This window comes from Juglans microcarpa x Juglans regia, chromosome 5D (genome assembly GCF_004785595.1).
Source record: "Juglans microcarpa x Juglans regia isolate MS1-56 chromosome 5D, Jm3101_v1.0, whole genome shotgun sequence".
NCBI classification, from domain to species: Eukaryota; Viridiplantae; Streptophyta; class Magnoliopsida; order Fagales; family Juglandaceae; genus Juglans; species Juglans microcarpa x Juglans regia.
In genome coordinates this window covers 6,315,604-6,592,482 of record NC_054602.1, presented here as the reverse complement: position 1 = coordinate 6,592,482, position 276,879 = coordinate 6,315,604, and the positions used below count along the sequence as shown (strand labels likewise).

The window sequence follows — 276,879 nt, the reverse complement described above, 5'->3', positions numbered from 1 at the left end:
AATTGAGTAGAAAGCAGCTCCTCTCTAGGCAAAAGCTCCACGACACCCACATTGCTTGGCAGGGTCAGGGAAGAAACCTCTAAGATGGTTGCAAGAGCCTTCCTGTGCTATGCAATGGAGGCCATCGATGGATCTGCTCAAACCGGCTGGGGAGGATCGAACCACCCATCCCACAGGGGAGAGAAGAAGGAGGCACGCAAGGAGGCGATTCAGTCACCACCACCTTCTTTGGTGACCTTGACTTTGGTCGCTAAACTACCACCATGATCGAAAATTGCCCTGGAGAGGGGATGTGCATCTCGTCAGAGTCAACTTTGGCAGGAGACTCCCTCCTTAAGTTTCTTCCCATTCCCTTCCACTAGCAAGCTAGGGGAACGCCTACAAACCTGGAGCACAATCGCCTGTATAGGTATGGTCCGATCAGCGAAACACATGCTAGCCGGATGAGACAAGTATTGTCGAAGGTTGCCCTCTCACACAATAGGGCCTAAGAAAAAACATCGTCCAGATGGGCTTTCACCCAAGCGCGAACAACCTCGATCTGACTCACTTCCTCAACCCCCTAGCTGGCGGGCACATGGTAGTAGCATCGATTGACTGCTCGACAGGGAACTCTCATCCCCTACCGAATAAGAAGAAAAAGTGTCGGCTCCACCCCTTCACCTGATTGTATTGCAGCTCCAAATGAGCCAGTGTGTGGATAGATCTGAAACTGCAAGTGTTGTCACTCTGCTTCAAAAGATTGTGGGTGAAGAGGAGCTCACACACTGTGAGGTACTCGGAACCCACCCTCCTGTACCCGCCACTAGATGACGCAATACGATACCAAAATCCTCCACGTGTTTGGATGAAGTTGGGCTGGTGCCAAGTGCAGATAGTCCAACACATCACGAATTGGACTGCAAAAATGCAGCCTTAGGCAGCTGGAGAACATGCTAGGGTACACGGCTACCTTTGACGCTACCCTTCGGAGTCCATGACGCCTTCGTTGGGAGACGACACCTCAAACTCTACAATGCCAGGCACCTTGTAAGTTGATTTCAGCGACTCCAACTCATTAGGAGTCATGACCAAACACCAATAGAACCCCTCGAATCTCTATGACTCGGTGCGAACCTCAAGAGGGTTTAGGCCCCTGAGAACATGCGAAAAGCCAAAAGGCTTGGCCAGCTTAGGGCTCTTAGGGGTGGGACGTGAAGAGTTCTTGGAAGCCATGTGAATATGGAAACAAAAGACGAGGAGAACGAGATGCATGTGGAAGAAGGTTTGAAGAAAAAAGGAATAAGCACGAGGAACTCCAAGAAAGGAAGAGAAGGTAAAGTGGGTTCCAACGTCGAAATGAGTGGATTTAAATAGACCCCATTGGCAGTTGGCCTCCCCAAGATCTTAGGAATTCATGCGCCCCACGGAGTTGGCAGGATATGCACAATCTCTCAGTATGCACTGTGCGAGGCGACGTGGAGAGAAGGAGCCGCCTGACACCATCAATGCTAAGAGGACTAGAGGGACGCAATCGAGTGCGAAGTCCAACCGTCAAGAAATATGCCAAAAAAGGAAAAAGACAAGCGAGCCCAAAACCTAGCAAGCAAAAGAGCCGGAAGAATAATGACCGCCCATTTCTAGGGAAGAGAACAACAACTGCAACGATTATAGAAAAATACATAGCATAATGAAAAAAAGCTAGAAGGAATTTCCATCAAACTAGTTTGATGAAAATTGGCGGTGTAACTGTAAAGAGGTTTTTCTCCCTATCGGCCCATATATCGAGCCCACAAGGGACTACGAGGGAAGCTAGTCAGAGCGTCCGGCCAAACCCAACGATCCTTCACTAAGAGGAGTCAATAGGCCTCTGCAGAGTACTCGGCTAATGAGCAAAACCCACTCCCGAAGCAACCCATAAAAGCAGACAACAGAGGGAGATGTGACTCGCAGCCCTGACTCCTGACATCTTACCCTCAGAAACCTGTACAGGCAGGAGAGTGGAAAATATGGAGAACCCTTAATCTCCTGACAGCAAGCATAGAGGGACTAAATGGAGAACACTCATTGGATAAAGTGAGTCAAATAGCCACGCCGCATTAAGTGTGTTGGTGAAAGATTGAAAATCTAAATTACTAGAATCCGATCCAAAAATGCACAAAACACAACTTTAACAATTATTATTATTATTATTATTATTATTATTATTATATAGAAATGCCCCATAACATGGAGTACTGAATCCAGGCCCAGGCAAAGTACAAGGCCCTGCCCAAACAAGTTTTATATGCAGGTGCAGGTGGAGGTGTGGTGCTGTAAAGTGAATATATAGCTTGAGCTTCGCAAAGGTCCGTAGGTAAAAAATAATAATAAAAATAAATAAAAATAAAAAAAACCCAAAATTTATCAAACAGGCAAAGCCCCTTTCATCACACACCTGATCTGATAAAGAAGAAACGTGGCACCGGTCAAAGGCTTTTGAGCCATCATCTTAGAGAGTTAAGCGACTTTTTTTATTAAAAAAAAAAAAAACTGTGTTGTTAGGCTGCAGATTGTATCTAAATTGTCCTTCACCACAACCTTTGTTCAGTCAAGAAGATGCATGCGGGAGCATGTCGTACAGGTAAAGGCGACGGGTGGATGAGAAGAGATTGCTTTATGCTTCTATTTTAATCAATTAGCGCAAGCATAAAACTGAACATTATTTTTTTTGTTTTTCTGGACAGAATAATTTCCAATAGACAGGAAGTATTTATGTGAATATAGGCAACAGTACTACTAGTAATTGGTTTGATAAAAGCGCTGAAAGTGAAGGTGATTTGAGTTTGGCAATCATAGACCACACATGCAATATTCAGCATGCGATACACGCTTGCTAGCTAGCTAGCTAGCTGCTATATTCTGCATGAAAGCGATAAATTTGTTACCACAAAAGAAGGGGAGATGAATGTGTTGCCATCTAATTTTGTATATCAACTGATCAATTACCAACTTTCCATGAGAAAATTCTTAACTAACCATGGCTGAAATTAAATTAAATAACAAGCACAAAAAAAAAAGTAGTAGCTGAAAGTGTAAGTATGAAGCCCCAAAGGGTCACCAATGGTACTTATAAAGACATCCAACAATCACACATATCTCATCATACCACAGAGGTATTTGTAATGTGACAAAGGCATCACCAGCATCACAAGCTTACTATTTGTATAAATATTCAGATTATAACTTTTAAGGCAGAATTTCAAACTCCAAAAACAAAAAGGACAAATTCTATATACATATTTATGGGTTTTGAATCAGAAATGAAGAACACGAATTATACACATGATGCAAAGTCTATTTACAAATAAGTAATGCTACGTATAGTCGTGAAGGGCACAAATATCGTGCAGTCATTTTAAAAAATAGTAAAATCTACTTTTAAAAAATTAATTTCTTTTCTTAATGTAAGTTTCATATTTTTTCATTTTTTTAAAAATAATTACACAATATTTATTCACTCACGATTGGAACAATAATTTCTCATTAAAATTTACTACTAATAATAATTAAACAACTTCATTGGGTTTTTTAAAAAAAAAAATCTGCTAATAATTAATAATTAATCAATTAACATCATCGCAGCTGGAGAGTGAAAAGTCAAATCCCCAAAACTTTCACCCGTCCGAAACACTGATCAGCTGTAAACTTCCATTTCAAACGTCCCAGCTTAATTTTTTCCGAAGCCCACAATTAAATACACTAATTTTAGCAATAATAGCAAGGATTATAAGGAGTTTACCTTGATTTCCTCCATGTACTCGGCTCGCTGAAGGTTGAATCGTTCCGGTCATCGGACCGGATTTTGTGCGTAACCTGAACCTCTAGACCGAGCCGTGGAACTTTGCGGCGTACGTTGGCTGTGTATGTGTAGGCCGGTTAGCTTTGTCGCAGTTATATATAACACAAACAGAGAGTATGTGTGCTTCTGGTTATGCATTTGATCATATGCAAGGATTTTAAGAAATCTTCTCTCAGAGGGTGGGAGCAGATCGTGGAACGTTTTTGAGAGAAATTTGGGGGAGATGAGCATTTCGGCGAGGAAGAAGATGAGGGACCGTACAACTACATTTTCTCCAAAAGATAAGGAAAATATAAAAAATAAAATCGACAAAGTCTGTTCTCTCTCTCTCTCTCTCTCTCTCCCCCTCTCTCTTCTCTTGTTAGTGTGCTACTTTTTGTTGAACAATGTTTTATTTCTTACGTTAAATACTGAGCAAATCAGTTCCTCCATGGTGATGTTTAATGCTTTGCAGTTTGCACGATACTCTTCCAGAAAAACTTAGCTAGTTACGTACCCAAACTCCAAGTCAGCTTCCAGGTTGCAGCCCATACGCTTCACCATATATGCAAGGGGAGCAAGCCATAGTTGCAGGTTCCATGTCTTGTTTTCGGGAGGCATAGACTCCCAATATTCAGTCAGGGATCTGACGCCTGTTGAGGGCATCCTCAAATCGACAGCACCAGCGCACTCGCATCTCCGTGCTTGAATAGTTTTCTGGAGCAGGATAGTAATCTTCTCTCAGCTGTACATCCCTGAGAGTTGGTACTTTTAGAAGGAACATCATCAAGTGTTCAGCGGCTGTCCCATGGATAAAAAGCTTTCTCAGTGTCGGACATTGTGCAAGCAATCCCGCTCCTGGAAGAGAGAGGGTTCTCTTATTTAACTCTGTATCCTGTGGGGGCCAATAATTAAGCTCAGTGAGCTTCAAGCTCCCAATCCCACTAAGATAAAAGCGCTCCCACATATTCAAATCTGGATACCCAGCAGGGGCAGTAAGAGCATACCCAACAGCGCCTCCACAATCCAGATTCATCTTTGAAAGCCGAGGATAACACTCAAGGGAGCTCAGTCCAAAGGCGTGCATGGAAGGCCTTATCTGCTGCCTGCAGTCACCTTCAATTCGAATTTGTATTTCTTCGAGCACCGGGCAATCCTCCAACCCCACCAAAGTCAATGGAGTCAGCATCTCCCCAACAGAAATCCAAAGGGAAAGAGATTGCAACTTTGCCCAAGTCCTGGAAGGGAATATGTCATCAATACTACTACCACTGCCACTTCCGTGGCTAAGAATGTGATATAAGTTCAAACTTGAGTGGTTCTTGCATTCCTTATTGAAGCTGCTTGTATCTTTCCACATTGCTACTCGCTCTAGAACGCTAGGCTGAGCCTGTTCTAATCGCTGAACGCTTTCCCAAACACAGTCTATGTGCAATCGCTGTATAAGGCCTCGAATTGGATCTAGTGCACGTAATGTACACGCAGCATCGAGATGCTTACAGCAAGAAATCTTTACATCAATTAAAGTTCTCCGAAGGTTAGAAGCCAAATTTCTGATCCCGGTTTCTGTGATCATTTTGCTACCCGTAACCTCGAACTGCGCTAGTCTCGGGCAGCCATGTGAGATAGCTATCAAGCAAGGATCAGTTAAATCAGCGACGTTCTTGATTGAAAGGGACTCTAACCCCGAGCATAGTGGAATCACATCTGGCCGTGAAAAGATTCCCCTGCAAACCCCATGGAACTGTCCCAGAGTCAAAGACTTAAGCCGCGGGCACTTGGAATTAAGCAATTTCAATGCTGGCCTGGTATCTTTAACATTGTGACAAACATCAAGAACCAAGTCTTCAAGCAATGGCAATCCAGCACAAAGGTCCACAAGCGTCGCATGGCTGACTACAGCATCGTGATAGGTGTAACCCTCATCATCAGGGTTGACCGCCCAGGCATTTGAAAAGGAAGTAATATCTACAAGGTGAAGAAGAGAGAGGCGAGGACAATTTGAAGCAAGAGATAGCAAAGTTTCATCCCGAGTAGAACCAATGAATCTGTGGTCAAATATACATGTTGCCAGAAACTGGCAGAGATTTGGGCAGGCAGCTGTAATGGCAAGAAGTTCATGAGCTTTGTATCCCTCGGTAGAAGAATGGGTAAGGATACTGAGATTGGAGAGGGAAGCTGCAGTATTAGGGTAGGCTTTTAGGGCTGGAGGGAGATCTTCTGTCCAGCAATAGAAATGGGAGAGATCAAGGGAAGAAAGTGAACGACAATGCTCAAGCAGTGGGAGGAAATCGGAGCCAAGTGGAGCAGTAGGCAAACGTTGATGCCAGCGGATGAGCTTAACATGGCGTAGATTAGGCCATTGAGGAGCAAGATGATTGAGAGTTATAGGGTATCGTGCGTATGCAGTAAAAGAAACCAGGGAAGGGAAGGCCTTGCCAAAAAGCTGTGCAAGAAGTGTTGGATTCGGGAAGGACTCGTCTAAGAGCGGATGGCCCCAAGGGGAGAGGAAAGAGAGGTCAAGGTTGGTGACAGCTTGAAAACAAGTTGGGAGGAAGATTAGGTCGCGGATGTTCCCGCGGAGAGTGAGGGAAGTGCGGGTGGAGCGCTCTAGCAGGTACCATTTGAGGGACACAAGGGACATGGCATTGCGTGTACGTGTGTCGATAACTAGGGAGAATATGATGGAGAGAATTATATCTGGCAAGTCATACAAATGACAATGTTTTACCATTTTGGCAAGGACAAGTTTTTTCTGTTCTTTTTTTTTTTTTTTCCTTCAAATTTGCAATCTCTTGAATTGGGGAACTGTGGTGGTTGTGTTCTTGGTGTGGAACAGAAACATAAACATGAGCATCTTATATAGAGTGGATGGAAGGGGAGGGGTACGTACGGTGTATCGTTTAGAAACTAACAATGGTGATTGGTGGGGAAGATGAATATTTCTTTTCTGTGGTCACGTGGGCATGAAGCACAAAACCTGCATCTTCATAGTTAGAGAGACAGACAGATCGAGGCGTATCTGTGAAGTCGATGTAAAAGAACCTACATATGAGAGGATAAAGTTTCACGATCGGGATTCTTGGTAGATCAGAGAATTATCTGTGAAACCCTATGGAGGTAGAGAAAAAGATACAGTGAGCGTGACCTGGCGGCCTCTAAGAGATCAAATCAAGGTGGACAAGAGACTTCTTGCAAGCTGGATCGAAGATGTATCATGAGACTATAATTAACGCGCGGTAAGTACCACGAGAGAGTAATTAACGGCCTGCAGTAGTAGTACTAGTACTTGACCTGCATGCGCTAATTATTGCCAAAAACGGGTGTTCATGATGTTGTTGATCATCACGATTACTTCTAGCGTACTTTCATGCATGCTTCCTAATTTTCACTTCCATTTACTTTTAGAAATGTTATTAAAATAATAGCAGTTATTTAGTATTTCATGTGTGAATGAGGTGTACGTCTTTATCTTATTCGATCTCTACCATTTTGCCATGGCTCGACTTCTCGCAGCTCGTTCTTCTGTTGATCAGATTGATTACTTTTCTGATCCCTTGGTTAGCAGCTACTGGTTGCTATGTGTTCTAACCAGGTGAATTACTCCATTCCTTCTTGAGAAATGCTTTAAAACAATTCTTTTTTTTATAAGAGGACGATATCTCAATTTTATTAATTGCTCACTTCTTTCTAATGGAGGAAAATCGTGATTACAACTAGATAAATGGGTTTACATGTCATCTTAAATTTCAAACCCATGTATCAAAATGAAGTACAAGAATACAAAGAAAAACCGCTTACCTTAATCCAATAGAAATACCCAACAAATCAAAACACAAAAGTGAGTGCTAAAAAGACCTGCAATCAAATCAAGATAAAATAAAACATAAATTGTACAACAAAATAAAACAAAAAAGTGTTATCAATACTGTATAACTTGTAAACCTATCTGATCAATTAGAATAGCTCCTATAATGTCTTTTGGAAGTTTGTCTCCGGTATTAAATAAATATTATGTACCTCTTGTGCCCAATTTAGCTAATTTGTTTGCAACATGGCTTGTTTCCCTAAAAGAATGATAAAGACATACCACCATTGAACGACCTGTCAATCTAGCCTATTTCCAATATCTCTGACTACGCCAAGAACTTGCCCACTTTCCTCCCACCAATTAACCACTAGCTCAGAATCTGTTTCAACCTCTATGTCATTAATATTCATTTTAGCACATAAATTAAAACCATCAGACAGGGCTCTTATTTCTGCAATGTTGTTTGGATTAATACCATAGAACCTAATAAAAGCCAAAATCATATAACCATTATCATCTCAAAGAATCCCTCCACCTCCACTTCGACTTGGATTTCCCAGACTATTGCTATCAATGTTAAGTTTAGCAAATCCCTAAGCCGAATGCATCCACTTCAATATCCACATAGACTTTTTTTGGACATGCATCTTCATTAAACTGAGTTGCTATAAAATCACCTCATCTGAGCATTTGGTGAAGGGCTTATTCGTTTTTGTGTGAATGAGTTGAGCTAAAAAATTCTTGATCTTGTAGCACACTTGCTCCTTAGTTTGAACAACCCCCTCCATTCTAGCTTTACATTTGTATAACCACAAAGATCAGCTTATTAATGAAGGAAGAATGCCAAATTGTCAATCACAATGTTGATTTGCGAAACCGCCTAAGCCTTGGATAGCCATTGCTGAATTTTACCATGCCATGTATTAATAGGTACAAGATTCAAACCCAGCGCTGCCTAAAAAAAAAAAAATCCAAACAAAGGACGGAATCTCTCCCAAAAGTAACAAATGATTTAAAGATTCATAATCAGCTACTTGACAACATTCACATTTAAAGGCCATATAAATATGCAACTTCAAAATATTCTGGTCAAAAGGCAAACCATTAAACATACATTTCCACATAAATATAGAAATTTTACTCAGAATTAATTTATGCTAGATCCATTTAGCCCATGACACTTTTTCTTTAGGATCATGGTTGTAGTGCCAAGCTGAAAAAGTGGTAAAGTTGTCATTCTGCTCCACTCTCCATATAGGAATATCAGGACTTAAGGAGAGATAAATGTGTTGCTTCAATTCTTCATAGATGGGGCTCTCCACTATCTCCTGTATTTTCTCCCAGTTACCTTTCATATTAGAAAAGACCTCATGATCTACAATCAAGTAGGGATCCGTAACATCCAAAAGTTCGCCAAGAATCCCCAAAGATACCAATTTTCAAACCAAAATGAGATCTTGCCTTCATTAATAATCCATCTCGAGCCTGTAATCACCGCTTTGATCAATGGTTTTATAGCTTTCCAAAAATGAGATTCGTAAGAAACTTGATTATGAAGGAAATGGTAAATAGGAGCTTTATATTTTGTTTGAAAAAAATTAGCCCAAAGCGAATTGTTGTACAGAAATTGCCAAACAAATTTCATATGAAGAGCTTTCTCTATCTCTTCCAATTTCCTCATACCGAGACCACCTTTTTCCTTAGGTCTGTAGACAATGTCCCATGCCACCCATTTCTTTTTTCTTTTTGCCATCCTTAATACCCCATAGGAAATCAGCAAAAATATGATTTAATTTGTGTATGACACTTCAAGATATGTTAATCACAGTTAAAAGATGTATAGGAATACTAGATAACACATGTTTTATTAGCACAAGTCTACATCCCTTCGAGAGTAAAGCACCCTTCCATAAGGCTAGTTTCTTTTGCACTTTCGGAATTAAGAGATCTACATGATTGACACATATACTACCTATACATAAAGGTGCACCCAAGTATAAACATGAAAAAGTAGCTTCATGAAAACCCGAAGTCTGAAGCCCAATTGCCTTCTATGCTGTGAACACTTGTTTAGCAAAATACATTACAAATTGGGTGTGATTTACCTTTTGACTAGAAATGTTTTCATATGTGTGTAGCGTATCCATACAAGCCTTTAAAGAATTTTTGGAGCCATTTAAAAAAATCATAAGATCATCAGCATAAAAAATATGAGAAATACAATGGCATCCTCTGTGAGTTTTGTAGTCAATCTTCTTACTATCGGTAGCACTCTTATTAAGTAATCAACTCAGCACTTTTTCAGCAATTATGAATAAGTAGTGAGATAACGGGTCCCCTTATTTCAACCCCAGTGAAGATTTAATATAGCCTTACTAGTATCATTCATTAAAATAGAAAAGGATGGCATGGTAATGCAATTGGCTATCAGTTGTCTCCATTTTTCAGAAAAAATCCAAGATGTTTAATGTTTCCAACAGAAAAGTCCATTTGAGACGATCATAAGCTTTAGTCATATCTACCTTAATCATCACATTGCCTCATCGCACCTTAGTATTAATGCTATATATGAATCATTTCTTGGGCAAGAATAATATTCTCATGTATGTTTCGTTTGATGAATGCCCCTTATTCTTTCGAGACAATTTTAGAAAGAAGAGGATTAAGTCTGTTAACCATAATTTTAGAGAACACTTTATAAATCACCGAGCACAGACTAATCGGCTTGAATTTAGCAAAACTCGATGGGTTCTTCTCTTTGGGAATAATGACAATGAACGTTGAAGAATAAAACTTAGTAAGTGGAGTCTCATTAAAAAAATCAGCAGCTACTTCAACAATGTCCTCTTTGACAGTATCCCAATATTTCATAATAAAAAATGCTTTTATTTCATAATAAAAAATGCTTTTAAACGATTCCAATTGAGTATGGTTGCATGCATCAAACAACTTATTGTTATAGTTTCCTTTCCCACGTACTCAAAAGTACTCTGAATTCGCATGTGAGATATGTTTTAGTTACAAAAGAATTTTATAAAAATAAATTTATAAACTGACGTGGGTTTATGTGATAGGTCAAATTATAAATTAAATTAATTTTATTGTTAAGTAGATCTAACCTATTACGTGAAGTTTTATTTATTTATGAGTTTACTTTTATCAAATCTCTTTGCGGCTATAATACTTCTCTTTGCATGATATAATATATATATAATATATATATATATATATAGAGCTAGGTAAAAGTAGCAATTAACATGCATGAGGAATTAAACTAAGCTATCTACTTTAGAATCCCAGCTTGCAGAGATCACAGAATCTGTGAGGATCGACCAATGGATCAGATGGAGAGAGTTAAGAAATAGTTGGCCAGAGATCAGGGAAAGAGAAAGCTGCATGGGAGCCTATATATAAGGTTTAAGATAAGGATTTAAAAAGCAGTACAACGAGCTTAGTAACTGCAAGTGGAAGTTGATCATGATGATCTGCTGCGGAGACAATTTTAATTTTGTACTTCCATAATTTCTGCTACTCTCTTATTTATTTATTTGAGTGGTGCTCCGCTAGTTCCATGTGTTTGCCCTTTTAAATTTATCATTAGTGTAAATTGTATTTTTTATTTTTTTAAACATTTATTTTAATATTTTTTTAAAAAAAATTATACGCTACTTCACTATTAATCACTTATTTAAACATTAAGGAAAAATAATATCCGTACAACAAATTGATGAAACCAAATATCATTATTTTCCTTACTTATGTGAAATGGAGGAGTGAAAGAAAAGTAAAAAGGGCAGTGGACCCAAAAGCCACCAGTAGAGAAAAAAAAAGAACAAATTAAAAACAAAAGTGAGAGAAAGTTCGAATAAAGGAATAAAAAGCTGCAATAGGCTTGAAAAAGTGAACAGGACAGCGGAGATAACAGCATTTGCGTCATTAAAGTCAGTTCTAAAATTTAGTTAAAAATATATATTTTTTTTATAAATTTAAAATCATTTAAGTCATAATTTTATATTAGATTGATCAAAATAATAATATAATATTATTTTTTAATACTAATTTTTTTTTCATATTTTTTAGCTATATTAATCATATGTTAATTAATAATTTAATTTTTACTTAAATTATTATTTCTCAACTATTATTTTTCCTCAACCTATTTCTCAACTATTAGTTGAGTCTGATTTTTAGAATAAAATATGAATTGTACATCTTTAAATATAAAGAAACACTCTTAAATACTGTAGCTCATATTTCAAGTTTCTATTATTTGATTACTTTAATTTAGATCATTTAAGCCATATTTCTTCAAATTTTGAAGATATACTGGCATTTGGTTAAGTCAATATCAATGCTCTAAGAGATCACAAGTCCGACTCTAATAGGTCTATATTAATTGGAATAAATCATTCATTTTTTTATCAAGAGAGATTATATATATATAAGCTCTAAGGCCTCGTTTGTTTTTATAAATGAGATGAGATAAGTTGAGATAAAAGTTAAAAATTAAATAAAATATTTTTAGAATATATTTTTTAATATTATTATTGTTTTGAAATTTGAAAAAATTGAATTATTTATTTTATTTTATGTGAGAATTTAAGATAATTGTAATGATTAGATAAAATGAAATATATTGTGAAAATAAACGAGACCTAAATATAATATTTCAGTGCAAGTCTTTTATAAAAAAGTGTATTCTATCATAAAAAGGTTGGAAAAACTCACTTTTTCAAAATGGAGCCTATATTTTTACAAAAAACTTATACAAGACTTATAAGTTTGAGATTTATGCCTAATATTACTCAATAAAATCTCACTAAAAGTATGAAAAATCAACCAACACAAGTAAAAATAATAAGATTAAAAAATGAATAATTGAATGTCTCAAATTCCGGCCAATTGAAAAGTGTTTTGGACGAATCTTGAAAAGCAAGAATTTTGGAGGGATAGTGATAGTGTTATTACCTATCTACTATCCATCTACTATTTATAGTATTTTTATTTTTTTATCATTTTATTTTAAATATTTTTTCAACATCCTTAATCATTAAGAAAAAATTAAAAGAAAAAATATAAATTTACTAATAATTATTTCCTTAACTATTAAGTAAAATTAAAAATTAAAAAAATTAAATACAAAAAAATAGTAAATGAGTAGTAATAAGATAGTAATCCTATTATTTTCTATTTTTAGAGTAGTCGAGATTGATGGGTCCTTCACAACTAGAAACGTTTCTTGCCATAAAAAGAAATGATCGAGCGGCTAGCAAGTGCCAACCTAACCAGGATCAAGTACTCAAAAAATAACTTAAAAAAAAAAAAAAAAGGAATAATTCAATAAAGACAGAATGAGTTTTCAGCGGAAAAGCAAAAGCCAATCACACCTAATGGAATAAAAAAAAAAAAAAAGTAAATCGTAAATTAATGAACAAAGTTGTACGTACATCAAATTAACGTTCCGTGCATGCTGCACTTTAATTTCAAAACAGTTTCTATGTATTATTCCCCAAAAAATATATATATATATATATTTTTTATGAAAGAAAAATTAATGGCTTACCATGAGAGGCTCCCATGGAGCAGACGTGGCTCACACTACTGCGTACCAACCTTTTTTAAAAGGCATTTTTGGGTGGAGAGTTGTAGGTAGTAGGTACCGTTACTTTCATAATTTCATTAAACAAGAGTAATCTCATCATTTGCACGTGTACTACTGCTCTTTCGCTTTAGAGGAAATACACAACAAAAAAAGTTGGGTTTAATTAAGGAATAATTAAGGTACTTAAATTGTACGTTGGCCAGGAGAGCCTGAAAAGAGTAACGTTGAGTATAAGTTTTAAATGTATAAATTTTATATAATTTTTTTTTATGAAAATGTGAATTTAACTAAGAAAAAGTAATTAAGGTGATACGTCTACCTTTTTATAAAAAGATTATGTAAAATTTGTATATTTAAAACTTATATATATATCATTCCTCTTCAGAAAAATCCGAACAAAAAATTATAAACAAATGCAAAGTGGATGGCATAGGCATGCAAATCTAACATATATAACATGGACCAGAAGTAATATTCTTAAAATGGTCTGTTTTAAGATCGATGATCTTCATGTTACTAATTAAGGTCATATGTCTCCTCAAAATGCATGCAAATATATTTAGAATTCTACCGCCCCGCATGTATTGTTAGGCGTGTCCTTAATGCATTTGCATTTTTTTTTCTTTCATATATTTCTTAACATCTTTAAATATTTTTAAAAAATTATATATGCTTTTAGTTACTTATTTAAATTCATCAAGAAAAAAAAATTAAAATACATGAGCCATCAAATCCGCAAAGAAAAATATGGGACAAACAAACATTTTCCATATCATGTTTAACGTTGCGATCCCAGATTTTCAAGCACCAGTACTTCAAACTTAATTATATATATAGGAACGAGTTCTTATTTTTGAAGATACAAACATTGTTAAGAAAAGATATATCAAAAGAAAATGAAGTTGACACCAGCCTACATGAATCCCTGTAAGCGGGGAGAGAGAGAGAGAGAGAGAGAGAGAGAGAGAGAGAGAGAGAGAATCTGTGAGAAGCTGTGTGGAGATGGAGAAAAAGATACAGTTAGTGGGAAGTTGTGGCCTAGCTCAGAGAAAATGAAATCAGCGAGGAAGAAAGGACCTGTGAGGTAGACGATAAAGATATACATGATGAGGAGGCTATAGCAAGCACTCCACGAAAGCCGGCTACTTGGCAAAAGTGGTGCTATCTTGATCATCAAGATGCCCTTTTTCATCTCCTTTTTCCATTTCTCTGATCCATGACTCAACTCTTGCCTCTTTCTTCTTTTCGAGAGACTTCTCTTTTTCTTGGCACTGTCAAGGCTGCATTTCAAGCGAACCCAAAAGCTTAATTCATTAATAAAAGCCATCTAAACTCTCAGTAATACTAATTTTAATACACGCACACACAAACACAATTATCTATATACTTTCTCAAAATCCAATACAAAATGCATCTCAATTTTTTAACAATTGAATTAGACAAGTTTTGGTATCTGATAGTCACCAAGAATACCAACTTCATTCAAAGGAGCCGGCCTAGTTTTAGAGAGAGAGATTCCTCCTTATCTCTAAAAACCACTACCAAATCAAAACCTACGCAAAGGGCTTCCTCCCCCCTCCTCCCTCCTTCATCCCTCCTCCATCTCCTCTCTAGTTTTCTTCTTTCCTTTTCTATTTTTGGTTGTTTTTTCAGGGCTAAATATGGCAGAAGGCTGATTTGTTGCTCTCTAGCGTTCGGTGACCACCACGCGCTCTACCGCAGGTTTCCCAAAGCGACGATCTTTCAGACAAGCAAAAAAATTTTCCGAACAGCGCTGCACGTGAGCCACACGATCGGTCCAAAGTTGGCGCGTGAAATCCATGCGCCACCATGCACTAAGGGTACTCTTTTGCCGCCACGCGCGACTTTTCTTGGTGCAACGCCACCGGTTGCTTTAGACCTGACTGACCGCCATACTCCCAGGGTTGTGCATGGCTCTCCCGCGCCATCACAGTCACTTTATTTGTTCTTTTCCTCCAATGTTGAAAATGTGTTTGTATCTCTTTCCAATATGTAATTCATTTTTTTTTCATGTATCTTTAATTTATGTTATGTCTTTTGTTTTAAAAAAAGAAAAACAAAAAATACAGTCTCTTGGACTTTTGTCCATAGAGTGTGTCTTCTACTCCATCTTAGACAGAGTATGGAGTTTCTAAATTCTGTATTGGACAAAGTTGTGATGTCTCAAATGGTAGTCTGTAAAGGTTTGTAGCATGAACTAAACCATGTCAATCACAGTTGTGTACTGTGGAGCTATTATTATTGTAGTTGGCTTCTTATGTAAGTTTCAGGTCAAAATTATAATGTCCGTTATTAATGAATACAGTATGTTTATCAAGAAGTAGACAAGTTTTGACTAGGAATAGAAAAACATTATATATATATATATATAGTATGTGGTGCACTAAAAGAATTCAACAACTTGATTAAATAATAAATGTAGTAAATTGAAAAAAAAAAAAAGGAAAAAATTGTCCTAGTCAAACCGAGATGAAAAGGAAATCTTGTGAATTATTTTATTCTGAGTAATGCTACGTACAGTTCTCATTTGGAGATTATTCATGCAAACATGGATAATTTTATCTTTAAAAACTTTTTAAAATTATAATTATATTCCTCTCAAATTACAATAATTTCCATTTAATAAAATATATTAATGGATCTATACACACAGTCATAATTTAGAGACTGTAAATAGAATTTCTCTTTTATCTCAATATTGCTACTATGACAAAAAGGCACAAAAAGAATGAAAAAGAATAACATATGAGCGAACTGTTCGAAAAGGCAAGATGTGAACACTTTTTAGAAAGTATATGACATCAAAGAACCTTGTCATCGAAAAAAAAAAAAAAAAAACCAATAAAAACCAAAGCTCCCACAGGCAAAGACTTAGCACATCCAGATAAAACGCATCTTTCACATTACCATAAGAAAAAAGTGAGCATGCAAGCACTTGGTGCATCACAAATCGCGAGCAAAGGCGCCAGAGAACAATTTGTAAGCGAGTCGGGAAATACCCTATCTAGACATCACCGATCAAAAAAGAATTACAACACTAGAGAGATCAGAGCCAGCTACCCTACAAGTCTTGCATTAACAAAGTGGTGCATCACAAAATGTGAGCAAGTTGGCAGACAATTTGAGCGAATACCTTAGGCATCACCATTCAAAAGAAAACAACTTTTAAAAAATACATTCCGACTCTCTAAAACTCCTGCACACTTTAATAATTGGAAGATACTGTACTTGAAAAGTAACAAGTTAATTAGATGTTACCGAATATGATCAGTAAATATATATATATATATATATATGAGGTACACCCACCATAAACTCCAATCTTGTGAAAAGAAGGCGAATACTCTATACAAAATTGAATGAAGCAATTATTAAGGTGATGTTATAAATATATAAACGTTCATGACCTAATAGAAAGTTTTCCTTGAGATTATGATGATATGCATCTTCTAAACGAATTAATCAGCATCCCTATAGATTTTATCTAATATTTAGAACTTAAAATGTGAGAGATATAGATACATAATGGGTCTTAAAATATTTATAGCAAATTGAACATTGTTTGAAAAAAATGAAAGATATATATTTTTTATAAGTAAAATATTTTTTATTGATATAAAAATAGGCATAACCTAAATACACAGGAAGTATAAATGTGATTACACCTATTTAGAAACTAGAAACATTTACAAGGAAATTATAGAAACTAAAACCATTTAAATAGGGGTGTGCATGTGACCTGAGCACCCGCTAGACCTGATTAGGCTTACTCGAACCGACTTGTATTTTATCGGGTATTACTTGAGCGGGTTGGAGACCCGACTAAACGAGTTTATTAATGGGTGTCAACCCGTCCGAGAGTATAAAATCATACTAATCCTCAAACCCTAACCAGTAGCTGCCCAATCAGCCCACACGTAGGCTCACCAAACAGAAGATTTGCGAGACGAAAACCAGAGATGAATTGGGAGAAAGAAAAGAAATTAATTAAAGAGACCGAGAAAAATTTGCCATGAAAGCAACTCATCATCCTTTGAGCTCTAACGGGTTTGCTACTACTTTAAATTCGGCCAGTACTCTTCTTCACACTCAACTCACCGAAGAATTCTTCACCAACCATTATTTTCGGTAAGGTCGGCCGCAGCCCCCACCCGAGTCTAATCCACCTCCTCTACCACCACCAACACCACCATTATCGGACCCGAGCTTTGAGTACCCTTTCTTCCACTAAGGCAGGTCTTCCCCTGATCAGATTCAGCATGCCTTTTACAAATCTGCTTCTCTGCCTTTAGTGTAGTGTTACTCAAGCTAGACGCCGCCGTTTGCAAATCTGTTGCCTCTGCTGCTAGTGTTGGGCAAGTCGAGGCTTGGGGATGCCTCTCCTTTGATCCCAAGACCATTTCTCTCTCTTTCGTTTGTAAATGAATCAGTTTTCGTTTCTGGAACTGGAAGCATGGAAACGACCTTGTTTTTAAAGGTCGGGTCATACAGGTTCGACTCAGTTTGATTTTGTTCAGTCGAGTCAGTTCGGGTTGGAGTCTTAAATGAGGTCTGCCAGGTCGGGTTGGGTACAAACCTAGCTTTACCATGCCGAGTTGCAGACCTACATTTAAATCTATAGCAATGGCCCGCATAAATAATGTATTCCAGAAAATGCTCTTAAACTCTTTCAAGGAAGGCTCACGGTCCTAGAAATGTTTATCATTTCTTTCTTTCCAGATGTACCAAAATATATAAATGGGAGCCATCTTCCACACAATTGTAATCTATGGTGTCCCTATGATCCCTTGCCAACTAGCTAGTAGTTCAACCACCCTCCCTGGCATAATCCATGCTAATCTCACTTTATTGAATAAATAATTCCATATGTCCTGTACAAACTCACAATGTAGAAGTAAAGGATCCATAGTTTCACCACTATTTCTGCACATACAGCACCAATCCATGATGATAGACCCACGTTTTCTTAGATTATCTATGTTCAAAATCTTCCCTAAAGTTGTTGTCCAAGCAAACAAGCAGCCTTAAGAGGTGCTTTACTCTACCAAATGAATCTTCCAAGGAAAATTATTCCTAGCTTGGGCAGTGAAGTCTCATAGAAAGTGTACAAAAAAATTGCCTTTAGTGGAAGGTCGCCACTCTAATTTATCAGCCGGTATAGAAACAAGACTAATTGTGTACAACAAGTTAAAAGAACTCCACCAGAACACCTACTTCCCAATCATGTGCCTCCTTAATGAAGCTAACATTCCATTGATGCGCACCACTTGTAATTTCCCGCAAGTCAGCCACGAAAGCATCTTGTCCCATGCAATTATGAAAATGAAGGAATAGACATCCTTAAGAGCCATATCTCCAACTCAAACATCATGCCAAAAGCTGATTCTATTTACATTCCCCAAACACAGCCTAGTGTTGCTAGATAAAGACCACTAACCTTTCCGAATATGCTTCCATAACCCCACTCTATTTGCCCCCCTAACTTTATTAGAGCACCAACCCTCCCTTATACTCCCATACTTGGTATCAGTCGACATCTTCCATAGTGTTTCCCTCTCATAATTATATCTCCACAGCCATTTCGCTAGAAGAGCCTTATTGAAGGCCCTCACATTAAGAATCCCCAATCCACCACCCCTCAAGGGAGAGCACGCCCTATCCCACCCAACTAAATGATAATTAAACTCATCACCAAATCCACTCCACAAAAAATCTCGTTGAATCTTCTCAATCCAAGAGGCAACATTAGTTGGAAAAGGAAATAATGACAAGGAATATGTGGAGAAGTTTGAAAGGGTACTCTTTATTAGTGTAATTCGACCCCCTGTATTCAAATACAACATTTTCCACCTAGCTAGCCTACCTTCTAACTTCTCTAGTACCTCATCCCAAATAATTTTGGCTTTGAGTGATGCTCCCAAAGATATAAACATGTAAAGGGAGTAGTAAAAAACTAAATTTGGAGATATTGATTCCTTTGAACCAAGCAGTTGGCAAGTGCAACTTATCTATTAATTATTAGTTAACACGATCCCTGACTAGAGGAAAAGACCAATCCAATTGCATGTTACTTTGAGAAAGCTATATGCATAAAAAATCATATTTGCAAGTCGGTATAGAGCTCCCCACTAACGATATGATATGATATAATTTATAAAAACCCTAGGATTTGGCTCAAGTGATAAGAGTCTTGATCTTAGTGGTATGGTCCCTCCAAGTCCAAGATTTGAACCCTTGAGTGCAAATAATTTCTAAAGGCCATCAAGCTGAGTTGAATTGCCTGAAATTCACTTGCGAAAAACTTCTTGAATACAAGGACCTATGCAACTCCAAAATTACTCAAAACTTTGTTCCGACACCTGGCACTAAAAATAAAATAAAATAATTTCTAAGAAAATTTGATTTTAAGTTTCTCTTACAAATCAATCGTACTAAATAGTGTGTCCTCCACACTGATTTATAAATAGGACTAAAAATGTAGCATAGAGAAGGTAGTAAGGTATTTTGTATGGGCAATATTGACACAATAGATCATCAGTTTGTATAGATTTACATTGTTGTATGTTAATTTTGACTTTGTTTTTGTAAATGGTTGACATTTCTCCTAGAATGTTTTTGGGTAGGGGGGATGGAATGGAGAAAAACAAAAAAAATTCTAGAATATTAAGTCTTTCCCTTGTTTGGGAGCTTAATTAAGTGGGAGTGGAATGTACATTCCCTTATTTGTTAGTTTAATTGAAAAACGAATGGAATGGGCAGAATGGGACTCTCATAAATGCTTCTTTAGATAGTGTAAAGTGAAAAAATATAATCAAAATGGATCTATGATGTTTTTTTATTGTATAGTTGCTAAAACTACAAATTGATACAATTACCAAGTGAAAATTATATTTGAAAGACCATCTCTATAGTTATTAAATGAAAATTATATTTGAAAGTTCATCTCAATACAATACAATACAATTTATAAATTAAAAATTAAAATTTAAGAAAGGGGCATAATGGTAATGTTGTTACAAAATATTCATTTACATTCATTTATATCATTCATTTATATCTTATAGTTCTCGATATGGTTATATACTTTCCATTCACTTTTTTTAAAACATCCAAACTCATTCAGTTCATGTCATGGTGTAGGTGTAGGGGTAGGGGATGATAAGTAGAATTTTTCAATTTATTATACTTATTTCATTCCATTTATTTCTTTTTTATTTCCTAATAATTCTATGTTATTTATTCTTTTTATTCAAAGCCCAAATGGAGGCGGTTATATGAAAAATTTTATTCTTTAAAAATCTCTCAGAAGACAAATAATGAAATGGAGAACAACATAATTATTCCTCCTTGTCTGATCAAGTCTTGCATTATCTAGTGCCAACACTCTCTCTCTCAAACTCTCCCGGAGAAGGACCTCCTACTCCTTTCTCCTTCTCCCTCTCCTTCCCTCCTTTCTCCATCCTTCATTTCTCTTCCTTTCCCCCTTTTTCCCTCCTCTTCTCTCTTTCCTTCCCTCATTTCTCTTATTTTCTTAGTTTATTTTATTTCCTTCAAGGCTGAAAAGACAGATTTACAGTTCTCTGGAATCACTTGTGTGGCACAAGCAACACAAGATGCTTCCTAGGCCTATCATTGGGAAGATAATGGTGGATCAACGGATCAGATTGTTCAAATCTGACTTTTATGGCTAATTTCAAAGTCTACCGGAGTAGATCTAAACTATAATTCATCATTTTCATATATATATATTTCTTCTTTCATTGTTGTTTCCTTTTGTTTAGTTAAAAAATAAAAAAAGATCATCTCTTGGACGTTTTATCTATAGAGGTTAAGTTCTCTCCTCCTATGGAGGGTGGGATATGAGTCTCTGTTTTAGGTAGAGTGCTATCTCTTAGACGGTTTGTCTGTAGAGAGCTACAACATTAGTTAAGACCATACCAGTCACAAAGAAATTTATGTGCTGGTGAAACTCCAAATGTAGTAGTTAGTTTGTGATTTGGGAATTTTCCTGTATGTATCCAGTCATAGATGTAACTTTTCTCTGATGAATGAATGAAGTCAATTTTCCATTAAAAGAAACAATGAAATGGAGAACGCAAATAAAAACATTAATCATATCCTATGATCCCCTTCTATATATGTTATTGTAGATTTATTTAGAAAACTATATTTCCCGATCTAAGCGGTACGTAAATGTACTGGACACCACAGTATCCTAAATCTACGTCCTAACACAAGTATTGGAACTTGACCATCTTAAAGAATACACTGGAAATTATCTATACAGTGAGTGTGCAAGTTGTCCCACTTCCTTTAAAAAAAAGTTGAAGAAATAAGGGATCCTAATATAAAAAAATCAACTTTTTTTATATAGTTATTCTATACACCACCGGCTGATGCAACCTTTGGGTAACCGGCTGACGTGGCATTATCCACGTCAGTCGATATATTCTTTTAAAAAAAAAGGGAGAAAAGTATACAAGAAACAGGAGGGAAGAATTCATTTCAATACAGCAATAGAAAACGTGAAGCTCTGTTTCCTCACTGCGTCCTCGTTGTCTTTGGGTCTCCCATGTGTGAATCATAGCTTCGTTTCCTTCCTCACTACGTCATCTCCGTGTGTGAATCATAGGGTACCAATTTGGCTAGTTTTACGCACCTTTTTTTTTTTTTTTTTGGTGGTCCATCTCTATTCGACCAATTTGACGGAGAAAAAGGTAGATCTTGTCATGAGCATGAAGAAATGGTAGATCGATCTTGTCATTTTTGTAGCTTCATGTTGTCTCCGTGGCTAGCTTCAGGTAATATCCAAATTATCAACCCCTCATTTTTTGTTTGCTGTTGAGTTTATATTTTGGTTGTATTTGGGCATTTGAAAGGGAGATTTCCATGTGAATTTGGCTGTTGAGGTTATATTTTGGCTTGGTTGTATTTGGGTATTTGAAAGGGAGGTTTATCGTCTTCAAGAAGTGATGGATGGTCAAATATCAACCCAGTTTTTTATTTCTAATTTGCTTGCATCTGCTGAAGGGGCTTCAAGTCTGAGAACAATGCATTTATGGTGTTCTTTACTTCAAAGCTGCCATTTTTTTTTCTTGAAATAATGTTCTACTGGGTCTGGGAAGAAAAACTTGATCTCGATCTCGGGTCTAGGAAAGATAAACTCTGCTCGATCTCGGGTCTGGAAGACAAAAACCTACTCGATCTCAGGTCTGGTTTCTTTATGGTTCCTTCTCACTTTTTTTGTTGGTTTTGTTTGCATAGTGCATCCCATCAAAACAGGACAAAAATTTAGAAAAATCATGGAACATTATTTTTCCTTTTTTTCGGTATTTTTGGTTTTAGGACTTTGAAAAGGACTATCTAGTTTGAAGCATGATGGTAATTTAGTTTTTGATTTGTTGTGTGAAGATTTCGTTAAGATGGGTATATGAGCAAGGGGTTAGGGTTGTTGTGAAAAGTTTCAACAAAGAGAGGATGAAAGAAAACTTAGGCATATTTGACTAGAAACTAAGTCTGGATGAGTTGCAGAAGATAAAGTGGAATTCCACAATGCAGAGGAGGTATTGCAAGTGAATTAATCTCTGATGAAGGCCCTTACAAGTCTCTTTCAGAGGAGATTGGCGTCGTTCTTAATGGGGGCTGGAGCGACTTCATTTCTGGGGCTTTACATTCTTCACAGGGATTACAGGAGACCATTTCTGAACAGGTCAAGGGAATCTCTAACTCACTTGATAGAAGAATTTTGGCTTTGGAAAAGTTAAAAGAAAATGAAATGTTGGAACCTGTGGAGACAACAGAGTAGGTGGGTGCATTAAGGCACGCAATTGCAATTTGATAATGTGGCTATAGGTCCCAGATGAATCTTATTGAACCCTTTCTGTTTAAGGAATAATTACAGCTTATCTTTGTTGCATTACTCAAAACTATTGATGAAAATAGCCACTTGAATTTGAATATTAGTGGCCGGAGCTAAAAAAAAAAGTCTTTTTCAAATCTTTGGGATGGAGAGATCTAAAAGCAAGACTTGGGAGAGACCTAGAAGCAAGAAATCTTCTTATTCATTTTAAATGTTATTGATAAATCTTCTGTTTGATGGTTTACCAATTTATTCTATTTCAGAATATCATATATTTAAGTACCAATTGTATCTCCTTTATTATATTGGTTTTGTTATAAGACATAGAACTAGTAAAATTAATTAGAAAATACATCAACACGACTATATGGGATGCTTGAATTTTTCACAATGAAGTGAATGGTTTCATTTTGTGTTTCGTTTCATTTTGTGTTCATTTTACTACACTGAATTGAACCTCCCTATTGCATTATCTGGTTTGGGTGTTGGACATGCTGTTTGGAGGCATTGATTGCACTAGATATGTTAAAGCTAGTTCAATAATAAAAGGCTTTCTTGGCTTTTCAATATTCTCCCAAAAATAAAATAAATAAGACTTGAGTAATGTGACATGACTCAGAATAGTGATTGCGAGTCAAGAAAGTGTAAGTTCACAAAAATTTAAAATACTTGAATAGTAATATCGATATCACATTAATATTTGAATATTATTTGTTACAGATACAATTTGGGTTGGATGGATCACAACCAGTGCAATTTGACTTGGATGGATCACGACCGGCAGGAAAATGAAGTGGTTTATGTATTGAATGTAATTCATGGACACATGACAATGCACCATTTTTGTGTATTGGAACTGTGTAATGTGTATTGGAACCAATGGCTATATTATATTGGATAATTATTTGTATTTTTGGATTGATAGCTTTTTATTTGTAGTTATTTTTGGATGGTATGAGACTTTTTATATGTTGCAATATGATGTTGGTTCCAGGTGTTTTATCACAATACCTTGAGTGTTTTAGACGATAGTAAAGATTTTTCTCTTTTATTTGATTCAAGCATCCATGATTCCAACATAATTAAATTTCTACAGAGGTTCCCAATTAATCAGAGAATTCACCAAAGCAATTTTCAACATGAGTCACATTGATTTGTGCATAGGTTCTTTTTTTTTGTGGTTTTGGAACAATAAGATCATCACGTATTATTTCATGATTAAGTACTAAAGGAAACTCCTGACAAGAACATAAAAATAAAAATAAAATAAAATAAAAAAGAAAGAGTTTCAGACATGGATTTACAAACCAATAAACGGACTTATGTTATACATTTGTCAGAAACACAGACTTAAGTTCCGATCTATTAATAACTTAGATACTGTCAAATATTGTCAAATACCAAACAACATATACCAAGTTCCAAAATCACTTAGATACTACTAAGTAACATGACACAACAACTACAAAAGCCCAATACAACCGGAGTAGTGTGCATGAACGACTTATTTCAAGTTGTTGCTCCAAAAGCACCAACTCTCTCTTCTCGATCTCAGCCACTCTCTTATAGAGCTCAATCTTCCTCTTCTTGATATCCTCGAGTTTCTTCTCGAACTCTTTCTCCTTCCGTAACATGTCATTGTTTCTTTCTTGAAATTGGTGATCATTCTCTTGATTACTATCTGCAGAATAGACTAATTGTAAAGCAAAAAAAAAAAAAAATCAAATAATGTATAGTTAATAATGTAAAACATAGGGCATGTGGCAATCATATAACTCTACACGTTTGAAATTTGATATTAATATTGATAAGGTAGCAAGTGATCATGATCTCTCCCTGCTAGCCCATCTCTTTCTCGAGTCAAATCTCCAAGACAAAACCATGTGTGTGTATATATATATATATATATATATATATATATATGCATGGGCATGGCTGTCTTAAAGATACCATGCCTGTCTTCATTGTTGTAAGCAAGATAAATTAATATTTCCTATAATATCGTGTCTTTTCTCTTTTAAAATTGTTCAATCTATCTGAACTTGATCTTTAATCATTGGAACATTCACAGTATTGCATGCAGATTTAGGGACATTTTGAATTACATAATGAGTCAGAATTAGACAACAGTAGTACTACTAGTACCACATCTGATCCAATTTTGATGTTTTTCTTAGAATTTCTAATGGTGGATATTGCACAAGTCCAAAATTATGATTTCCTACCATTGAAGTACAATACAAAATTGGTCACCGCTATTTTTTTTTCCTCATTTTACACAAATAGATGCAAAGACTTAGTTATATAGGTATACAAGCACAAATGCTCCTGAGGTACACAACTAATCCAGTAAAGAAACATGCAATTCACTCTTATCATCCCCAAAAAGTCATAAGATGGCTATTATCATTTGCTTAGGAAAGATCATGAAATACATATAAACACCTAATCATGAAAGCAGCAAATAATTAGGATGAATTTGGATACTATGCCAAATTATTATCCAATATTGATTGAATAAGAGTATACATCTAGTCAACAAATATGGCTACCACCATATGTAAAGAGATATCCAGGTAGAAATAAAATAGAAGGAACAAGGCTACCACTAGAGAACAAAAGCTTACCTAGATAGCTTCATGGACACCAATCACAATAGGAATGTCATATGCTAGTTTTACCTTCTCAAGTATCTGCACATAAAGAGTAGAAATAAAAATAATTTTAATCTTGAAATTTTACTAAGCTTTCAATATTAAATCTCAGTGTAATTAATTAACCATGTACAAAAAGAAGAAGAATTTCCTGTAAGTAGAATAATTTTCTTATTAATTGCACTATTTGCTACAAGATGTACACAAACTTGCATGAAACAAACATTTACTAGAAGATAATTACTCGAGTCTGCTCAATAGGATGAACAGGATGTTGCAGAGTAGAAAATAAGCAAGGCAAACAAAAATAAAGAAGGAATTAAAAATCTATGAAGATTAGAGAAATGCCATGGATCACAAAGTGTTAAAAATATTGTTCAAGAACTGAGTTGAGTTATAATGAAAAGCACATACCAAGCCAACCAATGGACATCCCCCTCTCTCTTAAACCAAAATAAGTTGTCGACTTATTGACCACCAAAGGTCCTCCATTGAGCATCTGAGACATCCTACACCAAGGAAAATCTCAATGAAAAAGAAGGAAAGGGGAGGGAGAAACGCAGAGCTTGGTTAGTGTTTCTTTCGGCATCGAAGGGGGAGGTAGAGCTTTAGTGTCTTTCGGCTTCGAAGGTGGAGGCAGAGCTTCAATGTCTTCGACTTCGAAGGGGGAGGCAAAAGATTGAAGGGAAGCTTGGAGTATCTCGGTTTCGTGGGAAGGTGGGGCTTTCGTGGGAAGAGAAAAATTGGCTAAAGAAGGTCCTTTGTCATCAGTCTTCGTGTGGTAGTAGATTTCGAGTGGAAGATGAATGCTTGAAGATGGAAGGGAGGTCTGGAAATGGGGGAAAGGAGAAGAAAGAGAGAAGATGAAAAAGATGGGGGAAAACTCTTCAGACGAAAATGAAAAGGGGAAGACTAATGAAGGAGGGAAACGGCGTCGTATTCATTTTGCCACATGGGACTCAGTTTCCCCGTAGTTCCCCACGCCGGTTTCCTATAGAGTTTTTCATTGATTATATATGTTTTAAGAATTAACTTTTTAACTTGAACTTCGAGAAAAATGTTTTTTTCTCTGCCTTTGGCTCTATGTGATAACTACATCATAATCATTATTATCTTGCTATTATAATTATGATCAACATCATGATATTTTAAAACTGGATACGAGAAGCACATATTTTTAAAAAGTCTAATTTAAAAATTTGCAATGGGTCCCTTGTAGGGGTGTCAAATCGTGTTTTCGGATCGTGTTCGTATCGTATCAAATCGTGAGCATTCGACTATATAGTCAACTCGAACCCAATCCGTTAAGCTAAATATGTCAAACTTCCAAATCCTAACCTAACTCATTTAGATAACGGGTAGTATCATATCATCCGTTTTAACCCGTTTAATAATTAATTAGAAATATGTTAACACAACACGACTCATTTAGTCTGTTTGTTTCATATAAATGGGTTGAACTAAAACACATAACTCATTTGATCTAATTAATATAATTTACATAAAAGTTAAAATCTATATTTATTAATAACCACAATATCTTAAAAATATATATCAATATTATTCAAATTTTAACATATAATAAAACCAATATTACAAGCTATACAATAACAAATATGAGCATAAATGCAAAATTACAATCTCAACAATAAAAATATAAACATACTGAGAAATATCAATATTACAACTTAACAATAATAAAATTTTAATTTTGAAATAAATTTTAAACAGGTCAAAACAGGAATATATTACTCAACTTCTTAGCCATTGTCGCACGTCCTCCACACCAAACACAAAGCCCAATTGTGTTCAACCATTGTCAGCCACTTTGTGTCCTCAAACGGAAACCAAAACCACACCATGCTTCAAAGCAAAATAGAAAACTACACGCCCAACCATTGTAGCCTCCATCATCAACCTGCCTCCCTTAACCCTCCTATCACCTAGATCTAAGCCACTACACCGTTGTCACCACCTTCCTTTGTCATAAAGCCACCGTTGGTCAGTTTCTAGTTTCGGAAACACAGTCGCAAATTGTTGCACCATCACCACGCTTAAACCGAGAGCCTTTGTTTTAGGAGGCCGAAAACAGAGTCAGCCACTGCACCTCCATTGCCAACAACGAAAGCTTCCCAGCCATTTGCCTCCATGCACCATAACCTAGCTATGACTAGGGGTGTAAATTCAAACCGGAAAATCGGTCTGGATCGGACCGGTTTTACCGGTTTTGAACCGGTCCAGTCCGAGATAGGTTCTTAGAATGTGAAAACCGGCCGGTTCCGGTTTTAGGATTTTTCGGACCGGACCGGACCGGTTGATAAAAATATATATATAAAATAATATTTGTATTATTGTATATATAAGTTTTATACAAAATATTATATATATATATTAATATATATAAGTTTTATATATTATGTATAATTATAAATTTTTATGTGAAATTTTTATATATAATATATATAATTATATATATTCATATATGAAATAATTTCTTCTTATAATTTATAAATTATGACATAAAATGTTAATACTAAATCACTAAAAGTTTATAACTAATACTAATATATAACTTATAATTATACCAATAGTCTAATATTAATACTATTATATTGTCTAATATATTAATAAAAGTATAAAACAGTTTTTTTTTAAATTAGTTTTTTTTATAAACAAATTTTTAATGACAAATTGTGAAACTTACATTTTAAAAAAATCGGAAAACCGGACCGGATCGGACCGGAAACCGATAAAATCGGAAGTACCGGTTTAGGAGGGTAACCGGTGCGTAATCGGTTTTAAAAAATATAAAATCGGTACATACCGGTTCGGTCCTAGATTTTGTTTAAAACCGGACCAGATCGGACCAGTTACACCCCTAACTATGACAACTACCCAAGTCGATCACTATTGCACTGCCGTAAGCTTTTGTATCTTCCTCCCGTGTTCTCACACTCTCACACTCTGTCTCTCTCTCTCTCTCAGCACTTTCTCTCTCTCTTCCACAATGGTCTACCACCACGCCCAATCGCTTGTAGCCACTCATTGCTTTTCTCGATAAGTCCTCTGCTGCTCTCTACCCACAACGAAGCTGCGTTGTTTTCAAATAGAATGAAAGTGATTTGTTTAACTTTTCCCTAAGGCTTTTATGTAAAGTAAACTTTTTGAGATTAAATTATATTTATGCCCTTATAGTCACAAGCCAAGACAAATGTGTTTTGAACGGGTAATTTAGGTAGGGCTTGATTTTACGATAGGCCTCAGTTTGATTACAAAAATTATTATGTTATTTTATGTAGGTTTCGTCTCACTTTATATTAGTCCAAAAATTTTGTTTAACAGGAAATAGTTAAGAATTTAAATTATATTAGTTGGTATTAAATTTTCTATTTGCTATTAAATTCTAGTAGTAAATAGTAAGTGTTTAGCTTTATTTTTAATGCTCTAAATCAGATAAAGTCTATTTTTATTATACGAAATTATGCTGGTTATTTTAATAGATTTTGTTATAATTATGTTAACGAATAATAAACCGAAAATGTATTTTACATGGGCTTAGTCTAATTTGAGTAAATATGTTAGTCATGCACTTTATTTTACAAAAATAATTTAGAGTCAGAGAAATTAAGCGGGTATTGATTAATTTCGGAGGTGGTGATATTTTAGGGTTATGAGAATTTTAGATCTTCAAGAAAATGGGTTATTTTAGTATCTCAAGCTTAAATATCAAAATGAATGTTTAATTAGGGATTTAAGTTACGTATTTATTTTATAGGTGATGATTGATATTCATTTGGCACAATCGTAAAAAAAATTTAGAGAACTTAAAAGGTCAAGGTAAGCGATGTTCCTATACTAGATTTTGCATAAAACGAATGGACTAAAGTTGATCTTATGAAAAATGTGCATGTTTTGTTATGAAAAGAGAACTTGAAAACAACCTCAATTATTTTACATCCACATGAAATGTCATTTAAAAAGAGAAAAATATTTTCTGTCATTACTAGGATAGACATGAGCTTCTTTTGGCATTCTATTTTTTAATTGTGCAAAAAGAGCGAATATGAAAATCTGAAAAGTTTTGCATTGATTAAGTGAAGATGCTTTGAATCTATTTTTGATATGATGAAGATGATATGAATTTGTTCAGTATTCTATTTTGATATGATGTGGCATCTAAAAACCTTTGGCATGACTTTCTGATTCTATATTTGATTCGGCTATAGTTCCAATTTTGTTTCTATTTTATTCATTTAAGGCCCCGTCATGGCTGATAATAGTGGTATACAGCCCTGTCATAGATAATAATAATGGCATATGGCCCTTCCACGAGTAATAATAGTTGTATACAACCCTTTCATGAGTAATAATAGTAGTATACGGCCCTGACACGGGTAATAATAGTAGTATATGACCCTGGCACAGGTAATCATAGTAATGTACAGCCCTACCACGGGTAATAGTAGTGGTATCTGTTTGAGTGCACACCATCTTAGTGACAAAACGATTTATGTTCTGCTTAGCTATCCGTAGATGCACAACCTTACCACAAGGGTTAAACATAGTCTTTGTTCTGATTAATGCTATGATATAATGATGATGATACTTAGTTATGCAATACCGAAGGATATTTTTGAATAAGAACATTTTGAATGTTCACTCGAATATTTTTTTATTACATGTTATGATTCTGCATTCTGAATCTAAAAATATTTTGTTCTGCATTCTGAATTATATAAATACTCATATTTACATACTAGTATATATTCTCTACTTACTGAGTTGTTGATAACTCAATCCTTATTTCCACAATATTTTTTCAAATAATTTTGATGGTTCAACTGGAAATCAAGAGTATGAAGTATTAGCAAATTTTGATGATCGTAAAGAAAAAATGCCAAATGGTACAAGTATTTATTGGAAAGTCCTATTTAGTATATTTATTATTTTCTGTTAGTTTGGGTATTTTGAGACAGATATTTCAGAGTTTTTATGGAGATTTTATTGAGGTATTTATTTGGTGTCCCTGTAGAGGAACAAATAGTTTGGGTATTTTGAGATATAGATATTGCAGAGTCTTTATGAAGAATTTAGTTTATTTTATTGAAGTATTTCTTTGGTATCCCTGTGGAGGAACAGATAAAGTAATATTTTATAGTCTTTAAAGTATATATAATTATGTTATGGGAGATAATTTTAGGTTACAAGAACTAACTCCATGGACTTCTAAGACCGGGCGTTACATGAATAAAATCCACATTTTTCTTATCATAAAACCGGGAAAAGGGGGGGATGGTCTGTGAGGAAAGGAGTAGCCATTCCTCAAGAACTACTAAACGGGCAATGCTAGATTTTCATTGCAGGTTCTACTGTGCATACCATTTGAATATCACAAGGCATGCCATTAGTTGTAAAAGCATTTATTATATTGAATGAATAATTTAAGTAGATGAAGCCTGCCAACTAAATTTAAGAGATTGGTAATAAAAGCCTACAAGTCAGTTCTTAAAAACGCCTAATTCCAATTCACTTTAACTTTTCGCATGAATTAGTTGGAGGTCGATCATTATGAATATTATTATTTTCTTCTTTTGATCTCTTTTTATTTTTTCATAGAAGGAATTTTTCCCCCTTTTTTTGTTCTTTTAGGAGGCAAGTAGAGGTTATAGCAGGTGTCTTCAGTTTCAGGTATCTCAGCAATATCTCTCCTATAGACCATCCTCTATGTTTGACAAATAGAGACTATAGCACCATGCCAGAATAATGGAAAGCTAGATACACAAGAAAGGCCAAACCACTTTTTAACTCAGAAGAACCTGAAAACCAAACTGATCCTGAGTTTCGGGGAATCACCTAGGACCAACCTAAAGAGTAAATGATGGGATAATTCAATTAAGCCCAAGCGGCAACATTACAACAAGATTTCATAAACACAAGAAGACGTCTTATACTGCAGTAAGTATGAATTCCCAAACACAAAGCTAAGGTCACTTAGAAAGCCTTCCAAATACCATGGGGGGCAATAAATTATTAAGAGTAAATAAAATGAAGCACAAGTAAAATACGATTAGATTAAAAGTAAAAGAAAATCTCCTTGAAAATCTTACACCACACACTTCTACTTGATCAACATATGATTTTTTATTTTTACTCTTCTATATTAATGCTTAAATATGTGTGATTAAATAGAAATATAAAAATGACAAATCATATATTAGTTAGGTAGAAGTGTGCGGTGTAAGGCTTCGTAATAGCTATTCTCGAAGTAAGATCTTTAATTCAATAAAATGAACTTATCAAGTTAAATATGATTAGCTATGTTTAATATTTTAACCTAATGAGATTTCATGAAGAAGGAGAAAAAAAAAAAAAAAAAGGCCCAGTACTTCAGACTTCATTAGGATACGCATAATGGACATTCCTAGTATTTGTTTGATGGTAGTATATGACGCCTTCATTTGAATTATATTAAAATTTCTAAAATACCTAAACCCCCTGACCACCTACTCAACTGGAGGTAGCCCATGCCACCCGTGGCCTTTGGGATGGCTTTTGAAAACCCATTTCGGGTTGGTTTGACCACCTCTAGGGTTTAGTAGCCGCCTCCAATAATTTTTAATTAAAAAAAAATTATTTTAACAAAATGAGTGATTTTTTAAATATTTCCTAATCTAACTTTCAATGCCTCAATGATAGCTCTTCTTATTTTTAGAAGAATAGATATTCTTTATTTCAAAGGTGTATTCTTGTCAAACAATTTTTCCCCCTTATAAAATGGTAAATAAACGAGAAAAATACTATAGATACAAAGAGATTTTACAAAAACAAACTTAAAAACTACTTCATGTAACATATTAGATTTACATTAGAATAAACTTTGCAACTTAATTTACTACATTAAGTCACGTCAGTTTATGAATTTATTTTGTAAGATTCGTCTAAAACATTTATCAACAGATTAAGGGATAATTAATTCCGTGTACCAAAACCCGAAGCTTTCTATCGAGTGAGATATTGAGCAAAAGATGTCCTGTATCCTCAAAACAAATCCAAAAGAATGCGGACCTCATATGATAGTTACACCTGTGTGATAGAAAATGACAGGATATCCCCACACCATCCACTTCCTCCATATACATACATACATACATACATATATATATATATATATCAATCTCCTAGGCACGGAGATTGATACAAATCATTTTTCGTTCTCCAGTCTTTATGGCCAAACCGTCCCATTTCAGAAAGAAATTCTGGAAATGCTTAGTACTATATATATATATATATATATATATATATATATATATATATATATATTGTATAAGATCAGACTTCGTATATGATTTGTGCCTCTGCTCTCTGGCCAGAAGCCAGTAATTAAGTTTATAAACTGCCAGCTTAGCTGGGATTAAAAACGTGTACATAGGCTCCGCCTATTATTTTCATCAATAATTCTTGATTACATACATATACACGAATATACAAAGAGTGACAGAGAAACTAGAGAAGGTTTCTTTTATATATATATATATATATATATATATATATACACATATATTGCTACGAAAATAGAGAAGGTTTCACAGTCATAAATTCATAATGCAGGCACTTTGTAGTTCGAAATAAAGAAAACTGATAACCTACAGTGTACAGAAGGAAATAAAACTGAAACCATTAAACAGAAGGTGTACCTAGAGCTTTGAAACAGAACTGGAAAGAAGAGAAGCTGAAATCCAATGATAAGTGGGGATCAATTGACTGTTCTGCAGTGGGGGGAGCATATCACAAAGAGTCAAATAAATCTTCATTAGGGAAAACTTACAATTGAAACTTATTTTGTTGCAAGAGACACCAAATAGCTTTTACTTCTGTTTCTTAGCACTTCAGGTGGTACAATGATGCCCTTTCCCTGACACAGTACACAATTGACAATTGAAAGCTTTTTGCAGTAATCACATTTTGTTGTAAAAGAAGAATTGTTACATGCATAAAGAGGTTTTATAAAAGTAATATTACAAAGTAAAAACTTACCTTACTTATGCAAAATTTCTTTGTGGCTAAGGCTTTTAGTTCTGTTTCTACCAAGAAGTTCCTTGACAAAACATTATTATTTTTACTATTTCGTAAGCAAATGCTATTATACTTGAGAAGACAAATGGGTTTTACACACATACAAACTTAATACGTTTTGAAAATGAAAAATGTTCTTCATCTTGCGTTCTAACATCTTCAAACTTACAAAACATTGTATCATTTTCAGTAATACCAATTGAGATGCATTATATTTTAAGTGATTTTTCATTCAAGTAATTCACATATGATTTTTTTTTTTTTCTAAGTTAATTCACATATGAAATTAAAGTCCAAGTTTAGCATTTGTATTTGAAAATTTTCCAAGCAATGCAATATAGTGCTGCCCATCTATTAATGAACATGATTGTTCGTCAACCCTCCTCACCCCCAAGATGAAGGTGAAAAAATAAGAACTAAACAGAGAGATTTTATAAGGATTAAAAAATCCAAACATATTATACAAACGCCTGTATACAATATGAACTTCAAAATATACTAAACGAGTCATTGCATTCTCGGAAAGCCAATGTGCAAGAAATATACTTCCTAAACGAGCACGCATCCCATGGATTTAATAAAAGAACCAAAGAACTTGAACCTGTCTGTTATTTTCTTTTTCAAAAAAATAAAAATAACTATTATACAGGAGAATGTTTACTCGGGACATTCATCAATGTGCACAGAAAAATGAATGTCAAAATCAATCCGTGAATAGAAATAACAACATCTCCACCGAATAGAAGGTGCCCCCCCCCCCCCCCCGCGGCGGGTAGCCTCCAAAACTTTTACTGAAATTGCCCCCCAATACTCACGGTAGCCCCCAAAGTTTTTTAAAAAAATTAATATAATATAGACGACTTTCACTTCACCTAACACCCTAGACTATAACATTCTACAATACTCACACACCCTCACTCTAGCTCTAGTGATTCGACATGCTACTAACTAAAAACAATTTTTTATTTGAACACAGCCTTCGGCATGGGATTAATCTAATATTTTGACTTTATATTCTGACACACTTACACTGTTACTCAATCCATCACATATATGATACCGTATATCTCTCTTTCTCTACTACACAACCCGTCTCTTTAAGTTTTCTTCTCATTATCTACAATACTAACGCTATGGCCAAAGCATAGCCGCACAAACTATAGTTTCCGGTTGGTTTTCTCCTAAAGCAGCCTCCACCAATAATACTAGATTTACAGTTCTGGATATGTTAATCTAAATAGATGTATATTATTATTATTTACTTGCAAGAACAACTCTATTTTATTTCTTTTCATCTTCATTGTTAATGGTCTAAATCCATAGATCTAGAAGTTTATGAATCATGATGATTATAATTTATCTTGAGCCTGAGCCATTGATAAGCCACAAGTTTTTTTATTTGTGATGACCCAGTGATTATAATTTATTTGTGAGCTCACAGTCACTTTTTTTTTTTTTTTTTTTTGTTCACTTTTGTGAAATTTATTTGTTATTCACATGTTTTTTTGTTCACTTACAAAAAGTAATACAAACTATACAAAAAAAAAAAAAAAAACTTACTTTATATCATTACTTATTAGGTACTTCTCAGATTTATTATTGATCTATAAATGTTTCTTAAAGTATAGAAAAATATGAGCAAGCCGAGAACAATTGATTCTTTTTTTAAAAAGGCACGGACAATTCGGAGAGTAATATACGTTTAGAGAGTTTGGTAACAACGGAACGTGATGTTTCTATCACTGATGAGCGTCCCCCTAAAACTTCAAGAATCCAACGTGAAGAGATGGATGCTACCTCTTTGATACGTGATCCAGGATTACATCCACAAATATGAGAATTTCCTACTAACCTACAAGATGAGATCCGGAGTGCCTATTTTAAAATTGGTTCATATCAACCTAAACTTTCAGAATATCCATTCTTAGGAATAGCCAATCAATGTCGCCGATTTCAATTTTCTTGGTTTCAAAGATATTCAAATTGGTTGGAGTACTCACCATCGAAAAATGTTGCATTTTGTCTTCCAAATCAGGGATGCCAAATTTTGTATTCTCGTTGATGAAACTTGGGATAAGTCCAAAAGGGAACAAATGGCTATCATTTTTTAGGTTTGTTGATAAAGATTATTTTATTATAGAGCGATTTTTTCATATTGTGCATGTCAAAGATACTATGGCACACTCTAAAAAATGAGATATATGTTCTTCTTTCTCGTTATGACCTTCAAATTGAGAATATTCAAGGTCAAGGATATCATGGAGGAAATAATATGCGTGGTTGTTGAAGGAGGGGAGTTGGTCAGCATGAGTTCTTCTATGGAGTTGGTCATAGAATCTAAATCCTTTACATTGATGAAGGAGGAGAGCATATTGGTCATCACTGAAAGGAGTCAAAGGGTGATATCTAAGCTGGTTCTGGGTTTAACAACAGTACAGTGGCTGGCCAAGGCCATGGAAGCGTGCACAAAAGATGAGAAACAAGATTTTTTCTCTAATGTCTGGGATAGTAGACACAGTTTCACGGTGCATCGTTGCTCGAATGCTCGAGGACGTTATATGGCGGTGGAGGAGTATGGAGGTGGAGGGAGGAGGAATTTTATTTTCATTCCTGAGGAGGGGAGCAATGGCTGGAGAAGGATGGGGGAGGTGTTGCGTGATTTTTCCTTCGGCAAGAGAGAGAGTGACGGTTTGGAAGGACGAGGTGCTGTAGGACATGGCTCTGTCAGGGAGCCGCATAGCAGACATGTGGCAAGGTGATCCTATGCAGCAGCTCTAAAGACGGGTCAGGCTTCAGGGATTCAGAGTGAGGAGTGTCTGCAAATTATGTCTGAAGACCAGCTTGTCGAGATGCACAATTCTTTAAAAGAGATGGAAACCCAACTTGGCGAGTTGAAGGTAGCAATAACTATATTGTCTACGAAAATAGACCGACTTTCAGTTGGAGGCAATAGGGTTGTAAGTAACAAGATAGACCCGAATCCTTTAAACTCAAAAAAAAGAAAACGGAAGATTGGATTCGGCCTTGTCCCTATAACCAGATCAAGGAGAATATGGCGGGTCAAAAAGGAAATCAAGGTTATTTGAAGCGGGGTCTACATCGAGTATCGGCGTAGAGACATCAGTGGAATGTCATTCGCCTCATGTAACACAGGATAGATCGATAGTCGGTATTACACCCTTGGTCCCTGAAGAAACTTTGGCTCCCTCGTCAAAGTTGAGTGGGCTGCCAAGGTCTGAAGGAGATGTAGGATCCGCTATCACCCCAGAGGTTAAGGGACTTGCTGTCACCCCAGAATCTCCAATGGAGAGAACCAATGGAGTTGCTGGAGAACCTATGGATTTGGCGTTAGTGCCTTGTGTAGAGTCGGGAGTGCAGTTGGATACTGTCTGGGGATAACGTTACTCCCCTGGTCTCTTTTCCTCCAATAGCAGACTGGATTCTGCCTAAAGTTAACGAGATTCAGCAGTTTGTGGGAATCTCACATGGAGGATGTGAAGATCAATTTAAAGAATTAATCACTGCATTGAGGCAAGCCACACGCTTGAAACCAAATCAAATTTCGAGAAAAGCAGGGAGTTACAGCGTCTTTCCTGGGCAATCAACTATGACGCTAAGGATGGTAGCTCATCTAGAGGGAAGTCTAAAGGGAGGGCATTGTGAAGACGAGAATCAAGGAGTTGGGGTTGGGTGTTCAGGTAGAGTTTTAGTTCTATGGGAAACGAGGGGTTGGGATCCGGTCTAGTCTGGTGTATTTTGAGTTTTTTTCCACGGGCTTTTTGGGTCATTATGGGCTTTTTAAGTCATTTTGGGCAAGGTGTTTTCTTGTATACATTCAGTGTACTTGGTTTCTCCTTTTGATATATATAATTTTTTACTTATCAAAAATAATAATAATATGCATGGTGAATGGAATGGAGAACAAGCGTTATTTCTTAAATATTGTCTCTATGCATATTATGTGCATTGTTGGGCTCATAAACTACAATTAGTGCTAAAATATCATTTGCCTCCAAGAAACCAAACTGGATTTTATTGACAGGAGTATAATTTGTAGTTTGTGGAGAGGTTCATTTGTAGGTTGAACATATTTAGCTTCTTTAGGTGCTTCTAGTGGAGTTTTAGTAATGTGAGATAATAGGGTTGTCGAGATGGTCGAAGATTGTATAGGTGCTTTCTCAGTGGCTTGTGTTTTAAGAAATTTGGAAGATGGGTAGACATGGGCATTGGCAAGTGTATATGAATCCAATAGGGATCGGGATAGATAATTGTTGTGGGATGAAGTGTCAAGATTTTATTTTGTGGGATCTGTCTTGGTGTATTTATGGAGATTTTAATATAATCCGTTTTTCAAGTGAGAGGGAGGGTTTATCTTCTATGACCACTACTATGAAGGATTTCTCTCAGCTAATTTTTGACTTGGAACTGCTAGATTTGCCACTGGTGGGGGGTTGAATATACATGGTCTAATTCTAGAGGTGGTTCAAGACTGGACAAATTCTTAGTCTCGTCTTCATGAGAGGCTCACTATCTTAAGTTATGCCAAAAAAGATTGTCAAGGGTATGTTCTGACCACTTTCCCATTGTACTTGATTGTGGGGGTATTCATGAGGGTAAACGGTATTTTAAGTTCGAGAATATGTGGCTTGAAGTGGAGGGCTCCGTTGACAAGGTAAGAAGCTGGTGGCTTTCTTATCATTTTGAAGGGACCCCTAGTTTTGTTTTGGTAAGTAAACTTAAAGCTTTGAAAACTAATTTGAAGAAATGGAATAAGAAAGTTTTAGGAATGAAGAGCAGCCAAAAAAATCCCTTTGGGATGAACTTTAATCCTTGGAGGTTGAAGGAGAAAGTGAGGTGACTTCGACTAGGAAAAAATATCATAGAGGCAAAAATCGAGAGTTCTATGGCTTAAAGAGGGGGACAAGTGTACTACCTTTTTCCATAAAATGGCTAATTCTCACAAGCGTAACAATGCCATTGAATTCTTAAAAATTGAGAACGATTTGCTATCCACACCTGACGAGATTCAAGAGCATGTTGTGCGGTTGTATAGTTCTCTCCCAAGCGATACAAAAGCTTGGAGACCCAAAATTGATAGCTTGAACTTCAAAGTTGTGGATGCTTTTTCAGCAAACTGGCTAGAAAGGCCTTTTGAAGAGCTTGAAGTGTATGGGGGTGATTTGTGGGATGAGGAGAGACAAAGTTCCGGGTCCGGATGGGTTTTCTATGGCATTTTTCCAAGATTGTTGGCAAATTGTGCAGGAGGAGGTGATGAAGGTACTTCAGGAATTTTATGAGTTTCAAAAGTTTGAGAAGTCATTGAATGCCACTTTTATTGCCTTAATCCCAAAGAGAGTGGGTGCTTTGGAGTTGAAGGATTTCCGTCCTATTAGTTTGGTGAGTGGTGTTTACAAGATTATTTTGAAGGTGTTAGCAAATCGAATGAACAAAGTGATGGAGGAGATCATTTCTAAACCTCAAAATGTTTTTGTTAGAGGTCGACAAATTTTAGATTCGGCGCTGATTGCAAATGAGTGTTTAGATAGTCGTATGCGAAATAGTGTTCTGGGGGTTCTTTGTAAGCTGGAAATGGAAAAGGCGTACGATCATGTAAACTGTAATTTTCTTTTATACATGCTTAGAATATGCAATTTTGGTGATAAGTGGTGCAATTGGATAATACATTGTATCTCAACTGTTCGGTTTTCTGTTTTAGTTAATGGGCAGCCTTATGATTTATTTTAGAGTTCAAGAGGCCTGAGGCAAGGGATCCATTATCTCCTTTTTATTTGTTCTTGTTATGGAGGCTTTGAGCCATATGGTGGAAGCAGTGGTAAGAGGAGGTTTTATTTCAGGTTTTTCAGTGGGATCTAATTCTAATGGCTTCATTTCCATATCACGCTAGCTTTTTGCTGATGATACTCTTATTTTTTGTGATGTTGTTGGGGAACAGATTCAGGCATTGAGGGCTGTACTATTATGTTTTCAAGCCATCTCCGGACTAAAGTGAACTTTAAGTATATCGAAGATGGTCCCGGTGGGAGTTATGCATAATATTCATAACTTGGCAGAGTTACTGGGGTGTAAAGTTGCTAATCTGCCCATGAAATATTTGTGACTACCGTTGGGGGCGTCATTCAAGGCTAAGCATATTCGATGGGGTGGTTGAAAAGATAGAGAAGAGGTTGGCGTCGTAGAAAAGAGTTTATTTATCTAAAGGGGTAGAATCACCCTTATTAAGAGTACCCTTTCTAATAAGGCGTTGTTGGAAAAAAGTTTGTTGCCCAATTGTTGAGGGAGGATTGGGGGTTCACAGCTTGTGTAGTTTTAACAAGGATTTTTTTGGGAAGTGGTTATGCAGATATCATGGGGAAGAAGAAGCATTGTGGAGGGGGGTAATCACTCGGAAATATATGGAAGTGATTGGAGGGTTGGTGCACCAAGGAGTGTAAGGGTTCTTATGGAGTGAGTTTATGGAAGTTTATTAAGAAATGATGGGATTTTTTCTTGAAACAAGTCAACTTTTTGGTTGGTGCTGGTTCAAAAGTTAGATTCTGGTTTGATGTTTGGTGCAGAGAAATTGAATTGTTTAGAGCCTTCCCGATTGTTTTCAGATTGGCTTGTTAATCAGAAGGCTTCAATTTCAGAGATGATGTGATACCCCATATGATAAAGATAAGGGTAAGTGGTGAATGAGATACCACATTGTATGGGAAGAAAAAGTTCTTGCTCTTTATAAGATTCCAATGAGGTTTCAATTGTATCATTGACTAGTCCTTTTGGAGTCTAGGCCATGCGGTTTGGGCCTTTCATTGGAGCATTACAAATGGTATTAGAGTCTATCCCAACTAGAAATGTAGGGCTTGAGCCGTGCCACCTACAACGGACAAGCCCGACGAGGATGTTGGGAATTTAAAATGAGAGATTGTGATACTCCATATGATAAGAATAAGGGTAGGTGGTGAATGGGATCCCACATTGCTTTGGAATGAAAAGTTCTTACTATTTATAAGATTCAAATAGGACTCCAATTGTATCATTGACTAGTCCTTTTAGAGTATAGGTCATGTGGTTTGGATCTTCCATTGGGGCGTTACATATGATGAGCTATTCTAATGGAGAGGTGCTTTGGGATGTTAGTTTTTCCAGACCTGTTCAGGATTGGGAAATTGAGGAGGTTACTATTTTTTTCAGATTGTTGTACACAATGGATACTAGAAGACATGGCAGGGATCAATGTGCTGGAGACATACAACTTCTAACAAGTTCACATTTAGTTCATTTTATAAGTTATTGATCAATCAGCAACACATTTGTTTTCCTTGGAAAAGTATATGGAAGGCTCATGTTCCATCAAAGGTGGTTTTCTTTGTATGGACAGCTGCAATAGGGAATATTTAGACAATAGATAACTTGAGCAAGCATGGAATGATTGTTTTGGATTAGGGCTTTATGTGTAGAAAAGACGATGAATCAGTGAATCATTTATCTCTACACTGTGATGTGGCTAAAGTGTTGTGGGATGGTGTTTTTAGAAGCGCTGGACTGATCTAGGTTATGCCAAAAACAGTGGTCAATTTACAAGCAAGCTGGACCAGTCTTCATACTTGCTCCCAAGTGGCAGCAGCATGGAAGATGATTCCTTTGTGTATTATGTGGTGCATTTAGTTAGAAAAGAACGAGAGGTGTTTTAAAAATAGGGAACGCAATGTAGATGAACTCTTGAAATCTTTTACAAGTTCTTTACTTAGTTGGTTTTCTCCTATTGTACTCAATGGAGGGGTTTGTCAATGAGTTTTTGTCATTGCTTTTTTAGTTTTAAAATGTAACTAGATGTTTCTTTCATATACTTCATGTGTACATATGTTTAGCTTATTACTATTATGATGAATAAAATTTTTACTTATAAAAAAAAAAAAACCTACAATTAGCTTTAGTTGCAGCCTCTAGAGAACCCAAAGATGTTCATCATTTTTTAATCCATTTGACATCCATTATCAATATTGTTGTTGGTTCTTCTAAATGTAATCATGAATTACAATCTGTTCAAGCTGTTGAAATTGAAAGTTTGATCGATTTCAATGAGATTGAGATTGGAAAATGGGTAAATCAAATTGATACGCTACAACGAGCTAGAGATACTAGATGGGGATCTCATTTTCAATCTGTCTATAGCTTGATGAAGATGTTCGGCTTGCTCAATTATCAATACTATCTCAAATGAGGGATCAAATTATTCTCAACGTGATGATGTTGAAGCGACTTACATGGTATTAACATTTTTTGAATTTATTTTGATATTACATATAATGAAAAAAATCATAGGAATCACTAATGCACTTTGTCAATCTTTGCAACAAAATTTTCAAGATATTGTGAATGTCATGAGCCTAGTTTCAACCACAAAAGTACTCATTCAAAAGTTGAGAGATAATGAGTGGGAGTCTTTGCTTACTGATATTAAATCATTTTGTGAAAAACACCAAATTGATATTCCTGATATGAATTATCAATATACTAGAGCTCGAGGCAAATCTCGTCATCAAGTTAACATCAATGGAGCATCATTTTATAATTGATATATTTACTGCTACAATAGACTTCCAGTTGCAATAATTGAACAATAGATTTAATGACTATACAATAGAATTTTCCATTCTTAGTGTTGCTTTAAACCCTAAAGGTGTATACAAATCATTTAAAATTGATGATATATGCAAATTGGTTGAGAAGTTTTATCCACAGGATTTTACTAAGCAAGAAAAATTCTTTTTGAGAATTCAATTGCAGTATTATGAGCTTGATGTGCTGACGCATCCAAATTTTCAAGATGAGAAAACCTTTAAACCGATCTGGTTGTTCTAATTCAATAAACAGCCCTCCAATAATAGCTTTCCATGTAGTTCTTTCACTTTATAGCACACATTTGACTAAAACCCATAACAAATGAAAAAAGCTTCCTGTGAATTCGAAAACCCTCCCCCGCATAAAGTCATTGCAAAATAACGACTCTCGCATGAGCAAGAGAGATACAAAATTAACATGAGACACTTGTGGAGAGACCAAGGGGTGGCAGAGGGAGTGAGACCCTAGGAGCTAGATGGAACAAAAAGGGATAAAACTGAGATCAGCTTGGGCATGAGAGCGTTGGAAGAAGGAGATGCTCCTCCACAAAAAAGGTCATAGTTTTGAACCAGTTGCCTCAAAATTTCACAGAAACACCAAACTTCTAGATTTTTTTATTTTTTTATTTTTCCCTCCATCCAAAGTTTTCACAAACTCTCTCTCCCTCTCTTTTGTGGTGAATGTTATTTACTGTAAATCATAAAGTTGCGTCTGGGCGAGAGGGAGGTAGGGGTAAGGGATCTGATATGGGCGAGAGGCTTCCATGGGTGTTCTCTTTCTCTCTCTTTTTGTTTTAATTTGTTTGGGTTTTTAATCCTGTGTGTTTGTGTAGTGTATATTTCTCCATTTTCCTACGTGTCTAATTGTTATTAGCGGGCTATTTTTCTCCGATAATCAGTTGGGCTGTTCTAAAGAGGAACTCTTTCAAAATATGTCTACATTATCTAAGCTATGCAGAGGACTAACAATTTCAGAAAAGTCTAAGATTTATTATTTGTGACAGGTTAATTCGTCTAGTATTAACTCTTTCTATTTCTATTGCTATTACTGAGCGATCATTTTTTGCCATTAAACTTATAAAAACTAGATTGCATACTCGAATGGAATATAAGTTTCTTTCAAATCATTTGCTAGTTTATATTGAGGAAGAACAATAATTTCACTTCAAATATGATAATACATAAATTTTATTCCATGAAAGATCGTCGAGCTTAATTTGAAGGGAAAATCCTAAATTAATATTTCAGTTTCTTTTCTTTTTGTAGTAGTCTCTAACAAATTACGAAAATCTTAAGAAAAATTATCTTATAAGATGATTTATAAGCATGTATTACTTATACTCACACATACCACCACACTTTGTCAATCACCCACCAAACACCAAATCCAACTTCCACCCCTCATATCCACCAAACACCCCAACAGCCATCACACTCGTCACTTTTCACTACCTAAACCACTGCTTTCACCTAAAATTTTTAAAGAACAATAATAAAAAAATAAGATATAAAGGAAGAAAAGAAAAAAACTTTCCTTCTAGACCGCTTTTGGGTCGGCTCCGTGCTGCCAAACATAGACGGGTTCGTCCCAGCCGGTAGTGGCGAGCAACCCCTCCACAAGCAAGGCGAAGTCCGAGTGGTGATCCTGCGACCCCAAGACCGCGTCTTCCACCAAACGGTAGAGCCTGTGCAGCGAGAATATCACCTCCCTCACCGCGTACCCGTGCCCATTCAGAACAGGTGCCGGGGACCCTGTAGCTCCTCGCGTCCCAGACCTTGATTGTCTTGTCCACGGCGGCCCTGAACACGCAAACTCGTCGTACTCGTTCCAATCGCAGGAGGGGACATCGAACTCGTGGGCGGGGGCGATCATAATGGAACTAGGCACGCTCACGTCGCGGGAGGAGGAGTTGCGGGTATATAGGGTTTGGGGGAATGATGTGAGATTCTTGCTTATCCGCTTGAAAGGTATGCACGACTGGAAAAAGTAAACTATTGACCGATGATTCTGATCAAAAGAGGAGGGGTAATCAAATTTTTAAATTTCGTATAGTACCAACAGGTACGGTTGAAATTTTTCGTTTCGATCGTCCGACTGATATCGATCATATCGGTCTAAATTTTAATTTATATTGACTTATATTTTGGCCTGTATTTTTTTTTTTAAACTATAAGCTTATTTCTTAACCTTCAATTCAAACTAGACTATTTATAATTTATATATATATGTATTTGTATATAATTTATTTATATATAGACTATTATTTTAGAATATAATTTTTATATATATTTATATATATAATTTATTTATAGATCGACTATTCCGAAACGTTATCCCGAAATGCTATCTCGAAACGGTACCGGTATTGAAATATTTCGTTTCAATACTTTAATCAGTATGGTGTCCAGTACGGTATTCAAAACATTGAGGGAATGCCACTCTCGAAAAAAAGCTACCCATTTTTTTTTTTTATTTAACGATTAACAGAGTATAATTGACCAAAAAGTTTATTTTATGTTAAAAAAATATACATCTAATCACATTAATAAAGTATATAAAATAATTATATATAGAGTTTTATTTTTTAATAACTTCATAAATTTTCTTAAAATATTTAAAAAAATTTAAAAAAAAAAAACAGAAAAAACACATTGAATGAGTATTCTCGGTAAGGATTCTCCAAGAGTGTAGGTAGTATTGCCCAAATACAAGACGATTTTTTTTGTCTATCAGATAATATAATTACGTGAATAATAATAAAATGATTTATAAATAATAATAAAATAATTCAAGTTGAGATATTTTATTAAATTTTATGAAATGAAAAAGAAAAAATTAAATAAAAATATAATAAAATTAATATATTGTTTGAATATAATTTTTTAATATAATTATTATTTTAAAATTTGAAGATTTTGTAGTATTTTTTTATATTTTATTTAAAAGTTTAAAAAAATTATAATAATTAGATAATAAAAATTTGAAATTAAAAAATATTTTATATTTAAATGATACTTGAAGATGAAATTATAACAAATTTTGAAATCGTCTCTTCTAGATGCCCAAAGGTCCCCAAACATTTATTGCTCACGTGGCTTTAACATTTCTGATTTATGGTTTGGTTTCGACTTTGTAAATTTCACATTTTATCTCATCTTATTTAAATATTTATATATTATAAATATAAATATTTTTTAATTTCAAATTTTTAACGTTTTATCTAATCATTATCTAATCATTACAATTTTTTAAAATTTTTATAAAAAATATAAAAAATAATTCAATTTTTTTAAATTAAAAAAATAAAAATTATATTAGAAAATTATATTCTAATAATATTTTAACTTTTTAATATTTTTAATTTAACTTTTTTCTCTCATTTTTCAAAACTCCATAAAACATCTCAAATTAAATATTTTACTATCATTCACAAACTATTTTATTACTGTTCATATATCATCTTATCTCATCTCACTGTCTAAATCAAGTTTAAAAAGAATTTCCCCTACATAAAAAAATGATGGGAATAATTGATCTTGAAATAACGGATTATTTCAACAAAACATATTTTCACCTATTTTTTACCTTTCTAATTTTTGAGTAGAAAATTAGAATCCCAGTTTGACATTTCTATTTGCCAAGAAACTCTAAACATATAAAAATAATATTCGTAATTATTTTAATGGTTATCTTTTTATCACATTCTTATGTGACATTAAATGGTTGAATGTGAAGTAATAAATAATTTAATATCGAATTAAGATTTGATAATTTGATTAAAGAATTTGAAAATGCTATCTATACTTATAATTTTATATACATAACTATAAGTGCATATCAATTATTGAAATTGTGAAACTTTTAACATTTGAAATTTAAAAAATAAAAATCTGATAAAATGGTGTGGATATCTAATATGATAATATGTATAATATTGTAAGTAAAATTGTAAAAATTGTATATATATAACATTAATCTAAACAATTTATGAATAACACTTTTTGACGACCTTTTAGATCTCAGTCTGAAACTTGAGTGAATGAAACAAGTGTCGTTCAAACTGATGAGCTATTTGCTTGGGAAAAAATAAAAATAAAAAGATGTACTATTTTCTCCAACTGTTGAATGGGCCATGGACTAAGTCACTAAACTACATACGGGGCCCAGAATGGAACAAGATATCGGGAACTATATGCAGGCCTTATAACAAGCGGAGTCCATTTTCTAAAACGGGCCACCCAAGTTTGTAAGCCATCTAGGTCCGAGATCTATAATCCTTATTATCCGGCCCTAAGCGAAGACTTTGGACATGAGCATTTGAGTTCAAATGGCGTTCTTTTGTTTAAATGAGTATCCAAAGTAATTTCACTAATAATAGAACCATATTCGTAAGAAAAAAGGGTCTAGTTCATATGCCAATGACATGTCGGTCTAGTGGCACCAACATGGCCGACCGTCTAAAGTTGCCGGCCTCATCACTAGCACGAAGGATTGAATAATAATGGTTCCTTCAATCGACCTTAGTCAATTTGCCTAGAATGCGTTCAAGAATTAATCGCTAATTATATGTTTTAGATTTTTATGGTAATGAAAAGTATTCCTTGAATTGTTTCTTGGTAATGGAGTTGATGAGGGCATGACACTCGATTCTCAGACATCTCACGTGAATAAGTAAGATAATTAATCATTAATTTCTAACAAAAATGACTGAATCATGTCTTGTCATGTCAATTAACATCGTGCATTTGGAAGATATTTCTCCAAAGTTTGTAATTGTAGCAACCCTCATCTCAATTAGGACAGCAGAGATGTGTTACAAGTCATTGAAGATCAGCAACTCATGGAGATCAGAGAGAGAGATGTAGAGTTGCAATGACAAGGGGCTTTCTTCAGGGGCTGCGAGTGGGGTACCAAACATATTTCCCTAACTTTAGAATTTGGTTAAAATTTGGGTGGACAGAGTTGGAACCTTCCCAAAACAGCCTCATTAAATATGTCTGTATTTTTGTGGACTCCATTATTGTGGCATAGTGCCCACGCATTCATTTAAAATCTAATCAGAAACTTGGGGATAATAAACCCTTCTTCTCTCTGCAAGTGGATGACAAATCATTTTTGTGACAACTTTGAAAAGAGACTCGACTTTTCCACTTAAAATAAAAATAAAATGCAATTTGCCTTTTCTGAAACATGATCATATGGCTAATTAATGACAATCTTACCTTCTTTTGATTGGATAAATATTGAATCTCAATGTACCTTTGTTGCTAAAATTGAGATCCATATATATATATAGTCCTCTGTGGTAATAAGTAGCACTTTGAATGCAAAAGCGTTTTCTATCAAGAGAGCGAAATTGGGATTTAGGTCATAAGATTTGATCATTTTTAGGATAGTTTTTTTACAATCGGACATTCTTATAAAAATATCTGATGTAAATATAGATTATATTTGAATTTAGAAAGTATTTCATCTTATCTTATTTTATCATTATAATTTTTTTAAATTTTCACACAAAATATAATAAATAATTCAATTTTTTTAAATCTCAATTTAATTTTTTCAAATCTCAAAATAATAATAATATTAAAAAATAATATTTTAATAATATTTTTTTAATTCATATCTAAAATTATCTCATCTCATATCATATCTGAATCTAAACTGATCCTATTTGCAAAAAGAGTCGTGAAAATTATTATGTATCTATTATTACCCTTTGGTTGTATTTCAAAGTAGATGCCGTGGATCATCTGAGAACGTGCATAACTTAGGAGCCAGCTAAGTGCACTTGGAATGCTATAAGAGGGAGTCATGGTCGATACAATGTATTTGGTACATACCATAAGTGAGGATTTTGAGACCATTTACTTTACAATTATGGTTTGTGGAGATTTCTTTGAAATGTTCGAAAGCGGCAACTTGCGCTAAAAAGCTTCTATGAATTGCAATTTAAAATTAAAAATTAGTCTCTTCTATTTTTGTAGATGAGATGAATTGAAATAAAAATTAAAAGTTGAATAAAATATTATTAAAATATATTTTTTAATATTATTTTTATTTTAGAATTTAAAAAAATTAAATTATTTATTTTATTTTATATAAAAATTTAAAAAAATTATAATAATTAAATAAAATAAGATAAAATTTTTTTATAAAAGTGAAGGAGAGCGTCTTACTGTTTTCAAAGTGGTCTGCAAAAGAAGGGGGTGTGTCAAAGGTTTATTCTGATAGCCTTTAGCTTGAATAAAGGCTGTGTAGTGGTTAAATATGGATCAGAAATTTTCAAATCATCTCTGTTAAATTCTGAAATTGGGGATAGGTTAAGGTGCATCATTAGAGCTCAAAAACCAACAATTTTCTGTTTAAGGTTTTCATCGGAGGGCTATAGATTTATTGACTTCAAGGCAAAGCTAATGTAGCATATGGATTCTAGGATAGAAGACAGTTTCCATATCAGAGCCCTTTTTATGGGCCCTCCCCTCCATTTCTGCTCACATGTTACCCACTACCATCTATCTACATCTGAACCTATTTAATTGGTGGGCCACGTTATGGATGAGACATAACTAAAAATAAATAGGCAATCAAAGTACTTAAAAACAGTGTTAACTACCTTGTTTTCTTGTGGAAAATCTTTATGGTAGCTGACAAGTAAAATAGTCCAAGGTCAATACGAAATTATAGACATCGAATCAAATCATATGAACACTTATCTTAAGAGATTAGTATGAAGAATTTTTCTTAGTGTCATTACCTTACTTTTGAATTCCATGGTTTACTCCCAAAAGAATCTCCTAACTTCTCCAACTGAAGAAGAAAAGAAAACAAACATGAAACAACCACCCCATTCAAAGTTTTTAGTCTTTTTTTCTTTTAGTCAAATCAAATGTTAGTGCTTTTATTTGATGATTTTTTTAATTACCAGGAAGTAAATATTTGGTTGCATATATGGAAATAAAAACATTAAGGACTCAACTTTTGCAAGTTAGGAAACTGGGAGAATCTCTCTCTCAATCTCAATTGGGATACTAACTCAACTCAATAGTAAAAAAAAAAATTGACACTAACTTTGAGAACTTAAGACATATTTAGAGAATGAGATGAGATAAAAAGTTTACGAATAGTAATAAGATGATTTGTAAATAGTAGTGAGATCGTTTTAATTAATTATTTTTTAGATTTTAGAGAGTGAGAGAGAAAAAGTTGAATAAAAAATATTATAAAAATATAATATTATTAGAATATAATATTTTAATATTATTTTTATTTTGATAATTTGAAAATATTGAATTGTGTTTTATTTAAAAGATTGACAAAATTTTAATACTTAATTTAAAAGTGTTTGTATTTAAATAATATTATTTTAAAAAAATAGAATAAGACCAAACATATTTCCAAGCATTCCCTAGTATTTACCTTGTAAATTGGCTAGTAGAGGCAGCTTCACTGAAGTCAAAGCACCTCATGCACAGACCCAAAACCAGAAGAGATAAAAGTAAAAGAAGTCTTTCAGACCTCACTTTCCAAAGAAATCTACAACCCACATGATATTTCTTGGGGATATTGAAAGATCACAAACCCTTCTCAAAAGAAGATTTTCTCCATGCCCCCATTTCCCACCCTCCCTTCTCCCGATTCAATCCAAACAAAGCCATCTCTCTCTCGTTGACCCTACACTATAGTAGCCACCACACCAACTATTAGCAGCTCTTTCATTAATCACGTTTGGCCAGATGTTGCATTCTGATTGAAACACGCAGGCCGGGTCACCCCTGGCAAAAGGGTATTGTTTTAGCTTACTTGGCCGTCCCAATCGTACACCCACATGTGTCACCCATGAGTCCCCCCAACCTTTCAATCCCAACCCCAAATTATTGAACTCGGTGAAGGGGGAAGAGAGGAAGGGGGCCTAAATGATGAATCCAAAAGGCAAAGCTGAGTGAGATGAGATGCAATTATTCATGCCATAGATTTCATCCTAAGCAAGTCGTCCGAAACAAAATTCTCCCCCACAAAAGCAGAAAAAGAGAAGGGAGAGAAAGAAAGCATAATATAAACATCATTTGCTTAAAAAAAATTTTAGGTGACTGATTCCCACTCTCATTGGGATAGGCATAAAGGAAAAGACCCTTCTCTCTCCTTTTCTTTCCTTCTCTCTCTCTTTAGTCTCTTCTATCCTTCTTCCACTTCTCCTCCTTTCTCTCTCCATGAGACACCTATAGAGGGGAGAGAGTGTGAGAGATAGAAAGAGGAGCCATGAAAAACACCATAAGATGCTGCATCTCTTGCATTCTACCATGTGGAGCTCTCGACGTAATTCGCATAGTTCACACCAATGGCCGCGTGGAAGAGATCAGTGGGACAATCCGAGCTAGCGAGATCATGAAGGCTTACCCTAAGCACGTCCTCAAGAAACCCTCTTCTTCCTCGGACGATGGCTGCGTCCCAAAGATTGTGATAGTCCCTCCTGACGCAGAGCTTCAACGTGGAAAAATATACTTCCTTATGCCCGTGCCTTCAAACCCAGAAAAAACTCGATCAAGATCATCAACGAGAAAGAAAAGAAGAGAGCCCGATAGCAACGCCAACAACGCTATGGCCATGACGAACCTATTGATATCAGATCAGTACTTGACTGAAATACTCTCGGAGAAGATTTCCACGCAAAGAGATCGTAGGCGAGGTCGTGTTGGCGTGTGGAGGCCTCACTTAGAGAGCATTTGTGAGTCACCAAGTGATGTCTAATGGCGGATTTTGGTTCTTCTTGTGATTCATATTTTAAGGATCATCCATTAGGCTACTTCATAATTCCCATTTGTTTCTTTCACTTCCTTTTTTTTTTTATCGTTCTTCTTCTTCTGCTGCTGCTTCTTCAACCTGTTTTTGCACTTTTGTTTATGGCTGTATATATAGGCATATAAAAGAAAAATAATGCAATATTCTATCAGAGTTCAGAAATTATGGTTAGTACTACGAGCAGTTTTGGTAGGATTTCGGCATCCGATAAGGCCATAATCAGGTCACCGTTACCGGAATTCGGATTGTGATGTAATGAAAGTGAGATCAGAGGGAAGTCCAAAGCATTGTGGGGTTTGTGTTTTGATATTGAAAGAGAGTTCTCAAAGGTAAAAACACTGTTTTTGAGAGAGACCCACTTTTACTGTTCACTAGTGTACATTTATTTATCACATATATCAGCATATGAATAAAAATTAACGGATGGTGATTGCGCTATATTTGATCATTGAGATAATCTTGTTGAGCATTCAACAAGCAGATAAATGCGGTAGTTTATTTGCAATACAATATATTATTGCTGTATCCACGGACATGGCTTGGCTACATTCAATTCAATAAGCAGATTAAAGTGGTAGTTTGCAAGTACTGTTCATCCTGGTTGTATCTGCAAATTAATGATGCAATCCTGTGATCATCAACTCCATGATTAATGGAAGAATATAACTCTTTCCAGTAGTAATATAAAATAAACATATCATATATGTAATGGGGAAAAGAGAGAGAGTTGAGTGAGATCAGTAATGACATAGGATGGATCACTGGCGATAGTTTTGATCATTAATTTTCATCCAGTCATCGGTTTCTGTAAAACTAAATTCAGCCGATTTTCTTCCGTGAATCCTGGCATGATTCCTGTTAGAAAAATACCCCATATCACAGAGATGATTAGATGAGGAGGAGGGCAGGAATGAGCATGCATCAATTGCTGTGTTCTCTCTAGACTATGAAATCAAGAGTCAAGACAGACAGGATCATACCCATATCATCTGATCTGATTACCAAACCATATCAAAGAGATCAGACCAATCGACTGCATATGGATTTTGATAGAGTGCAACCCCATGAGGTAGTTCTCCATAATATTAATAATCAAATAATATTTATTTATTAGGATAAACAAAGTCACTTTCGGGTGGGATGAAATGAGAGTCCCCACATTGCCTTTTTCCACCATAGAATAATGCAACTCTAGCCTTGCACTAACAAGTGGGCATGTCTTTAAGCATTTTGTTCTCTCAGAGATGATTAGATGGTGCCAATGGCATCCTGTAAAGCTTTAGGTAATTACAGTTGAGTTTGACCCCCTGCATTGGCTGGCTGGCAGATGGTTGAGCCTTGAGCAAGCCCATACATGCATACATACATTTTGCCGAGCAGTTTTCTCGAGTCCCACCATCTGTGCCAACAAAAGGTGTTACTCATCGGCTTCAGATATCATTGCAAAGTGATCAAATAAAATGATGGAAAATGCTAGATGTCCCGCCGGAGGATTCCTGAGTTTAGCAATGTACTTCTATAAATTTTTTAACATTTTTTTAATAATTTTAAATATTTTAAAAAAATAAAAAATATTATAATATTATTAAAAAATATTTTCTTAATCACGAAGTAAAAAAAAATTATTTTCCTGATTAAAGAAATATTTTTTAATAATTGTTTTTTTTACTTTCTGATTAAAGAAATATTGTTTTAATGATATTTTAATTTTTTTTTATTTTTTAAAAATATTAAAAAATTTATATAAAAAATAACTTTAAAAAAATACATATAAAATAATACTACATCCCAGGGATGTAGCATTGTCCTAAAATGATCTATGGCATGTCAGATGTACCTCCAGCAGTGGATCACTTCAATACAGATATTCCAGCAGACTTCAAAAGCAAAATGACTTTTTATGATTTTCGACTCACTTAATTTCGTTTGCATCCTCAGCTCATTTCAATTTATTTTAATTTATTATTATAATTTTTTTAAATTTTAATACAACATATAATAAATAAATTTAATTTTTTCAAATTTTAAAATAATAATAATATTAAAAAGTAATATTCTAATAATATTTTATCATCTCAACTTAATTCAACTCAATTTATTTTAACATCTAAACACAATTTTAAAAAACTGAAAAATTTTCGAGAAAGGAAAATACATGGAAATCAAGTTTTTCAGGAAATGAAAACTATAAACTGAGATGGCAGATGAATGTAGTGAGTTTTTGTAAAACTTATCTTTTGATTTAACTTTTAATTGATGATTCATCATTTTATAATGCTTTCAATCTTAGAATATCTCCATCAATATTACTCTCTCATTACTAAACTCTACATTTGTTGATTAGACTGTATAGCTCAACTCTAAATAATCTTGATGGTTTAAATAATAGAATTAACAAGTAAACACTTTTTTTTTTTTTTTTTTTTTACCATAAAGCCGAATTAAAGCTCATTTAAAAAATTTTAAATGAGTACCCCACCGCCCCACGTACCAAAACATAGGTTCTAAACAAAAAATAAAAAATAAAATAAAATAAAAAAGATTTTTTCTTTTTCATTGAAATTGACCCATACCGAGGTTGGCCCAAAGGTCTATTGTAAATGTAGGTCCCAAGCTTTCAGGCGGTACTGCCTCGCACTTCGGCCCTCTGCATCGATCGTAAGGGTGGTTGTCCTCTGGCTTTATTATTTAGGAATGAGAAATAAAATGCATGTGTCGCGTACTTTTTATTTTAAAAATTTTAAAATTTAGGAGAAACATGATTAAATTATTTTTTTAATAATGAATCTCACTCTTCTTTAAACTAAATACATTGAGCTTGAATACATTAGCCCCGTTTGAAACTTGGACTTCTCAGTTTAGTTTAATTTTAAGTTGAATCTAATATCCAAACATTCAACTTTCAAATTACTAAACTTTTCTCAACTTGAAATCTTTTTACACGTGAGACTCACAATATTTTTCAACTCAACACCTCTTTACATGCAGAACTCATAACCTTTTTTCAATTTTTCATAAATACATATTAATTCATCTTAACATTCAAACACATCTAAACTCATATTAGATGGGCTTTACAAAACTCATTCTGTCATCTCAACTCAATATTATTCATAAAGAATTCAACTCATCTCAACATCCAAACAAAGCATAAGATTGTATATCAATTGGGTAGTGATAGGGTTACTATCATTTTACTACCCATCTACTACTTATAATATATTTATTTTTTTAACATTTTCTTTTAAGTCTTTTTTCAACATCCTTAATCATTAAGAAAAAATTAAAAAAATATATAATTTTACTAATAGTTACTTCCTTAATCATTAAGTAAAATAAAAAAAATCAAATACAAAAAGAATAGTAAATGAGTAGCAAGAGAGTAGTAACTAGGGGTATAAATTTAAACCAAAAAACTGAACCGGACCGGACCGGTTGGTCTGGTTTTGGTTCCGTAATTTCCGGAACCGAACTGGACCGGTTGAAAAAAATATATATATAAAAATTAATTTTACATGTTATACAAAATATTTATATATATATAAGTTTTATATATAATATATAATTATATTTTAAATTTTTATATATAATATATAATTATATATCATAGTAAATTTGGCGTCGAGTTTGTTGAAGTTTATTAGGTAAATTCCGAGAAGGGAAACTAAAAGGAAAAAAAGAAAAAAGAAAAACAAGAGATTGGAGTTGACGTGGATGTGGATGTGGATGTGGTCCACACAACAGTGGCACACTACCTGTTTCCCACACGCAATACGGAACCTCGTGGTTAGGATAGGAGAGAGGGGTTTTCAAACTCAAAATTCTCCCATGATGAATGCCTCAACATTAGTCAAAATTTCACCAACCCTCTGCCAACTAATACAAAGTCGAAACATTACTAGGTTTTTTTAAAATTATGCATGGCCGGTTATTTTCATTGTCTGAAAAATATAATAGATATTACTCGTTAAATGGATTGGTTGATTTTTTTTTTTATTGCTTATATATAATAGTATTATCGTTTTTATATTTTAATTTCAATCTACTTTTATTAGATTACAATAACAAAATTATTTAATTTTTTATTTAAGTTTCTAAAATAAATATTTTTAGTAATTTGAAAAATTGACAAATAAAAAAATACCATTTATGTAACAAAATTAAATGAATAACATTAATTTGTTAGTCTATAAAAAAAAAATGCGGTGAGAGAAGTAGCCTAGTTCAAGTGGGAAATCAAAACGGAACAAGCAACAGCGGAGAGAGATCAGAGGCCCACGTGAACCGACAAGCCAACGTACATGAGTTAAAAACCGCACTTCTGAAAAGCTTGTACACGGTAATTGCCAGCTCGACGGGATCTGAGCCGAGCCGAAACTGTACAACAGCCCAAGCCGCTAGCGCAATGCTCGACACCCAAACGTCACGCGCCCACCCCCGGCGACCCCTCAACGGCTCGACTGTACCGTATGACCCCACCCCCCCTTCCCCTACACTTACGGCTCATGCGCCCGGCACTTCATCGCCGACCGTAACCCCACTTTTCCCTCTTTTCTCCTTTATTCCCTGACCCAACAAACCCCATCCCCCCATCCGAGAATATCTTCCACAACCACCACCAGAGCTCCGCGATGGGCGACCTTACGGACACCCTAACGACGCCGCCCACCACCCATTCACGCCCTTTGCCCGTACGCGAGGACTGCTGGAGCGAGGACGCCACATCCACTCTGATCGACGCCTGGGGCCGCCGTTACCTCGAGCTCAACCGGGGGAACCTCCGTCAGAAGGACTGGCAGGACGTGGCCGACGCCGTCAACGCCCTCCACGGCCACACCAAGAAAACGCACCGTACCGACGTCCAGTGCAAGAACCGCATCGACACCATCAAGAAGAAGTACAAGATTGAGAAGGCCAGGGTTTCGTCGTCCGACGGAAACATTGTCTCCTCTTGGACTTTCTTCGAACGTCTCGACTCACTCATTGGATCCAACGTGTCCGCCAAGAAGCTGCCCCCTCAACCGTCTCCGTCCTTGTCTCCATCTCCGCCGGTGGCAGTTCCTATTTATTACAAGAAAACGACGCCCCCGCCTTCTACTGCGATCGTGGCGTTGCCGCAGAAGAGGCCGACTCCGGCTATGGACGAGGGGTTTTTCAGGAGGAACTACTCGGCGATGGCGGCTGCGGCCGCTGCTTCGGCAGAGGATGACGTCGAGGATGAGGATGATGAGGAGGAGGAGGAGGAGGAGGAGGAAAGAGAGAGCGAGGAGGTGGCGGAGAGAGAGGGGATGAGGAGGTTGGCGAGGGCGATAGAGAGGTTCGGAGAGGTGTACGAGAGGGTGGAGAGGGAGAAGGTGAGGCAGATGGTGGAGTTGGAGAAGCAGAGGATGCAGTTCGCTAAGGATTTGGAGGTGCAGAGGATGAATATGTTCATGGACACGCAGGTTCAGCTCGAGAGGATCAAGCATGGCAAGCGTTCCAGATCCAACGGTGCGGGAAATTTATCATCTTTCTACTATTTCTTTTCGTTTTAATTAATAGATTTGGGGCTTTGGTGCTTATAGATATAGATTTATTACGGAATTCTATTGAATCGTGCGCATAGTATGGTATTCAACATCATCTTGTTAAAACTCATTGCCTAGTGTATCTCGATGATGCTGTTTTGTGGAAGCTTTATATCATGTTGATGGTTTTTGGGTATAAGGGGACTGTCCCCGTAATTGTTTTGTTGGTGTGTAAAGGAGGTATTTTATAGGAGTTCTTAAATGCTCTAAAAGTGACAATTGCAGTGAGATGGTGGTTATACTTTTATCAAAGAGGTTAATTGAATGAAAAGTTGTTAATAAATTATTATCAAAGAGGTTAACTATGAGCTGGCACTGTACTTAAAAAAAATCAAGCGAATTTTGAAGGTGGCATTGTATTTCATCAATCGCCCAAGCATTTTGGATGTCAGGATGGCAGTAAGTGAAGGTCTTTGTTTTAGTTGCATTTGTTCTCTTTGAGGTTCTGGACTCACCACGATAGGGTATCAGTGAGGTCCTGACCTTGTTTGTGAATTAGTGGTGATCTTTTGGGCCATGAAGCATTTCAGGTGCTTAATGGTTGCATGCTTGAAATTATATATGGCTGTTTGTGTGGGCAAATGTTCATTCTTCCTATGCATTTGCAGGATGGTGTCATTTGTTCTTAGAATTCTATAGTATCTAACTATTCAGTTAGTTGTTCTCATGTTATTGTGGACGGATCCTTTCAGTTAAATGTCTTTTTAAGGTTGGGTATTTGGTCCTGGATTCATGCATCAGTTCTTGACAATGAAACCTGCTTCTCTGAGCTTTGAAATGATGGTGTTAATCATATATGTGATTGCCTTGTCAGGATGGGGTTTTGATTTAAGGGGGTTGTTCAGTGTGTGGGATTAGACAAATGTACTTAACCTCTTAGAAGTGCTTTCTTGTTATTTTTTCTGGTGTATGTTTTGGTGACAGAGTCCTTGTGAACCTTGGTATTGGCTGTCAGCTATGTCTTTGACTAGTCTGCTTGTGTTGTATTCAGATTAGGTGGAATTATGAAAGATGGTTTCTTTTATCTATCAGATAAAGGGTCATGGCTTGGTTTTTTGCCCCATAGTCGCATTGCTTGGTCTACTTTTGTTTCTTAGTTGCCTGATTGTGCACTCATCCTACTTACTACTTCTATTTAAATTGCATTAGTTTGATGCCAGAGCCATATGGTTTTAGTGTTAATGTTATCGAAACTTGAAGATTCAGATCAGCAAGGGCTGTGTAGGTTATGAGAACTTAAAGAGCAAGATTGGTCTATCCTTTTGTTGAATATTTTGGTGTTGTATGATTTGTTTAATGAGATGTGTCAGCAGGTTCACTCTGCATAAAGTAATGCACCGAAAATATGCAAAACTCGACTCCTTTTGAAGAAGCATACCCAAGTGTTTTTTTTAGAAGTGAAGTAAGTTGGGGCCAAACTTAATAAAATTCTAATTAATTGTTGTCGGTGACTGACCCCCAATGTACGACGATATTTTGGGAGATTCTGTTTTTTGAGAACTGTGAAATGGATAATGGTTGCGTGATTTGAGTTGATCAGGAAACCTGTTGGGATGGTTGGAGGCGTGTTTTCAGATGGAATTTTCTTTTTTGGGTTTTGGGGCCTTCTCTCTCTCTGTGGCTGGGGAAGAGACCAGGGGGGCAGGGGAGGGGGGGAGGTGGGGCTGAGCTTGTTTTACAGTTGGCTGTCCAATACATGATGGTGTAAGCAATTTACTGGCATTTCAAATTGCTTGGAAAATCTCATTCAACATTGTTGTTTTCATTCAATATGTTCGAGCTACTCATTATTTCTTGGTAGAGAGAGAGAGAGAGAGCGAGCTTAATTCCTTTCTTGGGGTACTCCTTGTTTAGTTCATCTACTTTGTTATCCAAAGCTGGTGTCAGCAGTAGAGAATGGCAAAAATATAATAGCTGTATTCATATTGGCATGAGTTTGAATGTGAAAATGCCAATTGACAGTCATACCTTGCAGTTTTCTTAGAGATGTTGCTGGTTTTCTATGGGTCTCTTGTCGGTATTTCTTGATTTGGTATTGTTGAATTAGAAACCTGTACATACCAAAAAAAAAAAAAAAATATTATAGGAGTGACTAAACAAACAAAAAATTTTGAGTATCTAAAGAAACAAGTTGCTTCTGGAGTCCTTCCTGATCGTGCCTGTGCATAGTTTCTTTCTTTTCTTTTTCTCTGTGTAATCAGTTTTAGTTCTGAATTGATTTTTGTCACAGATATGTATAGCTAGCCATGGGAGAGACAGCTTTGCGTGGGAAGCATGTGTAACATCTCTCGATTTGACAATTGTTGCAACGAAAGTACATATTGTTCCAGCTGATACTGGGATCTGAAAATCTCCCGCAGATGATGAGGTTAATGTTAGAGCTATCTCATTGTCCTCTTTTATCTGAGCCAACCTTTTTATTTTCTTTTTGCCCACTCCTAATTATAACTTAGTCGGCCTAAGTATGGCCCATTAATGTATTTGACTCTTAACTGTAATATACCCTCTCGATTTGAAAACTACTGCAATTTTTAGCTTGATTTGTCTTTATTATTTATATATATTTAGGGTCGTTCAGAAATCTTTTCCAGAGGAATTGTTTATTAACGGTTGAATCTTAGTATTTCTGAGATTTACATTTCCATAGCATAGTGTATAGATCGGTTATTAAGCCCTATAGGACCACCTGGCCCAAGTGGGTTCTCTTATCCGATAGACATCATCAATATCATCGTCTTTAGGATATTTGTGGCTTTTGCAGTGGTCAATATTTACAAGGTATCTTAATTAGGGGCCCTGTTTTATAAAACTGGAACTAGGCGAAGTACACGAACAGGCCGGTCAGGAGCGGGAGGAAGTAAATAAAACTATTTTCACATATTCTCAAACTATTTATTACTATTTATAAATTATTCGCTATTATTTTTACTACTATTCACAGATCATCTGAGATACTAAGGTTGTGTTTGGATGCTGAGGTGATCTCAGATGATTTGAGTTGATCTGTGAATAATAGTTTTTGTGGGTCTCATGGAGATGTATTTGAATGTAAATAGGTTGATATATGTGTTTGAATGTATGAAGTAGGTTGATGTGAATTTAACTTTTTTATAAGAAGTTGAAAAAATAGTGGGTCTCATCAATGATTGGATTGAAATGAATTGACGTTCCTCTTAACAACCAAACTAGTTTAAGCTGTGCTTGCAAGTCTCTAGCAGTTCTTGCTAGTAATCGTATGGAGTTTATATGTTCATTTATCACGCGCTCTCTCGTCTACTGAGCTCTTATATATGTTTTGTTGATACTATGATTTGTATATCTTATTATGGACTACTGAACTAAATATTCTCAGCAAACAGTTTCGTTTCTCCGAGGGTTTTTGTTTTGGCTCGCTTAATTACCTTCACGATGATCAGTACAAAGCCCTGAGTGGATCTACCAAAGAGATTGGGAAGTGAAATGTTTTCGGCCTTATTCTTCGTAACCAGATCAGCAACCAAGAAGCAGTAATATTAAGCAATTTGCGGAGGGTTTAGGGAGCACTACGACTGTTTACCCAGGTTCCGGGTATGCCGGATTTAAGACCTGGGCCGAAATCTGGATGAATGCGGATTTTTTCGGTTTTTACCGGTTATTTGTTTTTTAATAACAAAAGTCTTTATGTTATTAATTTTTTTCAGGAAAAAATGTTGAATTTTTTTTTAATCAAAAGTCCTATATTTTATTACAATTTTTTCAAGAAATAATGTTAAAAAGCAAAAAGTTTTTACCATATAAAAGCTTATATTTTTATCATTGTCCATAATGATAAAAAAAATCAAAATGAAAAACTAGATTTATGTTAAGAATAACTAAGGCTATAAATAACTAATTAACTTGTTAACTAAATGCATGTAAAAAAAAAAAATCTATATATTTTAATATATAGAGAGGATAAATTAATTAAAGTCTACCATGGGAAGAATTTAATTGAACATTACTTTACATTATATAATACTATATAATTAATCAGCACGTACGTACCTACGTATAACGCCGTGTGATTCCAGTTGGCCTGGGGAAGACCTGCCAAAATGGAGGAGTTCATGGCTCCTAAATACTGAAAAAGCTCCGACTATAGGTGGCAAATCGTGCTAGTGTCGTGTTAAATCATGAACATTCGATTATATAAGTCAATCCGAACTCAACCCGTTAAGCTAAACGTATCAAGCTTCTAAATTTAAACCCAACTCATTTAGATAACAAGTCGTGTCGTGCCACATGTTTTGACCTGTTTAATAATTAATTAGAAATATATTAACACGACATGACTCATCCAAAACTGTTTGTTTCATATAAATGAATAGAATTAAAATGCATAACTTATTTGACCTGATTAACATAATTTTTCATAAAAGTTAAAATCTATATTTATTAATAATTACAATATCTTAAAAATTATATATAAATATTTTTCAAGTTTTAACATATAATAAAACCAATATTACAAACCATACAATAGAAAATATGAATATAGGTCTAAAATTACAATCATAATAATAAAAACATAAGCATACTAAGAAATACTAATATTATAACTTAACAATAATAAAATTTTAATTTTGAAATAAATTCTAAATGGGTTAAAACAGATTGATTTTGTGTTAAGCGGGTTGACCCGTTATTGATCCGTTTATAAATTGTGTCTTAACGGGTCAACTCGTTTTGACGCGAACTTGTTAACATTAAACTCAAACCCACTAATTTCATGTCATGTTTGTGTTGGGTTCATGGGTCATATCACATATTGCCACTTGTAGCTCCGACATTCTTCGATCTTGTGCTAGTTGTTTAAGCGATAAAATTTTATATATTATACTATCATCTCACTTTTATCCTACTATACAAGATATAACACATTTATTATTATTGGATGATAATAAATATGACATATCTTATATAATGGAATGAAAGTAGAATAGTTATGTGACGTATAACATTACTCATCAAACGATTACCTTGCATGGGATGGGATGGCACACGTAAGTACGGATTGTCTCCTTAATTTGAACTAATTGCCTAGATTTGTTGGGATAGCTAGATTTGTTGGCCACGTATATATTGAAAATCATCTCATTCTCACGCTATAGGGTAAATAAAAACCCTATGTACATAGAAGGAACCTGTTTTTATATGAAGGAGAAGTTCAAAGTCCTACTATCTCTGTGAAATATGCTTTACTTCTCTATAAAGAATATGATGAATCCCATAATTCCTCTGTGCAGGCCCTGGATATGATTTACAAGTGGCACCCTCCTTCAGCTACAACTTTAAAATTAAACACTGATGGTGCTGTTTTTGCAGACTTAGCTTCTTCAGATATAAGGGTGATTTTAAGAGATTACCAAGGCAAAGTGCTACTGTCAGTAAGTGGTAGAGAGAGTGTTGTACAGGATCCTATTGAAATCGAATTACTTGCCATTTTGAAGGGTCTGCAACTATGCATTCCAATGGGTATATCAAAATTAATTGTGGAATCTAATTCTCTATTGAGTGTTCAAGCAATACAAAGTATGGAGGACCCTACGTCAATGCAGGGCAATCTGATTTATACTATTAAGGAGCAAATGAAATCCATTCCTAAGATCTCAATGCAACATGCTAACCGATTATCAAATAAAGTTGGGATGGCTTGGCTAAGCATGCATGGTTTCAAGACTCTTTAGCAATTTGGGGGAATCAAATTCCAGATCCTATTGCTCTAGTTGTTGAGTCTGAAATGATGTAATTTGTTTTCTATTTTCTGTTACACAGTCTATGAGCATTTAGCTATGTAACTTTGCTTTCCAGTTAAGCTGATGAATACAATTATGGTTTCCATTAAAAAAAAAAAAAAAAACCTATGTGCAACATTTTTTATTATTTTTTATACAGTATTTCACTAATATGATAGGTTGCGTAACTTTTTTTAATTATAGAATAAGTGTTTTAACCAATCAAATTAATAGAGTATATAAAAAATACGTAAAAATAATTATATGTAACAAAACTCATTCGTAAATAATGGTTTTTCCAACCAGAAATATATAACTGCCATCACTACAGCAAATAAGCTAATTAACTGTATGTACCAACATTAACATTTCTTATAAAAAATAAAAAACAAAAAAACAACATTAACATTAAAAACAAAAAATCACCGTCACAATCAAATAAAAAATAACTGTGCACTGACGTCACAAAAGGTTTACAGCATTTTCAATATCCAAGGTTCGGTCTATCGTTCAAACCTAACATAAACTAATAGAGTTTATAATTAATTTTAACAATCTTATTCAGGTTGTAAAATGCTTTACCCTGCGGCCAGTATATGAGGGTATTTTAATAAATGTATATTCATTGCAAATAATAATAATAATAATAATAATAAAATATTCAAATCGCATAAGAAAATAATTAGTAAATCACATTCTACACGATTTCAAAATTCTTGAAACAGTCTCGTTTATTTTTACAATCATTCTAATCTTATCTAAATATTATAATTTTTTCAAATTCTAACATAAAATAAAATAAACAATTTAATTTTTTTAAATTCTAAAGCAAAAATAATATTAAAAAAATATATTCTAATAATATTTTATTTAATTTTTAACTTTTATCACAATTCATCTAATTTTATCTGATCATCTCATCTACAAAAACGAACGAGACAGATGAATCGTGATGTATTAAAAGTAAGGACGGTGGGTATCGATCGACTTGCACGAGTGAACGAGTATGAAGTACTGTAGAACATGCGAATCTCGGAGCAAACAATTAGTTCTGATCGATCTGTTCATGGCAATTACACATGATCAAACAATTAGTTATGATCTTATTGATCAGAACATGATCAAAATTTGAGTTCACAATTCATCGATAAAGGCCAATATATATATATATACACACACACGCACTCTTTAATGCATGCCGATCGAAGAAGTGATATATGTATTTAGGCGTACTGAGTACTAGTGTTTTAAAAAAAGTCTACAACGTCATATATATAAAATAAGAACTAATTATAACAAGCTGGTACGTACATTTGCAGTTAATTAAAAAGGGTTTGCCCTTTGCGACTAGCTGACACTTAATTATAAGAAGATTAGTCAGATTTGACTCTGACTGCATAACACTTTTTTAAACGGGAGAACCATGTCTTGAAGCGCAGACGAGCTAGCTATATATATAGACTCTTCAATATTAATATTTGTAAACCTTCCCGTGCATGCATGATCATGATCTTCGACCCCTTCACGTCTGACCCCTGCAAAATAATATTATTATTTTTTTGGATTCATCTGCAAAAGTATATATCTTCAATAACACAATGCTACACATGAAAAACTTCAAGAAAATTCGAAAGCTGATCTAGATGTATTTCGCTACGTACTCTAGCTGTAACCCTTTATCATGAGCATCCATTTAATGGTCAGGATAAAGAACATAAATAAATGCAAATTACATATATATCACATGCATGTGAACTAGCTTGACCTGCTTACTATCTATATATGACGTTTCATATACAATACAAGGGGCACCTGACAATGCCGATCCAGTACTGCCAGATCAGCTAGCTAGGCTAGGTAGATTATTCAACCTAGCTAGTAATTAAACTAAAGGGGCGTCTCCAACAGTAAGGAAAAGCAGCTTTTCTAGGGCTCATGGGGATTGTGCCTAGCTATGTCCACAGATTAGCTCAGAATAATTTACTCAGGGACTTAGGGTTACATCCAGTTATTTGTTCTGCTATCGATCTCAAAGTGATCATAATCAAAATCTCCAAAAGAAGCTAGCTAGCTAGCTATTAATTACCTAATTTGGAATCCAAACATATCCTAATTGTCAGTAAAAAGATCATCAAGTACTGAAAAATGCGACCGGAGCTACTTTCATCCTTATTTTTTGACCTTTTTTGGGTCCTCGATCTGTCTGAAACCTTATTCCTCTCCTAGACTCTTAACCATAGTGCTGCTCAATCAGAGGATACGTTTTCTCGTTAATTAAACTCAATTATAATCACTATATATATGTATATAATGTATGTATAACCGATCATCTCAACAAACAAAATCTTAAGCTCTCACAACGTCACTGACGACTATAACGAGTAATGCTATTAATGTTCATGATTTTGATGAACAAGATCAAAATCACACAACCTTGCAATCTTAGATCTATAATTAATACGTGAATCAAATAGCATTTCATCCTCTAGAAAATGACATAAAAGATCAGTGAAATCTTTTAAGTTAATTTAATCTTGTACATTATATTTATATATATATATATATATATATATTTATATATGGCATTTCCAAATTTCCCCTTGGACCTCACTAGGAATGTGACTTTTCTTGTTTCTTTAAATAATTCTGCATTCAACTATAATTATGTTTAGCCTTCCCATGGGAGGGCTCCCAGGACCCGCCACCACCCCCCGGGGGCGCGTCTCAAATTTTTCCTGCAGTCTTAAACAGGTACCTCTGATCATGTATTGGATTTTTCATGGAGTCCTGAACAGGTACTTCTCATATAATAAGGAGAAAAAAATGAGTGCGTACGGACATGGTCAGATATATGTTGGAGTCTTGGAGAGCAGATGGATACAAAAAAGACACATTTCGGGGAAAAAAAAAACTGACTTATATATATATATATATATGAATATACGCAATACATATACATTCACATGCTCATACAGTTCAATTAATGCATAAATATCACATACCTGACCCCTAGCTAGCTAGCTTAACTAAAAAAAGAGTAGTACTACTACTTGTACTACAATTTTTTTTTTCGCCTCATTCAATTACCAGCTAATTGATTTGATTTGGATAACATCAATTGTATTGTGTGGTCATGTTCACCGGTTGCGTGCCCTACACCTCAAATAAATGGGAGAATGAATAAAAAATAAGGATTTCACACCTAATCATTTGTGCTTAGAAAAGTAAGGATGAAGATCAAAGTCCAAGGCTTTAATCCTGGCCTCTTGTTAATCCTTATTTTTGCTGGAAAATATAAATTGAAATCGTATTTAAAACTCATTACATTAAGGCTCTTGAAAATACTATATATATATATGAATAGTGTATATATATAATATATGTATGAGTAGTGCTATTTAAAGGCCTATTAATTGACACCATATACTATTTACGTGACATAATTTAATTCGTAGGATTCAGATTTTAAAATTTTATTTTCTAAATTAGATTATGCCACTTGGATGAAAGTGTGGTGTAAAAGTCTTTAAATATAATTATTATATATATATATATATATAATTAGCAAACATTTTTTGCATATATTACCATGCACGTTTGATCAGAAATACAATCCAAAATTTTTAAACACATTTTTTTTCTGTTTAGATTTTGGTACAAAACAAAAGTACTTGCATTGAACAATATGCATGATATATCGAGATGCATCCATCTAAGATTTATGTGTTTAAAAACTTGTCGACACGGTCGGTCCTCGATCCATGTATTAATTAAGGACTGTCAGTTATGAAGATCAGGGTGTAAATTGAACTGTAATTTATTCATATTAGGTACTGCAAAACGGACGAGAAGTACATGATCAAGACAGTATTTGCTTGGCTGAGAGCCTCATGAGATTATAGTTCCATTTGCTTAGTTAATATAATTAACTACTGCAAAATAAAATATTGTCTTCTGGCCTGATCTCATTTTAAACTTGGAAATATAGTCACAAAAGTAATTTCAGATATAGATCAGAAACATCAAGTACTGCGCGTAGTACTAAGAATAATGAAGAATGACAGAAATGCATGATGATTACCGCTAGCTAGATCAGTCACTAAAACAAATTAATAACCGGAAAAAAGAAAAAACTGGGGGACAATCAACAAGAAAGAGAGTGATCCAGGGCAAACACTCGGGCATTTACGGTACTTAAACTAGCAGGCCGGCCAGTACAAGTAGTACTGGCTTGCAATTTGTACGCATTATTTATGCTTTTGTTTAAGCAATCTAACTAATTAGAAGGAAGTAATTTCTTTAAAAATAGACAAAAGATGAAGGAAATGCATAGTACTATATATATATATATATATATATGTATATATATATATATGGAAGTGCATGCATGTATTAATGATTTGTTTATATGCTCATGAGCATTCCCACGTAAATACGTATATAAATCACATGCAACGTATGACATATCGTACTCATCCATGGGGAACACAAAAATCTCTCTGGATCAGAGAAGAGACAAAACGAGTAATTAAAAAGTGAGAGTGATCAAAGAGATCATATAATTAGCTAGGAAAGCTTACAAGAACAGAGTTTTTGCATGATTAGAGAGAGAGGGGGGGGGGGGGGGGGGGGGGGGGGGGGAGCATAGTTGCCCACTCTAATTATAGCATCTAATATTAGTCACGAGCTAGGGTCTGTAAAGTTCACTAGCACAACTTTCCAGTACCCTTATCTACTCTATGCCTAGGATTACGCAAATTAGGGTTTCGGGATCTGCGTCTAGGGTTATATAGGAAGAAATTGAACCTAGAAGTGGGGTGTCTGGTTTCCAGTTAGTAGGATTAATGTCCAGTACTGAGCTAAACTCTTCCTATTCTTTCCGGCCGTTAACTGATTAGATCCGATCTAGAAGTACTATTATTCAATTTTCATGAAAGATGAATTAAGGTGACTCGATCTTATATAATATGCTTTAATTTATTACCCTTATTTCCTAAACCCGCCCATTAATTAATCAATTATTCAGTTTGTAAACTTGTAGTATTATTTTGACGAAATTTACCATTAATCCGAAGAGGCCAGGGGAATTAAGCTGCTTGCTTCAAAGGCCTTTGCCTCGTCGTTGGCCTTAATTTGAATCCTCTTCTTCTTTTTCTTCTTATATGGAATGCCTCTTGCTTTAGCTTGACACTCCTTAATTTCACGCAAATACACCCGAATAGCTCCGTTTCCAAACGGGTTCATCTCCGGTGAGCCGCCATGCTCCTCATAGGCAGCTCTGAGCCTTCCGATTAGCGCATCGAGGCTACCCCAAGCCTGCTTGAGAGGACATGTGCAGGGAGCAGGCGGGTCAGGTTGGCCGAAGAAGACGCAGCTATTTAAATGAACCTTAGTCTTTCCAAACTGGTCGAGGTACCTAAGGAAGTCCAGCACATGGTTGAAGTTGCACTGAGGGAGAGAAACCGGGGGCGTTTGATTCCTCAAGTACTGCCCAAAAGTGTTCCAGTCTCTCCTTTTCTGAGACTCATATCGGCTCAAAGGAGCTGGTTGCTGCTGGAGCTGATGGTTGTCGCCGGTGGCGCCGCTGGATCGTGAGGACCCTTCCGCGGAATCTTTTCGTCTATCGCTGGACATGATTACTGGAGAGGATCCAAGTGTGTTTTGTGTATTTTTGGCAAGAAATGGGAAGGGAAAAGGGGTAATTCAGGTGGTGGAAGAATATAATGGGATGTAGTAGTAGTGGAGAAAGACGAAAATCACATCTTGGGAGGAGACATTTCGTGGGCCCTATGAAGGTGCTTTTGCTCCTCTTTTTCTTCCTTTCTCATTTCATCAAGAATTAATGGCACTATATTATATATATATATATATATATATATATATATATGCACTAACCTTATTTTCTACTTTAAATTAATCTACAACTATCTTATGCTATCATCAATATAATCATAGCGTCATTATTTTCATTTTGATACTCCCTTTCCAACTCGGTGCATGACTCGGAAGTCGGTGCAAATATATAGTCTTCATCAAATCATGATCATCAGCTAGTGCAGCAAGGGAACTCGTCCTTTCAAAACATAATTAAACTACTTTAGCTTTAATTAATTTATTACTAGACTTATAATAATTAACCAAGTTCTACAATATTCTGGAGTAGTCTTAATATTACACTTATCCTTGTTAACTCGGTGAGTTAATTTGACTCAAAGCTGCAATTAGATAAAATCATATTCTGCAAGAAAAAATTTATATAGATCATTACGGTTAAAAATTAATTACCACCACGATGATTCATGATCACTCATCACCACTAATTAAAAAACTAATGATCATGGCCATTAATTATACATGAGAATAATACATATATTAATTAAAGCTATATATTAATTGCGCGCTCATGACTTTAATTTCCTTAATTTTTATTATTATCGTTTTTTTTTTTTTTGGGAAGGGAATGCTTCGGCGAGAAGGGAATGCTTCGACAGATTTTTTAGCCCGATTAGGAGCGAGAGGATGCACCCTACAATGGCTCCCTCAAGATATTCCATCCATACTCAAAGGGAGATTAAGAATGGACAAGCTTGGCTTGCCTTATGTTAGGCTTGTTTAAGAATTTTTTTTTTTTTTTTGGTGGTTTCTGTTTGTTGTCTGGAATGGAGGTTATATACTTAGTTTGTTAAGTTTTCAGGTTTGAATGTTGTTGAGAAGTGCTTTTGTATGTATAAAGTTTTCTTCCGTTATAAGTGAGGCTTATTAATACAATATGGAGGTTCTGTCCTCCTTTTTAAACAAAAAAAAAAAAAAAATGCAAGATTATTATTAACACTTGATGTCTTCGATCGTCGGTGTCCCTGTTCTCAAGATTTACTTTGAATGAGCATAAAAGGTGGGGAATATATCAGAAGTATCCTTAAATCCTGCTTGGAAATTCTAAGCTTTGTGTCAGTTTTTCGAGTGAAAGTACATGCAAGAAACGACAACATTTCATGATCATTAATATATATCCATCCAATGCAAGCCAAGAAAGGGCCTATACATGCAACAAATTACTTTGGTATTTTTAATTAAGAACTATTAATTAAGCAGCTAGCTTGTACTTAATGGTTAAACTTTGGAAACTGTAGAATCTTTAAGTAATTAAATTACTTAACCTGAAATTGTCTTAACTCGCTGTTACTGCTGTTGGAAGGGATTTTTTCCTTCCAAAGTATGGCAAAGAATTTATGCTGTTGCTGCAGTACTGGATGTGGGGTCCTAAATATTTTTAATTAGTTTGTTGAATTGACATGTTTATAATAAACTATACACGTTTAAGTTACTGTATACCTGTGATGATCTTCTTCTTTTTTTCCTTATCATACTTAGAAAAATAGAAATCTGGACGAAGGAAATTAATTAACTTCTTGATTCCCGATAATTGAGCCGCTTGACAATTGAAATTAATTGATCTAGTACTGCCAGTAAAAATAAGTAAATTGTATAAGATAAATTAAAATAAATAAATAAATTCCGAACTCTTACGACAAAGAAATTGAAGAAACAAAAACGAATAGTTCCCTTAACAATGATGGTTCATATATATATATATATATATATATAATCGGTGTTGAAGAATACAAGAAACTGAAAGGAGAGTATTGATGGAAATTTGAGGGACATCTTTGTAAGATAGTTACAATAAGTTAATAATACTCGATTAATATCGGTACTGTTAGAAAAAATTAGCTTTATTATGAAAAACTAATAATATAAACTTTGTGATAAAACCTTTTTGTTTCATTGTTATAAAACTGTCAGTTTTTCACCCGAACAGAAAAATACTTTTATCACAAGTCTCATAGTTTGATATCAACCACAATCAAATCGTACAGATAAAAAATGAGGCACAAACTATATCAAGAACCGAAAGAACAGATATCAAGAAAAAAAATAAAAAATAACAGAAATATAAACTGCAAAAGGAAATAAAAGGATATAAGAAAAGAACACACCGATATACGTGGTTCGACCCTAATGGTCTACATTCATGACAGGAATGGCTTCAGAGAAGCCACAGAGATCCTTATTTATAAAAGATACTTCATAGAGAAGTCTCAGTACACCAAAGTTACAAAATTCCTCAGAACTCACAAGAAATCGCACTAATTTCTTCCCTCCAAGAGCAAACCCTAGAAAGCCCTAGAATCGCCTCCCTTCTCTGCTCTCTCTCTCAGACTGCCGTATTTATACAAAACGAATTCATCCGTCTAGGGTTACAAAGGAAATGAGATATATATGTATCAACAGATGCTACCACGTGTAGAGATCCAATGGTTCAATATACAGCCTTTCAGATTAAAGAAGTCACGAGCATCCCACATGCTTCCCTTATTAACTCTGCCTTATAAGTTCCAGAATCTATCACTTAAAAAACAATTAATAAGAGAAAAAATATATTAGTAATAAACAACAAATAAAATGTATTGACATACATATTACATGTACTGATCATGTTTGGAGTCTGGCGCTGTCTTTAGAGTGATCATGTCCCTGTCGTATGGCAGTACTACTATATCTGTATTACCTCCTGGAGAGTTTCCATTGTCAATGACTCAATTATTCATTAGGATCTTGAAAACGGATCATGCGTATAATTAATATATAATTATATTATAACTTCTTGCTAATTAAGTTACATAGAAACTTAATAATTTCCTCGATCTTGTGCACCAAACAATAGGCAGGTTTGATTGTAATGAAACATGATTAATTTTACATATATAGTAGTCCGTTCATGTATCTTTCTTTATTGGTACTGAGTGTCCGATAATAGCATTTCGACTATTTTTGAGAAGCGTATAAAATAAATTTTGATGATACGAATCCATTGAACAATTTTACCATTAGAACGACCCCAAAGTAAATGCATGTATTACCCGATCATCGTGTATGACTGAGCTCTTTCACAGTCACTAGTGGTATGTTCATCGGTACGGTACTACGTTCCTTTCAATTTTCCAGTACTACCGAGAGCACCAATCTGCTTTTATGAAGAGTCACTTCAGTAGTATCAATGTATCATTGAACGTACTACTCTAGAGCCTAGATAGAGGTACTACAACAAAAGGAAGAACCTAGCTAGACCAAAAGGAAGAAGCTACGATGGTTCCTATTTTTTTAAAAATATATTTCTTAGTATTTAAAATAAAGAGGCTGTTTTAGATATAAAATGATTTCATATACAGATGAATGTATAACGTCTTTTTTTTTTTTTTTTTCCGTATATCTCTCCTTCTTTCCTTTTTCCTCTTTGTTTCTGCTCTCTCCGTACCCGCAATGGTGGTCGGGACCACCTTAGAGTCAACAGAAGCCGCCAACAGTCTAAGCGAACGATGATGTTGTGATACTTTACCTGATATTTTTTTTTACTTAATAATTAAGGAATTTATTTTTAATGATATTATGAATTTTAAAAAAATATATATTTAAAATGATTAAAAAATACATGAAGAAAAAGAAAAAATAAAAATAAAAAGCAAATGCACTTGTCGGGAATGCTCAGTGGTTGTAATACTATTGCCACCCTACTATTAATTCACTCTCTAAAAATAAACTAATTATTTCTGGATACCTATCTGTATAGATGATATTATGCGTACGTACAAGTCACGTTCTCTCTTTCTCTCTATTATTTATAAATACAAGTTACGTACGTTCTTACGTACACTATAAACAAGCATATTTCATGGGATCGAAAATCTTCTAACCGGTCGTTTTGATAGTACTTAAAAAACAGCCTAATGAGATATTACCATGTAGACCTCATCGGAAACTTATCTTGAACCACAAAACATAGCATACCGCCCAAACACCCTTTCCTCTTCCAACCCTACGGACTTGTCAGAGCCACCTTTCTTTCCTCACCCAAGGGCGGAACTATCTGAAAGCCCCCACTAAAATTTTTAAAATTTAATAAAAATTAGGTTTTAGAATGTATTTTTATAAAATAAATTATATAAAAATTAGTATATAGCCTCCCAAAATTATTTTTTCTTAACTTGGTCTCCCAAACTAGATTTTCTGGTTCCGCCCTTGCCCTCATCGAACGATGACGACTGCAAACGCCCAGACCTACCCTCCCAGATCTGACCCTCTCTCCCAAGCCCATCAAACACGTGACCCCAGAAGCCGATGACCAGAACTGGTGTGGTGAACCTCTCAACCGACGATGAGACTTCAAGCGGCGACCCTCTAGGCATCAAGATCCACCACCTCCAAAGGTCAAATCCCTCTTTTGTTCTCAACTATTTTAACAAAAGTTTGAATGCTCTTCGGCTTATGTAGAAAAAATCTCATGAAATTAAACAAAGAAAAATGATTTACACACAACATATTGTACAACATTTTACACAACAATGTTTTAAATTAGGGGTATTTTTGTAAAACATCTTATAATAGTAACACTATTTTACAAAAATGCCCTCATTTTATAATATTGTTGTACAATGTGTTGTACAATATATTGTGTGCATATCATTATTCTTAAACAAATATTTAGCGATCAACGAAGAACTAATTCCACAATGCTTTAGATATTCAATATCAATCACAGTCTTATTTAAATCATACTTCAAAAACAACTCTAAAGACTTTAAGATCCTAACGATGTCTTCATTGGAACCTAGAATACTCTTCAACACCAACATTGAAGGTTCAATCTGATTACCGGCACTCCGAGTAAGAATCCATAGATCATCATGTACAATCTTGGCAATGCCATCGAGTGGCAAGAAAACCCTTAATTTTCAACCAGCCTTAGTTTATCATTAACCCAAATCCACAAGAACCATTTTATACGAAGGTGTCCCTTTCTGTAATGGTAAATAGAAATGTGGTCCCAATGGCGATGGAGATAGACAAAGAACGATGACAGTCTAGTTGCGGCGGCGAAATGGTTGACGGTAGTGGGAAGAAAAAATTGTAGCGTCTGTGGAGAAGAAGTCGTGAGAGTGAGTTGAGAGAGAAAAAACTGCAGCGGCTCAAACACAGAATGCAGGGTTCTTTTTCTCTAGATCTCTTGTGATGCAGCTTATTATGTGGAGTGCTTATGTGTCTATATGCTATTGGTGTTCATTACTCTCAATAGAACAACAAATCCGCTCCAAAGCAGAACATATTTCATGGACATCATAAACTTCCAGTGGCTTTCCGTGCTTGATCAAGTAAATAAATAATGTCATAAATTGATGATTCGTGAGTACGTTGAATCAATTTTTGTATCTGTACTAAAAATTTGCATCTAAATGCATGTTTGGTTTCACATATGGTCTCAACCCATCTTATCTCATCTCTACATCTAAATATCATTTAAACAAAATCACTTTTTAATTTCAAATTTTTAATTTTTCAGATTTTTCATCTAATCACATTACCTAATAATTACAACTTTTTCAAACTTTTAAAAAAACACAAAAAATAATTCAACTTTTCAAGTTTTAAAATAAAAATAATATTAAAAAATAATATTTTAATTTTATAATATTTTTATTAAACCTTTTTCTCTTTTCTTTCCCAAAATCTTATAAAATATCTTAACTCAAATCATTTTATTACTATTTACAGATCTTTTATATCATCTCATCTGCATATATAACCAAACTAAGCAGTACTACTAAGTCAATTTTTGTAAGAGTACTGCTACTCTTATAGAAAATTCAATACTTTATCTTTAATCATTAAATAAAAAAAATTAAAAAAAAAATAGTACAAGATATATGCAAAATTTTTCGATAATTCTATCATTTTTCTTTTTTGTAATAAAAACTTCCATCGAAAGATTGATGAGACAAACTACGATCCATATGGATCAGCACCAGTAGTCTCGATCTGTTCACGTACGTCAGCTAGCTGCATCAATAAAACCTGATCAAGGACAAGGTTTTTTTACTCTCAGGGATTATTTGTCAGCTTAAAAGTCATGTTTAGGCTCCTCAAAAGAGTTCAAATCTCATCGATAAGAGGTCAGCCCAAGGAAAGTTCGTGGTCTGATCATCTAGTATATATTGGATGCATATAGTTATAGAATAGCCTTGGAATCCTTGTTTTTTAATTTCTAGGTAATTAGGAAAAGAGTGGACGACATTATATGAGTCATTAAGTACCCTCTAGCTAGCTAGCTAGCAACCGTATATATATATAGGAGCGTACGTGGTGGGGGCGGCATTAATAGCTAGGATTGGGTTAGGGCTAGATCATGATTACCAATATCAAATACTAAATACAATTAATTAATTAATTAATTGTCCAAAAGAATTCAATATATAAATATAGCATTAAGGTTCAATAATATTATATGTTATCTAAATATATGTGGAACTTTAAGATCGGGATTTTGTGACCTTTTGATGAGTGATAAAAAAATGCGTAGAAAAACTCGATCCTTATAAGCTGCTAGTGATAATTAAAAGCCCTCTACATTAATGCACCATTGGTTACATGATGACCAAAAGTAGTACTACTTCACGTATGTATATATATGTATATACATATATATATATACATACATATATATATATATGCGATTAGCAAGCATTTGTTTCGATCTGTTTCCCCCAAAGTAATTATATTTTTGTGTCTTAATTTGTTTTATTTATAGGCCAGGTATATTTTCCGGTCAAAGTAATAATTGGTGCAGACACTTTTTTATCTTTAGTTTTCAGTAAAAATAATAATGAATTTGATCTCATTTTTGCTTGCAATAGTCTTTTCCACATATTCCTGTCAATATTGAGCATCAACTTTAATACTCGATCAATGTCAGGAATTCCTTTTAGGCCAAATCTTTTCAAATTAACGTATATATCTTTTTAGGGGACATGAGTTGTGAATTAAACACGAATATAATATAAAATTAGTGTATTTGAATTTGATATTAAAGGGTTCAAGTCAAAACAGGTTAACCCGTTAAAACATGATTTATAAACAAGTCAATAACGGGTTAATCCGAAATCAATCCGTTTTGACCTGTTTAGTTTTATTTCAAAATTACAATTTTATTATTATTGAGTTATAGTATTGCACTATTTTTTAGTATGCTTATATTTTTATTATTGAAATTGTAATTCTGGACCTATGTTTATATTTATTATTTTAGGGTTTGTAATATTGATTTTATTATATGTTAAGATTGTAAAAATATTAATATTTTTTATGTTATTAGGTAGTCTTATTTTTTTTTAAGATACTGTGGCTATTAATAAATGTATATTTTAAATTTTATGTAAAATTATGTTAATCAGGTCAAATGAGTTATGCGTGTTAGTGCAATCGGCCATTTATATGAAACTAGTTTAAATAAGTCGTGTCGTGTTAAATTATTTCTAATTAATTATTAAACAGGTCAAAATGAATGACACGACACGACCCGTTATCTATATGAGTTGAATTGGTTTGAAAGTTTGACACATTTAGCTTATATAATGGGCTGGGGGCTCAAGTTAACATATATAGTCGAATATTTATGACTTGATACAACACGTGCACAACCTAAAAACGCGAATTGCCACCCCTACCAGACACCACGTGTATATATATGCGATTAATAAGTAATTACTTACCTGCAGGCTGCTTATAAAATCATACGCAATATGTTTTAAGAAATCCTTATGTGAATAACGACGTACGGGCCCCTTAGGGATTTTCTACTGCACTTCGATCTATTTGGAAATCCATGAATCAGGTCTTGAAAAACTGCATGCCGACAAGTCTTATATAATTCAACTCGCGAGAACCCATTTATTTCCGGAAAAAAACAAAGAATATGGAAATTTGTTTTTGTTTTTTTTTTCAAACAATCAATTAGAGTTTGAAATTTGCACCGCTACCAAATTAAGGGGGCTCGGAATGTTCACACCAAAATTTTGGAGCCTGGCAATATTAACATGACAGTATATTATATATATATATATATATATATATATATATATATATGCACAGCCATAGTAATATATTGAGCAGATCTTGTGTGGGACACAATTCCCTATAGCTTTGTGATCATCATGTATTATTCCACTACCACATCGACACGTACGTGGGCAATGGGACCATATGTTGCTGATCGTGATCATGAAAAGAAGAATCACCTCAATATGATATATCCTCTACAGTGCTGGTGTTTCAATTCATGTAGTACTTGAAATATTCTAACTAGATTACTTCTGCGTTAAGCCCTTTTGTTTGTCATGGTTAATTAATTTGTGCAAATACATATAGATCAATATAATTGCAAGTTTTTGTTATACAAAGGCTGCAGGATTTTATTGGTTAAGCAAGCTAGCTAGCTGGTTGCAATACTTATTCTTGCCTCCTAATTATCTTACTCGATCTGAATAAGTGGATCAATCCGTTTTTTCGTTGCAAAAACTCAGAGCAATTAACTTAAAGGATCGGGACGAATTAATCAGATTGTATGGAATTCCAAGTCGGGCTAATTATTGAGACATGATCATTCTTTAATTGTCGGACTGAATTGATCAAAGGTGTATTAATATAGAAATTAAGAGATAAACACATATATATATAGTACTATTAAATACTCACGCGTAATTCCAAAATTCTATACGAGCAGTATTAATAAATGTTATAAACTATCAAATTTGATCCAATTAAACAAATTAAGTAAGTGATTAAACCCAAATTAAGATGCTTCAGAATGAATTTATTATGTCAATTATTGTTATTAGTACAAATAGCTGCGGACCGATCGATACACTTGTTTAAGGCTGAGTGGCAACTTATACTTAACAGTAGCTGGACAGAATTTTCTAGCCTCAGCAAACCCTCGTGATAAATGGGGCAAATTTAACTTTCAAAGGATTCATATCGTCCAAGAAATTAATAAGTAATCTCACCAATCCAAAGGTACATTAATCTGGTCTTCTGTACAATGAATTCAATATATTATTGGCTGGTGAGGGTTTGAATTTGTGTCGAATAATTATTAATAAAGAAAACCTGCAACCCCACAAACCGTGTATAGACTCGATCGAAGATCATCTGATTTGCATTTGAAAAAAGTGAAAATTAAAGCATATATCATTCAGCCACGTACGCAGCCCTTTATATAAATATAAATATATATATATATATATATATATATATATATATGGGGGTAAAACATTTCTGAAATTCATCCACGTACGAAGAAAACTAAAAGAATTCCCGAATGAACAGTTTTAAACTGTAGGTGGCAGTAGTTTCTTTTTGCCAATTTCAATGCTTCAAACAATCAGAATCCAAATGTAAAGACAACCCTAGTTTGTTTTCTTTCTTCCTTAGTTATAGTACTTTGTCCAGAAAGATGCTTGTTTCTTTGGCGCCAACATTGTTTTGCAGTACTATATTTGGTCTTGGCCTGTATGATATAAGTAGGTATGAGGAGGAGGTCCTACCAATGATTCTCTTTAAGTGGACACAATTGGTCCGTGATGCCTTACTCCACGCTCATGTCTATATTATACTAAACGATAATGCAAGCAAGCATTTCTCCCCATGCATGCTTTCAAATGATAATCATGATCGATGTCGCGCCTCTTCACATCGTTATTCGAGCCCTAATATATATATATATATATATACACACTCTTACTAGATCTATAGCAATCATGAAATGGCAATTTATATAATTTATATGCTTGCTTTGTATAATTAACCAGCAGCTTTATTAATTTATATGGATTTTCAGCAGCAAGCGCGCGGCGTTGAGAAATGATTCATTTCTTTCTATATAGGGTGCTTAATTTTAACCTGGCACTCTATTTTAACTCATGCTTCAAATTATTAGGATCAGGGAAAGAGGCATGCGTTAATTAATACGCTGTGCAGGATTGAGGTGGAGTGTCATGAATATTAGCATGAGTAGTACTGAACTTTTCTGCATTAAATGAATATAATAATGTTGTTGAAACAAGAATATTGAAGTTTTAAAGTACTAAAGGCTTGCTGGAGCATAGCAGAACGAAGTGATCAGCATGAAGACAACGTCCATGCATCCAATCTTGGCTGTAATTAATTGCTTGTTTAATTACCAAGGGGCGGGAAATAATTGGTTCGGGGGTGGGTACTAAAGGCTCCCCCACAAAATAGTATATTAGTACGTTACTGAGTATATATTGTAAAAAGATTTTTTTATTATATCAAGATATATAGTGTTATATATATATATATATATATATATATATATATATACACACACACGTGTGCGCATCTGATGCGGGCTTGGGCGTGTGTGATTATGTGTACCATGTAGCTCCCACGAGTAATGACACAATGAAAGTTGTCGATTCTGCATTGATATGGATCGATCATGTAGGCATGCATGCACACGGAATCACATTAATTAATTTCTTGCCTTCTTTTTCTCTTTTAACTTTTCTCTACTTTTCATAAGACAACGCGGCATGGCAAGATATAATACTGCAAACAGTATAAAAACTACGCCCATTGTTTTGCAAAGATTTTGTGTATGTACATAGCACGTTTATCTCTTCCCTTTGATGACATATATAAAACAATGTCTAAAACGATGGAACACTACTCTTTATTAGGTTAATTCTGATAAGGCAACAACTTGATGGATGCGACATGCTTGTGATCAAAATATATCTCATTCAGATTAGTTTAATTATTCTTATAAACAACTGGGGCCGCTTTAAAGGCAAATTGGCTGTGATTGGTCATTCGAATGGAAAGTAAAAAGTATTATAGTTAGTGATGCACTGTGTTAGTCGCAATGTGTCAAAAACAAATATCAAGTAATTAGAGTGCATATATATATATATATATATATATATATATAAAGAGAGAGAGCAAACTTTATGTTGAGAGGTGGCTTGAATCTTGTTGAAAAAGTGCATCTACCAATTGTTCGCTCGAGCGGTGTCTCTGCCACTCGAGCAAAGCCTCATCCAAAGAGTTCGCTCATCAGCTGCTCAACAGTGAGCTCGAGTTGGATACAACTAAAGAGTTCGCTCGACACTCATCTCGAGCAATATGGCAACCAAAGTGTTCGCTCGACACTCAGCTCGAGTGGGATGGCAACCCTAACATTCGCTTGAACTCCCCTACAATGAATGTTCGTAATTTAGGGTTAGCGTCGTTTCATTATGAATATGAATGTTTTAATATTCATTGATTACTTTTTACCTTTTGTGGCTGCCAAAAACTTGTATAGTGAGAGGGTGGTCCGCTTGTGATATTCCCAAGAGTGTTTTGACGCTTTGAAAAGAGGATTTTGTAATTAATTTATTGTACTCCATCTTTGTTGATAGTGAATTCATTGAGATCGACTCCACCAGTAGACGTAGGCTCACATTGAGCTGAACCACTTAAATTTTGGTGTATTGCGTGTGATTGTCGTCATTTCTTTTGTTTACTTCTACGATTATTTATTTCAAACCAGCATTTGATAACTGGTTTATCCCAACAAACTGGTATCAGAGAGACAGGCTCTGTGTGAAGTCTTGAGGGATGGTTGTGACAAAATTTGAAGTGGAGAAATTTGACAGTCAGAACAGTTTTAGTTTATAGCACATCAAGGTGAAGGCATTGTTGTGACAACACGGTTTGTCAAATGTATTGGACGAGAATGTATCTAATGATTCTCCTGCACCGGCAAGAGAAGATGAAGAGAAGGCACACAGTGCCATTTTGTTGTCATTATCAAATGTAGTTTTGAGGGAGATTGCTGATGAGGAGACTGTTGCTGGTCTTTGGGCTAAACTTGAGAGTTTGTATATGAAGAAATCTCTCACCAACCGTTTGTATCTAAAACAACGGTTATACACGCTCAAAATGAAAGAAGGTACTCCTATCTTTGAACATTTAGATGAATTTAATAAGATTATTATGGATTTGAGGAATATTGACATTAAGCTTGAAGAAGAGGATCAAACCTTAATTGTTTTGTGTTCGTTGCCTATGTCATTTGATAACTTTGAGAATTCAATGTTCTATGACAGATATTCTATTTCCTTAGCAGTTGTGAAATCTGCTTGAATTCCAAGAAATTGATAACTAAATTGAATTTGAAGGGGACGGATAATCAAGTTAGTGATTTGTTTGTTAAGGGTTCCTCTAGCAGAGGTAGATCCAGTGAGAGAAATTCAAAGAAGAACATGGTTAAATTTAGGAGCAATTCATAGTTGAATTTTAATAAGAAAAATGTTAAATGTCATTACTGTTATAAATTTGGACATTACAAAAATGAGTTTTCTAAACTGAAAAACAAAGAGGAAGGCACTAGTTCCTATAATGTTGTTAGCATTACTGATGAAAGTCTAACAGTTTAGATATTGTCTTAGCAATTAGTGGCTCAAATAGTCACTATGGTGACAAGTGAGTCATAGACTTAGCTTGTACTTTTCATATGTGTCCCAAGAATGATTGGTTTACTACCTATGAGCCAGTCAACGGTGGTTCCGTTTTGATGGAAAATGACATGACATGTAACACTGGGGTTTGTTCAATTAGAATTAAGATGTTTGATGGAATTGTCAGGACATTGTCTAACGTCCGACACATCCCAGATTTAAAGAAAAATCTTATTTCCTTGGACACTCTTGATTCTTTGGGTTTTTGGTACACCAGTGAAGGTGGAACTATTAGAATCAGTAAGGGCTCCATGATTATAATGAGAGGAGATAAGACAGATGATCTTTATTTCCTTTAGGGCAATACAATGATAGGTGCAGTTGCAGTGTTTATTTCAGATGATTCAGACTTAGACATTACTTGCTTATGGCACATGCATTTGAGTCACATGAGTGAAAAGAAGATGTTTATTCTTCTAAGTAAGTAAGATTTGTTGTGTGATCAGAAGATAAAGAAACTTGAATTTTGTGAACATTGTGTTTTTGAAAAACAGTGCAAGGTTCAATTTATTACAGGAGTTCACAGAACTAAAAGTACTGTAGACTATATTCATTCTGATCTCTGGGGTCCATCTTCTGTTCCATCGAAAGGTGGAGCTTAGTATATGCTTACTTTTATTGATGATTTACTAAAGGAAGGTTTGAGTTTATTTTCTGAAACAAAAGAGTGATATATTTGCTAACTTTAAACAGTGGAATGTTTTGATTAAAAATCAGACAAGCAAAAAGATTAAGCGACTCCAAACTGACAATGGTATGAAATTTTGCGGAAGTGATTTTGATGAATTTGTAAAGATGAAGGCATTGTGAGGCATCGCACAATGAGACATACTCCACAGCAAAATGAGGTAGTTGAACGGATGAATAGGACTCTCTTGGAGAGAGTCCGTAGTATGCTTTCAAATGCCAGCTTGTCTAAGGTTATGTTTAGATATTAAACTAAGTTAAGTTTTTTATGAATAGTAGTGAATTAAGATGGTTAAGTGCGTTTTGTGGAGTTCACTTGAGATGAGTTTAAGTGTGTTTGGATGTTAAGATGAGTTTAGATATATATAAAAAGTTGTAAAAATAAATAAATTTTATCATTAAAATCTATTGTTCACCTAGCATTCATTCTCACTGTCGGCGCAAAAGACAAATTCTTTTTTTTTTTTTTTTTTGTACAAACTCACCTGCAGCCATGGCACCAATATGCAAAAGCAATAAAGTACCGCATAAAGTAACAAAAAGTATGCAGGTGGTCTACCAGTATGGTGCCAGCCATGTGGGCCCCATGAGAGAAAAGGAAAATCGAGAGGGAGAGCCATTAAAGTTTTTCAGTTATGGACCCCACGATGAATTCAATTTGAATTGGACTCAAAACGGTATAAATCATGTGTTTGGACATTGAGAGTAGTTTAAATATGAATTGCACTAAGTGCAGTTAAGGATCCAAACACAGACTAAAGATTTCTGGGCTGAAGTAGTCAACACAACTTGCTATTTGGTTAACCGCTCTCCAGCCACAGCTATTGGTTTAAAAACTCCAAATGAGGTATGGTCTGGTACTCCATTTGATTATTCAAACTTGAAAATTTTTTGTTGTCTTGCATATTTACATGTTAATGATAGAAAACTTGAGCTAATGGCAAAGAATGACATATTCATTGTATATGCCAGGGGTGAAAGGATTCAGGTTATAGTGTACTGATCCTAATTCACTCAAGTTTGTAATTAGCATAGATGTTGTATTTGATGAACAATTCATGCTTAATCTGAAAAAGGAGTTTGTTATGTCTACAGGTGAAGAGCAAGATAATGGCAAGAAAGTGGAGCTACAGGTTGAAGCTTCACAAGGGGTGTCAGGTGGCATCCAAGATCATGCTATTACTGATAAGTATGATCTTAACTTTGATGATGGCGCATAAGGTGAGCAAGACTACAACATTGCTACTGGTAGATAGAGGAGGCAGATTAGGCCACCTCAAAGATATGTTCAAGCAGATATGGTGATGTATACACTTACTACAATAGAGGACATAGATGGTTAGGAACCTTCTAGTTATTCAGAAGTTGTTAAAAGTAAAGAGTCTGCACAATGGTGCGCAATGATGACTGAAGAGATTGAGTCTCTTCACAAGAACCAAACTTGAGATTTGGTCAAGTTGCATAAGAAGACGAGATTGTTGGTTGCGAATGGGTCTTCAAAAGAAAAAAGAGAATCTAAGTTGTTGTAGATGCAAGGTACAAGGCATTAGGGGTGGGCAGCGGGGCCCCGCCCCCGCTGCCCTGCCCGGCTTCCGCTCCGCCCCCGCATGGGCGGGCGGGCTAACCCGTTCCGCCCATGCGGGGGCGGGGTCCCCCGCCCCGCATAGAGAGGGTATAGTGGGGGCGGGGGGCGGGATGACCCTAGCGGGGCCCCGCCCCGCCCCCGCCCCAGCCCCACATTAAAAAAAAAAAATTTATTTATATATATTAAATAAATATATTGTATATAGATATATACAATTTATAAAAGACTTAAAATTATATTCAAGTCATTGGATTGTTTTGGCCTCTTAGGCCAATCTTTATATAGGAGGCCAAGGCAATACAATAGTCATCCTTAAGCAATGTGGGACTTACTACTAAGTCTCACATTGCTTAAGGATGACTATTGTATTGCCTTGACCTCCTATATAAGTCATCCTTAAGCAATGTGGGACTTACTACTAAGTCCCACATTGCTTAAGGATGACTATTGTATTGCCTTGGCCTCCTATATAAAGATTGACCTAGGAGGCCAAATCAATCCAAAATCTAACTCTAATGAGTTTAAATTTTTTTATATTTATAAATTTTAATTTATTATTTAAAATATATTATAATTTTGGTCTAAAAAAATATTTTTAGACCAAAAAAATTTTTTTTTTTTAACATAATGGCAGGGGGCTGGGCGGATGGGGGTTTTTCCCTCGCCCCGCACCATGAGGGTAGCAGGCCTACAAGGCATGCTTAGTTGCAAAAGGCTACAGTCAGAGAGAAGGCATCGACTTCAATGAAGTTTTCTCTTTAGCTGTGAAACACAGTTCAATCAGGGTGTTGCTTGCTATGGTGGCAGCGTATGACCTAGAGTTTCAGCAACTTGATGTTAAAATAACATTCCTGCATGGTGAGCATGAGGAGATCATTTACATGCATCAGTCAGAGGGGTTCATTGTTCAAGAAAAGGAAAATCATATGTGCAGATTGAAAAATTATTGTATAGTTTAAAGCAGTGTCTGAGGTAATGGTATAAACGTTTTGATTCTTTTATGATAGATCATAGTTATTTTAGGAGTAGTTATGATAGTTACGTTTATCACAGGCGGTTATATGATAGGTTTTTCATTTATTTGCTACTTTATGTTGATAATATGCTTATTGCTGCTAAAAGCATATCTGGCATTAACTTGTTGAAAACTCAACTCAGAAATGAGTTGATATGAAAGACTTAAGTGCTGCAAAAAAGATTTTGGGGATGAAGATCCACAGAGATAAGAAAGCTGGAAAGTTATACTTGTCCTAGGGAAAGTATATTGAGAAAGTTCTTCAGAGATTTGGAATGTCTAATTCCAAACCAGTAAGTACATCACTTGCTACAAATTTTAAACTTTCAGCATTCATATCTCCTCAAATAGATGAGGAGGACAGTTCATAGCTAGTGTTTCTTATTCTAGTGTAGTTGGCAGTATTATATATGCAATGGTCTGTACTCATCCAGATATTTCGCAGGTAGTGAGTGTTGTTAGCATGTACATGGCTAATCCGGGTAGAGCTCATTGGTAGGCTGTGAAATAGATATTCAAGTATTTGAGAGGTACTTCGAACCTTGATTTAACTTTTGATAAAGAAACTGACTAAAAGTCGAGGGTGGTTGGTTATGTTGATTTTGATAATGTTGGGGACTTAGATAAGAGAAGATCATTAGAGGGTATGTTTTCACTTTGTGTGGTTCTGCTATTAGTTGAAAAGTAACAACACTACAATCTACTGTTACTTTATCAACTACAGAAGTAGAGTATATGGCAGCAGCCAAGGCTGTTAAGAAGTCATTTGGTTGAAAGGTCTAATTAGTGATTTGGGACTACAATAGGATGCAATTTCAGTGTTTTGTGACAACCAGAGTGCAATACATTTGACTAAAAATCAAATGTGTCATGAGAGAACAAAGCATATTGATGTCAGGTATAATTTTCTTCGGGAAATTGTTACAGAATGCGTGTTAGAAATTCAGAAGATTGCTACTACTAAAACCCAGCAGATATGATGATAAAGCCTGTTCCAGTATACAAGTTCAAACTTTGTTTGGACTTGATTGATGTTCAGGGTATGTGATTCCCTTAAGGAATTTTGGTGGAGGGGTCGGTTATTTGGTTAATGGATTCTTGTTAGGCTTATTAGAATTCAAGTTAAGGTGGAGATTTGTTGAGAAGTGGCTTGTATCCTATTGAAAAAGCGCCTCTACAAATTGTTCGCTTGAACGGTGTCTTTGCCGCTCAAGCAAAGCCTCACCTAGAGCGTTCGCTCATCAACTGCTCGATAGTGAGCTCGAGTTGGACACAACCAGAGAGTTCGTTCGACACACGTTCGACACTCAGCTTGAGCGGAATGGCCTCCATAGAGTTTGCTCATCCGTTGCTCAACACTCAACTCGAGCAGTATGGCAACCAAAGAGTTCGCTCGACACCCACTCGACACTCAATTCGAGTGGGATGGCAAGCCTAATTTAGGGTCCGCCCTGTTTCAGTATAAATACGAATGTTTTAACATTTATTGATTACTTTTTACCTTTTGTGGATGTCGAAAACTTGTATAGTGAGAGAGTGGTCCTCTTGTGATATTCCCAAAAGTGTTTTGACGCTTTGAAAAGGTGATTTTATAATTAATCTCATGTACTCCATCTTTGTTAATAGTGAATTCGTTGAAACCAATCTCACCAATAGAAGTAAGCTCACATTGAGTTGAACCACTTAAATTTTGGTATACTGAGTATGATTGTCGTCATTTCTTTTATTTGATTCCGCTATTATTTATTTCAAACCAGCCTTTAATAATCGGTTTATCCCAAGACTTCACCCTCTTTATTACAATGCTTTAATTAAACTCTCAGCTTAAACTGAAAGGCTACCAATCGGCCACGTACTGAATGACCCCCATAGACGTAGTAGTACTCTTCTCCAATTGTCTTACACGCGGTATTCTACCTTGATATCGAGTACATATATATAATCTTCTTTGATATTATTTATTAATTTTTGAATTCATCATTTTAAAAAATAAGAATTGATCGATCTAATGATTGACGGATAAAAGTTGAATGAAATTAGTAGAGTCTAAAGTGTAACCAGGGCACGGGTATGGTCAATTGACTAGCTCAAAACTAAACGCGAAACTCCCCCTTCCAAGTTGGATTAATGTAAAAGGTATATAGCAAAATAAAAATATGAAACTCTTAGCAATTGTTCAGACCATTTTATCATTCGTTTTTATTTGAGATTGGATTAGAAATGAGGCATGTCACGTTTGCTTAATGTGGTGTAAGAGTCGTGCCTGAAAATGACTTCGATTTGGATTTGCATGTTGTGCGTATAGTTCTTGTGTCTAGCCCACCGTTTGGAAGGACTGTTTGATCATTCATAAAGGGCCCAAGCCTATCTCAAAAGGACCTTCCCTTCTTTGTTATCCCTGCTGATTTGGGCCTTCTGAACAAACAAAAAGACCTACAGATAAGGCCTGATTACCCAAAAATAAAAATAAAAAAGTACGTGTTGATACAGAAATGAATACCTGCACTAACAGAACAGTTGTGAATTGCAACCACAGTATTCTTGTGTTACAAGTGTGAATTATTAATAAAGTGATGGTACCATGGGTAACAAATTAATATCACCTTCAAGTTTTTGTCATAATTTTAAGTTTACAGTTGAAGAAATAGATATATTAAGTGAATCTTATAATGTTAATAATTGTCAGAGACATCATTAAATGTTCAATAAAATTATATATGAATTGCTTTATGCGTATCTCTCTTGTACTTTAAGCTGTGAGATCAGTAAAATCCATGACAACAAATTACATTCCATTTCTCTATTTATTTCACGAAGTATGTACAGAAATAAACTAACCCAATCCATACTTGGGTTAGATATGTAGTTTTGCACCTCATTGGCTGAATATCCAAAATCAAGCATGTGGAGATAATGTGAACCCCATTTGTATATCTGAATCCCATTGTTCTTTATTCTTGTCTTCTACTTTTTGTACATGGACATTGTAGGGACTTCTCTTCTCTTGTTTTTCCTGGGAAACAGTCGCACAGCTCATTATGGAACTTTTGGGGTTACAGCCTTAGTAGTCGGTCCCCAAGCATCACTGTTTTTGGCACACAAACGTCTGCTACAGAGCATCGGCAACATCAGATAGACTTATCATCCTCCCTCGGGTTTTCGTTAAGCTCAGTTAAGGATGTAAGACAATGATGTTCTGTTCGTGTAACGCTGGCTATTCTAACTTGGCCTGCAACTAGCAAATTTAATACCATCTAAGCAAGAAAAAGATGCACTAAAATAGGAGTTACTGTACTTTGAGTCATGTGCTGCCTATCTTGATTTCCGGAATGGAAGAAACTCTGGCTTCGCTGTATTGGGGCCTGTTTCTGTTTTATGTTTGTTTATAGAAGTAGGCATTTAATGTCAAGACAGATAAACATATATAACTACTCTGTTTTAGTTAAAAGATAGCTCAGTTTAACGACTTCTAGTAGTCTCATTCAATAAATATTAAATTTTTAATTGATAACTGTTATTATTTCGAAACGATTATAATAATAAATCAACAAATTATTAATATATAGTTCTTCAAATGCATCGAGATTAGAGATTTAGAAACTGTTGTATGGATCTATGTTATCATGGAGTTTAGTTGGTCCGCCACGGTTTTTGTTTTCTTCACTGTTGTCACACCACAACAGCTAAGAGAAGCTTTAATAATGGAAGTGTATATATAGATATATATATGTCCAAACGACATATAGTATGGGGAGAAAAAAAAAAAAAAAAGACAATGATGTCTAAAGACATTGTACTATATAGCATGTTAATTTTGTCCAATTCATTGTCCTTCTTCCCTGCTCTTTTGGCTTTTCCTTCTCATGTTCTTCCTTGTTGGCCTATAGCCCTTGTCTAGCAAAATATTCCTCAAAAAGAAGAATAAGTGGTTCTTTTGATAACAATACGTAATCTCTTTTGAGTTTTACAAATGAGAAATGTTTTAATCGAAAGCATATTCTACAAAAATAAATTTATAAATTGATGTGGTTTGATATGGTATGTTAGATTGTACAACTACTTTTATTATAAAGTAGATCCAACGTATTATATGAACTCATATCATTTTGTAAATTTATTTTTTTTAGAGCAAACTAACACTGCTTTTATTAGGAAAATAATCATCAATTTGTTTCCCTCCAACTCAATAAGTTCTTCAGCATGTTTTTTATATCATGAATCAGAGGACTGACTTCAGCCTAACTATCCTGATGATTATTTGTAGCCTTGACTATCTCCTACCAGTCTCCTCCAAATATAACCTTCGAGAAGTCTAGATCAGAACATAGATTCATAGCTCTCCTTAATGCCCTTGTCTCATCAATTACATGTTGTAGGGGAAGTTTATAAATTTACTGTTGTTATATTTTTTTGTGGTTATCAGTATATCAATATATATAAGATTAGAGAGGGGTTTTTTTTTTTTTTTTTTTTTTTAAATTTGATATCACCGTGGCTTGAAACACGCAACGTGATTGAACAACCACGCAGGCTTTGCTGGCATTGGAGACAGTGGGAGAGCGCCGTGATGATGGTATCACAACTCCTCGAGATAAAAACAAAAAACAAAATTATTGGATAATTATTTAATTTAATATCTCAGTAATGTCATGTGCTTGTATCTTTGTTTTTGGGTGAAGTGAAAGCTAACTAAGATTCTGGATTTTGTAAACGCAAGTCAAACAAAACACTCAAACCTACGACAAATCTATAACGTAGGATTCAGTAGTCAACTCGACTGGCTGACAATGATGTGGAACTTGTCCTTTTTATCTCCTTGCCATCAAAGTGAGTGTGTAGAATTACTGATGGATTCAGATACAAATTTTTTAATTATTTTTTCTTTTTCTTTAAATAAAATAGAGAAGAAATTTGATAAGTAGATGATATTCTTAAAATGATAACTTGAATTAGAAAAAATAAATAATTTTTAGATAGAAACTTAGATAAATAAATGAGAATGCTCAACTTGTTGGGTGTTTTATGCATAGTTTGGGTGTCCGTATTTATTATTTATTATTTTATTATTTTTTTCACATATTTTTTATTATTTTTCATTAATTTTTTATTACTATTCATAAAATATCTCAAACTACCTCACTATTAAAATGCAATCTAATTTGGGATTCATACATGAGGAATAAAAGATGCACGTTGATTTTCCTAACGTTTTTTTAACCTATAAAAATAAACATAGAAATTTTAAGATGGAGAGATATTATAGAGACTTGGGCTTCAATGTTTGCACCTATTATAATTTCTCTATTTTAATCATATAATTGATGGCTTAAATCTTGGTACGATCAACGTCAATCCAAGTAAGATATTTTTCTCTAGAGAAAAAAAAAAATTAATGATTTTATTGTTTATTTTTATGTCTGATTTTCAACCAGAGCATGGAATCAAGATTCTATTTGATATTATATTTTATCAAATAAACTTAATCAAGAAAGATGTCTTCTCCTTTTTACCGATTTGTTTGAGGCTTTGGGAATATTGAGCGACTTCACGAACAAAATATACAACGTCTAAATAAAATTTAATTTAATTTAATATATATATATATATTTAAATTTCTTATTTGTATTGTGATTGCGATAATGAACTGTTTGATAGATCCACATTCCCTCCTTTAATTGTGATGGAAACTTGTTTGGAATAATAATATAATTATTTATATTAATAGGTTAAGGTCTCCATTAGCTGAAAGCTACGAAAACCCACCCCCTTAAGGATCTAACAGTAAATTCACAAGGGGTCCATTCATATTATATTATGTTATACAGTAATAATTCTATCATTTCTCTTCCAATAATTTCAATTCCTCTGTTTTATTTGCATTCCCGTTTTGTTTTGTATTTTAACCAAAAATGGAAGCCAAAAAAAAAATAAAAAAAAACCAAAGACAACTGTCTGAATCCCCGAAATATCCTCGGATGAAGTGGGAAATAACACCAAGGCCCAAAAACCAACCCCACACTACACTTCAATGCAAAGGTCAACGTCAACCTGCCATTCCATCAGAACTGAAAGGCCATTTTAGTATTTTTAGGTAAGAATGGCTTGCAGAGTTGGCAATGTCCGAGTGTCTGCGTGTATATTTTGGGGAGGCAGTTAAGCTGCTCCAATCTCTCCCACCTAATTCACTCTCTCTCTCTCTCTCTCTCTCTGAGTATTTTCTTTATTTTTTTTTTCTTTTAATAATTCCTTCTCATTCATTTATTGCATTCTTCATTCATTTCTCCATTCGCGTACTTGTGAGGATTTACTGAGGAAAAAAGATATGGATGGATAGAGAGAGAAAGAGAGACGGAAATGCCGCTGGCGAGGTTCGAGGTGAGGAACGAGTACGGCCTAGGCCTTCCTGAGCTTTACAAACACGTCGATAGAGACGATCCTAAGGCCGTCCTCGATGCTACTTCCGTCGCTGGCCTCGTCGGGATCTTGCGTCAGCTCGGCGATCTTGCCGAGTATGATTATATTGTCTCCCCTCTATTTTTGCTGCACTAAATCACTGCCTTTGTTTATTCAAATTATTTTTAGGAGCGTTTGTCCGTGTTTGAAACTGTTCGTTAATTTCTTTGAGCTCCCTTGCTTGCTTGCTTTAAGACCGTAAACCTTCATTTGGGAGGTGTTAGAAAATCTTGAATCTCCGTGATAAATTCCATTCTCTGCGTTTCGCTTTTATTTATTTCCCCTAAGCGTGCGAATTCATTTCCCTTGCTGATTTTTGTTTTTGAGTAAGTTTCAAAAGCTAACGGTTAGAAAATTAGTCTGCTCGGAAAATTTTCGTTGATGGAAGAGTAGTATAGACGTGTTAGACAAATTTTGTAGTCTGTTACTTTGTTTCCTCAATTAACTAGACCTAGACGTCGCTGGACGGAGCGCCATGATTCAAGAAAATTTTCGTTGCGGTGCATAACATGTGAATTGGGAGCTTGTAGGTCTTGGTCAAGCGTTAAGGTGGGCGTGCACACATAGACATGCTATAAATTCTAACTGAATAAGACATACCTTGGGTCTGGATGGGTTTTTACTTTTTGCTAATGAAAGCTCTGGACTCCTTAAGTTTTAGGTGCTTGATTGTGCAAGGAGCAGCATGTACTTTAACTTCAGTGGACTCCTTAAGCTGAGTGGAGGGCCAACAACTGTGGGAGTGTTGACCACTTGTATCCATAATACACATCTGTAATGTTTAGCTATTAGACGTTAACTTAGCACTCAGAACACGATCCAATACTGACACCTTTCAGTGTCCACACCATTTGCTTCTCGTGAAATTTGATCCTGAAATTTCCCTGGTTATTTAAATGTGCTTTATCTGAGCTGTGAAATATAGAAGCTATAGAACTTGGACGTATTTTTAATACTTCTCCTTTCACGCCCCATTCCTTTTTGTCGAGAGTATGGAGGAGGTGCCGTATCTTCATTCAAGATAATCACTGTTCTTTATCCCTAATTATTTGTTTCATGTAAAATTTTGCTCTAGGACAAAGAGTTCAACATAAGTACATAATATTCTCTAGGACAAGTTCAAATGGATCAATCAATCAGTTAAGCTTGGTTATATTCTCTATGAAAATTGCTCTTATATAGTGCAAATACTGAGCAACCTTGATTAAACTTGATCAAGATACTCTTTCAAATTGTGCATTCTTTATTTCTGGTTTAACTGTAATGCCACAATTGCAACTGAGACTTGATCTGTGAAATGTTGCAGATTTGCAGCAGAGGTATTTCATGGCTTGCAGGAGCAAGTGATGGCTACAGCTTCTAGAAGCCATAAACTGAAGCTCCGTGTACAGCGCATTGAAGTTGCACTTCCTCCCCTTGAGAAGGCTGTACTGAGCCAAACAAGCCATATACATTTTGCTTATACTGCCGGTATGGCACTTTACCTGTGCTTTAGCCTGATGTCTTAGGATTTTTTTCATATTCCATCAATTCTCGAGAATATGGCATCATGTATCAAGTGCTATCTGCCCATAAAAATTATATTCACAGAAGGCCATTTCAGCAGAATTAATTGCTTCTTTCATACCTTGTCGAGACTTAAAAAAAAAATTGGCATTTCAAGTTTTTCATTTATCTAGAAACTACTATGAGAAGGTAATTCCCCAAATTTATTCTTACCTGATCACTTATTTCATAGGATATATCTGCAATATCAAGGACACTGTGTAACAGTCACTCTTTAAGTCTTTAGTGTACAAAATTGCTGAAGGTCAAGTCAGTGAAGCAATATTGTTCTTAATAAAGGGCTTGCATGGTGTTCATAGATGGCCTGGTTCAGCCATAATTTTCATCTTAACTTCTTTATTTTATTGGGAGTTCTTTTCTTCTTTTTTGATAAGTTTATTGGGAGTTCTTTTTACTGACTTTTGCTACTTGTCAATAATCTTTTAGTAGTATATGAACTTTTCAGACATTCAAATCCTTTATGTAAAGCAGTTCCTTTGCAGGTTCTGAATGGCATCCTCGTATTCGAAATGAACAAAATCACTTCATCTACAATGACTTGCCACGATTTATTATGGATTCCTATGAAGAATGCCGCGATCCTCCACGCTTGCACCTGCTTGACAAGTATAATTAACTTTTTCTTAACTCTACAACTTTTTCTTAAAAATAAAAATTTAAAATTCAAATTGTCTTCTTTATCTGTTAAAACATTATGATGTAGTGAAGTCTAAGGTTTATCCTGACTATTGCATATTGGAACCTTCTGCTTTGCCATTCAGATTTGATACTGGTGGTCTGGGATCTTGTTTAAAGAGATATTCAGATCCAACCTTCTTTAAAAAAGCATCAGCTACCTCTGATGAAGCGACTACTGAAAGAATTCAAATCGATAAGAAGGCTCGTAGAAGCAAGGTCTGTACTAGCATGATGAAGAAACTCAATGGAACTTATTAATTATTATAAGAACCATCTATCTAATAATGTGCTCTAAATTCATTTCAATTGTGCAATTTGTCTCCATACTCCATAGTCATGTCGTAAAAACAAAATTTCTTCAACTTCTATTAGTTTCCAGCTTAGGGGATGAATTTGGTTCCGAGTTTTCTTAATATTAATTTACATCGGTGTGCTGATTGACTTACAACATGGGATGCAATGACCTTTGAAATTTATTTTGTTAGGCTGAGTATAAGATTTCTAACTATTGTTCCCATGCAACATATACTTAGAGTTGCACAGACTCATTTACCTTAAGACTGCTGTTATTTAGAATTTCTACTAATTAATAGGTTAAATGGACAGAAAAAAAGGTCATCACAGGGGAATGGAAAACTATTGCGTGATTCATCAATATCCAATCGCAGTAGCAGGTAATGTACCTTTACGAATACAATTGATTAAGCATATCACAATTTAATTTTGACAAATTGAAAAGGTCTGGAGCATTTGACTATGCAGATTGCGGTTTGGTTCTCCTACTGGCAATGGACAAAATTCTTTGCAAACTGCCTCCGTTGTAGATATGACGACAAACTCTGACCTAGGAGACTGCTCATATTCTTTTGATTCAAGAAATGGTCAGCAGTTTAAATCTCATGGCCGGACATCTCATTCACATACAGCATCCACAGTTGACATGACGCTGAAATCTGATCCTGGAGATCATTCAAATTCTTTTGATTCAAGAACGGGCTCAGGATATATTGAGTGTGTTTTCTGTCCAAGTTCTTCCATGCAACCTGAACAGCCAGAATCGCCCTCTTCTCGGTTGATGCAGCATAATGATACCCTTGATTCAGTTTTTCCTGACGAACAAACCAAGGCTGTGGATGATAACTTTGCACACAGTTCATTACAAGAGCAAATTGCCTCCGGTTCTTCTTGTGTTACCTGGGATGAAAAGGCAGAGATAGTGGAGCCTAGTGATCAGCAGAGTGATAGAGATGAAGCTCCAGAGATGCTCTCAACAAAGTCTGACACAGATACACATGGAGAGATAGTGGTTAGCCTTACAAATATTGATCAAATGGATAGCCTGTTTGATCATGAAAACAGTCTTGAGTCAATCTCCAGCGATAATCAGATTGATGACATCGAAAGTGAACCAGATGATTACATGGATGCACTCAACACCATTGAATCAGAATCTGAAAATGATCTCGACTTTCAAACAAAAAGAGAAGTTGAGCAGTATGCCTCCAAGATCAATGATGAAGTAATAAATGAAATCCACCAGCTTCCTGTGAATAGTTCAGACCATAAACGTTCGGAGTTAGAATCTGATACTGCTTCCTGCATTTCCTCAAATGAAGGAATGCCATCAAATATACCCAACTCAGTTTCCCCAGAGAGTGTTGTGCTTGAACGGATACCTCAGATCTCTTCTAATTTAGACTGTCCAGTACACGATGATTTCGATGGAAGCTCCGATACTCTTGATGGTTCCAATTTGGAATCTGTTGTTAATAATTCATTATCCTCAGCCTCCCAAATTTCCGATTTCAAGGATCTATCGACGGATAAGATCTTTAGCAGTTTTTGCAAGTCTCAAGAAACTCCTGCTGACTTTTCTGGTGTTCATTCAATTACATTCTGGACTAATGGTGGCCTTTTAGGACTTGAGCCATCAAAACCTCCTGATTATGCCATGTCAAATGCTGTGGGTCAGGATTTAGCTAACAGAAGTAAAGATGAGACAATTTGCCCTTCAGCACATGGGTTTATGCTAAAAGGTGATGAGCATGAAGGGAAGCAAGATATGTTGGATGAGAAAGCTGGAGACATTGAAAAGCATCCAAGTTTTGTATCCTCCACTTCATGGCAAGACGATCAAGAAGATGGTGTCTCAACTAAGAAGACAACTGGGCGACTTTCACCATCTGATACAGATGCCAAATGTGAAAATGTCAGTGTAATGGCACCTAAAACTGCGGTGCAATCCATATCTGCTGAATCCAATCAGGAGAATGATGAAAACTCATCTCTGGTGTTTGGACTCAGCCGAAGGTTACTAGCAAATGGTTTGTATAAAAAAGTTTCACATCTCCATGATGAGAATACAGAACCTGCTAGTTCTATGAACGCCGGTGAATTGGAGCAATTTAGTGGGCAACATAGGGTTGTGAATGAAACAATTCCTGAGACAACTTTTGAAGAGCAGCTTGGACATTGCTCTTCCGTATATTCACTTACTTCTTCGCCGCCACTAGAACATATGAAAATATCTTTCCATCCTCTAAATGGCTTAGAGACTTCCAAACTGAAACTAAAATTTCCTGACAGAAATCAAGGTTTTGAAGGCATGAGAGACATATTTCAATCATTCCAGTTGGTCCCTGAGCCTGATATTCCTATGAATGACTTTGGTTTTGAGTCTGATGATGACACATTTTGTAGATCATCTCCTTATATTTCAGACGATTGCCACAGCCTTCACTCCGAGTCAAATTCGGAGCGGTGGGAATCTGGTGAAACCCCCAAATGCAAGGATCTTGAACTATATGATTCCTTTTGTGGAATCTCATCAACTGAATCTGTATATAGCTCTCTGGAGCTTGGGGGAGCGACCAATAATGGCATCCACATTGATGGTGGAATTAGAAGTGCAAAAATGGGGAATGACGTTGAACCTTCTTTGTCTGGTGGTTCTCTACTTGATCTTCCCAACTTTGATACTGTGAACCCTATGCTTCAGCAAGTAACGGATGAAGGTTCTAATCTCCTCAAGTTGGAATGTTCTGGACAGCCTACCCCTCAACTGCCACCTCTCCCTCCGGTGCAATGGCGGGTATCAAAACCCCATTTGGATGAAATAGAAGGCAAACAAGATGATGTATCTGAAGCCCTTACACATGCATCTGATCCGAAATATATTGGATCTTCTGTGTCTCAGCAGCCTAAGCCATCCCCTGAAAAGCAACAACAAACTATTAAGGAGGCTGTTGCTATAGAACAACTGGGCAAGGTACCATGGTAGTGTGTAGTCCATTTCCGTTTCTCAATTAGTAATATTATGTCTTCAATTAAGCATATCATAGATTTTTATTTTTTAGCAGCAAGACCAGCAGAAGTTCAATGAGCAGAAGGAAGCTAATCAAGCTACGAATGTCAAGGAGATGGATGAAAGAGAAGATTTTCTACATCAAATCAGGTCAAAAGTGAGTAGCTATTTCCATTTGTGATTTGGCTGCTTCTAAAATTCCCAGCGAATATGAAATATATCTCTGTACGGGACTGATTTGGATGGGAATGGAAATAAGCAAAAAATAGAGAGAAAAGCAGTCATGTAAATTAAACAGGGTTTGAGATATTTTCATTGCTGAGACTCTAAGAGTTAGCAGCCTGTTAATCTGCCGTGCCCCCTTTTTGTGAGAATGATGAGTTCTACTGGATTGGTTCTGCTTGATAGGAATGTGAAGGGAGTTTCTAAATAGTTCTTGATAATTTTGTTTCTTATCCAGGAAAAAAAAAACAAAAAAAGAACCGAATAAAAACATGATTCTGAATATGGATTAAGGGATAAATTCTGAATATAGCATAGCATTAATCTGCATGCGGATTACTTGGAGTGTATCACCACTCTGGAAGCACTTTCATACTAAGAAATGTCCTGTTTTGAAGTAACAAGAGCAGGGAAATCTAAGATTCACCTTGCATGTCTACTTTGCCAGTATAAAAACATTCACAGCTTTACTTTTTCTTTCTTCAAATTGCCAGTTCACTGAATGAAGTACATGTGGCTTTGAATTTTCTTCATCATCATTGGTATCCCTGATTACTTAGTGCAGATCTCAGATTTTCCTCCTTCATTGCGTCAGCCCCCCCCCCCCCCCCCCCCCCCCCCCCCCCCCCCCCCCCCCCCCCCCCCCCCCCCCCCCCCTCTCTGTCATCTATTTTAAAGCAACGTGTATTATCTGAGTTATTTTTCAGCACAATGAAGCCATGAGAAATGTGACAATGGTAAAAATCATACTTCTTTACAGCATGTATTTTACATGCTAAATTCCAGCAGGAATGACTTGGGCGTCCATAGGCCTGAAGTTAATGTTTATTTTGTGCATGTTTGTGTCTGATTGTATATATCAAAACTTGTGATTGTAGTTTACGTATTAAATCCAATCGAGAGAGTTCGCTCTGCCTAACTTGTGCTATTTCTATACTATCCCAGTCGTTTAGCTTGAGACGCACAATGACACCAAAGCCAACTCATACACCAGGACCCGCTACAAATGTCAAAGTTACTGCAATTTTGGAGAAAGCAAATGCTATTCGCCAGGTTTTCTATTGTCCTCCTTCCCTCCCTTTTCCTTTATTTTCATTCTACTGCCATGAATAATGTTATTAAACTCACAGTTGAGAAACTTTTCAGGCTGTTGGGAGTGATGATGGGGATGATGATGATGATACCTGGAGTGATGCTTGATTTATTCCTCTCAAGACGTGGTTGGGTCCATGACAAACAACTCATCTGTAGCTTTGAGTTCACAAAGTCTTTCCGACGCGGCGTTATATATATGTGAATACTCTTAGTTTCCTTCTGTAATTAATTGTAGGAGTTTCTTTGTATCTTACTGTGATCATTTAATTGATTCCTTGTTAAATCTACAATTTAAACAATTAGATGAATTTTCGAGGTGGAGCACAATGTATTGTTCATATTTGAGGCAGTAATTTATGCATAATGCCTGAAAATATGATTATCTTAATGGGTTTTATTCGCCTGTTTGCTTCTCATTGCCATCTTTCAGCGTTGCAATGAATCACATCTTGAACTTTTGGTCACATAAACTTGTATGCTGGAATTGATCTCGGAGAATGACTCGTTTTCCATATTGAACTCCATGAAATCAAAAGCCGCAGATCATTAAGCAAGTGTAGGGCCCAGGCACGATCAATTGCCGTGGAAAAGGTACATAAATTTCAATTGTTCCGTAAAGATTTGTAAAAGTTTCAAATAGACAAGTTTCGTACCGTTCTTTTGTAAAAAAGTGGATCCTATCATGACAAATGTGAAAAATCAAATTTATTCTTTTTCAATGAGACTCACTTTTTTACAAAAAAATTACACGAGACTTGTATGATTGAGACTTGTATATGACTTATTTAAGGTCATTTGGGTTATAAAACCTTTACTATATTTGAATTTGGAAAATACGGAATACTCCATTGACTAATTATCCTCTTTTTCGCGTGATTCTCTTTATTTATTCATTTTCAAAGTTCACCAGAATGCTTTCATAATGTAGACCAACAAGCTCTTAAGAATCTTCATTCCCCCGACTGTGCTTAGCGGTCTGCTTAATCTGCCGGCCGCAATATTATAAATGCAAACTAAACACAATCGAGGGAATGAAGATTATAGGAATGAAGATTATAGGAATGAATATGAATACCAATGCCATGAAGTGCTGTGGCAGAGGAAAGAGCAGGAAAAAATAAATGTTTTGGGATGACTATTCATTATTTATCGTTTTGTAGGTTAGTGGTTTCAGCACACATGAGATCGGCCACTTGGGCAATTTTATCCTCGTTTTGTTTGTTTGATATGATTAAGGTCCCTTTCTGATCCTACCATACCTGTTGTTGTTTCAATAAATAGTTCTGTTTGATGGAGGGCTAGCTGTATAAAGCCCCCCAAATATTGTCAACGTGTTTATTATAACATACATGTTAAAAGTATGTCTCAACATATCAGAAAATACAAAAATTAAATTACTCTCATCTTACTCAGATTGTGGATGAGGGAGAATGAAACTTAGTAAAAGATAATTAATACAGTCACAAATATATCCCATAAAAATAAATTTACAAACAGACATAACTTTATATGATATATTAGGAGTGGTTTGGATTCAGAGATGAGTTGAGATGATTTGTGAATAGTAGAATAAAATATTTTTAGAATATTATTTTTTAATATTATTATTGTTTTGAAATTTGAAAAAGTTGAATTATTTATTATATTTTGTGTGAGAATTTGAGAAAGTTATTTTGGAATTTGAAAAAGTTGAATTGTTTATTATATTTGTATAAAATTTTGAAAAAGTTGTAATGATGAAAATGAGATGAGTTGAGATAGATTTTGAATTGTTTACTATAAGGCTTCTATACTTTGTAAGGAAATCATGATTAAAAATGAAGTATTCATATCTTATAAAATCCACCCACTTTTTTGTATGAGGGAAATCTTTCGAATTCCTAAGTATTGCCTTTGGATGACTGTATTTGAAGAGAAAATTTTAGGCTTTGATCTTTAATATTCGTTCTTTTTTTTGTTTGGTTTGGATCATTTATTAGAAGTTTATATTATAATCAACTTTAAAATTTTTTTTGAAAGGAAATTTCTTTTAAACTTTCAAAATCTTGACTTTAAAATGAAAGGAATTTTTAGGCCCCGTTTGGATAGTGAAAGTGTTTTATTTTATCTCATATCATCATTACAACTTTATCAAATTCTCACACAAAATATAATAAACAATTCAACTTTTTCAAATCTCAAAATAATAATAATAATAATAATAATAATATTAAAAAATAATATTTTATTCAATTTTTATCTAAAATTATCTTATCTTATCTTATTATCTAAACAATACCGAAATATGAATTTTTCTATCTAAAAACAAGCTAAATCTTTTATTTTAAATAGAGGGAGGGATTGATATGTCAAATGTGATTTTAAGGGAGCTTTTGTGACAATTAGGATAAATAAAGTAGGGGCTGTTGGGCCACTATTTTTGTTATTTCAGTGCTGGACTTTCATCTGTCAAAAAAGTACCAAACTAAATTTGTTGGTCTGTCAATTTCAACAAAGAAAAGAATAAAGTATCGATCTTTTCCCCTTTCACATTCTGCTTTTTGTTTGGTATTTATGAGTCTCTTTGCATGGAATCAGGAATTAATAATATTTCTATCTGTTTTTTTCCCCTTCCTTTTTCCTACTCCTTTTGCAATGTGGGAAACCTTTTACTCCGAACCTTTTCACATGGAAATTGGAAAGTGATGCATGAACCTGCCATCAATCGCTTTTTTGGGCAATTAGCTAACCTTCCCATGAAACATTTCAATTACAAAGTAAAAGCACAGTCCAGTTTTAGCTTTTGATTTTGAGTAATGCCCACCAATACCATCTTTTTTATCACCATCCTCTCACAATCTCATTATGTGATATTAAATTATTAAAAATTAATTATTATATTTAAATTGTGGATCAATCATTTAATACCAAATCATAAAATGTTAAGAGGATCGTGGCAAAATGAATGATAAATATTTTTTTTTCTGTCTTTGTCCTGAGACACAACATGTTTGGAAAGTGAGGTAAGATAAGAATTCTGTGAATAATAGTGAAATAATTTGAGTTAAGATATTTTATTAGATTTTAAAAAATAAGAGAAAAAGTTAAATAAAAATATTATAAAGTTTAAATATTATTAAAATATATATTTTTTAATATTATTTTTTTTTTGTGTTTTGATTGGATTTTTAGAAAAGTTATAATGATTAGATGAAAAAATTGAAGATTTGAAATTGAAAAATATTTGTGTTTGAATGACGTTTAAAAAAAAATTATGAAAAATTTTGAGGAGAGCATCCTACTTCCCAACAAGTCCATTATCATGTGTTGTAAAATATTCTGTTCTACTGAATTAATTCATCAGCAAGATATTAATTATGAAGTGATGAAACTCCTCATTTTCCTCGAGGAGAATTAGAATAAATGATCTAGAATTCGTGTAAGGAAAGGCTCTATTATTTGTTTAAAATATTTGCTGTTTATTAAAGAATACAGAGTTGATTCAAAAAAAGAAAAGAAAAGAAAAGTAATCCAGAAAAAAAATAAAGAAAGAAAGGAAAAGAAGACTTTAGTGCCTGATTTGATAAAAGCAACTTGGAGATGAAGAACCATAACAGGAAACAGAAAGTGAGAAAGGACCGGAACTTGTCTTTCTAAACAGGCTAGGATGGATGGATGGATGGATAAGTATTAGTGGGTAGACCACAAGGACTTGTATTCTTTTTTCTTTGTCACATATGTTTGTTTTTTGACAATTTGAAATTCAGACAATGGCTACCATACAACGTGTTGACCCTTCCAAACCGGCAAGTCTATTATATTTTTCTTATCTATAGAATAAATGCAACCATGACTGTACGTTAATTTGTGTTAATTGTTGAAGTATTCTTTAGTTTTTTAAAAAAATAAAAATAAAAAAATTAGGAAGAGACTTGGAAAGCATCCTAAAGAAGAGAAAAAATGCATCTCTTTGGTAGCAACAGTAAGGAAAATGCTTCTTTGTCTGCATTATAAAATCAGGAAAGACGTTGGAAATGAGGGGTTGTTTTGCATTAATTAAATAAAGATACTTTCATTAAATAATTCTCATCAGATCTTCATTAAATAATTTTCATCAGATCAACCTACTTTTCCATACCACTTACGAACTGAAAGCTACCCGGACCAGATCAAGATGAAGATCCACAATACATTAATATTAAGATATGATCAAGAGAGAATTGATCATCAAAACCCTCCATTGAAACCTGAAAACAAGGCTTTGGTATTAGAGTAATTTTATATACAATCATGAAATGCGTAAACGTCACGTAATTACTTTAAAATATAGTGAAGTTTATTATTAAAAAATTAATTTTTTTTATGTAAGTCTCATGTTTTATTCATTTTTTTAAAAACGATTACAAGACAGTTACACAATTTATGATTACAAATATTTTTTTTTAGAATTAAGCCAAAAAAATAAAAGGAATAGCAATACCATTAAATTAGAAGCAATATCCCACTTTATTATTATATTTTATATAAATACATAGTGATTAGTGAGACTTTAAAATGTTTATACAGATCGGAAAATAGATAGATATAGATATGACCCATTCGATGTTAGGCACATGATGTGGCAAAGTAATCCATTCAAAGTAATTGAACAAATTTCAAAAAGCTCTTTCAGCTTTATCTTTTAACACTTTTTTTTTGTGGAAAAAAATAACTTTTTGTAAGAATATGAGAAAGAAGATCATTGGCACAAGCTTTATGATTTTATCTCTTTATTCTCGCGTCCACCCTCTTACACCTTTGACACGTTGTACGCAACCTACCTGGATTGGGACCCACAATTTAGACTTTTCAACACGGCGGGATGATGACGTGACGCAAATGATGTGTACGTAAAAGCTCAACTGCAGCTTTTCTCCTCCACCTAGCTACCTCTAACCTGGCCTTTTTAGCGGCTGTTACGTCCATATTTTGCGTTGGTTTCATGTTGTTTTAGCCTTCACCTATATATATCTCAGCACTTCCCTAGCTTCTCTCCCTAAACCACCAAACCTCTCTCTCTCCGTCAAATTATTCTTCCTTTGTCTCTCTCAAAATTTATCTCATTTTAGACTGACCCATCTCTCTCTCTCTCTCTCTCTCTCTCTCTCTCTCTACCCCTCCTTCATGGCAAACGTCCAGGGAGGCAAAGATGTGCCTGGAATCAAGCTTTTTGGGAAGACCATTACGTTGCAGAATAGACTAGTAACGGAAGAACAAAAAGCTGGTTCAGATCAAACGTCAGTGGAGAAGAGGCCAGATAAGATCATACCATGCCCAAGATGTAAGAGCATGGAGACCAAGTTTTGTTACTTCAACAACTACAACGTTAATCAGCCCAGACATTTCTGCAAGGGCTGCCAGAGATACTGGACCGCCGGCGGGGCACTTCGTAACGTGCCTATCGGGGCTGGCCGGCGGAAAACCAAGCCACCGCCTCGAGGGCTAGGTGGGTTCTCTGAGAGTTGCTTGTATGATGCCGCTGGGGTGCACCAGTTTGGGCTGGATGGGGTGGTGGAGGCAGAGTGGCATGTCATGGAGACCGAGGGCGGTTTCCGGCATGTTTTCCCTCTGAAGAGGAGCAGGAATGGCTCAGGTGGTCAAACTTGCACTTGATCTTCCCTTTCTTGTTCTCTGCTTTTGAATTTCAGCAAGATTGACAAGATCCGAAAGCATATACTTTTCGACAGACTGGTACATCTATGTACACAGGTTCAGCTCAACTAATTAAATTAAGTAGACATGTAATTAACCACATAAATAATATAATTATTAGTATCAATTATGTTATATTAATATGTGATAAGTGGCCTATTTAGTGGTGGTAATTTTGACTTGGACTGCAGCACCAAGATCAACCATCAGAATGAACATTTACTAGCTAGTCTAGTCCTATTGACTTACAATTAGTCTCCATACATTAATATATCTATATATATATATATATGTATGTATATATATTTAGAAAAAATCAATCTGATCAGAGGGTTCTGGTTCCAAATTCATCAAATTTAAAGCCAGGGGAAATCAATGGATGCAATTCATCATCATGAATAGTACTTGCTAATTAAGTGGATGGAAAAGATCAATATTGGGTGATTGATAATAAATTAAAGGCTAATGAAATCGCTCGATATAACATGGACACATATTAGTGCAAGCAAAAACACGAATATAAACTGTTAAATGCGCGTGCTGATGATATGTTGTTTGAAGTTCTTCGGTATTTTGTATAAAATAAATAAATAACCCACAACTGATCAAATAAAATATCTGTCATGCATACTATATATATGTATATATATGTTGTATATTGAGTTTGAATGTATGGTGCAAGCTGAATTAATATCTGAATCCACGCAGCATGCTCGTGGAAAACATTAGTGAAGAGGTGGAGGTCATGTTAATAGAAATTCAGTTTGAATCTTCCAGTACCCCCGCATGCATGCATGGATACCCCGATCGAGTGCAGGAATAATAAGATCCTACGTACGTACATGACCTAACATATATTAATTGCTTTCATAACACATACGTTGTTGAGTAGTAGGTACTAGATCGAATAATGGGGAATTGGAGAACAGGGTAATGATGCCACTGTCTATCAAAAAGACGTAAATAGAAATTCGGGAATAATTATTACTTAATTAAATTGCTGTACTTAGATCTGGCGGGCTGAGAATGCAGGAAGCTGCAGGTAGGTGCCATCTGATATGGATTCTCCACCCATGCACTCACCCACCCACCCACATTTGGGCATGTAGAGAGATCAAGCAGTTTCTTTTTATACTTAATTTAAAAGGCAAACATCTCTCTAGATAACATTTATTCCTGATCAAATGGTGGAAATCAAGTCGCGATATATATATATATATATATATATATATATATGTGTGTGTGTGTGTGTGTGTGTGGAATGTGGCCGAGTTTAAGACGTTTTCTCCTTCGAACTTCGAAGTTCTATTATTCCAATTATCTTTCCCATCAAGAAGGGGGAAAGCCAAAACCAGAAGATTAAAAAAACACAAGATTCCAATCCCCCATTTGATTCATTACATGAAGTTGCAAAGTCGAGCTAGATTAATTAATGAGCACAACACCCATACATGAGACACCATGCAAACAATCAGAAGTTATATATCATGATCCAAACCCCCGCAAACTACAACAAGAGGAGTACTAGCCCCAGAGATCAACAATTAATCATATAAAAGTTGGAGATTAGGCTAGAAAAACCCCCCGCATTAGTGTATGCATAACGTTTTCGTAGTACATGATGAAAGGAAAAAAACAAAAAAACTCAGTTTATTCGGTAAAGGGATCCCGGCCCCATATATGATGTCAAATTATCTTCTTCATTGCTCCTCCTCGATGGCGGACATGCCTAGCTCTCTGAGCACCTCACTGCATTCACCAATAGGTTTCTTCTTCATGAAGCCAAGAGGGTTTGCAAGACGTACTGGGGATGCAATGCCATTGTTCTTTGTGAGGCTAACCCTAGCACTCTTCTTGAGGAAAGGGTCCTTGCTGACCTCGCTGCACTCGGGGTCGCTGCTCTTTGCGAGTACAACTTCGCAAATCTCCTCTTCGTGCTCCCCGTCGACCGGAATGCTGTAGCTTCCCGATTCATTGGTTTCCGCCTGACTGCTGTATGTTACGCTCCCACCTTCACGGTCCCTGCACTCTATCTTCACCGTTGCACCTGCACCAATTAACACAAAGCTTTTGGCTCAACAATGCAAGCAGTAATCAGAGACGTCTGAATTTTCAGGTTTTTTTTCAATCAAATTAATCGAATTGTTCACAATCTCACATTGCAAAATTTGGCAACAAGATTTAGCCATGAATCAGGCAGTACCATGCATTGATTGGAAAAGTAATTATATGGATCATCCGTTTTCTCTAACGAAAATGTTACTGGATTAATGCAAAAGTAGCTAGCGTTCTAGAGATTGTACGTACCTTTCATGGGCGAGCTGACCCTTGTTACAAATTGGGTACGGCAGGTGTCACAGTAAACTTTGCCCTCCACGAAGAAGCGGCTTTCGCAGTAAGCAAAACCAAGGAGGGACAAGAAGCAAAGGGCAGAGGCCAGAATCATAGTAGAAGACTTTCCCATTGTTGCTGCCTGCTTTTCTTCTTTCTATGTAGATTTTGTTTCAGAAGACTATGCAAATGGCAACGGGGGCATCTTTTATAAAGGAAAAGCATGCAGTTACTTTTGGGGAATTTGTTAAGGCATCCTCGTTGGCTGTTATTTTTTCTGAGGTTGTAATTTTTCCTTTGTTTTGTGTGGTTGGTAAAGACAATATGACCTGCTCTTCTGTCCCTTAAATCACTCTCGGTCTCGAGTATTTTCTCCACTAAAAAAATAACAAAATTATAAAAGAGTATTTTTCTTTCAATAATATTACTAAGAATAGGAAGTTCTGCCATCCAAGTTATCACATGGGCTCGGCATTTCTAACACAAATCAAATGGTTCAGAACTTCTAGTACCCAAAAAATATATCAATATGCAAATGATCCATACAAAATTTCCATTAACACTACAAAATTATTATTATTATTTTTTTGGTATTTTTGATACCCTAAAAAATGAATAATTCTAGCCTCTGTATTTAATGGTACTTTGAAGGCACTAACCTAAACTAACCCCGTCTTTCATGCTAGCTATACCAATTGATATGCAGTGATCTTCAGAATTCCTTCACAAAAACTTAGGTACATCAATAAACCTTTTGCATTTGTGTATCTATATATAATATTCAAGTCAACGTTGATAGGTCTCCTTAATTGGCAATCTGAAGGTTTCAACTTTAAGGAAAAAGTGAACCATCAGTTCCAACTCAAGGCGTTTACAGTGATAAACCACCCAGCCACTGAATTTGCTTTTTTGCTACTGTGCACACATACAGTCGAAAATAGTTCTAATTCATGCTTTCAGTCCTCCATGCATGCCATCGTGTCTGAAAACACAGTACCTCTTTACACCTTCCTTTTACTAAGCATTTCACCAGTTCTTTTCCCTGATCCACAGCCTCCCTCCGTCGGTGAATTATCCAAAATTCCATCCATGAATTATGAAAAATTGCCGAATGGAGTATGGAAAAGGGCCTGCTGGCTTAATTGGATCTTTATGCCGAAAGAAACAAGGAATTAAGAATCCTGAGATGGTTTCTTCTTGAGACCAATTTTCTCTCTCTTTTTATTTATTTATTTATTTATTTTGCCCCTTCCAAAAAAATCTCCATGCACACTATGTGACTCCACTCCTGATGCCCATGTTATGGCAAAAGTGATCATAAAATAACGATCAAAAGCAACCCACAGATTTGAAAGAGCGAGTAATAATAACAAAGAAAAGGACTACTAAATGCTAACACGCGCGGCTGTCTATATGGAGTCACAATTTGAATAGAGGATTATGAAGAAAAGGCCTCCGAAAGTATGAACTTTTGAAAACCTTCAGATTAAGGGGGACGGCATGGAGAGTTAACTCCTTAATTAATTTCAGGTTGCAAAAGGGATAACAATGCAAAGACACACTACAACAAATGATGGAACTTGAATTCCTCATCAGAGAGAAAAACAAAATGGCACCCTGAGACTAGTACAGTGGTCATTTATTTCTCCGTCAAAACATTTTGAACTCCAAGCCATGGACTGCTTCACTTCACTGCCAAAAAAATCAATTAATAAAAGAATAAAAGTCAAACCAAAGATATCTAACACCATGTTTTTGTAAAATAAGCAAACAACCTACGCCTGCATCTTCACCTCCAGCTGCTTTAGCAGACCTGTCTGGCTTCTGGGCTGTTTCAGCTGCAAAAACACAAAAAAAAAAAAAAAAAAAAAAACAGAATTACCAACTGGCCCGGACAAAAAGACGATGGATTATAGGGCCTATCAAAGAAAAGTCTTTTTTTTTTTCTTTTCCTTTTGATTATGGAGAACCTCACCAAGTCAGGCTCTTTGGAACCCACCATTGAGGCATCCACATTGATCTATGCATATGTATATGCAGTCATATTTGCATAATATGACCCGAAAATCCTCTACATTAGCTTATGCATATCCAAATATTTAGCTAGCCATGAACAATGCTTATCTAAATTTGGATAACTACTATTCACTCTACAAATCATATTTTAATCATTATTTCTCTTTCCTCTCTCTTGACGACCCCCCCAACGGGATTATTTTCTTTTTTTCTCCCCCATACGTTTCTGGTTCTCTGGTTCTCCATTCCTCTCTCGACTCGAAAACCCCAATGGAGATCAAACCCGTGCACCTCTCTCTCACGACGGCTATCGACGGAGATTGCGACGGCTCTGGGCTCGTCATGGTTGGGTTTTCTGTTTGGCTCTCTACATTTCAAGTATGAAATTGCTAGGTTGAAAAGCACGGAACTTCTCCCTCTGTTTCTTCATGGTTTCGATGTGCTATTATCCCTTCATGGTTTTGATTTGTGCTATTTCTTCATTTGTTGTTCTTGATTTTAGATTAGGGTTTTAGATTAAGCCTAACTAACAACATTAACTGCACTGAGAAAGAGAGGGAGGTGTTTGATCTGAATGAGAATTGCGTCTTTCTTTAATTTTTGGGCTGCTTTTGAAAGTAAAAACATGAAAGACTAGGGTTTCGATGATGCTGGTTTTAGACTAGGGTTTCTTCATTTTAGATCTCATGGACTAGATTTTCTATTCTTGCTTTTAGATTCTTGCTTTTACATGTAAATTTTAGCCATCGATCTCATGCTTTGTCCCACTAATTGTCCCACTGAAGATTAAATATTGGGTTATATAGAACTTCTTAAGCTTGATCTATGTACACTTATTTAAACTTGGTAGAAAGACCCCAAACTGGTTTTGGTTTTACCCTTGTTTTTGCTTGATCTATGTACACTTATAGAACTCATGCTTTAACCCCTGTTTTTAGCTTTATTTTACAATTTGTGCAATATGTGCACCCTGTTTTGCTGGTTCTCTTTGGCTTGTGGTTTGTTATTGAAGCCCTACAATATGTGCACCATGTTTTGCTTAATATGTGCAAAATTTAATAACATTCGGTCCTTCAATAATTTGTTGAAGGATGAATATTTTAATTGATGAGGATCATTTCTTCACCACACTGTTGGAAAGTGGTGAGGGTGGTAGTAACAACCCTACTATGGATGTTGCTTTCGTTGATGTCATTGATATCCAAGCGACACAACCCTAACGGGAAAAAAATGCACCTAAACAAAAATTCCAGCGGGATGTGTCATTTACTGTTGAGGAAGATAATCTCCTCATTTCAGCTTGGCTTAACGTTAGTATAGATTCCATTCGGGGGATTGACCAAACCTCCACACAACTGTGATGTAGAATTTATGATTACTACTCCACTTATAAAAAACCTAATGATCAAGAACGTTCCATGAATTCTTTGACCAATCGGTGGTCAACCATTCAAAAATGTATAAATAAATTTTGTGGTTCCATAGCCCAAGTTGAAGGAATGCATCCAAACGGTGCAACCGAGCAAGATAAGGTATAATCGTTTAAAAAAATTGTTTATTTTTTGTTATTGTTCTAATTATTAATGATTTGTCCCATTGATTGTTAAACAAAATTGCAGATTGACTAGGCAAAAATCTTATACCGAGAGATCCAAAAAACCAACTTCACCATGAACTATTGTTGGAATCTTTTGAGGCACCAAGCGAAATGGCAAACACACGTGGACAACATAAGAAGAAGAGACAATGTCTCACGTTTAGGTAGTATTCCAAACTCAGTACAATTAGGGGAAGAGATGGAAAATGTGCCCATGGAGTGTGAGAGACCTTCGGGCAAAAAAACTGAAAAAGAAAGAGAGAAAAAAAGAAAAGATAGGGAAAGAGAAGATACTGAATTTTGTGACGCCTTAAGAGAAATGACACATGATAGGAAGATTCATATGTTGGAGAGAAAAGAATCAAATTTGAGGTTAGACAATGAAAGGCCTGAGTTATTGGATGTTAAAAAGAGAAGGGTTGAAATTGAAATTAAAGCTCAAGAAGAAAGATCTATAATACTAGCTGAAAAAAAGAGGAAAAATGATATTTAAATTATGAAATTGGATATTGGTTCCATGAATTCTGTGCAGCAAGAGTATTTCCATAATCTTCAAATGGAAATAATTGAGAAACAAAGGAAAAAGGCAAGAACTCATATATAGTTTGTATGCTTTGTTTTGTGCAGTTTTTGATAATTTTTTTTTATTGTGGTGACATGTTTTAAGTATTATTGTACTGCTGGAACTGTATATGGAACTGTATAATTTTTTTTGTACCTTTATATGGAATTGTATTTTGGTTGGTGGTGGGTGGGTACCAATCGATTGGGTGAATTTTGTTGTTGGTGGGGTTTGGTTTTGCTGGAAATTTGTGTTACTAAAAATTTGTGCTGCTGGATGTGGTTACTGCTGCTGGATGTGGCTGCTATTGCTGGACTTGTTGCTATTGCTAGACTTCATGTTGCTGCTGCTGGACTTGTTTGTGTTGTAATGATCTTGAATCAAATTTGTATTGTAATGAATTGTGTCAAAATCAACTTTTTGGAACTTGTATCAAGTTGATTTTGATACATAAAATTTGTATTAAGATGAACAGTGTAACAGCCCGCTAGAAATTCAAAAGTAGAATTTCTATTGGCTTTAGCAATCTCGTGAAAATCCCATAAGTTTTTACGAATTGACCAATCGCATAGGTTTTAGTCTGTCAACATAGTCAGTGTTATCACTCACTATGGTGGCAGAAGTGTGATTCTATTTATTTGAGGTGGTTATAAGTGTCAGAATGTATTTTGGTCTACGCCATTAGACTCATTTGATTATTTAGAATTTTATGACGCAATAATTCTATTTTCATATTTTCGGACGAAACGCCTGTTCGAAACTATGAAATTATTTTTAGGGGCACTTCGGGGTTGAATTTTGGTAAACAATTTTCACTGTAGGTTAATATGAATATTTAAGAATTTTTGGTGCTAAGTTTATGATTCACTTTTTAGAGTAAATAGTAACCTCGGTAAGCGCACCCAATGCAGTGTTTTCAGAATCACAGTGTGGAATGTCCAAATTAGATTAGAGAAGTTTTATTTGGACACTTGGCAAGATCTTAGCCACACTTAGTTAATAGTATTAGACACTTGGCATAAAGAGGAACCATTAGATAGATTTGTGAAGGAACTTAAGGTGTGAGATCATGCCACCTAAGAAAAACTTTGTTTCATCTGATCAACCAACTTGTGCCAGACCAAAAAGGGTTTCAATCCTAGCGAAACTCTAAATGGTTGGAATCCAATTAAAACCCCAAAAACTTGGTTGAAACCGAAACCCTAAACGGTTTCCCCAAACCCTAAAGTTGGCCTTCAAACCCTTTCTAATCCGATTTCTAGTATTGTGTTTAATCACTTCCACATGCTATTAATCCTTCAAATTTGTGTTAGAACATCATTATCCAACCTTGTTAACCTTGAAAAAATTGATTGGGCTAAGTGATATTGGATCTGGGCTTGATAGCAACCCAAACCCTCTTTAAACTCCAAAATTTAGGCCCATTCGGTTTAGGCCCATTAAGACCCACGAATTTGACCACATTAGTATTGCTTCATGGCTAAGTTTTGTACCCCCCCTTGGCTGGCCAGATCTTTACAAAGAGGGGCCACCTCACTCTTTCACTTTTACACTCCACTTTGAGAAAAGATCTTGGGTTGATTTTTGTTTATTGTAATGAGAAGAAAAGGCCAACACTCAAGCTTCCATTCAGTCCTATCACTTCCCATAATCTGTGTAAGACGATCTCCAGTCCACTTCCCACGAAAAGCAACCCTCCTTTACACTTTTCCTTTATAGAACACAAAAGACACTGTCGGACAGTTTTTCTTATCTCTTTTGCACGCCTGTTTCGAAGCTTTTGTAAGTGTTTTCTTGCAAAGTTTCCTTCATGAAAGTTTTTCCTTTTTGAGTCTAGTTTACGTGGATACCTTATTTGTTCCATTTGGAGATCATTTGATTGATAAAAAGTTGTTTAAACCCCAGAAAGGTCATTCTAGACGATAAACTAGAGAGTGTGTTATATTTTGGAGTTTTGACCAAGCTAACGAATAGATATTGGTCTGAAATTTTTATGGAGTACTGTTAGCATGTGTATATGACTATTGGTTGAGTATTTGATGCATGATTAAAATTTTTGGTGAAAAATTTTCTTAGATCTAGAAACTTAGAAACTGGAAGAGGAAAAACAGTTTCTGTTTTGAGAAAGTTTAAGTCTTTTATGGTTTAATCTTATTCCTATGGCTTTGATATTTTTATTGGAGAATCCTGAGCTTCTTATATACATGTTAGAATGTTATTTTGAAGATATTTGAAGTTAGTTTCGAAGATATGGAATTTTATGCAAGGAGATTTTCGGTTAGGCCAAAGTGATTATGTTCTTGGCTAAAATTATGTTTTGATTGATGTTTAACCATGTGATCTTGAGTTTGAAACTTGGACCTGTTTTAGGACACCTTTTTAAATCATGTGATGTTTTGGTTTGATGATCACATCTTTATAAGTCATGGATCAAGAGGTTGATCAAAACAAGTTAGAAACAAAAATATGTTTTGAACTTAGAAGAAAAGCCAAAAAGTTCAAGTATGGTTTTTAGTGATTTTGATGACTTTTGTCCATGATTCAAAACATGATTATTCTTAAGAATATGTTATGAGTATATTAGAAGAAATTTTTTTGGTTTAATCATGAGTCTTGATTTGAAAGAATTACAACAAAAATCAAAGAAAATATCCTTTGTAAGTTTCGGGTCTATAGAGTTGTAATGGTTGTGTTTAGTTTTAAATTTTTCTGAATTGATATTTGAGCTTAGGTTAAAATTTACATAAGGTATGTACATTTTGGTGATTTTTGGAGTTAGGATGCAAAATCCTTAAGTTAGGGGTAAAATGGTCATTTTCTCACATGTAGAAAGTAAAATGATAATTTTACTTTAAGTCAATATTTTTCCATATTCCTAATTGTTAGTGATTAAGTTCTAATTTTTAGAAATCACTACTTTCAGTTTCTCGTGATCGCACTTGAGTTTTGTTTAGAAGCGCGAAGATCGAGGTAAGTTAGCTTTTAACTTACTATCAGTTAAATGTGTATGAGTGATAAGGGAAATAAAGTGTATGTATGCATGTTATCTTATGTGCCATGCCAAATCATTACATATTTATCTGTTACTCAGAATTTATTCTGTCACGAATTATTCATCTGTTACATAAGATATTCTGTCACGTATTTCTATACATTGCTATGCATTGCAAGTATGTCATGTTAAGTTAAGTATGCCATCTGTTACATGTATTTCATGTCACGTAATTTTCACTATCACATATTATGCCATGTTACAGAATATTGTCTGTTATATGTTATGCTATGTTACGAAATAATGTTTGTTACATGTATGCCATGTTATAAAATATTTTCTGTTACAAGTAAGTCTCCAAGTATGTCATGTCTGTCATCTTACGTTCAAGTTACGTTACACTACGTCGGGATTTTTGTCTTTTCGTATTCATGTCATTCCGTCTCGAATACAGTTTGTATATCTCGAGAATAGTCTTGTTAAGTTATTCATGTCAATCACGACCATAAGATCTAGGATGAGGTAATATTCTAGTAAAACTTCTTTGTTCACGCTGGAGTGTCTAAATAGGTGTGAAATTTCCTGGGTTGACGAAGTACAGTCAATAGGTTGCGAATGGGGCCTAACTAGCTGGTCACCGGAGCGCGCCAGACACTAACGCCGATGGAGTCAAACTTTATTTTACGTGTGTCCACAGCAAGTGTGGCACAAACAATTCATGGGGCCACAACAATTGTGGAGCATGAAGTATGGGTCCACAACAACTGTGGAGCATACACTACATGAGACATAACAATTGTGACACGTAGGATACGTGGGACCACAACAACTGTGCAGTACGTATTAACGCACTCACAGCTGGTATAGACATTTGTGTTGTGATGCAGTAATCGGCAGGGACACACTGCTCAAGGGGACCTGTGTAACACCTGTATGGTCACTTTAATGATTAAGTCTACTGAATAAGATTCCAAGTTCATGTATTTCATATTCAAGTCATGTTTCCCGTTATGTTATGTTCAAGTTTCAAGTTTATGTCACGTCAAGTTAAGTTTCAGTTTCAGTTCAAGTTATGTCAGCTCATGCCATATTATGTCAAGTCACGTTATGCTTATTATTTCATGACATGTTATGTCAAGTTATGCTTTGTTTACTATTGACTTGAGTTGTACATTCATGTTTTTATTGCCGTGCATGCATCATTAACCTGTGTGAGAGTTTTTTGTTAACTTGCTGAGATTTGTAATCAAATCTCCCGAATGATAGATCTTGTTGCAGGATCAGAAGGAGAACTGGGAATCGACCCACTAGAAACGGTCGACTAAGCGACGGTGCGACGTTGATGTAGTTACCTTAGATTACTACTTGTATTTTGTGGAGTTCAATCTCCAGCACTCTTTTGTTCACAACCATTTTGGATTAGTGTTGTGATATCAGTTGATTAGTATGTCTTTATGTATGAAATATGTTTTAAATATTTGGGATATTATAAGTTTGGTGCATAGTATTGTTAAAAAAAAATTATTCGCTGCAAATATTGCATAATGCTAGATGTATGTTAAGAACATTGCATCTTATATGTCATGAACGGGGGCAAGTAACCTTGTGTTGCATGTCTCGATGCTTCAAATGTCCGTTCGATCCCAAGCGAAATTTAGGGGCGTCACAAACAGTACCTTGATTTAGCAGATCACTTAGTTGATACATGGAATTTGTATTAAGGTGACATGTTAAATGTGTTGTTTATGAGCACATTGGATTCATGTGTATATAAATTTGATGTATTTATTATATATGGAATTGCTAAATTTGGATGCATGAAATTGTATTAATATATGTACTTAGATGCTATGAAATTGTATTTAGATAAAACATTAATAATAATAAAATAATATTATTATTTTGTCTCAAATATGCATAAGTCAATATAAAAATTTTGCTTAAATGACAAAATAGTTATGCAAAAGAGATGATTTTATATATGCATATATATACACCGCTAATACCCTAAATTCTATGTCTACAACGGTACAACCTACTTGTCAGAACCCACGTATGTCACCTAATTATGGGGACTGTGCAGAATCAAACCCAGGATGTTTAAAGTCTACAGCTCATTCCAAACCCACTCTTCAACCAATAGGTCGCATCCTAACGGGTAGGGCAAGCCAAAGAAAAGTGACGGAGAAATTTGCAAGGAATGTTCAGCCCTCCAACAGAAAAAATAAAATTAAAAGAGATGGTCGAGCTGTGTAACATAATTAGATAAGTCATGAATTTGCAAAAAAAAATAGACGAGCATTCCTGCCTCTTTATCAATACAACAGATATAGAGTTATTTATGCAGAATATGTTAAAGGATTAAAAATTTTGATAGTAGTCACAAAAGAATCATCAAGAGTAAAAGTCTGGGCAAACATTAATTTTTTTTACAAAGATCTGTTAGTTACCTTCATTTTCCGGGATGTCAGAAGTCCACAGTGTGAGGTAGTCCCTCAAGAGCTGCATGATTAATGTGCTGTCTTTGTAAGATTCCTCACTCAAACTATCCAACTCAGAGATAGCTTCATCAAAAGCTTGCTTTGCCAGGTAACAAGCCCTAGCACGTAAATTACCATGTAAGCGGTACGTATAAGTAAATTCTCTCTCTCGCTGCACAAAACAAACTATATAATAACAAAGAAATAAATGATACTATATTTATACCTTTCAGGAGAGTTCATGATCTCGTAATAAAATACCGAGAAGTTCAAGGCCAAACCCAGTCTGATGGGATGTATAGAAGGTAAATCAGCCTCTGCTGTGGTAGAAGCTGCCTGAAAAATAATTACACTACAGGTGAGCAGATTGCACCAACCCAAATGGACAAAAGAGCTGGAAGCATTCTACAGCAGAAAACCGACAGTTAATTTGGTCCCCTGAACCAGGATACATAATCATTTGAAAATCTCTCTACTTTCTTCATCATCCATTAGGTAGATAGATAAATGGCAAGGGTCAGAAGCAACCTAAAATCTGAAAATTTGATGAAGGTGATAAGGGGAAAAAATTTAACATTAATCTTGGGTTTGTGGAGCCTAGTTCATTCTTGTGGCAACTCGATTTGACGACCTAATTCTACAAAGATTCGCTGCGATTTTTTGGTGGAGTTTCAATAAGGCTTGGGCCATGGAACGTAGATTTGAGCTAAGGGGTCAGAAGAATTTTTTACCATGTTTGTGACTAGAGAAACGCCAAATAGAAAGTTCACTCAGTGTTCGTGTGACATATTGCTCGAGCGAAGCTCAGGCAGAAAGTTCACTCGACACTCGCTTGAACCCAAAAATTGTGAAATTAGAGTTTCCACCGTACAACTTTATAAATAAGTAATTAATGATTAGTATGCTCGTCTGGAACAGTGTATTTTTGCCCCAAAGTATATTTAGTCATTCCTCAAGATAATAAAATCATCTGCAGCTTCGTGGACGTAGGTATGCACGTTGTCGAACCATGTAAATATTTGTATCGTGTGATTGTTCTATTTTATTTTACTTTTTTGTCATCGTTTTTCACAATAATTAACTCTTCAGTTAAAAGAAATGAGAGAAAAAAAAATTGAATAAAAATATTGCAAAATTAAAATATTGTTAGAATATCATTTTTTCATATAATTTTTGTTTTTTATATTTAAAAAAGTTGAATTATTTTTGTAATGACTAGGTAATAATTAGATAAAAAAAATATAAGATTTGAAATTGAAAAGTGTTTGTGTTTGAGTGGTATTTGGATGTTGAGATGGAATGAGATGAGATGAGACCATCTCAATATCCAAACGGGGCCTTAGTGGCTATAGCACCAACGGCCATGCCAAACTAAAGAGAAATGATATCTGCAGTAGTGGAGTGTACAAGCGCAGCACAATCCCATTGTAAAAAGTGAGTAAATATAAGATCCACATGAAAAAAGACTAATTTTTTTTATGGTACACCCTACTCTTTTTCAAAAGGATTGCGCGACGTTTGCGTACTTCACAACTCTATCCAGCATGACTCTTAAATATTTAGAGAAAGATAACATGACCAAATTTTATAAACTGGCAAGATAATTAAAATGCTTTGTATTTTGTATCTCCACCAGGAACATCAATAACTTTAACCATCCATTTGGTTGCTGACATGAACACAAAAATCATTTTTTATAGTCTAGATGCATAAAATATTTATATGACTAGGCTGGGAGTCCAAATTTGTATCCGTATTGTTCTCCTATTTTAATTATCTTTCCATTTCTTAGCAGACAGATAGAGTGCAAACCCAAATCAAGAGCACCAACCTGATAATCTTTCATAGATTGATCAGCGGCCTCTTTCCTGTCATCACCAGACTTGAACTCCGCCAGATACCGGAAATAATCCCATTTCCTGCAGCCACGCGCACACAAAAAAAGAAAAATCCCAAAAGCCCTTAAAATCATAATACTGAAGAAATCAAATAACAACTTATCACAAGAGAGAATTCATTCACATTTTGTAGAAAAACACGGTGGACTCTTCGGCCGAGCACGAAGGGATGAGATGCTCGTCGATGACGCTCATGATCTCATTGCAAACGTTGGGAGAGCTCAGACTCGACCTTGTGCCTGTACTCCTTGATCCGCTTCACGTTCCGATCGTTCCCTTTGGCTTCCTCCTTCTGCTCTATCGAGGATAGGATCCTCCACGAGGCTCTGCGAGCTCCTACGGTCCTACCACGTTCTTGTACCCGACGGAGAGTAGGTTGCGCTCTTCCAAGCTAAGTTCCACGTCAAGATTTGCCACTTTCTTCATCGCATCCACCATTTCTGCCAAATTCGAAAGGACTAGATTGAAAAATGCGGCCAAAAATGCATGGGAAAAAAAAAGGAAAAAACCAAACTCAAGAAGCCACACATTGATACGGATTGTTCAGTAAATCGAACAAATTTCCATTGAAGTATCCTACTAGCTCGAGCCAAGGACTTTTTCATTTCCAAGCAACCACAGATAAAATACATTATGTCCAAAAGAAACTACTTGGTATGAAAGACTTCTAACTTTTTATTTTTTATTTTTTACTGATTTTCTCAGCTTCCAAACAGAGGACTATGGTTTACCGGGAAAAAAAGAAGAAGAAGAAGAAGGAGGAGGAGGAGAAGAGAGGGAGCTATTAGAGAGACAGAGTACCATCATAGCGCTCGGCTTGTTCAGCAAGCTTAGCGATGTAGAGAAAGTTCTCTCTTTCTTTGGCGAAAGCCACGCCCGATCTCTCTCGCTGTCTCTCTCTCTGGGTGTGTACGTCCGAAAGTCTCAGCAGTAGAGAGGAGGGTGGGCCGGGTGGGTGGTTTGGTTAGGTGCAGCCAGTTGAAGGGGCCCCGGAAAATCTACAAAACACGACAAAAAATCGGATGCGGATTTGCACGCGCGGTTTGGAGACTTTGGACTACGTGCACCGTATATAGCTTACTCTATGTAATTCGACGGTGTTCCCACCAGCATTGCTTCGTAAGCTGAGAAAGAGATTTAACATATGAGTTAAAGGAAAATGCATTCATAGAATTTTCAAATGTCGCCTGTTCTTTTTAAAAATAATAATAAATAAGGAATTTATATAAAAAAAATTAATTTTTTAATAATAAATTCTATTCTTTTAAAAAGAATACACAACGCTTATACAATTTTATCCAATATTTTTCTATTAATTTAGAGTGTTGCTAGGATTTTATCCAACATTGACTATTGGGCGTACCTCCTAGACAAAATTAGCTTTTTTAATTTTTTTAATTTGTCTTATGGGCAGTGTTAATGTGCCGTCTAGTTTTGACCGTTGGGGTGCCCACTAACACAAATCTTTATTTTCATTTATTTTTATAATTTTTTAACGTATTTCAATATTTTAAAAAAAATAAAAATATATATTAATACATTAAAAATCACTTCTTTAATCATTAAGTAAAAAAAATTAAATACATAAACGATCAAAATGAGAAGGTAAAGTCAGGTGGCTTGCTAGTATTTTCCTTTTCTTATTTAAATTTTTTTAACATTTCTATCTTTTTTAAAAAAATATCAATATATTAATAATCACTTTCTTAATTAATAAATTAAAAAAATTAAATTACATAAATAGTCAAAATAATGAACAAAATAGAGGAACATAGCAATATTATTCAAAAAGTTATCCATGTTCCAGTCCAAGAATCTTCCTCATCGAAAAAGTCAACAGGAAACGAGCAAAGGAGAAAAAAAAAAGCAAGCCACGCTTGTAAACAAATAGAATCTCCACCATCATAATTGGAGAGAAGTTGCCCCTCACTTTCAATTATGCTTTAAATTCAACTTTTCTGTGCTTACCTTTCTATAATATTTTTCAGAATAATACTACTCTTATCGCTTTATTCTACCGTTCCATTCTATCGTTTTAATTTTTTAATTTTTTTTACTTAATAATTAAGAAAATATTTTTTTAATAATATTATAATTTTTTTATTTTTTTAAAAAATACATGTATGAAAGAGAAAAAAAAAATCCTATAACTAACAGTAACTCCGCGGTAACTGCATCATGGTCCGTGAGTTAATTTTGGATTTGGCTTGGATCATTTAGACGGGGATATAAATGCGTGAGTCATCCAAGGGATCCGGATTCCGCTTTCATCACAACCCAAGCATTTTTGTCGTGTGATAATCTGGATTGTGCTTCATTCGATTACTCACGTTTGGTAGGGTATGACAACCATTTGATAAGAACATGTCTCAGAACCCTGTTTCTTCCCTGAAAACTCCTTGAAATATCAGAGGAGCCAACATGTTTCCACAGAACCACTGTAATAAATTGAGTATTCTACCTTAACTACAAGAAACTTGAAAATAAAAATCGAATGAATCGTCTTTTCCTGGGAGGTAAAACTCTTTAGCCGCTAGACGAGAGGATAACAATAGCAAGTTACAAATTCTGTTTTGGTAGGTCGCGTATTTCTATTACCATGAAATTCATAAATGAACGTGTCATGTTTCATCGAATAACACCGTGCATTCCACATGGAAGTCTATATTGGATAATAAGAGGTAGACAAAGTTGTGCCAATGACCAATGGAAGTGCTTCCGTTTTACATTGAATTGTGTGATTATTTCACAAGTCTCAGCTACGTTGTACTTAGCGGACCCAAAAAAAAAAGGAACTAACAAAGGAATATATTAGGAGGGGTTTAAGGCGCTATAATGCACGTATCTATGTATGTTATAGGCTGGCAGCAATGAACGAGGAAGATTCTTGTTGTTTTAGGGTGTCTGCAACATGAGCAACCACCCCAGCACCAGCGTTGTGTAGCCACTCATTTTTCACCTAAATTCAGGCAACAAATCAAATTAAAATCTAAAACCAAGGTGCAAACATCTCCAAATGAAAAGTTGGGTCAAGTCCGTACATGAATGTTGTTATGGGCGAAAAAGGGCCAGAATGCAGAATGAAAGTTGACATCGACCTTTTTCCATCCTAATTGCTGTAATCCACGTATCATTTCCTCTGTTAACAAATTAAAACCACCATTAGTACGAATCCCGGCCGTGAATTGACACATCTGTGGCAAATTGATATTACCTTCCATAATTTCATGGTATTCCACTGTATGTTGTATGCTGGGTTCCTTTTGTGCCGCTTCCTTTGCTTTGGCTGCTTCCGGAGGAAAATGGGGGCCATCAGAGGCAACTGGGGGACAGTAATCTACGTCGACAACATGCTTATAACCATCCAAAGATCGGCGAGGAGGCTTCTAATTAAGTAGAAAATTTCAGGACAATATATAAACAGGAAGACAGATGCAAAAGTTTCCATCACCAAAATAAGGAACTGCTTTTTCTAGCATGGGAAACACTTGCAATGAACCTTTTCAAATTGCTGGTTTCCAACTATAAAGGGATTAAACAACTTAAGAGCTTGTAATTTCAGTTAAAAAAAAATATTGTCACATATTTTAAGATTTATCAAGCATGGTATTTCTAGCAGCAAACAGCTCCTTCATAAATTCACCAGACCATGGGAACTTCACAAGCAAGTCCTCATGGATTTGACACAAAAAATGAATAATAATAAGTTGAGAAGTGCGTATGAGTGCACTAACCAATTAATCTTCTCCTAACTAATTAACCATCAGCACATCATGTAGTTCAAGAAGAGAATTCATAAACTCACCTTAGAAAGTTCTGACTCCCTCCTTATGGAGGATGTGCGCCAACCAACCATATCTATTGATGTTAAAGATACTAATGCAGAAAAAACAAATGAGAAGAAAGTCAACAAAGCCAGCTCATTGACATTAAAAATAAAAGAAGGTATATGATGCAGTAGGATACGATCATAAGATACATTAGCGTAAAGAATACGGCATCGAAAAGTGCCTAGGGAGGATCTACAAAGCAAAACAGATTAAAAACGTTAAACTGCAGTGGCATAGAATAAAATGTGTTTAAGAACAATAAAAACCTTTGTCAACTTACATAAATTTTCCATCTTCACAATCAGATGCCATTCGTAGAAGAAGAGGTGGTCTATCGGGTTTACCATCAGTGAGGAACAGCTGACTACCAGTTCGGCCAACAATTATAGGAGCTAGTGGTGGAGCCAATTTCTCTAAGATGGGAACTCCAAATAAAAATGGAAGCTGAAGAACAACCATGAAAGATTGAATTTGGAAAAATAAAAAAAGGAAACTGAACTGTGTGGAATCAGGTGCTACTGGTTGCACTACTAACCATGAACAATAATTAACTCTTCAATAATAGATTCATGACTTGGATTAAATCCAATAACAATGAAATTCAATAAGCATAAAGTAAGAGATAATGGGATACACAACATTATTGACCGCTTGCAATTTAAGAAAGAAAAAATATACTGTTGTTTCTAACATTTTGGTTTCTCACTAATGGAATCCAGTACAACAGATCAAGAAGGAATATTAATTATTAATAATTTCTTTAAGAGTTATCAGTGTCATAATATGAATCCTGATTTCTTTTATCAGTAGACTACTGTGTTTTAAATAGTTTGGAATCATTTATTCTTCATTTAATATATATATATATATATATACACTTTTTTAGGATTAGACAAAAGCCTTTTAAGAATTATTGATGATACTAATTGCTACGAGGTATAGACTGAATCTCCTTTTTTCTGATAAGAATAGACTGGATCTTCTTTCCTTGTAGAAATAGAATGAGGGACGAGATCATGAGTTCAAGATAGACGGTACAAGGATAAACTGTCAATGATAAAAAAAAAAATAAAAATGTACTACTTTGGGATAAGACGTAGGAAAAATGGGTCAAGCAACCAAGCAAGTAAACAACTTGAACATTTGGCCGTTTGTTTATGCAAGTACACTTCTCAATATTCTGATATGAGGATATTTAATAAAACCACTACCTTGACAGCTATAGATTTAGGCTATTGAAAAACACTCTCAACCTATCTCATCTCATCTCATTATTACAACTTTCACAAATTTCCACATAAAATACAATAAACAATTCTAATTTTTCAAATCTCAAAACAATAATAATATTAAAAAATAATATTCGAACAATATTTTATTCAACTTTCAACTTTCATTTCAACTCATCTTATCTCAACTCACTATCCAAACCTAACCTTAACCTAAAAAAAACATGTACCCAATGGTCTTGAGAAATTGGCAAACAGAAACGAGATGTAATTTAATCTTCTCCTGCAGAAAATATTTTTTACTTCTTTTTTTTTTTTTTATAAGTAAGAAGTTTTATTAATCCACATAAATAGGCAATGCCCGAGTACACAAGAAGTATACAAGAAAGAGCCTAGTTACAAACTACTCGCATAAAAGTCATTAAAACTTGCTCTGTTCAATACTGAAGCCCAAAGCAACAATGTGTAATAGAAAAAGGCCCTAAATCCGTCCAGAGAGCGTTTCCTATTTTCATAACATCGACCATTTCTTTCATCACATTGCTCTGTTCATAACATCGACCATATTTTTTTACTTCTCAGAAATGTAACTTTATCTTCTCTATCCACACAGACAAGCAGAAAATCCCATAACATAATAAGACAACCACATACATGTTGAAAATATATAAGTGTGAAAGAATGACATGATGAGCTATACCCTCAGGGACAAACCTGTTTTCTCCCTCTCACCCCAAGATGTGGAGTTGCCAAGGTAATAAAATTGATTGGCTCCAATCCAGCAATCATACCTCGTCTTGAAGTGCATGCTGTTTGTGAATTTGCCACCGTAGAACTGGCAGCATCATCAGGTTTGCCACCACTTAAGCCATGTGGTGTATAAAGAACAGCAACAGCATATCTGGCAAACAAGCCACCAAGAGAATGGGCCAAAAATGAGATCTTTTTCAGGCTGTCAGTCTTTTGCACAACTTGCATGACCTGTTCATGACAGCAATACCAAGTCATTTTGAAGAAAGCCACAAGCTAGATTAGATATAAATGGAGCTGAAATTTTTGAACACGTTTTTGCATAGATTTGAATACTCACTTCATCTGCTAATCGCTTTCCAGCTCCTTCAATTCCAGTAAAGGTTTTAGTATATGTGTTAGAAGAACTCGCTGCACGCAGAAGGAAAATCTTATACCCAAACAGTTTTTGCTATTGTTCATAGAGAACAAAGTTTAACAATAAGGTTTTTGTCTTATCTTTTCTTTTTCTTTCATACTAACTCTAATCTGGTCCTTTCCAGTTTTCCGTTCCAAATAAAACCATCAAATTCACCATTAACACCCTTTGACTGATGTATTTATCATTCTTCTTTTATGGTACCTAACATATCCTAATCAGTTGTGCCTCTTAATTTGAAGAAAAAAAATAAGGGTTGAACCTCTTAATTTGATACAATTAAGCTCAACTGAGACTTATTGAGTTGATTTTAGAGGAATTAGGAGGTCCAGATGGCCTTATCTCAACTCATTCATTACCAATGAATGAACTTCCCCCGAAAAAAGGGGAAAAAAACAGAGAGAGAGAGAGAGGACATACCATAAATTAAGAAGTTTCTTCCAAGACGCTTTTTTAACTCTGCTTCTACATATATCCAGTCACTTGGGCTGCACTACAGAGAAATCAGTCAACTAAATATACACTTAAGAGATAAAAAGCCTGAGAAAAACATAACCATGAAGACATTAGCGGGAACACAACCATGAAAATCAGAACGGTACTGATGAACTAGAGCAACGTTAGTAGTTCATAGATGAAAATGGATTTTCACATTTTGAACACAAACATTTAATATTTGCAGTAGCAACTGAAAACTGGAAAAAAAAAGAAAAAGAAAAAAAAGAGGAATCTGAAAAGGGAAATTTAGAGCAGAAGATGGTTAATGAATGTGTAATAACCCGGCCCAATAATTCTAAGGTCGGAATATTTATAATTTTATTGGGTTTAAATTATATTTAATGGGTTATATTGGATAAACTCACGAGTGATAAATTATTGAAGTTGATTAGGAGTTTTAATTAGGTTCAATAACTAGGTTAAATCCCATTTATTATTTATTGAATGAGTTATACTTTTTTTCGGATTTAAAGATTGGCCATTAGAAATTTATTTCAATTTAAAAGCATTACTAATTGAAGTCTCTTATGCAGTCTCAGTCACTGTCAATCCTACATTGGATGGACTACTAGATCATGTTTTTAAATTCAAACTCTCTTCTTATATGATCACGACTGAATGTTCAACAGATTAGTGTCACGACATGTATTAACTGAGTCCAACACAAACTGGTTGTCACCCTCTCCCAAATCTCTCTATAAATATCTCCCTTCTGCGTGTTATTTGGAAAAAACCATAAACCTCCCGTTCAGCACCGTGATCGATTTTGTATCAAATATTTTAGGAAGCAACACTACAAGATAAGTAGCTTGATCATAAATTAGGATTAACATACATTAGCTAGTTATATATATTATTATTAAAACCAATTCTTTCGAAGCCAGTGCTTACGTACCAAGCATGTCATGATATTGCAAGCACATAATTCATCATGTTTAATTCCGCATATTATAGTTATATATGTAATATGCATCTCATGCATCTCACATTGTATAAGACACGTAACCTTTCATAAGATCAAGTGTAAGATAAGCTCATAACAGTTAATCAGATGGTCATTTAGATGCATGGTACCAATGCGACTTATAAATAGATGTGCAAACCACGAAGCTAAGCATAATCCACCATAGTATGCTAGAATGCTATTAGTGGCTCCACTTGTGGCGGCAAGAGGTAGTGCCGGTGCACAACCTTGCACACAGGGTTAAGTGTGTGGGCTAGTGAGATAAGCATGATAAATTAGATAATTCAAGACAACGCATGTATGACATAAGCATACGTATGAATGATCATGATTTTAAGTTTTCAGCATAAAATATCTTTTGAAAAATCTCATGTTAAGTATGTTTATATTATAATGGGTTTCTTACTGAGTCATCGACTCATTTTAGTTTGTTTTTATATTTTTAAACCACCCCAAATTAGGATAATTATAAAGATTGAGCTGCAGGATGTGACTTAGTCCAAGGAAGCATAACAATAACCTAGATCATGTACAAAGATTTTAAGTTATGATTTTTATGGCACAGGTCCTGAGAAATTTTAATAAATACTTCCGTGCACTCTCTTTTATGATCTCAGTATTTTAATAAAGAATTATTTTATTTATAGAATCTTTGTACTTGGCGGTTCCTTTAAAATACAAGAAAATATTTTTAAGTCAAGATTCAATAGTAGCACTCCAGCTTCTGAGAATTTTTAAAAGTGACTTTATTATTAACTGCGGCCCATGGGGAGCAGAGTAATACAGAATGCTAATGCGCACAATTTCCAATGAAGACAGTAATTTGAAGTTTTTTCTTCATTTGAACAACAACTATACCAAATACCAATAGCGTATGCCACCCATCAATTACTTTCTTCTATATATTAGCTTTAACTTAATCTACACTCTCCATGCAATCTTTCGTCAAAATATAGGTATATACCTTGCCAAGATGCCATGAACTAGGACAAGAAGATGATCGGGTTCATTTTTTGCATTCGCAATGCCCCTGGATGACGCGGCATTTCCCTGGGTGGTGGTACCCATAGCTTGAGCTTTAAGGCCTTGATGTCTCCAACTATTTGTGCCTGCACAAGTTTATCTAACGTCCTCAATCAAAATGAAAATCGGAGCCCACTCCCTCAAGGTATGACTGGATAATACATCCAAGGCATGCAGACATACACAAACTGACGCACGGGATTTAGCGTTTCAGTTTGGGCATACAAAGGTTTACTCGAGTAATTGACCTTGTCAGTGTTTATAATCAAGAAAAGCATCCATTGGTCTACAAAAGGAATAAAATGCCCAAATTTTGATCAAATGCTCCCCTACACCAAATTATAGTACTAATTATTGATGTCCCCTTTTTGAACCGACGTTTTCTCTACTGATCAATGTTTGACCGATGGAAGCTGTCAAACTAATTTTGTGCCACCTGGAACACAAGTCTACAAGCAATAAAAAAAGATGGACAAGAAGAAGGGAAGATACAATATGAGAATGGACAAGTTCCAAGGAAGAAATTGGTTACGGCAACAGGGTCCAAAAGTCCAAAGTTCCTGTCGACTATAAGCTAACGTTTTGAATTTTAAATCTGGAAGGTCGTCGTAATGTTCCTAACAGAACAATAAAAGTGGGCAAAACACCGGTCACAAATTCAATTAACCAGTAATCAAGCATTTCCCTAGAGAATGAGTAGATTAATCTACTTACAGTGTGAATCCCAGTACGACTTATCTAATATCCCAGACACACAGATATTTTAGTCAGAAAATATCGCCATTTTTTTCGCCTCGCTTATCTTATATCGACTAATTTGCGAAACAATACCCCTCCTAATGCTTCTATCTCTAGGTAAAAGCTGAGAAAGCTAATACATACACAAAAAAGAACCAGTTCAAAATCCTATTTGAAATCCAGTGATTATAACTGTAACCACTCCAGTTTCTGAATGAAATTCTCTTCAATTCAACCAAAGAGAGAAGAAAATATAGAAAAGGAAGTTATTACCGGAAGAAAGGCTCAATCCCTGACCATGATTGAAGGAAGAAGACGAACAACACGAAGAAGACGAGGAACACGTCGTCGTTGAGGAGGAAGGATAGGCGGGAGAGCCTACAGGTCCATGTGTCCCATTCCTTCGGTTGGCACTAAACCTCGGGGAATAACCACACCGAGCGTGAATCAAAGGCGCGGAAGCCATGCGCACTCTCTATATATATTTTTATAAGGAGACGATATGCAGAGAGATAATCCTATTTTCTCGATTGAATCAAAGCGAGGTCAGCATCGACGCCATAATGCTCTTATCAGGCGAAGTCCATGCCCTGCCTGCGCTGCGGCTACGCGATAGGGTCGACAAGCCAAGCTAGCGGGGTCGGAGGCGTAATTTTGTTGCAACGTTGGGCCTATTTTCTTCGATGCGCTGTAGACCCGGACGGATACGACAGAGAGCGAAAGGGAAAAATCTGGTGCTTCAGGACAAAACCCATTTCGTTGTTCCAGAAACGAGGACTGGTCGTAAAAGGGAGAGTCACGCCGAAGTATGGTCACCAACCAATGGGATTTGGTAGCTGCGGATGATCGAGGGACCGTTTCAGTAATCTCGAACTCGATGTCCAATGAGATAACGTCACGTGAAGTAGTTGAGGGTCACGTTACGTTTGGATGTTGAACTGAATTGGAACGAGATGATAAAATATTATTAGAATATTATTTTTTAATATTATTATTATTTTAAAATTTAAAAAAGTTGAATTGTTTATTATATTTTGTATTAGAATTTAAAAAAGTTGTAATGATGAGTTGAGATGAGTTGAGGTGGGTTGAGTAATCAAACGAAACCTAAAAATTTTCTAGTCTCATAAAGTGTGTGCTGATGTCATCATTTTGTCTTAGTAGGTAAGCAAGTCGTGGTGGCGTCAGAATGACCGGGCCCATTATTATTATTTTTTCTTTTAAGAATAAAATACTTCTACATTCATGCATAGAATTCAAGTACATAATTCACCAACACGGTGACAATGATAGGCAATAATAAACAGAAACTCGCAATAAGCACTCACTGCATCCATTTCAAGTCTACTTCTTATAAAAATTGGAGGCTCATTCCACCATTGATAAGTATCCTCCACAAACTGTACTTGTCAAGCTAGAAATTAATTGCAAGCCCCTTAGAGCAACAAGCGCTTCTCTATCTTCTGCCTCATGAATACCCAACTTCATTCTAGACATTGCCATAACCATGCAACCCTTATCATCCTGCAATACAGCACCAACTCAAGAAATATTCAATGAATTAAAAATAGCTTCATCTACATTCAGTTTAAAAGACCTAATTGGTGGAGGATACCAACACGTTGTTGAAAACTAGTTATGAACTTTGACACGCTTTCTAATTAATTGATAGTTCTCAACATAATCAAAACAATTGCCAACCACAGCACACACATCAATATTTGTTTTCTGAAACAACTTCAGAATTCGAAATTTCCACACACCCCAGGCAATTAGCAAAAATCGGATCAAAATGGAGGGTCATTAAGACACATCACTACTTTGACAGCATTATCAAAACCATAATTGCCATATGTCAACCTCATATTTCGTCCAAAATACTTCTCCCACACTCTAAGAAAATAAAGACACTTACATAAAATGTGGAAAACATCTTCACAAGCATCATAGGAAAAATCACATTTGGAAGAACCCAAAATATACCTCTGAAATAAAAGTTTTTTAGTAGAAAAATTATCCGTACAAGCCCTCCAAACAAAATTTTTAATCTTATTTGGAAGCTATAAATTCCACAAACCCTTCCAAAAAGAAGACAAAGACAAATCTTGATTACTAGAACCATTCCCTAAAGCAAATTTCAAATTAAAGGCAAAGTAATATGCTGACTTTACAGTGAAAATTTCATTTCTAGTGTCACTCCACACTAATTTATCATCACTCCAATGTAGAAATAAATGAGTTTTTAGAATGATATTAGCCTCAAAAGGAATGAATACCTGTTTAACCAAATCTCTGTTCCACCCACGTGGGGAAGATAAATCCATTAAATCAAGCTACACAAGCATCCTCTGCAAGGGTATTACAACAAGTACTAACCTTTCTGGAATTCGGGTCAGCAAGCCAATTATCTTTCCAAATCTTGATTTTATCTCCTCTACCAATACGCCATAAACTACCAGCTTTGATTACAGATTTTGCTTAATAAATGTTGCGCCATACATATGAAGGCTTTGAGCCAAGCACTGAAGATAAAAAATCAGAATGAGGAAAATACCTTGCTTTAAACACTGATGCAAAAAGAGACCATTGTGATTGAAGCAAACGCCATCCTTGCTTTGCCAATAATGCTAGATTAAACACTTCCAAGTCCCGAAATCCCAATTTACCATTGAATTTTGACTGACACATATTGCACCATTTCAGCCAATGAATCCTTCTTTCTTGACCCCTTTGCCCCCTCCAAAACCGTGCAATCATCCCCTCAAGTTCTTTACAAAAGCCCTTTAGAATCTTGAAACAGCCCAATGTATAAGTGGGTATAACTTGCACTACAACCTTAATCAACACCTCACGACCAGCTTGTGACAATAACTTTTCTTTCCAACCTTATAACTTTGCCCAAACTCTGTCCTTAATAGCTTTAAAAGTCTGGAAACGTGATTTTCCCACAAAGGAAGGTATACCAAGATATTTAGCATGGTGGTGAATATCTTGAACACTTCACACACTTTTAATAGCATCTATAACATTTGGCTCGATGTTACGACTAAAAAAAAGTTCTATTTTACCCATATTTAGTTGTTGTCCCGATGCCACATCATAACAACATACCAAATATTTTATATGCTGATTTTCTGAAACAGATGCTTGGCAAAAAATAATGCTATTGTTCGCAAATAATAAATGACTAACCCGGGTAGCATTATGACACACACTAATACCCCTCATCTGGTGCTGCTCTTTAGCTTGCTTCAGTAACAAAGATAGAGCCTCAGCACATAAAACAAATAAATAGAGAGAGAGAGAGAGAGAGAGGACACCCTTGACGAAGACCACGTGCGGGCTTAATGGGTTGAGTGGCAATCCCATTAACAAGAACTTTGTACAAAACTGAAGTGATGCACATCATTATTAAGCTAATGTATTGAGAATTAAACCCCATACGCAACATTAGTTTTTCTAAAAAAACTCATTATACCATATCATAGGCTTTACTCATGTCCAACTTAATAGACATATAACCCTTCCTCCCACGTTTCCTTCTTCTAATAGCATCCACAGTTTCAAAAGCCATTAGAACATTATCAGTAATTAGCCTTCCAGGAACAAAAGCTGATTGGGTTTCAGAAATAACTCCAAGTAAAACTAATTTCAACCTATTAGCTAAAACCTTTGCAATAACCTTATAGACCACATTGCATAATTTAATGGGTCGGTAGTCCTTCGAATACTCAGGCTGCTTGGTCTTTGGAATCGGCACAATATTTGTAAGATTTAAATCAGGAGGCACAGCACTCGACACCAACACTTGTAAAACAGAGTTTATAACAGTGTCACCCACCAAATGCCAATATTTTTGGAAAAACAAGGGAGGCATACCATCCGGCCCTGGAGCTTTCAATGGTTGCATTTGAAACAAAGCTGCCCTTATCTTTGCTGCCGTGAACACACACACTAGATCACCATTCATAGAGTCAGAAATGCAAGGCTAAATATGTTGTAATACTGTATCAAAATCAAAAAGATTAATAGTACAAAACAAGTTTGAAAAATAGTCATGTATCATTGGAAGCATATTACATCATTCATGCATAACACCCACACAATTCCTTAGCCTAGTGATAAAATTACGACGCTGCCTTTGAAATAACTATAAAATGGAAATGGAAGTAACTTCATTTATTCAAAGATTCCTGCAGATAAACTGGGTATTTTTCCTCCAGACCTTCCTAAGGATGTAAATTTATACTAGAAAATTGGACCGGACTGGACCGAACCAGACCGATTTTTCTGATTTTGAACCGGTCTGATTTTGATTTTACGATTTCCTGAACCGGACCGGACCCGTTGAGGAAATATATATATATATATATATAAATTAATATTTTATATATAAATTTTATACAAAATATTTATCATACTAAATATGTTTTATATGTAAGTTTTATATATAATATATAATTATATGTGAAAGTTGTATATATAATATATATAATTATATATCATACATTAAATAATCTCATATTATAATTTATAAATTATAACATAAATGTTAATCTTAAATATGAACATTTGTAATTTGTTTGATCATATGTTATTAATATAATTATATATAAGATAATGTTATATAATTTATAAAATAAAAGTTTAATCTTAAAGATGAGAATTTAATTGATCATATTCTTTAAACATAAAAATATATATTAAATTATATTATATATAGTCTAATATATTATATAGTTATACTAATATATAAGTTTATAACTAATACTATTATATAACTATATTAATAGTCTAATATATTATATAGCTATACTAATATATAAGTTTATAATTAATACTACTATATAATATAGACTATAGTTATAGTTATACTAATATAGTTATACTAAATCACTATAAGTTTATAACTAATACTAATATATAATATAGACTAATAGCATAATATTAATACTATTATATAGTCTAATTTATTATATAGCTATACTAAATCACTATAAGTTGATAACTAATACAAATATATAATATAAACTATAGTTATACTTATACTAATATAGTTATACTAAATCACTATAAGTTTATAACTAAAACTAATATATAACTATACTAATAGTATAATATTAATACTATTATATAGTTTAATATATTATATAGCTATACTAAATTACTATAAGTTTATAACTAATACTAATATATAACTATACTAATAGTATAATACTAATATGATTATATAGTCTAATATATTATATAGCTATACTAATATATAAGTTTATAACTAATACTAATATATAACTATACTAATAGTAGAATATTAATACTATTATATAGTTATACTAAATCCCTATAAGTTTATAACTAATACTAATATAGTTAGTTATACTAATACTAATCACTATAACTAAATCACTGTAAGTCTATTAAATGTATTACAAATATATAAAAATTATAATTATCAATTTCTCAAACCATAAAAAATCTTTTCAATTATCATTTAAAAATGAAAAACAGTACCACATTGGGGAAACGGTGTCGCTTCCTCTCCAGTATTTCCTCTCGCATAAACACTAAAATCACTAATCCAACAGCAAACTACAAACGTCTCTGCCGCCTCACTCTCTCATCTTTACCTCACTCTCTCTTGTCTATGTCTCTGTCTCTGTCTCTCTGCAATCTGCCCCACTCAACCGGTCTGGTGCCGCCTTAGTGCCTCTGCTTCACTCTCTCGTCTCTGTCTCTCTACAATCTGCCTCACCTCTTCTCTTTTGTCTCTCTTCCTCAGCCTCACTTTCTTGTACCTCAGCCTTACTCTCCGTCGCACATAACGTAGCCACAACCTACTAGTGCTACCACGCACAGACCTTAGGCCTCACCACGCATAGACCATCGACCTCACCTCATGGTAATTTGTTTTTGTATTTTTTAAATTACTTTGAAATCCCAAATTTGGTAGATGGTTTTATTAGGATATTTGAATCCGAAATTTAAGATTTTTGTGATTGTGTTTGTGTTATTAGAGTTTTATGATTGAGTTTATGCTATTAGGGTTTTGTGATTGTGTTTGTGTTATTAAGATTTTATGAAGTTTATAACTTTAAGAAAATTGGATAATTGCATTTGGTTTGCCACACGTTTAATGCTTCTTCAAGAACAAAAATATTAAAGGTTTGGTTTTGAAACCTTTATGAAACAAAAAAAACATCTATTAGCTTATGTGAACTGAGTGTCTATATATGTTGAGGTTGGTATTTGAATCATCATTTGGGGAATGATCATGTAGGCATAGGCAAGACCTGTGTAACTTACCTCAATCCTACGTGTAGATTAGTAAGACTTTGATTTATTCATTTCCTAGGAATGCCAAATCTTTTATTTTTCTGTTTTTTCCCAGCATCCCAAATGTGTAAATATTTTTTATCTGAGCAACTCTTCTGGTGGCCAGTGGATCATTAATAAATCAACCCATAATTCATCATTATCTTGCTTAATTACGAAATTCTGATTGGCAATGGAAACTCAATCCTTTAACTGTTCAAGTGCTTACCCCATATATATATATATATATATATATATATATATATATATATATATAGCTGCTTTTATTAATTTTATTTTTGTTAATACATATTTTTAATGACAAACTGTCAAACTTACATTTTAAAAAAACTGAAAAAACCAGAACGGATCGGACCAAACTAGAAACCGGTAAAATTGGAAGTACCTGTTTAGGAGGGTAATCAGTTCATAATCGATTTTGAAAAATACAAAACTGGTGCATACCGGTTCGTTCTTAAATTTTGTCTATAACCGGACCTGTTACACCCATAAACCTCCCAAAAGAACAATAGGCACGAGCTTACAAGTTTTCTAGATAATTCCAACAAGGACTCCTCTAGCACATATATTCAACCATAAGCAAACTAAGGCCATGGGCCAGTTTCCTATTCCACTAACTAAGCCCATGGTCCACTAAACAGGTTAACAACTCAATACAAATAAAAGGAACAACTCATTTGGAGGCCCATCAAGCTCAACTGGGCCCAACTTAAGTGGGTTCATTACATTATCCACCATTTCAAAGAACATTGTCCTCAACGTTAAGATATTGATACAACTTTTAGTATAGGTTCTAGTTTAGCATTTCGTACTCCACAGCTTGCTTCTTCTCCACCCCTTGACAACAACTACTCTTGTCATCATGGCAAGGGTCATAACATCTTCTTCCCCTCAAAAGAACCTTGTTCACAAGTCGGGGTGGAACTAGGATTTGGTGTCTGGAGGGCGATCGACAAAGTGTGCGGTATGTGTTAGCATAAGTAATATGTACTTTTTGCACGTGATTATATAAAAAAATAATCATACATTATAAAATTATATGATTGTTCTCGGCTTGCTTATATTTTTCTAAATTTTAAGAAAAATTTAAAGATCAAGAATAAATCTGAAAAATTTTCTAATAATATAAAAGTCGTTAGATGTTTATTGTATAATTGTATTACTATTAATAAGTGAACAAAAAAAGCATGTGAAGAATTAATAAATTCTTCACATACTCTCTCTATCTCTTTAGAAACATCTCATCAATCATCTAACTAGATAAATCTGCTGTCTCTCATATGCAAGAATCTTTCAGATTTGTTTTAACTATTAGATAAACTCTCTTGGAACTTCTAGCTTGTTGACTGATTAATATGTGGTTAATAACTTCTCAAACATTGTAAAGGAAGATTATGTACAAGTGATAGGCAAGAAACTCAATGAAGTCGAGAATGACCAGATAAGAAAAAAATAAAAAAATCATGTAACTATGTAAACTCAGAAAGACAAGAAAAACATATATAATATCATTGATATGAAACTAAACAAACTGCATAATACACACTAAAGACTAATAAAGAGAGATAGAGATGTCAAAACTTAAGGATATTTTAGTGATATATTATGTGTTTGAGTGTTGGGGGGGCAATCTTACATATTTTAAGAATATTTACACTTAAAATTGTAATTATACAATATATAAGACTAATTTTTAAAACTTAGCACCCCCAATCTACAACACAGTTCTACTCTATCCACAAGGTTATAGTACATTGATCATGGCAATGAGACGATCTTGAGGGTTAAAGGTTTAAGAAAATTAGTATCGAACAATCCTAAAGCTTTTGGATTAATGGTTGGGTCTTTAACAATTGCTATCAGAGCAGAGACCATATCACGGGTTCAAATCACGGAGGGAGCGATCTATAGGTTGTATTAAAATGTCTTGGTATTTTGAATGGGCATAGTGTTAAGTCATTGAATACTAATAGATGAGTGAAGCCGCCAAAAGGGAAATGACTACCACCAAATTAGTGTCGATAGAGTTGGCTACCATGAGCGTTGTATTTGGAAGAGTGGTGGAATGTTATGATCCTGAGGGTTAAATATTTAACTAAATTAGTATCCAACAGTCCTAAGGCTTTTAGATCAATGGTTGAGTTTTTAACAATAATTTTATGCAAAGTCTAGCACATTAACCCTGCTTACCTGAACGTTTTAACTTTTTTGAACCATTCCACAACATTGCCAAATGAATATCAATCGTCACTTATATGGAGTATTAAATGTTACTAACTTTCTAAAAACTTGCTAAAATTCTTCATTTACTTAAATTCATTCTACGGAAATAGCTTTAATAATTTATTAGTTATAAAAATCTAATAAATACTATCATCATTAAATATATTCTTAACTAATTATAATATAATTTTATCAAATATGGCAAAACAACTTAAATTCATTTCGAAACTTAACTTAATCATATTTAAAACTCATATCTTTATAAACTAGTATTGAAATCATAATTTAATACTACTAGTACTAACATATAATGTAGTAGGGAATCGTAAATTTTTTAGACAATAGTAGTTCATAAAATATCCTTAATAATACTTAAATTAAAAATCATTGTAAACTACTAATCATATCCAATTTAAAAACATCAAAGATTTATTTCATATAATATGTTTAAAGTGTTTAAAATAAAAGATTAAACACTTACAATTTACTACCAAAATCTAATTGTGAAATTAATACTAAATAATATAATTAAAGCCTTTAAATATTTTATGTGAAATCAAGTTTATGGGTTAATATATTTATCTGTGTAAATTATGCCTGATTTAAAAATACTAAATATGACCCAAATTAAAATACTACATTAGTTTCTTAATACAATAAAATAAAGCTCAATTACAATTGCTAACACAGCTTTTGTAAAGTAAGAACAAACCTAATTTCTTTTGTAAAGTAAGAACAAACCTAATTTAAACATTAAGCTCACGCAGCCCATTTAAAATATTCTAACAGTTTCTAAATTATAATAAGCTCAAACCCAACCCAATTTAAAACAAGCCCATTTTAAAACTAACCCCAGCGGCCCAGCCTACAAAACGCGGCCTACTTTATGAGTGTTTTTGGGAAACATCATAAATGGGCATAAGCATTTTGATAATTAGATTTACCCGTGTAGATGCAGGAGAGGGATAAATCTCTTCCCATTTGAGAAAAACAAACGTGAGAGAGAGAGAGAGTTTTACCATGGGAACAACCGAGGGGCAATGGCAATGGTCATGGCTATGGGAGGAGCACTGGCCGTGTTCTTCTAGCGAGGAACCTCCGTGAGTGGAGGTTAGTAGAGTTGGGTGTAGCGGCTGGTGGGGCTTGCGTCGTGGGATGAAGTGGTCACCGTGGAGGGCTAGAGGCCAATGGAGGGGAGCTCGGTGGTGTATATACAGTGAGGAAACTGGGATCTATTTTGGTGCTGTGTGGAGGTCCTGTCGTGGAGGGTGTAACTCACGGTGTGGAGGAGGGGTGGTTGTCCGTGGTGCATGCTGGTTGCTCTGTTTTGGGTTGTCTAAAACAAGGGTTTGTGCATGAGTTGGGCTGTGTGTCTGGGTTATTTTCATGGTGGTTCCGGCGTGAGGCAGTGCCTTGCGGGGCGGCTTCCATGGTTTGCTCATCTGTGGAGGAGGTATGGTGCCTTGCTGGGTAGTGCATGGCTTCGGCGTTGGGTTGGCGAATGTGGGAGAAGCATCTGGTTTGGAGCAGAGGCGGAACGAGGTGGCTCTGGGCAGCGACAGAAGGGAAGAAGCCACGATGGGGTGCTTCATGGTGGAGACTGCAACGTGCTATGGTGGCTTTCGACGTGTGCTGCCCGGTAGCTTTGGGTGCTGTGGCCTGAAGGTGCATGGGGTTGGTTAGGGTTTAGGCCCAGAGCAGAAGTCAGAGAGAGAGAGAGAGAGAGAGAGAGAGAGAGAGAGAGAGAACAAGAAAGAGAGGCTGGAGCGACAGATATAGAACGGGAGATCGGTGGGGTTGAGGGATTGACTGAAAAGACATGGGGGAGGTGATAACGGGGAGGAGAGAAAGAGAGGGGGGGGGGGGGGGGGTGGGGTGGGTTGTGTTGAAGCTTGGAGGAAACCGTCGTGGTGGGAAGGAAAGAGAGGGAAGAAGATTTTACCAAACAACGCCGTTTTTTATTCTTAGCAGACCTTTTGCTTCTTCCTGGGCTTGGGTCTAAAACAGGCCGGCCGGTTGCTACATTCCATGATTGTGCATCTAATTAATTTAACTTGTCCCAAACTTTGTGCGTCTAATATGCTAATTATCTACATGATTTTCATATGTACCGACATGACTTTATATACTTTCAAATAGTTATATATATGGTATTATCCTATCCTGTTTTATAATCTTTTTATCGGTAGAGATTTTTAAGAGAAAAAGATCATTCAGTTTAATCAGCTCTTTCCTAAGTTTTTGTTTAATTGAATTAAACCGAATCAAATTAAATGGGGGTTAAACGTTCGCATGCATCTATATCTCATGCATGCGCAACCCAGCTATCTAGCAGCTAAACAAAAGAGTAAATGCAAGGAGGGATCGCTGAGAGACCCCCTACAAGATTAAAATACCAGTCTCTAAATACACTTTGCTTTACATTATTATATTTACTTGAAGTAGATATATAGTTCCATGAAGAATTGATCAACATTGATACTAATTTAGTACTCTTCCTTTTCTAAAAAAATTAATATACAAAAACAAGGAGGAAGATGGTACAAAAATACGACAAAAAATATCTTAATATGTTATCACGTTACATTATAGAACAAGCGTGGGGATTATCATCATTGAACATGGTGGTGGCTTGCGGCCAATCCTTATCGTAGGTGGTCGGGTATGACGGCTGCTGATAAGAAACGTAACCTCGGTTGTCGTAGCCGTGCATATAATCATCGTAGGAATTAGAGGTACTGGAGTGAGATGTATTGTAGACCAGTGGTCGATTCTGATGGTAGTAATGGCGGATAATGTTGTAGTAGTCTGGGTCGTGAGGATATGGCCATAGATCGGCTCTCCGTCCTGTCTTCCTCACTGTCTTCAAAACTTTGTCCTGGTCTATCCATCCCATGACAGTCACCTTTTGCGTGACCATGTCAATATCAACTTCATTAACTCCTGAAGTATCATATACACACATGATTTATTAAAGGAAAATATTGTAAATTTCTAACCAAAAACAAAATCAGTAAGGTTTCACAAACTCTCAAAAACATATGTAATACACATGATGATATATACTCGTGCATTTCCTGATCATACGTTATCATTATATAAATATATATATTATATTATATTAAGCCTTCCTCATTAAGGAAAAAGTCATTAATGTACGCTTTCTAGTTTCTTTTTTCATAGATCTTGATACAGCTAACTAGCCGTGGTCCAAGTCAGAAAACAATGCAATGATTAGACGAGGAATTAACGCATCTTTTACGAAAATTGCGACCAATTCCTTTCGATGTGACTACATCAGATGCAGAGACGTACTTACAGATCATATATGTATCACGTATATATGCATATATCATGTGTGTGGGGGTCGCATGGGAGACAAGCTGCCATCATCATGTCATGACAGCTTGTTGCCTGATGGATTGAGAATGCGTACGTCGATTTCAATTTTTACGATCTTAATTGTTTCTAATTAACCAAATTCGAGTAATAAAATAAAAACAAGATTCGGATGTATGATATATACACACACACACACACACATATATATATATATATATATAAAACGTCGTACGTACCATCAAGTTTCCGGAGAGCTTTCTTTATCTTTCTTTCGCAACCGGTACAGTCCATGTGAACTATCATCTCCACTATCTGAAAAGAACAGAACCAACTTTAGAAATGGGACCTCGTATATGCATAAAGCCAACCATCACATGAACGAGCCGCACCATTGTGAAGGCTTGCATATACAGTTTTTTCTTTTTCTAAAAAGAAAAAAAGAAACGGATTTTCTACAACAACCTGCCATACCCCATGGCCGGCATCTCATCAACTGCTTGAGTTGTGTGCAAATTAAACTAGTTTTATTCGATAAAAGGCTTCTTTGGGCACAAACATTTATATCCTATATATGTACAAAACTAGTTTTACTCGATACAAGGAATTGGATGATCCCTGAGTCGCTGCACCTCCTATACCACTGATGATATGATCTACGTACTAGTGTTAAGAAGATTTAAAAAGGTCAAAATCTTTGTGTTGCACATATTCTAACGAATACGATGAAATGAGAGGTTTTCGTGCATGCATGAAAGAAAACTTCATATTATGGATCATGATGGGGCTATATTAAGGAGATATAAAACTGATCTTCCTGGCACATACAGAGAGATCAGAAAAACCAATGCATGCATGCATGCATGCTAGACAAACAGATCGAATCGAAAAGATTAGATTACTTTATAAAGAGAGATTTCGTACCGACATGTTGGGAGTCTAGAAATCTTTAAGGCTTAATTTGTTTACGGAACTATATAATGTGAGTGACGATGGAGAGAAACCATGCAAACGGTCATATATATAGACAGCTGAGGGATCGAGGAGCGTACGTCTTTCCTTAATCCTAGCTAGCTTGTGCACGTCAAGTCATGTGAAGGGGATATAAAAAAAAGAATATCTATCTTACATGAGGACGCGTAGCGCCCACAATATTTTTTGTCCTTAATTAATTCTGATTTACTTCTAGGCGACAAAACTTGCGGGGAGACTCTTTGGAAAGTGCGTAGCAGGTGCTTATAAGTTAGAAATTAAGAGGCCGGCCAGCTCGAAAGCTACCTCTACAAGTAAGAGTACTCTAGCTGGTATAATCGAATACTCCGATCCATTGGGGTGGTCAAATTTAATGGCATAAGAAGCTGCCGAGTAATAATCTACGTATATAATATTACTTACAATATACCAATTCATAAATTTACAAAAAAAAAAAAAAAAAAAAAACACTTGTACATATTTCCACAATAGACTTTCTTAAACATGCATAAAATACAACAAAAAAATTGTTTATTTATTATTAATTATTTTCTATATAAATCATTAGATCATGTCAAAATGAATCATCCTCATTATAAATAATCAATTTCATTACAAATAACTCGTTATAAGTATATATATATATTTTTTAACGAATAATCGACTAACGATAAACTTAGAGGACAAGATGCATGGACTTCTTAGAACTTGCCGTCGTATTATATATTAATATTAATAATTGTCATGCCGGATGAGTACAAAAGAAGCATGCACGTAAGAATTTTCACGGAAGTTGCCAACGGGGAGCTTAGTGGCGAAGGTGGACGAATAGACATTAAACGCGTAATGACAGAATGTGTGGTTGTGGTTGTCAAGTTCAAGAAATTCAAGCTTACAGTTTAAGCATCGAAAGGTATTCATGTCTGACAAACAAAGATATTGATTAGAACGTACGCATCGTACGTGCCGTACATGTATAGATGAAGTGACATTTAGGATTCGTTTAAAATAATTTGAGAAAAATAATAAAGTGATTTGAGTTAAGATATTTATTAAATTTAAAAAAAAAATTGAATAAAAATATTATAAAGTTAACAAATTATTTGAATATTATTTTTTAATATTATTTTTATTTTAAAATTTGAAAAGTTGTATTATTTTTTATATTTTAAATTTGAAAAAATTGTAATAATTAGATAAAAAAATTAAATATTTGAAATTGAAATTTATTTTATATTTAAATAATATTTGAGAAAGAAATTATGAAAAATTTTGAAATGAGATAAGATATTCTCACTTCATCTAGTGTCCAAAGACACCCTATTGGGAAGGTTCCATTGCATCCAATATCAATATCTCTGCAGCCCTTATTATATGTGTTTGAAATTAGTCTCTTTTGTTTTATAACCATTTTCATCTCATTCAACTATTATAATTTTTTCAAATTTTTATACAAAATAAAATAAATAATTCAATTTTTTTAAATCTCAAAATAAAAATAATATTAAAAAAATATATTCTAACACTATTTTATTCAATTTTTAACTTTTATCTCAATTCATCTCCTCTCATCTGTGAAAATAAACAAGACTGCAGCTACAGTTTCATGTAGTTTTAAAGAGAAAAAAGTGGACGTATGTACGTTAACAAAAAGAAGAAAAAGAAAACATTACTACTAGATGAACAATGAACAACAAAACATTTTGTTTGCCTAATTGCAGCAAGCTAGCCATATGTAATGGATGTGTGTCGATCCATGTACGTGTGCCTAGCTTCACTCATTGTTAATAGGCTTCCGTTATTTTGTTAAAAAGGGAATTACATTAATTTTTTTCTTTTCCCCTCTCATGCATGCTCCAAGCACTACAACATATGATTTTTTGCGACCAATTATTTTGCGGTGATATAATTTCTGACGTAAAAAACTAATTTTTTTATGTTCCCGTCCTTTCATTTTTAGCAAAAAGACTAGGTTGCTAAACATACTTTTTGTGGTGAATATATGTCATCGCAAATAAGTGTGACGAGAAAATAATATTTTAGTGCTTTTTTAGTCTTTTGGAGCGAAATTATATGCCACAAAAGTACATAAATGAAAACATATACTTTTTGATGCGTTTTATTTTTTGCAGTGACATTAAATCGTCGCAAAATTCCATAAACAAAAAAGTTTAATTATGGTGTGTCTTTAGTCTTTTGTTGCGACATTAAATCGTTGCAAAAAGTTAAAAGTAAAATACCCTAAAACGATGTATTTTCTGTTCCCTTCTTATTTCTTCTTCATTTGCCGATACCCTATTTCGAAATATTACAGTTTGTCCCACACCTCCTCTCCTCTGAGATTCCTCTCACCCCTCCCCACGCCATCCACCCACTAATGCACTGCCACCGCCTTTCTTATTCGATGAGTCCCTTCTCTCTCTCTCTCTCTCTCTCTCTCTCTCTCTCTCCCTCCCCGTAATCTTAACTATTCTTGTTCTTTCTAAAGCTCAGTGTCTCTCGCTCACTCTCACCATGGGTTGGATCAAGGAATATTTCTCTATAAAAGTTTGGTGAACACTAATCGAAGGTAACGAACGATGCAACAATGCTTCCATGTATACCATTTTTGTACCTGTTTTGTTTTATCTGATTTGGTGGGTTGATTTTATGAGGTGCTAGGATTAGGGTTTGTATGACGGTTGTTGGATTTGGGATTTTAGAAACTTCTTCTTTGTTATTTTTTCGTGTTCCTCGGTCGTGAAGGGTGAAATTGTGAGTTTTCTATTTTTCTCTTTCTCAATATCTAGTTCTGTCCCTATTTTGATTTTGTGCTTTTGTTATGATTTTTGGTTTATTAGTTGTGGGTGTTTTCGATTATTAGGCCTCGTTTGGTTATGCAGTTCAGATTAGATGATATGAGATGGTTTGTAAAAAAATGTGTGTTTAGAAAGTGAGATGAGATGAGATGGTTTTAACTTTTTAGTGATTTGATAAAGTGGTGGGTCCCACCAATTATTGAAAAGTATTTTTAAATTACTGAGTGAGAAATATAATGAATATATTAAAAATAAGTAATATCTACTATTAATTTAAAAACTCCTAAATATTTTGACTTTCCCAAAATATATTTTTTGTAGTTGGCCGTGATTGTTTCAATATTTCTAAATATGAACGCACTTATTTGTTAAATGAAATTATTCTAATTATGAGCTATTTATTATACTATATTTTATAAAATTTGAAATATATTTTTCTAATTATATATTAAAATAAAATAAAATAAATCCTAATAGATAACTATATATTAAAATTATGGTAGTTAGCGTTGTTGTAGAGGCAAATGAAACTTTGTAGTAGATGAACTATAGCGGTATTATATCATTACCTTTAGAGTTACTATCACGATGGTTGAAAAATTAGAGATGAGATAAAATTTTGTATTCTACCGTTTGGATAGGCAAATGAAAGATGAAGTACAACTCAGATAAGATAGTTTGTATCTCATCTGAGCATCCAAACCAGACCTTAATCTATTATGTTATAAGTTTGTTGTCAAAGGATGAAGAGTGAAAAAAAAAAAGTTTGATTTTTTTATTGGAAGGACCCTTACTAGCTATGCAGGAAGGACCCTACTAGTTACTATGTCTTCATCTACAAATACCTAGCCACATTATTGGGGATTGAGAGCCTCAAGCAATATCTAGATAATGAATCTATTTCCTTATAATAGATTCTTTAGATTATTTTACTTGTATTTTTGCTTCCCATATGAAATGCCTAAATGTTCATTTGGGAAATTATTTTCTGTGCATAAAAAAAAAAAAAAAAAAAAAAAAGAGTTAACACTGTGTATACCTTTTTGTTTTCAGGGACTTTTTTATGCAGGAAATGACTCTATATTTAAGTCAACTGGCCTTAATGGAAAGGTGATTTTTGTTCCAGTTATAAACTGTATTTATTATATCACATATCCTCCATTTTATTTTGAGGTGTACGTTTCTACTTTAGAAGATCAATTGAAGCACTCGGTAGACCTGATTTTCTATTTCATTGCCTCACCATTTCATTTAGATCAATTGAAGTACTCGGTAGAAGATCAATTGGACTGGAAGTTGTCTGTGCTTCACTGGACCAAAATGCTTGTAGGAAATGAAAAAATGGCTTTCAAACTAGACAAACTGTGGATATTCCATTGTTTGATTCTTTATGCTGGTTAAGTAGCTGCCATGCTTAGCTAGTTGTGTTCTTGTCACTCTAATATTGGAAGAAAATCTTGCTATTTAAATACTACTACTATTATTAGTATTGTTATTATTTATTTAAAGACCACTTATAAAAAATAGTTTTATTTTTTATTTTTTTTTATTTTGTTACTTCTACTTAAGATATTTTCCTACTTGTGTTCCTAGGATATTTTCTCTTGGTAAGTTTATTTAGATTCAAATAGATGCCTTGTTTGTTAATAGCTTCTTTGTGCTGGTCTGACTAGTAACTTATTTAGATTCGAACTTTTGTAACAAATGTATGCAAATTATGTTATTGGCTGAATTTTTTAGCTCTGGAAGAATGATATTAAAAAGCTCTTTTACCATTTTGTTGATCTTGTGCATACTGTGGTGATGCTAGACTTTGCTTGAATGATTTTGAGTTTTGTTAATTTGCAATATAACGAGTTTTATCACTTTATATGCTACTTTGATCTGGTTTGCTTGAAATGATTGTGTCCTAGTACATGTTAGTGTTTTGAAAATTAGTGTTCAATTTATACAAGGATTACTACTGGTTGACATTTCAGTGAAGAGAATCTAAGAGTTGCCCTCGCTAAAATGAGATTAAATAACAGAGCAATTGAAGATGTAATGGACAAAGTGCGAAATCGATATTATCAGTTGGCATGCACCTTGAAATGAAGATATACATCAAGGTGCATGCCGACTGATATACTTCATGTGATGTTGGGATTCACCACTTCACTGAAAGCCAAAAGAACCAGCAATCAAAGGTAGATCTTGTTTTGAGAAGCCTAATTTAATCTAATTGTCATGGTTAACTTTTAGTCACCTTTGCAAGTAATATTTGACTAAGATGTTCATTATTAAGTGTCCAGATCCACTTCCACAACAAGTTTAGTACCTCCACAAAGAAACTTAATTATATCCACCTATCAGATTGGATCTAACCCAATGGTTTGAGCTTTTCCACCCCATTATTGTCTCTTGATAATTGCCCATCTTATTTTCTGGAATGGATTTTAGGAAAAGTTTGGCCCCTTCCAGTTTTATCTGGGTATCACTTCAATACATTTTTTGGTTCCTTGAATTGCTTTGATATATATGACCTTGGATACCAATTCTCCACTAACTAGACCATATAAGATATTTTTATGTATTGGCATTCATGTAGAATGAACTCGTTGCACAACTATTCATGAGATTTACTATACATCAGTCATTATTCATTTTCACACCCCACACCTATAACTTTTTCATAAGGTGTGAGGGTATTTTTCATAGTGTGTAGTCTGGAATGGTAAATAGTGACTGATGAAAAGAATTTTTCTTGTATTTTTTCTAGTCATTTCCTGCCTTTTCTTTAGCGCATTTACTTACTAGGATCATTACCTCAAAGTCCTATTGAAAGACTCATAAAATTCTATAGGCAACAAATGTCGTCCAAAATGTCGCCTTACAACTACTTTTAGTAAAAATTAGTTTTTCGAGCATTTTTTAGAGGAACATTTCTGCTAAAATTCCTTTATGACTAGGAGAGAGATTTTTATCTGAGTACATGTTTTTTTTTCCCCCAAGGAGAAATGATATCAACGTTGCTAAGTTCCGCAAAAGAAATATGATCACCACAAATATCCACCATCTTATGAGTTTAACAGAATTCCAGATAAACAAGAATAAAAATAAAATCGACCAAAATGAAAGGACATGCTCACGCTTGCACCGTCTAATTAAGAACAATGATTCAGACTTTCATTGTCCCAACGAGAAATGTTTCTTCCAGCTAGGCAAAAAAACAAACTCAAAACTGCTGGACTTCATAAAACGTACTTCTCATTCTAGCAGATCTCCTGAACTCTAACTGCTAGAATGGCGCAGCTCAGGGCGGACGAAATCAGCATCTGCAGGAACTGAAATGTCAACAGTTGGTCTTAATTGCGCACAGACTTCAATAGCTCCATGAACAGGATCAGACAGGAAGTTGCTAATTAGGTCCTGGTTGATGGGAGCTCTCGCATCCACTGACACCAGAGCCTGTTGAGTAAGAATGTAGTCGAAACGCGGGGCCCACTTTCTTGCTCCTAACCGTGCTGTCGTAGAACAGTTATCAACCATGAATGAGACTCCCCTAGCATGCATGAAAGGGTTTAGAGAATCAACCGCTTCAATCACACTTTCATTAATGATTTCTGAATATGAGTGCCCCTTCTTCCTCAAGACCTCAATCTGTAAGATTGAATTCAAAATTCACAAGGCGAATAGACCATTGTGAATAAAACAAATTTTCTGGCTTTCATCCTAAACACTAACATTCAGAAATAACATCAACAGATTGATCTTAACAATAAAGGTCAAACCAATTACCTGAGCCATCATCAGTGCCACAAAAACCCCAGCAGTGAAAGGATACAATGGGCCCAAGTCACCTCCAGGTCGTGTTGCTCGGACACGCTCACCAACTTTCCACATCCGTGTTTGATCTATCTTGCCCATTGGGAATGCTGGTAACCCTTCCTTTTCCTGTTAAAGTTTTTCAGTCGTAGCCACCCAGAACCAATTGTTTAATCAGTGACTAGATATAATAAAGTCATCAGAAGAGGAACTGTTTTAATCAGGAAAAAAAACAAAAAAACAAAACAGAAATCAAAATTTAGGGTATAGACATACATAAAATCGACGTCCTGCCAAAACAACACTTCGAATCTCACTCCCAGTAGCAACATCTTCATAACACTCGTACAAGATGTCCATACAAGGATAATATGCAGCACTATATGCAGAGTGAAATTCCTTTTTGCCATCTTCTGACAATGAGTTGTACACAGCCAACATACCCTATAAACAGACAAAGTCAGAATACGTTAGGCCAATAGAACAAATGAGAGAGAGAACGAGAGAGAGAGAGAGAGGCCAAACAAAAGGAATTAAAAAACAAATCCAACCTTTGTTGAAATGGTCTTTGATATTATGCCTGTTATGCACTCAACAGTATTCTTGTAGGCCAGATCTTCACTCATTCCATTCTCGGTGTATCTCCTAAACAAGGACTCAACAACTCCATGAACAGCACCGAGCAAAATACCTACACGCCAGGAATTTAATAATGGCATCTGGAAAAATCTTAAAGCAAATGAGAGGCATAGCTGGAAAAGACTACACACTCACCTCTCTCCCCAAAAATGTCACTCCTATACTCCTGCTCTAGTGTAGTGGCAAAAGTAAAAGGAGAACCAAGTGCAACTGACCATCCCAATGCAACATCTGTAGCTCTACCATCAACATCCTGCTCAAAATAAATAGGCCAAAAATTAATCAAACTCATCGTTAAACCACTCATGAAAGCTCAATAAAGCAGTGCATGGAGAGAGAGAGAGAGAGACCTGGTGAACAGCAAAACTGGAATTTATTCCAGCGCCATTTATCTCTTTCCCTTGAACATAGAGTCTCCTTACAGAAGGCCCCATCCCCTTGGGGCAAACAGAACCAATAATTATCTGCCTGCAGCACATAATTATCTGCCTGTAATTATCTGTTTGGTTTCATGCGGGAGAAGACTTCCTTATAATTATCTGCCTGCAGCACATAGGAGGGAAATCAGAGCCACCAAACAGAACCAATAATCATAGATATATCACAATAGTGAAGTATTGGCACAAAGCTAGGTGGCATCTTCAGCAGGTAGCAATTGATTAGCAAATTATTTAATATTACAGGAAGGAGTTGCATTTCGCAGCGCAATATGCACTACCTTCCCTTAAGGTGCAGGAATGTTATCTTAAAAAAATTATCTGAAATATTTGGAATTCTTTTTCAATAACATGGTAAACTTGGGGGAGTTTGGAGTTTGTCTGCCACGAGAAGCAATATACCTGAATCTGACGAAAAAGTAACTTGGCAATGCTCCACAAGGACACCGACTTATTTAAAGAGGATTCTATGTGTTTGAGGCGTAAGACTTCACAAGAAGCCCTTCTTTAACCTAGTGGGAAACACATGGGAAGTATAATATTTGAAGTATTTGATCAGTGGGAAATGACTAATGACATCTTTTTCAAGAGTTAAAAGAGTCTTAACATTATAGATCTCCTTGTTTTCCATTGCAAAGTGGCTTCTGATCTCATGCATCATAAGTTCTTGAGCCTCTGATTCTTTTTTCTAATTAAGGTTTCAATTTCTTGGTTGCTAGAACTCTGAACCACCATTCTCTAACATCTTTGAGGCGTTTGGAAGAATAAGTGAGAGAATAAGAAGCAAGGTACCTAGAGTTAAGTTGAAAAACTTGATCTCAAAAACATAAATTTTCTCCAAAGAAACCATAGAAAATGAAAAGAAAGATAAATTCATTTTAGCATTTTTATTTTAAGGAGCTCAGAAGTGTCACTTATTCTACTTATTCAAAAACATAATGTTACATGTAACATAGAAAATATTTTCAGGATTAAGCCCGGTGGTTTGATAACAATTTTAGATAGATTTACTCCAAAGAAACCATACTGCAAATTCAAATATGAGCTTCAATCGCATTTCCAAGGTAAAAGTTCTAAGAAAACTAATGCGTCGTTGATATAGTGATTAAATGTTTCGTGTGTCAACAACATAACGTCTGCAATCAAAACAGGGAGTGGAGCAATGTGGAAAACTACCATACTAAACAAGCACATCAATTACTGCTATTAGGAGTCACCACTGCTACCACCATGTTTATTTAGGCTACTGCTACAACTTCTAAAACTAAGTTGCTACACCTCATCATGACTTTCGGCTCTCAGGTGCATCTCTTCAAGTACTGGTTGTAAGGTGGATTAAAAAGTCTTAACTCAGCTCTGCAAATGCAGAGTTTTGTAGAATCTACCAACCTGTGCTGCATCGGATATCAGTAACAGCACAAGATCACTGCCTGCAACAGTTTCCCAAATATCACCCAGACTTCCAGTCTCCTCAGTGAATCCTGCAGCACGAGCTTCAGCAAATGACCGAGAGCCCTTCCTCAGTCCAATCTGCATTACAAAAAGCACCCTTAGAAAAATAAGTGAGAGGAACAAAATTAAAGGAAGTATATCCTCGATGAATAATATGAAAAGCAAATACTTCAAAACACAAAGCAGTAGGAACGTAGAAAATGCAGTGAATAATAACAAACAGGAATTCACCTTCACCACAATATCAGATTTTGCCTCTGCAAGAGAGTCCCTCAAATTCTGTGCTTGGGCAGGTCCCTTTGAAGATAATATGAATCACATAAGTAGAAGAAGACAACAAAAGATAGATTAGGATATAACTATATAAGAACCATTGCTTGACCGTTCCAAATTATTGAAGGCAAAAACAACAAAACGCTGGGATTATTTCAGGTCATGCAAAAAATTTCCAGATAGAGCAGAACGCATTTAATATCGACAATTCACACTCCAGAGAAGTATATTACATCAAAATGAATAAATAGAACAAGTAACAAAATAAGCACTCAATGCTTAAGTAAATGAATCCATACAAATAAAAAGTAAGAAGTAATGATTATGAAACCTGGGAACCCCAGCCAATTACTCCAATCTGTTTAATCCTCTTGAATGCATCAGGCTTGAATGCATCAGGCAACAGATGAAACAAATCCCGCCCTCCTCTTACAATGTACTGCACATAAATAAAAAGAAAATTACAAAAAAAAAAAAAAAATACAGGACCTAACAAAAATATGTTCCGTTTGTTGCAGATGTTATACGGGGAAAAAGATAAAAATGTGATGAATAGCAAATCCATTTCCTTTTTTTTCAATTAAATGACAGCTCCATGGGACGCAAAACGTAAAACCACTGCTCAACTGAAGCCTAATCAATAACTGGGCTTAATGTTTAGTTTGTTTAAACAAAACCAAAGAGAGATTGTGTATTCATTTATTTCCCAAAATCAAATTTCACGTTAACCAAACAGAGGCTGAGTTGTTGCAAAAGATCTACCTCGTCGTGGCCAGCGAGAGAGACCTTCTCCTTCCTGAACACGGAGCTATCGAAGTTAAGTGACGTCGTGGGAGTCAGGGAAGGGGCCGAGACCATTCGAGCCGAGAGCGACGAGCGTCCGCTTGACGAGGCATTGTTGGTGCGTACCCGATAAATCAGGGACTCTAGATTGGGTGAAGAGGACGATATAAACCCCAGATTGAATCCAAAGGTTTTAGTTTCAACTTTAGACGATGATGAAGAAGAAATGGATGGTGTAGAAAGCGATGGTGTAAAAAAAGTGGCCGCCATTGTTGAGTACTGCGAGAGAGAGAGCCAGAGAGAGAGAGAGTTCAGGTTGTGCTTGGTTGTTGGAACTTAAATCAATCGTTAATGTAACTTCCTACTTTTTTAATTTCTATAAAAAAATAAATTCATTTCAATCTATTTAATACATTTTAAGTTAAAAATTTAAATTCATCTCAATTTAAAAAAAGTTAAACTCATCTCAATGAGACTTTTAAAATATTATTATTTACAACTTAACTCATCTCAACATTCAAACGTAGACTAAGGCTTGGTTTGGTCGTTGAACTGCACTGAGATCAACTTAGTTCAGTCTAATTTTAAATTGAATCTAACATCCAAACACTCAACTCTCAAATCACTAAACTCATCTCAACTTAAAACCTCTTTACATATGGGATCCACAATATTTTCAACTCGACATCTCTTTACACGCAGGATCCACAACATTTTTCGAATTCGTATAAATATATTTGAGTAATGATATACACACAACACATTATACAATACATTACACAACAATATTATAAAATGAGGATATTATTGTAAAATTATGTTACTTTTATAAAATGTTTTACAAAAATATCCCTTATGTAAAACATAATTGTGTAAAGTATTGTAAAAAAATGTTGTGTGTAAATCATTTTTAAATATATTTAAACTCATTTTAACATCTAAATACATCTAAATTCATTTTAAGGGTCTCACAAAACTTATCTTACCATCTCAACTCACTTCTATTCATAAAAAAACTCAACTTATCTCAACTCAACTCAATATCTAAACGCAGCCTTAAAAGTGAGGCTTGAGTCGTTAATATTATATTATATAGAATAATGCTACACACAATTGTAAAGTGTGCAAACATTGTGCAGTTATATTAAAAAAGAATAAAATTTATTATTAAAAAATTATTTTTTTATGTGGTCCTGTATTTATTTATTTTTTTAAAAGTAATTGTGTGATACTTACACATTTACAACTGTAACTATCATTTCTTTATTATATATGTGACTCTGTGCCTGTTCTCAGTGGAACAGCAAAACACGTGGGGGAAGAAACGGCATCGTGAGCAGTTCAAAAGGACAACCTTGTCAGTCTCGTGTTCACTGTGGCCAATGGTCAATTTTGTCGAGTTTTTAGAGCATTAACATTGGCTCCATCAAAATTTTTTTTAAAATATAATAAAAAATATATATTTTTTATAAATTCAAAATCTCTTTAAATATAACCTTACATTAGATTAATCAAAATAATAATATAATATAATTTTTTTGATAATAATTTTTTAATTTTTTTCATGTTTTATAATTATATTAATTATATGTTAATTAATAATAATATTTTTTTTTCACATATTTCAAAACTGAACATAAAAATTAAAGTGAAATGACGTTCGGAGGAAAAATAAAAACTAAAAAGTAAAGTAGTTTGAATAATTTTTATAATAAAATATTACTTTTAAATATGAATAATATATTTTCAAATTTGAAAGTGTACTTAAAATTCCTATAACTCATGATTCAAGATTTTACTTTTTAAAAAAGTTAATATAAATCATTTTATTTCATTTTTTAAAATTTTGGAGATGCAAATGCCAGTCCTCTTAATTAATCACGTTGTGTTTTTTTCCCTCAAAATAAATATAAAAACAAAATCCAATAAGCAGATTTGGCAGAATGTCTTTTTGCCTTTTGGGACGTTCAAAAGGTCCTCCGGCGTTCGCCCGAAAAATAGAAAAGAACCTTCCCCCAAAACCTTTTGTATTGTCAATGGCAGACAAATTGAGATCAGCATGTTTTGGAATTTGAGATTTTAGAGAGTATTTAGATGTTAAAGTGAGTTAAGTTAAGTTGAATTGAATTGATAAAATATTATTAAAATATTATTTATTATTATTATTATTATTATTTTAAGATTTGAAAAAATTAAATTATTTATTATATTTTATATTGAGATTTAAAAAAATTATAATAATTAATTGAGATGAGTTGTGTTTCCAAACGAAACCTTATACAATTTGAGCTGTATGGCTCAAAGAAACAAAACAAAAGGGGACAGGCAAAAAGCTTTGCTACTTCATCATATATACACACCACACGTCACATTTATTTTTATTTTTTTTTAAAATTTGATTTTATTATTTTTAAATTAATTAAATTCTTCTATTCATAATTCATACACAACACATTTGGTAATAGAAAAAAATTAAAAATTAAAAAATTATATGTAGTGTATGGTGTGAGAAAGATGAGTATAATTTTTATTAATGTACCTTTGTGGTGCCACGTGATTTATTAAAAAATAAAAATAAAAACACAAATTTTAAAGGGTATAAAAGAGTTTTACTTTTCACATCTTTTGTGTTTTCAAGCATCATTTTCTTTTAAATATTTTTTTAAAGTTCCTTAATATTTATATAAGTCATGTTAAAAGAGACAAATTGAGTGGAATATAAATTAGGGGCCGGGGCATAACAACATTACTCGTTATATATATGGTTGGTGCATGGTAATTAAGTAGTAGACAAAATTGTAAGAGATTTCACAAACCCAGCCCTGATCAAATTAAATACTGCCACTCAAATTTTTTAAGTGATTGCAAATTAGTTGGTAATTCGAAGGAAATTTGTATATTTTTTTCAAAATTATAATACAAGTTTATATACGTGCAGTTGAAAATTTGACAGCGTTTTAAAGCAAATACAATGAAACAATCAGTTAATTTCTCCTTATTATATATCAATGTTATAATCAATAATGAATATGTGTATTAATCTGTTTATCAAATGGCCTTCAGATTAAGCGGCATATTCCTTTAATTAAAAAAAAACAAATTACATGGTCAGAATTAATCCACGTGAGTGGAAGATAATTTATAGCTAGGGAATAAACCATGCATGCAGCGAATAGAAAGCTGAATAGAATTTTTTTTTTTTATTTTTTTTATGCAAACTAAAGAAGAAACCTTCTAGTTGTTTTTTTTTTTAAATACTTTCGTCTGTAAAAAAAAAAAAAAAAAATCACGTAGCTTAATTAAGTACTTCATAATAATAATAAAAAAAAATAGAAAAAAGAGATCATTCATTACTTGCATATATGCATTTCAACTCAACGATCAGGTTTTAATTTTCTTGCATATATTATGAGGAATCTTATAGGGTATGACATATTTCTATTTTTAAGGAAATGGGAAATTTCATTCCTATTTCTCAATAAATTATATTATATAGATATATATTATATAGAAGGTATATATATACGTGCGTACGTAGTACTGTGAGAATAAGGTTTAATTTCAACTCGATTAAGGACACCGAACCAAAACAAAGTTTAGATAATACATATGTATATATATATAATTAATGCTAATATATTTTCCCTCAAGGAAAATGCTCTTCCCGCTGGGAGCTCTCGCTGGGGGCTCCTGTTAGGATTTTTTATTTAATGATTAAGAAAATAATTTTTAATGATATTTATAAATTTTTTTTATTATTTTTAAATATTTAAAAGTATTAAAAAAATACATATGAATTACAAGTAAACAAAAAAAACATCCGAAATACACTAGCGGAAGCCCAGCGATGGCTGTAGAGACATCCTTTCCCTCAATGATATAAAAGAGTTAGGTAATTCTTCAATATTTTAACTGCACAATATTTGAGTTCTTTCTGGACAATATATATATATATATATATATGTATGTATGTATATATTGAATGATAAGATCAATAAAACCCTCCTAATCACATGAATACAAGGAGCTTCTTAATTTGGATCATTCAATATTGTTGTATTTTTAATTATCTAGCGAAACGTACGGTAGGAAAATTTCATTTGGGTACGACAGTTTTCCTCATGATCTCCTAAAACAAACCTGGTCTCGATCCTTTTCTAATAAAGGAAGATACTTAAGTACTAATGTAATATAAAGAGTTTGCAAGTTTTAAGGGGATTAATCATTCTTTTTTTTTAATTTATCTTTTTGAAAACTTAAAAGTCAAACTATGGTAAGGTCACGATCTTCTTTCACTCGTAGACAATTTTGAAACTCCATTCTAGCTGTTTGATCATTATCTTTTACAATTTACACAACAACGTCCACATGATGAAATGTCGATAAAAAAAAAAAAAAAAAAAAAAAAAGTATTTTCAAACAATCTTTTAAGTTTGATCATGACCAAGCAGAGTGAGAACATTTTCCACGTATCTCAATTAAAGCTTTGAAATCTATGTATATTTATCATTTATTTCAAGCAAGAGCTGGTGGCGCGCATTATTTATTTGAAACATTAAATTATTAATTAATCAATGTTTCGTTATTTTTTCGGTTGCGAACTATTATTTATACACTATTGTTTGAAAATCAAAGAGGTACGTACATAGTTGTGACACAGCACTATATATGTTGCTTTAGTACTGAAATAATATTCTACCACAAGAGATATGGTTAGCTAGCTTATAATTTAGTGTAATCTCTTGGTTATATATATGCACGGTATTCATGATGATTAATGTATTTTGGGGATCAGTGAATACATGATCGAGGGTTTGGCTCAAGATTATCCATTTCATTTTAATTCCGAGATGTTATATATGGATGATTTGAAAATAATAAGTATTTTTTTTTTTGGATATAATATTCCTCTAGAAGGGAAAAAGGAAACGTTTTCTTTGTTCTATTAAATGAAATTTTATTAAATATTGGTGAGACATTAAATAATTAAAAAATTATTTTGTATTCTTCCTTATACTTGTCAATCGTTTAATATCACATCATGCGATTATATACTAAAATTCTAATTAAGAATTACCAATATCATGTTTTTTTTTTCAAAATAATCATGAAGTATTTGGAGAAAATTTAAGAATCTCATGTAACTAATAATCATAGTGTACATACGGACAGCAGTGTTTCCTTGACGCAACTAAGGCGTGTAAATCCAACTACCTCCTAATGTATATACATATATAACTATATCATGATGCATTGGAATGAAATATGATATTGACAAATTGTAGTTGAAAAATTACTATGAATATGTCCTTACGTTAGCAACTTTGTGACTCCCTCGTCATAAACCATTGTTGCTCGTTCCTTGCTTGTCTTTCTTTCTCCGAAGTCTGTGTCAACGCCATTCTGTTTCCTCTCCTTCTTGATCATGCATCGAAATCCCAGCTGCTAAGTTTCACGGCACCGAATTCTCTTCCCCTAACTCTCATTTCCCGAAAACCTTGCCGTCTTCTTACCTCGGAATGCTCCAGTTCAACACCGTGGAGAAGGAAAAAAATGTGAAAATGTTTTCTCATTGATCTTCTCCTCCACAAACCACCCCACCCTTGTCCTTTAGCCTAATGGAAGGTATGACCAAACCCACAACCAAAACGACGACGACGACAACAAAAACAACCACCGAAGTCACCACCACGACCACTTTGATCAGCAGCAACGCCTGTCCACAAAGCGTAAAGCTTTCTTTCTGGTTTTCCCCCACTGCTCGCCCTCCTGGTTTACTCTCTTCAAGCTTTGGTTCATAGTATTTATATTAGAAACATTGACACAAATGGATTCCTACTCCAATTCTTCGTATGATTATAATCCAAATCCTTCATTCCAGTCTGATTTTAAGAGGCTGTTGGATCCGTTTTCGCATAGTGTAGAGGGGTTTAATGGGGTCATGCTAGGCGGGTCAGCGCTCATGTCTCACTCGTTAGTTTTGGATAGCGAGAGGGGAGAGCTTGTGAAAGCTCCGACAATAGTTGGGAAGAAGGGGGTATCGGAGGCAAAGGCTCTGGCGGCTTTGAAGAGTCACAGTGAGGCAGAGAGGAGGAGAAGAGAGAGAATCAACGCTCATCTTACAACTCTTCGTGGCTTAGTTCCCTGCAATGAAAGGGTAAATTTGTTTTCTGTACTCTTGATCATAATCAATATTCAATAATATACAGTAGCACAAACAACCATGCATATCGGTTATATTTAATGATAGTATTGGACACTGATCTGTTCATTTGATCTGTCTAGTACTATTTCCTTTTCATTTTTTATTTTTTTGTCTGTTGGCTTGCATATCATGAATCTAAATATATCGTTGAACTTAAAAAGTTAAAGAAGTTGAGGGAGAAAAAGATCAAAAAGAAGAAATCATTCAGATTAGCTTCGTAAACTAAGGTAGCTTTCTAGTAATTTTCGCCAAAAATTAACAGAGTTCTCTCATAGACGAATCATGTAAACTAAACACCCCGCAGCTTAGAAGAGGCTGGGAAAGAGAGATCTTCAGATTGCGAGGGAGAGAATGGCATTAACTGAAACTGAGCCTCTTGGAATTATTATACCTTTCTCTCTTTTCCTAATTTCATTTCATAGAAAAAGAAATCACTTGGCATTCTTCAATATTGATACACCCACCTTTGCAGCAGGTGGAAACGAACGCATTCTTCACCCGGTATGATACACCCCCTACACCACACCCCCCCCCCCCCCCCCCCCCCCCCCCCCCCCCCCCCCCCCCCCAACAAAAAAGGATTATAAGATAACGATGACAGATGTTGGCGTCTGATGCAGTTTGCTCATGACACGATGTACATATAAATTCTTGAATTTCTTATAGCTAGCTATAAGATCAACCGCTATGATTTTTGAGAATTATCTTCTTTACAGTATGTAATGAAAAGTACTCAAGGTGTTTCCTGGAAACGAATTCGGAGCGTTCCAAAGTCATACTATTCAACAAACATCCTGAGATGATCATCTTATGTGTATAATTGAATTAAATAATAGTCTTTCATTGCATTATTTGTGCTGATCTTGGATTATCACCTCTAGACCTAGGAGTGGCTATAGCCAACTAGGAGAAACGTAGATAATCTTAATATAGTATTAAAAGGTTGTTCAAATTAAGACCTTTGTAGCTAACATATATATACAATAGCTCTTGATGATATTAACATTTTCTTAAGTGACCCCTGCAACCTGAAACCCGGTTAGTCAAAAGTAACTTCCCTAACTACAATATGTCTCATTTGACTTTGCTCGTAATCTATATATATATATACGCAGATTGTTCATAACTTCATAGTCCTGGATGAGTGAGTTCGGTTCCTTTTCTTTTTTTCTTTTTTCTTGGCAATCAATAATCTATCATGCAGGCCTGTCCATTATGCAGGTGTGTATATATATATATATATATATATATATATATATATATATATAGGATTAGGAATGAATTAATATTCAAGTATTTTGCCGAAAGCAACATGTGGTTAATATGCTTGCCAATGCACGCCATCTCGAGAGTAAAGAAAGCCATGATTCACCGTTTCGTACTTGTTTAATCAACCTGCTCCCAATCCCTTTTTGCCTCTTTAGCTTAATATATATGAATTATTCAATATTTATTAATTTATCCTCCGAGTTCAGTCTCAGACGGTGTATATGATGTCGTCTCTAGGATGACATATGTATCTGAAAGTGACTTCGGATGATCACGTTTGGATTGTAGGCACAGAATATTGCCAGCTAGCTGTTGAGTACTATTAATATATATGTGTGGCTGAGGTTTGTGATACTTACCTTCAAATATTTTATTATTTTTAGGAACGTAAGCAAGACGTTTTTTGGGAGAAGAAAACCATTAATTTTTGTCGAAGTACTTCAGGATTGGTGCTACCAAGTTTCTCTTTAGTTGGATACAATTTGCTTGTATCTTCTTGCCTTGCTAAAACTGTCTAAAGTCAGATTTCAGCTTAGCTCCTTGTTGGAGGAGATTTTCTGTACGTAGCTGTGATTGAGAACTAGAGTAGATTGGTCACGATCGTGGGTAAGAATTTCTAGGTCAATTGCAGGTACCTGTGTTAAAGAAAAAGTATGACGTTGCTGGTATTACTTGCTAGCAGCTGTTAGTAGTAAATTATATACTGATTGAGGTATTCCCAGAGTTCCCTAAATGATCTACAAAGTTAGCTGCATGTGATAATATATACTACAGAAAAACTGTTTATTTACGACCAGTTAATTCTAGCGAAATGACTATTTATAACTAAAATTAGTTGCAAAAAATCTTTTGATTGTAATAAATTAGTCACAAAAGTCATTTTTCTTGTAATGAATAAATAACTAAAGAAGATCAGAAAAGAAATGTGCTGAATGCTGATCATCTAGCGTAATTAATAGTACTGTGTGTTTTGGGCTTTAACCTTGTCGTTTAATTGACATTCTCAGATGGACAAAGCCACGTTGCTTGCCGAAGTAATCAGCCAATTGAAAGAATTGAAGAAGAAAGCAGTTGAAACAAGCCAGGGTTTCCTCATTCCCATGGATGCCGATGAAGTGAGAGTTGAACCGTGCGATATTATTGATGGAGCAGACGATGGAACAATGTCATACAAGGCGTCTCTCTGCTGTGATTACCGACCACAGCTTTTCTCTGATCTAAGACAGGCTGTTGATTCTCTTCAACCTGAGATGGCGAAGGCGGAAATATCAACCTTGGGAAGCCGGGTGAAGAATGCGTTCGTTTTCACCTGCTGCAAAGGTGGGTGCATCAATATTGAAGAATGCCAAGGGGTTGCTAGTACCGTTCACCAGGCCTTGAGTTCTGTACTGGATAAAGCTTCTGCCATACCAGAATACTCACCAAGAACAAAACACGCAAGCAAAAGGCCAAGGGTCTGATCTTTTTTTGACACCTTGTGATGTAAACCCAAACTGACGCGTAGCAGATCTTGGTCCAGATTTTATGTTGATTACTGAACTATTTTGAGAAGCAGATCAACGTAAATTTGACGGTAAAAGATGAAGATCGCATGGGTTGGCAAAATATTGTGCAGATGTTGGTATTTTAACCATAATTTTGGCTATAAGTATCAAAATGCACATATGAGCTTAATTCAAAAAGCTCTTTTTGATGCACAAGAAACACGTCATGGTCACTACACTATGCCCGGTGCTTCCAGTTTCATAACTCTGAAATCAACCATTTCTCTTTCGAATCGTCATTTTAGGTTATTTTTTTTATTTTATAGAAATGTTTTGTTGTTGCTTTTATAGATGATTTTTATTTCGATTTGGGCCGGACTTTTTGTGAAATTGATCTTATTTAATTAAATATTTTATTTTTATGCAATAATTGAGACTTTGCATTGTCAAGCAAAATTATCAAAATCTCATATTTCCAAAGCTATTAAATCCTGAAGTGTAGGTTTCAGAACCAGCTTTTGACTTTTATGAATAAATCCTATTATTAGACCTTCTTTTATCGATCTAAATCCTTAATCTCTATTAATTAACTAATCTTCAGAATAATTCTTATTCTACTCGGCGTCACCTCGGACTCTAGTTCATCCTCATGAAAGCCTAGCCTAGCTATATGCTATTACATTTATGGGCGATTTTGTATGATACGTTCGTGGCCTTATCATGATAACATTTTCAAGATCATAAGGCTACTATTCAACATGTATGATATGTTAACCAATATTGACTATTCATCATTTTTATATATTAAACATTAGTTAATATACGTGTGTTTTGAATAGGATGTAGCCTAACAGACGACTTTATATTAGCATAATCATGAGCTTCACTGTGGAAGCTTTATTAGAGAGTAACTTGTTAAAAGTAACAATGAACCACCTAAAACAAACACAGAAAGATTGGAGTTAGGAGTTAGCCCGGGAGGAGGGGTTGAGAGAGAGGAGAAGGATAAGAAATCAACTTTAATTGCTCAGATATTATTTGGTTTGTATATAATAATAACACAATAACAGTACATCCATTAGAGCTAAAGTTATAGTTCCAAAGTTCATATCGACTGCTTGCATTCGCCAACGTGTCACAGTAGCCTTAATAATTAAGTGATATAAGTATTTCCTGATTAATAAAAAAGGCCTACATTTTTCATACAGAAGCTAAATATATGAAAAAGTTGTGTAATGAAAACTTACACACAAAGTAAGTGGGGTTTTAACAAGCAGATGTTAGTCTACGGATTAGCGTTTATTAATTAGGGCCCATGAAAAAAAAAAAAGAGAAAAAAATGCCTACATTTTTATGTAATATACACGAAATAGGTTGGTTTTCAACCCATTATGTTTTGCCTACTTATATTTGGAAAATTTGTTGATTAACAATAAGGAAGGGTATAAAAGTGAATTTCAGAATAAGAAATAGTAGCCAAAAGAAGAGAAAGAAAAAATAATAATAGAACAAAAACCTTAACTAAATAAATTGAAGGAAAGCAGGTGTTCATGAAAGTTCTTATGTAAGAAAAAATAAGAACAAGAGTGTGGGAAGCTATCTACTTACGACTCTCATCCCTCAATCAACATAATCATCACTTCTTTGTTCTACATCTTATCAAACTTGCAGAAATAGGAAGACATTATGAAGGTCATCAGATCCATGGGACAAAACAAAATCATTAGAATATGTTGAACTGTACAATTATCTTGTATAAACATGAAACACAGACTAGGAAGATATTGCCATTAACATGAGGCAATCATTTCCTTATCAGGATGCATGAGTTTAACCTATTATCTTAACCCTAAAAGTACTTTCAAGGGAATGTGCTAGCATCTGACAGTATCACACAATCAAACATGTGTGCACCTTCTTATGAAAGTAGCATTACCTAGCATTTTCAATGCTACTTTCAAGGTAAAAAGAAATGTCAATTTTCGTATTTCTTAAAAGGGTAATCACATATTATAGATGTAATCACAACATACATTATGTATGGCACATAAGGAGCTGAATAGCTACAGTTCTTCATAGCAGTGCCGATAAAGTTAAATTTGACCATGGTTGAATGACCAGTTGTTTGGTGGGGTGATTGGCACCACCAAAAGTCAAAAGTATCAAACTATTTGTAATAAAGATGCTTCAATATGTGTAGCAAAATGCCAATGATTAAGCACCACCTCAAACTTTCAGAAGGGAGTGAGGGAATACTGATCAATAAGCATGGGCTTCATTGAAACAACTTATTAATCAAATAAATGGTTTCCCAAAAGCCCAAAACACTCCTCGGTGAATTAGTCCATGAACTGTACATCACATCCACTTATCTTGAACCCAAGTGAGGTATACAACTAGACATACTTAGTACATATTATCTCATAAGATTTTAGAAATCTTCTCATGTGTGAAGATAAATATAACACTACCAAATAGACAATCCTCCACCAAAAAACAACATAGATGTTGACTTAAAAATCCATATTTAAGCCATCGGAGAAAGACGTACAAAATTTTTTTGTATGCTATAAATTAAAGGCCCTTCTTCCAATTGTTATTAACATCAAACCACATAGATGTTGAAATGAAATCCATATTAAAGTTTGTACGTAACATTCAATCTACCAATGTTTCGACCAAGTGCATTCATATAGTCGTTCATTCTTCATCAACAAATTCACTTAAAAGTTGTTCAAGATCTTATGTGAACCTTACTGAAATCTATTAGGACTTATTTAGTAATTAAGGTGCCTGCAGTAAAAACATGATGGATTTGTATTTATAAGTTATGTGAATAATACCATGTGTCCTCCACGTGTGTGGTAAAAATGGATTTATTAAATATTTGCATACCTGATTTTCATATCAAAATTAGTGATCATGTGCACGTCAAATCTACATGCACAAGTGGGATGGAAGGCATGGGTTTGAGTTTAATACAACAACACATGGGCAAAAATTGTAGTGTGTGAATAAAATTAAACTAAGTTCTCAAGATCTAATAGCCGCTTTTTACAACACTCCACAACCCTCAGAGGGAGCTTCTATGGAGAATACATAATTGTAGAAGTTGCCCAACGAATTTATAGAGAGGAAAATAATACTTTCACTCATGGTGAATTTAATCTTCTTTGTCGTCAATTGAGCGCCAAATCGACCTTTTGGAGAATGATCAAAAGCTTTGGGATCCATCATCGAAGGGGTCATTCACATAATCGGATAGCTGCATTTGGCCCTTTTCAGATTAGAACAAGCACGTATAGGATATAATTAGACAGATTATTTAACAAATAAATTCAGATTTTTTGATTGTGGGAAGTGATAGAGATTCCTAAAAATTATTGAAAAGCAATCGGGATGAAGGGGGAGACAGAGATAGAGAGCTCTGATATCGATTATCTGTGTTTGGATTCTATTTGGTCTATATTTTCGATAGATGGTGTGTCCTAGTGTGGGAGGGGGAGGCCACAATACCAGCATGCAACCACCTAAGCATGCATCCATGAAGATGAGACCGGAGAGATCTATGTTTTGGATAATTTCATGAGGGATTTGAACTGGGGGAACCAAAGTTACCTTCGGTGCAATGCCAATTTGTTCCACAAGACATCGATCGACGATCTCCTGCTCCAACACTGGACAACTTTTCCAGTCACTCTGCGTTAGGCTTTGGAAAGGAAGGGTAAGCATTGATTGAAAATAGGGAATGGAGAGTGGAGTCTGAGGGGGAGAGCCGAATGTGCTGCTGCGACTGCCAGGAAAGAAATCAAGTATTTTCTTGTCGATTTGTTGGAGTTGTCTTCTGTGATGTTAGTAGGAGAAATTGAATCTAAGGTAGGGATAGATGGAGAAGACGAAGCTGGGAATATTAGAAGATATTAGACTCGCACAAAACCACACGGCTGAGAAATAAAATAGGTTGATGTGTTTTGGCACCCTGTTAAGAACACCTGCCGTAAAAAAACATATATTATCGAGGAAACGACCAACACAAATTTAACATGGTTATTGCGACGACAATAACTATCGCAATAGGTCACAAATCACCGTAAAAGATGACAAAGTGAATTAAAAACCAAAATTTCCTATATTCGCACTAGAATTCAACGGCAAAGTGACGAACGTCGCATTTAAGTGCGGCCAAATTAAAATCGTCGTAAAAAATCTATTTTCTTGTAGTGTCACTGATAACTATATATATACATGCATCACACATCGTGTGTGTGTGTGTGTGTGTGTGTCTCGTAAAGTAGTACTTCAAATATTTTGCCAAGAATGAAGCTGCATCATCTAGTACTACTTCATGTGTTAGAAATCACAGGCAGGAGTGTGGAAATGGAAATGTTGAATCTCCTAAATATTTATGTATTGCATGATATAACAGATCCAATATAATGTAACTGGTGGTACTTGACATGCAAAATAGAGAACGATACCCAATATTTCTTTAGCATGATATTATACTATTGAGACTAATTTCATTAGATTTAAATTTTTGAATCCAATATTGATGCATCATTTTTCCTTTCAGAGTTTCACTGGATCACTACTCTTAATGACATCTATAAACTTAGAGTTACGGGTCAATCCCCTCGTTAATACCCACTTCAATCCTCTTTGCCTAATGTGCCCCGCTCGGCGAGAAATAAAATTATCTTAATTTTAATTAACAAATTGATAGAACTAATTGAAAATTTTCACAGAATCATTTTGAAAAAAAATAAGGCACACTTTAGACCCACGTGAAAAAAATCCATATTTTCAATGGTTGACCTGATCAATTTATAAAAAAAAAAAAAAAAAAAAGAAGCATAAGACTTACATACACTAGAATTGAATTTATTATTACCCTATTTATTTTAAAATGTTAATATTTTGATTATTAATTAAGCTTTTAAGAAGAATCATATTGATTATTAAAATGATCTGAATACTACGTATTTTGCAAAATTGATATTATTGCTGGCTATCTCTTGACTACAACTTATACCAGTGATTGAACCTTATTTATAAAAAAGCTTGTAGGGTAAACAAGTCAGCCAAGCACCAGTGGTCTAGTGGTAGAATAGTACCCTGCCACGGTACAGACCCGGGTTCGATTCCCGGCTGGTGCAATATTGTCTATAGTATTTTTGGTCCCAGACGACCTCAGAATTCAGATATCTGTATATAGTTATATATACCTTTCTTTCATGGGTGCCATAGACCTTAGAATGGTTTTTTTTTATGGATAGACCTTGGAATGTTGAAACTTATAGCAAGACTTGCACGTACTTAGCATCTGCTTTTTAATTTGGTCGTGACCACCTGAAAGACTCATAATCACCAGAGGTCCCTCTTTTGAAGCTGCAAATAGTTGTTTGAATTAAAAGCAGAGTCAATTATCACCATATTCGCTCGGTTCTCCTGTTCAATTGCAATGGAAAATACCTCAGGTCCTGTTCAATTGCAATGGAAAATACCTCAGGACTTTGTACGCTTCAGGGGCTTTGTACGCTTGAGGATTGGCTGTCTTCTTTCTTCAGCCACAATACTCAAATTCAAATAGCATTCATGTGCTTTTATCTTTATTTCTGTAACTATATACCAAATAGCAAGTACTGATCTGTACGTAGCTGATAATCATGTCTACGATTGAAACACAATACGACAACTAAAATTAAGCTTATCCTTTACAAATTTCTTGCCTTCAATATATATAGATAGCGACATTAACAATATGATCGCTGGCCCTTGATTCGAAAAATGTAGCCTGAAAACGGACGTATGACCACAAGGCAAGATGATAAGGTCAAGTTTTCAAAAAGAGAAGCAAGATTTGCCAAACAAAGCACAAAAGTACCACTTTTTGTGTTATGGTACGTAGTTGACCTGCATGATTTTATATTTCAACTAATATTAGGCTGAAGACTGAAGTTGGCCGCGGACTGATAGAGATTGGCAATCAATATAAACCAAGCTTTCATTGCTTCATGGCTTCGAAGATTTGGAAATGGGTCGGTCAACGATTAAGCTTGATCAATAGAAACACGTACGTACACTACTTGGTTCCCCTTAAGCACGCGGTAGAGCTTGCTTCTTCAAATTTTGAATACACGCCTTTGTCGCCGTATGTTTTCATGATCGGTACATACATGGTGGGGGAAGCTCCAAGCGAGTTTGTGCATGCTAATAAGCGCGCAGAAAAAGTAACAGAACCATTTCCCAAAAGGGCCTGGAAATCCGAAGTCCTTAATTCGAGAGGTTTGAGGTACACTAGCTTTTGCACTTTTTGACATTAGAGTCGCATGCAAAAGCCAAAAAGCATCATGCGTAACATGTCATTGTGGGTGATATTATCCTCGATCGCTAGCTAGCTACAAAGTGCTATATCCTCTGGAAATGCAATTGATGGTAAGTTGCGGAAACTGATGATCCTTATCTGAAAACTACTTCCACCTTGGCCAATTAATTAATCATGTTAGTGGAGTGCCCATTTCGGAGCTGCATTTTCTCGTTATCCCTCGTGTCACATACACTAAAGTACTGTGGGTGGGTTTTATTCATTCATATATATATATATATATATATATATATATATATATATATATATAGTTAATGAATTAGCTAGGTACGTATTGCAGAAAGAGAGAAATTGAACCCCGAGTCCATCCCATGACAATAGATGATCACATGATTCACCTCACCAGGCTACTCGAGATTATATGCATTTAAGTAATGGAGATAGATCTAGCTATCTAGGATCTTAAGTCACATTAGAGAAAATTTGTATAAATGTTACAAGCGTTTTTGTGACTCCCAAACTCTTTTTGTAAATGGTATTCCTCATTTTCTCCATCCTAAATGACGAGCGAGGATATACAATAAAATTCTATTACGACACTTTTTATCGACTTTCAAATATAACTACTGATATTATAAATACGCATACTATAAGAAAGTTATATATTTGTGATTAGTTATTTTTAATAAAAATTATTATTTCTTGTCAAAATGAATATATTTTTATCGTAAATAATACATTATAAATGCTTTTTTTTTGTATGTGTATATATATATATATATATATATATATATATATATAATTTGCTCTTACCGCTGGAAGAAATTCAATTAACACGCTGTATTCCTCTCCAGAAAGGAGTGAAAATAGTAGAGGAGGCCGTTATATTTTCACTCGGTTATATATGAAAAGTGAAAACTATAATGAAGAAAAATAATATTATGCTTATCAATGATGGGTGTTCTCTACCGCAGTAAAAGCTACTTTTGGAGGCTTGGCCAGGCAAATGGGGGGCAGAGCTCGTTTGTACTTGAAGACGAGCATGAATACAATTAATAAAGCACTTTTAAAAAATATATATATGTAAAAATAAATCTAAAATCCAAGAAAACCTCGACAGGAAAAGTATATTAGCCAAGTGTTATTGTCAACACATGGCATTTGGAAACGTGAGTAAAAGATAATGAAAAGATCGAGCGTACGTGTATCCCAAGTGTATAGAGGAGTAAATGGTGGTACACATCATTCAATCACCATTGCTAGCTTCGCGTTTTTGGCCTCAACTCCTCCTGATTTATCTGCCACAAACCGTGCCTTCTTGTACTAAACTGTTTCTCACGTGGCAATTAATTATGATGCCCCAAAACCATCTCTCATATATTTATATATACAAGTTATGTTATATACAAGTCTGATGATGTAACTTACCGCTTATTTTGAAATTTATTATATTTACAAAAAAAGTTTAAATATTATTTATTAGTTGATATGGCAAGCCTCGATTTTATTGGTGTGAGCCAATATATAGAATTGTATATGGTTGTGTGTGTGTTGCGGTTCGGCCCGTGTGTTGGGCCGAAACGTAGGGGCCAAACCTTTGAGAAGTCCAAAAAGAAGCAGTAAAGTAGCACACGCAGGAGGTGGACCTAAGTCAGAAGGCCTGACACCTCTACTGGCCGACAACCCATACGTACAGGGTTAGGGACAACTCTGGTCCCAAGGCACAGACAGCTGGACAAATATGGAAGATGGGCATGTCAGACTGAGGCCACGCCACATTTAATGAAGGACTAAGACAGACATGCATCAACACTAATCTTGGACTGTCAGCGGTTGCCACGATCAGGTATAGATGGCCTGTCGCATGAAAAACGTTGGAAGATGGCACAACCTAAGTACGAAGCGACATCACCACGATTGGCTTGCCAAGGGACCACCCCACTAGGTATATAATATATACCCCCCATCGCATGGCAGAAAACGCTTTAAGCACTTTCTCACAACCCCAAGCTCTCATTTCTCCATATTCATAGGAGCAGATCAACCCCAACGCGGAGTTGCTGGAGCTGCGAAAGACGACATTAACAGTGGCGTCGTCTATAGAATTTTTCTTATAGAAACGTGACCTTTGTATGCTGGCAACGACGCGTTCCAAGACCTTGCGAAGAGAAGAAGACTAGCCCAGGACCATGGAGGCGAGACTCGCCGAGATGGGAGACACGATCAAGAAGTTGATGGAAGAAGTGGGAGATCTTTAGTGGGAAAATGCGGCAGTGCAAAGAACTAAAGAATAGCTGGCAAAAGGAGCAGAACCTAGCCACAATGAACACACTGAGTCAGACACACCCCAAAGACCAACGCGACTGAGGAGGAGAGGCGCCGGATGCACCTCTAGCTCCGGGAGCTTGGGGATAAGTACGTCGAAATGGCCAAGCAAATGGGCGCGTCATCTTCTGTTGATCAGTTGCTCACCAACACGGACCTAACATATAGTGCGAAGATCATGACTATCCCTCTCCCACCTAAATTCAAAGTTCTCCAGGTGGAAGGATATGACGGGTCCAAGGACTCGCTAGAACACCTAAAAACATTCAAAGCCTACATGACTCTCCACAGGTTTCTAGGCAAAATCTCGTGCTGAGCTATCCCACTGATGCTAAAGGGAGCAGCAAGGGCATGGTTTGGATCCCTACCATAGGGATCAATTGACAGTTTCGGCGAATTGGCTCGCCTCTTTCTAACGCAGTTTATGACAAATTGAAAGAGGAGGAGCCCAACTACTTACCTCCTGAGAGTAAAACAGTGCGACAACGAGAGCCTCAATGCATACCTCTCTCGTTTTAATTGGGAGCACATGACTACAGACGACCCAGACGAGAAAATCACCTTGGCAGCCATGCGGGCCGAATTTGGCTGCGAAATCCATTTATGATCGAAATAGCAGGGAAGACCCCCACAACTCTAAGGGAGTTCATGGATCGTGCCAACGGCTTCATCAACGTCGAAGATATCCTCCCGGCTTTGACGACCCAAAAAAACTGTATTGGAGTAGGCGAATAGGAGAACCACAGGGCTAAGCAGCGGGGTGAACCGTGAGAAGAATAAGAAAAGTGCCCAAGAAGCCAAACGAAGGAATGAGGCATCAGCTCAAGCACATGGCAGAGCCTGAGCACATACAAGCAGACCGTGGAGCAGGAATATGCCCCGAGCTCGCGCAAGGGACCTCCGCAAGGATGGGAGAACAACAAGTACTTCACCTACCACAAGATGGACATGCACCGCACCGAATACTACCATACACTAAAGAAGAAAATGGAAGAACTTGGAAGCTTGTTGGACCAACAACGCCAAGAAGATGAATGACCGACATGATGAGCAAACGAGCACCTGAGACCTTGGTGAAGTGAAAGCCAGAGGAGACGAAGGGTAGACCAAAGTAGCTCGCACCGTTAAAGCCCAATCGGAGAAATCAGCACCATCACAAGGGGATATACTAGAGGAAGACCCACTTCGTCGGCGTGAAATGCCACACCCACAAGGCCCAGTACGAGAAAGTATTCACAATTGAAAGGACAACCAGCAGGGCGAGGAAGCACACAGGAGAAGCCGTCATAACATTTAGTGAAAAGGAAGAGGAGGGCATCCTCCACCCCCACGACGACGCCCTAGTGGTCACTGTGCAAATCGCCAACTTCACAACACAAATGGTGTTAATCAATAACGGAAATTCAACCGACATCTTGTTTTGGGAAGCGTTCGTCAGGATGGGAATCGACCCTGACTATCTACGACAGACACTGATGCCGCTTAAAGGTTTTATAGGGGAAGTCATCCAGTTGATGGGCGACATCACCCTGTCAATCCTGGCTTGGAAGGCCCCCAGAACCTCAGCCACAATGGCCAACTTCCTTGTGGTGAAGGCCCATTCCTCGTACAACGCACTACTGGGCCGACCAACCTTGAACAGTCTAAAGATGGTAACGTCCACCTACCACCTTAAGATGAAATTTTTCACGAAATCGGGGGTGGGTGAAGTCTTAGGTGAGTAGGTGTTGGCCCAAGAGTATTATGCATGAGAATTGCAACATGGGGGCCAAGACGTCAAGGCAATCGAAGAAGAAGGGGTGACCACTGAACCTCCTCCCCCATCGACCTTGACAGACTTGGATGAAGAGGTCCGGGATGAGCAGACCTTACGGTAGGTAGAGCCTAATGAACCCCTGGAGTTGAATATTGTGGATGACCAGAGGCCCGAATGCACATACATGTAAGGACTAAGATGGCCCTCGAATTAAGGCAGACGAACGGGAAATGCAGGATGTGTGTCGACTCCACGGACCTAAACAAGGCTTGCACAAAAGACAACTTCCCCTGCCTCGTATTGACTTGATCGTCGACTCGACCGCAGGCCACTAACTACTTAGCTTCATGGATACGTACTCAGGTTATAATCAGATCTGCATGAGCCCGGAAGACGAAGAAAAGACAGCCTTCATCACAGATCGAGGCTTGCACAAAAGACAACTTCCCCTGCCTTGTATTGACTTGATCGTCGACTCGACTGCAGGCCACTGACTACTTAGCTTCATGGATGTGTACTCATGTTACAATCAGATCTGCACGAGCCCGAAAAACGAAGAAAAGACAACCTTCATCACCGACCGATGACTGTACTGCTACAAGGCCATGCCCTTTGGGCTAAAAAACGTTGGCGCCATATATCAGCAATTGGTCAACTGAATGTTCAAAAATCAGATCGGTCGGGGGAGGGTTGGAGTGGTGTTTCTAATCTCGGGGCAAAGAGGTAGCCTCCAAGAAATCCCGACCCAACACATACGAACGGTTGGGAGATGATAATAATCTTGTGATGTTGGTCTCGGTTAACACCATGTCAATATCGATGTCGAGGGGTGGGTCGCCACCCAAGCTTGCACGGTCGTTAGCCTGGCCTCTTCCCTCCTATTCAACCTGATGGATAGGCTCTTGCTATTGGGCCTGCATTACCAGATGGCCCAAATCGGGAACTTCTGGTGGACCTCCTCCCTCTTAGGATACTCTCATCTCGAGCCAGAGATAAAGACAAATCGTTGACACTAGTCTTTAATGTGGGAATGCCGCTTCTCCAGACTAGCAATGCACTTTTTGGAGGAATGCACTTGGAAGCTACACAAGCTCTCGTTGAGGTGCAACACCCAGTACACTAGCAGAAACTCCCGGGCTTTCAGATTAGGATACTCCTAAGGGTCGAAGCTGAGCACCTTTCAGAAGATCCCGCAGTTGGCAACCAGAAGCCGCCAGGCGTTCGGGTGGAGCTATGCTAAGGCCAATCCCAGAAAGTTGAGAACGTTCCTGATGGGGCAGCAAAACGGAAGACGAAGACCGTTCCCAAACATCAGAGGATAGAACGCAACTAGAGATGCCATCCCATCAGAGTCCACCACAGCTATGCGTCGCCCAGGGATCTCCAGAACCACTGATTCTAGAATGTTATACATCCTCCTCACAGAGGTCATCAGTAGAGACTGACGACTCCCAACTCCGCCCAACAAAGTACAAGTAACGAGTGTCAAAAGATCTTTGGGAGCTATTAGAGACTGGAAGGAAGAAGGAACGAAGCAAGAGAGTGAAAGGGGAGGAACTAAGCAAGTTGGCCCGAAGAAAAATAAAGAAGGATGAGAAGCAGATATGGTAGAATATGAGAGAAATGGAGGCTTTATATAGAGGAGGACGTGACGGTTGGCATTCTATAGACAACGAAGCAACCCCGAGCCAGAAACCCAAAGGATGTGCCAAGTCTCGAGAAACGCATGGAGTGGCATCGTGGAACCCAACAAACACGAACCCACTAAAGCATAAAGAGCAAGTAACAAGCGCGTGAGACGCACAATACTCGGGCTAGTGCGTGGGCAGGCTTCCCGCTGCCTAGAATTGTCAGATTACGAAGGGGTGGGAAGAACACAAGGCATCATTAAGACATTAATGATGCAATTGAATAGTCGTGGGGTGTCGGACGTGCGCTAGGGAAAATTGACCCCATAAAGTCGGAAAAAAACGTTTTGGTGGAAATTCGTGGGGTACTGTGAGTGAGGCTTTCCCAATGTCGGGCCGAACCACGCGAGCCCCACTCACGAGGCACTGATGGGTCTAAGGATAGCCCGTCAGAAGGAATCTGTATGAGAAGGACAGGATGCTATGGGTCGGGCTGAGAAGAGTAAGGTCAGCCCAGGAAGCCCAAAAAGAAGCATCAAAGTAACACACACGGGACGTGGACTTGAGTCAGAAGGCCTGACAACTCTACTGGCCGACAACCCATATGTACAGGTTTAGGGACAACCCTAGTACCTGGGCACAGACGGCTGGACAGACCTTAAAGGTGGGTGCGTAAGACTGAGTCCACGCTGCATTTAATGAAAGACAAAGACAAACACGCCACGACACTAACCCTAGATTGTCAACGGTCACCACGATCGGCTCGCCATTGGACCACCCCCACCAAGTATCTAATACCCCCCTTCGCGGGGTAGAAAACTCTCTAAGTACTTTCATTTGAGCTCCTTAAAATTATAGACCAAGAACTTAAAGCTGACCTAGGCATGCATCGGAGATGTTTCTCACCACTCTGAACCCTCATTTTTCTATATTTGTAGGAACAGATCGACCTTCACGCATAATTGATCGAGCTGCAAAATACGACATCAACATATTGTATAAGTGAGTGGAATGTGACGCGGAAATGACACGCAATGGAAAGGCCTCTCGTAATGCAATTCCACCAAAAACTAGACCGAATTATTGTATTTAATTTTTCTTTTGTTAAGGTGGCAGGTCAATAATGGAGATCAGTACTTATCAAAGTGGTGCACACTGCACTAATTAAGACCAAATGTACCGAGTAGATTCTTGACTAAAATGGTCGGCAAGGCCAGCATTTTCAGTACTTTCCCAAGTTTGGATCAAAATTCTTCCCCTACTCATCACTCGTGATTTTTTATCAATGTGCTAGCTAATAGAATGTCAAGCTTGCACGGGTATTTTTATTTTAAAATCCACACTGTGTAATCCCCTCCTCCCCAAAAAGAAAATGGGGGCAACCGTTAAATTTTTCCAGCCAAAAGAAATATATATAAGTAGCCAATCAATAGAAACAGTATTTAACCAAAGTGTATATATATAAAATTTTCTTTTTTAAGTGAAGAGAAGTGTTATAGTTACAAAGATATCTCACAAAAGTAAATCTATTAATTGACATGATTTTATAGAATACGTTAGATTTACTTTACAATAAAATTACACCAGCTTTACAATTTAACGTATCACATTAAGTTACGTCAATTTATGAATTTATTTTATAAAATTTCTTGCATTTCTCTTAATTAAGTGAAGGCCTAAACACAATGTGAAAAATAAAAGTGCACGAAAGGCACCTCAATTTGATTTTTTACTACTAATTTTTCCCCCTATATTCATATTCCCTCTTGCCATACCATACAGCTGAATTTAAGATGGAAATAATGAAGGAGAGAGTTTTCACCCCTGGTGCTGAGAAATCTGGATGTACAAGCATGCATACATGATGCATGTGAGAAGATCTCACTCTCGGTACGGATTCTCGGCTGATGAGAAAAAAAGATGATTCAACATCTGTTTCATGGTTCTGCATGGCACGTATATATAATGACTGGCATCTATATATGATCCTTGGCGGGGAAATCGAGGCTTGTGTTGCGCCATGAACTCTGATTCTCACATGCCATATTGTATGGCTTACATTTAAACCAAGTTTAATAAGTCCTATCCCCCCAAAAAAAATAAAAAATAATTAAGGCTTATTCGGAACAGATATCTGGGCGCTGGAGGATCCAAGTGCAGGCCCTGATTACTATGAAACATCCAAAAAATTTACCACCAAATGAAATTGGGTTTGGGTGATTAATAGGCCCCACCAAGCACCTAGACTAGACACCAAGGCGTTAGGCACCCCCAAAGCCGTGGCCCTTAATTAAACAGATGATTAAAACGATCAAAATTAACCATTAATTCAATATCTCTGCATTATTAATCTCAGTTATCAATTTGCAATTTGATTAACATGATCAAAGCCATGCGCACTATATGGAGCATCCCTCTTGGCTCTTGCCTTAAATATCTGCCAGTGTGCGAAATCCAAATGTGACAGCACTGTTCTTCTGCATGTGCTTTGTGCACTCTCTGTGTTTTTGCTCAGAAGTCTCCCCTCTCCTTGTCCCACTGATCCGTATTCTCTATAAATAAAAAAGTCAGAGATTCAGACAGAACTTTATACTATAAAGAAACAAACCCAAAAACTATTTTCTCAAAAACTCTCTCTCTCCTTTTTCAGTTTTATGCGTCCCTCACAACCTCCAACCATGTCTGATTCTTCTTCTTCTTCTTCTTCTTCTTTTACTGCTTCTCCTCCTCCTTCTTCATCTTCTTCTCCTCTTTGGTTACTATCCTACATAAAGCTTCACTTCTTTGCTAGAATCCGGCGGTTCATTCGATCGAAAGCTGCTCGCAGGCGATGCGCGTCGTCGTCGGGGGGATTCGATATGGCGAGCATCAGAGGTGTTGAAAACGACGTAGCACAGGTTTTAGAGAGGGAGGGTGAAGATGACTCGACCGTGCTACAGAGGTCGGTGAAGAAGCTTCACTTTGGTAGTTGGGAAGAGAAAGAGAAGGCAGCCAAGGAGATTGCCAGACTTGTCAGAGAAGAAGGGAAGACAAGGAAGTTGATGGCGCAGCTAGGGGTAATACCGGCGTTGGTGGCCATGGTGGCTTCGGAGGTGACGGGCCGGCGGCTTGCGGCGCTGACGGCTTTGATTGAGCTCGCTAATGGAACTTATACGTAAGTTTCAATGTTTTTTTCTTTTTGTTTCAACATGATTAAATTCCTATCATTCTAGTTTTGCTCAAATATCTAAATGTTATGGTGTTATATATTTGTGATATTATGATGCTGTTCAATTTATTTGATCCTTGTCGAGAAACTTAAAAAAAAAAAAAAAAAAAAGTGCATCATCTACCTTCCTCTGTGAAATTACAAGCATATTTGTCCTCATAATTATTTTACAAGGAAATTGCTCTTACGCACATATTATTGTTTTTACTTCTTTTCGGAAAAATGGAATGAAACACAAGTTATCTTAAAGGGTTTGGTAATTTACTTCAAGTTAATTATGTCAGTTTTCATTTTGTATTAGGCCATGAGTGTAGGTGGTAGAAATCATATAAAATGACCGTATTAAGAAAAAGAGAAAGTTTACTATGCCGCCTCAAGTTAACATTTTTATTTGATCGCTGGTCAAAATTAATATATATATTTTTTTTTATTTAATGATTAAGAAAGTAATTTTAAGTGTATTGATATATTTTTTTAATTTTTTAAATGTATTTAAATATATTAAAAAAATGTAAAAAAAAAAAAGAGAAAAAAAAGAAAAAAATTTATGCTGGGCATACCGCGGTCAAGATGGGCGGCATTGTAGCCGCACCCTAAGAAAAAATCGAGCTTTGTGACAAAAGTGAACCCTTGGGGCACTAGCTCTCTGACACTTAGATCAGGGGATGGATCCAGATGATTCACTATTCACATGGTAGTTGGTCTTGCCGGATATGGATCGAGACTTTTCGACCCATATTCCCACAACCAGCTATTTTTAAAAAGATGTTTCAGGATAATTATGGACATAAATGTTTTAGAAAAGGTTAATTAATGATGGGTGGGTCCTGATGCAGCAATAGTGGAGCTCATGCTCTAGGCTGTAACGTTGCATAAGTTATATACATCATGTTTGTTTCTTTTTCTTTTTTTTTTTTTTTTTTTGGTAATTGCTCAGTGCTTATTTTCTTGAGTCCTTTGGCATGCATGTCCATGGCAAAATATAAAGGGTGGGAGAAGAACCGCCATGACCATTAATGACTAGAGCTTATGTGCTTTATTACGGATTTCCTGTCTTTTCAGAATGGTCCCTTTTACTTTTCTTTACAAAAGTTGAAAGGAAGGTACGTATTAGAGATCGCATGCAAATACGTACATGAGCGCTTTCCCCCCATAATAAACTGAGCAAAATGTCCCCTTGAATCAGAAGGCCGCCACTAAGGTGCGTCAGCTGCACCCACTAATTAGTTCAAAGGTGGTTGGAAGAGTTGGAGAGGCAACAGTGTTCCTGAACAGACATCTTTGTCTTTTTAGACAGAAAATTACAGCTTATGCTTCAATTTCCACACAGATCTAGGCCCCCGGAATCTTATTGACTTCAGCAGCTTGAAGTTCTCTATTTTGTTTTATTAGTTTGGGGAGCACTGGAGTATTCAATTAAGTTATTAATGCAATAATGGATTCAATTTATTTTATTATTTTTGCTTCCTGTTGTATAATTAAACAATAAAAGTTTGATCAAAGTCATATATAATGAGTACTGTTTGTTCTTGTTTTCAACCTTGGTTTGACCAGAGTTGTAACATGTTGTGCTTTCTATATATTATTCTTATCTTTGTTTCTGAAGTACTGTTCTTTCTTCATCCCTCAGGAACAAGGCGCTTATCGTTGAAGCAGGAATCCTATCCAAACTGCCAATGAACATTGATACTGTAGATGAATTAACGAGACGCGAATTTGCAGAACTGCTCTTGTCATTATCTTCTCTTGTCAATACCCAATTCCCTCTTGCCTCGTCCGAAATCCTCCCATTTATCTCGAGCATTCTCCAGTCGGGTTCGAGTTTTGAAACCAAAGAGTCATGTTTGGGTACTTTATTCAACCTCTCCACCGTCTTGGACCATGCAGGACCTCTGGTCTCGTGTGGATTATTACACAATCTGTTGATGCTCTCCACTAGAAAAGAACTTTCAGAGAAAGCCCTTGCAACACTAGGGCACTTGGTGGTAACTTTAATGGGAAAGAAGGCAATGGAAAATAGTCCAATGGTGCCGGAGAGTTTGATAGAGATTTTGACATGGGAAGATAAACCCAAGTGCCAAGAATTATCAGCTTACATTTTAATGATTTTAGGCCATCAGAGCACAGCCCTACGCGAGAAAATGGCCAAGTCAGGAATTGTCCAGATGCTTCTTGAAGTATCATTGTTGGGTAGCCCTCTCGCCCAGAAGAGGGCAATAAAGCTATTGCAATGGTTCAAAGATGAGCGGCAGGCGAATATGAGGCCACATTCCGGACCACAAACAGGAAGGATTGCAATTGGTTCGCCCGTAAATCAGAGAGAGGCTCGAGAAGGGAAGAAAATGATGAAGAGTTTAGTAAAGCAAAGTTTGCATAAGAATTTGGAAATGATAACGCAGCGAGCCAATGCTGCAGCTGACTCCTCTAAGCTCAAGACCCTTGTGATCAGCACAAGTTCTAAAAGCTTGCCTTACTAAAATTAGGTTGACAGTTACAGTTCAATTTTTCAGGATTCTATTGGAGATGCTGTTCTTTGAAACGGGGAAAAGGGATGTCTCCTCTCTCCCCACAGATCAGGGAGTGAATGAAATCCTAACCACAGAGATGCATTCCTTGTGCAGCATGAATAATAACAATTGTATATCCATGGACAGCAAAAGGTGAAAGTTTTCTGAACATGGTAGAACAATAATCCTTTCCTAGCTAGGAATACACGAATAAGAAGAGGTATACACAGATGTTGTAGAATCAATCATTTATTTAAATTTTTTTTCATCACTTGTTATGAATGCTGAAACTTGAACAGCTGGAAATAGGTAAATTTAATTTATATTCTTCCTGTTAGATTATCCATTTATTTTGGTTGAATGTGTTATCAAAGTGAAAGATTAACAGACAATATTAATTATCTAAAAAATGTTGGCTTATTAGTTATCTTCTGTTTAGTTGTAGTTACATTAATACGCTATATATCAGAAATGCTCGTTCCCAAAGAATCTCATGCCCGAGATGAAGTTTAGGAATAGAAAATGGGAAATGTACTGATGAATCCAAAAGTAGTCATGTATACCATGATCAGCCATGGGCGATGAGGCTAACTAAGGTCATCTTCTCTCTGTAAAGTTAATGCGTTTGGAAGAGTTGGCCGGGGCATCTATTCCTCCTATACATGAGTTGTAGATGTGCCTAAAGTCCAAGCAATCATCAATTGAGCTTTGATAATAAAACAATCGATCATTATCCGGAGCAAAGTAATTCCAATTGTAACTAATTAATTGACTGCTCAGGCCTAAAGAAGAAAACACGTTTGCTCGAGTATAATTTGATTTGATATTCGGTTAAAATATTATTAAAGAACAAGTATTAATGTTGGGTAACGTGCGGTGTGATTTTAGTAGTTTTTTTTAGTTAAAATACATCAGATCAATCATTCCCTTGAGTTTAATGATAGTTAATACCTTTTCGGAGAGAACCAATCCAGTTCTATCTGACATTTTATTACCATTGCTGAAGCTATATTTAGTTTCCTTCCCACAAAATTTACATGATATAATTTAATTTTAAAAATAAATCTTACAAATTAAATTATACCGTATAAAAGATGTATGACGTAAAGACCTTCAAATAACATTATTTATATGCTATATATCGAGTCTATAGAAGTAATTTTCTCCACTGAAATTTACCAAAACAAAAAAAAAAAAAAATCCCATAAATATGAAACACCCAGAAATGGATTTTAAATAGTTAAAGAAGACGTAAATTTGCAAATACGGGGAGTTTTCTATATATAGATTGGTCATTCAAAGGAGCTTGAGAAATAATTCATTATAGCCTAATAAAGGGGTGGTAAGAACACAAGGAAGTTTTGCCCACTAATTTAGAAACCATCCAAACACAGAGGTCAATTGCCATTATCTAGCCCAACTTAAGCTCATAATTAAAGTGTTAAAAGCATTCACATAATGGAAAGATATATAGTCCCAACTATATATAACCTTTTCAAAATGCATAGTATTACAAGTAATCATTTTATTAAGAGAAGATGCAATGAGAGATCTGGAAGAATGAATAATAAATAATCTTTACATTTGTGACATCCAAAAGTACATCCCTATTATTAACAAACTAACAACAAGAATAATCGATGTAAGAACGGAGTCTATATTTACCATACTCGCAGGTTAAAGTGCAAAAAATCTGCCAATCTAAATAATCACGCAAGAATTAGAACATAAATTATCAATGACCACAGGCCTTAGCCTACATTACAAAATTGTCTAACAAATGAAGGTGTCTAAAAAACCTGATAAGGTCCAGCAGGTTCACACACGCACACACGCACAGAGAAAGAGAGATTCATGCACCACCACTCAATTTTAACTCTTCAGAACCTGTGCTGCAACTCTTTTCAATGATCCAGATGCCTTCTGCAGATCGGATTCTGAATGGCCAGCAGAAACAAACAGTCTGATTCCCACGGCTAAACGACATTTATCAAGTGTCGATCTTTTGGAAGCCACCACAAATACTGACTCTTCCTTCAACACCTGTGAACACAACAATTATGCAATGAAAACAAAAGAATAATAATTGGCCAAATCGTGAATAGAAACCAGATAACTATTAACTTACACGATCGGCAATCTCTTCAAGAAGAGTTAGGTCATTTTTAATGGAACCTGTTGACTTCTCTAGCTTGAGAAAAACAATGGGCGATTCTGCATTACTTGCTATTGAGAGGCCTGGTATATCTGACAATCCTGCAGTCACCAGCTACATTTAGAGCTAAAAGTGTCAAGGTATCACACACACACACACACACACACACATATTGGTAGACTTTGGGGTGGTAAGTATTAGGGGAAAATGAGTACAATAATTTGGCCTTCAATAGATTTGGTAATTGCTTCTGGTTGATGCAATAGCATGTATTTAAGGCGTATATCTAAAGTGTCGAGCAGACATTTTAAAAGCTCCAATTGATTGCCACATCCACACAAATTACCTACAGCCATCCAACCTAGAAATAGCCATAGAGCCCGAGTGAAATCCCATATAATAATGATATCATGTCCCACAAAGCTCTTTCACTCTACGCGTAATGCCTTATCAATGGTTGTTTCATGTACCTATGCTATCATAAAAAATAATAGGAGGTACAGGTGTCATGCATTAAAGTCCTTCAGCACCATTTATTCTCTAAAAATATATTCAATCTTGCTTAGCAGTGAAATAGAACCAACCTTTCCATAAACGGGCAATATTTTCCTTCAGTTTCTTCATCAGATCAGGATTTTCCTCCAGGACATCAATGGCAGTTATTGCTGCACTCGCAAGATATGGGGGCAAAGAAGCAGAAAAAACATACCCAGAACCGCTCAATCGCTGCAAAAAATTAGCATAGACCGAGACATTAGCATTCAAATGAGCGTCATAATCTTTACTATAAAACAAGCACTACCATTAAAAAAATAGCAGCATAGACTGAGATGTCAGGCATCATCAACCAGTAGGCATCATCAGCACCATTTAGAAAATGGGTGTTACCATCTTCACTTCATAACAGGCATCATCACCTACTAAAATATCGATACTATTTTTGCCTAGTTAAGACTTCCGACCAACCAATAAAATAGTTCATTTACATGGTCATTCTTATAAATTATTATTTTGCATACTTGGTGATCAATGACTCTGGCACTTCCGGTGCAAAATCCTCCTTCTGTGGCTAATGCATGTCCCATGGCAGCAGTTATAATATCTATCTTCTCAATCTGCAATATCAGACCACCATAAAGCCAACAGAAATGGGTCAATTTTTAAAGAAGAAAGAACGGGGGCCAGTTAAGCTTTTGAACATACCGGAACCCCATAATACTCAGTGAGACCCCTTCCAGAACTGCCAAGTGCACCAAATGAGTTGCTCTCATCCAATAAAACGCGGAAGCGATATTTCTCCTTCAATCTAATGATCTCATCTAAGGGAGCTATTTGGCCAGAATTCTGCGAAGTTTGTAATCAGCATATAAAGTCAGCCAAAGGAGAAGAAAAAGCAGGGCATATAGCAAGGTAGAATAGCAAGCAACACATTGACAATGATACCATTGACAAGGCAACTTTTGAGAGTGATGACCATATTTCAGGTAAAGTATAGTACAAAAAGTTCATTTAAAATTACAATTGACTCCAACAGTTCAACCCTCTCCCTTGAGGAATAAATTAATGAACTAGAAGCATTTATACTACTAGGCTAATAAATATTATGTTCCTTCAAATCTCAAAAGAACTGGAGAAAAAAGGCAAACATTGCAACTTTTAGAACTGTACTCTTCCAATTATTGCCCATATATACTACAAGAAAAACGGGTATTTGTGACTATTTTTTTACGATGAAAATGACTATTTGCGACAAAAACAGACTCATTTTAGTTGGAAATAGTCATTTCGCTGGAAATAACTAGTCGCAAATAAGCAGTTTTCTTGTAATTGCATCTACCTTCTACTGCCAGAATTTATACCAGCAATACAGAGAGAAACCAACATCTGCAACATGCTACATATAAAGTAAATACTTCAAGGAGTCTTCTATGTTTGCTCACAAAGTCCTAGGACATAAGCAGAGTTGACGTGTAAGATATTCACCTAAGATTAAAGGTGAAATCATCCCAACACATGTAAAAGACACAAAAGGTAAAATATGTATACGAATAGTGCACAAAAATCTACCTGGTACACAGCTTCAACAACAATGTAGCGCCGCAATTTCTTAGCACGCTTATTCTCTGCAGTGATTTTCTCAAGAGTAGTCCTTAGAGATTCCATATCATTGTGCTTGAAATACACAATTGTGCTTCTAGAGAGATGAAGACCATTTTGTATTCCCCAGTGGACTCCTTCATCCCTGAAACAGGAACAAATAGAACCACCTTAAAATAAAGAAACAAATATACACCAGAAATCTGATGCAGGCTATTTTAACGGTAAAAACTCCCAATGTATGCCGGAATATGAAAGGCACCAGGACAACTGTCACAAACAGCTAAGGTGGGCAATTTTTTTTTTTATAAGTAAAAATATTATATATATATTAATATCAATAGGAGTAAACAAGTAAACTGGGCGTATAGAAGAAACACGTAGCCCATACTAGAGAGCCCCTAATGACCAATAAGCCCATGAAAATTAGAAATCTATCCAAAATACACCAAGCCTGAATGGGAACAAAACACACCTCCCCAACCCCAACCCCAGCCCGAGCCCGAAACTCCCTCTACAAGGACAGCTTCATAATGCCCTTCCTTTAGTCTTCCTTGGACTCGAACTACCTCCCTTAGCGTCGTAGTTGATTTCCCAAGAAAGACGCTTTAACTCCTTGCTTTTCTTAAATCTTGATTTGGTTTCAAGCAAGTGGCCCGCCTAAATCGCAGTGAGCAGTGCTGCAAATTGGCAGCTAAGGTGGGCAATTAAGCCAGTTTATAAGTTAGAATAATGTTCTTTTATCAGAAAATAAGCAAGCCCAATCCATCATCACATTTGTAATACTTTTTTGTGGAAATTCTTTTGAGCTCGCAATGATAATTTAAAATCATTAACTAAACTATCATTTCCGGTTGTAGGGATGGGGACAAGGGAAGCTAAACATTGCTTAGGGTTTATTTGGATGGAGCGTGAGGAGAGGAAATAAAAACAAAAGAAGGGAAGGATTTTTTTTGTGGGGGGTGAGGGATGTAACAGTACCCCTGTTTTAAGTATATTTGGTTGGAGGAAGAAGAGAGCAGACAAAAAAAAAAAAAAAAAAATTGTTTTAAAAGATTTGTAGTTTGGAAGTAAACTTTCACTTCCACATGAGAAGAAAAACTTGGGCATATTGGTTAATTTTATTTACACCCCAACTTCACATTAACACCATTGTCACCCCAATACCACAACTAGTCACTGCTATGGTCTACAACAAACATCACATAAATAGGGATTAAGTCCCCTAGAGTTTCTACCCGAACTTTTGAACTTAGAGATAGACATATAAAATGGGTCCCACAACATTTATGGTTGCAGAAATAAATTTCTCTGGCAACATTAAATGTTCAATTAATGTTGTGGAACCCACTTTATGCATCTATAACTCACACACTCTAGGCCATAGAGTTTACGCAATAACTCTAGGGGATCTAAATCCATAAATAGCATCTTCACCACCTCTCAAATCACCCCAATATAATCGGGACCTTTGTCTTGCCACCGCCACAAAGATGAGCATCTTATCATCACCCCATTGGTGCCACCCTTTCTTTGTAAGTGCTTTTTTTCCCTCAAAAGATAGCAAACATGATTTACCTTAGAATTGGTTTTAACATACAGTATCACTAATTTCTTCTACCACGAATATATACGCACAGGGAAATGAACTCAGAAGGAATTAAATAGTTGAGATTATGCATACTCACACTACAATGATATCTCCTCTTTTGCAAAAAGCTGGAATTGCACTGAACACGGTGGAAAGTCCATAGGAATAGAGAATTGAATCAGGAGTTCCCAAAAATTTTGCTATTCTGGCCTCACAGTCAAGGTGTACATCTGGTAAGAGGGAAGAATAAAAAAAATTAACCGTCAAAAGAAAAATGTTTTTCATGTGAAAATCTGGGTGCAGAACCTCCAATCCAATTCATATGAAAATTAGATCCAAAAGTAAAGCTTACCAATTGTTCCATAGAATCCACGAGGACCACAAGAACCAACACCGTATTTCTCCAATGCAGAGGAACATGACTCCTGAGATAGAATATGATCATAAATCCACCATAAAAACATAGAAATTATCACAGCACAAATAAATAAATAAATAACGGGAACTGCATCTCACAAGCAATTTCTTATGTCCTATCAATCCAAGATAATTTGCTGAAGCAAAATTGACAACTTCTTTGCCATTGATTATTGTATGTGGCCCTGCAGCACTGCCAGAGAAACAAAAAACGCAACTCAGGAGCAGCAATGCCTTGAGGCTTTTTACCAAAACACTTTTCAGTTCTTATTCAGAAATCTAATATTCAACTTATGAAAGATAATAAATTACATAAACAAAAATTATTTGTTTATGTGATGATATACACGAGACAAAAATTATAAGTATAAATTGATTAGGAAAACACAGGCAGTAACAATAACTCCATGTACGCAAAGAGCTAGGACAACATAAGAACAAAGAGAAGAAGAAAATTCGTAGTATTGGGGAAGAAACTTACTTTAAAGAAGAAAACAAGAATGAAACAAATAAATTGAAGATTTTTTTCCATCACAAACTAAAAGTGGGGAAAAAAAAACATAGGTAAGAGCATCATTCTGACAGGAATCTATGAAATCCTCTACATGGATATTACAACTATTTCACCTTTCTAACATTGGAGGTTCCCTCTGCATCTCTTCTGTAAGAGGAGGAATGAGTGATTCTGGGACCCATTCATCACATAGCTCATCTATTTCCTACAAACATCAGGCATAGTTTTCTTTAGTTTTGGTGAAATACCATAATGAAGTATAAAAGTTCTTGTAGGTTGATATACCACCATTAATAATGATGTTCCAAATACAGTTAATTAAAATAACCAGATGCAACTTTTATGAAACCAGGAATGCAGCTAGAGTATGGGAGTTAGGAAAATCGAACTTCATAAGATCTATCATTGAAGGGGTTTACATTTAGGCCTCGTTTGGTTACACAGACGAGATGAGATAAGAAATCTGTGAATAGTAGTGAAATCATTTGGGAATAGTAGTGAGATAATTTGTAAATAGTAGTGAAATTGTTTGAGTTAAGACTTTTATGAGGTTTTGGGAAAGGAGAGAAAAAAAGTTAAATAAAAAAATTATAAAGTTAAAAGAGGGTTAGAATATAATTTTTTAATATAATTTTTGTTTTGGGATTTGAAAAAGTTGAATGGTTTTTTTTTTTTTTTTTTTGAAATTTGGAAAAGTTGTAATGATTAGGTAATGATTAAATAAAAAGGTTGAAAATTTGATATTGAAAAATGTTTCTATTTGAATGGTGTTTGAATGTTGACATGAGATGGTTTGAAAGGTTTTTGAAACCAAACTAGGCCTTAAAATGCTTGAACTTTAAGAGACCCAAATCCATAATTTTCAGTGAACAACTCATTTTTTACTTTGGCAAAATTGAATCACCAAAACTGGGGCCCTCAGTCCCTGGATGAAACAGATTTAAGCAAGCACAAAAATTAGAGACGTGCAAATAGACATATAGAACATGGTGACAAATTCGTGATGTCCTATAGATTCAACTTTCACCTTGATTTCAGATTTCAGCATAATTTAAATATCATCGTGGATTCAAACCATTTAAATTTTCGAACATTCAAAATTATGTGTGCAGTCTGATTATCTAAAAATTTGTTCTGCAGAGAACAATCGGCCAAGTGTCAAACAAAAGGAATATTATTTGAATTCGATATGTATATGCTATTCGTATCATATCTTGCCAACACTCCCCATCTCAACTTCACCATGTTATAGAAATACTAAAACAGTTCAAGTCAAGATAAATCAATAAGAGCATCCTCTTGGTCAATACAAAAAGTATGGATTAAAATTGTCCCACAAACCTTCTTGGTTAAAGGCCTTTTTGGGGGCTTGTAACTTTTCTGGGAAAGCAGGAAAAGGATGACAACCAAAAGAAGAACTTCCACAAATAGATGCCCTTTAACCATAAGAACAAAAAAGTCTGTTAGCCAAATTACATGATCCAGAAGATGGCAAAGACATGGTTAGCTTTTGAGACTTCAGAAGTTACCGCCGATATGTACTCCAAAAACAACAGCTCGGGCAGAAGGAGCATCTAAAGCCAAAGTCACCCACTCTAAAGTAGTATTCACTATTTGCAGAACAGCAGATGCCATAGTCTCGATATCAGATAGCCTTCAAAAACCACTCACATCATAGACGAGGACATTCATTTCCTGTAACTACAATCTCTTGAGACTGTCACTGCAATAAAAGGCTTAGAGATCTGGATCCTGCATGTAGTAATTGTTACTGTCCCGTTGGTATGGAAGTGAAAACCATTACAGAATCAACATAAAAATACGATTACCCACGAAAAAAATTTGAAGTACTATGATAGAACAAACGTCCGATGCTAAAGGTGTCTGATAGCTAAAAATGAATCGATTTACATACGAATATAAGTAAACCCTATTTAAAGGTAGAGAATGATATCTTATATCATCGAAGTGGTCTCCAAGAAAGAGCGAAATGAAATACCTGAACCAGACCAGGATGGATTAGAGGCTAAAGAGAGAAGCTGCAAATCGACGAGAGTAGAGTTCATTCGCCGAATCGCCTAACTTGGATCATAAGAGAGATTGATAGCTCATACAGACACCCGGATTGAGATCGGAGCTGAGAATAAGGAAATTATTGAATACCTGAGCACAGAAAACTAGATGAATTGAAGTCAAGGAATTGGATTTTGAAGTCAAAAACTAGCAAAACTTCGAAGAAAATTAATTTTAAAACTCTGATTCAAAACAGAGATGAGAACCCTAGTTTTTACAAAATCGGCAATAAAATTAAAAGAAATGAAACTGGGAGCCTTCCAAACACGAATAGGAAAAAAAACGGAGATAGAGATTATAATCCATGAGTTGATCCAAAATAAACCCAAAAAATAGGAAATCTAAAGAAATAAAAAAGGGGAAAAAATTAAAGAAGATGCAGAAGGAAGAAAGAAATCACCAACTATGAGGTTCAAGATTGACCTTGGCGAAAGAAATCGTTGGCGACGATGGACTTGGGAATTTGGATGGCCAAATAATACAACCTTATGAAAAATGAGAAATTATATATATATCAGCAACTGTTCTCAACCACACCCCACACGTCAGGTGTTGACGCGTGGTTTTCTTTTTTTTTTTCCTTCTCTTCCCCTTTCTTTTTTTTTTTTTTTTTTTTTCCCTTCCTTACTTCAAAACCTCACACGTAGATGTTGATTTATAGAAATTTTTATAATTTTTTTTATTATTATTATTTATTATCTCACCCTTCACATTTTTATAAAATATCGTTATATCTTAAAAAAAAAAAACTATAAATATAAGATTTGAAAATAAATATAAAATTCATCTTACCTTATATACTATTCAATAAAAAATTCGTAATCTCCTTTTGTATATTTTTAAATGAGATTTTTAAATTTTTTTAAAAAAATATTATAACAATAAAAAGTTAATAATAATATACCATATTCTCATATTTTCTTATCCGATTATGTTGCTTGACCTTGAATTAATTTTTATTGTTTAAAATAATAATAATTTATTCTCAAGCTAATATATATAACACATCTAATAAAGTGTTTATATGAAATAATTTAATTCGAAAGATAAATTTTCTCCTCCCATAGCACCGAAATGCACTGATTTGAAGCCTACCAGCCTCCTATGATCGCCACACATCCTACCTCAAATTTTCCAACAACCGATCTATTAGACGGCAGAAGAAAATTGACCAAAAGAGCGGCATATGTGTCTCACGCATGGCTCACATTGTGCCTGAGACCATGCGCCACCACGCTAAGGGAGGTCTTTTACTGACACACGGGCACCGTCGAGATCAGGGATTTCAGATCTGATCCCTACCAAGGGTACCAATGGTATTCTTTCACTGATGATTTGACTCATTTTTCGGTTGCTACTTTCCTATGTTGCTACTTTTCTTAACCAATGATAAAAATAAAATGGTCGAGAAAGTTTATTTCAGCCAGTCCAATCTAGCAAAATGCAGCACACATCATTTCACTGCGACTTCTAGCCGTAGCAAAACCTTTTCAAACTGCTTCCCATTATGAGAAATGGGTGAGAGTCAAACTTCTCGTTTTAGATCACTTGTTTTTTATTATTTTGTTCGTGTTGTATTTGTTGATCTTGAGATGATTGTTAGAGACTCTCATTTTATTGAATTTTGTATCTTATAACTCATTAGTTTATCTATGATATGCTTGTTTGCTTAGGATAAAAAAAAAAAAAAGAATTACGACAAAATATTTTATTTATGTAGTTTTTATTGGGTTAAGCATTCAATAAAAAAAAAAGAGACTATAATGGATATTCATGTGTCGAAGAAAGATATATTTGTCAGAAAGTTAGAAACCCTTCCGTTAATAAAAATGGAAATTGACCAAAAAAATAAAAATTTTAAATGAATATATTTTTTGGATTTATTTGTGGATCTTTGAAAACAGAGTGAGTGGACTACGGGAAGCTTCGCCGAAAAGATTCAGGGGGCTGCGAGAGACGCGGGAATATGGCGGATTGCTTTCTGGGTCCCTCTTTCCTGTTGTGCAAAACGGTCCTCCATTTTACCCATTTTCCTTATAGATCTCCTAGTCCTCCCCTCCTCCTCCTCCTCCTCCTCTCATGGCTGCGTCTCGCTCCTCACTCGATCACCAGCATTATTGCCGTTCCTCGTCGAACTCAAGCCCTAACCAGCCTTCGTTGCTCGTCTTTTCAGGTACGTCAACAATTAAAGCTTTACGTAGAAATTCTAATAATAAACAATGGCGACGACCTTGTTTGGCCAAATTGAATTACTAACACCTTCGCGTGAACAATTCGCAGGTGGAACAGCGTTTAATGGTGTGGTTGAAGAGCTTAAGAATTTGACTACTCGGGTTGCGCATGTTCTTCCTGTTTCCGATGACGGAGGAAGTACGGCTGAGATTGTTCGTGTCCTCGGTAAATCTTCCAACTACTTGCAAACTCAACTTATTTTATTGAATTCTTTAGCACCTTGAAAAGCTTTTTTATTATCCGAATTGGTTTTTGGAGATTAATTGAGTTATCTACAGGGGTTTGTGTAAAACAAATGTTTCTTTCCGAAATGTGAAAGTTCATTGATTTGATAGGTGGTCCGGCTGTTGGAGACATTCGGTCGAGGTGTTTGAGATTGTCTGATCAAAGTACTGCCGAGGCACTTGCTGTCCGAAGATTACTTGGTCATCGTTTGCCAGTTGATGCGCAACAAGCCAAATCAGAATGGTAGTATATCAGATCTTTCTTCTTCGGATAAGTTCTGCATGTTTAACTTGTTATCTAGATTTGCATTTTGAATGAAGCGTTAAACATTCTAGTATTCCATGTTTGATCATATCCGGATAAGAAATTTGTTAGCATTCATATCGATAAAGTTTAACTTACCAGGAAAAAAAAAAAATTGTTGTCACTCATGTCAAATGGACATTGGCAATGTTAAGGGTATCATGGAACAATAACATGATCAATCCCTCTTAATGGCACCTTATTGCTCTCTCTCTCTGTCTCTCTCTCACACACACACACACGTTTCTTTATACCTGATGCTGAGGGTTCATTACAGAAACTGTCTATCTAATTGCAGTGGATTTTAAATGATTTACTTTTAAAGAGCAGATCGTTGAAAGAAGAATAATTTGTTATTGATTGGCACTGGCTGTCTGATAACAGAGTCCCGACTAATCCCAGGGTCGTTGAAAGAAGAATAATTTGTTTTTGATTGGCACCGGCTGTCTGATAACAGAGTCCCGACCGATCCCAGGGTTGTTGAAAGAAGAATAATAGAAAGTTATGGTTTATTAAATTGCACATTTTTTAAGTTAACTCAAAACTAAAGCATTGAAGCTGGTGAAACTTAATATACTCATTTATTATATATTTTTTCATAGTGGGGGTGAATCTATATGTTGGTGGTGTACAAGTTCTGTTTTGATATGTTTCCTTTTTCCTTTTTTATAATTAATTTATTATTAGCTCATTAACTTATATATAAAAAAAATTATTATTAGCTCATTGCCTACTTTTTACTTTTTGCAATATAGTTTTTTTTTCCTTCATAAAAAATGCTCATTAGAAAGCACAAAAGGCAACTTTTGCTATTAAGTTAATAGTAAGTATCCTGAGTATATTTCATTTACTTGGTAGGTGTAACCATGGTGGGGGTGTTGAGTTAAATGTATGCTGAGTTACGAATTTGACAGGTATAATATTGTGGAAGGAGAACATTTTCTATGGAATTGTGTATCGAAACCCTACAGGGAGACGATTCGAGCTTTCTTGGTTTACTTTCAGAATCAGGTGAATAGTATGAGTCGTGCTTGATTGCCTAATAGATTTTTTTAGCTTTCACCTTCAATCTTCTGTTGGATATACTTTTTGTCAGAGGGACATATGCCCATGCTTGTATGTTTCTTTTTCTGGCCTAATCGGTATACTTTTTCCATATTTTTTTTATCATATCACATTATTTACCATGGGTAGAAAGGATATGTGAATTTGGGAGTGGATTACTTGTACAAACATGATAACCAATGTTAAGGATCAAGTTATTTTATTTTTAACTTCATATGATCATTTCATATTATCAGTTTTCTGAATAATGCTTGCATAATTTTTTTAACCCCTATTCGTTGCTTTTATATTTTTATTATGTCAATTGTTATTTCTTTGCATTTTGGGGGGATTGACATTATTCACCCTCAAAATACACCTTGGTGGCCGGATGGCACGATCTGGCCACCGCAGGGTGGTCAATCTGGCCCTCCCGTGGTGGCCAGGACTCAGCCACCACATGGGTGCTCAGTTCTGGCCGCCCAGTGGTGGCCTGACCACCAGCCACCACAGGAGGCTGTTAAGCTTTTGTTTAAAATTTTTTTTTTCCTTTTCTTTAAAAAAAAAAAATTAAAAACAGGTTTTAAAATTATTCTTAATTATAAAAATATATTTATTATTTTCTGAAAAACATTTTTGGGAAAAAAATTGCCACGTGGCATGCTATGATTGGTTCATGTGGTCTCTATTAACAGCAATGAATGGAAAAATGGACGAAGGGTCCTATTTCTGATAAACTTGTACCATGTGGGGTTATTGCTAAAAAAAATGCATAGGACGGTAGATCAAAATAGGCCTAAGAGCAGGGTGTGTTCTATTAAAATTTGGTATATTTTATTGCTCTTCTGAACTTCTCAATGTGATTCTTGCATGAAATTTAATCTGCTTTTTTATTATTTTGTGAAATTCAAATACAGATTCTCCAGCGGTCAGATGAATCATTTTGTTTTAGTAATGGCAGGTACTTTGCGTCTACGTAAGTTAGATCTTACCATTGTTTCAAGTGTTTTTTTACATAAATAATTACTTTCTTGATTTTTGATTTCTATCTTCTTGAGTTAGGATGGTGGAAAATGCATACTAAACAAACGTGGGACATTATATATCCCAGATGTGTACTTGGGCTATATCTATTTACTTTTGAATAAAATTTTCTTCTTACTTATAAAAATATATATATATATATATATATATCCCAGATTCAAATATCATATTTGAATAACCTTATAAATAGCAGGCTTTCTATTGCCCTTTTCAAGTGGTTTATTGGTATCTGTTAAAGCTTTTCGTTTCATGTAATGATCCTTTCTTCTATTATCCAAAGAAGTTTAAGGGGTGATTTAGAAATCTGTGAATCAAAATGATTTAATTCCTCTATCATCCAAAGAAGTTTCTAAGGGATTGGATCTAGGGATTTGGGAATTGAAAAGAATAATTCTAATTGGTTACTTTGTTCTAGTTCTAGTCATAAGTGATGAACGATAAATCTTAGTGGGGAATAAATTTGCCTCAAGAATGAGGGTGATTGAAATTGACATTTCAGGATTCCCCAACCCTAGATGCCCCTATCAAGGACTCCTTGTGATATCTTATATGATAAGTATAAGGGTAGGTGATGTATGGGTCCATGAGATCCCACATTGCTTGTGAATGATAAGTTATTACTTTTTATAAGATTTCAATGGGGCTTCAATTGTATCATTGACTACTCCTTTTAGAGTATAGACCATATGGTTTGGGTCTTCCATTGGGACGTTACTAATGGTATCAGAGCTTATCCCAACCAGAAATGTGGGACTTGAGTCTTGCCACCTACAACAGATAGGCTTGATGAGGACGTCGGGAATTTAATGGGGGTAAATTGTGATATCCCATATGATAAGTATAAGGATAGATGGTGTATGAGATCCCACATTGCTTGAGAATGAGAAGTTCTTACTCTTTATAAGGTTCCAATGGGGCTCCAATTGTATTATTGACTAGTCTTTTTTGAGCATAGGTCATGTGGTTTGGGCCTTCTATTAGGGCGTCATCTACTCTTATACTTATCATATGGGATGTCACACTCCTACAGTAACTCTGATGTTGCTTTTTATAGTAGTCTACTTCGAAGCGGTATGTGGCCAATGTCCATGGAATTGGTCACTTTTATAAGAAGTCATGATCTCAAAAAATTGCTTTAGTAACTATGGCTGTAAAGGAATCTTATAAATCTAATTTACCCTAGGGGTTGGCTCAAGTGGTAAAGGTCTTGGGCTTGGGGGTATGCTCCCCCTAGGTCTAAGGTTCAAATCCCCTTTGGTGCAAACAATCTCTAGGGGACATCAGACTGGGGGATTTTCCTCTTGAATTATCCGAGGTGCACTTGCAGGAAACTCCTTGCCAAGGGCCTGTGCACTGCCGGGATCAGTCGGGATGTTGTTCCGGACACCCGGTGCCAATAAAAAAGAAAAAAAAATCTAATTTAACTTAGCCCAATTTTTTTCCATATCATTGAAGGAAGCGGTTAAGAATGAGAACAATGTTATTCTTTTCAATTATCAGATTATCCACCCACAGATTCCAAACCAGACTCTCCCCTTGGGAATCAAATAGAAAAAAGATGCTCAAATTTTTTTGTGTATAGAGTATCAGTCATGGTTGTGGATCGTGCTCATTCTTGCCCAAAACATTTGAATGATTTTTTCCCTGCAGAGTTGCTATGAGCTTATCCTCAATATGTTTGAGAAATTTTATGGACTGTATTATTTTAAAATTATCACGTCATATGTAATTGATTAATTCTGATGTCTGATTGATTTCTTGTCTGATATTACAACTAATTAACTGACTCTCGTAATTTTTGCAGCATTGGGAATTTCTTCTTTGCAGGAGCCCGTCTATTTTTTCAGTCTTTAGATGCTGCAATATTTTTGTTTTCACGTGTTTCAGATATTCCCTCAGAAAGTATGGTCCTCCCCGTGATTTCAACCAACGACAGGCTTACATTAGGATGTGAATTGTGGGTAGGATGATTGTTGATTTCCATCTGGGCATATATTTTGTAATTGTGTATTGCTTCACTAATTTCTTTTGGTGGTAGTTCTATGGCTATTTCGAACAAATTAATTGAAATTCTCTTGGATTGTTAGTAGCAGTATAGGTCCTTATGAGTTTTACTCTGGAAAAATCCTATCTAAATGTTTTTTTTTTCATCCCAAGCTTGAGTATTGATAATAAGATTTCTATTATCCTCCATATGTGTATAATTGGGAAAGTTTCAGGTTTTGGTCCGCCCACCTTGATCTGCTTGATCGTTGATCTAACTTCCAACCTCTTCTCTCTTGATAAACCTTCCCACCATACCAAATTTCTCACCATCTTGCTCTAAGTTCTACATGAAATTATATAATTTGCTTCACACAAAGTGATTCATTACAAAATGTGTTGGCATAGGTTCAAGAGGGAGAAAATGCTGTCAGAGATAGGTTTGAGTTTTTATTGTTGATTAAAGTTATATTATTTTTTTTTCCAAAGAATATGTGCTTAACATGTTTCTGAACTCTGTCAGTTCATTCTTTCCCTTGTTACGCATAGCTTTGCTATCAATACCTGAAATGATGCTGGTTTTTGGTTCAGTATGGGGGGAGTTTTTGCATTGTACTTTCTTCTCCTAATTCTCTCCTGTTATTTAATTTTAGGATGGCACTATAATACGAGGTCAGAATGAAATTTCTCATCCAACTCATGGATCCATGGAACCTATAAATAAGGTATTTGCTATAATTTCATGAGGAACCCTAATTGTTGGTTATTGTTAGATTATGTTTATAGTACGATTTATCTGTAGATAGTTTTCAAGAGGAGCATGATAAAAATCATTTGGCCAATATTCAAAAACTTATGGTGGTGGGAAGACTTGCATCGTGGTGAGGAGAGTGATGTTAGTGGTGGTGTGGTTTTCATGGTTGCGCCATTTATAATGGTAATGATCAGGCTGGTGTTACTGGTGGTGATGCTGGTATTGTGTCATCATTTGCTACTCATGGTAGAAATAGTTTGATCGAGATCACAATGCGATACTATATTTCAATTCTGCCCAACAAAAATTTTCAAATCCATTTTTATTCAAATTGTCCTCACAAGTGCATTACTGTATACCTCTACACCTAAGCAGCATCTTCTTGGTGCTGTTTTGACGATTTTGCCTTATCTAAAGAAGAAAGAAAAGATTTTGGGACTAAGAGCTCTAGTGAATTATGATGTTAATTGAATTTTGGCATTACACCAAGGTTTTTCATTTTCTGGTAGTTGTTATACAAAGTTCCTTATCAACTGCCTGATTCTTACACAGGGAGGATCTTCAGTTCCAGCACTTCCTTCAAGAATAAAGCGAGTGTTCTACATGTCAAGTGAGGGCAGTAATTTACTGCATGAGGTGAATTAATGGATTTAGGTTTCTTTCTTGTTTCTTATGTACTACTAGAGATGATTTTGTGACTAGAAATCAAGCATGAATTTCAGTATTCAGTCCTGTACAGAGCCAAAGGTGTTTCGACCAAGTGACATATCCTTCTTCCCATAAACAGGGAGTGGAGGGTAAGGTCATGAATCGCATCCTCTATTGGTATGTGGTGTATATCTGCCTGCCAAAAAAGCACAAAATACCATGTGTCATACATCTAAAAAAAAGGAACAGAGCAAAAAAGGAGTGAACAGAGAAAGCAGAATGTTTTGGCGTCAATGCCATCAATTGATTCTCCCCCTTTGCTAATTGCTTGAAACATGTCTGTCATAGGGAGGTCGGCCATTATGTTTGGTCAATTTTTACTTTTTTGATACTCAAGAAAGAATGTTGTGTTACCAGGATTCTGTTTCCCTAGATATGTGAATCTGATGGATGGAACTAATACCACTCTTTTTATCAATCTTGTATGATTTTATCTATTTATCCTTTCCATTCATTAATTTTCATACATACGGGGACCTGGGGATACAATGGTTCATAATCAGCACCAAGCATAACTCTGTTTCTTGCAACTTGAAACTTAGTGCTATTTAGTATTTAGTATGATAAGGAACATTCTACTTGCCTGATCAATATGGAAGTATCTGGAAAGAGCTTATACCTTTCTGATGTTTTTCTACAAGAACCTATACGTTTCTGATCTTAGTAATTAACTTCTTTACGTCAGTAACAGGAAAAAGATAAGCATTTTATATTTGTAGTTAGATGCTTATCTTGTATATACTTCCTATATACTTGGGTTATACCTTTTGCTTTTGCTAATAAAATCTCATCTACTTTCCAAAAAAAGGTAAGTTTGCCCTGCAATTGTGGTTATAATATATCAATTAGAGTTTGCAAATTTGAGTTGCAGTCATGATGTTTTGGATTCTTTTTCCTCCAAGTTTACAGTAATTATTACCTTTAACAGAAGAGATTTTAATAATGGGAGGTATTTAACATTGTTTGTGAATCATTTATAATTTATTATATATGTAAATATTGGTTGTTGATATGGGTACTAATTTCTGATATGTAGACTGCGTGATAATTTCACTTCTGTAATTGAGTAGGTCTTCCCCACAGCAAACCCATCTGTCCTGGATCAGTTGAGTAATGTGGACTGCATCATTTATGCTATGGGATCCCTTTTTACTTCCATCTGTCCGTCATTGGTAACATTCTCGACCTCTGGCTGGCATATTGCTCTTTTAATCTACTTTCATGTTTTGGCCATATGGTAATATAAATTGCTGTAGATAACAATTTAACACTTTGGACCTCCATAGTATCCTTTTCTTCTTCTTCTTCTCCTTCCTTTTTTTAATGGAGAATGATACCCCAATTTTATTGATAAACACTCACTCATGGTGGAGGAATGCCATGGTTGCAGTTCAACACCTTGGGGTTGCAGTTCAATTATGAGCAAAGCTTATAACCAAGGTGTAAAAAACAAACCTAGAGCAAAATAAAGCTTGTGAGCAAAATAAACCAGTCATTTACATGTAAAACTATTTTTATATTATTAGTGATGTCCTTAGAGCTGAAATAAATTCTTCAGTAGACCCTTTGGCACCCTGTTTTGCATTGAAGTTGGCAGCTGAGTCTGTTTCAGCTTCAACATTTTTCAGTTGTAATTTATTACAGATTCTCGGGCCATCTAACAAAGCTTTAACTTCAGCTATTGTATTTGTTCACCATCCATAGTAAGCAGAGAAGCCCACAATCAATGCCCCTCTTCATCTCAGACTACCATTACCCCACCACACTCGCTTGGGTTGCCCATACTGTAACGATCAATATTCAACTTGACAAACCCCAAGGCTGGAGTAGTCCATTTCAGAGAAATAACATAGTACCATTTGCCAGCATATGGTGAGATAAAAAAGTAATGTGGACTGCCATATGGAATGCATTGCTTAAGCTATGGAATCCTCTTCACTTCATGGATGACTACGTACTCAATTATTACATCTTTCTATGCAATATTCCTGTCGGTGTCTTATTGTAATGTGTTATCTCGTGTGAATGTCAGTGTTTGTCTCAAGTTCTTCCAATTATTTGGGTTGATTGTAAGTTGGTCTATTTGGTTAAATACAGAAACTGGCATTTTGATTATAAACATCTATCTGGTGCATTTTTTAGTATGAAACAGGATTGAGTTGCCTTTTATTTCCTACTTGTTGGTCCAATCTTTTGGGAAAATATGATTTTAGGGCTTGGACTGCAGTCTATATCTTGTAGTTCAATTATGGTTTAGAAAATGCTAAGTGCCAGTGGCTGAGAAGCTGCTGGAGATCGCTGCTGAAATTTATTGGTAGCAGTGATGGTAGAATGATGATTTGTAAAAGCCAAAAGGTTTAAGATGAAAGAAACCAGTTCTTGTCGTGCTATGTCTGGAGAACACAGTAGAGCAGGAAAAAAAAGGCAATTGGTGAAAGAAGAAGAAAATAGTTAAGTCGACATAAAATAGTAAAGGATGAGGAAGAATAGGAGTAGAAGAGAGCATATACTTAGGGCATATTTGGTCAGTAAAAATTTTGGGAATTCTTGAAAAGAATTTTGAGAGGAGTTTTTATGGGGTTTTATAAAAAAAATAGTTAGGTAGATTTGAAAACTTATTTAGATATAATTTTTGTGAACTGTTTTTTTTAACTTGTTTTTTTTTTTTTTTTTGCAGAAACCTGGGTAAATAATTAGATGCAAATCTTTTAAGGAACAGAAATATTTTTTGGTATTTAAAAGATGTTTGGATCAAAGTTGATTTTTTTCTTTCGAATTTTTTTTAATAATTAGGAAAAAAATGGAAACCAACAAGTACAATTCATGATATTTGTTAATTGGAAACTTTGGAAACTTGCCTTTTTATATCTTCTCATTGATCATGCACCATGTCTAGGTATTACTAGGTATTGGGGAGAGTATTTCTTCAAGGTTCTGCCGCAAGGTACCTTTCCATCACTCTATCAAGTGCAGTATTTTTTTTTATTGGGTACAAGTTGTTATTGTTTATTGCCCATTCATATGCATGGACTATGCCAGTACCTCCCAGAATGGCCAGTTCATTTGAATTACCATCTCTTCTTTGGCCATTTGGATGCATATGAATGTATTGCAAGATTTTAGATATCAACATGTACATTGAATATTGTGCAAGGTTTCAGCTTTGAATCCAACACTTGCTTTAGTCTCTGTTTGTGGTGACATTAGAAGAGTACCTACAGGGTGCCATGGTTGAGCCACGTAGACTTATATATTGTGCTTAGCTATTTTGGTAACAGGTACTTTTGTTGAATGGTACGTGTGATCGGGAAACGAGTGACTTCTCGGCCTCTTGCTTTGTAACTGCCATTACAGATGCCCTAAACCGAACGTATGGAGATCCTCATAATCATCTGAAAAATCTAGTGAGTAGATAGAGTTGTACTATGCGACTATGGTTAAAAGAAAAATCTTCTTTGGTTGTCTAATCTAGAAAGGAGGAAACTTGAGAAATAGAGGGAACATGTCATTTTTTTGAAGTTTATTATTTTTCTGTGTAGCCAAATAAGTACATCAATACACTTTTGGTGCCCAAAGATGGTGAAATTCCTGTAGACGTTCAACGCTTGGCTGCCCAAGGAATCTTTGATGTGGTATGTATGCCTGTTACCATTTGTTTCAAGTAGTATAATAAACAGAAATTGCTAAAGAAAACATCCTTATGTGCCCTTGCAAAGTTCCATATTTGATTCTTAAATTGAGCATTACCAATTTGAACACTTAAGGATAAGACGTTGAAGTGTTATCTAGAATCTCTATGACGAGGGCATATACCCAAAAATAACGTTTCAAACTACTCCTGGATTACTGAAGCTCTCCAATGAGGCTAATTTGGCACCTCCGATCAAAGTGCTCATTTCAGAAATGCTGGTGCCACAATACTGGCCTGTTGAGGCTGGAATTTAATAGCTCAAACTTTGAAGGCAACCGGCAGGATTTACTATGGTGGCCTTATTTTTAAAAGCCTGTATTCAGAACAATGTTAATATGCCCTCTATTATCATTCAGTATTAGAAGCCTAAGCAAAATAGTAGTCTTGTAATTTTGAATCAATTTACTTGATTGGATGATACAATCTTCTTTATTTGTAGATCTGGATTCTAAAACATATTAACTTTGCAGAACTTTGTCGATTCTATACATGATCCAAAAGTGGGTGTAATATTTGACCCGAGGTCCCTAATACAAGCTCTTGCTGATGTGGTAGGCTCACACATGAGCACAAATGTTAGAATCGGTTGACTATGTAAATGGTATTCAGCAGCAAGTGTAATAGGTTTTGATGTGGATATTGGAGCCTTTGCTTGTGGGTCCATTGATCCTGAGGTACACATTAAAGAAACTCAAATCGTTTTGTCACGGCATATTTAACTAGTTTAGAAAATATTCTCATTAGTTCGCTGCTTTTCTTATTTGTACTGTATTAATCTGAATTATTTTTCTGGTTACAGGTGAGTTTGCCTCACTTCTTGGGTTGGCTGGCACATGATATTCGATCCAAGGCATGGGATATTTCCTTGATTTACTCTAATGGTGGTGACATGCTCATCGAAATATCTTAGACGCAGATTTCTAAATGCTGTAGGATGTTTGTTCCTATAGCTTGCTTGATTACGCTCATGTATGAGTGTTTGACTTTGCATTTTTTTTTTTTTTTTTTTTTTTTTTTTTTTTTTTTGGTAATTATGATTGTAGTTCGTTGTCTCGTAAGTGTATAATGCATCTTTGCAGAAAATTAGGGAGAGAGTAATCATCAATTGTTGGAACATTCTGACTACTTGTTGAACCTGCTAAACCTCTTGGTCAGATGGTCTTACCTATTTGTTTATACACCAAAGTCTTATTTACGCAATGGGTCTAGTACTTTCAACTTTCAAGGAAAGTAAATAGTATAAATTTAGCCGCTAAGAGGATTGTCATGCATGACTTTGTCATGGATGGGCAGGAGGGCTTACGTAAATTTTACAGAATGCAAGGAGATGTGGATTTTCTTCTTCTTCTTCTTCTTCTTCTTCTTTATATATATTTGAAGGAGAGGTGGAGTCGATGACAAGAAATGTATACCGATTATAGTATGCGAGCAACACAAATGCAAGATGTTGTTGGGTATTTATTAACTGCGCTGAATTGGGAAGTCGACCGCGCCTCAATGCTTAGTCAAGTGCCAAAGGTTCCCTAGACAATTAATGACATTTATTAAGAAATAAAAATCCTTAAATCCTCTTAAGAAATAATATTGATATTATAATTATTTAGAAAATAGTATTAGAAGGCCTCCAAAGAAGAAATTTTCTTAAAAAGTATTAAACATAAGTATTAAACAAACATGAGTATTAGACGTATAAAATATATTAAACACAAGTATTATCTGTATAAAACTTAAGTATTAAACGTATTAAACATAAATATTAAATATATAAAATACACTAAACATAAGCATTAAACCTATTAAACATAAGTATAAAATATTAGTATTAAATGTATTAAACATAAGTATAACACATAAGTATTAAATATGAGAAATTCTATTTGCAGTCTCCATGTGCAGGCCTTTTATTAAATGAAAAAAATATCATTTTAAGAGGGATAATTTTATAATTTTATAAAATTTTAAAGTTAAAATTGTTTAGGTTTGCATTGTAGTCCCTATTTGGAGACTGTACCTAGCAATGCTTATTAAATATATAAAATATGTTACACATAAGCATTAAACATATTAAACATAAGTATAAAATATATGTATTATATGTGTATTATAAGTATAAAACGTGTATTGTACGTATAAAATATATTTAACATAACTATTATACTTATTATAATTATAAAACATAAGTATTAAACGTATTAAACATAAATATTAAACATAAGTATTATATGTATAAAATGTATTAAACATAAGTATTATACGTATAAAATGTATTAAACATAAGTACTATATGTATTAAACATAATTATAAAACATATTAAGCATAAGTATTAAACATATTAGATATAAGTATTAAACATATTAAACGTATTACACATAAATATTAAACATATTAAGCATAAATCTTAATCTTAAGTATTATATGTATAAAATGTATTAAAAATAAGTATAAAACATAAGTATTATATATAATGTATTAAATAAAAGTATAAAACATAATTATAAAACATAAGTATTATACGTATTATATTTATAAAATGTATTAAACATAAGTATTAAAAATAAGTATAAAACATAAGTCTTAATTATAATTATTAAGCGTACTAAACATAAATATAAAACATAAGTATTATACATATAAAATATATAAAACATAAATATTATACGTATAAAATGTATAAAACATAAGTATTAAACGCAGTGGCAGACCCACGTTGACCTTAGTCCCCCAAAGTTTTTTGAAATTTCAAAATAGCCCCTAAATTTTATTTATAATTCTACAAATATTGAGAATGGCCCCAAAAACTTTATAATCCCCATAGGCCATATGCTCTCTAAAATGTTCTAAAATCTCAATATACCTAGAAATAGAATGGCCCCAAAAACTTTATAATCCCCATAGGCCATATGCTCTCTAAAATGTTCTAAAATCTCAATATACGTAGAAATGTCTTTCTCCAATTTTTTTACCTATAGTCCCAGAAATTTTGTATAATTTTTATATATTATCTATTTTCAAGAATGTGGCCTCACTAAAATTAATATAAACTTAGCTTAGGAGAAATAATAAATTTATTAATATAGATCCCAAAGTTTTTTGTTACGCAATAGTAGGATTCTTAATATAGAATTCAAAGTGAAAATATAAGAAAAATCATTTAAGGTTGATGATCTATACAAAAAAATAGTTGAGAGGTTTTATCCTCTAGATTTCATAGAGCAAGAAAAAACTTATTTAAGGTCTCAATTATATCACAATTAAATTTTTAATGTGACACAAAATGTCTAGATTTTACATGAAACTTAATAAACTAGTTTATACACTAGAATAAAAGATGACGTTCTAAAAGATTATTTGATAGTTTATATAAAATAAATAAATTATAAATATTTCATTAATAAAATAATTATGAATGAATATTTATTCAATGAAACATTATCATCATAAATCTGAAACATATGTTAAGCTGTGTGTTTAGAATTTTATTTTTACATTTATGTATCAAATTATTGAGATCTAATGTTATATATAGTTATGTTTTTTTAATTTCTTTCTTATTTTACATAAATGTCTCACAAAATAGAGAAGTGGCCCCCCCTTCAAAACAATTCATGGTTCCGCCACTAATTAAACGTATAAAATATAAGTATTAAACGTATAAAACATAATTATAAAAATGAGTACTATACGCGTATTATACATATAAAATATATTAAACATAAGTATTATACTTATTATACGTATTAAACATAAGCATTAAACATATTAAACACAAATCTTAATCATAAGTATTATACGTACGTATAAAATGTATTAAACATAAGTATTAAATATCATTATTAAAAGTATTAAACATAAGTACATAACATAAGTATTATACGCATATTATATGTATAAAATCTATAAAACATAAGTTTTATACTTATTATATGTATAAATTAAATGTATTAAATATAAGTATAAAACATAAATATTATACGTATTATACGTATAAAATATAAGTATTAAACGTAATGGCGGACCAACGTTGGCCATGGCCCCCAAAAGTTTTGAAATTTTGAAATGCCCTTGAAATTTTATTTATAATTCTATAAATATAGAGAATGTCCCTCCTCCCCCTAAAAAAAAAAAAAAAAAATTATAATCCCCATAGGCCATATGCTCTCTAAAATTTCGATATACCTGGAAATGTTTCTCTCTAATGTTTTTCCTATAGTCCTAAAATTTTGTATAATTTCTATATATTATCATTTGTTTTCAAGGATGTGGCCTCACTAAAATTAATTTAAACTAAGTTTAGGAGAAATAATAAATTTATTAATATGGATCCCAAAGTTTTTTATTATACAATATTAGGCTTCTAGATATGGAATCCAAAGTAAAAATACAAGAAAAATCATTTAAGGTTGATAGTCTATATGAAAAATAGTTGAGAGATTTTATCCTCTAAATTCATTGAGCAAGACAATTTATTTAAGGTTTCAATTATATCATTAAATGTTTAATGTGACACAAAAATATCTAAATTTTACATGAAATTTAATAAACTAGCTTACATACTAGAATGAAAAGATAACTGTCTAATAGATAACTTGATAGTTTATATGAAAAAATAAATAAATTCTAAATATTTCATTACAAAAATAATAATGAATGAATATTATTACATGAAACATTATCATCATAAATCTGAAACATATATTAAGTTGCGTTTTTAGAATTTTATTTTTACATTTATGTAGCAGATTATCTAGATCTAATTTTATATATAATTATTATTATTTTTTACAAAAATGTCTCACGTGATAGAGAAGTTGGCCTCCCTCAAAACATAAGGTATTATACGTATAAAATCTATTAAACATAAGTATTATACTTGTTATACGTATTAAAAATAAGTTTAAAATATAAGTATTAAACATAAATATAAAACAGTAGCATCATACGTGTAAAATGTACTAAGCATAAGTATTAAATATAAGTATAAAACATACATATTAAACCTAAGTGTTATTATACGTATTAAACATAAGAATAAAATATAAAAATAAATAAAAGCATCTAGAAATATTATTTTTGATTAATTAATATAAAAATTAATTAATCTTATAAGTTTATATAAGAGAAAAAAAATTTGTCAGAGTTTAAGAAAAAACTAAATGTAGAACAAATTAAAAAAAATAAAAAAAAAAGAAAAAGAAAAAAAAGAGCACTTTCAATGGTTAGTATATAGTTATACAATTAAGAAAAAGTAAACATTTAGTATTTATGTTCGACATAATAGTTTATTGCATTATTGTATCAAAATAAATGAGAATAAAGCTTTTAAAATTTTTGGCTTTAGGCCTCAATTTTGGTTGAGCCGCTGAGTCACGTCAATGGTGACGATCAAGTTTGAGAGGCGGTCTCATGGATAAGGCCTGCATCCTCCTCTCTTTTTTTTTTTTTTTTAACTATTTAAGGGTCCTATTAAATTTCTTTATTTTCAAAATTCGAATATATATTTAAGAAAATATAAATCAAGGTGGAGAGAACATTCCGGCCGGCTAGCACCATATGGCCTGGGTCATTGCCTATTCCTGAAACAAGCCCCACTACTGAAGAGACTAATCAATACCAAGAGAGCAGCCCACTGTCAATACCGATTGGGTAATCACCCAATGACGATAGAAGATAAGAAGAGTTACAATTCAAATTCATTAAAGGATGAACTCGCATCTCCAAGTTTAAATTTGAATAATAGATATATCTATTATCATTTTAACAACATAACGGTTCAAAGACTCTATATAAGAGGAGAATCTAAGTACGTAAAAAGAATCTAATTCTTTGATATTAAAAGTTATTCACAGTTACTGACTTAGGTATAAGAGGTGTTCCCTTGAACCCTCAAGCCGCCTTACTCTTTGGTTGCAAGCGATCTTACGGCGGTGGCAGTGAAATACGTCTATATCACAAGGATTTGATAACAATTTTTTCTTGGAGAAAATAGTCCTGTTAATTTTTCCATAAAATGATTAGATCACTTAAATATATTTAGTACTTCTAGGATGATTCCTGTACAATAATTTCTTATAAAAGGAACGTTAGTATCTAACACTATGAGTGGCTCCCCTTAAGTAACATTAACAATCTTTTTTTGTGGTGAAAAACTAATATGAACATTCTTAAATGATCCATCTCTTGCGTGAACGACAGAAATATTTGTCAATGACCCTTAAGTAGATTTGACAAAGAACCAATACCACCGAGTTTCTAGTGTGTCGGTAACAATGCAGCCTTAAGACTAGGGAACACATTTTACCATGTAGTAAGGCTTCGGTCTAGTCACTATTTCCCTCTTCTGCTAAAGGGCCTCAAACTGTCACTAATCTCTCTTCAGACAATGTCAAAGATTGCTAAAACAAACCTAAATATCATTGCAACTTTTTACGGACTATGAGATCCCTTTCAATCAAGTGTTAATAGGACGAGAAGAGACGTGGGTTGCTCATCACCTCACAGCCAAAATAATATTAAGGTATAATTTCAATCTCAAAATGGATCAGACACATCAAAAATCTAAATAAACATCCCAATAAGCATGATGAGTTCCAAACAAAATAAATTAATACAATCGTTATGAAATATATGGACTTAAAATACGGAGCTCAAGAGCTACATTTGGTGGTTGTCCAAGTCAATACAACCTTTATGGTCGGTATACTCGGGAAGTGTCTTGTCCCGACACATCAAAACAGCATAAACTATGATGAATCTTCTATATATATACCCATTCTTCTCAACCATTGTGAGTGTGCCTACTTATTTTTCACTCTTCGGCTTATAAATCGTATACTTGTTATCAACACACACTGTCATTTTTTTTTTATCGGTAAACACACACTAGCTATCATATTTAGGTAAGAAAAGAATGAGTTTGAACACTGGAAGCGGAAGGGCATTCATCTTTGTGGCATTGCTTGGGATATGGGCTTGCCAAGCCACTTGCCGCATGTTGGATGAAGTATCCATGTTGGAGAGGCATGAGAGATGGATGGCTCACCATGGACGCACTTATAAGGATAATGCAGAGAAAAAAATGCGTTTCAAGCTTTTCAAGCGCAATGTAGAGTTAATTGAGTCTTCCAACCGTGATGGGAATCGGCCTTATAAGCTAAGTGTCAATCAATTTGCTGATCAAAGTAATGAAGAATTCCAGGCTTCTTACAATGGATATAAAAGGCTCTCCAATCGGCCTAGATCATCTCAAGGGGCACCATTTAGGTATAACAATGTGACTATTGTGCCATCTAGAATTGATTGGAGAAAGAAAGGAGCTGTTACCCCTGTAAAGGACCAAGGAACATGTGGTAAGGAAAATATACTGTCTTCATTTATTGTATGCATAATGTATAAATCATGTAACTAGTTTCTTGTGCTATAACATGATTCTAGGATGTTGCTGGGCATTTTCTGCGGTTGCAGCCATGGAGGGGATCACCTACATCAAAACCGGAAAGTCAGTCTCCCTTTCAGAGCAAGAACTAGTTGATTGTGACACTAAAGGTGATAACGAAGGTTGTGAAGGTGGTCTAATGGATGATGCCTTTAAATTTATCATCCACAACAGAGGCCTTACAACTGAAGGAAAATATCCCTACAAGGGAGATGATGGAATTTGCAACAAGAACAAAATAGCATCCCATGCAGCCAAGATCACAGGGTATGAACATGTTCCTGCCAACAACGAGAAGGCATTGCTCAAGGCAGTGGCCAATCAACCAGTTTCTGTTGCCATTGACGCTAGCAGTTTTGACATTCAATTTTACTCGAGCGGGGTCTTCAAAGGAGAATGCGGAATAGAATTAGACCATGGTGTTACCGCAGTTGGTTATGGAACTGCAAAAGATAGGACTAAATATTGGTTAGTAAAGAATTCATGGGGCACTGATTGGGGTGAAGATGGATACATGAGGCTGGAGAGGGGTATTGATGATAGGGAAGGTCTATGCGGCATAGCCATGGAGGCTTCCTATCCCAATGCTTGAATCATAGTCAGTGGTGAATAAGTCTTATTCTAACATTAGAAGCGTGACATCCTACTAGTTTTAAACAACACAAATGCTTTCATCGTTATCGGGTTGTGCGGAGAACACTTTAAAATTTAGAAATAGAATTGCATGCATGCATGCTTGCTTGCTCTTTTCTTTATTTTTCTTCGTTCTTGTCTTTTAATTATGTTTGGAGTTCTTTGTAAATGATTCAATATAACTTGTGCAATGAGAGCACCATTTTTTGTGCGCTTGCAAAGCACAAATTGAGTGAAATGTGCCAACAAGAGCAATGATATAATGACAACCACATTACAACTATTTTAATATTATTTAATAAAATAATATTTTTTTCAAAACATAAACACAGGAAATTTAATAAAAAACCATTTTTGTGAAAGAACCATCTTCTATTTGTAAAAAATGCACTTAACAATCCCAAAAAAATTTCTCATTGTCATGTTGGTAATTTTGGGGACTTGGACATCTCACGCCATGTCTCTTACATTCTCTGAAGTTTCTATTGCCACCGATAGCACGAGCAATGGGTAGCTCTGCACGGACGCACTTATAAGGACAATGCAGAGAAGTAAACAGAGTCAACAATCAAGGGAATCACACATATAAGTTATGCGTCAACAAATTTGAAGACCTGGCACATGAAGAATTCCTTGCCTCTCGTATGGGATACAAGATATCAACCAAGTCAAGGTCACCCACAACAACAACGTTTAGGTACGAAAACCTGCCCTACATTCCAACAAGTATGGACTAGAGAGAGAGAGAGAGAGAGAGAGAGAGAGATAAAAGTAAAGCAAGAAAAGAAATCCATGGAAGTCTACCCCCAACGCCATAGACACGAAAGGAGAAAAGGTAAAATATTTGATCTCTCTCTCTTTATTTGTTTTTGGTGTACGGTTTGTTTCGTTTCTTACCATACAAGTTTTTCTTTCGCTTCCTTTCTGGACTTAACATGATTTTTTTTTTCCTCATCTGGGTCATTCTCGACATACTTGAGTTTCAATTTGCATTTGCATCTTCATTCTTCCGTATAGTCGGTGGTGACTCGGTGATCAAGTTTATAGCTTTACTGCGTTGCCTATCTGAAAGTTTTTCTCCTTCACTATCATTTACGTAAAGCAAGCATTTTTTACAGGAGTGGTGCTAGGGACGAGACTTCTTCACATTTTTTCTACCCAACAGTGTAATTTTATTTTATTTTTTAAAATTTTTGTTTCTATTTATTTCAAACATTTTTAAAACCTATTTAAATTTTTTAAAAAAGATAAAAAAATTAGAAAATCATTAAAAAATACTTCTTTAATTATTAAATAAAAATTAAAAATTAGAAAGAGATTCTGTACAAAATGTCTATCATTTTTCTTTTGACAGAAAGCAATATCCAATATTCGGAAAAAATAAACTTTTTTTTATAATAGCCTATAACCTATACGTAATCTTCCTAATTTTACAGCTTTTGAGATGTTTGTAACAATATATTAAGTCGGTTAACTAGCTAGAAACTTCAATAGAGTTGTTATTTTTCCCAAACCTCCTTGTACTTGTTTTTCTCCCGAAGCCTGTATTTGTTTCTCATCTATCTGACTTAAGTCTATCTGAAATGGCTTCTGGCTTCCAGAACAATCTCTCTCTGATGTCTCTGTTTGGAACATAACCCATCAAAAAGCAAAGTTGGTTTTCTCCGTCTCGCTCGCAAAGTCAAAGCAGTCCCCAACATAATTCGTTTTAACTCTTTCAGTTCTCCACGATCATTTTCTGCCATGAAATTTGTAAAAACTGATTTTGTATTCAAATAGAAGACAAGTTTCTTACAAATTATTTGCTAATTTATATTGAGAAAGAAATTGTCAAGAATTTTACTTCTAAAATGATAATAGGCAAATTTTATTCTACGAAAGATCATCAGCTTAATTTGAAGGAGAAGATTCTAAATTGATATTTCAATTTCTTTTCTTTTTGTAAAGGTCTCTAGCAAAGTAGGATTTTCTTTTTTTTTTTTGCATTTAAAAAGAAAAATTACCTTATAAGATAATTTATAGACATTTTTTTTTAGATATAATTTTATGACGTATGATTATTGTTTTTTATGCAGTCACTTGCAATAAATACATATTACCTATGTTGACACATATCATACAATGCCCCACCAAATCCTAGTTCCGCCGCTGCGCAATATGACTTTAAGTTCTATTCAAGCGGGGTTTCCTCTTGAGAATGTGACACGAAAACAAACCATGATGTTACTCTAATTGGGTATGGAACAGATGAAGATGGTACTAAGTACTGGTTAGTCAAGAATTTAATGGGGGCGAGAGTTGGGGTGAGTGGCTACATGAGGATTCAAAGAGATACCTATGGTCCTATCCCCAAGGTCTCTGTGGCATTGCCACGGAAGCTTCCTATCCAGTTGCTTAGGCAGCCCAAAGGTTGACAGATTCAATCACCTATTATAAATTTATATGCCTTGTTCTCAGTTTTCTCGTGTGTTTTAAATGTTCTGGCTGTGAAAATGCCCGTATTGCTGTTCGTATCTCAAAATCTGAACGAAGTAACAAAGTCTACATTTCCAACAATAACTAGTATGAAGTAACCTAATGAAATCTGACAAAACCCACAGAATTTGGCACTGTACAGTAGCCGTGCGCCTACATCAATAACATCTGCTTTGCTTTCTTCTTTTTCAAATGGTGAAGCCGCTAACTATCTTTTTCAGCATAGTCACAAACCTAGACTAATTGGATTCTAGAGAAAATTTGTGGCAAAGAAGAACAGTACAGTTCATGAGAAATGACCTGAAATCCAATGCGCAAGTCTATTTATGTATCCAGTAAACGTAATCAAATATATCTATGAAAGTATGTATCTAGATAACAACGAAACTAATTGTACAAAAATCCCCGCACATTCTGGAAGCCTCTCTCTTTCTTTCTTCTTCTTCTTCTTCTTTTTTTCTTTGCATTATTTTCTGTATGGTGTTTTATTTGTCTCGAGTGTTAAAAGCAAAATTGCAGCCTATCATAATGGAGCAAAGCTACACCCTAAGCCCTCACTATTAAACATTTTTAGAAAATAACTACATGGAAATTGATAGAACAAGGTAATATCACCAAAGGACTTGGTGGCACTACTGCCTTGTGTACATGCGTCTTATGCATCTTCATCCATAAGTGTCTCTTTTGCTGCATCAAATATGTTGATTGCATTGAAGTCTTAGGTCTATTGCCTGACAATGTAACAGTTTGTTCTAGCACGAGTTTTTCTTAACTACTAGAATTCATGAACAAATCAATTGCATATCAAAGGGAAAGCAAAATGTCAGCTTTCATATAGGAGGCATTCTAATAGTTCAATCCATCAATTGGAATACCGCAAAAAATAAACAACCATATACCGTCACGTATCTTTTAGGGAAGAACGGATATATAGCAGAAATAAAACCACCAGTACTTTAACAACTAACAATATCTTTACCACGAATAGTTGGAGAGCTCGGGCCTAACAGGCTAAGCAATGGGGCACAGGAATTCTCAAATATCAATCATATATCAAGAACAAGAGAAGACAATGACAGAAAAAGTGAATTGCAATACACAAAATACCTCCTAATGATGGATTACAATCGTTATCATGGCACATAAGATGGAAACCCAACTAAGTCCACCTCTGTGAAACTACTGGACAACATTGCATATCATTGCACTTATCCGCTGACACTGAATCATGCAGAGTGACGATTAAGCACGCTTCCCGCTGTTGGGGTTGGACTTTGTGCAGAGGACCTTCCGTCCCTTCGCACGTCGGCGCTTCAATATTGCTCTGCCACTGGTGGTTCTCATCCGTCTGCGGAAGCCGTGAGTTCGAGCCAGAGACTTTCGCGACCTGTTTCTCTTTGTCTGACAAAGAGCGAACTTCCCAGCCCTCACAACTAAGCTGCGGCCTTTTTCTCTTCCGACCCCAATACCATAACTCAAATTCAAACCCAAAGATAAACCTAAAAATTAAAGGAAAAAAAAAAAACATTAATTTTGCGCATAATTCATTCAAATTCCCATTTCAACATTTCTCGCTGTCAATTATGGCTAAAAGCAGCGAGGACAAGGGAATCAGACAACTGAATAATTATTGCAATTAAAATCTTATGAATCTTTTATCATTTTAGATTTAAATAACGCTCGCCCATATGCTAGAATGACCAAATACAATGAAATAAAGCACAAATTTTGATACTTACTTACTCAAAAGCGGTGGTGAAATTACCTGAAAAGGAAGAAGGGAAAGAGAAAGAGGACGAAAAAGAAGAGGAAGAGGAGGGAATGAAGGAGCAATGAAGCAGCCCGGAACGAGGGATGGGGTTGCTCCCAGCATTCAACGACACCGAGCTCCTCCTTGTTGAACCCGCAAGGAATGTGAGGGAAGCTGAAGGAATGCAAGCCTGTCTACCTCCTCCGCACGAAAGCAAAGGTGACGCCGATGATAACACTGTCAGCGAAGCCATTCTTTCACAATTGGCTCTCAGTCTCTGAATCTATCAATCTCAGCGTTCGGACTTTGGAGATGAGGTTGCTATTTGCTTGCCTTATCGCGTATCCGTAAACCCGTTTTAGCTTTCCCTGCGGGCTTTATTTTTTAAACCGGGCCTCAGCCCACAAACCATTACCTAACTCTCATATTTGGGCGCAGAAAGCCCGCTATTAACCACCGAAAAAGCTCTTATTGAAGTAAAGAATTTTAAAACTGATCCACCTTTTGGAGCTGGGGATGTAGCTCAAATGGTAGAGCGCTCGCTTTGCATGCGAGAGGTACAGGGTTCGATCCCCTGCATCTCCATTTTCTTTTGCAAGCACTCAAGTTCGGTCAGCTCTCTCCGTACTCTGTGTCCTTGCTTTTAATCTTCACTGAATTGATTCTTCTGTTAAAAACTTGAAAGATTGTTTAGTTAGATTTAAGCCATCTAAGATGGGTTCCAGTTGACCATAACCAGGCTGAACAATTTGTAACACAACCCCTTTGGATCCCATGAGCCGATCGAGCTACCTTAAAACTGATATTTTTATCCAAGAATAGCAGCAGTAGTATAATTTTTGCTACAGATTCTAGTTTTTTTTTTTTTTTTTTTGCCTTTAGCTACAGATTCTAGTTCACTGGCCTAATTAGATTGTTGTCGGCATGAAATCTCAGGAAAACCAATGGGAATTGAAACTCCAAGTCCATTAGGATATCGTTGAATCAATGCCGCACGTTACACAATTTGCATTTTAGCTCTAATTAATCCATGACAGATACATCTGGGGTCGGTATAATTTTGCATTCTCGTGAAGTTGAAGTCAAGCAAATGCAGCCAATTCAGTTAAATGTGTGTGCTTGTCCTTATTTCTTTTCTCCAAAAAGGAATCGATTTTCGTTATCATAAATATTGAGTTTGGACGATTGATTTCAAGCCAGAATTCTGCGCGTAAAAGAAGGGATAAAAGGCTTAATACGTACATCAAGCAATAACCAGTTTGGTGACTGAGAAAGCCATGCATGTAGGCCATTGTATGCCACACACTGTATTGCACCCAATCATTGCTATATTGGATATGCTTTGACTCTTCAGAAACCCCTTTTCTACAGTACTCATTTCCAAAACCTGCAATTCTCCAAAATCAAGCCCGGCGGCTGGCCTGCAGCTGGTTTTTGAATCTCCCTGGACAATTAATTTTGTAGTGAGTTTGCCACAGAAGATAATATGACAATCATGACCTTATCCCTAGCTCGAGGCTCGAACTAATTTTAAAGCTAATAGGAAAGGCCATCATAATAAAATAAAGTTTATTTAGCCAGAGAAAGGCATACATACTCTTTGGTGTAGCAATTTTGAACTGAGACCATGTAGTAGTAATGGTAGTTATGTACCCCTTGTTAGCTAAGACTTTTATTAATTTATTCGGGTGTCCCATGTGTCGGCACGACAATTTTGACAGGAGCATGCATTCTCGTGACTGGCACTAGCTACTAGCTATCTAGGACTTTGGACAGGGAAAGGTGTAAATATATATGATTTCTAAAGCCTGCTCTTAATTTGCAATTTGCAAACTGGTTGATTAGTCTTCAAAGAACGCTGTTATGGTTGTGGAAGCCGACTGCAAATCTGCACAGGATGATTATGGTATCAAATCAATATATAGTAGCGAACAAAACAAATTAAGACTAGTAAAGGAAAACAGCACTACATTGCACTACTATTTTGACATGTAGTGGAGGGCTGTATAGCGGTACTGTGAGATCGAAGGGTGCAGCAAAGTGCTGGAAAATCCATGTCTGTCAATCATTTTATTTTGTTTCAAAGTCTCATTCAGACTTCCACCAGAGAGAGAATCTAGCAGTGCCTTTAGCCATAAAACGTCACGAGAGCAAATTGTACTGATCCTCCTGCAAAGGAATCCCCTTTTTTTTTTTTTTTTTGTTAAATGGAAAGAAAGTGATGCAACCAAGCAGAGATACCCTACTTCTTGATGTGGCTGAGAAGAACACCTTAAAGATGATGTGAGACACTACGTCATCACATCAATAAAAATTATCAGAATATTAATGAAATTATTGCATGTATTCATTCATCTTTTCTTCTTAGGCTGTTAATTAATTGGTTTACTTATCGATTATCATCATCAAGTCACCATTATCCAAACAATAATGATCAATCCCTTTCTCAAATAAAAATATTAAATTTACTTAAAAAAAAATTTACAAAAAATTTACTTCTTCCACATATTATTATTGATATATTGAAAATCATAAAATTTAAAATTTGAATTAAAAAATAAAACTAACAAAATGAATCTTATAAATAAAAATGTAAGTAAAATTATAAATACATGTAGCACTACTCTGCCTAAAAACCATGTACTTGGTCTTAAGTTTCTCGGAATTTTTTTATTGTCAAGTAAATAAACTAACATATAAATCTTGAATTTTTTTCTTTTCAAGAAGAACTTCTTGCGTCTTGAAAAGTTATTTTCATGAGGACGGGCGTACAGCAAGTCTTGGATAAATTAGCTGAACAAATGATCTTGCATGTTGGGTAAAAAGGAAACTCAATTTTCGTGGGCCAAGCTTATAAATGGACGTTATTTGAGTAATGTCAATGATTCTCAACAACAACTGAGATTGTTTGCTTGAGGGAAGGTTTCCCCATTAATGAAGCTAGCTAGCTACGATTAACAATCGGCATTTTCAAAACATAGGGTGAACACTACGCAAAATGCGTGTGGTTGGAACTTGCAATTAAGCACCCCGGCCGGCCCCATGCATGCATGCCACAAAAGTTGCATTATTAATACTGAATTAATTATATATATATATATATATATATAGCCCTTCAGAAAATGGACATGACTTATAAGAATAATAGACGATTCACCTACCGCCCAAAGAGATGGGACCAATTATAATGTAATGTAAGGTGGCGCACTCAACCACAGTTAGTGATGAGGTTTAACAGAATGTCATTTAGCGCTCAGCAGTAGTACTGTACCCAACCTAAGTTGTCTGGTGGCTGCTAAAGCCTCTCTTCGGACCCATGCACCACTGTTTTATGTCCATCGCCGATGTTTTGCCTTTACCTGCTTGTTCCGGAACTCTTCATTTAGAAATAATTTTTTTACTCAAAAAACGTGGGACATCTATATTAGGTTCCATTTGGATATTGAGTTAAGTTGATATGAATTTTTTGTAAATAATAATAAATTAAGATGATAAAATAAGTAAATTTTGTAGAATCTATTTAAGATGAGTTTAAATATATTTAAATATTAAGATGTGTTTATATGTATTTATGAAAAGTTAAAAAAAATTATAGGTCCTATATGTAAAAATGTAGAAAAATACTATAGAGCCCGTTTTGGGCTCCTTGGCCTTTTTTTTTTTAGTTTTCTTTTTCTTAGTGATTAAGAAAATATCATTTAATAATATTGTGATTTTTTTAAAATATTTAAAAGTGTTAAACAAATAATGTTAAAAAAAATGTTTAAAGAATTTTTGTTTTTGTTGTTCACATAATTTTTTAACACTTTTAAATTTTTTTAAAAAAAGAAAAAAATCCGTAATATTATTAAACAATATTTTCTTAATTACTAATTAAAAAAACTAAAAATAAAATAAAAAATACAATCGGGAAAAAAAAGGGGAGCCAGCTAGCATTGCTTAAAAATGTGTTGATCAGTTAAAAAAAGTTGTAGACCCGACATATAAAAAAGTTTTGAGTTGAGATAAGTTTAATAATTTCAGAATTGAGTATTTGAATGTTAGATTCAACTTAAAATTAAACTAATCTAAGTTTCAAATGGGACGTGTATAACTGCAAACAACTTGTCATGTTGAACGTATTCATTGCATGAAAATCACATTCGGTGCATTGCATTCTTGATCATGTTCATTCTAATTTCTGAAAAATTAGTTGAAATAGAAAAAGATATACACTCTGATTCTCTAATCTTCATATAATCAATTCGTCAATATATATTTATACCGTTATTTTTTCTCTGTTATTTTTTAAATTATCATTTTGATGATCATAGTTCGCAATATTTTCAATAAAAATCCCATCATAATTTTCTTTTGAAAATTTGACATATGATGTCATGTGTTTAAAAAATCATATAACATGATGCAAATTCTTACAAATTAAAAAAAAAAAAAAAGAAAGTAAAATCTTAAAACAAGAAGATAAAAAAGAAGCAGAAGGGGATGGTCGAATTAAACTTTTTTTTTTCATTTTTTAGTTTAAGAATTTGATTTAAAAAAAATAGATTTAATAATTTACTAAAGTTTATATGATTTTTAAGTTTTTAATAATATTTTAATCATGTGACATGCCTCATCATATTATATATGTCGAATGGAGAGTTTTTATTAATCCCAAGATCAAAACGTACGTACCATGAAATCCATGGAGTTGAAGTAATAAAAAAGGGAACGAATATTAAATGCTGCATGCAAGACTAAGACCAAGTCAATTAAAGAAGAGCCGCAAAGCTACGATCAATAGCATAGTAAAATTATCCAAATACTCCTGTAATGCAACAGAAATATCTATCTATTTATTCAATAAATTAGTTAGTATTCAAGCATGTAATTAATTTAATAATTTAATAATAATATAAAATAAATAAATTACATAATACTAAGATTGATATCGAAGGAAAACTTTTTAAAGAACTCTTTAAAGGTAAAATCCTACGGGGCAACCAAACCCAAGAAATTCAATCTTATTATTTGAAAATCAATTACAAGTACTCATCAATTACAAAACCTTTGCAACTTGACTCTCTTACTTCCCAGACCCGTTTGTCTTCTACCGCAGTAACAGCCAGAACTTCTGGTGATCTTCAAATATTGTCTTTCCTCCTAGAACTCTAGGGGCTGAAGTCTAATCACACGATCCTCCACGTTCGAAGCACAATCACACTCAAAGAGAGATCACAAATATGAAAATTCACTAAGAAATTTTTTCACCAAAATAATGCACTAGAAAGTACTCTAGAAAATATGTAGATCTGAATCTATATAGATCTTAACCAGTAAAATCCTTTAAATAAACAATCTGAAAAGAGTTCCAGTTTCAGTAGGATTCTGCTGACGGATAAAATCTGTCGCGAAGACGTCTCCTGACGGATTGCTGACATGTCGTGATAACTCTTCTCTCCAGTAACTGATTTCTGTTTAGCTTCTGTTCTGGATAGCTTCTTGATAGTTCGAAATTCTTTCTGCTTGATATCTTCTTTTTGAATCTTTTATTCAGATCACTTGATATCTCATATCTTTGCGAACATTCAATCTTGATCAAAAGTCTTTTGAACCTTTATCTATTTAACCACTTATCTTAGAATTCAAGTATTCATATATAAAGATAAAGACAAACATTTATCTATTAATCTATTTATCTTTGAATTTAAATATTCATAGATAAAGATAAAAATAAATTACATTCATTTAATAATTCAAATAGGTCTTAGTCATCTAATCTTAGCCAACAAACTTTTACATCAACACATAGCATTGCCTCACGTTTTTAAACGTATCGTGCATGACATGCAAAACAAATTTCCTAGTATAAACTTAGCCACAGTACAAATTATATATAAATATATATACGTACCGCCCACGTAAAACATCATAATGCAAATTTAATAGACCGTGTGACATGCACACCAATTGAATGCATCTAAAGAATTTCCGAAGGCCCCCCCCCCCCCCCCCCCCCCTTATCAATACATTGATGTTACCGATAAAACAAACTTTGTCCCACGGAACATAGGCTTGAACATGACGAATCCATCCAAGATTCCCAGGCTCATGTGACACATAAAAAATTAATAGTTAACTACTTTCACAGATTGGACTGAAGAAGAGCCACTTTATACAGTACTTGAGACTTTTCTTCTAAGCATGCAAGAGATTGGTTTTATCTCTCATTTGAAGAAAATGAAATATGATTAGTGAAAAATATCATCATTAAAAAATAACTATTAAAAAAAAGTTGTGTGTATTGAGTAAGCGAGGTTAAAAATTCGAGAGGAAATAAAGAGATCTTTATGCTAAGTAAAATATTATCTAAAAAAAAAAATATTATGCATCAATCATTATTTATTTTTATATTTTATATTTATAATTTTTTTATCAAATGTAAATATGTTTTTTATAAGGTGTATAGATATTTTTTATTAGACGTGAAATGGTGAATAAAGACTCGTTTGAAGAATTTTTCATGTCTATAAATGGTCTGTCTTTAGATAGTTGCAATGATTTTGTAAAACCGAAAAAGAGCCCACAGATGGCAAGTTGAGCAGAGCTCCATCAGAGCTTTGTCCTCAGTTCAAACCCATGGTTTCTTTCCCTATATAAACACATGCCGCGAATCACTTTTTGTTCAGGGCTTGCCTTTTGACATCTACTTTGAAAACCCATCACCAGAGATGGGATTTCGTTTCCGGCCCTTGTGCTTTGTGTTTCTTCTTAAAGTTCTGCTCCTGCTTCTGGAGCAGGCAAGAGCAGCAGGGCAATTCTACAATGTGAGCAGTTTTAGGGGGCTAAAGCAAGTGAGTGGGTGCAATCTGTTCCAAGGAAAATGGGTGTTCGATGCTTCTTATCCTCTTTATGATTCTTCGAGCTGCCCCTTCATAGACGCAGAGTTCGATTGCCAAAAGTATGGCAGACCTGATAAGCAGTACCTCAAGTATGCTTGGAAGCCTGACTCCTGTAACCTTCCCAGGTGATCTCCCAACTCGCTACCTAGTCTGCCCATTTCAGGTTCAAAGACTGTCTGTTTTAGTGCTCCAAAAAGCAGCCTTTTGTTTACAAAATTCAAATTTTTTGAGCGCTGCAAATACCACAAATCCATTTACTTGCAGAAAAGTTGTTGTGAACATATTCTGGAAATTTCTGCCGGCGAATCTTAATTTCATTTACATGTTTATGCTTGACGCCCAGCCTTCAAATCATATTGTACTATTATTTTTAGTGTGTATTTTTTTTGGGAGCTTTGCCTGGACATACGAGCAGGTTCTTTCCCTCTATTTTCAAAGCATTTTGGTTCTGTATTCTTATTTTGTCTGTAGGTTTGATGGAATGGAATTTCTAAGGAAGTGGAGAGGGAAGAAGATAATGTTTGTGGGCGACTCGCTGAGTCTGAACATGTGGGAATCGTTGTCATGTATGATTCACGCGTCGGTGCCTAACACCAAAACCAGCTTTGTGAGGAAAGGCACAGTGTCTTCTGCGGGCTTTCAGGTAAGATCAATTTCAGCTTGTTTTGTTTTGTTTGTTTGATTGTTTCAAAATCAAGTCACTGCTGTTCACTGCTTTAAAAAAACAAAAACAATTCTTGGCCGTTGAATGATTGCATGTTTGTCTTTTTACTATATTTATTTATTTCTTCTGTTCTCCTTGCCCTTTTACAAAATGGCTTGTATCGGGACTCAAAATTCTTTTTTAATCGGACAGTCCGGTAGAGGACTAACGTCCAGTTTGTATATATAAAATCATCTCATTTTATTATTATTATTATAATTTTTATAAATTATCACACAAAATATAATAAATAATTAAATTTTTTTAAATATCAAAATAAAAATTATATTCTAACAATATTTTATTTAATTTTCAACAAAACATCTCATCTGAATTGCGTAACCAAACGATGCCTTGCCCCTTTTGGATTCAAAAAGTCTCTCATCTAATCTCACTCATTATTACAATTTTTTTAAATTCTCACACAAAAATATAATAAATAATTCAATTTTTTCAAATCTTAATTTAATTTTTTCAAATCACAAAATAATAATAATATTAAAAATAATATTTTATTCAATTTTTATCTATTATTTTCAATCATCTCATCTTATCTCATCTCTGAATACAAACCAGCCTTAAGGATTTTGTGGTGTCTATCTGCTCCTGAAAAGATAATATTTTCAAGAATTTTAATCATCAGTTACTATTTACTTCTATATTCTATACCTATAATTTTTTTATTTATTATTATTATAAGGTATAGGGTGTGAGATAAAAAATAATAGCTGAGAAGAATATTTTTGATATTTTACATCCCATTTAATTAAAATCCGTTTCATTTTTTATTTGACAGCGATATTTAAATTTTCGTTAAAGAAAATTAAAAAATCTAGCTTCTTCATTCCCGAAAAAAAAAAAGAAAAAAGTAGATGCAGAGGGAACCCAGGCTAAATTATAGCTAGGAAGCACTATATTTGGATAGGTTAATAGGGGCAGTCGAATATTCTTTTTGTAGAGTGTAGACAATTGAAGAATCAAGATCATGTCATGAATTGAAACAAAAGGAACCAATCGGATGCCTCCTCATCCTTATTCAATTGAAGATGATTCATACGAGTGAGAGGGAGAAATAGAGCTTTTGCCCTTTTTTGCATGCTTGTTAAATCAAAATGGCTAGCCAATATTATAATTACAACTATCAGATAAAATCAGGTATCATGAGGTTTCATTCAGCATGTTTTTATACACAATAAGAGAATTAAAGTTTTGCTAATTTGCGGTTGTTTTCTTCCAATTGTGACTTGAGAAGAGATTATTTTTATTTTCCGAAATAAAGGGTTGAGAATCTTACAAAGTAGTCATTTCGAGCAGTATAATTATTTTTATAATTCTATTTTAAAATGAGTATATTTATGTAAAATAATATTATTTTATAAAAATATTCATTATTTATAAAAAGATTATAAAAAAAAAAAAAAAAAAGGTAATACCTGTATCAGTTTTGCTTTCTGAATTTCAAATAAATTAATTACAAAGAATCTAGACACGGAGGGAATTTTTGTCTTATTTAGTGAACTTATAGAATGTTGAATCGAGGCATTAGGAACTCGAATCGACAGGCTGTTGCGAGGGACCAGACAACCTGTGAGTGTCTGCCGGCGGCCCTCTTCATCGATCTTTATCGTAATGAGCTCCCGATCCCTCTCGTACGGCAATGCTATGTTACATCATCTATTAATTATAGACGTAACCACTCATAATAGCTACTTAAAAATTACACCCATTTTATTTAAAAAATAATTTATACATAATATTTTTCAATACGAGGGATAGTTTTATAAAATATTTTATAAAAATAATATTATTTTATAAAAATATCCTTATCTTACAATATTACTGTAAAATATATTGTGAAAATGTGTTGTGTGTATTACTGCTCTCTTATTTTCCTGCTTTTTGTGTGTTCAATGTAAACATATAAAAAAAAAAAAAGTATGTTCCCGAAGTATTTAAAATGGAGGGTGGAAATTGAATGAAGGGCGAAATTATATGCGTGCAGGACTACGGTGTTACTTTGCTTCTCTACCGTACACCATACCTTGTAGATTTGGCGAAGGAAAACGTTGGCCGCGTGCTGAAGCTAGACTCGATCCAGGGTGGAAATGCCTGGAAAGGGATGGACATGCTGATCTTCAACACGTGGCACTGGTGGACCCACACTGGAAAATCACAACCGTATGCATATTTTAATCTCTCATATTACACATTTTTGTAATGCATCTGCTGCTAATGTTTTGGTAATTTACATTACATACAGTTGGGATTACATAAGTGAGGGCACAAAGCTGTACAAAGATATGGACCGTCTGACAGCATTTTATAAGGGGCTCAACACATGGGCCAACTGGGTCAACCTCAATGTTGATCCTGCCAAAACAAAGGTCTTCTTTCAGGGCATCTCTCCCACCCATTATCAGTAAGTGAAACTCCTCCAAAGCCTAAGATATGCTAATAGGTTCAAAAGATCCAAGGAAGAAAAAGGTTCTTGTAATGAGTGAGGTTCTTATCACCAAGGGGGTAAAAAGGAAAGTGTAAATGAATTCATAAAAGCAACAAAGCTATCTTGCTTCAAATTTCAATGCAAGACATATCAATAAGAACTGAGATTTTGGTTGTGTTGTTAAACCAGGGGCAAGGAGTGGAATAGTCCTAAAAAGAATTGCGGAGGAGAAGGTGAACCTCTATCTGGGTCAACCTATCCGGCAGGTACACCTCCAGCTACCGCTGTGGTCAACAACGTGTTAAGTAAGATTAAGACACCAGTTTACTTGCTTGACATAACGACGCTGTCGCAGCTGAGAAAAGATGCACACCCTTCCTCCTATGGTGGTGGGCATTCAGGCACGGACTGCAGCCATTGGTGCCTTCCCGGACTGCCCGATACTTGGAACCAGCTCCTATACGCAGCTCTACTTATGTGAAGGCTAACATACCAAAAAAATTATAGCTATTATCAAATCATTGTTGGGTAAATGTTTGGGGGGGATCAGAATAAGATGGAAAGATCAATTGTAAAGTAATTGATTGTCTTAACCAGGTATATCTCTATTTTCTACTTTAGTAACCTCATATGTACTTTAATCTTCATCCACGCAGGTTTAGAGCTATCCGAATTGTAAAGTTTTGAATTTGCTGACATAGCTAGCATGCTACTCCCCCAAAGTTCATATTACTCTAGCATTCAATCTCTAGCAATCTTGTAATTTTTCACGGTCCCCAAGATGTCAAGCCTAACAAGGATGGAACATTGGATTTCACAAGCAAAGACCCCTAAGTAATTAGAGTTACAAATTACTTCACGGGGCCAATAATCTTATTGTGACATGGAATTTGAATACTTCGATCTGAAAAACCATGCATAAACCAGGTTGGCAGGGGAGCTGGGCACTTCAACATGCAGCAGTTGATTTATCACATTCGAGTTTTACTATTCACAGATTCTTACTTGGTCAGCACCTATCTAGTGACAGGCGAAATAACTTCCACTTTTAGGAATTTCATCCCATTTGAATTTGATTAAAGGATGGAGCATAATTTTTCTGCATAATTGCAGAAGTAGATAGGAGGATACTTCTACGCTGAATCTTTCTAGAATTCAAATTTGTAGTCTTCATTGCACTCACACCCACACCAAAGACTCATAGAAGCATTCAAGCATAGAAGGTTGGGAGATAAATTATAATAACAAAAGGAATACTTGATATGAAAGATAAATAAACAAGATCAGAGTACATAAAGAGGGATTTAATTATGACATAGACGGATAAATTTTGTTGGATTCATGACACTGACAAAATGGCAATTTATTTTATTTGAACGTTTGTTTGTTGCGCATTACACAAAGACACAAAGTCCATTCATTGGGATTAACAAAAAGATATTGCACAATACAGTGGGTAATGAAAAGTGAGAGCTGACCTTCGAACAATTGGAGGACAGAACAGAGGAAACAAGAAACTAGTAGCCAACATATACTGCAGCATTCACTATGTAGCAGTCATCATTCTTGTCTCCCATTTCTTCCACAAGAACGCCACTTGAGCATATAAGTCCACCATCCACAACTTCAAACTTGACAATTTTCCCACTGCAATATTTATATACATACAATAAGAAATTGGAAAAGAGAATATTTATTCAAAATGCTCTTTTGTATAATATGCCAATGTCATTGGACGGTAAACAAGAAAACTGTGTTATTTATCAATGACTAGGAATTCTGCTGCAGAAATGATAATGTCTCTCTAGTACCGCATTTGCTATAGTATGTGGAAATTAGGCAAACTATTGCTACCTATGCAATTTGTCTACCTCTTGCTAATGATCATTAATGGCTAAACATTATAAAGTATGCAAAAACATTTGGACTGAGGTGGGACTTTGTGACCTAGATTAGTGGTACAACAAGTCATTGACTTCAGCTCGAGAGCGGGACAGCATCTTTCTGCTGGCATATACTCTGTCACATATATATATATATATATATACACATCACTGTTTGGACTTCTATTTTGTAAAAACCATTGGGTTCGTCTTAACTGAAGCATTTCATCATATTTCTTTTGTACGTATTACAAAGAAAACCCTAAACACGTGTAAATACTAAAACTGAGATTAGGACGAGCATTTTTCAAGGAGAGGTGGCATAAACCGATGGTAGGCATAAAAGGAAGGGAAACAACAGAAAATTTGCAGCGTCTGGAAGTAATATATTGATGGTAGACAGGCTTTTCTTTCGCATTCTAATACTCCAAGCATCCTTCGAAATCAAGCAAAAAGGCCCTACTTTCAAAGAGCAGAAGAGTTCTATTATAGGGGTGATAATATGTGACACGATCCGTTAATCCAACATGAACACGACACGTTAATAGCGGGTTTGAGTTTAGTCTTAACGGGTTCGAGTTAAAATGGGTTGACCTGTTAAGACACGATTGCTTAACAGGTTGATAACGGGTCAACCCGTTATGACCCGTTACGAAAGTCAAAGTTATAATTATACCCTTATACCTAAAAGTAAAATTGTTGAGATTTTAATTTCAATATTTTTATTGTTTCGATTGTAATTTTGAACTTGTAGTTAGTTTTATATTTTTAATAGATATTGTGATTTTAACATTATATAAAATCATGCTAAACTTAATCAGGTCGAACAAGTTAATTTCGGGTTTGTTCAACCCATTTACGTAAACATGTTGAAACATGTCGAGTCGGGTCGGGTCTTATTAACCTATTTCGTAGTATTCACTAATGGAAAACAAATCGTGTCGTGTCAACCCGTTATGTTAATGGGTTATGTTAGGGTTTGAGATTTTCACATGATAAGCTTAACAGGTCGTGTTCGGGTTGACCCATATAGTATAATATAAATGTCTTAACACGACACGAACCCGACTCATTAACACGATTTGACATTCCTAATTTTATACATTCTCCCGAGATACAATCACAAAGAAAGAGGAGCAGATACTCACTAAGGAAAAACGGACTTGACCCTCTCAATATCCAAGGATTCCTGGAGAGAATGAGGGACTCCCAGCTTGATCTGTAGTTTCATCTGATCGAATGTAACACCTGGTATGGACCCTGCAACAATTTCATCTCAGCAAAAGGAGACAATTTCCGCAATGAAATTTTTAAACCTAAATAAACGAAGACGTAAAAAAAAAAAGTTCCCATATTCAACAGAACCAGAAAACACCATTTTCTCACAAATACCAAACGATTGTTCTTTCTTGGTCTTATTTTAAGGGATATATATCAGAAATATATTAGTATGGCACATATCAACTTCTAGAATGGAACCCAGCCACCCATGTATTCTCACATCCGCACGCTCCCGTATGATTTTCACTTACATAACTCTAAATCCTTTCCCATTTCAAGCCACTCAAGTATGCCAGACCATCCCACAAATGGTTATCACCATGATACAATATACATAGAGAAGCAATTAGTTAATAATGGAACAAGGGCCGACAGCAATAGAATTGTGAGCATAAGAATTAGAATCCCAATTGCGGATTATGCTCATTACATTTAATGGTAATTCAACACCCAAATCTATCAAGAAATAGCTTAGTTCCCATCACATGGGAACCTCAAATCTGCCCAATCCCACGCCACATCGATAAAATACGCGCACACAACCCCAAGAAGGAATACCTCTTCGGAAGGCCGGAATCGAGTTGGAAGAGATGGCATCCCTGCATGCCCGCATAGCCGCAGCCGTAATGTCTTGCCTGTTGCATACAAAAATAATTTATTACCTCTTTTCTTCCTAAAATGCAACAATCTGGCAATCGAATATGAAAATTTCTCAGGTGGGTATTCGTGCGTGTGTGCGCGCCCGCGTGTAGCAGAGTAAGGAAAAGAGAGTTAGGTGGCACGGAGTAGGCACCCATGTTGATCGTAACCAACGCCCATCTCCACAAACAGAAGCTTCATCGGTGGGGATGAGCCGCTTGTTGTGGTACTTTGCTGAGCCTCCATTGCTGCCGAAGTCGCTTTGGTTTGAGGTGAGACTCGCGAAGGTTGGAGTTGGAGAGAAGACGGATTAGTGAGACAGAGAAGAGGGGAATTATTGCTAACGCAATTATTGCTGAGAGACCGAATCTCGGAGGTATAGGAACGAAACGGGAGATTCAAGAGTAAGCAGAGAGTCATCTCCTTTGGCCCAAACTGGCAATTGCCGGCGGCTGAATAGGTGACATCGATTGATTACTTCGCCGCAAGGACAGCCCAATTAGCACTGTTCATCCTGGTTTCGGACCGGGTATACCAACCGGGTTACAAACCCGGATCGGGTCCCGGCCCGGATTATCCCGGGTTTTAGAAATCCGGAAATCCTAATACCGGATTATACCCGATTTTTTTTTTTTGAAGTTCATATTTAATTAAATTTACAAACATAATTTTTTTTTTAGTAAAAGCCTATATTTTATTAAAGATTTAAAAGCATAATTCTTTTACGTAAAAGTCTGTATTTATTTAAAAATTTCCAAAACAAAAAATGTTGAAAATCAAGTTGAAACGCATAATTTCAAAACAAAACTTTCATCCATAATTCTTTTTATATAAAAGCCTTTATTTTATTAAATTTTTTTTTTTCTAAAAATTCAAGTTTGAAATGCATAATATTTGTGTTCTAAAAATACTAAATGCATGTAAAACAAAAAAACAAAAAAATCTAATATTCATCTATGCATGCATTACAATGCAATCCACTACATATTATATTATTTGTTATTTATATATTGCATTACAAAATACAAAATTACAATATATATGAGTTACAAAATCAATAGCATGTCCATCAATGATTTAATCTCACACCAAATAGCAACTTTTTGATTGGACTAAAAGAGATCCTGCAAAAAACAAAAAGTTTCAAGTCAAAAAGTATTCAGGAACGAAAGAAATATTCATTCCATCTACCTTGTAATCATCATGCTTCTCAAAGAACATTTTCCACAAAAATGAGCGAAAACCCAACCGTTGACAAATAGGTTGCACCGGTTCTTTTATCAAGCCAAACAATACAATACAAAATGATAAAAATCAAGTATATCGGTAAATTTGAAAGGATGTACAACTACAATAGAATTAGTGACTTGGTGGAATACACAAAAGTAAACTTTTGTAACATACTTGAATTTTAACATAATCCTAAGTTATTATGGTTAGCAAGGGCAGTAATAAGTCTATGAAGTACTTGAAACAAGCAAAGATGCAAATATGTAATGGCACTTGTCCAAACCTTACATGATCCACCAAGCAGTATAATGTAATATTGTTGTATTGGGTAATCACAAATAATTTATTAAGAAAATATACAACCCATATGATTATGATGAGATGGATGAGTGGTGACACAAGGAATATGCAACATTTAATAAGATCATAAAACAGTCGAATAAAATATGATAGATTCATATTAAAGACCTAGAGATGCAAGTGTGCAGAAGATTAAAACGAGGGTCAAAAAGGACAGAAACAGGCCATTATTAATTTCAAGCATCTCCAAATTTTGATGATGTGCCAAATAGAGTGGATGACTGTGAAGACATTTTATCGTTTACAAAGTCCTACAAATTTATTAGGTGAAACTGGACTACCTAAATGATATCATGAAAGTCTTCATGGTAATATTGACAATTCCTCTTAGAAAATTGAATGCGGTTAACGCTTTCTCGGATTGTGACAATATTAGGATTTGTTTGTATCATTACTCTTTCTTACACTTGACATCAACTATAACATGGCCATCACATGATATTATACAAATAACAACATTTTACTAAACTTTGTTATAATTTACTATGCTTCTCCATTCTTTAAGATAATCTACAAAGCATACATTTGAAATATAAGTACAGTAGCTAACTGCTAAATATAGCTCCTAGTGATTGACTCTCCAAGTTGTTCCCATTTACATGTCTTCTTGAATCTTCCCGAAAATTTTAATTTGACCAACTCTTGTTATCCTAAAACATAGAATAGTGATTTGGTTGGATCTAAAGAGTACAGGCTACAAGGAGCTTCTACTGGCATGGAACATGCCAACAGATCATAACAAAACAATACATTGTTATACAAATCAACAATAAGAAAGCACAAATATTTTATCAATTACATCCTAATAACTGTCTTAATTTATCAACTCCAAAGGTTAATTAAATTTCATGAAAAATCATTCGATGGTAAATATGATCAAATCCACATATTTTATTTATTTTTTAAAAATTAAATTGACAGATAATAGTATTAACCAAGGTGAATACCTTATTTTGATTACTAATACAATTAATAAAGGAAAAATTCTATGTATAAGGCGGTTAGTTAACACATTTAGTAAGTTTTTTATATGATATAATTTGATTTAAAAAATAAATTTTAAAATTTAAATTTTATAAATCAAATTTTATTAATTTAAATAATGTGGATGGTATGCTCTATATACCGACTTGAAAATATAACTACTCTTAATAAGGGCATGGTTTTGGGTGTTGGTTTTGCTAAAATTTTTGTTCGGTTATTCAAAACAATCAAGAGCTTTTTAAATTGGATCGGGAATTTACACAAAAGAAGTAAGTAATATAGAAGCAAAAAGTACATTTACCAAATAACACGGAGGGCTAACTGTTATGATGGCTATCAGGTAGATAATAGAATTATCGGGCCACATCAATTAGGCCGCTCATCAACTAGCCCACCATTAACAATAGTACAATAAGCCCGGCCAAGGAGTTTTATTTGCCAAATTAAGAAATTTAAAACCAATAAAAAGATTACAAAAATCCCAATTCCATGATTAGACCAAGAACAAACTTTTTGGAAAATGATTTACATTATTTTTTATAATACTTTACACAACTATATGTTATAAAAACAAGGGGTATTTTTATAAAATACGATATAAAAATAACGTCATTTTACACTATTTTTCACAATACTTTACACAACTATATTTTAAACGAGTGGTATTTTTATAAAATACGTTATAAAAATAATGTCATTTTATAAAAATATCCTCCTCATCTTACATCATTGTTGTAAAATATGTTGTGAAAATATATTATGTGTATACCATTACTCTTTTAAAACCGGAAGGATATATACATAATTCATTTAGAGTCCAAAATTTACTTGCCTTTATATCATATTAAACTTTTATTACTTTATATATATAATATGACCTAAAACAATGTGGACCATGAACCATGCAGACAGACATCTTTCGTGGTAAAGGTAGCCCAATAAAGCGTTGAAAGCATTTATTTTCATACACTTCAAGTAGAAGTAGAAAAGAGTGTCTAAAGCACAAAATTGGGCAAAACACATTCGGAGATTGCTGTTGTTCTTCAATGGAGTACTAGAAAGGGAAAGAGCTTGCTTGTATACAAAGCCCAATAATCTTGGTTTCTCCTTGAATTATGAATAATAATAATAGATTAACTAACAAATCTTATGTCAAAGATGGCCAGTGCCATGCTATGGTATTCACAAACAAGATGCCTATGTTTACAAGAAAAAACTGGTAGCAATAATTCTGAAGCTGAGTTTGCTACAGATTAGCAAGGTGTAGTAGATCTGCATACAAGCTTTTGTTGTTGCCGGTTTTGGCATTGTACATGGCATGATTTGGCTTTATCTCTCAGCTCTTGGAATGCCCTCATTGTTTCCACATCAAAGCCGCCGGCAAACTGGCAAAAACAACAATCACGTTAGCGTTACTTACATACATTCCCCCATCAGCAAATTAGCACTAAATTACTAAATAAGATGATTGCTCGTAATTTACCTGATGCACTCGGAATGCAAATCTAACACATTGAACTATCAGCTCTTCTTCTTCAGGACCACTGCCAACTGTTTCAAGCTCTGCAGACACTCTCTTCATGTACTTCATGGCCAGTTTCACAGATGCCAGCTTGCTCTGTAGCATTTTCCATCATTATTGGCATAGTAAACGAGCTAATATTGGGAAAGCTAAAATACAAAAATTCATCATCCAACCAGAACATTAAAAGAAAGAAACAAAAATTCATCATCCCAGATCGGACATGAAGAAGAAACCCTGTGATGAATAATGCTACATACAGTCATAGAGTGTACAAGCGTCCTGCAGTCACTTTAAAAAAAAGTGGAGTTCACTATTCAAAATTATTATTATTTTATATGGGTCTCGTAATTATTCATTTTTTTCAAAATGATTACACAGTACTTACGTACTCACGACTGCAACTATCATTTTTCTAAAAACTATATATGTATACACAGTAAACCCCAATGGGTCTAAAAAAATTTGGGAATGGATAAACGGTCAACACAGAGCATTTGATTCTCTCCTTTACTGAGAAATCTGCAATGGGAGAGGAAGTAGACAAGCATATTACATTAAGAATCTGGGACTTCACATGTGCGCATACAGGCATTCAAAGACAACATGAGGCAGAAATCTAGCCATTATTTTGTCAATCTAGCAACCACTACTACTCCTAGTTAGAGTCAATATATAGCAGATTCTTTCTGTCAAAGCCCTTGTATTGTCTCCCCAAGATCCATACGCATGACGCTCTAAAGTTGACCACCTGAAATCTATAACTTAATCTAACAAAATGGCCTAGTGGTTGTTTCTAGAGAAAATTCCGACATTTCAGAGAAAATGAAATCACCTGACTCACATAACCAGAATCCAGCATCCAATCCGTTGGAATATTAAAAACTTTATATCTCCTTGTTGCAGATTCTCGCATTCGGGAGACATTATAGACACCGTGCTCTAACCTGTTATAGTTATTTCAAACGACACAAGAGTTAGAGAACATTTGAAAAAAGAACAACCATAATTTGAAAAACTTGCACAAAAAGAGTCGAAGACAATTTTGCAAGTACTTTTCGAGCAAAGCCTGCATTTTCTTGAGGGCAGGCCCGCTTGGCTGGCGAGCATCATCACGAAAGGAGGAAGCCTCGGATTCAAGCTTCTTGAGATCGGCATACCCGAATGCAGCCTCGCGCAGTGCATCCGCCTTCTGCTCTGGCCAATTAAAGTGCTTCAGCACCGCTCTTTCATCCACCTAAAAATAATTGAAGAGTCAGGACCTCTGCACGAGATTTTGCGCAGAAAGGAACAGATTCTCAATAAAAACATATAAATAAAGAGAAAAGGAAATGTACCAAGTAAGAGAGCTCGTCGTCCAGCCATTTCACAAAAGGCACAACATCCTCAATGTCCGCGAAAGCTGCATTCTCAACTTCTTTTATCAGAAATCTTATGAAGTCTCCCTGTGTTTCTACGTCCGATTTTATCTGTGCAAAATAAAAGCCTTTAGTCGAGGGTTTATTGGATTTGCCACCAAGCTTCATCAAAATTACAGCTTTTTCCTTCTGATTTTTTGTTTTTAAATATTCTATTGATTTTGAAAGAGGATGACGAATGTAAACGCTGTCTCATCTGCCAAGCAACGATAAAATCCAATAAAGAAAGCGTGTAACGGCACACCGGTAAAGACACAAAAGCACCTGTCAGTTGTCACTGACATAAAAGCTCAAGTGTTAAATCCGTAAATATGGCCACAATAAGAAACCACCAACGGTTACCGAAACTAACCGCGATTAGGTGAGTAGACCGGTTCTCGATCTCGCCGATCATGTCACGGGCGTTGGCCGTGGCCGGTGCCGCGTCGGAGGCCGTAGCGGTTGCGCTTGAGTCCTTCCTCGAGTCCCTCCTCATTAAGGAGTGGTAGAACTCCACCACCTCTGGCACTCTCCGCACCTTCGCAGGCAACCCCTTCAACCCCTTTGGCGGAGGCGGAGGCGGTGGAGGAGCCATTTTTTTCGGTGGGGGAGGCGGCGGAGGGACCGTTTGCTCTGTTGGAGCTTTGCTCTCCGAGGAAGTACAGGGACCATTGGATGAGGTGGGAGCTGATAAGGTCGAGGATGATGGTCTTGGAGGTGGTTTTGGAACCCTAGGGGGCCGAGATCGGAGGTTGGATAGGGTGGGCTCGGACGACTCGGTAAGGTCCTCCGAGTTGCACCTCGAGTGCCTCGGTCTCTCAATTTCCGTATCCTCTTTTTTCGAACCCGGTCCTTCAAGCTTCTGGTTCTCAAAAATCGAACCGCTTTCCGTACATTTTGTCCCCTTCTTCAAGTTCTTGATGAGATTTGATTTAATGGAGACCTCCATTAGGCCTTGAAACCTTTGGGAAGATGAAAGCTCGTCACTGTCTAGGATGAGCTCCGCTCTGTAGTGATCCGAAGCTGTTCTCTTCAGTTCCGAAATCTCGGCCTCCATTGCCTTGACTTTTTCCTCGCCTTCTTTTCTCTCAGTATCCATCTTCGTCTTCAGACCCTCCAGTTCCATTCTCAACGTCTGGTTCTCAATCTCCAAGCACTCGACTCGCTTCGAAGCTCTATAGAGCTCTGCATCCTTGACGGAGATCTCGTTCTCGAGGACAGGAACAATGGCGACGGACTCCTTCAAAAGCTTGTGCTCGAGGAGCTCAGTCTTCAACAGAGACTCTCTCTCCCGGAGTTCCTCAACCAGTCGAAGAAGCTCCGTGACGTCAGGTGGTCGAGGCTGGACCTGGGCCGAGGAGCGTGGGAAGTACACCCCAAAGGTGCGCGAGATTGACGCCTTCTGAGGCACCTTCCCCGAGCTCGGTGATGGCAATGGCGGTTTCGGAGGCATTTCTTGCTTCGAACGCGCTGGCGACTTCTGCAGCCCCATGGCCTCTCTCACCTTCCCGGCCACCATTGCTACCGCAACTCTACCTCTCTCTCTGTCTCTCTAAAAGCAGATGCTTTAAATCTTTCCGAGTAGGTAAGTTTTTGGGGCTCTTCTTTTTTTCAGTCCTCTTGTTTTCGATTCACTGGAATAGAGTGAAGCCTACGTACAGAGACATCGTTGTCCGAGCTGAGTGTCTGTCCACAGGGGATAAGAGTTTGAACTTGAAGCTTGTGTGAGAGAGAGTATATATGTTATCAGGGTTTTTTTAGAACGTTGATAACTTGATAATGCAAGAGAGGAAAAATTAAAAAAAAAAAAGGCAAAATGCACTGATAACGAGGAACGGTCTTCTTTTCTCGGATCCGGTTTGAACAATGCAAGTTGAAAAATAGCATATACAATGTTTAATACAACACTTTATATAATAATATTTAAAAATAAAAAATATTGTTATAAAATATTTTATAAAATTAATATCATTTTATAAAAATATTATTTTATAATGTGTTATAAAAAGTATTTTATAAAATATTGGGTGTTTATCGCTACTCATCACTAAACGCCTGGGAGTAGTAGATCAACAGATACTAGCTGGATCTTCCCGACAGCTCGGTATATTAAAAACGGTCAGTTTACAACGGTCGGCTTAGTTATAACTTTTTTGCCTTAGCTAAAAGCTTCATGAGCGGACACGTGCCTAGCTATTTGATATTCCAAGTCAAAGCTCAAATGAATGTCCAATTTGTTTTGATCAGAAATTCCGACCAAAACAATTTAAGAATCACAATAAAGTTTAAGAATTCAGAGATATAAATCATCAAAAAGAAAAAAATATATCACACCAAACTATATGTTAGTTATGATTAATTTAAGTTTTTCTGATTTGAAAAATATGCAATAATATGGTGCAGTTGATACCAATTATGGGTAACGAAAATGAGAGCGCAACCGGTTTAGTTTAGTCTAATTTTAAATATATTTTAAAATTGAATCGGTATATATTGATTTTGAGACTTGAAGAACCGATATCGTATCAGTTACACTCTTAGATGGTACTTCCAATTTTATCGATTCTGATCTGATTTGATTCAATTTTTTCAGTATACTATATAGTATATATATTATAGTATATAATAATATAGTGATAATATACTGTAGTATATTATAATATAAATTATAATTGTATTATATATAAACTATAGTGATATATTAAAGTATATTATAATATATAGTAATATATTATTAGTATAATTACTAATACAATAGACTATAATGATAATATCTAGTTATTTATATATGATTTTAAATTTTAATATTATATTAATTAGTAAATTATCATATAATACAAAATCATATATAATATAAAAAATATTTTATACAATATAAAAGATTAAAATATATATATGAACTGGTCCGGTCAAATGTTAGAAAAAGGAAAATCGAAACCGGATCGATTTTGATCAATTTTGAGAAAAAGGAACCGGTGCCGGACCGGACCAAACGCACCAATCTGATCAGGTTTACTGGTTCACCAATTTTATTTTTTACCCCTAGTAATGATCAACTTTAATGAGAGGGGAAATTATTGAAATCTGGAGTAAATGAAAAATTAATGAAGCTTTTATGTGTGCGGTAAGTCTAGTGTAATTTTTTTGAAAAAAATGTAGAATTCAAGATGAGAAAATAGTTTTTTATTTTTATTTTTATTTATTTTTTAAGTGAGTCTTATGTGTGCACTTCTTATTATTAAAAAGACTGTAAAATTTATAAATCCTAGAACTATACAAATAATTTTTCATAATTAATTTGTGGAAGCCAATGATGTTTAATGTTTACGTGCAAGCATCGTTCCACGTAATCTTATTTGTACCTAACCATGAGCTCTATTCAACTACTAATTTAAATTCAGGCAGTGTATTGATTTTTGATGAGATAGGAGGCCGATGCATGCATGGGTTCGAATTATGTTTCGCTTTTAAACTCTGAAGTTGCATTTACTCTTTAATTTGACACAAAGTAGTGGTGAAATAAAAAGGGCTTAATTATATATAAGTTATTCATGAGAGACTGTACGTACGTAGTAGTAGCTGGCCTGACGAGAATTATCTCTCTCCCACTTTATAACTGGGTTAGCTTTTTTACCTTTTCATTCATTTCGTAATGAGTAATGAGCAAATAACTAAAGTTTTTCAAACATATATTCAATTAATTATCAAATTAAGAAGTGTTGAGTTTGAGTCTTTGAATGATCTTTAGAGCATCTTACTCTGTTTAAGTACGTTTTACGTGGGAGCTAGCTATTGGCATGAGCCTGCATGTGAGATATCTATAAGAAGCAAGAAATTAAGGAGTCATATATACACAAGAGGTGGGAAATAAATGAATGAACAATCGAATGAAAGTGGTCCTCTGATCTGTATCCATAATGTCCCATTTGCACGCAATGGCAACGAAGCATGAACTTGAATGAGTAGTTAATGTGCATCTCCTCTATTAGGCTCCATTTTACCTACTCTCATCGACAATATTCCGCGTTTGAGGATTAGGATTGGGATTTTTCCAATATCCTTTCTTTCTTTATATTTGTGGGTAGATGCCGGGGCTGCTATATGGTGGATGACATGCTTGGTTCGAGCCAATATTCAAAGTTCATATTTATTTGTTTTTGAGAATATGCTGGATCAGGCCGAGTGTATATAACTGCATGCATGGCCGTATGATCAAGGATTCAAGCCAGCCTTATGGAGTTCATATTCCATTGATTTTACTTATAATTGAACAGATCTTATATATCTTACATACCTTTTCTTTTGGTCATTGATGTTGTCTTACACTTGAGTACCTAACCATTATTAATAAAAATTTTCACGAATTCAATTCCAACGCTGCAACTTTAATTTCGTGTACATCATACATTGTATGGCCGGTTTGGTTACACGTACGTAGGATTCGAATTCCAGAAGTACACTACTTTTCCCGAAAACTTGCACAAATTTATGGAGGCTTGCTTGTAATTGTATGGTCCTTTGAGAATGGACGTCAAGTGTTTTGTTTATTACACAGAGCTCTGAGTCAATGACAACTTTCACATGCCAACACTGTACTGTAATGGGGGAGACAGTAACACATAAATAGACAGAGCTCGGCATATTATATATATGTCTTTCAAATCCGAAATGTTTTTCCTTTTTGGCTTCAGTATAAAGGCATTTTTTGTTAGTAAAAGATTAGAAAAGAGGGTTATTTTTGCCTTCGAAATTGACTACTTTCAATTCTTTGTTCGTATTCTCCCCAAATTATCAGGCCTCCATAGTGATGATCTGCCTTCTTGTTGTTGGAATTTTTGTTGGAATTTACTGTCACTGGGTCTGTTATTTATGTTCTGAGCAGTCATGGGGCTCACATCATTGGTGTCGTAGAATAGCTATAGCTGAAGAACAGCTCATAGACATAACAAAATGACAGTCAACTTTTTCTCCCGAATCCAGCAACCTTGTCCTCACATAAGATTTTGAGGCCACCTTGATTATTCATGTTCCTTGTAGAACTCCAGGGCAAAGACAAGCAATTAAAAAACTAACTTCTGATACCAAATTAATTAAACAAATAATCAGGTCCAGTAGTTATCTCGACATGCCATGCTGCAATGGTGCATGTGCAGCTCCAATTCAACGGATGCAGTACCAAACAGTTCAAAGACACTCAGTGCATTTCGGCTTTGATCCCTAGGGTTTGAGTTATGATACATCCTGAAGAGATTCTATCTCTCACATGAACAGTGAATTCCGTGACCCTCGTTTCGGAATTAAGAAGTCCTAGCTTTCAGTAAACCTTGGTGTGGCGTGATCTAATTAAATGACTATATGGATATAGTGATCTGTGAATTCCCTTAAATGGATTTTTGCAGAACTGGATCCTTGTTTCATGCTATTACTTGCTTAGTTAACAAGGGAAGCTAAATTAATATAGACTAAATTGTACGGATGTTGAATAATAGTGAATCTAATCAGGAGATTAGATTAATCCTGACAAAATGCAGCATGTTCTTCAACATGTACTTTCATCTAAACCTAATGTTTGTCTACTTCGTCCAAGTACTGTCAGGGTTCCCTTTCCTCGCTTCTCATGTTCTCAAGCACTGAACCAGAAAATAGAAGGACTCGAAAGCACCGTATATAGGCTCTAGCTTTGTACATATCTAGGCAGAGATCTCATAGAAAACTAAGCATTTCTCAGTTATATTCTAAGAAGTTCAAAATATCCGTATTTTTATTATTCTATTAATTAGTGTATAACTTCTACATATGCGTTGCGTATGTTAATATACAAATTTGCAAATAAATTTTTTTCAAAAGTCATATAGGCGTTGAGCTGAAAATGATAAACTTTCTCAAAAAAATCGACGCACTGCCCTAACAAAAATTAAAATAAAAAAGTGAAATTACCTAAGTACTCCTGTAACACAATAGAAATATCTACCAATTCATTCAACAAATTAGTTAGTCGTCAAGCATGCAATTAATTTGATAAACAATCAAATTCATAAAATAAACGAAATGCGTAACACCAAGATTGGTATCGAAGGGAAACCCTTTAAAGGTAAAACCCTTCTTACGGGGCAGCCAAACTCAGAAAATTCAATTTTATTATTTGAAAATCAATTACAAATAAACCTCAATTACAAAACCTTTGTCAATTGACACTCTTACTTGACCAGACAAATGACCCATTTGTCTTCTACCGCAGTAGCAGTCAGAACCTCTGACGATCTTCAAACATTGACTTTTCTCCTAGAACTCCAGTGGCTGAAATCTACCAATCAATTCTCCAACATGGAGTATACACGAACTCAAAAAAAGAGAGATAAAATACTAGAAAATTCTCATTTTCTCACATTCAAGTACCACTTTCTGAGAGAAACAGTATGAAAATTCTCTAAAGAATTTTCTCACTAAAATATGCACTGGAAAGTGCTCTAGAAAATATACAAATCTGAATCTCTACTGATCCTAACCTATTGGATCTCTTAAATAAACAATCTGAAAATCAATTCCAATTGCAGTAGGATTCTGCTGACGGAACAAATCTGATGGAAGTTTGATCTGTAGTAGGACTCTGCTGACGGAATGAGCCTGGTAGGAATTTGATTTGCAGTATGACTCTGCTGACGGTCGCGGAGTCGTCTCCTAACGGAATGCTGACGTTTTGTGATAACTCTTCATTGTAGTAACAGATTTCAGATCAACCTCTTCTCTGGATAAGTGCAGATTTCTTGGGACTCGATTTTTCCATTTATGACTTATCTAAACAACCTCTAATACCTCTAAGATAAATTTAATATTGTTATAGATAAAATCAATAAATAATTTACATTCATCCAAAATTACTAACTTAATGATAAGATAAACTCTATCATTTTAGTCACCTAATCTTATACGAACTTATCAACTTAATCACCTAGTTCTAGCCAAACTTTTACATCTACAATATCCATCTTTGGTGGATTGATAACAAAGTCAACTTGAGGAATGTCTTGCATCTACAATCTCCCCCTTTGGCGGATTGGTGACAAAACCAACTTGATGAATGTAAAGTGTACCTGAGACAAACACAACCAGCAGACCAAGATCTCGTGAAAAAAAATCTTAATACAGTAATGAAAAGAAATGACATAGAACACTCTTTGAAATTAATCTTAACAAAATCAAAGGTTAGATGTAATCTAAACCTACTAAAATAATGTTCTAGTCATCATCAATAACCATGTTTAGTACTTATTTCTCCCCCTCAATATTCTGTTGCTCCTCCTTAATCTCTCCCACTTTTTTTTTTTAGCAATACACTTTCTTCACTTATTCATTCAACTCCCCATCAACAACACATTTAAATCTCTCCATTTTTGTCACTAATCTGACAAGACTCATAAGATAATAAATATCACTTATGTGAGCCGAGATGAAAACACTAAGAAAGACATGATGAACAACTCCCATGTGTCTCAACTTTTCATGGATTAAATGCATATGATGTATGAGCATGAATGCAACTAAAATCATAACAAAATGAATGAAATAGTTTGGTTGAGACGTAAAAACAAATACTTGGTAGGCATAGCATGAAAACCGAAGTGTATAATCCCAACACTAACTCATACATCAATATATTTTATATAAACCAAAATAAATAAATAATAATAAAATTTTTTAACAATTTATTTATTTATTTATTTTTATACATAAGCAATGAGACAAGTAATATGTCTAGACGCATCTTAGTTCAAAATATAGTATTACTCACAAAAAACATTCAATAGAGTACACCTTTTTATTTGTATTAATCACCATGGATGTTCACACCTAATAAAATCATCAATGTCAAAGTTCATGTGAATGTGTGAGTGAGCAAACTTACATATAAAATTAACTCTTTATTTATTTTTCTCTTCAATATATTTTTGATAAATTTATTCATGAATATTTTCTTCTTATAGATGTGCTCAAGAGATTGTTACTCACCTTAAAAGTCAAATTTTATGCTAGGACCTAAATACATGAGCATCTCCTCCAAATACTAGTTTGCACAACCCATTTTTTGTGTTCATGTTTGTTACTCATCTTTTTCCATAATGATTAGAGCAACGATTATTTCTATAAGAACTTAAGGGGGCAGATTCGTGTAGGGTGTTTCTCTTTTTCCACAATGATTAAACACCAACTTTTTCTATATGGATCAACTCTTTGTGTTTGGCAATGGGAGATCTCTTTATTATTGTACTAGGTTCAATTAGTATTAGTCAATTCAAGGCATGAACTCCCTCTATGGTGATCATCTCAATAATAAATATGAAATTTAATTATGAGGTGCACACACATAAGCTTGTCACAGTGCTTTGTAAATGAACTTTGTCAAGATGACTTATAGGGTTAGTATGCACAAAGTGAACTACTCAAAGTAGATAGATGCATAAGTTCAAAAATTTATTTTGTGAGAATACATGTACTCAAACCTTTGACATATCAAGCATGCACTTCCCAAAAACAAAATAAAAACAAACCAGAAAATAATGTGTTTTACACTGAAAAATAAAAACATAAAACAAACACTAAACAAAAATGTATGTCCGAGGCTAATGATATGCAAGGAATGCAAGAACATACAAGTAGTCCTATCGCTTAATGTCACACACACATTCATCTAAAGATTTTAGGAAAACCTTCATACGAACTTTCCAATAAGCATAGTTTTTCTTATCAAAGTGTGACGGGACATATAATGACGACGACATGATCTACAGGGACACAGATCACACTCGGATGAGTGAATTAGCGTGATTCTCTGATGCTAATTGAAATTACCCAAGTACTCCTGTAACGCAGCAAAAATATCTACCAATTCACTCAACAAATTGGTTAGTCGTCAAGTATGCAATTAATTTGATAAACAATCAAATTCATAAAATAAACGAAATGCGTAACACCAAGATTGGTATCGAAGGGAAACCATTTAAAGAACTATTTAAAGGTAAAGCCCTACGGGCAGCCAAACTTAAAAAAGTCAATTTTATTATTTAAAAATCAATTATAAGTAAAGCTTAATTACAAAACCTTTATCAATTGACACTCTTACTTGACCAGACAAATGACTCATTTGTCTTCTACCGCAGTAGCAGCCAGAATTTCTGATGATCTTCAAACATTGGCTTTTCTCTTGGAACTCCATTAGCTGAAACTCGACCAATCAATTCTCCAACATGGAATATGCATGCACTCAAAAAAGAGAGATAAAACACTAGAAATTTCTCAAGAGAATTTTCTCACACTCAAGTACCACTCTCTGATAGAAACAATATGAAAATTCTCTAAGGAATTTTATCACTAAAATATGTACTAAAAAGTGCTCTAGAAAATATGCAAATCTGAATTTCTATTGATCCTAACCTATAGGATCTCTTAAATAAACAATCTGAAAATCAATTCCAATTGCAGTAGGATTCTGCTGACGGAACAAATCTGATGGGAGTTTGATCTGTAGTAGGACTCTGTCGATGAAATGAGCATGGTTGGAATTTGATCTGCAGTAGGATTCTGCTGACGGTCGCGATGTCGTCTCCTGACGGAATGCTGATGTTTCGCGATAACTCTTCATTGCAGTAACAGATTTCAGATCAACCTCTTCTCTGGATAAGTGCAGATTTCTTGGAACTCGATTTTTCTATTTATGATTTATCTAAACAACCTCTAATACCTCCAAAATAAACTTAATATTATTATAGAAAAAGTCAATAAATAATTTACATTCATCTAAAATTACCAACTAAATGATAAGATAAACTCTATCATTTTAGTCACATAATTTTATACAAACTTATCAACTTAGTCACCTACTCCTAGCCAAACTTTTTCATCTACAAAAAGTATATATATGATGGAGACGTTTAGCTGAGTTCGAATTTTCTCAGGGGATTGAAAGAGAAGTTCATGTGCTTGCTCTCGAATGCGTCCGAGAGAGAGGGAGTAAGTAACACATGCATCCAATAACTGTGGGGTCGGTGGTTTTGAGCTGCATGAATGCCCAACATACCATTTGTAACAAAAAAAAAGGGTGACTTTGTAGGTTCTGCTCTCTTCCCGTGAGTCTATTGTTTGGAGTACTTGACGCTGGTCACGGGCTTTGAAACATATGATTTGCTTCTGGAGAAAAAAGAAAAGTTGCAGTACTGAAGGATCGTTTTCAATTAACAAAACTGCATTTAACGCACACTTATAAAAGTGGATTGAGATTTACTATATACAATTCTTCTTTTATATATATATATATAGATATATATATATATATATATATATATTCTATAATTCGGAGAGAGATAGACAGCATGTAAAATTCACTGAATTTAATGCACAGTCCTAATTCATGAAGTAGTGTCACTTTTCATCATGTCCCAAAGTTTTGTTATAAGTTGATATCAGATATTTGATATCGTCCAATGAAAGTCTCACTACGTGACTATGCCAAGTGACTTGAAAGGGCAGTGTGAGTATGTTTTATTTGGCCTTCTCTGGCCTCCTTCCCCTTTTTCCAGAAGTTGGAGTGACCACTTTCGTGCTTTTATGGCGGCAGGGAGTCTGGAACTCCTACTCACATACAGCTCAGTGAGGGTTCATTTTCGGGACCATGAATGATGCTTTATGACAATTTTTTTTTGTCTTGTATCAGGGTAATGATAATATGGATGGTTTGTCTGCATGCAATAAAGCATGAGAGCTGTGCATTGAGCTTGACCCATTTGAGAAGTATGTTTGTTGTGTCTTGCATCATCAGTTTCTTCTTTTACTTATTGTCCATCGGAAGGTCGCGGTATTGCAGTGAATTGGGGTGGGAATTAAGTAGTACAAGTGTTGCTAGCAAAGGGAAAAGTGTCGTACTCTGGCCCCGCTCACCGACTACAACACATGGTATTCCAAGGACGTTTCTTACCTGTATTCAGCAAGTTTCTGTTTTGTACTTCAAGTGAGACCTGAAGACATGGAGACACAGCAAATAAAGAAAATGAAACGACCATAATGAGAAGCAAATAGAGATTTATTACAATTCAATGCCGCCACCCTGTAACAACAAAGAGGACCGATCCCCAAATGCCAGGTCAAGAATCTTATCGAGAGTTCCAAACCCACTTGAGCCGATCATAACAACACTCGGGGAAAATCAAGAAATAAAAGAAGCCAGGTAATATATACTAAATATGAAGTAATGCGTCATAACAATCTCCAATTAATTTATCATATTAACACTTGAAAATTTATTGATAGAATAAATAAAAAGAATTGTAGTAATTTAATCTACTTTCTGCAAATGTTAGATCCAATCAACTGGAGGAGCAAGGCACAGAATCACGGGTCGGCTGAACTTTGCGGAATTAGCACATATAAGACCCAACACAAATCAAATCATGTAAAACAATTTTCAATCTTCTTGCTGGCCTGAGAACCCACCAAGTTAACTTTAATCAAAGGAGTTGCCACTCATCCTCGTGCGCATGGCCCTCGGCATCACTCATGGCCAACACACCAAAGGAATCATCATTTTGGAGCCCATCAGTGCTGACGGAAGACTCGGAGTGACTAACTGGTTTTGACAAGTTATGCTTCTGAGCCACGGTAAATAATGGGGCACCATTTGATTCATCAGCTAGCTTGGATGCCCGGAGACAAAAATCATCAAAATCATCTGTCAACCGGGAAAAATGAAAGAGAAAATATTCCAGTCAATAAAACATTGGTCATAGGAAGTGAGCAGTGGAACCATGAAACTAAATCGAAAGGGAGCAGCAAACCTTTGTCTCGACAATAAAATCCAATTGCTAAGGATGGATCAATTGAGTCCAACGATATGTGCCGAATGATACTGAGAAAGAAAGAATTAGAAAGCCAAACAAAAAGAAACCGTGAACAGGAAATCGATCTCAGCAATAAACTTACTTGCAGTGGTAAGATGATGTATCAGCCTCTACATCATCCCTACTAATGTTAACTACCTAGTAACAAATAGCATTAAAATAATATAGTCAGCAAAGAGAGAAACCAAAATTGCATTATATGCTCAAGCAGCCTAGAATGTAAAACAACCAGCATAAGGAGCATATTCAAGACTGAAAAACAAAAACCAGAGGGGAAACAAGATGATATATATATATATATATTTTATAAGTAAGAGTAAATTTATTGATACGAATGAAATAAGCATAACCCGTGTACATAGGAAGTATACAAAAGAACACCTAAATACATTCTAAGATAAAGAGATTAAAGACAAGAAGTCATGCACATTGTTTCCATTAAGTACAATGGCAGAAAACCAAAGCATTAAAGTGTGTACAAAAAAATTCTGAAGCTCCGCCATTGTACACTCCCTATCTTCAAAACACCACTTATTTCTTTTCGACCAAATACACCACATGTGCACAATAGAATCATCTTCCACACTACTGCCGCCACTTGAGGACAGCCTTTAATCTCCTTCCAGCAGGCCAATAAATCCACCACCCTTAGAGGTATTACCCAAGCGACGTAAACTCTTCTAAAGATCTCATCCCTTAACACTCTTGTTACCTCACAATGCAATAGTAAGTGGTCCACATATTCTCCATTCTTTTTACACAAATAGCACCAATCCATCACGATGCAACCCCTCTTCCTCAAATTGTCCGTGGTCAAAATCTTTCCAAGAGCAGCAGTCCATACAAAGAAGGCCACTTTAGAAGGCACACGAGACCTCCAAATAGTCTTCCAAGGGAAAAAAACATTAGCTTGCGATCTCAATAATGTGTAATACGCCCTGACTGTACACTTCTTGCTGCTATTAGACCTCCACTGCATCTTATCCCCCTGTCCGTGGAGTATATCAATCTGAAAAAATTTGAAACAAAAGGTATATTTTTTTTTAAAGTAAAAAGGTATGTGCATGAAACAGAGGGTAATTTCCAATCATGAATATCCCGATTGAAAATGATATTCCACTAGGGAGGTCATGATTAGATATCCGCAAATCCGCCACAGTAGCATCCTTATTAGCTGCAATATGATAGAGAGCTGGTAAAACTGTTTTAAGAGCGCAATCTCCACACCAAACATCATGCCAAAACCTAATTCTGGTACCCTCTCCAACCACGAAACGGATATGACTCACAAAGCTCATCCAATCCTTCCTAATAAATTTCCATAAGCCCACACCGTAACCCCCCCCCCTTCTCACTTCACTTCATTGGAATACCAACCCCCCAAGCACTTCTGTGTCTACAATAAAAAATTTCCTTCCACGATGACCCCCCCTTCAAGTGATACCTCCATAACCATTTCCCCAACAAAGCTTTATTAAAAGTCCTCAAGTTGCACACTCCCAGTCAATATTTTGAATACCGTACCGGATGGCGTACCGGTCAAGGTACTGGAACGAAATATTTCGGTACCGGTACCGTTTCGGAATAGTCGATATATGAATAAATTATATATATAAATATATATAACAATTATATTTTAAAATAATAGTTTATATATGAATAAATTATATATAAATACATACATATATATAAATTATAAATAGTCTAGTCTAAATTGAGGGTCAAAAAATGAACTTGTAGTTTGAAAAAATGGAAAAAAATAAAAATAAAAAATGAAGGCCGAAATATCGGCCGAAAAAGCCGGTACGGCCAGTATTTAAGCCGGTACAAAATACAGGTAGTATCTGTACCGGCCCAGTGGCCGGTACAGCAAATATCGACCGTACCGGTCGGTACAAAACGATTTTTAAAACTTTGCTCCCAGTCCCCCATTCAAAATTGGGGAATAAACTTTATTCCAATGTACAAGATGAAATTTTTTCTCCTCCCCCACTTCCCCCCACAAGAAGGCTCGAAATAGTTTCTCAATTCTATTCGCCACCCCTACAGGCAAAGGGAACAAGGATAAAAATAGGTTGGAAGATTTGTTAAAGTACTCCTTGGTAATGTATGTCGACCCCCTTTTGATAAATATATCTGTTTCTAACCAGCCAACCTTTTCTCTATTTTCTCCACAATCCCATCCCAAATAGCTCTAGCCTTAAAAGTCGCCCCCAACAGAAGGCCCAAATATTTCATAGGCAACGAGGACACTTTACAATCCAAGACGCTCGCCAAGCTGTCGATACTGGGCACCACACCCAACCCAACCATCTCGGACTTACTCAAATCCACCTTAAGCCTCGAAACAGCTTGAAAACATAATAAGAGTGCTCGTAGAGATTGAATCTGGCCATGAACCGCTTCACAAAAAAGTAGAGTATCGTCTGCAAACAAGAGATGTGAAATTAAGATAGAGCCATTAATACCATTACCCACGGAAGATCCTGATAGAAAGCCGCCTCCAACAGTCGCCTTTACCATTCGACCAGGTGCCTCCATGACTATAACAAAGAGAAAAGAAGATAGTGGGCCCCCATTCCCTCAAACCACGAGAACTGTTAAAAAAAACCAGCAGGGGTGCCATTCACTAGCACCAAGAACCGGGCGGTGGAAACACAATGTTGAATCCAAGAAATCCACCAATCACCAAAGCCACACCTCCCTAGTAAGTATATAAGAAAAACCCAACTCATGTGATCATAAGTCTTTTCCATATCGAGCTTGCATAGAATACCAGGAACTCCCTCCCGCAACCTATGATCCAAGCACTCATTGGCAATAAGGACTGAGTCTAGGATTTGTCTCCCCTAAACAAACGCATTTTGAGGCTTAGAAATGATTTGTTCCAATACCAGGCTTAGACGGTTAGCAGGCTTAGACGGTTAGCAAGAACCTTAGAAATGATCTTGTATACTTCACCCACAAGGCTTATGGAACGAAACTCCTCAATTGTCGTAGCCCCACGTTTCTTAGGAATAAGAGCAATGAATGTCACATTGAGGCACTTTTCGAACTTTTTAAAGGAGTGGAACTCCCCAAAAACCTGCAATACATCACATTTTATAATTTCCCAACATGCTTAAAAGAATCCCATAAAAAATGCATTTGGACCTGTTGCTTTGTCCTTGTCCATGCTAAGAATGACCTTATAAATCTCATCTTCATCAAAAGGCCTTTCCAGCCAACTCGCACTCCACGAATCAATAGACTCAAACAACAGATTATTAAGCTTCGGCCTCCAACAGGCCGGTTCCGTGAGGAGATTCTCGTAGTAATGCACAATATGGTTTTCTAATTCTGAGCGGGAAGTAAGCACTTGAGTACCCAAATAAAGTGTCTCAATGGCATTGTTGCGCCTATGTGAATTACCCACTTTATGAAAGAACTTTGTACATTTATCACATTCTTTCAGCCAAAGGGCCCTGAATTTTTGTCAACACGAAGTCGTCTCCATGAACAGTACCTTCTCCAGATCTGTCAATACTGAACTCTTCCTCAATGATACCTTCTCTAAGGTGTCTCCCATCAACTCCCTTTCCTCTAACTCCTGCAGCTCCTCCATAAGAGTAGTCTTTTGGTTGTCAACGTTATCAAAAACTTCTAAGTTCCACTCCTTAATATCGAGCTTCCGAGCCTTAAGCTTGCCTGCAAGAATGAAATTAGGAGTGCCTGTAAATTGATAAGAAGCCCACCAATGGCGCACCTTCTCTACAAAACCATCATCTGCTAACCACATATTTTCAAACTTAAAAACACTGACGTCCCCCATGGATACCCCCACAATCCAACAATATAGAAAAATGGTTCGAGCATATACGGGGCAGTCTCTTCTGACACAACTCTAGATAGTGGGCCTCCCATGAATGAGAAACAAGAAATCTATTTAATCTTGACCAACCCTGACTATTAGACCAAGTGTACTCGCCACAAACCATGGGGAGATCTATAAGACCTAGATAAAAAATAAACTTCGAGAACTCCTCCATGGCTAGGGAGATTCGATGATTCCCCAATCGTTTGCTAGAAAAGCGAGTGATGTTGAAGTCCCCACCCATACACTACGGCACCTCCCATAACCAGAATAAACCCGCCAATTCCTCCCAAAGCCTTCTCCTATCTCTGTCCATGTTAGGCCAATAAATGCCTACAAAAGCCCACTCCCACCCATATACCACATTTTTAAAACGACTAGCGACCGAAAAAGTACCAACACACTTCTCTTCCACCTCCACCACTCTTTTATCCCACATTAGGTGAACGCCACTTGGTGCTCCTAACGAAGCCAAATATGATCAACTCACATACGAACACCCCCACAAACTTCGAATAATTCTTCTATCAATGACCCGCAATTTTGTTTCTTGAAAACACACCGCATCAACATTTCACTTTCGCAATAAAGATTTAATGTGAAGGCGCTTATTGCGATCATTAAGCCCCTGCACGTTCCAAGAGAGGATCTTTGGTTTCACGAACAAAAGTGGCCCCCCTCCCTTTCAATCTATCCCTTCCGCCACTTCCCTCCTTTGCTTCATAATTAATAGAACATTTGAGCCTTTTAAGTTCCCTAGCTCTTTTTGTGGCGGACTTCGATCTACTAACTTCAATGGCCACAAGAAAAGCTCAGAATTGTTCTTCAAATCCTATGCATGAGACCCCAACACAAGCTTGCGTCTCCTCAAACTTCTTAAACACCCACTCTGAGATGAACCTTTCTGTGTTGGGGCTAGGAGGGAGCATGCATATTGGATTAGCATCTCTCCCATTGAAACATGCCCCTTCACAAACAGCCAACTGCAAATCCATACCTCTGACCCCCCCACCATAAGGAACACCTCATTTCTCACATTGCCCCCTCCATTTTTCCATGATATTTCCAATTCTAATATGCCAGTGGAAAGATCCGAAACTACATCCCGTATTTGCCCAACCTGAGAGGAGAAACCCACAAGATTCGCACCCCCTTCAACCAGAACTTCACTCCCCAAACTAGGCTTCTAAGTTAACATCGTGGAAGCACCGATGACCACCGTCGCATGATTCTGTGCAGGTTCTGATAGTGTGGATGCATCGGCGACCACTCAGGATCATAGAGAACATCGCGATTGTAGGACCTCTCGTCGTCGTCGTTTAATAGTGTTGCCGCTGACGGAGTAGCCTCCAATGATAGATTGGCAACCTTCGGCAGGATCACCTGAGCCTTCGCCGACGATGGTGGCTCGGACCTTGTCGTCGAAGGGCCAGCTCCCCCCTGCTCTCTCTTCCTCTAGACCGGGCCTATCTGTTGACGGACCGAAGACCGCCCCATGGGCTGAGGCCTAGAGCCCTTTCCTCCCCTTCAGTTGACCAACTGAGATAATTCCATTAGGCCCATTGAGCCGGCCCTGATCCATAACACTTGAGCCCATATATCCAGAGCCCTGGCCTAGCTGCAGAACCCCCTTCCCCTTAATGCACCGTTTAACCCAGTTTATTTTATCAAACAAGACTCCCAATTGGTTCTCCATTTCAGACAATGCCTGAATGAATATTTCCTCATTCAGACCCACCACGACCCTACCACCCCCCTCACGGCTCTGACCACCTTCTGCAAATGTAATGCCCTCTAACCTTGGCATGCCTAACCTCTCTGTGCATTTCGCGTCTCGAGGCCTCTCCATCTGATTTTGAAGTACATCCTTGTACGACCGAGAATTCGACATAAACCGTCGTCGTCAGTGGAAACAGTCGCGGAGGGCCACCTTCACTTCCAGCTTCCTTCAACACGTCTGTTATTTTCCTCCAACCCATCCCGTCCTTATCCCCTAGAATGAAGATAAAGCTCCGGCGACCTCCCTTGCTGTACTCCACTAAAACCATGAAAATGCCTCTAAGTTGGAACAGCGCTGGGCGATATAACCTCTATCTCCTTCTCGATGAGCAGAGCAGAACTCCTTCCTCCCAACCTTCAGACTCTCCTCCAAAGCTTTAGAGAACCATCAAGTTGTCACAAGCCCCAAACTCATCTCTTTTACAACTTTCCATCCTTTCTTAGTCAGTATTACACAGTGTCCATTCCTCACCACCTCAAACAGTTTGGATTCTATCTCTCTGCTCTTCGAAAAAGAAATACACAAATGACAAAACAAGATGCTGAGGCTAATATTCAACCATCCACCTTGATTTTTTGGAAAATTCACATTTTTATTTTGAAGCTTCAAACTAAAGAAACTAGTTGTAGGTCTTGTAATGTGGCCTAAAGTTGCTGGTGTTGCATTTATGTGGCGATTTTCAAGAGCTATGATAAACTAACAACCGAACTACACTTTATTTACAACTTATCAATAAAATAATATTTTTTAAAAAATTCAAATCCGTCAAATCAAAATCAAAATTAAAATAAATATTTCAAAAAATATTATTTTATTTAAAGATTGTAGAAAAATTGTAAAGTAGTTGTTTTATCATTTCTCGAATTTCAATCCAAAGAAATAGTAAACCCCAATTAGTGGATAAAACATCAACAATTTAGTCATTGACAGCTTTCTCCACAAAATCACATGCCATCACGTTGCTTCTTACCATCTCCCTTCATCTTATTCCTCTAGTTTTCTAAAATTAAAATAGATCAAGGTTTTATTATTATTTTCAGATATATCAATTTCTACAGTATAGTTCTATCCATCTAACATAAGTAATTACATGTACTTGCATAGGAAATAATAATTCGAGTGAGGGTACATACTGGTTGAGTATCGTGTGGATCAAGGAAGAAAGCTTTTTCATCTTGCACACCAACAATGTAAGTTGAAGCCCCAGGCTTCCCACCTAAGATGCCAAGGCTCTGTGGGAACATAAATGTTTCCCGCAACAAAGGAATATATCTGCAAAGAATATGACAGTGAGTTATTAAATAGATAGTAACAAGCAGGATAGAAATATGTTCTAAATTTCACTGATAAAATAATTGGGTTAAATACTAGTCAATATTTTCTGCATACCCATATTTCGAGGATTAGTATATTTAAAAAGGGGTATGGGTCTCACTAGGATCAGTTAAACGGGATAATCATCAAATGCCTTTCTCATATCAATGAAATATGAAATTCTTGGAGAACTGATAAAATAAATGTTTCAGCCTTATTGCCTGGGAAAGGGAAGTTCGTAATCTTTATAAGAAATAAAAATAAAAATAAGTTCAAGGTGCTCCAATTGTAGATCTAACTAGTCTTTTCAGAGTGTAAGCACAAACATGACTCTCGCAGCGTTACAAATGGTATCACAGTCAATCCGTGCCAGAAATGTGGGATTTAAGTAGTGTCACAAGGAATGTCCGAACAAGGATATCGGAGATTTGATTGGGGACCAATTTTAACATCCCAGATCAATGAGAGGGAAGTAAACAGAAGCGTAGTGAATGAAATCACATATTGCTTGGGAGTGAAAAGTTCTTGGCCTTTATAATGATTCCAAAGAACTCCAATCTTAACTTCCCTAGTCCTTTTGGAATGTAAACACAAATGTGACTAGCACTTTCCTTGAGTCGTTACACCTCTCCCTAAAACAAGGAGTGAAAGGTATGTAACGGGTTTGATCCCATGTGGGTTCACGATTTGCATCTAAACAAGGTAGACAAAAAAGCATCTATCAAGTCTTTCCACAAGAAGATAGTTCAATAAACCCAGTGAATATACAATCCCAGCTAAACCAAAACCAGTTTAAAAAGGGGAAAAAAACTAAACCAAACCAGTCATTAATATACAATGGTTTGAGATACCCAGCTAAACTAGATTCTAAAACTTCCTAGGATAACCAAAGCCCAGAGACAAAGGACAATTAGTGAAAAACCTGTAACGTTACAAACCTGGGATTGACTTCTTCAAGTCCAAGAACCAAAGGAACCAATAAAAGAATGGGTGTCCAAGCAGCTAGACCTCTTGAAAACTCACAACAATGCCTTGAGACATCTTCAATGCAAAGAACAGGAGCTCCACCTCGCTCCCCATCTTCATCTCCAGAAACAATATAAATAGCCATAGGAAGTGGCTGGTCCTCAAGGTCAGTTACTACTCTTTTAAAGCGGGCTAGAGTTTCCCATGTGCGGCACATGGCATAAGGGCCCACCCATGACCCAGCAGCTAGGTCATAAGCCTTTCCAGCTTGAAGAAGGTTGTGGATAGAGAAAGGTGATGCCTCAGAATCCCCAAAATAGTGAAGAATCTCAATGTATTCACGATCCAGTGGCTGCACATGTTGCAAATAAACCATCAGAAAATGATTATTTCTAAGATGAATCTCTTACATGGTTTTAGGAAAAAAAAACTAAGGCACTGCATATATATATATATATATATATCTCATTTCTACCATACACCTTACCTTATTTTTTTTACAAGTAAAAGGAACCATACACCTTACCTTTTCAAGAGGTTTCCTCCAAGATCTCCCTAATCGATGAGAAAGCAACGCCTGCAGAGAAAAGATAAAGCCATTCATTAACAATTTGTTCTGATTAAAGCAATACCACCAAATGAGCAATAAACCTGAAAATCGTTTTAAAACAATATAAAGCCACTGAGGCAAAATTAAAGCAGAACATTACCTGAGCAGCAAGCATCTGACTACTGCGAAGCATGCAACCCCAGTTTACATCACTGGTATATTTTGAATCTTCAATAGCATCAAAACCTGTAGAAAATGAAGATATAGGTTTCATTCCAACAATTCCAACTTGCAAAAGCTTTCTTTCTAGATCCCTCATAGAAAAGAGATTATTTCATTAAACAGACCTTTTCGATATGTCATCAAAATTCTTGATGAAAAATCTCGTTCAAATGCTGGTACTCCATTGCTAGTATCAGCATCTCCAGATGACTCTTGTGAGATTCTATAGCACACACCTAAAAGCCATATGTCACTAGTTGAGCTCGAAATGCCAGTCCTGGTTGACCCTAGCACACGCTCCTGAAGTCTCCTCATTGAGCCAATAGCCACAGCCTTTTTCACAGCGGCTGTCCACCCATTTTGTTTGGCATGAACTTCATAAGCTGGTGAATCACTATGAGATGCCTTGTTTTCACTACCTGATGGCTCACTATGTGTTTCAAAGACCGAGAAAGCAGATGCAAAGAAACTTGACCATAAGGAAGCCTTGGGGAACTTACTATCACTGATTCCTGGGACTGAAGTTAAGGATGTCGGACTTCTATTTGAGGTATCTGTTAAAGTTTTTGAAGAAAAATCTGAAGCAACAGCTCTCTCACAGAAACCCTTCATTACCTACTCATGAAGCGTCATACAATGATGTAATCGGCTCATAGAAGCAACCCAAATTTCAGTATTTACCTGCCGTCAAAGGTAAATATAAAAATAAATTCCAATCCGAAACACAAGGAAGCACAAGAGACCACACCCTACCAATTAAAAGGAACAAGTTCCTAAAGTCTAAAAAACAAAGAAAAAACCAAGAGTAGTTGTGAGCAGTCATCACTCAATGAAGACTTTGGAGGACAATGGCTTTTAACACTAACACCGCCTTCTTGAAATCTTCAAAGGTTCTAGCATTGCACTTCCGTCAAATGCACCCCATTAAACACAAATGGACCATCCAAATTCAAAATTACTGTGGCTTCCAAGAGGGCTTCGCCAGCATGCCAACATCTCCACCCCCCTTTGGGACATATCCCAATCAAAACCAAATAATGAAAGTTAAAAAATTCTTTGTTTCCACTTGGGACAAAACTCTTTTTTAGATTCGCAGAAGAAAACTCAAAACGAGTGAACGCAAGTATTCCATGTGCACATTGAATGTCCAGACAAACTAAAGTATTTTTCATTATCTTTTCAATAGATACATTACATGTTTAACTGCTACTAACTACTTATAAAAAATAACGTTCAACTAATACTTAATCTGGGGCTCCTGAGAATTCCATGATTAGTATAGCTACCAATGAAATTGCCTCTTGGTATCGTCTCAAGAACTCAGCCTACAACAAGTCTCTCCCTTTCGATTTTAACATTAAGTTCCATCCAATCTGGAAATAATTTCTGTGACCTGAGATTCCATGAGACTTCCTTTGGTTCCCTAATAAGACTATTCGCAGAAAGTCATAAAGATCTGACTATAATATTTTTATTGGCACCGGTTGTCTGGAGCAAAGTTCCGACTAATTGTGGAATTGTGGGGGTGGACAGGAACGGAGTTTGTTGCCCAGTTTCCCGGAAGTGCCTCAAGTAATTCAACGGAAAATTTTTCTAGTTCAATAAATTGTTCGCCTGGGTTCAAACCTAAAACTTGGAGGGAGCATCCCAACAAGATAAAAGCTCTTTACACTTGAGCCAACCCAGCGGTTGAGATCCGACTATAAGAATCAATGAGATAAATACAAGATAGAAAGGTACAATCCCATAAACGACAGACAAATTGGGATCTGAAAGCGTCACGAGAATCGTAAGAGAAGTGATCTAATTATCCAATGAGTTCATGCAATTCAGAGATATCAGAACACAACAACAGGATTTCTTGCAACAATAAGTCCTAATCAATACAAGCAGCACATAATGACCAGAAAATTCAAAAACCTACCATTAGAATGAAAAACCCACAATATATATGATTATGCTTGTAGAAAAGAGAGAGAGAACAGGAAGAAAAGGACAGCTGACCTGAAATATTGCTGAATTTGAGTCTGATAAAAAAAGAAAATAGTGGAAGTCGATGCTTTTGGGGTCGGATTACTGGCCGGGTCGTGTCGCTTCTCGGGTATTAGGGAATTTATCTTCTTATGGCGAGCGTCTGAGGGAAAAATTTTCACACATCCAGATTGAAAAAAACCCAAAAAGCAAGCAGAGATCGAAGTCGAGGTCCGAGCTTGTTTCGGAATCTCCGAACTTGGTTGAGACCAACAGGCAACAATCCCCACTCTGAATAATACCTTAAATTATTTATTTATTTATGTATTTATTATTTATTTATTTATTTTTTACAATATTACTTTTTCTTTCCGGGTGTGGAAAACTAGGAGCCCGCATTCCAAGCGCTCGGCCTAAATGTAAGCCCAGAAAGAAACACCTGAGCCCAGGCCCAATCTAAAGTAGTTGAATGAAGCAGACCTGGACTGACTCTACCTGACCGGTGTCACTGTTTCGTTGAATTTTATGTTTATATATACTAAGAAAAATGTTGTCTTTTAAACTTATAAATTTATGTGCTTTAACGTAGTCCGATTGTAAATCTTTTTTATTGTAATGTAAATTTAACCTATCATGTTAAGTCATATTATTTTATAAATTTATTTTTATAAGATCTATTTGTAGATCTATCACCTCTCATGTACAAAATATTCGTCCCACTTCCAACATATTTATATGTATTTTCATCAACCAGATCAGCTCTTATATTTTTAAATAACAAGTTAAAAAATAAATAGATATGTGGCGTAAGCACAAAAATTGATATTCTGATTGAAGCAAGTGTTGGGAAAAGTATCCTCGATAGGCCCAATTCTAAAAGCCCATCCTCTGCGTTAATCATTATATGTCCATCCGCGAATTGAAATAGTCAAATTGTAAAATTATTTTTATTGTAAAATATATCTAACGTCTCGTGATATTAAATCAAGCGAGTTTATACGTTTACTTTAATGAAATGTTTTTGTGGTAGCAGTGCCAGTTATTTCTCTTATAGCATGCATGCAAATTGAGAAATATGGCAATACGATTGGGCATTCTCTCACAAGCTAGACATCGAACTAGTGCATGCACATTAGTGGTCCAATCTGTTTATCTAACAAGGATGACAAAGCTGATTATCAAATTTATACGTACCTAGCTAGCTAGCTACGACATTCATAACATGATAACATTTTTTTCTTTCTTAAATTTTATTTATGATGTTTCTGATCATGTTCTGTATATAGAACTCTAATCGTATTTTAGTATAACTTAAGGAGTAGTCCTTTAAGTTATATACTCGAATATAATTAAATTATCCCAAGTCACTTTCCAAGCCGATGGCGGTCATGATTGTTTGGCAATGAAAAACGTTGGCATTTCAAGGAATTAAGTGCCGTGCGAGACTGCTGCAATGACAATTAATATATATCACGAATTAATGCAAACATAGAAGATATAATTTATTCACATTGACACTTTACCTACCCCGTTAACACCCGAATCCTTTCATTAATTTGTCTCTCTTCTCTTCTCCTTTCTTTTTCCTCTTTTTTTTGTTTCAATTTTCATCCGGAAAAGTAAACTGACATGGAAGGAAGGTGTTAACGTCGGGTAGCTAGGTAGAGAGTATGAACACTCACGACTCATGTTATGACAGTACTTCTATGTAGAGTTAATAAGTGTGGAGGCCGGCCGGGGAGTCATACTCCTCTGGCTTTGGATCAAATTATAAAACCCTCAGGCATATATAGAATATTTCTCCTTTTATTTTTCATTCCTTTTCTGTCAAGGCTCAGCAAAGTATCTAAACTTGGAATAAATACCTGCCTTCTTGGACTTCCAAGCATCTTTTGTTTTTTTCCATATATGATTTGGTTTGATAACTTCAAAGCCAAGACTGCCTGCCTGCATGCGTCTTGAGATGATTTAAGACCACACAAGAAAAGCGTTCATGCATAAATATTATTTGTCAACAAGGATATATAGTCGCGGTTGCGTTGTCTGCATCAAGTTTTGAGTGGAGTGCAGATCATGTACTTAGCATAATTAATATGCTCATATATATATATATATGAGAAAATGTACTTAAATTTCTTACCATATGGGTTGAAAAAATACATTGAAAACTAAGGCTAGCTAATATTCATTAATCTTTCAAAGACCTGCAGCATACACCATGTTTCATGCAGGTGAAGTTTTGTATAATTATTTCTATCAGCTAGACATGGAAATTAAAACAATAATACTATGAGTATATATGAAGCTGCTAGCGAGGTTGCTACTACGTACCATGATCAGTAGTACTACTACTTCTAGTATTAATATTGTTTTTATGACTACGAATATTTGGGGAGGATAATTATTCCACTATACAGAAAAAAGTGGGAAGGTCTCTCGAAAAGAAAAGCCTAGGGAAAAAAATAAAAATAAAAAAGGAAGAAAAGGGTGGTAATTAAGGCCAGCCTTCAAAGACAAGAATATCACGATTCATCATGTGGATATATGGTCTCATGCATGCATGATCACTGTGTCTTACTTGACTAATTATCAAAACTGCATCAGCCTTATATGCATTGCACGAGCTGGGTCATGATCTATGGCGCCATTAGATTTGCAGATCATGTTCGACACGTACGTACGCATGCCAGTCTTGAAGGGATATAGAGAGCACCTCGCTTTAAGCATTTAAATTAAAATATTATTGAAGCTGATCAGTTCCCATTCGTACGTTAAACGACATGATTTCGTGCCTGATTCACTTGTTGAACCGTCATGTATATATTGAACTTTGACAAGCTGTTTGAGGTTTTATATATATATATGTTGGGAAGCCATTTTTTTATAATATCTCGATCGGTTTATAAATGGGAGCTAGCTAACGTGGCATGCACGTCTTTAGAGCAGGGCGGCACGTCAATACGTTTCGAGGTCTAATCATTAGGCGATTATTAACATGATAATTCTTATTTTAATTAACTAATAATTTATTTATTGCTAGGGGCTTCTCTCGGTTTCTCCGTCGGAGGCCTCTCGCTCTTGTTTCTCTTGTTCTTTCCTTTTACTTGAGACCTTCTCCCATAAATTAAAGGCGGTGCCGATCGATCAATAGTACAATACTACTGCCTTGGTTGCAAGCTATCCCTTTGAGTACGTGGCTTTCTTTGTGATTCAGTTAATTTCAATTTCTTCATGACTTGGTCAAATAAGGACTTTCATGACTTTAATTTTTTAAAAATCTTTTGCTAAGGGCTTTTTTCGATTTCTCTAACGGGGGCCTTTGAACTGCCCTTCCTTGGATAAGACTACAGTTTAATGAATAACATAAGGGTCCGAGCCATACATATCTCAATTATATATCTAATTAGAGTATTGCTAGAGACATGCAGTACTACTGCAAATTCTACTGCATAAGTTTCAAAAAACGATGTGTCGCAGATCAAAATTATAATCAAAGCTATTAATATTACCTTGATAATTAATGTGGAAGCAATCACATGAACTGCCAATATCTCACTTTATAAAGTTTTTGTAGTAAAAATTGTAGTGTGCTTAACGCTTTCTTATTTCTAATGACAACATATCAATTGACTTTTCCTTTTCTTCTTTTGTTTGGTTTGCAGAAAGGAATTAAACCTGTTGATATATTCTTGAGTTATTTGAACAAGTAATTGAATCCTAGCTAGAGATCTAGCTTTGAAAGTATGATTATGGTAGCAAGATTTCATCCACACAATCCAGCAATCATTAAATAGATTTTAGTTACGAATTCAAAGGAATACAAGGTAGAAGGTTGGATCAAAAGTTTGACTATCGGTGTTCTATATAAATGAAGTCATTGATTTCTCAAGCAGTGTCTATAAAGCATGCGATAGGAGTTATCCTCACAAGGTGGTTTGGGTTGAAGAAAAAGATGGGTAGCATAGCCAAAAACTGGAAGAGCCTTAGCGGCAAGAATAATTGGAGGGTTTGTTGGACCCTCTCGACATTGATCTTCGCCGGTACCTAATTCACTATGGAGAAATGGCTCAAGCTACGTATGATGCCTTTGATACAGAGAGGGTGTCTAGATTTGCAGGAAGTAGCCGATATGCTAAGAAGGATTTCTTCTCTAAGGTGAGTTTAGAGAAGGGCAATCCTTTCAAATATAATGTGACAAAGTTTTTGTATGCAACATCAGAAATCGACGTCCCCGACGCATTTATCATAAAGTCGTTATCGAGGGAGGCATGGAGCAAGGAATCAAATTGGATAGGTTATGTTGCAGTAGCCACGGATGAAGGGAAGGCCTTGTTAGGGAGGAGGGATATCGTGATTGCTTGGAGAGGAACAGTACAGACTTTGGAGTGGATAAACGATTTAGAATTTATTCTGGTTTCAGCTTCCAAAATACTTGGAGCTGAGGGTGATCCTAAGGTGCACCATGGTTGGTATTCCATCTACACTTCTGATGATCCCCGTTCGTCCTTCAATAAGACTAGTGCCAGGAACCAGGTACGAGTACGCAATATTTTGACAATTTCTTTGCCTATCGTATTCGAATGATCTTGTTTTTTATTATTATTATTTAAGAAACGCGCAGTTCAGAACTCATCGATGAATTTGAAACAAAAATATCCGACAACCCCAAATCATAAAATTTTATGTTTTTTCTACAAGGAAATTTCGATAAAAACTAATTTTGCATACTTCGATAATTGATTTGCCCTCCCTCCCTCTGTATTATATTTCCTATTTTCCTGGTTCCGGTCCTGCCGACAACCAAACTATTATTTCGTTTATCCAGGTTCTTGGTGAGATTAGGAGACTATTGGAAGAATTCAAGAACGAGGAAATCAGCATAACAATAACTGGCCACAGCTTGGGTGCAGCAATTGCAACTCTAAATGCTGTTGACATAGTTGCCAATGGATTCAACAAGCCGAGAGATCAGCTAAAGGTAGCCTGTCCGGTAACAGCAATAGTATTTGCCAGCCCCCGCGTGGGAGACTCAATTTTCAAGAAGGTGTTCTCTAGATATAAAGATCGTCTTCGAGTTTTACGCGTCCGAAATTCTCCCGATCTTGTTCCCAGCTATCCCTTAATAGGGTACTCGGATGTGGGAGAAGAGTTGGAAATCGATACTCGCAACTCGAACTACCTGAAGAGCCCTGGAAATCTATCGACTTGGCATAACTTGGAGGGTTACCTGCATGGAGTTGCAGGGACACACGGGAATATATTAGGAAGGTTCAAGTTGGTGGTTCATCGGGATATTGCACTTGTAAACAAGACGATGGATGCATTGAAGGATGAGTATCTTGTTCCGACATCATGGCGATGCGTGCAGAACAAGGGCATGGTTCAACAGGCTGATGGTTCCTGGAAAATGATGGATCATGAAGAGGAAAACTTCGATCCTTAATTGAACTATTAATGCTTTATACATATATGGGCGTTACATTGGTTTGGGTTTCTTTCGATCGTCTCCAAGTTTGGTTGTGCTCTTTGATCTAGCTACATTAATCATGTGGAGATCTGATTGCATGCGTTAATTGCTTTCGCCGGCATTAGCTTAATTATTAGAAAATATAAGTAAAGAATAAGCCGCGCGTGTCAGTGTGTAAAATTTGAAGGTCGTCGTCCTTGCTGTTAAAAAGCGAAATTAGGGTTATTTTTGTGTAATAATGAATAAAGATCGCTGTGTGAACCTTATATATATGCTAAACAAATATATGCTCCTCTTGTCCGTGTGATCAACATCAATAATATGATATATGCTAAATAATGCCACTACAACAAATAGTGGCTTTTGAGATAGAAATTTTTCCCACGAATACTATTTGATAACAAATAATTACGTTTTGTCACCAAATTCACATCGTCAGAAGATTCCCACCGCAAATAACTATATTAGACCCTTTTATTTGTCACAAGTTACAATTTGTGGAAATTAAAAAAAAAAATTCACAAAATTAAGCTCATCAGAAAAAGTTTGCAGTTAGTATTTTTTTACAATAACATATGCATTCATTAGTGACGGAATTGGTTGGTGACAACAAATTTTTAATTCTCACGAATACTATTTGGTAGCAAATAATTACGCTTTGCCACCAAATTATTCACATCGCCAAAAAACTCTAACCGCAAATAACTATATTGGACCATTTTATTTGTCACAAGTTACAATCTGTGAAAATTAAAGATTTTTTTTCACAAAGTTAAGCTCATCAAAAAAAGTTTGAAGGTAATATTTTTTTACGATAACATATACATTCATTAGTGACGGAATTTAAGTTGGTGACAAAAAATTTACAATTTCCACGAATATTATTTGGTAGCAAATAATTACGTTTTGTTACCAAATTCACGTTATCAGAAAATTCTCACCGCAAATAATTATATTGGATCCCAAATTTTATTTGTCACGAGTTTTAATCTCTAAAAATTAAAAACTTTTTCCCACAAAAATTAAGTTCATCAAAAAAAATTTGTAGATAATATTTTTTTGAGGTGATAAATATTTTGTTGCAAAATGTCAATTTTTACATTTACGTTCTTTTGTTTCTGACCATTTAAGAAACTGTCGGTAATTCTTGGTTTTTGCAGCAAAAATCACATTGCCGCAAATATTTTCAATTATAAATTTGTCTTTCACAGCTAGATGTTCTCCATGATTTATCAAGCTCCTCTCTCTCATGACGGCCATATATATGCCTTTTAATTCCTTTGATCTGCTAGGAATTTGTTGTTGCCATGGAAGGACGTAGTTATGTGGGTCTCCTGTCTCCTATGTACCGTGTACGTATTGCATGATTCTCCACTTAAAAGGTATCACACATATAGTAGCTAGTACTACGTACTTTTGAGTCACGGCATTAATACGAATGACGTATATAACAGCTGAAACGCATCATGCATGTACTAACTAAAAACAGGGCGGCTCAAAGGCCGGTAGCTAGGCAGCCGAGGCGGGTATCTAATAACCTTAAAAATTCTGTTTGGTCTTTTGCTTTCAAACGAAAATAAATGTCTAGTTTCCACGTAAATTTCATTGATATAACTCTTTGACGTGTTTTAATACGATGTATTAGATTATTATGACAGCACATGACATACATTTCCCTTGCTTCATGCGAATAAATCCTCCACATTGAAAGCTTCGGTATTTAACAATCCCATGAATCAAACTCCAGCTCACAAGCAGATATCTTCCCCTTCAATTCATGCGGACAGCTAGCTACCATTTATATTTATATTGTCAGATTCCTTCCTTTAATTATAGGATCATGGTTGACATACATTTGTATATATTTGCCGCCACCACATATCGTCTGTAATATTCCTTGAAGAAGAATATACAAATATATTAGTTTCAATCTCTTTTAAAATTTCTTTTTATAGAGTAGATCTAACGTATTTTATTAGTCACACGATAATGTTTACATTTTTTTGTATAAAATTTATATAGAAACTTAATACTTGATCTCATTTATAAAATTAAAAAAATAAATAAAGAAAGAAGGCCCAAATTACAAAACTCATAGAAAAACGGAATAAAGTGAAAGGTCTAATACAAAAATACAAAGTAAAAATAAATAATAAAAAAAATAATAATAAATAAATAAATAAATAAAAAGTTACCTGAGATGATCTCCATGCATGTTGCATACTGTTATAAAGAGTGATAATGTCATGACAAGACTAATGATGAGCAAAATACTCCCTCAACAAATAACATTGCCAAAAAATTTATGCCCTAAGGCCTCATTTTGTATTGGGCCGGCCAGTCCTACATAAAAATGGTATGTATTTTTGTGGGCCGTGAACATGAGTTGCGTGGAAAACTTTCCTTTTCAAGACTTTTCTTCTTCATTATTTAGGCTAAGAGGGAACCTTGGCGCTATAAATAATCAGATATAGAGAAATATTTTGACAATATATAAAGAGATCTTATAAAAATAAATTCATAAGCGAATGTGATTTGATGTGATATATTATATTCTAAATATATTTTTATTGTAAAATAGATCAATCGAACATAACATATCAAGTCATGTCAATTTGTAAATTTATTTTTGTAAGACTTTTTTATGACTATAACACTTCTCTAATATTAAATATATATATATATATATATATATATGGTACTAAATATGTACCTCTGGTGTAGAACCAACTTTTTACCGTTGAGAAGTTTGACAGAAGGGTAATGATATACTTATAAGTTTTTTAGAAGTACTGTTTGTAATTTATTTTAGAATCTATCAATACAATTATACCACTTCATTACAAACACTTTTTATTGTATAGTACTTAACTACTTTTATTTTAAATAGAAATGTAAAATAGTTATACATTTCTCATTTTATTTGTCAAAAAGAGTCGACACATGACACATTCACGAAGAGTTTACAACATAGACAGGTAAAAAATGCTAAGTACTGGCCGGCCCAAAGATGTAGTTAAGTCATATTATTTAGTATGATCACAGCTCCATGATCAAGAGTGCTACAGTGGTACTAATCCAGCACTCAATAGATCAGATAATGGTTACAAGTTGGTTTTTTTTTTTTTTTTTTTTTATCTGTTTATGATCATAGTGTCCATATATATATATATATATATATATATATATATATGAAGCATATACCCTTTCATTTATCAAACTATTCGGAAGTAAGCCTCTTACTACTGCTTAATCCATATTCTCTCATTGGTTGTTCTTTTTCAATGATCTTAGTTGTTATAAGGATATGATCAAAACTAGATAACCCAAGCAATCAAGGGAGCTCGGAATTATATATAGTACTGAGGGTCCCGTGTGCCTATTATTGTTCTAAAAATTAAGGCCCTCCAATAAAATTATTTTATAAATTTACTCGATCCCCAAACTAGATTTTCTGGTTCTACTGCTCTTTCAAGTCATCTAATAGTAAAGTCCAATGCATGGCCTGTACATGTTACTAATTTTCAAACGATTAATTACTTCTAACATGATGGTTTTTATTCTCATGATCAGGCAGCAGAAATTGATTGATTTGAGAGTACGACGTACGCATGCATGATGCAAGCGAGACAAGTGCCTGGTATGTCATTAATGACGCTAAGTCAACGATATAGAGAAGTCACGTTTGCAACAAAATAGAATTAAGTTAATTTCAAATCTGGTATAATAATACGAAAATAAATAAAAATTTTATGATTGGGCAATTTAACTTTTTTTTTAATTATTCTTATCGGTTTTGGGCACTTCATGATGATCTATGATCGATGGCCATGATCTTTAGTACCCTTGGAGTCTGGAGATCATCCCTTCGGAAAAGCATGCACGCAATCGAGGCTTTATTTAATTGGCTGCTTAATTGAGCTGATCTTGAACTTTAAATTAACTTTGCATTGGTTTAATTTATAGGCACAAAGATGGAGTACTAGTACTCCATCCACTTGATCATCAAATTTGGGTCAAAATTGAAATATATAGAAAAATACAGAATCCCAACAAATTAATTAAAAGGTATTCCAACCAATACATGAAAGCAAGAAATTAAAGAATCAAAAAGAGAAAAGTTGGACAGTCATGAATCTAATTAATTCATTTTTCAATATTCCCTGCCCGGCCTTTACCAAATTAACGATGAATTTTGAACCACTACGTACGCGCGGCTGGAAGTCATAGACCGTAGACGTGTTCTACAATCAACTGTAGTCAATATTGGAGAAATACGCTGCTCGATCTACTTAATTTTTATGTAATCCTAGTCTTCAAACTTTGCGTTGTGGACTCGTACTAGTACTGCTGGCGCTGGTTGATCACGATGATACATGCGTCGATCTGTTTCAATAAGAGGGGCAACTTTATGCTTATTGCAAGCTTCAGGAATTAATTATTAACCCTTTTCACCTCGCGCGAGGCTGATGACTTATAAATTTATAATAATTAAGTGCACGAAAGAAAAATGAAACCAATTATATATATAATTACTTTTAACATCAATTTTTCTTTAGTTTCTGGACTTCGCCGCGAAGGCCGGTCTTCGTCTATATATAGGTATGTATGTATCTTGAATTTACAGGCCAGCATGGTGCAAGCTGCAGATCGATATAATTACACGATTCCTTCTTCATATATGTTAAACATGATATGACTTAAGTAATTAAATTTAAACCTTTTCATTAGTTTAAACTTTTAAATAAGTAATAATCTAACAAGATATATATAATTAGAATAGGGATCTTAACTTTAAACTTTGACTCTACACGTATTATGCTCTACGGAGCCTGACCATACTTGAGAGGTAGCGTCAAGCTATAATTTAAACAAATAAATAAATTTACCCATTCTAACTAGCTTATTTTTTTTTTTTTATACAATTGATAGTTTAAGTTAAGTTAATAATGCAAGGGATTTGGGTATAATGATTCATAATTGCTTGATTATACACTGGTGGCGTTGGACCCCCTTGATAATGTTATATATTACTTCCTTGAATTGAGGCAATATCAGTACGCATATGACAGAAATTTGTCCATATATAGTTTTTGCTATATATTTCAAATCATCAATTTACTTTACTTTTTGTTTTTTTTTTTAAATATTATTTCATTTTAAGTTTTGAAATTAACTTTTATTCCGATTTTGTCAAAAGTTGTGTCGGGATCATTGTTTATTTACACATTTACTTTTCAAACAATATTTGAAGTTTTACGTACATTTTCCATACTTTCGTATTTTGGGTTTCAGAAGTTTCTTACGCGGCCTGACTTGTGCATGGTCGATGGATGAGATCACTTTGATCATTAATCTAAATTGCTAGAGTTTTTTTTCTCAGTCTTGAACGTCTCCTTACAATCTTGATACTTTTGTTTCTATTAACAACTAGCCTAGCCAGGGTGGACAAGATCGAACAACATTTGAATTTCCAAATTTCTTAACTACTTTGATATATATATATATATATATATATATATATATATATATTGACCGGCTTTATAGACTTTTAACACCTGATCGATAATTAACATTGCTTAACAGGAAGCCCTAGTCTTTCTAATTCGCAGCTTTTAGTGGAGTCATCGATCGCACGGTCCAAGAAGCCAAACGGATGATAACTCATGAACGACATAAATGGCCGTTTCCACTCTCTACGTACAAGCAAGACTTCAAAATTGCATTAATTATTAGTTAAGCTGACTACACATGAGATTAGACACGGCATGCATACTTCGAAATTTAGCTTTTTTTTTTTTTTTTGGTTGAAACTTCCAGTTAATTAATTTGATCATGCATGTCGACATGCAGAAACTTCATGTTTTTGGAATTTCTGCGGTTTATGCCTTGTGCCGTACGGTTATGGTAACTCGATCTCTTTGATTAATTGTCCTAGGTAGTAGCTGGTTAAAAAGTTTACTAAATTACAATCAGCTCCGACTCAACAAGACTTCACGCAAATCTCATGATTATATATAATATTTTTTTAACAAATTTAGAAAATGCGAGCTGATGTGTACGTGTTCATCATTTTTTCTACTTTTTTTTTTTTATTTTATTTTTTTTAAGTAGTGCCCATGCAATTAGCTAGTAGCTAGTAGCGTAACAACAAGAAGTATCGTGAGCTTTATTTATATCATCTAAATATAATTATGAAACTCATCTAAATGAATTATTAGAAAAATTTTCATTATTTTAAATATTAACTTAGATATAGAGACGTTTCCTGAATCTCCAAATCTCATTTCTCTTAAGTTGCATGTGTGGTGGTGTGAGTCATATCCAAAACAGTTATGTATATATTTTTTTTTCTCTTTTATAAGAAGAGGAGTTACCACTTGAATGATTAGAGCTACATGTACTAGCCCCGCTAGGCTCTAATACTGATCTTGCACATGTTGGCAAAACTCGTTAAATCGTTAAAGCTAGCCGCCGTCTCCTTAATTATTGATTTGTATCATTGACAATATCCTCAATTAATTAAAATATCGTTAAAGCGATCCATAATTGATTGAAACATTTAAACATTTGTAGGCCAGCAAGGCAGTCACTACAAGAAATTTGGCTTTTTTAATACTTAAAATTATCGTAAATATTTCTTTAAATCGCTACATTTTTGCAGAAATATATGTGTTTATATATATATATATATTTATATATATAACCTATAATTAAGCTAGTGTGCGAGAAGATTTCAAATTACATGTTCCGGTCTTAATTAATTATCTATATAGAACCTAGGGTGAAGCTCATATTTCTAAGATTTGGTGGATGAAAAGTCATGATATACGAATACCATTTTCTTTAGAATTTTTTTACTCATCATCTCACACACCATAATACTTCTTCTTTTTTTATAATTTTTTTATTTATTCCTCTTAAATTAATTGAATTCTTCTACTTATTATCCATATACTACACATTTAGTAAGAAAAAAAATTATGTATGATATGTGGTGTGAGAATGATGAGTAGAATTTTTATATTGTTTATAGACATAGTGCAACTAATAAAAATTAAAAAAAAAAAAAAAAAAAAAAAAAAAAAAAAAAAGAAGAAGAAGAAGAAGAAGAGGATCAAGAAATTAACTGGCCATCAACTTTGAACCATGAATTATGCCATTGATGGTATTAGAGTCAAACTGTACATGTTTTCGTCCTTGAAGAAGAATCCATACTAAGTTCTACCCCTTCTCCTATTTTAGAATAATAATAATAATAATAATAAAACACTGAACCAAATTTGGAGTATTATCAAGAGTTTGAAAAAAGAAACAGCATGTTAATATTAATTAGTTAGGTAATTTCTTTTTGTAATCATCACGAAGAAAATGAAAACAAAGAATGATATATGTTCGCATCCAAGATATTGTGATAACCTCAATTAATCTTGTAGGGTTAATTGCTAGTCAGTTCGAGCTTCCGAAATCAAGTTAATGTACATGTAGTTTTTCAATAATTTTAAATTTCAAGAAAAATGCAAACAATAGATGAAGATAGGCCAATTTTATCAAATCAAAGTCATAAGATGCTTAGATTAGAAAAGAGTCATAAATGCACAGCTAAAGGCCTCATGACTCTGATTTTCTGATACGTTACTCTCCTCAAAGATGCCTATAAAAAGGCAGCAGTTTCTTTTTTCATGACATGCACACACAATAGAAATCCTTCCCTCAAGTTTTCTTATCTTTTCCTCTCGTGAGAAAATAAAAAATATGCAAAGTCCAGTAAGGTTTTCGAGCTGCCGAGGTGTGGCGTTTGAGATTAAACATCATGAAGATCCCTTTCCCATCAAAAAAATACTCCCCGTAGAAGAGGCCCCCAGCAACTCAATATTTTGGCTAGGCTCTTCCAAAGTGTTCCCATCTCTCATTAGCAGGTCAATAAGTAAAACCAGTAGCCACTTTTGTGATCTTGACCTCAACGAAGACGAACAGGATATTGATTTGGAGATTGTGCCTGAAGAGAACGACGAGGAGAAACAGAAGCAAAGCCCACTTCCACTTCCGGCTATTAGTAAGCCTGAACAACCATCAACGCCTGCTCAAAAGAACGGTTCAAGGCTGGCGATTATACTTCTCGATCAAGGCTTGTTCACTGTGTACAAGCGACTCTTTGCGGTTTGCTTGGCTCTGAACGTTGCTGGTTTGGTTCTTGCAGCCACTGGGAATTTCTCATATGCAAGGAGCAGGCCTGCGCTCTTCTCCATTGCAAACATACTTGCCTTAATACTCTGCCGGAGCGAGGCCTTCCTGCGTGTCATTTTCTGGCTCGCGGTTAAGATATTTGGGAGGTCATGGATCCCTCTGTTTCTCAAGACTGCCATTACATCTCTTCTACAAAGTCTTGGTGGGATACATAGCGGCTGCGGTGTCTCTTCGATTGCATGGCTCACATATGCTTTAGTCCTCACTCTCAAAGACAGAGAAAACACTTCACCTGAGATCATAGGTGTCGCCTCCACCATTCTTGGCCTGCTGTGCTTGTCTTGTCTGGCAGCATTCCCTCTCGTCCGGCATCTCCACCACAATGTATTCGAAAGAACGCATCGCTTTGCTGGGTGGACTGCTCTAGCTCTCCTCTGGGCCTTTATCATACTCACAATCTGTTATGATCCAAAAACCAAATCATACAAGAATGATATGGGCTCCAGGCTGATTAAACAGCAAGAGTTCTGGTTCACAGCAGCCATCACGCTGCTAATTATTTTGCCATGGCTGACCGTGAGACGAGTAGCCGTTAGTGTCTCTGCGCCGTCAGGCCACGCCTCAATCATTAAGTTTGATGGCGGAGTGAAAGCTGGCATATTGGGTCGGATTAGTCCGTCCCCTTTATCTGAATGGCACGCTTTCGGCATCATTTCGGATGACAAGGAGCACATGATGCTAGCAGGTGCTGTTGGGGATTTCACCAAGTCCTTGGTCTCGAACCCTCCAAGCCATTTGTGGGTTCGACAGGTGCACTTTGCGGGCCTGCCTTACCTCGTTAACATGTATGAGAGGGTTGTGTTGGTGGCAACCGGTTCAGGGATTTGCGTCTTTCTATCATTCCTGTTGCAGCAAAGTTCAGCTGATGTGTGCTTGGTTTGGGTGGCAAAGGGAATCGAGCAAAACTTTGGAAAGGAAATCAAAGAGATGGTAAGTGGATGGCCGAAAGAGAAGGTGATTGTCCATGACACCGCCGTGATGGGACGTCCCAATGTGTCTCAAATGAGCATTGAAGCTGCTAGAAATTGGAGAGCAGAAGTAGTCATCGTAACCAGCAATCCAGAAGGAAGTAGGGACGTTGTCAACGCATGCAAAGCAGAAGGAATTCCTGCCTTTGGTCCGATATGGGATTCGTAACTCGTAAGTCCACCCGCAGTCCCGCAATGTACGCTAAACAATGTTTAGAAAGAACAAAAAAACCGTTCTTGTTCTAGTTCAAGGGTTCTGTAGGAATAGATAGTAATGTCATAGAATGAATCTTATGGTATTTATTATGTTCTAAATAAATATTTCAAAAAATTTCGATCAAGTAATCAATAAAAGATAATGATCTATTTTATGCATCTATTTCTATCACGTTAGTTTTCAAGCTAGACCGGTAATTTGAAGGACTATTATTCCTTAACAAAGGATGATATCTACCTTAGAACTTGTGTGCTTTATATCCAAGACTCTTTTTTATATGTTTTTATCATCAACATAATTTGTGTAAGATTTAAATTTTAAAATCTATCTTTTAAATCAAATTTTGTCACATAAATTGCATATGTTATACGGGTGTAATCGGTCAGGTCCTGGGGATAATAGATTGAAAATTTTAGTCTATCATTTTTACTAGACTGGACCATTAGCTATGAGTCCATTCAGTTCATTAACATTTTTTTCCTCTCTCTTTTTTTTTTTTTTTAAAGAAAATCTAATAAAAATTTAATTAAATTAGTAAAATTAAAGTTAAGTGATCTCTATAACATTTTATATATGGTTAATGAATATTAAATAATTTCATTGTATATATAGCCAATAGTGATCCATTGAATGAAAATTATCGAATTAACTTATATAACTACTATATAAAATAATATATATTATATATATAATATTGAAAATTATATATACATTCAGTCGATCTCGATCTGATCCGGTCTAAAAAAATCACATTCCATGACCTACCAATAAGACTATCGGTCTAGTCTTACAACCTTAGTATATAGTGTAAATGGCTTTTAATAGAATTATTCTTTTAACTATCATTATACCCTAAAATCTTGATTTTTTGTAAAGGATAATTCTACTCAGTATTTTTACATCACACATCACATTTGATTTTTTATATTTTTATTTTATTTCTTAGTAAATGTGTGGTGTATATGTAATGAATAGAATAATTCTTTTAGTTTAGTAAGAATAAAAAATATAAAAATAATATATAATATAAAAATTGATGAATAGAAATAATGCCTCATAAATCTCGTCACGGGCCATGCCTTAACATAAATCTAGCAATTAAGTACAACTAACACCGTGTCTACCACAGAAAAAGCAGGAGAGGAATTTTTGATTGTTAAGATAACGTCCGTCATAAAAAAAAAAAAAAAAAAAAATTGTGTATGGAAATGTTCTAAAATAAATGTGTAATTTGACTTATAATTTAAATTTTTTTTCATATTAATAAGTAATTTTAATTTATTGAATAAAATAAAATCTGTTTCTATTAAAAAAAAAAAAAAAAAAAAGGAAGTACCGTGTCTACCACAGTTACTTGATGAGTCATGATGTACTGATCATGTTTGTATGGCCAGCATTAGCTATGCCAGCTATCTCTCGTCAGATTCTTTTTAAATGAAAAATTATCGCGTGGTCGAGGTCTATCTCAGTCAATTAAAAAGTTACGGTCCCATTAACCACCCTCACAAAAGATAATGACACTTTACATATCATTTATTATTTTATTATTATTTTTTATTTTTTATTTTTTAAAATTTCATTAAAAATTTTATAACATGATATTCTTGTATTATTTAAAATAAATAAATTTAATCAACTAATTTAATCATGCGATTTAATTAAAATAAATTGACTTCCTTTTACTTTTTAAGTCAAATTTTAGAAAATTAAATTTATTTTAAATTAATTTATATGATTACGTTTGATTGAATTTATTTTTTTAAAATTATACATAAAAATTATATTAAGATATTTTTAATTTAAATTTAAATAGTATAAAAAGAAAGAATAGCTGAATAGTCAAACAGTAATAAATGATAATATCCTTATTCATTACCCCTCTCAAAATATTAGGAGAATATGCATTTTTTGAAAGAGTAAGATATTTCTTTATACTGTACATTATATATTTATATAATTTAATTTATAAATTTTTAAAATCAAATTATATCACATAAATAACAGTGATATAAAAGTATTTAAATAGAATTATTATATTTTAAGATATAGAAGAAACACTCCCGAAGAGTTAACAGAACTTTTTCTTAAAAAGGCAAAAAGCCTACAACCTTATAATAAAAAAGGAAAAACCCAAAAATTCAACTAAAAACAAAAGAATTAAAAAAATAAATAAATTAGGAAGAACAAAACTAAAAAAAAAAAAAACTTAAAAAAAAAAGAGAAAAACGCAGGGTTGATTTTTTTCTTTTTCTTTTTTTATATTACTTTTTTGGGTTTAATTATTTTTTTGAATTGGTATGTTTTTTATTTCTCAAGAATTTAGTGTTTCCTTTTTTAAAACAAATAATTTGTTACATTTTATTTTTTGAAATTAGTTATATATATTGAACTTTATTTGAAAATAAATATTTTATCATTTTTTACTGGAATAAAATATTGTGGCGACACTCAACATGTCAGTCTTTTAGTGACTGTAATCGTAAATGTCGTGCCGACTGCCATATATATTACAAGTCTCCCTATAAATATATTAACTGATTCTAAGATTAACCAATCACTTTATTACCTATTCGTTAAGAAAAAGAAAAGTCGGTTTATAAGTCAACGTAAGAAGAAAAATGATAGTATGACTGTGGCTTTTTATTTTTATTTATTTATTTATTTTTAATTATTAAGGATGTTTAAACAATGCTTAAAGAAAAAAAAATTAGAAAAATTCATTTGTACTATTGTACATATTTGTTAGGGACATTTAATAGTCACTTTAGTATTATCCAAAAATAAAAGCATATTAGATTAACAGAGCCAACTAGCTCATAAGAATAAAAAGAAGTGAAGAATGGGTAAATAGCAAGAAGAGTAAAGTTCCATTTAGCAATATATTTGTTTTCAAGTATTTTAAGATATTTCTTTTCTAAACTTCATTCAAATTCAAAATGCTTTTAATTTTTAATTTTTAATTTTTTTCTTTAATCATTACTTAATCATTACATCTTTCTCAAACTTTCAAACAAATACAAAAAATAATACTAGTTTTTCAAATTTTAAAATAAAAATAATATTAAAAAAAGATAATGCTGAGTGAACTGATGATTGTGTATCCTATATTTGACCGATTGTGTATTTTTATTTTATTTATTATTTTTTTTAATGATTAAAAAAGTAAATATTAGTAAATTTATATATATTTTTATTTTTTTAAAAAATATTTAAAAATTTTTAGAAATAAACAGAAAAAAATAAAAAAAATTGCAATTGCCCTTATCGGTCAAAACCAGGGGTACCATCTTCAATCCCCATAGCAGTGTCCTTAAAAATATATATTCAAACAACTTTTTAACTTTTTAATATATAATTTATTTAACTTTTTCTTATCTATTCATCAAAAATTAATAAAATATTTTAATTGAAACTATTTAACTATTATTTACATATTTTAAATATTCAAACGCATCTAAAGCCCTGCGTCTTGCCACAGTCATTGTGGTTGCCAGCCAGCCCCCTCGTTGGATACCTAGGCCTCGGAGACAAAAGCCCTTTCATTTCTCAGAATTTTTAAATACAATATTATCGTTTTTATGGAAAAGTGGGTATATTACAATTTCTTGCTAACATTGATAATTAGTAAGTAAATATTATAAATTATTTTAAAACAGTTAAAGAGGTTTGTGTACTTTTCCCAATTTCTTGTGTTCTAACATATACAACGAATGCATCGTCAACTCTCGCGGGACATTGTCATAAATGGTTTGATCTCTAGCCGTAGTTTCAGATCAATCAGACATGTCCAAGGACTCCTCAAGAGTCAAAACTGTCCGCGCGCCACTACAACTTACCCTATATATAATATAATATTCAGGTGGCTGCAGGGTGATGCAATATGCAACATTCATATTATTGTAGTGCGCAACGACATCATGACCCAATTATTATATATATATATATATTATACGTACTTTAATTGCTGAGCATTCATGAGAGCATCATGCGATATCGAGCTTAGTCAAGCCTATATATGCTCATGCATTTCAAGAAATTAGTGAATCGTATCTATTACACTAAGGCGTTAATCGTATTAATTACAAGATAAACATGCATGTAATTAAGTATAATTTGTTAGGTATTAATTAGGGGCTGGAATATTATTATAGATGATCATGATATAAACGGAACCTCATCATAAATGTTTTTTGTAGAGAAAAAACGCTTTTCCATGCCATACCATTTCGAAGAATAGAATTACATCTTGGGCGCTCTTTATTTTCTTAGATTTGGAGCGGTAATTTTAGTTCCGTAATTATAATTAGTATTGCATAAATTTTAGTATTTTTGTCATTCGTGGCGCTATGAATATTATGCTTGAAATCTTTGACCATGGCAGAGTGATGCATCAGCTCAATCTGATCGGTACGGTTGTCTTAACTCGCTACAGACGCCGTCTAGCTAGCTAGATCCATTAAGATCATCAATAAAATAACAAAACAAAACTATATATGGAGATGATCATATATTTTTCTTATAAGGTGTCGTACGTGGCCCGCCAAGAACCAAGTTTTTGGAAAATCAAGTGAGTTCATGAGATCCTTGGGGTGATCTAATTATTAGTATTTTATAAGCTTGTCTGTTATTCATTTACAAACAAGATGACTTTATATATATATATATATAATACTTGTGACCTCAGACATAATAGAGATTAATTATGACGGTTAGTTTTAATAGATGATCAAGACAAAGAGACAAGAAATTCACCCAAAATATAGAGAAAACAACTCTGAATAATATTGAATAATAGAAAATTTTGAAATTATTTTATAAAACCCACAAGCCGGACTTAAATAACTGCAAAAATCGAAATTATGATATTTTTTCAAAAATAGAAAAATATAAATTATTGTATGAGAAATATATATATAAATAAACAAGAATCCTACTAAAAATTTGGTGAAAATCAAAATTAGAATCACTTCCAAAATCTAAAATCAAATATTTACTAATAAGACAAAAATGAGCATAAATATAAGATTTGATGGAAAATAACTAAAATTGCCCTTAATCCAAGGAATATATTAAGCTTTTCATTCCATATTTGTATAGATTCATATTCTTAAGGTAGTACTTCAACGCAATCAACGTAGAATCTAGATTTAGATACCTCATATCAATTTGGGTTTGCATCATTCTCATCGGATTAGTGAGAATTTGTCCTCGAATTCTAAACTTTCTTACATCAATCTTTTGGATGTCCAATTAGACCAGCCAATCCTTCCTTTTGTTGTATCGTCTCGATAATTATAGAAAAACTAAAATTGATTTGATCTGGTCGAAATAAAATAATATTAAGCATCTTATACTCCAAAATTAAGTTTATTTCCCAAATCTCAAATACAAAATATATATATATTTTTTGAATAGGAGAATTTGAAAAAAAATCCTCAACTCCAAGAAAATCAACATAGTTAATTGTCTCAAAAGTTGTTTCATGATCTTCAAACTTCAAAACTTCACCACCATTTTATTTTTTCCAAGTTTTTTTTATGTTTTCAATAAAAATAGTTATCTCATCCACGGTTATCTTCATCAAGACAAGTATCGTAGATTGGTATAGAATTTTACTCTATGGAAGAATGTCCTTCCTCAAATTCTTCTTCCTCAGAGTAGTAAATCTACTCAACCTCATGCAATAAATCAATGAAACCTTCAGTCTGAAAAATACTAGGAAATTCTAGTAAATAAACTCTGAAATCGAGGTCCTCATGACGCTCATCCCTACCATGGTACCCCTAAAATAGAGCACGCTTGTGATACGAGTTTTCAAAACTATAATCAGAATCGTGATCTTCCATCTCACGATCACTGATATCTAGTATTGTGAGACACTGGGTTAACTCTGCAACCTATCTTTACAAATCCTTAATCATTACATCCTAAATGCTATGATCACGGTGCGATACTTCCTCATTTAGAACTTGCCCATGACGACCGCAACCACCAGCCATGGAAACTGATGAGATATCATCCCAGGAAATATGTTGAAGCTCTGATGCCAACTGCCGAGAGTAATTCTAACGGCTAGATCCATTAAATGATCAACACAGAGAAGACAAGAGATTCGTCCAAAATACAGAGAAAAACTCTAAATAATATTGATTAATAGTAAAATTCAAAATTATTTTATGAAACCCACAAACCGGACTTAGATAGCTGCAAAATTTAGAATTATGATGATTTTTTCAAAAAAGGAAAAATCTAAGATATTGTATGAGAAATAAATACATAAAAAAATAAGAATCCTACCAAAAATTTAACCAAAATCGAAAGAATAATTATTTCCAAAACTTGAAACTAAATATTTACTAATAAGGCAAAAATAAGCATAAATATATGATTTGATGAAAAATAACTAATATTATCCTTAGTCCAAGGAATATATTAAATTTTTCCTTTCATATTTGTATAGATTCATCTTCTTAAGGTAATACTTCAATACAATCAACGTAAAATCTAGATCTAGGTATCCCATATCAATTTATGTTTACATCAACTTGTGATCCCTTTCCCAATACTTTGTGCTAAAAGGACGAGCCTTTATACGTTGAAAGGAAAATACTATTCCCACATAAGATTTCTACCAAAATCCTCTACTGAATTTTTTTTTTATTTTTACTTAATGATTAAGTAAATGTTTTTAAATGAATAGGTGATTTTTTTTTTATTTTTAAAAAATATCTAAATAGTTTAAAAAATGGTGAAAGAAAAAGTAAAAAATAAAAAATAAAAAAAATGTTTGAGTGTTCGGTAGAGAATTTATCGCTGTGGACGTAGCAACGTCCTACGTTGAAATTAGCTTGTAAATGTTCCAGGCCATTATCACACAGAGAGAATTAATGGAGATCTAGCAGCTAATTTAATGTTTATATTTTAAAGAAAATGATAGACATGTAATTATTTTTATATTAATCCTCTTTATAATTTTTTTTTAAATGAGAATATTTTTATAAAATAATTTATAAAAATAATATCATTTTATAAAAATCTTTATTTTAAAATGTAATATTTGTCAAGATGATTGCGTGCGTGTATCGTTACTCTCTTTAGTCTAGTTGCATGCTAATATAAGGTACCATTTGAATTTCTGAGCTAATTGTTGGAGCAAATTCTCGTTTACTAATTCGTTCATTTCGTAAATTCTCGTCATGCATGCGAGAAAATGACAGATGGATCAAAAGCTGACCAAGATGTAATTAATTAAGCATTAATCGATTCTTAATTAGTTGAAACTTACAAATTTAGCTCGTTAAACTTTCTTGCATTAACTGCACAAGTGGATGCATCATTCCATTTATGGAATAGCTCTAAATTTGAACTTTTCTAGTTCAAAAAATATAATTAAAATTAATACGGTCAGTGCCTCCGCACAGGATAGAATAGTCCATGCACGCTGGTTTGGTTTAATTCATGAAGATAATAAACGAATTAAATTTTGAATAAATTGAAATTCAAGATGATTTGAATTTGATATATAGTAATTAATAATATCAGTAGTTATACAGCTTTATTATTACTAATTACTATATGATATATATATATATATATGTGTTATATATAAATATGGCCGAAAATATGTATTGTTGGCGATATTTTGAACAATTGTCTAATTTTTTCGGAAGTTTTTTGCTTTGGTTGCAAATATGGATTGTTTAGATACGACAAAATATCGTCGTAAATAGCGAAAATATCAATATCGCATTGAAGACTAGTACGAAAAATAATAACTTCTGACAATTATTAACCAAAAAAAGATATATTATTTAAAATATTGATATAAGATTTTTTTTAAAAAACAATTTCGTTGACCAAAAAATCTTATATAATACATTCATATTGGATTATGAAACGTCAATCCCTTCTTAATTTGTTTGAAACTTAGATTAATTTAGAGCTCGTTTATTTTTAGAAAAGAAATGAGATAAAATGAGATTAAAGTAAAAAAATTAAATAAAATATTATTAGAATATATTTTTTAATATTATTTTTGTTTTAAGATTTAAAAAAGTTGAATTGTTTATTTTATTTATATGAGAATTTAAAAAAATTGTAATGATGAAATAAAATAAAATATTTTCTAAAAACAAACGAAACTTTACATGTTGAGCTTTTCTTGAATTGACTGTCTTATAAATTTAGTGCATTGTTCCATTTATGGTAACCCGGCCTCTTTGAATAATTGTTCCGGTACTAAAGGATTGAGAGGTTGCGAGTTACAAAAACAAGTGGACTTGCATTAATTTTCAGGAGCTGCAACTTTGATGGGACCTGACTTGTGTATATAAAATGTATTTTTTTTTTATAAACTATACACGATATTAAATAATTCAAAATGATGAGGGAACAAGGGAGCATGGCACAATAATTTCGTAACAGATTAAATATTGTTTAAATCTTATCCATATATATCAAAGTGGACAATTTTTTTTTTCTTGGAAAGGGATAGGAGGAAGGATATATATATATATATATAATATATATTGATCATAGCTTCTTGCTTGAACATGATTACAATAAAGAATGAATAATTCGGAACCTGCATTATATAATTCTGATTTTGCATTATTATAACCAATAATAACAAGTAGTATTCCTATGCTAATAAAATTTGAATATCCTCATTATTATTTTTATTTTAAAAAAAAAACAGCAGCCTTAAATTAATGACCCTTATAATTGCTGCATGCATGTCAGCCACATGCATGGATCTTTTTGACTTTCTTTAAAAACGTGTGGCACGTACGTACATGACCTCAAGATCACTTTCGTTATTGAATCAACTAATATCCATGTGAACAGTTTTGCTGATATAAGTGGGAATATATATATATATATATATATATATATATATATATGGAGCCTAGTATGAAAAGATTTCAGGTGTTCCTCGCCTTTACGTTAGCATTAAGTTTTCATACGGCCATTGTGAACTGAATACTGCCGACTTTATTAACCTACGGCCTTCAGGCTTCAATGAGGAGAAGCATGTTATCTATAACGCGCTAAAAAATCCAAACGAAAGAACGGCATATCCAAGATCCAACATACCGATTATATAACGCAAACAAGACTGAAGCTTGAAGTGTGTGTAAATGTCACATAATTATTTTGAAAAAGATTAAAATTTATTATTAAAAAATTAATTTTTTTATATATGAGTCTCATATTTTATTAATTACTTTTTTTCAAAATGATTATATGATTGTGATTATAAAATTTACGGTTGCAATTATCTTTTTTTTGAAAAAAAAAGATGCATGACGACAAAGCCTCTCTTGTAAAAAGCACCAAAACATGAAGGATTAAAGTCTAGTGGCCAAGATTTACAATATCATCTTATATAGCATCAAATGATTAGTAGATAATTAATAAAATATAGGCAAATTGTTTCTCGATCATTTATTATTATTTAAGGAGATAAATGAAATAATGAAAATTATAGCGATGACCAATTTGATAGAAATTAAAAGTAAATAGAAACCCAAATAAAAAGAGAGAAAATTAAGTAAGAGATGAATATTTTTGAAGACTATATATGTCTTTATTTTAAATTATGATTGAATATAAAATATAGGTCCTTATATATAAGCAAATTACATGGAAATAAAATAAGATAAAATATCTTGATTATTATGGACTTAGATTTGATAATTATGAAAATCAAATCATCATTGATTTAAAAAAAACTTTTTCTTATTAAATTTTAAAAAAAAAAATTGAATTTTTTTAAATAAGAAATTAGTGATACTGTTAGTCTCCCCCGAAAAAAGGGAGTTTTCAACTTTTCAATCCTTGAACGCAAGAGAACCCCCTGATTGGGCCCATGTTTACTGTTCAATCTTGTGCTATCCTCACTTTTGTATGGCTATATACAGTGACCGTTAGAATGTCGGCAAGTGCAGTACTCATTCAATAATTTTTGAATGAGAAGGCGAAGAAAATATGGAAGTATATAACACGTTTACAAAATCAAAGTCATAAGATGCTTAGACAGGATCAGCTCCGAAAGCATATAAATGCAGCTTGCGCACTTCTGCTAGATGTGAAATCGTTGCTGAATCCTGTTGTCTTAAAGGCTCTTCGTAAGCAAGTTCTGAGTTTGGCACCTGCTGACACAAGCTGTATGGGCATTGCCCAGACTGTGTTCAGTTCTCATACATGAGAAAAATTACGTGTCCACAAAAAAACAGAAGCACAAACAATAGATATCGATCCCTCTCTCAAGATCTATTTCTTCTCTATATTACTTCCCCCTGTAGGAAAACAAATATGCTAAGCCCAGTAAGGTTTTCGAGCTGCCGAGGCGTGGCGTTTGAGATCAATCGGCTTCGTGCAGATCCCTTTGCCATCAAAATACCAGTCGCGGAAGAGACGTCTCCAAGCAACACAATATTTTGGCATGGCTCTTCCAGAGAGTTCCGGACTTCTTTCATTCAGAGGTCTTTAAGTAAAACCAGCAGCCACTTTTGTGATCTTGACCTGAATAAAGATCAAGAAGAAGACACAGACTTACATGAGGTTGTGCTGGAAGAAGGGAGCCACGAGGAGAAACAGAAGCAAAGCCCACTTCCACTTCAGGCCACTAGCAAACGTGAACATCCATCAAAGC

General features: G+C 35.0%; 24 protein-coding genes, 4 long non-coding RNA genes, 2 other non-coding genes and 2 pseudogenes across 45 annotated transcripts in view; 16 read left to right on the top strand and 16 right to left on the bottom strand.

The window, feature by feature from the left end:
- Positions 1–4,130: 4,130 nt before the first annotated feature.
- Positions 4,131–6,733, bottom strand: LOC121264099 (F-box/LRR-repeat MAX2 homolog A-like). Of its 2 annotated transcripts, XM_041167154.1 has the most exons (2): positions 4,807–6,733; positions 4,565–4,694 (listed from the first exon to the last, which is right to left on the bottom strand). In XM_041167154.1, the coding sequence occupies exons 1-2, from the start codon at positions 6,531–6,533 to the stop codon at positions 4,682–4,684; spliced, it is 1,740 nt and encodes a 579-aa protein (XP_041023088.1). In that variant the 5' UTR covers positions 6,534–6,733; the 3' UTR covers positions 4,565–4,681. The 2 variants fall into 2 exon arrangements, with proteins under 2 accessions (XP_041023087.1, XP_041023088.1); XM_041167153.1 differs by having other exon boundaries at positions 4,131–6,730.
- A 14,978-nt stretch (positions 6,734–21,711) lies between these two features.
- On the top strand, positions 21,712–24,064 carry LOC121266138. 2 transcript variants are annotated; one of them, XR_005940748.1, is made up of 3 exons: positions 21,712–22,034; positions 23,813–23,999; positions 24,032–24,064. It is a non-coding gene; the product is annotated as an uncharacterized LOC121266138 (long non-coding RNA). The 2 variants fall into 2 exon arrangements; XR_005940747.1 differs by having other exon boundaries at positions 23,813–24,064.
- A 4,644-nt stretch (positions 24,065–28,708) lies between these two features.
- Positions 28,709–43,474, bottom strand: LOC121266137. The gene is made up of 3 exons (XR_005940746.1): positions 43,100–43,474; positions 32,239–32,241; positions 28,709–28,726 (listed from the first exon to the last, which is right to left on the bottom strand). It is a non-coding gene; the product is annotated as an uncharacterized LOC121266137 (long non-coding RNA).
- Positions 43,475–43,980: 506 nt separating this feature from the next.
- On the bottom strand, positions 43,981–44,316 carry LOC121264814 (peroxisome biogenesis protein 7-like). The gene has a single exon (XM_041168118.1). It carries the CDS (start codon positions 44,314–44,316, stop codon positions 43,981–43,983), a length of 336 nt encoding a protein of 111 aa, XP_041024052.1.
- Positions 44,317–50,325: 6,009 nt separating this feature from the next.
- On the top strand, positions 50,326–51,394 carry LOC121266136. The gene has a single exon (XM_041169870.1). It carries the CDS (start codon positions 50,704–50,706, stop codon positions 51,190–51,192), a length of 489 nt encoding a protein of 162 aa, XP_041025804.1. The 5' UTR covers positions 50,326–50,703; the 3' UTR covers positions 51,193–51,394.
- A 4,098-nt stretch (positions 51,395–55,492) lies between these two features.
- LOC121266134 (trihelix transcription factor ASIL2-like) lies at positions 55,493–59,347 on the top strand. Its single transcript, XM_041169868.1, has 2 exons — positions 55,493–56,733; positions 59,041–59,347. The coding sequence occupies exons 1-2, from the start codon at positions 55,875–55,877 to the stop codon at positions 59,052–59,054; spliced, it is 873 nt and encodes a 290-aa protein (XP_041025802.1). The 5' UTR covers positions 55,493–55,874; the 3' UTR covers positions 59,055–59,347.
- A 4,418-nt stretch (positions 59,348–63,765) lies between these two features.
- LOC121266135 (protein LIGHT-DEPENDENT SHORT HYPOCOTYLS 10-like) lies at positions 63,766–68,351 on the bottom strand. The gene is made up of 2 exons (XM_041169869.1): positions 67,626–68,351; positions 63,766–64,098 (listed from the first exon to the last, which is right to left on the bottom strand). Exon 1 carries the CDS (start codon positions 68,195–68,197, stop codon positions 67,628–67,630), a length of 570 nt encoding a protein of 189 aa, XP_041025803.1. The 5' UTR covers positions 68,198–68,351; the 3' UTR covers positions 63,766–64,098; positions 67,626–67,627.
- Positions 68,352–90,420: 22,069 nt separating this feature from the next.
- LOC121265283 (protein SCAR1) lies at positions 90,421–97,997 on the top strand. 3 transcript variants are annotated; one of them, XM_041168846.1, is made up of 9 exons: positions 90,421–90,772; positions 92,023–92,186; positions 92,765–92,888; positions 93,044–93,176; positions 93,567–93,634; positions 93,723–96,228; positions 96,317–96,421; positions 97,432–97,539; positions 97,633–97,997. In XM_041168846.1, exons 1-9 carry the CDS (start codon positions 90,618–90,620, stop codon positions 97,684–97,686), a joined length of 3,417 nt encoding a protein of 1,138 aa, XP_041024780.1. In that variant the 5' UTR covers positions 90,421–90,617; the 3' UTR covers positions 97,687–97,997. The 3 variants fall into 3 exon arrangements, with proteins under 3 accessions (XP_041024780.1, XP_041024781.1, XP_041024782.1); XM_041168847.1 differs by having other exon boundaries at positions 90,422–90,772; positions 96,320–96,421; XM_041168848.1 differs by lacking the exon at positions 90,421–90,772 and having other exon boundaries at positions 92,048–92,186; positions 92,754–92,888.
- A 4,584-nt stretch (positions 97,998–102,581) lies between these two features.
- On the top strand, positions 102,582–103,386 carry LOC121264171 (dof zinc finger protein DOF1.5-like). Its single transcript, XM_041167244.1, has one exon. The coding sequence runs from the start codon at positions 102,724–102,726 to the stop codon at positions 103,210–103,212; it is 489 nt and encodes a 162-aa protein (XP_041023178.1). The 5' UTR covers positions 102,582–102,723; the 3' UTR covers positions 103,213–103,386.
- Positions 103,387–104,655: 1,269 nt separating this feature from the next.
- Positions 104,656–105,806, bottom strand: LOC121264299 (olee1-like protein). The gene is made up of 2 exons (XM_041167420.1): positions 105,559–105,806; positions 104,656–105,298 (listed from the first exon to the last, which is right to left on the bottom strand). The coding sequence occupies exons 1-2, from the start codon at positions 105,713–105,715 to the stop codon at positions 104,952–104,954; spliced, it is 504 nt and encodes a 167-aa protein (XP_041023354.1). The 5' UTR covers positions 105,716–105,806; the 3' UTR covers positions 104,656–104,951.
- Positions 105,807–111,407: 5,601 nt separating this feature from the next.
- On the top strand, positions 111,408–114,223 carry LOC121265523. 2 transcript variants are annotated; one of them, XR_005940680.1, is made up of 3 exons: positions 111,408–111,539; positions 112,681–112,727; positions 114,016–114,223. It is a non-coding gene; the product is annotated as an uncharacterized LOC121265523 (long non-coding RNA). The 2 variants fall into 2 exon arrangements; XR_005940681.1 differs by lacking the exon at positions 114,016–114,223 and adding an exon at positions 113,358–113,395.
- Positions 114,224–115,191: 968 nt separating this feature from the next.
- LOC121264813 (14-3-3-like protein C) lies at positions 115,192–117,247 on the bottom strand. Its single transcript, XM_041168117.1, has 4 exons — positions 117,234–117,247; positions 117,061–117,148; positions 115,456–115,565; positions 115,192–115,348 (listed from the first exon to the last, which is right to left on the bottom strand). The coding sequence occupies exons 1-4, from the start codon at positions 117,245–117,247 to the stop codon at positions 115,192–115,194; spliced, it is 369 nt and encodes a 122-aa protein (XP_041024051.1).
- LOC121264812 lies at positions 117,032–118,271 on the bottom strand (annotated as a pseudogene).
- Positions 118,272–119,693: 1,422 nt separating this feature from the next.
- LOC121265522 (lipid droplet phospholipase 1) lies at positions 119,694–127,412 on the bottom strand. Of its 4 annotated transcripts, none has more exons than XM_041169174.1 (11): positions 126,851–127,406; positions 125,781–125,925; positions 123,775–123,842; positions 123,277–123,347; positions 122,901–123,167; positions 121,238–121,401; positions 121,094–121,149; positions 120,933–120,985; positions 120,342–120,513; positions 120,169–120,266; positions 119,694–120,086 (listed from the first exon to the last, which is right to left on the bottom strand). In XM_041169174.1, the coding sequence occupies exons 1-11, from the start codon at positions 127,041–127,043 to the stop codon at positions 119,982–119,984; spliced, it is 1,392 nt and encodes a 463-aa protein (XP_041025108.1). In that variant the 5' UTR covers positions 127,044–127,406; the 3' UTR covers positions 119,694–119,981. The 4 variants fall into 4 exon arrangements, 3 of the variants coding, with proteins under 3 accessions (XP_041025108.1, XP_041025109.1, XP_041025110.1); XM_041169175.1 differs by having other exon boundaries at positions 120,342–120,510; positions 126,851–127,405; XR_005940679.1 differs by having other exon boundaries at positions 120,026–120,086; positions 120,342–120,464; positions 126,851–127,411.
- A 10,194-nt stretch (positions 127,413–137,606) lies between these two features.
- LOC121266080 (heavy metal-associated isoprenylated plant protein 28) lies at positions 137,607–139,527 on the bottom strand. Its single transcript, XM_041169803.1, has 3 exons — positions 139,397–139,527; positions 138,712–138,787; positions 137,607–138,076 (listed from the first exon to the last, which is right to left on the bottom strand). The coding sequence occupies exons 1-3, from the start codon at positions 139,400–139,402 to the stop codon at positions 137,715–137,717; spliced, it is 444 nt and encodes a 147-aa protein (XP_041025737.1). The 5' UTR covers positions 139,403–139,527; the 3' UTR covers positions 137,607–137,714.
- Positions 139,528–145,262: 5,735 nt separating this feature from the next.
- LOC121266021 (ketol-acid reductoisomerase, chloroplastic-like) lies at positions 145,263–149,950 on the bottom strand. The gene is given in 11 exon segments (XM_041169711.1): positions 145,263–145,881; positions 146,020–146,175; positions 146,323–146,490; positions 146,598–146,737; positions 146,821–146,938; positions 147,036–147,156; positions 147,158–147,228; positions 148,512–148,652; positions 148,806–148,871; positions 149,179–149,286; positions 149,610–149,950. Coding segments are annotated over 11 exon segments (1,749 nt in total). The 5' UTR covers positions 149,901–149,950; the 3' UTR covers positions 145,263–145,512.
- Positions 149,951–154,977: 5,027 nt separating this feature from the next.
- On the top strand, positions 154,978–158,955 carry LOC121266174 (putative transcription factor bHLH107). The gene is made up of 2 exons (XM_041169923.1): positions 154,978–155,787; positions 158,112–158,955. Exons 1-2 carry the CDS (start codon positions 155,458–155,460, stop codon positions 158,562–158,564), a joined length of 783 nt encoding a protein of 260 aa, XP_041025857.1. The 5' UTR covers positions 154,978–155,457; the 3' UTR covers positions 158,565–158,955.
- Positions 158,956–159,594: 639 nt separating this feature from the next.
- Positions 159,595–162,538, bottom strand: LOC121266175. Of its 2 annotated transcripts, XR_005940753.1 has the most exons (3): positions 162,207–162,538; positions 161,735–161,853; positions 159,595–160,252 (listed from the first exon to the last, which is right to left on the bottom strand). It is a non-coding gene; the product is annotated as an uncharacterized LOC121266175 (long non-coding RNA). The 2 variants fall into 2 exon arrangements; XR_005940754.1 differs by lacking the exon at positions 159,595–160,252 and having other exon boundaries at positions 160,301–161,853.
- Positions 162,539–163,673: 1,135 nt separating this feature from the next.
- TRNAG-GCC lies at positions 163,674–163,744 on the top strand. Its single transcript has one exon. It is a non-coding gene; the product is annotated as a tRNA-Gly (tRNA).
- A 9,336-nt stretch (positions 163,745–173,080) lies between these two features.
- LOC121264331 (U-box domain-containing protein 7-like) lies at positions 173,081–176,729 on the top strand. The gene is made up of 2 exons (XM_041167461.1): positions 173,081–173,776; positions 175,461–176,729. Exons 1-2 carry the CDS (start codon positions 173,277–173,279, stop codon positions 176,305–176,307), a joined length of 1,347 nt encoding a protein of 448 aa, XP_041023395.1. The 5' UTR covers positions 173,081–173,276; the 3' UTR covers positions 176,308–176,729.
- Positions 176,730–178,014: 1,285 nt separating this feature from the next.
- Positions 178,015–185,757, bottom strand: LOC121265036 (long chain base biosynthesis protein 1). Of its 4 annotated transcripts, XM_041168475.1 has the most exons (15): positions 185,608–185,757; positions 185,111–185,274; positions 184,963–185,002; positions 184,641–184,863; positions 184,453–184,547; positions 183,225–183,316; positions 182,697–182,790; positions 182,533–182,605; positions 182,278–182,410; positions 180,560–180,734; positions 179,696–179,836; positions 179,512–179,607; positions 179,077–179,218; positions 178,466–178,593; positions 178,015–178,380 (listed from the first exon to the last, which is right to left on the bottom strand). In XM_041168475.1, exons 4-15 carry the CDS (start codon positions 184,744–184,746, stop codon positions 178,210–178,212), a joined length of 1,446 nt encoding a protein of 481 aa, XP_041024409.1. In that variant the 5' UTR covers positions 184,747–184,863; positions 184,963–185,002; positions 185,111–185,274; positions 185,608–185,757; the 3' UTR covers positions 178,015–178,209. The 4 variants fall into 4 exon arrangements, with proteins under 4 accessions (XP_041024409.1, XP_041024407.1, XP_041024408.1 ...); XM_041168473.1 differs by lacking the exon at positions 184,963–185,002; XM_041168474.1 differs by lacking the exons at positions 184,963–185,002; positions 185,608–185,757 and adding an exon at positions 185,585–185,607.
- Positions 185,758–187,078: 1,321 nt separating this feature from the next.
- On the top strand, positions 187,079–198,038 carry LOC121265577 (uncharacterized protein YNL011C). 2 transcript variants are annotated; one of them, XM_041169256.1, is made up of 14 exons: positions 187,079–187,357; positions 187,465–187,581; positions 187,752–187,884; positions 188,859–188,955; positions 189,906–189,949; positions 191,837–191,993; positions 192,669–192,740; positions 193,322–193,405; positions 194,548–194,649; positions 196,374–196,421; positions 196,756–196,881; positions 197,017–197,109; positions 197,724–197,842; positions 197,968–198,038. In XM_041169256.1, exons 1-13 carry the CDS (start codon positions 187,264–187,266, stop codon positions 197,733–197,735), a joined length of 1,179 nt encoding a protein of 392 aa, XP_041025190.1. In that variant the 5' UTR covers positions 187,079–187,263; the 3' UTR covers positions 197,736–197,842; positions 197,968–198,038. The 2 variants fall into 2 exon arrangements, with proteins under 2 accessions (XP_041025190.1, XP_041025189.1); XM_041169255.1 differs by having other exon boundaries at positions 197,639–197,842.
- Positions 198,039–204,160: 6,122 nt separating this feature from the next.
- LOC121265975 (senescence-specific cysteine protease SAG39-like) lies at positions 204,161–205,211 on the top strand. The gene is made up of 2 exons (XM_041169656.1): positions 204,161–204,515; positions 204,601–205,211. Exons 1-2 carry the CDS (start codon positions 204,176–204,178, stop codon positions 205,191–205,193), a joined length of 933 nt encoding a protein of 310 aa, XP_041025590.1. The 5' UTR covers positions 204,161–204,175; the 3' UTR covers positions 205,194–205,211.
- Positions 205,212–208,782: 3,571 nt separating this feature from the next.
- LOC121266196 (50S ribosomal protein L34, chloroplastic) lies at positions 208,783–209,806 on the bottom strand. The gene is made up of 2 exons (XM_041169951.1): positions 209,475–209,806; positions 208,783–209,208 (listed from the first exon to the last, which is right to left on the bottom strand). The coding sequence occupies exons 1-2, from the start codon at positions 209,710–209,712 to the stop codon at positions 208,952–208,954; spliced, it is 495 nt and encodes a 164-aa protein (XP_041025885.1). The 5' UTR covers positions 209,713–209,806; the 3' UTR covers positions 208,783–208,951.
- Positions 209,807–209,971: 165 nt separating this feature from the next.
- On the top strand, positions 209,972–210,044 carry TRNAA-UGC. Its single transcript has one exon. It is a non-coding gene; the product is annotated as a tRNA-Ala (tRNA).
- Positions 210,045–215,976: 5,932 nt separating this feature from the next.
- On the top strand, positions 215,977–220,182 carry LOC121265208 (protein trichome birefringence-like 38). The gene is made up of 5 exons (XM_041168740.1): positions 215,977–216,465; positions 216,812–216,983; positions 219,046–219,221; positions 219,304–219,462; positions 219,676–220,182. Exons 1-5 carry the CDS (start codon positions 216,170–216,172, stop codon positions 219,965–219,967), a joined length of 1,095 nt encoding a protein of 364 aa, XP_041024674.1. The 5' UTR covers positions 215,977–216,169; the 3' UTR covers positions 219,968–220,182.
- LOC121265209 lies at positions 218,936–223,794 on the bottom strand. Of its 2 annotated transcripts, XM_041168742.1 has the most exons (5): positions 223,444–223,794; positions 223,209–223,285; positions 222,518–222,629; positions 220,965–221,133; positions 218,936–219,205 (listed from the first exon to the last, which is right to left on the bottom strand). In XM_041168742.1, the coding sequence occupies exons 1-4, from the start codon at positions 223,707–223,709 to the stop codon at positions 221,004–221,006; spliced, it is 585 nt and encodes a 194-aa protein (XP_041024676.1). In that variant the 5' UTR covers positions 223,710–223,794; the 3' UTR covers positions 218,936–219,205; positions 220,965–221,003. The 2 variants fall into 2 exon arrangements, with proteins under 2 accessions (XP_041024676.1, XP_041024675.1); XM_041168741.1 differs by lacking the exon at positions 218,936–219,205 and having other exon boundaries at positions 220,835–221,133.
- A 3,180-nt stretch (positions 223,795–226,974) lies between these two features.
- Positions 226,975–230,523, bottom strand: LOC121266129 (protein CHUP1, chloroplastic-like). The gene is made up of 6 exons (XM_041169863.1): positions 229,156–230,523; positions 228,723–228,854; positions 228,441–228,622; positions 228,221–228,332; positions 227,347–227,481; positions 226,975–227,248 (listed from the first exon to the last, which is right to left on the bottom strand). Exons 1-6 carry the CDS (start codon positions 230,299–230,301, stop codon positions 227,117–227,119), a joined length of 1,839 nt encoding a protein of 612 aa, XP_041025797.1. The 5' UTR covers positions 230,302–230,523; the 3' UTR covers positions 226,975–227,116.
- A 9,499-nt stretch (positions 230,524–240,022) lies between these two features.
- Positions 240,023–251,630, bottom strand: LOC121264917 (cysteine protease ATG4-like). Of its 2 annotated transcripts, XM_041168288.1 has the most exons (10): positions 251,357–251,630; positions 249,853–250,033; positions 249,478–249,771; positions 249,291–249,376; positions 249,107–249,157; positions 248,553–248,932; positions 247,434–247,572; positions 240,750–240,805; positions 240,605–240,675; positions 240,023–240,498 (listed from the first exon to the last, which is right to left on the bottom strand). In XM_041168288.1, exons 2-10 carry the CDS (start codon positions 249,962–249,964, stop codon positions 240,278–240,280), a joined length of 1,410 nt encoding a protein of 469 aa, XP_041024222.1. In that variant the 5' UTR covers positions 249,965–250,033; positions 251,357–251,630; the 3' UTR covers positions 240,023–240,277. The 2 variants fall into 2 exon arrangements, with proteins under 2 accessions (XP_041024222.1, XP_041024221.1); XM_041168287.1 differs by having other exon boundaries at positions 249,478–250,033; positions 251,357–251,629.
- Positions 251,631–255,065: 3,435 nt separating this feature from the next.
- Positions 255,066–257,086, top strand: LOC121264918 (phospholipase A1-IIgamma-like). The gene is given in 3 exon segments (XM_041168289.1): positions 255,066–255,327; positions 255,330–255,856; positions 256,149–257,086. Coding segments are annotated over 3 exon segments (1,281 nt in total). The 5' UTR covers positions 255,066–255,191; the 3' UTR covers positions 256,767–257,086.
- A 7,414-nt stretch (positions 257,087–264,500) lies between these two features.
- Positions 264,501–266,116, top strand: LOC121264499 (annotated as a pseudogene).
- Positions 266,117–276,239: 10,123 nt separating this feature from the next.
- LOC121264428 (adenylate-forming reductase 06235-like) overlaps positions 276,240–276,879 on the top strand; it is a 2,081-nt gene continuing 1,441 nt past the window's right edge. Inside the window, exon 1 of the mRNA XM_041167587.1 lies at positions 276,240–276,879. This exon is cut by the window's right edge and continues 1,441 nt beyond it. The gene's annotated coding sequence lies outside the window, so the exon portion shown is untranslated.

Excerpts from the sequence above, each read along its gene's own strand:
- LOC121266196 (XM_041169951.1), bottom strand. The coding sequence starts at position 209,712 with ATGGCTTCGCTGACAGTGTTATCATCGGCGTCACCTTTGCTTTCGTGC. Across the intron at positions 209,209-209,474 it reads TTTCCCTTCTTCCTTTTCAG|GTTTATCTTTGGGTTTGAAT; the intron begins GTAATTTCACCA and ends TTTAATTTTTAG.
- LOC121264099 (XM_041167153.1), bottom strand. The coding sequence starts at position 6,533 with ATGGTAAAACATTGTCATTTGTATGACTTGCCAGATATAATTCTCTCC.
- LOC121266136 (XM_041169870.1), top strand. The coding sequence starts at position 50,704 with ATGAAAAACACCATAAGATGCTGCATCTCTTGCATTCTACCATGTGGA.
- LOC121265208 (XM_041168740.1), top strand. The coding sequence starts at position 216,170 with ATGGGATTTCGTTTCCGGCCCTTGTGCTTTGTGTTTCTTCTTAAAGTT. Across the intron at positions 216,466-216,811 it reads GACTCCTGTAACCTTCCCAG|GTTTGATGGAATGGAATTTC; the intron begins GTGATCTCCCAA and ends TTTTGTCTGTAG. Across the intron at positions 219,222-219,303 it reads CACACTGGAAAATCACAACC|TTGGGATTACATAAGTGAGG; the intron begins GTATGCATATTT and ends CATTACATACAG.
- LOC121264299 (XM_041167420.1), bottom strand. The coding sequence starts at position 105,715 with ATGGGAAAGTCTTCTACTATGATTCTGGCCTCTGCCCTTTGCTTCTTG. Across the intron at positions 105,299-105,558 it reads GGTCAGCTCGCCCATGAAAG|GTGCAACGGTGAAGATAGAG; the intron begins GTACGTACAATC and ends TAATTGGTGCAG.
- LOC121264813 (XM_041168117.1), bottom strand. Across the intron at positions 115,566-117,060 it reads AATCTATGAAAGATTATCAG|GCAGCTTCTACCACAGCAGA; the intron begins GTTGGTGCTCTT and ends ATTATTTTTCAG. Across the intron at positions 115,349-115,455 it reads ATCATGAACTCTCCTGAAAG|GGCTTGTTACCTGGCAAAGC; the intron begins GTATAAATATAG and ends TTTACGTGCTAG.
- LOC121266080 (XM_041169803.1), bottom strand. Across the intron at positions 138,077-138,711 it reads AGCTCTCCGGAAACTTGATG|GAGTTAATGAAGTTGATATT; the intron begins GTACGTACGACG and ends ATGATACTTCAG.
- LOC121264917 (XM_041168287.1), bottom strand. The coding sequence starts at position 249,964 with ATGAAGGGTTTCTGTGAGAGAGCTGTTGCTTCAGATTTTTCTTCAAAA. Across the intron at positions 248,933-249,106 it reads GGAGGAAACCTCTTGAAAAG|CCACTGGATCGTGAATACAT; the intron begins GTAAGGTGTATG and ends CAACATGTGCAG. Across the intron at positions 240,499-240,604 it reads ATTTTATTGTCGAGACAAAG|ATGATTTTGATGATTTTTGT; the intron begins GTTTGCTGCTCC and ends CCCGGTTGACAG.
- LOC121265036 (XM_041168475.1), bottom strand. The coding sequence starts at position 184,746 with ATGGCATCTGCTGTTCTGCAAATAGTGAATACTACTTTAGAGTGGGTG. Across the intron at positions 179,837-180,559 it reads TTGTTGAAGCTGTGTACCAG|AATTCTGGCCAAATAGCTCC; the intron begins GTAGATTTTTGT and ends CAAACTTCGCAG. Across the intron at positions 179,608-179,695 it reads CTGAGTATTATGGGGTTCCG|ATTGAGAAGATAGATATTAT; the intron begins GTATGTTCAAAA and ends CTGATATTGCAG.
- LOC121266135 (XM_041169869.1), bottom strand. The coding sequence starts at position 68,197 with ATGTCCAGCGATAGACGAAAAGATTCCGCGGAAGGGTCCTCACGATCC.
- LOC121266174 (XM_041169923.1), top strand. The coding sequence starts at position 155,458 with ATGGATTCCTACTCCAATTCTTCGTATGATTATAATCCAAATCCTTCA. Across the intron at positions 155,788-158,111 it reads TAGTTCCCTGCAATGAAAGG|ATGGACAAAGCCACGTTGCT; the intron begins GTAAATTTGTTT and ends TGACATTCTCAG.
- LOC121265577 (XM_041169255.1), top strand. The coding sequence starts at position 187,264 with ATGGCTGCGTCTCGCTCCTCACTCGATCACCAGCATTATTGCCGTTCC. Across the intron at positions 187,358-187,464 it reads TTCGTTGCTCGTCTTTTCAG|GTGGAACAGCGTTTAATGGT; the intron begins GTACGTCAACAA and ends AACAATTCGCAG. Across the intron at positions 187,582-187,751 it reads TGAGATTGTTCGTGTCCTCG|GTGGTCCGGCTGTTGGAGAC; the intron begins GTAAATCTTCCA and ends TTGATTTGATAG.
- LOC121265522 (XM_041169174.1), bottom strand. The coding sequence starts at position 127,043 with ATGGCTTCCGCGCCTTTGATTCACGCTCGGTGTGGTTATTCCCCGAGG. Across the intron at positions 121,150-121,237 it reads TGTGAAGATGGAAAATTTAT|ATCCTCCCTAGGCACTTTTC; the intron begins GTAAGTTGACAA and ends TTTGCTTTGTAG. Across the intron at positions 120,986-121,093 it reads CGCTAATGTATCTTATGATC|ATATGGTTGGTTGGCGCACA; the intron begins GTATCCTACTGC and ends TAACATCAATAG.
- LOC121265209 (XM_041168742.1), bottom strand. The coding sequence starts at position 223,709 with ATGACTCTCTGCTTACTCTTGAATCTCCCGTTTCGTTCCTATACCTCC. Across the intron at positions 223,286-223,443 it reads GTTGGTTACGATCAACATGG|GCAAGACATTACGGCTGCGG; the intron begins GTGCCTACTCCG and ends TGTATGCAACAG. Across the intron at positions 221,134-222,517 it reads GTCAAGTCCGTTTTTCCTTA|TGGGAAAATTGTCAAGTTTG; the intron begins GTGAGTATCTGC and ends TAAATATTGCAG.
- LOC121264814 (XM_041168118.1), bottom strand. The coding sequence starts at position 44,316 with ATGATCGCCCCCGCCCACGAGTTCGATGTCCCCTCCTGCGATTGGAAC.
- LOC121264171 (XM_041167244.1), top strand. The coding sequence starts at position 102,724 with ATGGCAAACGTCCAGGGAGGCAAAGATGTGCCTGGAATCAAGCTTTTT.
- LOC121265975 (XM_041169656.1), top strand. The coding sequence starts at position 204,176 with ATGTTGGAGAGGCATGAGAGATGGATGGCTCACCATGGACGCACTTAT. Across the intron at positions 204,516-204,600 it reads AAAGGACCAAGGAACATGTG|GATGTTGCTGGGCATTTTCT; the intron begins GTAAGGAAAATA and ends ACATGATTCTAG.
- LOC121265283 (XM_041168846.1), top strand. The coding sequence starts at position 90,618 with ATGCCGCTGGCGAGGTTCGAGGTGAGGAACGAGTACGGCCTAGGCCTT. Across the intron at positions 90,773-92,022 it reads CAGCTCGGCGATCTTGCCGA|ATTTGCAGCAGAGGTATTTC; the intron begins GTATGATTATAT and ends GAAATGTTGCAG. Across the intron at positions 96,422-97,431 it reads TACATCAAATCAGGTCAAAA|TCGTTTAGCTTGAGACGCAC; the intron begins GTGAGTAGCTAT and ends ATACTATCCCAG.
- LOC121266134 (XM_041169868.1), top strand. The coding sequence starts at position 55,875 with ATGGGCGACCTTACGGACACCCTAACGACGCCGCCCACCACCCATTCA.
- LOC121266129 (XM_041169863.1), bottom strand. The coding sequence starts at position 230,301 with ATGGTGGCCGGGAAGGTGAGAGAGGCCATGGGGCTGCAGAAGTCGCCA. Across the intron at positions 228,623-228,722 it reads ACGACGAGCTCTCTTACTTG|GTGGATGAAAGAGCGGTGCT; the intron begins GTACATTTCCTT and ends AATTATTTTTAG. Across the intron at positions 227,482-228,220 it reads ATTCTGGTTATGTGAGTCAG|AGCAAGCTGGCATCTGTGAA; the intron begins GTGATTTCATTT and ends AAAATGCTACAG.
- LOC121264331 (XM_041167461.1), top strand. The coding sequence starts at position 173,277 with ATGCGTCCCTCACAACCTCCAACCATGTCTGATTCTTCTTCTTCTTCT. Across the intron at positions 173,777-175,460 it reads CTCGCTAATGGAACTTATAC|GAACAAGGCGCTTATCGTTG; the intron begins GTAAGTTTCAAT and ends TTCATCCCTCAG.